This window comes from Elephas maximus, chromosome 7, assembly GCF_024166365.1.
Source record: "Elephas maximus indicus isolate mEleMax1 chromosome 7, mEleMax1 primary haplotype, whole genome shotgun sequence".
Taxonomy (NCBI): Eukaryota; Metazoa; Chordata; class Mammalia; order Proboscidea; family Elephantidae; genus Elephas; species Elephas maximus.
Genome location: NC_064825.1, coordinates 18333275 through 18621632, shown reverse-complemented (window position 1 = coordinate 18621632; position 288358 = coordinate 18333275). Strand labels below are relative to the sequence as shown.

Genomic DNA, 288358 nt, shown 5'->3' with positions numbered 1-288358 from the left:
ATAGGTCATAAGAATTTTGGATTTTACTTTAAGTGCAGTGGAAAGTCACTGAAGGATTCTCCATAGGGTGGTATCTTAATCTGATTTATTATCTGTTAAAGCTCAAACTGGCTGCTCTGTACAGATGGATATCAGGAGGGCAAGAGTGAAAGCCGGGACACCTGCTTAGGAAGTTTTACTTAACGTCAAAAGGTCATCCAGGAAAAAAGATGGTGGCAGCTTGGATGAAAGTGGCAACAATGTAACATAGAGAGAAGTAGACAGATTTTATATGCCTTTAGGAGATTATAAGGTTTAGCCCTGGTGGCGCAACAGTTAAGCGCTCAGATGGTAAAAGAAAGGTTGGTGGTTTGAACCCAGACAGTGGCTCTCCAGGAGAAAGATCTGTGGATCTTCTCCCATAAAGATTACAGCCAGGAAAATCCTATGGGGCAGTTCTACTCTGTCACATGGGGTTGCTATGAGACAAAATCAACAAGACAGCACACAACAGTGATGAATTTGACAAGGGGGGAGTGGAACAAGGTGAGACCAAGATAATTCCCAGGCTTCTGAATTGAGCAACTGGGTGGATGGAGGAGTAAAATGTCTTGAAAGAAGAGCAGATGAGATAGTGGGGAGGGCTGGTGTGTACAGTGGATGGATACTGTTGAGACCAGAGCTTCTCACTTTATTACATGTATGCAAACAATGTAAAGAATCTTGTTAAAATGCAGATTCTGATTCAGCAGTTCTGTGCAGGGGGCAGGCGGGCAGCAAATTCTGTATTTCTACAAGCTCTCAGGTGAGGTTTACGCTGCTGGTCCATGAACCACATTTTGAGTAGAAGGTTGTGCTGTTATAAACCTATACACATAGGGTTGCAAATTTTTTGCCAAGTAAGAATAATTATAAAAGGATTTTTTTATATAACTAAGCTGTGCACCAGAAAAAAAAAAAAATAGGGCAAAATAACAAATACAGTTTTATTTATAATTTTACAACAGCAGCAGCAGCCAAAATAAAAAGGCTGCCCTTGTTGATATATTTAGCTACAACTAAACATCTCCTGGGATTAGATTTCTTTGTTCGAAGATTTAAGGTTATGGCTTTGCGGGTCTATCCACTCAATGGGCCTAATGTTTTTGGAGCTTCTGTTCTACCTCCCAGTTCGATGAGTAGTACCTGGGGTCTCCAAAGCTTGTGTGTGGCCACCCACGATACAACAATTTGTCTCTGCTAACATGGAGCAGTGCAAGAAGGACACCCCAGAAATGGAGAAGGGAATAATCTGCAGGTAGAACTGCCTTCCCTTGCCTTGAGACCAGAAGAAACAGCTGGTGCCCAGCTACCATTACTGGACATTTTGATCAAGGACCCAATAGATAGATCTCGATAGAAAGGAGGAAAAACGTGGAACAGAACATCAAACTCTTACGGAAATCAGACTTTTTGGATCCATTGAGACTGGGCAAAGCCCAGACTATACTGTCCCGAAATAATCTTTAAACCTTGAACCAAAACCATCTCATGAATTCATATTTAAACGAAACAACAGTTTAGCTCAATTAATAAATGTCAGCCTTTAGCATTATATTCTTTTAAAGAATTATCTGTATGAGATCAAATAAACAACAGTAACTCCAAAACACAGATGAGAACTTTAACGGGCACAGAGAGTAAAAGTTAATGGTATTGAAACAATACGAGTAGAGACAATGAGAATGCTGATACAATATGAAGGTAACCAATAGCATTAATCTGCAATGTAGAAATTGCTGAATGGGTATATGTTTTATTGTGTATGTTTTCACCAGAATTTTTTTAAAGGAAATTTTAATTATAAACAAAGCCTACATTAAAAATAAGGTAGGCTCTTAACATAAATAGATTTGATTTTTTTTTTAAAAAGTACATCCCACTTATTTTTCTTACTTGGCCACAGATGAAGTGCAAATTTTATCATGGACTGATTTTGAATAGCCACTGATCTAGACAAAACAACTTACTGATGAACAATGTTTTTCAAGTTTCAACTGGTTGTGGTCACAGTCACTATTTCACTCCTCTAACAAAGTCAAAACGTTTTAATCGTTTATCAGGAAAAACAAAATCCCTAGAGTTTACCTAGTATGGTCCTTGACTTCTAAATATGTTCTGTAAATCTTTTTCAAATCATTAGAATCACAGAAAATTTACACCAAGTAGAACTCCAGAAAGAAAATAAGTGTTGTTTTGGTGATTTGGTGTAAGACAAGTTAACATTAGAATTCTTCCATCTTTGCCATTTTTTATCATAACTTACTTTAGGTCAAATATATGTGAATTCTAAATTATCAGATAAAAACAGTACCTTGTCACAGGTTTTTCAGGACGCTTTCGGCTACAAGTAAACAAAACTCTCTAAAGCTAGCTTAAACAGTAAGTAAATGTAAATTACACAGAACAGTTAAGTCCGCGGTATGGTCTATGTGCCAGGTATTAAGCTATTGGCTCTTAGCTTCATAGCCATCCTTCTGCACTTTGCATTGGGATGCTGAGACCGTTGTTGTTAGGTGCCAGCGAGTCGATTTCGACTTATAGCGACCCTATGTACAACAGAACAAAATACTGCCCAATTCTGCACCATCCTCACAATTGTTGATATGTTTGAGCCCACTGCTGTAGCCACTGCGTCAATCCATCTCATTGAGGGTCTTCCTCTTTTTTGCTGACCCTCTACTATACCAAGCATGATGTCCTTCTCCAGAGACTGGTCCCTTCTGATAACATGTCCAAAGTACATGAGACAAAGTCTCATCATTCTTGCTTCTAAAGAACATTCTAGCTGTGCTTCTTTCAAGACAGATTTGTTTGTTCTCCTGGCAGTTCATGGTATATTCAATATTCACAACCAGCACCACAATTCAAAGGCATCAATTCTTCTTTGGTCTTCCTTATTCATTGTTCAGCTTTCGCATGCATATGAGGCAATTGAAAACATCATGGCTTGGATCAGGCACACTTTAGTCCTAAAGGTGACATCTTCGCTTTTCAACACTTTAAAGAGATCTTTTGCAGCAGATTTGCCCGATGCAATACGTCGTTTGATTTCTTGACTGTTGCTTCCATAAGTGTTGATCGTGGATCCAAGTAAAATGAAAACCTTGATGATTTCAATATTTTCTCCATTTATCACGATGTTGCTCATTGGTCCAGTTGTGAGGATTTTTGTCTTCTTAATGTTGAGGTGTAATCCATAATGAAGTCTTTGATCTTCGCAGTAAATGCTTCAAGACTTCTTCACTTTTGGCAAGCAAGATTGTGTTGTCTGCATATCACAGGTTGTTAATGAGTCTTCCTTCAGTCCTGATGCCACATTCTTCTTCATATAGTCCAGCTTCTCTCATTATTTGCTCAGCATACAAACTGAATAAGTATGGTGAAAAGATACAACCCTGACACACACCTTTCCTGATTTTAAACCATGCCATATTTCCTTGTTCTGTTTGAATGACTGCCTCCTGATATACGTACAGCTCTGTATGAAAACAATTACATGTTCTGGAATTCCCATTCTTCATAATGTTATCCATAATTTGTTATGACTCCCACAGCTGAATGCCTTTGTATAGTCAATAAAACACAGGTAAACACCTTTCTGGTATTCTCTGCTTTCAGGCAAGATCCATCTGAAATCAGTAATAATATCCTTCATTTCACATCCTCTTCTAAGTCCGGCTTGAATTTCTGGCAGTTCTCAGTTAATGTACTGCTACAATGGTTTTTGAGTTTTTTTTCAGCAAAATTTTATTGTGTGTGATATTAATGATATTGTTTGATAATTTCCGTATTCTTCCGTATCACCTTTCTTCGGAATGGGCACAAATAAATATGGATCTCTTCCAGTCGGTTGGTCACGTAGCTATCTTCTAAGTTTCTTGGAATAGACGAGTGAGCACCTCCAGCGCTGCATGCCTTTTTTGAAACATCTCAATTGGTATTCAGGCAATTCCTGAAGACTTGCTTTTCGCCAATGCCTTCAGTGCAGCTTGGACTTATTTCTTCAGTACCATGGGTTCTTGATCATATGCTAGCTACTTCCTGAAATGGTTGAACATTGACCAATCATTTTTGATACAATGACTCTGTATATTTCTTCTGTCTTCTTTTGATGCTTCTTCGCTTGTTCAGTATTTTGTCCATAGAATCCTTAAAAATTGAAACTCAAGGATCACAGACTAAAATAGAACAGAATAGAATAGTCAAATGCATAGAGGCAAAAGTTTATTAGTGGTTGGTTACCAGGAGCTGGTGGAGGGTAGGCTAGGGAGTTAATGCTTATAAGGGGTACCGAGTTTCTGTTTAGAGTGATGAAACCTTTTGGAAAAGGTGGTGATGGCTGCATAACATGATGAATGTAATTAATGTTACTGAATTGTATACTTAAAAATGAATAAATGTCAGTTCTGCTATATATATATATTTTACCATAATTTTTTTAAAGAACCGGGTTGTCGAAGAAATTGTTTCCAAAGTAGTCACATAAACATTTATCTTCCAAAATCGATAAACCTAATTAATTCAGAATAACTCGTTTCTTCAGAAACATTTGAGTCATAAAATTTAGATCTAAGTAAGATTACAGTGCTTTGAGTCTAGGTAATTAGCCTATGCTGAGTAATTATTATTAATAATTAATTTCAACGAGTATTGACTGGCAATTTTTCTCAGACCAAAAGCCCGAGTTTCCATACCTGGCTAAACCGAGGATGGACGGCTGTAGCGCTTCTCCTTGGAAAGCAGAAGCCCAGCCCGCGACCCTGCGGAGGGGCGGGGACCTCTGGACCCAGCACACACTTAGCCCCGCCCCTGCCCCGCCCCACCTCCACTCCTACCCCGCCCCCTCCCTCGGAGCGCAGGCGGGGCCGACGGCGGCCGTGTCTCCCTGGAAACGGCCTGGGCTTCCGCGGAGCCAAGGCCACGATGGCGGCCGGGGAGCCGGGGGATTTGGGAGGCTATTACTTCAGATTTCTACCTCAGAAAACCTTCCCGTCCCTCACCTCCCAGGAGACCACCAGCCGGCTCCGCCAGTGGTGAGCGGCGAGGAGAGAAGAGCGCCTTGGCCTTCACGGCTGTGGAGGCGCGAGGCCGGGCGCGGGCCGGGCGTCGAGGCGGCCCCTCGGCCGCTGGGGCCTGGAGATTGAAATCCCCTCGAGATTGAAATCCTGAAGCTCCTGTAATGGGGGGTGAGGGCGGATTCCGTGGGGAATGTGTGCTCTGAGAGGGCGCCGGCCCCCGCTGACTTTTCTTTCCTCCTCTGCCCCAGGTCCATGCTGGGTAGAATAAAGGCGCAGGCATTCGGATTTGACCAGACCTTTCAGGCCTATCGGAAGGATGATTTCGTTATGGTTGGTATGGGGTTGGAAAGTTCTTGGGTCGGAAAGTTCTTGGGTCTCTGCTGATATCTAACATTTCCCCACTTTGCATAGATTCTTGTGAACACACACTGTCTTAGGAACCATTTCTCTTGGAGTTTGGGAATAATAAAATACGCAAGTGATTTTTTTTTTTTTTAAGAAATTTCTACATTTCCCATCACCGTAAATTCGTTTTTCCCTTAGCACATTCTTTCCCTACCTTCATTCTTCTGCGGTGGAGAACCTTCCAATTCTAGGCTTATACTCGAAAATCAGTCTCCCTCTTTTTAATAGACACACTTCATTTTTAAAACACTATTACCTAGCTTTATCACCGGCTTCATTTACCAGGCTAACTCCAAATTAATTTTGGTTATTTCTCAAAATCAAGTCCACACTTTGGGAATTGAGCCTCAGGCGCTAACAGCAGTTCAAATAGGGAAGTCCAAAAATATCTTTTAAGCAATTGGAGAGTTGTTGGACTAAGTCATTATAGCTTCTAGAGGTGACTACATCGAAAGAGGAAAAATTCATTTGGAGGTATAAGTTTTGTGTGTTAAAATTCAGTCACATTATTTTAAGTCCCACCATTCATTTCCTTTTTTTTTTCTCCAATCACATAGAAAATATTGTTATAGTCTGTGAAATTGTCTTCCTTCTTCCCCATTCATGTCCTTGAGGCACTGACTTTAATTTATAGTTGGCATAGTTTATTCAGTCATTCACAAACACTTCCTGAGGGCCTTCTATGTGCTAGGCATTCTGCCAAGTGCTGGGAATACAAGGATGAACAAGACAGACAAGGACCTTGCTTTCAAGGATCTTACAGGCCTGTGGGCAAGACTGTCAATAAGTTAATTAAATCAGTTCATGTAAGTGCAGTGAAGACAATAAGAGGGAACAGAGAAGGCAGAACATTAGATAGGATTGTCAGATTTTTCTTAACCTAATTAATATTTACTATGATGGTAAGCGGGTTAAATATCTCTTTCCCTTCCCCTCAGATTGTATAAAACCCTTTGGTCTCAAGTCAATTCCAACTTATAGCCACCCTGTAGGACAGAGTATAGCTGCCCCATAGGGTTTCCAGGCCCCGGTGGCGCAATGATTAAGTGTTCGACTGCTACCCAAAAGGTCAGCAGTTTGAGCCTACTAGCTGCTCCTTGGAAACCCTATAACCTGTTGCTGTCGGGTCGGTTCCAACTCATAGCACCCCTCGGTCCTATAGGGTTGCTATGAGGTGGAATTGACTAGATGGCAAAGTTTTGTTTTGTTTTGTTTTAGATTATATAATATGAGCTTTGGTGGTACAGCGGTTAAGTTTTCCACTGCTAACTGAAAGGTCAACGGTTTGAACCCACCTGTGTTAGAACCCACCAGCTGCACCATGGCAGAAAGATGTGGCAGTCTGCTTCCATAGAGATTTACAACTTTGGAAACTTATAGGGCAGTTTTACTCTGTCTTATAGGGCAACTATGAGTTAGAATTGACTTGAAGGCAAGAGGTTTAGGTTTTTTAGGTTGTATAATACTGTTATAATGCTACTTTTTAATATTTTTCATTTATACCAGTGCTAGCTCTCAATAATAATTTTTTTAAGAAAGATTAGAATTTTAATTCACTGGATCTTAGTATACTGTACAGTTGTTTAATATGAGTCATTTATGCAATAAATATTTGTTGAATACTTAACTGTGTCCATGCTAGGGTATTAAGAAATGAAGAGACCAATTTTGCAAGGCATGTACAGTTTGGGAAACTAAAAATATATAAATAATGCTATACAATACATTGCTGTAATCAGGATTTACAAGGTGTTCTAGCCACAAGAAAAAAGATTACCCAACAAACGAGCATTAGTGTCAGAAAAAAATTCATGGTCAGGAAGAAATTCATGGTGGAAGGTGTAGAATTAATTTTGATTGTTCAAGAGAGACGAAGTTCTTAAACAGACTCAAGGCTCGTTCATAAAGCACACCAGATTTCTTTAATACCGGGAATTGCTTTCTAATTTTCAAGTTCTTTGTGTTTATTTATAACTGTTTTTTTGACTGTCAAATGAACAATCTTATTCTCGTTTTTTAATTCAAAGAAATGTGCTTATACAATCATTGTATTTACTCAGGTAACTAGAAGGAAATAAAGCATTGTGGCTAACAGCATAAACCGGAACAGGATTTACTGTGAAGCTAATAAAACTTCAGGGCCCCTCACTAGCGTGAGCTCCTCACTTGCAGAAGCCCTTTTCACGTTCCTCTTAGAGACTGCCCTAGCATATATGCTCATGTGTTTTTGAAATTTTTCAAAAATAAGATTTTTGTATTCTTACAAAGGCCCCCTAAAGTTGTATAAGCTCAAGGCCCTGCAAAACCTGAATCCTCCCCTGATTTGTCCTAGGTTCAGATTCCAACTCTGCAGCTTACAAGCTATACAACATTAGGCAAGTTACTAAACCTTCCTAGGCCTCTGTTTACCTCTTTGCAGATGGTTACAGTTCTTGGCAGATAAACCAAAACCAAATCAAATCTGTTGCCATCAAGTCAATTCCGACTCATAGCTACCCCATAGGGCAGGGTAGAACTGCTCCGTAGGGTTTCCAGGGAACAACTGGTGGATTCGAACTGCCAACCTTTTGTTTGTTTGTTTTTTAATTATGCTTTAGGTGAAAGTTTATAGCTCAAGTTAATTTCTTATACAAAAAATTGGTACGCATATTGTTATGTGACGTTAGTTGCAATCCCCGTAAGGTGACAGCACACTTCCCCCTTATTACCCTGGGTTTCCCGTGTCCATCCAACCGACTCCTGTCTCTTCCTGCTTTCTCATCCTGTCTTCAGAAATGAGCTGCACATTTGGTCTCCTGTATCTGAACTAAGAAGCACACTCTTCAGGAGAATGATTTTATGTTTTATAATCCAGTCTAATCTTTGTCTGAAGAGTAGGCTTCAGAAATAGTTTTAGCTCTGGGTTAACAGCATCCAGGGGCCAAGTCTTCTAAGGTTCCTCCAGTCTGAGTCAGACCATTAAGTCTGGTCTTTTTACGTGAATTTGAGTTCTGCTCCACGCCTCCCACTCTGTCAGGGACTCTCTGTTGTGTTCCCTGTCAGGGCGGTCATTGGTGGTAGCCAGGCACCATCTAGTGCTTCTGGTCTCAGGCTGGTGGAGTCTCTCTTTTTTAATTCAAAGAAATATGCTCATTTTTATCTCTTGGGCTAATATTTTCCATGTGTCTTTGGTGTTCTTCATTCTCCTTTGCTCCAAATGGGTTGGAACCATTGATGCATCTATGTGGCTGCTCACGAGCTTTTAAGACCCCAGACACCACACACCAAAGTGGAATGCAGAATATTAATAAGCTTCAACATGCCAGTTGACCTAGATGTCCCCCAATACCATAGTCCCTAGACCCCAGCCCCAGCTACTCTGCCCCTCAAAGTACTTTGTTATGTTCAGGAAACTTCTTAGCTTTTGCTTTAGTCCAGTTGTGCTGACTTCCCCTGTATTGTGTGTTGTCCTTCCCTTCACCTAAGATGATTCTTGTCTACTATCTAGTTAGTGAATTCTCCTCTCCCTCCCTTCCTACCCTCATAACCATCAACGAATGTTTTCTTCTGTTTAAACCTTTTCTTGAGTTCTTATAATAGTGGTCTCATACAATACTCGTCCTTTTGCGACTGACTAATTTCAGTCACCATAATGCCCTCCAAATTCATCCATGTTGTGAGATGTTTCACAGATTCATCATTGTTCTTTATACTTCCATAGCATTCCATTGTGTGTATGTACCATAATTTGTTTATCCATTCATCTGTTGATGGGCACCTTGGTTGTTTCCATCTTTTTGCTATTGTGAACAGTGCTGCAGTGAACATGGGTGTGCATATATCTATTCATGTGATGAATTTCTGTAGAATATATTACAAGGAGTAGGGTTGCTGGATCGTATGGAACTTTTATTACTAGCTTTTTAAGGAAGCACCAAATAGACTTCCAAAGCGGTTGTACCATTTTACATTCCCACCAGCAGTGCATAAGCATTCCAGCCTCTCTACAACTTCTCCAACATTTATTATTTTGTGTTTTCTGGATTAGTGCCAACCTTGTTGGGGTGAGATGGTATCTCATTGTAGCTTTGATTTGTATTTCTCTGATGCCTAATGATCGTGAACATTTCCTCGTGTATCTATTAGCTGCCTGAATGTCTTTTTTGGTGAAGTGTCTATTCACATTCTTTGCCCATTTTTCAGTTGGGTTATTTGTCTTTCTGTTGCTGAGGTTTTGCAGTATCTTGTAGATTTTAGAGATTAGGCCCTTATTGGATATGTCGTAGCCAAAGATTTTTTTCTCAGTCTGCAGGTTCTCTTTTTACTCTCTTGGTGAAGTCTTTTGATGAGCATAAGTGTTTGATTTTTAGGAGCTTCCAGTTATCTAGTTTCTCTTTTGGTGTTTGTACATTGTTGTTAGTTATGGTTTGTATTCTTTTTATGCCATGTATTAGGGCTCCTAGCATTGTTCCTGTTTTTTCTTCCATCATCTTTTTCACTTAAATTTTATATTTAGGTCTTCAAACCATTTTGAGTTAGTTTTTGTGTATGGCGTGAGGTATGGGTTTTGTTTCATTTTTTTGCAGCTGGACATCCAGTTGTGCCAGCACCATTTGTTAAAAAGACTGTCTTTTCCCCGTTTAACGGACTTTGGGCCTTTGTCAAATATCAGCTGCTCATAGTGGATGAAATTACTTCTGGATTCTCAATTCTTTTCCATTGGTCTGTGTATCAGTTGTTGTACTAGTACCAGGCTGTTTTGACATCCGTGGTGATATACCCAAAAAAAACCCAAAACCCATTGTTGTCGAATGACCCTATATAATTGGTCTAAAATCAGGTAGTGTGATGACTCTCACTTTGTTTTTCTTCTTCAGTAATGATTTACTTGTCTGGGGCCTCTTCCCTTTCCATATGAAGTTGGTAATTTGTCCATCTTGTTAAAAAATGCCATCGGAATTTGGATCAAGATTGCATTGTATCTGTAGATCGCTTTGGGTACAATTGACATTTCACCGTGCTCAGTGCTCCTATCCATAAGCAAGGTATGTTTTTTCACTTACGTAGGTCTCTTGGTTTCTTGCAGTAGTATCTTGTAGGTTTCTTTGTATAGGTCTTTTATGTTTCTGGTTAAGTTTATTCCTAAGTATTTTATCTTCTTGGGGGCTATTGTACATAGTATTGATTTGCTGATTTCCTCTTCGAAGTTCTCTTTGTTGATGCAGAGGAACCCAACTGATTTTTGTATATTTATCTTGTATCCTGATGCTTTGCTGAAATCATCTATTAGTTCCAATAGTTTCCTTGTGGATTCTTTAGGGATTTCTGTGTATAAGATCATCTCATCTGCAAATAGGGATACTTTTTTTTTCTTCCTTACCACTTTGGATGCCTTTTATTTCTTTATCTTGCATTATTGCTCTGGCTAGGACCTCCAGCACAATGTTGAGTAAGAGTAGAAAAGGGCATCCTTGTCTGGTTCCTATTCTGAAGGAGCATGCTTTCAGACTCTCTCCATTTAGGATGATGTTGGCTATTGACTTTGTATAAATGCCCTTTATTATGTTGAGGAATTTCCTTTCTATTCCTATTTTGCTGAGAGTTTTTATCATGAATGAGTGTTGGACTTTGTCAAATGCCATTTCTGCATCAATTGATAAGATCATGTGGTTCGTATCTTTTGTTTTATTTATGTGATGGATTCCATTGATGGTTTTTCTAATGTTGAACCATCCCTGCATACCTGGTATGATCCCATTTGGTCATGATGAATTATTTTTTTTGATATGTTGTTGTTAAAGTCTGTTGGCTAGAACTTGGTTGAGAATTTTTGTGTCTATGTTCATGAGGGATATTGGTCTGTAATTTTCTCTTTTTTTGTAGTGTCTCTGCCTGGTTTTGGTATGTTGGCTTCGTAGAATGAGTTCAGGAGTATACTACCTTGTCTATGCTCTGAAATACCTTTAGTAGTACTAGTGTTAACTTTTCTCTGAAAGTTTGGTAGAATTCTCCAGTGAAGCCATCAGGGCCAGGGTTTTTTTGTTGTTGTTGTTGTGAGTTTTTTTTTTTTTTTATTACCTCTTCAATCTGTTCTTTTGTTACAGGTTTATATAGTTTTTCTACCTCGGTTTGTGTTAGTTTAAGTAGGCAGTGTGTTTCTAGAAATTTGTGCATTTCCTTTAGGTTTTCAAATTTGTTGGAGTACAATTTTTCATAGTATTCTGTTATTTTAATTTCAGTTGGGTCTGTTGTGATATTGCCTATCTCAGTTGTTACTTGGGTTATTTGCTTCCTCTCCTGTTTTTCTTTTTCAGTTTTTAGTTTATCGATTTTGTTGATCTTTTTCAAAGAACCAGCTTTTGGTCTTTTTGACTCTCTCAGTTGTTCTTCTGTTCTCTATTTTGTTTATTTCTGCTCTGATTTTTATTATTTCCTTTCTTCTAGTGCCCGAGGGCTTATTTTGCTGCTCTCTATTTGCTTGAGTTAGAGGGTTAATGTTTTGATTTTGGCCCTTTCTCCTTTTTGGATGTGTTTATTTATTGCAGTAAATTGATCTTTGAGCACTGCTTTTGCTGTGTCCCAAAAATTCTGGTAGGATGTGTTTTCATACTTGTTTGATTCTGTTAATTTCTTTATTCCATTCTTTGATTTTTTTTCTATAACTCAGTAGTTTTTGAGCAAGGTAGTGTTCAGTTTACATGTATTAGATCTTTTCCCTTGCTTTTTCTGTTATTAATTCCTACTTTTATGGCTTTATGGTCAGAAAACATCCTTTGTAATATTTCAGTGTTTGGGATTCTGTTAAGGCTTGCTTTATGACCTAATATGTGGCCTATGCTGCAGAATGTTCCACGTGCATTGGAAAGGAAGTTATACTTGGCCGCTGTTGGGTGTAGTGTTCTGTATATGTCTGTGAGATCAAGTTGGTTGTCGCATTTAGATCTTTCATATCTTTATTGAGCTTCTTTCTAGATGTTCTGTCCTTAACTGAAAGTGGTATGTTGGAGTTTCCTAATACTATTGTGGAGCTGTTTATTTCTCTTTTCAATGCTGTTAGAGTTTGTTTTATGTATTTTGGAGCCCTGTCATTGGGTGTGTATATATTTAATATGGTTATGTCCTCCTGGTGTACTGACCCTTTAATCATTATATGGTATCGTTCCTTATCCTTTGTGGTGGATTTTGCTTTAAAGCCTATTTTGTCAGAGATTAGTATTGCCACTCTTGCTCTTTCTGATGTTTGATGTATTTTTTTCCATCATTTGAGTTTTATCTAACTGCCAACCTTTTAGTTAGCAACCAAGCTCTTAACCACTGAACCACCAGGGCTCTGCTTGGCACATAGTAATTGTTTAATAAGTATATTTAAATATGCAAATACTGCTGAATTCCTGATGAGATTGACATAAAGATTAAATGAAATGATACATATTAAATATTCAGCCAAGTACCTATGTCATAATAAGTGCTTAATAAATGCTAGCTGTTGTTGTTATTAGGGCGCTTCATAGGACAAATGGTTAATGCACTTGGCTGTTAACCAAAAGGTTAGAGATTCAGGTCCACTCTGAAGCACCTCAAAATATAGGCTGACAATCTACTTCTGCAGATTTAGCCATTGAAAACCCTGCGTAGCACAATTCTGTTCTGACACACTCGGATTGACTCAATGGCAACTGGTTTATTATTGCTATTATAACTCACATACTGCATTGCAAAGTACCTTTTTATAGCAATAGTCACTGCAGTGTGCCAGATAGAGCTTTCAGCAGTTTTTATATATTTATCACTATGATCTTCACAACAATCTGGCGGGTTTTATAGCTGAAGAAACTGAAGCTCAGAAAGGTTAAGTAATTTGTCCAGTGACACCCAGCAAATGGCAGAACCAAGAGCAAGCCCAGGCATTTTGACTAAATGCCATGCAGTCTCTACTACAAACACTGGAAACTGAACAAAGGTACTGCTCAAACTAGAATTCTAGATTTTGAATTTTCTCTTTCAATTTAAAAACAAATTGTGTTTCAAAAGTTCATTTGCAAAGTGGTGAATAGATAGAAGGAAGGGAATGTTCACTCAGCAAATATTTCTTTAGTTCCTGGGTTTGTTGAGGTGAATATGACCCAGTTATAGAAAGGGAAACAGACCAGAAATTACACTGGAGAGTGAAAAGTGATAGAATATATACTATATGCATAAGGTACTTTGGTGGCACCAAAGAGGAAGTAATCATTTTTGATTGATGCAACCAGAGGAGGGTTTACAAAAGAAGAGACGCATTAGCTTAGGGCCTGAGAGATGAACAGGTAGACAGAGTGGGGAGATGATGTTTGTGGTGTGATGTTTTAGAAGACCTTTTTTTTTTTTAATAATTTTTTTTGTGCTTTAAGTGAAAGTTTACAAATCAAGTCAGTCGCTCACACAAAAACCCATATACACCTTGCTACACACTCCCAATTGCTCTCCCCCTAATGAGACAGACTGCGCTCTCCCTCCACTCTGTCTTTTCGTGTCCTTTTCACCAGCTTCTAACCCCCTCCACCCTTTCGTCTCCCCTCCAGGCAGGAGATGCCAACATAGTCTCAAGTGTCCGCCTGATCCAAGAAACTCACTCCTCACCAGCATCCCTCTCCAACCCATTGTCCAGTCCAATCCATGTCTGAAGAGTTGGCTTTGGGAATGGTTCCTGTCCTGGGCCAACAGAAGGTCTGGGGGCCATGACTACCGGGGTCCTTCCAGTCTCAGTCAGACCATTAAGTCTGGTCTTAGAAGAATTTGGGGTCTGCATCCCACTGCTCTCCTGCTCCCTTAGGGGTTCTCTGTTGTGTTCCCTGTCAGGGCAGTCATCGGTTGTAGACTAACACCATCTAGTTCTTCTGGTCTCAGGATGATGTAGTCACTGGTTCATGTGGCCCTTTCTGTCTTAGAAGACCTTTTGTGCTATGTAAAGAAGCTTGAGTTTAGCTAACAAGGAACCACCGAAAGATTTTAAGACAATAAAATTTAAAAGATTTTAAGGCAATGAGGCTTGGTAGCAGTGTGGAGGGTGGATTGTTAAAACTGAGCCTGGAAGCAGAAGACTAAATTGAAAATTATTGCTCTCCAGACAAAACATAGTGATGTACTCCTGAATTAAGACAGTATCACCGGGATGGCCTGGAGAGATGTTTAGGAGAAAGGCAGTATTCAAGGACTGATAAGATGTTCAGAGTAAGGGATGGGGGACACGTATGATGACTCCCAAGCTCTGGCTTGGTTGACTGGAATGGCCGAGAATGCCATTGAATACATAGAAAATGCAGAAGAGCAAGCAAGGGAAACAAGTTTTAGGAATGATGAATTTGAGCTGCATCTAAGCGGCAATATCAGGTGAATGGTGGAAGTATCAGTATAGCCCTGGGCTCGATCTAGTGCCAGCATCCTCACATGGGTCAGAAATGATGAGGCTTCAGGACTCCCATAGAAGTAGGAATGAAAGAAGCCTCCCACATGAACTGCAAGGATGGTCCCTAATTTAGAGAGTTTTCCTGAAGTCCTGCACAACACTTCTGCTTACATCTTAGGACCAGAACTTGGGCATGTGGTACGTACCAGAAAGGTTTAGAAATACAGACATAGCTGAGCACATTGCTCTGGCAAATAATATCAGGATTCCTTAATTAAGGAAGACAGAATTGATATTGGATAGGAAACCAACAGTCTGCAGAATAGACCATAAAGTCAGATATCTACTTTTTTTCGTATGTAACAATAAACATATTTAAAATTACGTACCCTATAAAAATTTTGAAATATTTCAACCTTCACATTTTATGAAACATTTTTGAAAGTTTATTCAAAGTCATGTGCATTTTTGACAGGGTATCTTTGTCTTCACTATACCAGTTTTTGAGTCATCTAATATTTTTGCAAATCACATCAGCTTTCCTTTCATCTAAGTTGCTTAAAATACAGAGACTCCTCCTTCCTCATGCCACACTGGAAATTCTATGACAAACCAAAAATACCCCTTGCATTCATCAGGGCAGTTTTTTTAGAAGTTCATTCTTTAGATACATAATTGTAATATAAATAACATACAATAATATAGTAATGTCCCCCATGTGTCTGTCATTTTGTTGTACTGTGGGGGCTTGTCTGTTGCTGTGATGCTGAACACTATGCCACCAGTATTCAGATACCAGCAGGGTCACCCACGGCAGACAGGTTTCAGCTGAGCTTTTGGACTAAGACAGACTAGGAAGAAGGACCCAGCAGTCTACTTCTGAAAAGTATTAGCCAGTGAAAACCTTACGAATAGCAGTGGCATATTGTCTGATACAGTACCTGAAGATGAGCCCCCCAGGTTGGAAGGCACTCAAAAGACAACTGGGGAAGAGCTGCCTCCTCAAAGTAGAGTCAACCTTAATGATGTGGAAGGAGTCAAGCCTTCGGGACCACATTTGCTGATGCAGCATGACTCAAGATGAGAAGAAACAGCTGCAAACATCCAGTAATCGGAATGTGGAATGTACGAAATGAATCTAGGTAAATTGGAAATCATCAAAAATGGAGTGGAAGCCATAAAAGATTGATATCCTAGATATAGGTATTAGTAAGCTGGAATGGACTGGTATTGGCCATTTTGAATCAGGTCTGCTATGCTGGGAATGACAACTTGAAGAGGAATGGAGTTGCATTCGTCATCAAAAAGAACATTTCAAGATGTATCCTGAAGTACAACACTGTCAGCGATAGGATAATATTCATACACCTAGAAGGAAGACCAGTTAATAAGACCACTATTCAAATTTACACTCCAACCACTAAGGCCAAAGATGAAGACATTGAAGATTTTTACCAGCTTCTGCAGTCTGAAATTGATCAAACATGCAGTCAGGATGCATTGATAATTACTGGTGATTAGAATGCGAAAGTTGCAAACAAAGAAGGATCCATAGTTAGAAAATATGGCCTTGGTGATAGAAACAACACCAGAGATCACATGATAGAATTTTGCAAGACCAAGGACTGAATTTGAAATACCTTTTTTCACCAACATAAACAGCAGCTATACACACAGAACTCACCAGATGGAATACACAGGAATCAGATCGACTACATCTATGGAAAGAAATGATGGAGCAGCTCAGTGTCACTCAGAACAAGACCAGGGGCTGACCGTCAGTTGCTGATATGCAAGTTCAAGTTGAAACTGAAGAAAATTAGAACAATTCCAAGAGACCCAAGGTATGACCTTGAGTATATCCCGCCTGAATTTAGAGACCATCTCAAGAATAGATTTGACACGTTGAACACTAATGACCAAAGACCAGAGGAGTTGTGGAATGCCATCAAAGACATCATACATGAAGAAAGCAAGAGGCCATTAAAAAGACGGGAAAGGAAGAAAAGACCAAAATGGACAGAAGAGACTCTGAAAAATTGCTCTTGAATGTTGAGTAGCTAAAGCAAAAGGAAGAAATGATGAAGTAAAAGCAACCGAACAGAAGATTTAAAGGGCAGCTTGAGAAGACAAAGTATTACAATGAGACGTGCAAAGAGCTGGGGATAGAAAACCAAAAGGGAAGAACATGCTCGGCATTTGCCAAACTGAAAGAACTGAAGAAAAAATGCAAGCCTCAAGTTGCAATAGTGAAGGGTTCTATGGGAAAAATATTAAACAATGCAGGAAGCATCCAAAGAAGATGGAAGGAATACACAAGGTCATTACACCAAAAAGAATTTGTCGACATTCAACCATTTAAAGACGTAGCATATGATCAGGAACCGATGGTACTGAAGGAAGAAGTCCAAGCTCCTCTGAAGGCATTGACGAAAAACAAGGCTCCAGGAATTGACAATATCAATTGAGGTGTTTCGACAAAGGATGCAGCACTGGAAGTGCTCACTCCCCTATGCCAAGAAATTTGGAAGACAGCTACATGGCCAACTGACTGGAAGAGATCCATATTTATGGCTATTCCTAAGAAAGGTGATCCAACCAAATGTGGAAATTATCGAACAATATCATTAATATCCCACGCAAGCAATATTTTGCTGAAGATGATTCAAAAGTGGCTGTAGCGGTATATCGACAGGGAACTGCCAGAAATTCAGGCTGCATTGAGCAGAGAACGTGGAACCAGGGATATCATTGCTGATGTCAGATGGATCCCAGGTGAAAGCAGAGAATACCAGAAGAATGCTTACCTGTGTTTCATTGGCTATGCAAAGGCATTTGACTGTGTAGATCATGACAAATTATGGATAACATCGCAAAGAATGGGAATTCCAGAACACTTACTTGTGCTCGTGAGGAACCTTTAAACAGATCAAGAGGCAGTTGTTTGGACAGAACAAGAGGATACTGTGTGGCTTAAAGTCAGGAAGGGTGTGCGTCAAGGTTGTATCCTTTCACCATACCTATTCAATCTGTATGATGGGCAAATAATCCTAGATACTGGACTATATGAAGAAGAACGGGGCATCAGGATTGGAGGAAGACTCATTAACCTGCGTTATGCAGATGATACGACCTTACTTGCTAAAAGTGAAGAGGACTTGAAGCACTTACTGAGGAAGATGAAGACCACAGCCTTCAGTATGGATTGCACCTCAACATAAAACAAAAACCCTCACAACCAGACCAATAAGCAACATCAAGATAAATGGAGAAAAGATTGAAATTGTTAAGGATTTCATTTTACTTGGATCTACAATCAACACCCATGGAAGCAGCAGTCAAGAAATCAAAAGATGCATTGCACTGGGCAAATCTGCTGCAAAAGACTAAAGTGTTGAAAAGCAAAGATGTCACCTTGAAGACTAAGGTGTGCCTGACCCAAGGCATGGTATTTTCAGTCGTATCATATGCATGGGAAAGCTGGACAATGAATAATAACAAAGACTGAAGAAGAATTGACGCCTTTGAATTATGGTGTTGGAAAAGAATATTGAGTATACCATGGACAGCCAAAAGAACGAACAAACCTGTCTTGGAAGAAGTACAATCAGAATGCTCCTTAGAAGCAAGGATGGCAAGACTACATGTTACATGTCGTCAGGAGAGATCAGACCCTGGAGAAGGACATCGTGCTTGGTAAAGTAGAGGGTCAGGGAAAAAGAGGAAGACCCTTAGCGAGATGGATTGATGCAGTGGCTGCAAAAATGAACTCAGGCATAACAACAGTTGTGGGCATGGTGCAGGATCGGGCAGTGTTCCGTTCTGTGGTACATAGGATCACTATAAGTTGGAACTGACTTGACGGTACCTAATAACAACAATAATATAACCACTTATTTCATTGCTTTATATGAGGGGCCTTTACAAAGATTTATTTTCATTGGCTTTAGATCAGTTCCCTGCACAGTGGTTAGACTACTTACAATGACATCCAAGACATATAATTGTAAATAATTAGTAAATATGAATTAAATTTCTTTTTCTCTCTTTTTTACTGGCCCTTTTTAGTTGGCCTTTAAAAAGTCTCCAAATCCAGTATTAATTGAGGTTAATTCCAGTTTATTTTTCTCAAAATATAGTGTAATATAAATTAAAATTGTTGCATGAGCACTCTTTAATTTGAAAGACTTTGTAAGGTTATAAGGCAATGCCCTTTTTTTCCCCCCTGAGGAACAATTTTGTGGAAATATTATCTTTTTATATTTGGTCATATATGGTGCTCCCCCTCCCCCCACCCGCCAAGGAAGTCAAATCTATCACTTTTATATGTGCCCCTTGGACAGAATTAAATTGATGATTACTTTTAGATTTAGATCTAGTAAGGTTACTAGACAATTAACTGGCAAAACAGGATTGAAAGAAAACAATTTTCAAACATTATATAGCCTACTACTTCTCACTATAAATCATTATTTTCTCTATTAAGTCCCAAAGATGTCTGTACTTGCACACAATGTTCATACTGTTCCAACTTGAAAGTAATAAAACTTCATTTCTTTATAAAATATTGTTATTTAGACGTTATACCCATTTAAAATTGTTCTTCCTTTCTAGCTTGAATTAAATGAGATTTTACTGTAGTTATTTTAGAAGTTAATTTTTGTTGTTTATAATAAAGTGTCTAACTTGTTCCCCTCAAATTTTTGTTTTAGGCTTTTTTCAAAGACCCAAATGTTATTCCCAATTTGAAATTACTTCCAGATTCTTCTGGACAATGGATTACATTAGGTAAATAAAGCTTACTTTCATTTTTTCAAATGACTGTTCTGGGAATTCACTGCCACTATCCTGGTTTTTTTTTTTTTATCCTGTTTAGCACAGAAGAGCAATTTTTCTTTCTTTTTATTCATTTAGAAAATACTGTGCACCTTCTACACATTCTGCTTGATGTCGGGAACATTAAGATGAAAAAGAAAAATCCTGTACCCAAGGAACTCAAACTATGTGAAAAAACATACGCAATTATGTATCACAGGTGCTACCATAGAAGTGGGAACAAGAGGAGGGGGTGGTTGGTTCTGCCCAGGGGAAAGGATCAGGAAAGATTCCACTGATATGGAGCCCTGGTGGCGCAGTAGTTAAGAGCTTGGCTGCCAACCAAAAGGTCAGCAGTTCAAATCCACCAGTCACTCCTTGGAAGCCCAGTGGGGCAGGGGCAGTTCAACCCTTGTCCTATAGGGTAGCTATGAGTCGGAATCGACAGCAACAGATGAACTAAATGTCAGTTGCAACCGGGCTTGGATTTCTGACAAAGGAAGCAGTTGCCATAGAAGAGCTTTTAAAAATATATTTTAAATCATGAAGGAGAGAACCTTAAATTCTCAAAAGGAGAACTTTGTATAAATAATATTTTCATAATATATTGAAACAGCTAGAAAATTTTAAAGAAAAATACTCAACCATTTAAATGCTTAACATTCATTTAAATTTCTTAACTTTTAGATTAAGTAAGAAATCAGTTAATAGGAGAGTATTTTGTAAACAAAAACATGAACACTATGTTTTAAACTTTAAAAGCATCATTCCATTTACTTCGGTAATGTGGGTTTGTACTCAGAATTGATTTTAAATACTAGATGGGGATTTTTTTTTTTAACTTTTAAATTTTTTTTTTTTTGTAGATTCTTAATTGTTCTTTCAGAATTCAACAGCCTTACACACACACACACGCACACACACACACAAACTTTTCTTAACATATTAGTCAAAAACAAGATTACAAACAGTTCGTGATTTTTCAAATTAGTAGATAAGATTTTATTGCTTTCGGCTAAAGAGCACTGCAAAATTTATAGAGCAAAAAAGCTGGTACGACGTGATCTTAAGACTACTTACAAAGTTAGACTGAGTATCTGAACAAATACATTTACCAATTCAAATAATTTTTCATGGAGAAAATGATCAGTCACATTTGCAGTATTAGAAAACATGTTTACAGCAACTTGTCAATTCTTTAAGGAAAAAAAAAAAAGGTTTACTAAAATAAGTGTCCAGCCTTCTCCCATCTCAGTATATAGGTCACAAAATAATACTTGACTTTTTTTCTAATTTTTGAAGAAGGCATTGCCAAAAGAGAGGTTCTAAAATTCCACATGTGCCTGACAGGAAATATTAGAAGTACCTTGAAAAATAGAGCAGACGAGGTAGTAGTTCATTTCAGAGAAGTTTCTGGTGGATCTCCTGTGCTCTCCCGTGAGCTTGTTTTTATCTCCTGTTTATTTCTGCTTTTTCTCATTGGCTACCTTATCTCTAATTTTCTGCTGAGGACCTTTATAAGCAAAAGAAACAGCTTTTAAAAACGGGAGAAAAGAAACCACTCCTGAAGCCCACTTGTCAGGCAAAGATTAGACAGGCCTATAAAACAATAACAATGTGAGGTACATGCTTCTTAGTTCAAGTAAATACAGGAGACCAAACGGGCAACTTCTGCCCAAAAGCAAGGCAAGAAGGGAGGATAGGACAGGAACTGGACAAATAGACACAGGAAACCCAGGGTAGAAATGGGGAGCATGCTATCACGTTGTGGAGATTGTAACCAATGTCACAAGGCAATACGTATATAAATCTTTGAATGGGAAACTAACCTGAGCTGTAAACTTTGACTTAAAGCACAATAAATTTTAAAAAGACACTCTTCTAGCAAGTGAACTAGTTCTAAAGAGGATGATCACAAAGCTCTTTCACTACTAGCTGTACCACCTAGATTGCCAGTTGTTGGGGCTGCTTCATCCTCTCAGCCAGCTGCCATAACCCCCTTCCTTTAGACACGCTAAGTTCTTTTTTGGTAATGCATAATGGGTGCTTCCTGCGTGCTCAACTAAGGCAATTACACACATTAAACTAAAAAAAAACAGAGGTACATTACCTCCTTTACTTCTCAATCCTGAGATAGGTATCATTATACTGTGTATATCCCTATTTTACCAATGAGTCAAAGGCATAGGTTAAACAATTGGAACGGTTTCTCGAAGCTGGATCGGTGGAGCCAAGATTGAAATCCAGGCTCCAGAATTCAAGACTTTGACCAGATACTCCTTGGAAACTATGGGGCAGTTCTACTCTGTCCTATAGGGTCCGTAAGTGTCGGAATTGACTCAACGGCAACGGGTTTGGTTTTGGCTTTTTTTTTAGCAGTGGATTTTCTACCACTGAACTGTTGAAGTAGAGGCTCATGTTAAGAATTCAGGCTTCAAAAAACAAAGGTTCTTACTTTTTTTTCTTCTTACGTTTTAATTTGTCTGGGAATCTCTTATCACAATGTTCCTTGCCTAGAATTCTGATTCATTAAACCTGGGATGGAGTTGAAGCCCAAGATGGTACACTGTCTTTTTTACAAGGACCCTTAGGAATTAGGCTTTGAGAAGCAGTGAAGTATTGGATTCATTGACCTCTATCTAACATGTCTTCCAATAGTAACTTTGTGATTATCCTTCATAATAAACATCATTAGTACTCCAGTTAATGAATTTGCAAATACCTATGTCTTCGTTTCTAGGTATCAGCCTAAGTTCAGAAACCCTATAGGGCCCCTGGCACTTTCCTTGCCTAGATGCTTCTCTGCCTTTGCCAAGCTATTCCTTCTACCAGTAAAGGCTTCACATAGCTTCCTTTTGAAATCCTACCCTTTCATCAAGCCTGTATTCAATGCCACTACGTATGTCAAACCTTTCTTGTTTCCAGGTGAGAAGTTATTTTCTCCCTTCAAGTCTTCTAATTTCATTTTTTTATACTGTTATTGGATTTGTTGCATTCAGTCACTGTGGTGGTTTATAAGAATGCTATTCTTCTCCCATTATATAATTCATTCAACTTGATAGTTTCATAATGCTTACCTTGTGGTAGAGGCACAAACTTTTTTTCTTGAATAAGATAAATCGTTCCTCGTAACTAATAAAAGTATACAGGTTTTATAAGACTTGATGCAGTAACTGCTTTTATGCCCTTTCATGGGCAAATCACCTTTTATGTTCTAGTCTGTTTGAAGATATCTAAACATTGAAGAGTGAGATAGCTTAGTGATATCCAGAATAGCTTGTATTATTTTCATATTAAAATTAAACTTTTATCAGCTTAGATTTACTGAGTTGAGCAAAATTATCCTCATTATTCTTATGGTAAACATCCATAGTTTAATTTTAATAAAAAGCTAGTTTAGTTTTTAATCAGTAGAAACTATCAAATACATATGAGAATTTAATAAATAACACTAGAATTGTGACTTGACAGAACCCTAAAAGAGAATTTAGTCCATCTTTCTACTTTTGACATGACCAGATCTAAAATATTTAACTTCCTTAGGAATATATTTCTGAACCCCCACTGGGAGCCCATGTCTGTGTTTAATGAGAACAAGAAGTTCAGCCTTGAAATCTGTCTGTCCCTTAAAAAGACTAGGGTTCTGCAAGCCTAGAAACATTACCAATAGCAGGGTACTTTTTACATTTAGACAAACCTTTGTAAGGGTCGCTAAGATTCAGAATCGACTAAAGGGAATGGGTTTGGTTTTTGTTTTTGTTTTTAATGAATTGAGCACCCACTGATAAAAGCACAGTTGGAAATAGTATTATTATTTTACATTCCTCAGAACAACAAACATATAAATACAATATTAAATAATAATGAATGACTATATTTAATATTGATAATTTAAAACCAATACATTCACTTTTTATTTTATTACTGTGCTTTCATTCAGAAATAAATGTTACTACAAACCTGTCTTAAAAATTGGTCTAGTCTGTAGTCAAATCAAGAAATGCCCTAATAAGTTTGACCCAATTAGAACCAATTCAAAATATATAGAATCTAGATCTCTCATGCTTTAGTTTTTACTCTCTTTTCCTCTGGTGGATAATTGATCACTATAGTTGAGATAACAATAATTGAACTTTATGTAAGGTCCTTTAAATAATTAAACTTTCCAACAAGCTGAAGTCATGAATATTTATATTAGCATCTTATAAGAATTAACCACAATTGTAGAGGAAAGTAGATTCCTGAATTAATACAAGTCCTTTCAGAAAGGAGAAAAGAATATTAAATATCAAAAAGAGAAAAAAACCTTTGCTATCACATTCTACCCTGTGGCTGTATTATTTATTCATACTGATAGTTAAGACTAACAACCAGATGTTCTAACTAATAGCAATAATAGGTAAGAAAACTTATTAATACAATTTAAAATTTATATAGAAGTATTTTTGTCCTTGAAAAAAACTCTTTTGTTTCCTAGAAGAATGCCGTGTTCATGCCTCAGATTCAGTGATTTGAATTTAATTACCTTCTTTCATCATCCAAACCTTCCCTACCGCTCTCCAAATCAGAGCTAGAATAGATTTATTAAAATGATATGTTGCCCAAAATCAATTCCTCATCCTGTGACCACTAACCCATCTTCTGAGACTGACAGACCTGCCACTGCTCTTGTTTTCTGGTCTTCCAACATTGCTCAGAGCTACTCTATCATTTTTTATGGTTTGATTTTCATTTTATCTAATCCCACAGAGGATTTTGCCTCATTAAGTGCATAGCTTTTGAAATTACTAAAGCATACAGTTTCTGGCTTGAGGCATCCCTCTTGCCTCCAAACTAGCCCAGCTCAGAATTAGAACATAGAGCAGCAGGTCCCGGCAGGACTCCAGGTGGACAGCCAGAGGGAGGAAGCACAAACAATTGCCAGTATTACTTACTCTTCTTAAATACAATCTGCTTCTCAGGTCACAGATTCAGCAGATACATCCAGGGAGAGGACACACCAAGGGCCACCACAGCAGGTTCTGCAGTCTGCCTAGAACTTTGAACAAAAGAATACAACCCCTTTATATCTGAATGAGCATGTGTGTGTGCATGCACATGTTATATGTGCATATGTGAGAAATTGAGTGACCTATTGGGATAATAATAAAAATAATTTGCTTTTTATGTCTTTCTGTAATTTAATAGAACCTCTAGTAACAGAAAATCCATTTCTGAAAGGCACATTTAGAAAATAGGCATAGAATCCAGAAAAGGGGCATTGGGGGAAGTTCTAATTTAGAACTCATGATAATTTGATTAGGGCCTGGTTTGCAATTTACCTTGACTTGGGACACCACTTTGTAATAAACACTGTAAATGAGATTAAAAAAAAAATTAAAACCATTGCTATCCAGTCAATTCTGACTCATAGCGACCTTACAAGACAGTACAAGTACCCCACAGGGTTCGCAAGGGTGGATTCGAACATGCTGACATTTTGGTTAGCAGCCAAGCTGTTAACCACTGCGTCACTGGGGCTCCTAAATGAGATCATGGGGAGATTTTTGAATGGAGAGAAAATGTTTTCAAGACACCCTCAAAAACTTAATACTTATTACTTATATTTATTGGTATAATTTTATTAATATACTTTTTTGTAATAGAGAATTATAAAGCATTAAGCATGATACAAATTCAGAGTCATGTAAAGTAATTCCTATGCTATTATAGACAATTTTAATATATATACAGTAAAATTTCTAAGAACCCCCACTACACAAAAAATGTATTTCATTTTTAAGCATTCTGTAATCCACATATCCCTTGATCTAGTCTTGAATTAATGAGATTTTTGTTATAAACTTTTAATGATTAATAAAAATGAACAAGCTTCAAGAATTTAATGTTTCTTTTAAATATATCAAAGCATGTCCTATTTGATTTCTTCTTAGAATTTCTACACAGTGATATTTTGGAAATAATTGAGAATACTAAATTAATTTTTCTATCTATGTTTATAAAATATCTTTTTTTCAGGAACTCAAGTGAAAAAAATTGAAGCTATAAATGTTCCTTGCACACAGCTTTCAATGTCATTTTTTAATCGCTTATACAATGAAGATATTGTACGAGACAATGGACATATTGTTAAGTGTTTGGATTCTTTTTGTGATCCCTTTCTCATTTCTGATGAGTTAAGAAAAGTAAGTACAGAATTTTAATATTTCACAGTAAAGGTTTATTTCAGGAAATGCAAAATGTCAAAACCTTTTGCCTGACTAAAATCCACAAAACAACTCTAGTCAGTGTAACAGTTTTTTGTCAGTGGTAACGTGTAACACTTTTACTCTCAACTATTTGTGGATTTCATTGGTTCTCAACTGGGGTGATTTCGTCCCCCAGGAGACATTTTTGGTTGTCACAACTCAGGGAGGGGTATGTAGAGGTCATACAATGCATAGGACTGCCCCCGACAGCAGAGTTACCTGGCCCAAAATGTCATAGTGCTGAGGTAGAGAAACGCTGCTCTACTTAATAAATGGCTATTTTCTTCACTATAGGGCTCTTAACATATCATATGAGTGTTTAAAAATCCTTGGAGTAAATCTTTTTATCTCTTTACTGAGATCAACACAACCATTTGATTAGCTAAGTTAAATGTTTTATTGAGAAGTGCACTGAACTAGGAATCTCGGAGACATGGATTATTTACCTGATTGCTGATTTATTATGTACAAGATAATAATAGCCTTAGGCAAGTCATTCAGTCTCCTGAGCCTCAGGATCTTATCTACACAGCATGGTGATAAAATGCCCATTCTACCTCCTTCCTGGAATCCTTGAGAAAATTGGTTGAGAAAGCATTTAAATATGAAATGCTGTTAAAATGAAATATTAATATTATCATTATTGTAATTGTTCAGGGAGTATTACAAAGTGGCTAAAAATTAGGATTTTGACATAAAATAGACATAGATTCAAATCCAGACTCTTAATAGCTGTTATAATCTCTCTAACCTCAGCTTCTTAATCTATAAAATAGGAATAATACAGTAATTATGTGAGATTATGCATTTAAAGTGCTTAGTGCAATGCCTGACACCTAGTTAGCTTTAGATAATGTTAACTACTACTCTTATTATTATTCTACATTAAGAGAGAGGGGATAAATCCAGATAGGAATGAACTGAAGAAGCCGCTGACCCACCACTCTGCTCACAGGACTCCTGTCTGCAAGAGGCAGGAAGGCATCTCGCCAGTCTATACATTGGTCTACACTAGGGCAATACCCAAGAGGACTCTTCAGCTTAGTTTAAGAAGCAAATAAGATTAGCTAATTGAAAATAACCAAACTCAGAACTAAATGAGACAACTGTATGTAGTTTGCTCTGCAGTTAAATGAAGCATATGTTACTACAAGGCAGTGCAAACACTACACGGTGAGGATCTGATATCAATTTCCACTCCTTAGCTAGGATTGGAAATTATTTAGGAAGTGTGTAGTCTGTGTTTCCCTTCTAATCTCAGCTCTCTTCCCCTCACTGATCTGCCTCTGTCTAAAGGTCTTTGTCTCTGATTTTGGAGATTTCATACTCATTTCTACAGCGAGAACTTCATCAGTTGACTTTTTTAGAGGTAGATGAGCTTTCCAACAGAATACGACACAGCTTGCTGCCTGTCTTATTTCTTGCTCTGAATAGCACCTCTATTCATGAAGTCCTCTGACTCAGTGTTTTTCTGGTAGTTGCCTGTATGTTTTGCTCTGTGTTCTTTGCCACCCTGTGGCAACAAGGAGGGTTTTAACTTGCTTGCTTTCTGGCTGGAAACAACAAAAACCTCCAGCTTTAGCCTGAACAAAAAAAGGTCCCCCATTGTGCAGCAACACAGATTCTGTTGGCACACTGTGTAATTTAAGTCCTGATAATAACCTCCTTTCTGATTGCTGTGGCTCAGAAATTTGGTTCATTAACTATTACATACCTACTATTTGAGGGCAAAACAACCTAACAGATCTGTATGTAAATGGAGAATGGAGAACAGCCATAGGATGTTACTGTTTTAAAAGTTATTCCAAAAAGCTTTTTTTTTCAATCATTTTAACTTTTAAATATGCACAGCATAATTCAGTATATGGTAGTGTTCTCCTCAAGACTTTATTCATCCTTGTATTAAGCCAGATCTCCAGGTAGCTGCGAACTTGAGCTTCAATAACAAATCATTTCATTACAAATAAAGATAGAGAGGCAGAGAGATAGGAGAGGAGAGAAGGAAGGAGGAAAGATGTACAAAGTTACCTACATGTAACACCTTCAGAGAGCATCTCCTTTCCTCTTACCTAACCTTTACTGTAACTGTGGCTTTCATCAAGTCATTGTAAGTAAACTGTTTATGTACAACATTGAAGAATTTTTTTTTTAATCCATCTTATACAATGACTTTGTCATAAGTTTTCCTTAGAGATTGAAGTAAAATGTTTAGCCTAATCAGTTTTCCTTATTACGTGTACTTCCTTGCTACTAGACAGTGGTTGTTGTATAACTCATCATATTTCCCCCCTTTTCCTGTATCACCACCAAAAACCATAGGGTTCAATGTCATGCACAATTTCTATAGCCTTTTTCCATCTAAAGTTCCTTATATGTGTTTATTTTCTCTTCCCACTTCATTTCTTGGTTACAGTTTTGTCTTCTATTAATTATTTTGGTCCAATCATATCTATATTTTTATTGTTAACTATTTCACATTCTTCTTTCATAAATTAGTGGACTATAAACAATTCAATAAAAGAAATATATAGTCTAACTTACATTAATCAACTTATCCATGTCCAATAAACAACAAATTAATCAGTTGTCTGTAATGCCTAGCACTATAAGAAAATTCTCCCCATCAGACAGAGTCACACTGTTTTCTGCAAAGAGGTATCAAGGTCTCAAAAGAGCAAGAGTCAATGTAAATAGATGGTGTGTAAAAAAAAACCAGTTGCCATCAAGTCAACGCCGAATCATGGCAGCTCCCTGTGTGTTAGAGTAGAACTTTGTGCCACAGGGCTTTTCAGTGACTGATATTTCAGAAGTGGGTCCCCAGGCCTTTCTTTCGAGGTGCTTCTGGGTGGTTAGCAGCCACGCTCATTAACCAGTCTCACCATGCAGTGTAAAATGATATCATTAGAGAAGAGCAGGAAGAGAAGTGGGTCTGAGGCTCCAATTACCTGAATGGTTCAAAATGGAGTAACTGTGGGAAAAAGAAAAGGAGTAATCCAAATGCTGTAAGGTGAGAGGGCTTAGAAAATGACTGTTTCAGCCTCTGGACAGAAGCAAAGAAGACAGACCTTATCTAATGAAGTTTCCCCATTTACTTATATTCCCATTTATTTCCAAGTAAGACTTGAAGTGACTTAATACTGAAAATGCAATAGCACTTAAACAAAAAATATAAACTAGAACAAAGAGATACAGTGGAAGAAAGAAAGATTTAGCAGCTGTATTTTAAATTTTGCTTTATTCCTTGCATTGAATGTCAGTACCTAAAAGATAAAATGTAGCGGGAATAAATGTAAATCTCCCAGATCACTCTCTCTAATTGCCTCAGGATTGTTTCTCAAAATAGCTCTAAGATTACTTTAAATACATAATGGAAACTCTTTTGAAAACATAAATTAGAACCTCAAGTTATGTTACATTAAGATGGATTTATCATTTTACATAGGTTTTGCTAATGGAAGACTCAGAAAAATATGAAGTGTTCAGCCAACTAGATAGAGAAGAGTTCCTGTTTTGTCTTTTCAAACATCTTTGCCTTGGTGGAGCCCTTTGTCAGTATGAAGATGTGCTTAATCCGTATCTGGAGACAACAAAACTTATCTATAAGGATCTGGTGAGGTAATGTTGCTAGATCACAATATGTAAATCTCTGGTGAATTGAGTGAATTATTTGTTTAACCATGACTATTTCCAGTCATGGTAGCAACCAAAGTGTATAAAAATAGTACCACCTGGCCCTGTCCATACAAACAAACAAAAACAAGGAAACCCTGGTGGCATAGTGGTCAAGGGCTATGGTTACTAACCAAAGGGTCGACAGTTCAACTTCTTGGAAACTATGGGGCAGTTCTACTCTGACCTCTGGGATCGCTGTGAGTCGGAATTGGGCCCTCTCCATAGCCCCCTCTTTTTCTTTCAGGCTAGGTAGTTTCTAGATTTCCCTCACCCTCTCTTAGCCTTCCATCCCTTTATTCTTCATCTGCCTCTTCTCTGTATTTCCTGATTCTGATCTGTTGCCCACTCCATCCTTATTAGTAACTGCCATCTTATTAAAAAAAACCAAAAAAAAAAAAAAAACCCACTGCCATTGAGTCAATTCCGACTCATAGCGACCCTATAGGACAGAGTAGAGCTGCCCCATAGAGTTTACAAGGAGCACCTGGCGGATTCGAACTGCTGACCCTTTGGTTAGCAGCGGTAGCACTTAACCACTACACCACCACCATCTTATAGACCTCCTTTTTTTTCTCTAGGCCTCCTTTTAAATCTCAAGGAAACATGAGAAATCTCTTAGGATATTTGAATTTGCTTGACTAATAGTAAAAAATAATAAATAAATATACATATTATATGTAATAAAAAATAATCCCAACATTATATAGTTTTTTATAAATATTCCTTGGGTTTTTTTTTCCTTTTTAAAGATTAAATAGGGATAAAAACTTTGCAGATCTCTTCTTTATACTTTTATCTTAACAGAAGTGAATATTTATCAGTTTTGTTTTTCAGTGGTAAAGATATTTGATTATCTTTGTAGGCAAAGGAGAAATAAACAAATGAGAACAAAGCATCCCAATGTTTAGGTATATAATTTTACTTTAAGAGAAAAACAACAGAATTAGCTTCTCGTCTGACTCTTGATTGGTGCTTTACTTATACTCAATTTTTCAATTCTGGTATCCATTCCATGCATGTGTTGCATAGCTACACGACAAACTGCATGAGTTAGTTATTTTATTATTTAATTAGTTAATTTCTGACATGGTTTCAAAATCAAGAATATTTCCATAATCAGTCTCTAATTTTAATGAAAAGTTACTGTGTCAATGCATAAAGAATGTCGGAAGAGATACGCTAGAAACAGAATTTTAGAAAGAACATAAAAATACATCAAATATCATTTGCGTCTCATGAAAAGTTACTGGCCTGCTTTAGCACTCCTCAGTGTATCCCAGACATGCAGACACACATACACTTCATCATTTCCACCACGGTGTGCTGTGCCCTGTCAGCCACATGAATCTGTGGAATTCCGCATGCTATTCTGGAGGAGAAAAAGGAGATGGAGTAGAAGAGTCTGTTAGAGATATTTGAAATAGGAATAACTTTAGGACCTAAACATTAAAGAGATTGCTGTTTTTCCCGACATTTCCTTCCCTGTATTCTCACCTGTGATTCTCTTCTACAATTTTGGGATGCTAAGAAAAAGTATGATTCCAAGAGTAAAGACCACTTATAGAATGAGTGGCCAAAATGCATGACGTCTTACAGAATGAATAGGAATTGTCTCCATGGAATCACTTAATCAGGCAACCAAACCAAAAAAACCAAACCTGTAGTCGTTGGGTCAGTTCCAACCCATGGTGACCCTATAGGACAAAGCAGAACTGCCCCATCAGGCAACCAGCAAGTATTAATATTGTGCACAGAACTCTGCCAAGCTCTAAAGAGGCTACGTGAAGAGCATCGGACAAGAAAATTTGAAACTAACAGACAAGAAAATTAGAATAAACTAACATATTAAACAATAGTAAAGTAATTGTTTAAGATCTTGTATAAGTAAAATTTTACAAAGTAAGACTTTTATATGATCACATGTTCAGTTTTTTATAGGCAAATGTTTACAGATCTTTAGGCTATAATCTAAATACGCCAAAAGATCAAAAAGGAAGTTATCAGCGTGGGTGTTCACAGTCAGGAAAGTCTTGATGGAATGGAATCCATGGAGGCTGGCAAAGAGGAGGGTAGCCTGTTCTTGTTTAGGGGCAATGCATCACAAGTTTGTCATTCTGGAGGAGACCAGGAAGCAGACCAACCCAGTTGTAGCAGTGCTTTTCTTTAGGAACCATTAAATATTTCTCTAGATAATCTAAGCCTAAGCAAGCTTAAGAACTTCTTTGCTGAATGAGGGGGATATGAAATTGTCTTCCCAAAGTGACTTCAGTAGAAAATTATATTAGGATAAATACTTATTTAAAGTAGTTTACAGGAGAAAAGCCTAATGACCTGCTCTCATAAAGATTACAGCCTTGAAAACCCCATATGGCAGTTCTACTCTGTCACGTGGGTTTGCCATAAGTCAAAATCAGTTTGACAGCACAAGACAACAAGATGGTTTAGGTGCCAACACAAAACAGTTGAATAGATTAAATGACTTCAGGGTACCGCAAAAGCTATGTTCATTTGCTTATCACATGTGCTACTTGTGGTTTTTCTAATTTTAGCTCATGCTGATCTGGGTCAGATGCTGTGTTACATGGTTAAGGCCATAGCATATAATAGTAAAGATAGAGAGTGGATCAATATAGCAGTTGTCAAGAAATACTTAAGTAGTGTAAGCATAGGTGAAACTTGAATTATCTTCAGTAATTTACTCAGAATTCTAAGACACATAACAAATCAAGTCATTTGTACAAGCCAACTTACCCAAGAAGGTTATTTTTTCCTATTCTTTTACTTGAATGTTGGATGCTTTAGAAAAATATCTGCTATCTTTCTAATATACCTGCAGTAACTGCTTTATAGTGTCTAACATAATCACTAATCCATTCTACAAAGACATCCATTTCTAATGTTTGAAAGTACTGAGAACGTACTACAGAGTGTGATTGTAGTAGTCTGTGGTTGAAGCAAAAGGCTAACCATGTTCTTACAAATATTTATTTCCTCACCCAGTACAGTTTAAAAAAAAACCTTGCTGTCAAGTCAATTCTAACTCATAGCAACCCAGTACAATAGGCCTATGAAATATATCCTTTAAATGTTTTAGAAAATGCATTCTTTTCAAAGATATTATGGTTCCTTTAAATGAAGTAGGTAATACTTTAGAACCATTTTATTAGAGAGCAAATTACCAGTTATTTCATTACATTTCAAAAAGGTTTATGCATATAAAATAGTAAAGAATAATAGTGAATCTGTGAAACATCTCACAACATGGATGAATCTGGACAGTTTTATGCTGGGTGAAATAAGGCAGCCACAAAAGGACAAATATTGTATGAGACCACTATTATAATAACTCAAGAAAAGGTTTAAACACAGAAGAAAGCGTTCTTTGACAGTTACGACGGGGGGGAGGGAGGGTAAAGGGAAATCGTGAACTAGATAGTAGACGAGGGTCAACTTCGGTAAAGGGAAGGGGACAACACACAATTCAGGCGAAGGCAACACAACTGGACCAAAGCAAAAGCAAAGAACTTTCCTAGACACATCTAAACACTTAAAGGGACAGAGTAGCTGGGGCTGGGTCCTGGGGACCATAATTTCAGGGGACATCTAGGTCAGTTGGCATAACATAGTTGATAAAATGTCCTACATTCCACTTTGGTGAGTAGCATACGGGGTCTTAAAAGCTTGTGAGCGGCCATCTCAGATACATATATTCGTCCCATCCCACTTGGAGCAAAGGAGAACCAAGAAAACCAAAGACACAAGGAAAATACTAGCCCAAAGGACTAAAGGACCAAATGAACCAGAAATTCCACCAGCCTGAGACAAGAAGAACTAGATGGTGCCTGGCTACCACCAATGATCGCCTTGACAGGGAACATATCAGAGAGTCCTGGACAGAGCAGGAGGAAAATGTAGAACAGAATTCAAATTTACGTGAAAAGATAAGACTTAATAGTCCGACAGAGACTGGAAGAACCCCTGAAGCTATGGCCCCCTGGACACTGTGTTAACCCAGAAATGAAACCATTCCCGAAGCCGACTCTTCAGACAAAGATTAGACAGGACTATAAAACAAAAAATACAAGTGAGGAACGTGCTTAGTTCAATCAGATCTACAAGACCAAATGGAGAGCTCCTGTCCAAAAGCTGGATGAGAAGGCAGGAAGGGACAGGAACTGGTTGAATGGACACGGAACCCGGCGTAGAAAGCGGGAGTGTGCTGTCACATTGTGGGGATTGCAACCAATGTCACAAAACAATATCTGTATAAATTTTTGAATGAGAAACTAACTTGAGCTGTAAACCTTCACCTAAAGCACAACAAAAAAATAAAAATAAGTAAAAGGCTTTAGGCTCTGTGAGTTAAAAAAAAAAAAAAAGATGCACGCAGAAATAATTCCATAGTTAAACTAATGATGCCTGTCTCTTTTCTACTTTAGACATTAAATTAATGCTCTTGGCAAAGTTTTTGGAAAAGTTCCCCAAGCTACATGTATACTTCAGATGTGAAATTATGTGATTTGAATTGAGAGGCTTAGATTATGGCTTTCAAGATGCTAATTAACAGTGGGATTCTTTTTTTTTTTTTTTTGTACTTTAGATGAAGATTTACAGAACAAACTAGTTTCTCTTTAAACAATTAATACACATATAATTTTATGACATTGGTTGCTAACCCCACAACATGTCAGCACTCTTCCCTTCTCAACCTTGGGTTCCCCATTACCAGCTTTTCTGTCCCCTCCTGCCTTCTTGTCCTTGCCCCTGGTCTGGTGTGCCCATTTAGTCTCATTTTGTTTTATGGGCCTGTCTAGTCGTTGGCTGAAAGGTGAACAATAGGAGTGACTTCACTACTGTGCTGTAGGGGTGTCTGGGTGACATATTCTCGGTTTCTGCAGTCTCTGTCAGACCAGTAAGTCTGGTCTGTGTGTGTGTGTGTGTGTGTGTGTGTGTGTATGAGTTAGAATTTTGTTCTACTTTTTTCTCCAGTTCTGTCCAGGACCCTTTATTGTGATCCCTGTCAGAGCAGTTGGTGATGGTAGCCAGGCACCATCTAGTTATGCTGGACTCAGTCTGGTGGAGACTGTGGTAGTTGTGGTTCATTAGTCTTTTGGACTGATCTTTCCGTTGTGTTTTTGGTTTTCTTCATTCTCCCTTGCTCCAGGTGGGGTCAGACCATTGGAATATCTTAGATGGCCGCTCACAAGCTTTTAAAACTTATGTTTACCAAAGTAGAATGTAGAATATTTTCTTTAAAAACTGTGTTATGCCAGTTGAGCTAGATGTTCCCTGAGACAATGGTCCTAAGCAGTGGGATTCTTGTTAAAATCAGGGGAGTGACCTAGCATGGTGTGTATATTCTGATGTTTAGAGTCAATATTGGACCGGTCCTTAGAAATTAGCACAAATTATAATGATAAGAAATCATCCATTGCATTATTTTATTTCTAAGCCATTAATGTAATCACACTATTTAAAGAACTCTACGGAAATTATGTTCCAGCATCCTTAAAAAAAAAAAAAAAAACCATAATGTCGTGGATTGAATTGTGTCCCCCCAAAAATATGTGTCCACTTGGTTAGGCCATAATTCCCAGTATTGTGTGATTGTCCTGTTTTGTGATTGTAACTTAATGTTGAGAGGATTAGGTGGGATTGTAACAGCACCCTTACTCAAGTCACCACCCTGATCCAAGGTAAAGGGAGTTTCCCTGGGGTGTGGCCTGCACCACCTTTTATTTCTCAAGAGATAAAAGGAAAGGGAAGCAAGCAGAGAGTTGGGAACCTCATACCGCCAAGAAAGCAGCACCAGGAGCAGAGTGTATCCTTTGGACCTGGGGTCCCTGCACCTGAAAAACTCCTCGACCATGGGAAGAATGAGGACAAGGACCTTCCTCCAGAGCCGACACAGAGAGAAAGCCTTCCCCTGGAGCTGACACCTTGCATTTGGGCTTTTAGCCTACTTTACTGTGAGGAAATAAATTCCTCTTTGTTAAAGCCATTCACCTGTGGTATTTTTGTTATGGTAGCACTAGATGACTAAGACACCTAGTTACCTGGAAAGTGAGTGAGTGACTGCCAAATATCTAATATAATGCAGTTACTAGTAGAACAGCCTAGGACACTAATGAATATCACTTTAACTTTTTTTTTTCCTTAAAGAAATATAAACAAAAAAAAACAAACCTGTTGCCATCAATGTGAGGCCAACAGACATAGGACAGAATAGAACTGCCTCATAGGGTATCTAAGGAGCAGCTGGTGGATTTGAACTGCAGACCTTGTAGTTAGCAGCTGTAGCTCTCAACCACTGTGCCATATAGGATAAGTAATATTATGCTTTACTTAGCTTATAAAAAATTAAACAAATTATTTTAAAGATAGATAAAAATAGCAGTAATATAGGATCAAATGTAGTAGAGTAATACGATTTATTACTATTAGGAACCAACTTTTAGTAAAGTACAAATGGTGGGTTCTTTCCTTTTCAAATAATACATTCATTGTATGTGTTAATATGTGGAAAACAGGAATCAAATCTACTGCATATGTGGAAAGAGATGATGGAAATGCTCAGTATCATCTATAAAGACAAGCCCGGGAGCTGACTGTGCAACAGACCATCCCTTGTGCATATGCAAGTTCAAGTTCAAGCTGAAGAAAATTGAAACAAGTCCATGAGAGCCAAAATATGACCTTCAGTATACCCCACCTGAATTTGGAGACCATCTCAAGAATAGATTTGATGCATTGAACACTAATGACAGAACACCAGATGAGTTGTGGGATGACATCAAGGACATCTACTTGAAGAAAGCAAAGGATCATTAAAAAGATAGCAAAGAAAGAAAAGACCAAAATGTATGTCAGAAGAGACTGAAACTTGCTCTTGGATGTCGAGTAGCTAAAGGAAACGGGAGAAATGATGAAGTAAAAGAACTGAACAGAAGATTTCAAAGGGAAGCTTGAAAAGAAAAAATAAAGTATTATAATGAAATGTGCGAAGATCTGGAGTTAGAAAACCAAAAGGGGAGAACACGCTGAAAGAACTGAAGAAAAAATTCAAACCTCGAGTTGCAATTTTGAAGGATTCTGTGGGCAAAATATTAAACTACACAGGAAACACCAAAAACAGATGGAAAGAATACACAGAGTCACTGTACAAAAAAGAACTGGTTGGCAGTCAACCATTTCAGAAGGTAGGATATTGAGAGAAGAAGCCCAAGCTTCACCGAAAGCATTGGCAAAAAGCAAAGCTTCAGGAATTGATGGAATACGAATTGAGATGTTTGAAAAAAAAGGATGCAACACTGGAAGTGCTCTCTCGTCTATGCCAAGAAATTTGGAAGACAGCTACCTGGCCACCCGACTGGGAGAGATCTGTATATATGCCCATTCCAAAGAAAGGTGATCCAACAGAATGCAGAAATTCCCAAACAATATCATTAATATCACACGCAAGTAAAATTTTGCTGAAGATCATTCAAAATTGGTTGCAGCAGTACATTGACATGGAACAAGGGATGTCAGATGGATCTTGGCTGCAAACAGAGAATATCAGAAAGATGTTTATCTGTTTTATTGACTGCAAAGGCATTTGACTGGGTGGATCACAACAAATTATGGATAATTTTGCGAAGAATGGGAATTCCGAAACAATTGTGTTCATGCAGAATGTGTATATAGACCAAGAGGCAGTTGTTCAGGCAGAGCAAGGGGATACTGCATGGTTTAAAATCAAGAAGGGTGTGCACCAGGGTTGTATCATTTCACCATACTTATTCAGTCTGTATGCTGAGCAAATAATTCGAGAAACTGCACTACATGAACAAGAATGTGGCATCAGGATTGGTGGAAGACTCATTAGTAACCTGTGATATGCAGATGACACAACCTTGCTTGCCGAAAGCGAAGTGTAGCACTTACTAATGCTAAAGACTGTATCTTTTGGTATGGATTACACCTCTACATAAAGAAAACAAGAATTCTCACAACTGAACCAATAAGGAACATCATGATAAATGGAGAAAAGATTGATGTTGTAATGGATTTCATTTTGCTTGGATTCGCAATCAACGCCCATGGAAGCAGCAGTCAGGAAATTAAACAATGTATTGCACTGGGCAAATCTGCTGCAAAAGACCTCTTGAAAGTGTTGAAAAGCAAAGATGTCACTTTGAGGAGTAAGGTTCCCCCGACCCAAGTCATGATATTTTCACTTGCCTCATGTGCATGTGAAAGCTGGACAATGAATAAGGAAGACTGAAGAGGAACTGATACCTTTGGATTGTGGTGTTGGCAAAGAATATTGACTGCCAGAAGAACAATCAAGTCTGTCTTGGAAGAAATACAGCCAGAGCGCTCCTTGGAAGTGAGGATGGCAAGACTTCATCTCACGTACTTTGCACATGTTATCAGGAGGGACCAGTCCCTGGAGAAGGATATCATCCTTGGTAAAGTAGAGGGTCAGCGAAAAAGAGGAAGAGCCTCAACGAGATGGATTGACACAGTGGCTGCAACAGTGGGTTCAAACATATCAGCCATTGTGAGGATGGTGCTGGACTTGTCATTCATTCCGTTGCACATAGGGTTGCTATGAGTCATAAACGACTCTATGGCAGCTAACAACAGCAACAACAATTATTAAATGCAATATCAAATGTTAAGCTTATTTTACAAGTTTTCTTCTTCTTAGATTTTTTTTTAAACTGAGTGATATCTTACATAAAGTATAGTGCATGGAGTCCCTGGATAGTACAGTTAACACACTGCTAACCAAAACGTTAGAGGTTCAGATCCACCCAGCAGTGCCTCAGAAGAAAGGTTTGGAGATCTACTTCCAAAAAATTAGCCATTAAAAACCCCATGGAGCACAGTTCTACTCTTACACACATGGGGTTGCCATGAGTCAGAATCAACCCGGTAAGAACAATAGTGCACAAATCATACGTATATAGCTCAGTTAATTTATATATGTGATTGTACCCATATAACCACCCCCTAGATCAAGATTTCGAATAAGTTAAAACCACAGATAAGTTCTGTATTTTGATTAAATGGTAATATAGATATTTACCAATGTTTTATATGTAGTGGGTATAGTCATCCCTTGGATAAGCACAATATTTTAAATGTAGTCTTCAACTTTAAAGCAGCATATCTTAGACATTGTTGGTTGTTACCATCAAGTTGGCTCTGACTCATGAGGACCACATGTACCCCAGAACGAAAACTTGCCAGGTCCTACACCATCTTCACAATCGTTGGTATGCTGAAGTCCATTTTTGCAGCCACTGTGTATTTTGAGTGTCTTTCAACTTAAGGGGCTCATCTTCCAGCACTGTATTGGACAATATTCTGTTGTGATCTATAGGATTTTCATTGGCTGATTTTCGGAAGTAGATTGCCAGACATTTCTTTTAATTGTCTTAGCCTGGAAGCTCCGCTGAAACCTGTCCACTATGAGGACCCAGCTGGAATTTAAATGCCAGTGGCATAGTTTCCAGCATCATAGCAACATGCCAGCAACCACAGTACAACAAACTGACAGATGGATGATGGATCTTAGGCATTAAAAATATGACCTCTCCCCATGTCATAGAGATATTTGGAAATCAGTTTAATTGCATGATTCCTGGGTTTAAGTCTGAAGGAAATCTCTAGTAAGGATGAAAACCACCTAAGAATCTGGAAGACCTGAAATGGCTCAGGACTGACCATCTCCATTAAGTACACAAGCTGAAACCCACATATATACACCTCGCACAGAGTTCACCTTCTTACTCCTCCTCTCCGTCTCCCCATTACTTTTACATATGTAGTAGAAGGGGGAAAGCAATGCTTTCACCTGAAAAAGTGGAAAAGAGCGGTATCTTCCTTTAAATTTAACCTACATGTCATACATGAATTATACCTCTGAAATAAGTCAGGAACAAAAGGACAAATATTGTATGATCCCATTTATATAAAATATCCAGAATAGGCAAATGTATAAAGACCAAAGCTTATCAGTGATTACCAAGGGCAGGTGAGTAGGGGTAACATTACTTAAGAGATACAGAGTTTTTGTTAAGGGTGATAAAAAATTTGTAAATGGATAGGGGTGATTGTTGCACAACATGGAGAATGTAATCAATGTTGCTGAATTGTACGCATAAAAATGTTTAAAATGGCAGATGTTTTCTTATATGTATTTCATCACAATAAAAATTTAAATAATAATACTGCTAATACATATGTACTTAGGGAGTATAAGAAAAGGGTAAGCAGAAAGCAGATTCAACTCTGAGTCACCTGGATCCTGTTCCCAGAAATAGCGATTTTAGTTGGATTGTCTTAAATAAATAATAACTTACCTAGTTTTATCATCTATAAAATTGGTAAAATATTGCCCTCCTCACTGAATTGTGTGATTTTTAAATGAAGTAATGTATGCAAAGATATCTTAAAACATTAACACATTATAAATGTAATGTATATATGTATTTATATAGAGATGATAAACATATAAATATATATTTGTAGCTTCTTTTCTCAGATCTCAGTTGCTTCCTTACTATATATTTGCACAGATACTCTTTTGTGGGCAGTGTAACTAGAAGAGAACTACTAAGGGGAAATTATTCTTAATACAGTATAATTTAATAGTATATAATTTAACAAATTATTTTCATCTACATTATCTCACTTCATTCTTTTATAATCTTAAAAGGAATCATATTATGCCCAGTTTACATATAAGAAAATTGAGATTCAGTGAGGTTAATCTTGCCTAAAGGCGCCCTGGTAGTACAGTTGTTAACACACTTGGCTACTTACCAAAAGGTCAGTGGTTCAAACCCACCAGCTGCTCCACAGGAGAAAGATGTGGCAGCCTGCTTCCACAAAGATTTACTGTCTTGGAAACCCTATGGGGCCGTTCTACTGTCCTATGGGGTCGCTATGAGTCGGGATTCGACTAGATGGCAGTGGATTTGTTTTTGGGGATTTGGAAGTAGAATAACAAATCACAGTCAGAGCTGACATTTGAATTTAGATTAATTGTTTAGTGTGCGTTCATCTACCCCTAACAGCTGTCTACACCTCAGTTAGTCTTCTAGCAGTCCCTGTTTTACCAGTAATTGTCTCTGTGGCCTGAGAGAGTCAGTTCATCGTCTGAATCTCAAATTGAGCTCAAACTTTCTAACTGTAAAATTCATTTTCCCCCATTTCACTTCAGTTGACCTTGCCCCATACTTGGATGAAACCTCAGATACCATCCTTTGTAAGCTACTTTAATTGGGCATTATGTATTTCCACATTCTATACGAATAAGAACACCTAAATAAATACTAAATCAGTATTTACTGCATTACATTTAAACTTTATCTCTTTTTTTCTTTTTTAGTGTTCGAAAGAACCCTCAAACCAAGAAAATACAAATTACATCTTCTGTCTTTAAAGTTACAGCATACGTAAGTGTTGAGGGGATATGGGCAACCAGTTTAATTACTTGCTATTAATAGTGTTGGAGTCAGCAACTAGGAGAATGTTATGCCTAGGAGAAAAGATGATATTTATTTTTTCTTAAAAGTTGATAGCATATGCTTTTGTTTGGGAACAGTATGGACTTCTTACCCTGGCTTCCTTTCTGTTGTCTGTATTTGAAAATATTCCCTACTTACTTTGGAACTAAATCTGTGACTCAGATGGAGTAGGGCACAGTTCTCTAGTTATAAACTGTACTTTACAGGGCACATAAATAAGAATGCCATACATGTCTTTATATCACAGAATCCAGTACTTGAATTTTAATGTCATACAGTGCTGGGCTAGAACACAGTGATAAATAAAAGAGGCATAGTCCCTGCTGTCATGGTGCATAGAGACCATGTTCTAAAAGAAAGCAAAGATAGAAGAAAACTGCAAATACACATTTTTGCAACATTAGTACTTTAAACACACTATTTCAAATAATGGAATTTCTCTTTGGACTAGAATTTCCTTAGAGACAAGAATTATGAATATATGCATAGTAGACATGTATTGTTAGTATGGTATACACCGCTGTTAATAAAGGTTTAATAATATTAGCTAACCACCAATTTATTATCAAAGGTTTTGTGTAGGTGTCAAGATGTTTTGACAGAAAATGTGTAATCAAATATATTGATTATCATTGCAGTGTGGTTGAATACTAAATAATTCAGGTTTATCTTTTTCAGGATTCTGCCGGTATGTGCTACCCTTCAACAAACAGTCATGAACAGACATTTTCTTACTTTATCGTGGACCCCATCAAGCGTCATGTTCATGTTTTGTACCACTGTTATGGTGTGGGTGAAATGTCTTAACAATGCTGTTTCAGATTATCCGTGTCTACTATTCTGTTTTTTAATTCATCCATTTTTAATTTTAATTCTCATTTACAGGTAAACATTTACTTTGCAACTTAACTTGAGTAAAATATAAAGAGCTTGCTTAGAGCAGAAGAAAGCAAACACCAAAATGCCTTTTTTCAAATTCACCTGGAATACTAACACAGGAACCAATTTCTATCCCTAATATGATCTATACTAATACCAGTTGTAGAGTTTTTACAGACTTACAAGGAATTAAAAATCTAGTTCATATTTATTGCATTAATACTCAAGTAAGTCCTCAATTTTCCATACATCTTATTTTGGAAGCTAATTCTGAATTGAAACTATAACGTAGCAGAAAACTAAGCACCTTTACCACTGATTATTAATATTCATTACTAACTCTTTAAACTTGAGTTTCATTTAATTACATTTCTTCATTGCATAAAGATTTATGTCTCTAAAGCTGTGAAAAGTATCCTAGTAATCCTTTGTATACATTGTACCACTGAAAAGTCTCAATTAAAAAAAAAGTTCTGAAAGCATTTTGTAAACTTTTCTAGATCACATGATAAATCGAAATTAAAATTAGCCCTGCAGCTAATATAAGAAAACCCAACCTATGAATAAAATGAGATTGCTGCCTTGCTGGTATTATTAAGTTGGCAAAAGAGCGAGGAACAGAGTCTCGTAGTACTGTCTCTTCATTACATTAATAGAGTGAAGTATAACTTAGATTTTTTTTTATGGGAAATGTAATTGACATGTATCCCATAGGCAATGAAATGCTGAGCCTGCAAGAAATGCTGAGACTGAGAAAAAGCAAGTTTGAAATACGTGTTTCTGTGTTATAGGAATAAGGATGATAATTTTGGATTTGAACCTGTGGATCTATCTGGAAAGCAGCTGGCAATTTGGGTGTAGAGTTCAAGAGAGAAAATTTGTAGACATAGATTTGAGAGATGAGATGAGTACAGATCTCATTATATAAATTCAGGTGTATAAAAAATGTAATTTTTACTATTTAAAAAAAAAATTGCCCTCGAGTCCATTCCAACTCATGGCAACCTCATGTGTTACAGAGTAGAACTGTACCATAGATTTTCTTGGCTGTAATCTTTATATATGGAAACCCTGGTGGCATAGTAGATAACAGCTACAGCTGCTAACCAAAAGGTCAGAAGTTCAAATCCACCAGGTGCTCTTTGGAAACTCTATGGGGCAGTTCTACCCTGTCCTATATGGTCGCTAAGAGTCGGAATCGACTCGATGGCAACAAGTTTGTTGTATTTTTTTTTTAACCTTTATAGAAGTAGCTTGCCTATTCTTTCTTTCATGGTGCCATTTGGTTGGTTCAAACCGCCAACCTTTAAATCAGAAGATCAGCACAAACAGTTTCCGCCACCCAAGGACCTATAACTCCCTCTATTTCCCCAAAGTTGTAGTGGGGTGGACTTGTTATGTGCCATCGAATCAGCTCCAACTCATAGCAACCCTATGCACAACAGAACGAAACACTGCCCGGTCCTGAGCCACCCTTACAATCGTTGTTATGCTTGAGCTCGTTGTTGCAGCCACTGTGTCATTCCACCTCATTGAAGGGTCTTCCTCTTTTCTGCTGACCCTGTACTTTGCCAAACATGATGTCCTTCTCCAGGGACTGATCCCTCCTGACAACATCTCCAAAATATGTAAGACGCAGTCTCACCATCCTCGCCTCTAAGGAGCATTCTGGCCACACTTCTTCCAAGACAGATTTTTTCATTCTTTTGGCAGTCCATGGTATATTCAATATTCTCCAACACAATTCAAATTCTTCTTAGTATTCCTTATTCATTGTCCAGCTTTCACATGCATATGATGGTATTGAAAATACCATGGCTTGGGTCAGGCACACCTTAGTCTTCAAGGTGACATCAAAGCACTTTAAGAGACCCTTTGCAGCAGATACACCCAATGCAATGCGTCGTTTGATCTCTTGACTGCTGCTTTCGTGGCTGTTGATTGTGGATCCAAGTAAAAAGAAATCCTTGACAATTTCACTCTTTTCTCTGTTTATCATGATGTTGCTCATTGGTCCAGTAGTGAGGACTTTTGTTTTCCTTATGTTGAGGTGCAATCCATACTGAAGGCCATGGTCTTTGATCTTCATTAGTAAAAAAATTTTTTTTTTTTAGTTTCAAGTCCTCACTTTCAGCAAGCAAGGTTGTGTCATCTGCATACCGCAGGTTGTTAATGAGTCTTCCTCCAATCCTGATGCCCTGTTCTTCTTGATATAGTCCAGCTTCTCTCATTATTTGCTCAGCATACAGATTGAATATGTATGGTGAAAGGATACAACCCTGACGCACACCTTTCCTGACTTTAAACCGATCAGTATCCCCTTGTTCTGTATGAACAACTGCCTTTCAATCTATGTAAAGGTTCCTCATGAGCACAATTAAGTGTTCTGGAATTCCCATTCTTCCCAATGTTATCCACAATTTGTTATGATCCACACAGTTGAATGCCTTTGCATAGTCAGTAAAACACAGGTAAACATCTTTCTGGTATTCTCTGCTTTCAGCCAGGATCCATTTGACATCAGCAGTGATATCCCTGGTTTCATGTCCTCTTCTGAAACCAGCCTGAATTTCTGGCAGTTCCCTGTCAATATACTGCTGCAGCCGTTTTTGAAAGATTTTCAGCAAAATTTCACACGTGTGTGATATTAATGATATTGTTCTATAACTTCCACATTCGGTTGGATCACCTTTCTTGGGAATAGGCATACATATGGATCTCTTCCAGTCAGTTGGCCAGGAAGCTGGCATATTTCTTGGCATAAACTAGTGAGCACCTCCAGTGCTGTATCCATTTGTTGAAATATCTCAATTGATATTCCCTCAATTCCTGGAGCCTTGTTTTTTGCCAATGCCTTCAGAGCAGCTTGGACTTCTTCCTTTAGGACCATCGGTTCCTGATCATATGCTACCTCTTGAAATGGTTGAACATCGACTAATTTTTTTTTGGTATAATGACTCTGTGTATTCTTTCCATCTTCTTTTGATGCTTCCTGCATCATTTAATATTTTCCCCATAGAACCCTTCACTATTGCAACTTTAGGCTTGAATTTTTTCCTCAGTTCTTTCAGCTTGAGAAACGCCGAACATGTTCTTCCCTTTTGGTTTTCCATGTGCAGCTCTTTGTACATGTCATTATAATACTTTACTTTGTCTTCTCAACCCGCCCTTGGAATCTGTTCAGTTCTTTTACTTTATCATTTCTTCCTTTTATTTTGGCTGCTTAACGTTCTAGACCAAGTTTCAGAGTCTCCTCTGACATGCATCTTGGTCTTTTCTTTCTTTCCTGTCTTTTCATTGGCCTCTTGCTTTCTTCGTGTATGATGTCATTCCACAACTCATCTGTTCTTCGGTCACTAGTGTTCAATGCGTCAAATCTACTCTTGAGATGGTCTCTAAATTCAGGGTGGATATACTCAAGGTTCTATTTTGGCTCTCATGGACTTGCTTTGATTTTCTTCAGTTTCAACTTGAACTTGCATATGAGCAACTGATGGTCTGTTCCAATCAGCCCCTGGCCTTGTTCTGACTGATTATACTGGGCTTTTCCATTGTCTCTTTCCACAGATGTAGTCAGTTTCATTCCTGTGTGTTCCATCTGGTGAGGTCCATGTGTTTAGTCACCATTTATGTTGGTGAAAGAAGATATTTGCAATGAAGAAGTCGTTGGTCTTGCAGAATTCTGTCATTCAATCTCTGGCATCGTTTCTATCACCAAGGCCATATTTTCCAACTGTCGATCCTTCTTCTTTGATCCAACTTTCACGTTCCAATCACCAGTAATTATCAATTCATCCTGATTGCATGTTTGATCAATTCCAGACTGCAGCCACTAATAAAAATCTTTTGTTTCTTCATCTTTGGCCTTAGTGTTTGGTGCGTAAATTTGAATAATAGTCGTATTAACTGGTCTTCGTTGTAGGCGTATGGATATTATCCTATCACTGACAGCATTGTACTTCAGGATCGATCTTGAAACGCTCTTTTTGACGATGAATGCAACACCATTCCTTTTGATGTTGTCATTCCCCGCATAGTAGAGTCTGTGATTGTCTAATTCAGGATGGCCAATACCAGTCCATTTCAGCTCACTAATGCCTAGGATATCGATGTTTATGTGTTCCATTTCATTTTTGACAATTTCCAGTTTGCCTAGATTCATACATCATACGTTCCAGGTTCTGATTATTAATGGATGTTTGCAGCTGTTTCTTCTCATTTTGAGTTGTGCCACATCAGCAAATGAAGATCCCCAAAACCTGACTCCATTCCCATCATTAAGGTCGACTCTACTTTGAGAAGGCAGCTCTTCCCCAGTCGTCTTTTGAGTGCCTTCCAATCTGGGGAGCTCATCTTCCAGCGCTATATCAGACAATGTTCTTCTGATATTTGTGAGGTTTCACTGGCTAATGCTTTTCAGAATTAGACTGCTGGGTCCTTCTTCCTAGTCTTTCTTTGTCTAGAAGCTCAGCTGAAACCTGTCCTCCCATGGGTGATCCTGCTGGTATCTGAATACTGGTGGCATAGCTTCCAGCATTACAGCAACACACAAGCCCCCACAGTACGACAAACTGATAGACACGTCTGGGGGGGAGGGCGGTGGACTTACATGATGTCAAAATGATAGACTAGGTTTCAGACTCTTGATATCTTCCAGCCACACTAACATCTGCCATCCTATCTTTGGTCATCAAACCACACGGACTACTGCATCCTCTGACCTAGAGACATGAAACACAGCTATTTTTTCTCTAGTGTCCTTTTCCGGAGATCTTACCTAGGAAACAGGGCACAGTTGTGCTGCATCTTGGGAAACTCAGTCTTTTGAGTAGAGCACAGGATCCCTGTCTCGGAGACCCACCAAAAATATTGATACAGTCTTGACTTTCCTTCCCACTCCCTGCCCAAGGGATCTTCTTCTCACCACATTTGGGATAAGGGTGGGGTTGGGGGTCTTGGACTTTTGAATTTATTCATATTTTCTTCAAAATCCATGAGCCCTTTCTTGCTCCCCTAAGGGCCAGGCCTTTGAAACATAAAAGTTGAGGGATAAATTCTCTCTCTCTTTTTTTTTCCCCTAGTACATCCTTTCCCTGACGCAATTGGTGCAGAGTAGTATTGCCCTGTAGGGTTTTCAAGGCTGTAAATCTTTATGGGAGCAGTCTGCCACCTCTTTCTCCTGTGAAGAGACTGGTGAATTCAAACCACCAACCTTTCTGTTAACCGAGCACTTAACCTCTGTACCACCATGGCTGGACAATAGCAAGAATTAAATAAGATTTTTTATGCATATAAAAATCATCTACCATATAACAGTTTAGTGTGTGCTCATTAAATGTTAGTTCTCTTCCCCTTCGCACAATAGAGGCAACAATTCTATTTGACTCTTTCTATCTTAACATCTTCTAATTTAGTATCTAGTGTAATCCTAAGGTCTTTTGTGTGTGTGTGTATATTTATTTATTTTCTTTTTTGTTGTACTTCAGATGAAGGTTTACGAGAACAAACTATTTTCTCATTAAACAGTTAGTACACATATTGTTTTGTGACATTGGTTAAACCTGTAAGATCTTTGAGGTAGACATTACTATCTTGATAACTGTTGTGCTCCTAGTACCTACAATGCCTTGGCACATTAAATGTTCATTGAATGAGAACTGCTTTCCAGACATGATCACAATATCCATAGATTTTTTAAAAGTAGTATAAAAACATAAAATCAGGACTAAAATGTCCCTCTGCTATCAGCCTTGCTACCTCCACGCAGGTCCATTTGACCTGGGGACCTCCCTCTTTATCAGTCAGGCAATCAGCAATTCTTTCTGAGTACAAGTTCTGTGCAAAAAAAAAACATGGATTCCCTCAAAATTCCAAAGCAACAATCAGGAAAAGCAACTTGAAAACAAAATAATACAATGGCCGGAGAAGCACAGGCCTTGGGAATGTGACTAACTGCTAGCAAGCATGCCTTAATTACACCAAAACCAAAAAAACAAACCCACCGTTGTCGGGTTGATCCCGACTCATAGCGACCCAAAAGAACAGAAAAGAACTACCGCACAGGGTTTCCAAGGAGCAGCTGGTGGATTCAGACTGCCGACCTTTTGGTTAACAGCTGTAGCTCTTAACTACTACGCACGGCACTGTACTGTTTACTTTGGGGAAATAGGCACTCCCTAGATCTGCTCACATAAAGATTACAGCCTGGAGAATCCTATACGGCAGCTCTACTCTGTCACATGGGGTCACTTTAAGCCAGAATCAACACATTGGCACATAACAACAACAACATATAAACCTAGTTGGGAAGGTGACCTATAAGATTGTGGCTACAGACAGTGGTTGTTATATGACTTCAGAAATAGAAGAATCATTGCAAATCAGGGGTAGGGTTTGGTCTGGCTACTATGGAAGAACTGGTAGTTTCAGCAGCTGAAGAGGAGAGCATTCCAAGGGCATGAAAGGAGCATGATATGGCAGGGTGCTCAGAGCCTGGCCCTGGGATAGAGTCCAGAGATGGGGAACTGATACTGAGTTTTTTCCAGTGCTTTCTCTGCTATAAAGCTGAAGACAGAATATACCTTTGAGGAAAGATTGCTCCATTGTTTGGCAAAAAGCTTTTTAATGACCCCTCTGTGATTATGCAAATTCTCTGTATAGTGAGGCATAATATCATAGTGATGAAGAGTTAGGGCTGGGGAGTCAGATTGCCTGGATGCTTGATTCTTGCCATTACTTGCTGTGTGCACTTGAGCAAGTTCTTAAACCTTTCTGTGCCTCAGTTGCCTCATCTGTGAAACAGGGAAAATAGTAGGATTCCCTCATAGGTTGTTGTGAAGATTACAGAAATTAATAAATATGTTGTGCTTAGAATGGAGCTAATCACATAATTTAAGTACTCATGGATTTTGGCTGTTTTCATTCTCTAGGAAATAAGAAAAATGAGGAGCTAAACTGCAAAATTATGTAAAAAGCTGCCTTGCTTGTGGTAGAATTGCCTTTCTATAGATTATTATTATTAATTTGACTAGATAGAATACAAGAGGTGGGAAAACTGGTTCTTTCTCTCTTCATGGGCCTCAGAGAATTTAAAAAAAAAAAAATTTTTTTTTTTTTTTCAGAGAATTTAGAGGACCTGAATTTGGATTCCAGGGATTTCTTTGGCAGCACTTGGCACACTTGGAATTATTTGCTTAACTAATTGTAATAATTTGTTTTATGTCTGTCATGAAAAGAGACTGAGTCTATTTTGTTCTCTTTTATTCCCAATGCCTAGCACAGTGCCTGGCACTTGAAAGACTCTGACAGAGTCCTTTTGACAGAGGAAAGCTGGTCCTTGAAATGTGACTGTGGGTGTGGAGAGTGAGAGAGGAGGTGGGTGCGTACAAAGGTCAGAGAGCATCAGTATGGAACCTATGGAACCCTCTTCTGCAGGGGCACAGACAGTGGACTAGCAGCCTTCATATCTAGGAGCCCATTCTAAGTTTTCTGTGCAGCAATCCGTCCAGTTATTCCTAAACCTTTTGAAAATTTTGCAAACTGTTATAGTCTGGATTTAGCTGTACTGTGTGGGATCAGATATGAGGCCCGGGAATATGGCTGAGGCGAAATCGTCCTTCGAAAACAGTAACAGCCTGTAGAAGCTGGCTTTGAAAGAGCAAGCTGTGATCAACTGAGGGTGGAGGGTGGAGGATTTGTCCGATGTAAGACAGCAGACCATGGTGACAAGTGACATTTTCTGGGAATTGAGAGGACTCTTCAGAAATTCTGAAAGTCACTTAAGGAGGGAGGCTTACAGAACTGTAATTTGGGCATTAAAAGGAAGGACTATGCTGAAGGCTGGAGAAAGTGGGAACATTTAAGCCCCATGAGCAAAAATAGAGGAAGGGTGGTTTGGGCGTACATGAGTACACTTGACTAGTTAGAACTGAAAAGTCCTGTCCCCAGGAGTTCTGTGGGTAATAACATAGGGAAGACAGATTAGTGGGGACCCGGTCACTGAGGACTGTGAGTGCAAAGCTAAGAAATTTAAATCTTCTCAGTAGGTCATTAATAGGAGTCATTAAGGCTTGTGACCAGGGTAGTAAAATCATGAAAGTGATATTTCTGTGACATCTAGTCTGCCAATGATGAATTGGAGTAAAGAAAGTTCAAAGATAAATAGAAGATTATTACAGTTGTCAAGACACAAAATTGACTGGTCTGAGTCAATAGCAGTGGAAACCTCTCTGGGCATCATGAAGTATGTGGCAATGGAATGCTTATTACAAAAAAAAATCAAGTATTGCCCCCAAAAGGGTCAGCAGACCAGGGTAAATTAAGTGTTGAGTGTTTGAGGTACTGAGGGTTGGTAAGTGGGAACTGTGATAGGACATTGTGGTCAGAAAGGGGAAATCTGTCATCCTGAGCCCTCCCCCTTGTATTCAGATCCACAGGCCTATCATTCCTGTCCCAGCCCATTCCCAACTAGCTTTGGTCGTTACAACTTGGGAAATCTAGGTCAGAAGGCACTGAAGACTGACTGGAGGCTTCTTAGAATTATCTCTCCTGAGGGCTTCTCATTCATCCAGTCAGCAAGTGTTCATTAACAACTAATATCTATTCATTTTTTCCACAAATGTTCATTGATCAATTGCTGATTGTGTGCTGGACATTGTCTAGGCACTACAGATACAGCAATAAACAAAACATAAAATTTCTGTATTATTTCTATATTTTTGTTATTACATGTAAGATTGTTATATAATGGCACCCATAACTGTGTCATGTACAATGTGAGATAGAGAGAAATAGCCAGTTACTCTAAAGAAAATTGAAATCTTGTTGAAGACAAATCCATTGCCATGGAGTCGATTCAGACTCATAGGGACATAAGACACTCGTAAATGTTGCTGTTACTAACATGTAACTAGAAAAGACCATGATTACTAAAAGATTTCAGAGAAAGAAATCACATCTACAAGGAGCGATTAGCAAATTCTTCAAAGATGATCTGGGAATCCAGTTAGGTAAAGTTTATGAAGGAATAGAGAATGAGAAAGGGCAATGTGATGATTAAGGTTGTATGTCAACTTGGCTGGGCCATGATTCTCAGTGGTTTGGCATTTAGGTAATGATGTAATTTAGCAGTTATATAATAATGTTGTTATCCTCCATTTTGTGATATAATGTAATCACCTCCATGATGTGACCTGATGTGATCAACCAGCCAGTTGTAAGGGGAGTTTCCTTGGGGATGTGCCCTGCATCCAATATATAGGGACATCCTGGTAAAGTTCACTGGCTTTTGCTCGCTCTGTATCCTGCATCTGGCTTGTCAGGTTATCTGACCTCTTACTCGTGAGAGTTGAGCCAACACCCTGCCATATTGCCTGCTGATCTTGGGATATGTCAGCCTCCACACCCTGAGTCAGCAGCTTGCTGTCTGACCTGCTGATCTTTGGTTCATCAGCCCCTACAGCTACGTGAGTCAGGAGAAGCCTCTAGCCTGATACCTGACCCATGGACTTGGGACTTACCAGCCTCTACAACCACATGAGCCATTTACTTGAGATAAATCTCTGTCTATACACACAAATACGCATCACTTAACGTCTGTTTGGGCAGTGTCCAACTGTATATACATCCATGGTCCCATAAGGTTTTTTGTTTTTTTTTTAAAGGAAGGAAGCTCTCCTTTTGTTTATTATTTCCCCGTAATGGTTTTAAAGACCCCAAACCCAGGCTCTTGCAGGACTGTGACTGGCCTGTGGGTGGGATATAAGCAGGTGAGGCAGAGGACATGGCTCTGGGCATGGGCTCTCAGGCTTTGTCTGGTGGCCAGGTGGGTGGCGACAGAGGGAGCTGTGGGGCCTGGGCTACTGCTGCTTGTCAGGCAGGCAGAACAGCAGGTGGGTTGGGGATGCTCTGCTCCCTCCCTGCTTGCTTTTCTTGCTCTGCTCTTGCCGCCACCCTCTCAGCTGCCAGTGCTGCCACCACCCATTCTTCCAACCTCCTCCAGCAGCTCCAACAGCACTAATGGCAGTGGCAGCAACAACTAGAAGCAGGACCCTATAAGGTTTTAATATAATGTTCACACAACCTCCAAATCACATAACATCCTATTTCACAGAACATACCATGAATGTTAAGTAACGCATATCTGTGTGTATATGTGTGTGTGTGTGTGTGCACTTCGCTGGTTTTGCATCTCTAGAGAACCCATCCTAAGACATTTGGTTCCAAGAGTGGTTCTAGAGAAACAGAATTGTAAGGATGAGTTTTATAAATTGGTTCTCAAGTCTGGTTAGTCCTACAGGTGTTGGTAACTGTTTCCAGTAGTAAAGAGGGCACTGCTAATCCATGATGTGAGGCAGCAATAGAAATATACAAAATATCGCCACCAATAGATCAAGTGTTGGTGAGAGGCAAGGCTTTTGGTAATCACAAGTTTGATGTTTTTCTACAATTTTATCATAATGAAAAGTATAAGGAAGCCAGTTGGTTGGTCCTACTTTCACTAGATAACATGGTGAAAGAGATGAGCTCAGGGCTTCAGAGCCATAGCTCAAGCACCACATAAATGACCTCAAAGATGCCACTTGTACTCTGAAAGAAAGTTTATCTCTTATAATAACAGAGCTGATATTGCCAAAAACCAAACCCAGAATCTTCAGATTGGCTGGATTACAATGCCGACTGAATCCCCAAACTCAAATGGTATCTAAAGTGAAAGTGAGGGCATTGATTGGGAAGAAATGGGATCCTGAAACTTGGGATGGGGACATATGGGCAGATAATCAGGAAGGTGGGGACACTGAGCCCCTAAATTCCATTGAATCACTCCTGACAAGAACCAGAAAACCAGCCCTCTCACTTGTATCTGAAGAGATTACTTTATCTGCTAAATCACCCTCCCCAGTAAAACCATTTCCCTCATCACCTGATGAGATTAACCCAGCTGTGTCCGAAGAGCCTTTGTCTGAGCTACCGCCCAGGGCAGTGTTTGAGTCATCACCTGGGGAGGCATCAGTTGTTGCCTGGAGCATTGTCTGAGGCAGATGCCTTATAAGACATTGTAGAATGTTCTCAGAACATATCCCCACCACCCCTTTTTGCTTTTAGACCTATAACTAGACTTAAGTCCCAGAGAGCCCAAAAAGGTACAGTACAAAGTGTGACCCAGCAGGAGGTACACTACTGTCTTAGGCTGGGTTCTCTAGAGAAGCAAAACTAGTAAAGCATATAAATATATATACAGAGAGAGATTTATATCAAGGAAATGGCTTACATGGTTGTAGAGGCTGGAACGTCCCAAGTCAGACCGTGGATCAGTATAGAGGCTTCTCCTGATTCACATAGCCACAGGGGCTGGTGAACCCAGGATTGGCAGGTCAGAGAGCAGTGCTCTTGCTCACAGACTGCAAAGATTGATGAATCCCAAGGTTGTCAGGTAAGCTGCTAGCTCAAGTCCCAAGAACTGTTAGATGAACTGGAGCCAGCTGCAGGATCGAGCACAAGCAAAAAGCCCCCAAGCCTTGCCAGAATGTCCGCTTATATTTGATGCAGGCCACATGCCTAAGGAAGCTCCTTTTCAACTGATTGGCTGCTCAGAGCAAATCCCATCATGGGGTGGTCACATATCACATCTCAACAGGGAAGTGATCACAACATTATATGACTGCCAAAACACTTGAGAATCATGGCCCAGCCAAGTTGGCACAGAATCGTAACCATCACAGCTATACTCCAAAAGAAATGCTTGACTTTTCTAATACATACAAACAGAAATCTGGGGAATGTGTGTGGGAACGGCTATTAAGGGTGTGGGATAATGGTAAGGAACGTAAAGTTGGATCAGTCTGAGTTTGATATGGGCCCACTAAGCACAGATTTTTCATTCAGTGTTTTAGCTTGAGAGATTAGGAAAGGATCTAATAGTTTATTTGATTGTTTCACTGGAGCAGGGGTTATTCGGTGGCCTACACTAAAGCTGAAGTACCAGACCAGCCTTGGTATACTGCAGAAGAAGTTATCCAAAGGCTTAGGGAACTTGCCCTTTTAGAGTGGGTTTATCAGGTTAGACCCACAGACTCAACTATGGAGTACCTAGAGGACATGCTTTTTACCACAAATTTGTGAAGAGAGCCCCAGCATCCTTCAAGACTGCTGTGATTGCTGTTTTATATAAGGCTGATTTGACACCGGGAACTGCCCTAACTGAATTAAGTAAGACACCTACCTACAATGGGGCTGATTGGACCCCATGGTGGTAGGGGCCAAGTTGCAGCACTCAATCCACAAAGACAGGGTGAGCACGGTAACTATAATGGACAGTGGATTCAAAAGCTGTAATCAGAAAAGTCTGACTCATATGGACTTACGGCAATGGCTGCTTAGTTGTGGTGTCTCTAGGAGTGAAATGGATGGGAAATCTGCTAAATATTTACTTGACTTGTACAAGCAGAAGAATTCTATGTCAACTGAACAGCAGTCTAACTTGAATTGCCAGAATAGAGAGTCACAGCCCTCAGCCAATTCCCAGACTTGATCCAGGTTACAGGCCCACAACCCCATAAACAAGGGGGAGGCCAGGACCTCACTATACTGCCAAAAATTTATACTGTTAATCTTTCTCCCAGCCTTCCTCAAAGATATCTACAGCCTTTTATGAGAGTGGCAGTTCACTGGGGAAAAGGAAATAATCAGACTTTTGGGGGATTACTGGATACTGGCTCTCAAATGACACTAATTCTAGGAAACCCAAAACATCACGGTGGCCCACCAGTAAGGGGCGGGGGCATATAGAGGTCAAGTTATTAATGAAGTCTTAGTTCAGGTTTATCTCACAGTGAGTCTGGTGGTTCCCGAACCCATCCTGCAGTGATTTCCCCAGTTCCAGAGTGTATGATTGGAATACATACACTCAGCATGTGGCGCTTTTCAGAGATCCTTACGTTGGATCCCTGAAAAGTGGAGTAAGGGCTATTATGGTACAAAAAGTCAAGTGGGAGCCATTAAAACTGCCCCTACCTAGGAAAATAGAAAACCAGAAGCAATATCGCACTCCTGGAGAGACTGCAGAGATTACTGCTACCATCAAAGACTTGAAGGATGCAGGGGTGGTGATTCCCACCACATCCCCATTGGACTCACTAATTTGGCCTATGCAAAAAAGGTGGATATTACAGAATGACAGTGGATTATTGTGAATTTAACCGGGTGGTGACTCCAATTGCAGCTGAGGTTCCAGACGTGGTTTCACTGCTTGAGCAAATTAATACATCTCCTGGTACCTGGTATGCAGCTATTGTTCTGGCCAATGCCTTTTTCTCAATTCTGGTTTCAAAGGAACACCAGAAGCAATTTGCCTTCAGCTAGCAAGGCCAGCAAAACACCTTCACTGTTCTACTCACTGTCCCACTCTAGGGGTATATCAACTCTCCAGCCTTATGTCATAATTTAGTCCATAGGGACCTTGATCACCTTTCTTTTCCATAAGATATGCTGATCATTACACTGACGACATTATGCTGTTTGGACCAGTAAGGAAGAAGTGACAATGACTCTGGACTTACTGGTAAAGCATTTGTGTGCTAAAAACCAAACCAAACCCACTGCCATCGAGTCGATTCTGACTCATAGCGACCCGATGGCAATGGGTCATTGTCACTTCTTCTACTATGCCCTGTGATTAAGGCCAATGGAAAACTACAGCAACCCAATTCTTACATGACTACCAATGCTGACACTCTTCATGAATGAAGGTCTGTGTCACCCCACCAGGAAAAGAACCATGATCAGCTGAAGTGCTTGCATAGGGCAAAGGGAATACAGAATGGGTGGTGGAAGAAGGTAGTTCTAAATACCAATTATGACCATACGACTAGTTGCAAAACAGAGGGCTTTAATTGTTGAGTATTCCTTCCTTGTATGTGTGCATCAAATATTTTTGTTTTCTTCATTTATAAAATATAAGATGTAAATGGGGCTTCTGCATTTTCAGATGTATGCATGTTAATTGTATCATGTTAGGCACAAGTTTGACTTTGTAATTGTCTTTATTTAGAGATTGTGTATGGTTTAAGGAGATGTGTACAGGTGCCAGGTAGACAAGGGATGGACTGTGATGGGTCAGGTTGTGTGTCAACTTGGCTGGGCAGTGATTCTCAGTGGTATGACAGTTATGTAATGATGTAGTTGTTCCCCATTTTGTGATGTAATCACCTCCATGATGTGATCTGATGTGATCAGCCAATCAGTTGTAAAGGGAATTTCCTCAGGGTTGTGGTCTACATCCAATATACATGGACATGCTGACAAAGCAGCCTGGCTTTTGCTCACTCTGGATCCTGCGTCTGGCTCGTCACCATCTATCTCCAGCCTGTGATATTGCCTCCCAATCTTGGGATTCGTCAGCCCCTGCAGTTATGTGAGTCAGGAGAAGCCTCCAGCCTAATGCCTGACCCATGAACTTGGGGCTAGCCAGCCTCTACATTGGCATGAGCCATTTCCTTTAGATAAATCTCTCTCTCTCAATATATATATCTATATATCGTTGTTGTTAGGTGTCGTCGAGTCAGATCCGACTTATAATGACCTTATGTATAACAGAAAAGTGTGTTGCTGTGGTGCTGGAAGCTATGCCACCAGTATTCAGATACCAGCCAGGGTCACCCATGGTGGACAGGTTTCAGCTAAGCTTCCAGACTAAGACAGAGTAGGAAGAAGGACCCAGCAGTCTACTTCTGAAAGAATTAGGCAGTGAAAACCTTATGAATCATAAAAAATTCAATTCATCAGTCATACTGGTCACACACGTGGCTAGAAGCTACCATTTAGACAGGGCAGACATAGAACATTCCCCATCATCACAGGACATTCTGTTGGACAGTGCTAAGTTCAATGACTTGCCCAAAGCCATACAGTTCTTCAGTGGTAAGAGCCAGAGCTTCCAGTTCCTGGTCCAGAGATATTCCATTATACCAGCTAATGCCTTAAAAAAAGGTAAAATATGATAGATTACATATCTAATCTACAAACATTTATTATGTTTATGTACAAAGCATCATGCTAAGGTAAGCATGGGTCCTGACCCAAGAAGGTTTTCAAAAGAAAAATACTTTAGATAGGATTGCTGCCTATTTAGAAAATAGCAGATGATTTGGTCATATTTTTCCTCTGGCCTCTAGCTAATTAATGTGTATGTATATGTGTGTGTGTGTGTGTTACTGAAATGTCTCCAGTTTCTTTGATTTTCCTAGGGACATCAGGTACTTCTCAACTCACACTCAATTCTTGCAATCAATTCCTGGCTGGTCTCCCAGGCTCCATCTGTACTTTCTTGCTCCTAGCAATCCTCTATGACTCTACATCCATTTCCCTCTTGTGCCATTTTCACACTCACTCCCCCACTCAAAACTGTAGTAGATCTCTACTGTGTATGCTGTATCCTATATTAATAGCAACCAACAACAAATGATGAGGTCAATAACAACGATATTCACATGACACTTTTACTTTTCCTATTGTCTATTACAGAAACCCTGGTGGTGTAGTGGTTAAGTGCTATGGCTGCTAATCAAAAGACTGGCAGTTTGAATCCACCAGGCGCTCCTTGGAAATTCTACGGGGCAGTTCTACTCTGTCCTACAGGGTCACTATGAGTCATAGTTGACTTGACGGCAATAGGTAGTATTGCGTATTGGTGTATTGGTGGCACATTGGTTAAGAGCTCAGCTGCTAACCAAAAGGTAAACAGTTTGAATCTACTAGCCACTCCACGGAAACTTTATGGGGCAGTTCTACTCTCTCCTATAGGGTTGCTATGAGTCAGAATTGACTCCACAGCGATGGGTTTGGTTTGTTATTGTGTATTACACACTAATAACAACTGTGATGGAGCAAAGGCTGACATTTGCATGACACTTTTACTTCTCTCAATGCTTCCACATACATTATTCCTTTCATCTAATTCTCATCCTTCTTTCCGGATTTCAAGGCCTTCAGTCAACTTTCACCCTTTTATTTCACAAGATTGTTTCTTGTTAAATATTCTAAGTGAATCTGTTCTAAAAGTTATAAAATCAGGAACTTGAGAGTCATCCTTGACTTCTCCAATTTCACCCTCCTCCCATTCCCTCTTGCTCCCTTTCATCCATCAGCAAGTAACATTGGTTCCAGGTCAAAAAAAAAAAAAAAAACACACCTGGAATACATCCACTTCCCTCCATCTCCATTGAAACTATCATTGCCCAAGCTGCCCTCATTTTTCACTAAACCATGGCGATAGTTTCCCCACTTCAATATCTCCCTTCAAATCCATTTACCATAAAATAGTCACAGCAGTCTTTTGATCTTTTGAAAACATACAGGACTCCCTTGCTGAAAACCTTAGAGTGCTTTCCCGGCACACTTCTGTTATATCCCAGATTCCTTTCATTGGCTTATAAGATGTGCGTGATCTCTTCTATCTTTCCAACTTCAGTTCATGCTACTCTCTCCCATGTCCGCTATGCTCCTTCCTTATTGGCTTCTGTCAGTTCCTAGAACACACCAAACGCATTCCCATCTCAGGGCCTTTGTATGTGCTGTGCTTTTTCTGAGAATGGCCCTTTGCTTAAGTCTCAGTTTAAATGTTATCTCCTCAGAGGTATGTTTTCTGACTAACCACTATTGATTTACTTCCTAGAAAAATCATGATTTATAATCACTTGAGGTATTTTACTGGCTTGTTTTTGTTTTGCTAGATTGCAAGCTTTGTAGAAGGAGTGATTATGTATTTTGTTCACAACTGTGTTCCCAGGCTTAGCGTTGTGCCTGGCACACTCCAGACATTGGTTGAATAATCTACTCCTCTAAGCAGATCTGTTGCTCTAGTCAAAGAAGTTTGTTTGTAATCCCACATATACTTCCTAATTCTACAAAATATCATGCAATATTTTCTCTGCCTAGAAATTGTTCCTCCTCTAAGTCAATTCATAGCTTTCATTGCCTTTTAAATGCACCTAAAAATTCCCTCCTCAAGGCAGCCTTTAATTATCGATCTTCCTGGACTCTGGTATGTTAAAACATTATTTTATACTTATAAACACTTTTAAACATAGTAAATGTTGTAGTCCATATTTTTGTTAAGGGAATAAAGGTGGCCATGTGGTTGAAACTTTGGTTGAATAGAAGTTAATTTATATTGTCGTAAGTAGTTTCCATTTTACTATTTCCGTCACCCACCTTTCTAATAACTAAAAAGATAAGGGGAGTAACTTAGAAATTCTTAGTGTTTATGTTAAAGACAGTGAAGTTATTTTCTTTTTTAAAGGAAAAAAAAGATAAACAGGAATGGTAAATTGCAACCTTATTTAAACCCAGTTTAGCCTGCCTATCGCATTGAACTTTAAGATGTGTGCCAAGTCAGGAGATTGAAGACTTACATTAGAGAATATCAGGTATACTAGCTCTTAGAGTTTACCAGTTGGGACAGTGCTAAATACAGCACTAAATGCAGCTTGTAGGACAATAATATAGCGTTTACTGTGAGAGACAGCATACTTCTCTGTCTTTTATTCTTCCCTTTGTTCTTTTGTTTTCATCTGTTCTTTCTTTCTTTCTTAAACTAGAAAGGGAGTACAGGGTAGAATCCCCAGTCCTGGGACTGCCCACCAGAATCAATACACATGTTCTAGAAAATATACCACATAATGCTCTACCTCATACAAAAAAAAAAAAAAAAACACAGCAATTAAAATAATAAATACTATTTCATACCCATCAGACTGAGGGGAAAAAATAGCAGATCTGACACATACCGTGTTGGCTAGAAAGTGGCAAAATGGAAATTCTTATACCAGTGGTGGGAGAATAAATTGGCACAATCACTTTGGAAAGCAATTTACCAATATCTAGCAAGGCTAAATATACCCTAAAAAAAAACCAAACAAACAAAAAAACCTAGCAATTTCACAAAGATAACTCTAGGGAACACTTCACAGGGAGACATGTACAGTAATATTCATTTTGGCATTGTTCATATAACCAAAATGTCTAGCGATTGTAGGACGGATATATATGGTAGAGTTATCCAGTTAAAATGGATGAAAAAGAGCTATGTGAAACTAGTATAGATAAACTGAAGAAATACTGTTGAACAAAAAATCAGGTTTGCAAAATTTTTGTAGAAAGTGTTTCCATTTATGTAAATTTCAAAAACTCAGAAAAAAGTATAGTATATTGTTAATGGAAGCACACATATTCAGTAAAAGTAAAAAGTATGCAAGGGAAGGGTGCGCACCAGAGTCAGGATATTGATTACTTCTAGAAAGGGATATAGAGGAATAGTTTAGGAGTAGAAGCTTTAGCTGTGTTCATAACATTTTATTTCTTAAGAAAATCTAAAGTAGGGATAGGAGGGACATGAGTATGGTTATAAAAGACCAACACAAGGAATCCTTCTGGTATTGGAACTGTTCATTATCTTGACTGTAGTAGCGGATACAGGAAGGTACATGGGTGATAAAATTGTATACACCTTAACATAGACACAAATGAGTACAAGTAAAACTGGGGAAATCTAAATAAGGTCAGTAGATATTTATCAATGTAAGTATTATGGTTGTGGTATTACCCTATAGTTTTGCAAAATGTCCCCATTGAGGAAGACTGGGCAAAGTGTACAAGGGCTCTCTGTATTATTTCTAACAACTGCATGTGAATCTATAATTATCTCAATGAGAATTTCAATTTTAAAAATTTGAACTAAATGTGGCAAAATTTCAACTGTCAAATCTGGGAGGAGGGTATATTATGGTAATTGCTGTACTTTTTAAATGTTTCATAATTTAAATGCAAAAAAGAATGGGACCCATTACAGAACTGACTTAATCACTAGAGGTAGCAATCAGCCATCTGTATCTGAAAAAAGTTTCACTGGTGATTCTGAAGCAAAGCCAGGTTTGAAAAACACTTGTTATCTAGTTTGAAGTGAGATCAATTTGTGACCAAATCCTGGACCAGCCCTTACTTGCTCTGTGGCTTGAGGCAAATTTAGGCAAATTGTTTAATTTATCTAAGTCTTAGTTTCTTCATAAGCACGAACTCTGGTGGCCCAGTGGTTAAGTGCTCAACTGCTAACTGAAAGATTGGCGGTTCAAACCCACCAGCTCCTCCATGGGAGAAATCTTCTGTAAAGATTACAGCCTTGGAAACCACATGGTACAGTTTTACTCTGTCCTATAGAGTTGTTATGGACTGGAATCAACTCGATAGCAATAGGTTTGGGTTTTTTTTGAGCTAGAGTTGACTCGACAGCAACTGGGTTGGTTTGGTTTGGTTTTTACTTCGTAAGTAAAGTGGAGATTTAATAGTACTTCTGTAATCTAGTTTTTTGGACATCTAGCACATCTTCTGCTTCCATAACTCTAAGTCAATTCTTTGACTGATGAGGGATGCTAGTTTGCTCCTGTTTTTTTCTTAATGTCAGACAATGATGTTCATCTTACTCTGGTAACTGCTCCCCATTTGAATTTAGGGTTCTTGTCACTTATTCCCTTATTGTTTCTTCATCTGGTTGTAAAAAGTTGTAGTGGAGCTAATTTCACCTCTGGCTACAAAGTAGTATGTATCATCTGGCCAATCAGAATCTAGCACTTCTAAGGCTGAAGGGATTGGTTAAGGGGGAGGCATAGCATTCCATCTCAGTTAGTGTGACAAGATGGGGCTTTTGTTGAGATTCCAGTGACAGATGTTATTTTTCCACCGGCCTTAAGCCTGAAAGGATGTATGATGGGCATACCAAAATTTTTGCATCATATGGAAAGAAGTAATCTGGGAATGGAGTCAACAGAGAGAAAATGGGTTGAGCAAGAAACCAGGTCTTGCAATAAATCCGGCCAAAAGTCAGGCCAAGCCTACCATTAGACTTTTAAGTTATATGAGCCAATATGTTCACTTTTTGCTTAAGATGATTTAGTCAAGTTTTCTTCACTTGTAAACCAAAAGATTGTATTGATTTAACCTACCTCAAAAGGGTTATAGAGAGGATTAAATAAAATAATACATGTAAAGTACTAACTTCAGTGGCTGGAACAAAATAAGGAAATAACAATAACATTGTCATTCTGCTCCCAGAACTATAAGAACATCCTTTGACTGATGACAGATGTTAGTTTGTTCCTGTTATTTTCTTAATGTTAGACAATGCTGCTAATATAAAAAGAGAAATAAATAACTTACTTCTTGTTAAATAATATTTTAACCACACTGTTAATATAAAGGATAAAGATTGGGAAACCCCTAAAAAGTTTAGTTTTAGGTTTCTCTGGGAATATACCCATGCTCTTTTCTTTCTTCAGTTTGCCTGTCTTCGGCTGGGTTCCCTAGAGAGCAAAACCAGTGAAGAATATATATATGTATGTATATATGCAAACCCTGGTGGCATAGTGATTAAGAGCTACTGCTGCTAACCAAAAGGTCAGCCGTTCAAATCCACCAGGCACTCCTTGGAAACCCTATGGGGCAGTTCTACCCTGTCATATAGGGTCGCTATGAGTCAGAATCAACTCAACAGCAACAGGTTTAACCAACCGCCTGGTGGATTCGAACTGCCTACATTTTAGTTAGCAGCAGTAGCTCTTAGCCACTATGCCACTGGGGTTTCCATATACACATATGGAATATATATATATTTGCAGCTGTTTCTTCTCATTTCAGTCGTGCCACATCAGCAAATGAAGGTCCCGAAAGCTTGGCTCCATCCACATCATTAAGGTCGACTCTCCTTTGAGGAGACAGTTCTCCTTCAATTGTATTTTGAGTGCCTTCCAACTTGAGGGGCTCATCTTCAGGCACTATATCAGACAATGTTCTGCTGCTATGGCTAGTGGCAGCCATATTGGGCAGTGTAGCTTAACCTCTCAAGTTCTTCTGTAAAATCAGGAAGTTGTGCTAGGGTTGTTTCTTTCTCCATTCTCCCCGTAAATTCTTGAGCTAGACCCTCTCTAACTGAGGTAAACTGAGTATGTCCCTTGCAATATGAAAAACCCTAAAAAGTGTATTTTCTAGTCATTTTTACCCAATCAATACCTTATTTAGAATGAAAGACTTTGTCTCTTCACATTTTCAATCTGACTTCTCAAAGATCAACCCACCTTTGTCCTTCATGTTTAACATTAAAAAAAAAACAAACCAAACCCATTGCGGTGGAGTCGATTCCGACTCATAAACCTAAACCAATACTATTGGTGACCAGAAGTAAGTAAAACTCTATTATTTAAATGGCAGGGTTCCTACACCCTCCTATCCTTCTACTGGCATATACTTGTCAATAACCTTTTTGAAATGTCTGAAATTAAACATTTTATTTCTTTTTTTTTGTTGTTGTTGTTTAATGTGTTTTAGATGAAGGTTTACGGAGCAAATTAGTTTCTCCTTAAACAATACATATATTGTTTTGTTACGTTGGTTGCCAACCCTGTGACACGTCAACACTCTCCCTTCTAGACTTTGGGTTCCCCATTTCCATTCATCAGGATTTCCTATCCCTTCCTGTCTTCTCGTCCTTGCCCCTGGGCTGGTGTGCCCCTTTAATCTCGTATATACGGTTGATCTACTTGTATTATTGTTTGTCTGATGGGCCAGTCCAATCTTTGGCTGAAATATAATGCTCAGAATAAGCATTATATTTCTGATGGGGAGTTTCAGCCCTGGAATCAGAAATGTAGGTTCAAATTCAGCTCTGCCACTTGCCAGCAGTGGAACTTTGGGCAAGTTATTCAATGTGTCTGTGCCTCAGTTTCCTCATGTATAAAATGAGAGTATTTTTAAAGAGTTGTTTTGAGTTTTAAATGAGATAATCCATTTAAAGCACTTAGCACAGTGTCTGGTGCTCCATAAATGTTTGTTTCCATCAAAAACATTTGAAAATTCTGGCAGATTCATTAGCATGTAGTAAAAGTCATAAAGTCTTGGAGGTATATGATAAATAGCTGGAAAGTCTTCTGTGAAGACTGAATTTTCAAAAATCAGAATCAAGGCAGCAAATTCATTGTTTGAGATTCAAACCCACTTCTACTTTTGGGCTCTGGGGTCTCTCCTTATCTCTTTCCTTCTCCTTTTATACATTTAGTAAGTGCCTACTATTTGCTAAACATTGCTGGCATGGGGATATAGATATGGGAGACACTGTTGTAGAAGCCCTCAGAGTGGTATTGGGGGCATAGACACATAAATCAACAATTAAAATAAACTGTGGTAAGTGCCATGATGGAAGCAATGGTCAGATTCTGTGAGAGCCCAGAGGAGAAACCCCTGAGTTACTATGGGGTGGGGACCAATAAGAAGGGCAGAGTCAAGGAGGGCTTCCTGTAAGAGGCAACACATGAGTTAAGTCTTAAAGGTGGAATATCTAGGGGAACCAGATGAAAAGGCGGGAAAAGAGTTCCAGGTGGCAGGAATAATATCTGCAGAAGCAAAAGAGCAGGAAAGGAAACAGCTTATTCAAGGAACAATGGTTTAGTGTCCCTGGAAAACAGAAGACAGGTGAATGGCAAGAGATGGCTGGGGAGAAAAGCAAAGACAAGAATGGTTAATGGTCTTATATGCCATATAAAGGGGTTTGAGTTTGTCCTGAATGATACCACACCATGATCAGACTTGCATGTTGGAAAGAGCATTCTGACATCAAAATAGAAGTCTGATGGAGCCAAATAAAGCTAAAGCAGTAGTATGATTTTGGAAGATCTGCAAGAAATGATGGGAAGTAGAAGTGGAAATGGGCATGGAGTTTGACAGCTGACTTTCCAGAGAGCTGAAAGAAAAAGACTTGCACAAATTAATAACTGGTTGGATATAAGTGATGGTGAGAGGGAGGTGACTAAGACACCCAGCTTTTTGGCTTGAACAAGTGGGTGGATCATGATGTCATTAACTAAGATAGTGAATCAGAAGTAGGATGTGGCTTGGGAGGGTATTTGTGTGGTTCAGGATGGAGTAAGATGGGGTAAAAAGTTAAGCTGTAGATGAGCTGAAGGGTAAATGAACAAAAGGTGAGGAAGTGAAGAACAAGCATGTAGACTTCTCTTTTGAAAAAATGTACTTGTGAAGGGAAAGGCTCATGAGAATGTATACATGTATTGGGAGTCGGGGAGGGGGTTCAAGTGGGAAGACTTTTAGGGCCTTTGTGTGTGACGGCCTTCATCTTTCTGAGTGTTGGAGGTTATGTCATTTTCTGAAGGGTAAGGGAATAATGAATAAACATGATGAGGACAGTGAAGTTCTAGAATAGCCATATGATACCAGTAAAAAGAGGCTGACTGGAGTCCCCCAGAAACATGGTTAGAGACTATAAATGTGGAAGGACACCAATCCACTGGGCTGTCAGATTCCCTCCAGTGGCCCCCAGGAACCTGGGTGTCAGCCAGGCTTCTCAGAGGCCAGAGAGAGGTGGCCATGTTTTCTTTTTCAAACTCCCACTATACTGAAGCATGCTGGAAAGCCAAGAGAGGGTTACAAAACCAGGTGTATTTCAAATGTTTACACTGAACAAATCAATACTTTTACCACACAATAATTATAATGTGGTACAATTGTGCTATTTACCAGGTAATTACAGAATTTACTTAAAATGTTAATTCATTGTGTCATTTGGTAATACAGTTCCACAAAGAATGTCTTCTTGTAGTCATGTAGGTGGTATACTTTACAATGGTAGTATAACCTCACTTGGACGAAATGTCAAAAGCTTTGATTAAAGATTTTAATTAATGTGAGGCTCAGGCCTCATATGCCTTAAGTGTTGGAGTGGAAAAGACAGATGACTGGATCAATCTAGATTAATGGACCCAGTTCATTGAAATTCAATAGGGAACTGAGGGCAAAGATGATAATTGTGAGAAGCTGAAGCAATGATTATGATTTGTAAACTGAATTCGGAAGGAAGGGAAAACAGGAGCAAGTGATAGATTGGTAGAAAAGAAGAGGTCAATAATAAATGAAGTGTGAGAACCAAACAGCTATTGTAAGAGAATGGTATAACACAGTTTGGTTTTACCAGTCTTTCTGGATGATAACAGGGTATAGACATTGGGAGTAGGTGGTTGGGTGGCTAAAGCAGAGTGGAGATGAGGGTCCATTGTAGTGGAGAAATCAAATTGTTGCAAAACTAATGCTTTGAGAGAGTGATCTACCTGGACAATGAAAATGATCCAGGATAATGGTGGGTCTTTGTATAAAGAAGGTGACTCCCCATTTCAAGATGCCTTAAACTGATAATTGTTCCAATAGGGGGGTGGGGATGGAAAAGGACAAAGGATTGAATACATGTTATTTTTATCCATTTCTAACCTGTGATTGAGATTTTATACATAAGGAATAGTAAATTACCTTGGTAGATTATACAGAGGCACTTTGCAGAACCCTAAAAATCACTCCAAACAACCTTCCAATCCACTTATCAAAGTAATTTTGTTCTGTCTAATGGTAGGTAAAACAATATTGAACAAAGCAACCTCTGCTGTACCCTGAGCCCTTTAATTATAGTGTTCATAGTAATAACTGCTCTAGTTAAGGGACAGCTTCCACTACAATCCCAAATTTTCTATCACTTTGGCTCTTTGGAAGTTTTCAGTATAATGCATAGTTTCTATCCAAAGGCTTTGTTTGTGTGGATTGATTATTGGATGTGAGACAAAGGGATTGCCAACAAGGTCCCTGAGGCTCTAGAAAGGGGAGCTGTTGCAAAGGGGAGGCCATGTCGCTACCTATGGCATAGTGTGGGAACAATGATAGCTGACATACAGAACTCACCACACGCCAAACACTGGGGCTGAATACTTTATATCCATGAACTCATTTAATACTTCAACAACCTAAAGTGGAGTGGAGATGAGGGTCCATTGTAGTTGAGAGGTCAAATAGATGCAAAACTAGTGTTTTGAGAGAGTCATCTATATGGGCAATGAAAATGATGCAAGATAATGGTGAGTCTTTTTAAATGTGAGACCATTTTAAAGATGAGGGAGTAAGTAACTTGTCCAATGCCTCACAGCTAGAAAATGGTGGAACTGGGACAACTGAAATCTCTGTAACTCCAGAACCTACAAGTTTGTAGTTAAATGCACTTGAAGTTTAACATTTTCGGGGGGCGAGATTGGAGAAGTAAATCCAAGATGGGATGGTGGGCATCATTTAATCTGATTCCATTCTTCAGAGGAAGTAGTCAGAGTGGGGGTTAGAATCTTGAGTGTCTGATGCCACAGCCCCTGGCCCTGCCATACACCAAGCGAGAGATCCCTATTCAAAATTCCCATGGGCAAGTCCTGGCTGGAGGGAGAGATTATTTTTTTTGCAAAGGGGCCCTTTTCTTGCTTAATCCTATTTACATTTTTTTTTCACTAGCATTGTCGACAAAATCATTGAAACAAGAAGCCAGATTTCTTTAGAATGGGCTAGTGGTTTAAGGAGCCCTGGTGGCGCAGCGGTTAAAGCACTCGGCTCCTAACCAAAAGATCCAAACCCACCAGCCGCTCCCGCGGGGCGAACGATGTGGCTCTTTCCATCAAGATTACAACCTTGGAATCCCTATGGGGCAGTTCTGCTCTGTGCTATACCGTCACTGAGTGGAAATCGACTCCATGGCAGTGAGTAAAAAAATCAAGCCAAAGGCGTTGGTAGCGACCTTATAGGACAGAGTAGAACTGCCCCATAGGGTTTCCAAGGAGCAGCTGACGCAATGGACCTGCCAGCCTTTTTGGTTAGCACCAGAGCTGCGCAGTGGCGGGTAGTGGTTTAAAATCTGAGCAATGTTGCACAACTCTGTGAATTTACTAAAAAGCATTGTATTGCTTAAATGGATGAATTGTGTATGTGTCAGACATACAATTGCATATATCTCAAAACTTTTTTAAAAAATCATAATGATATTTTGAATTAAAAAAAAAATTTTGATTGCATTTGAGTGATTTCAAGTGGACTCCAAGCATACGTGACACGGCTATATCTAGGATCAGGTGCCTGGAATGATTTCCTCGCCCATTCATTTCTTACTCATGCAACATTCACGGAGTCCACGGTTGTGTCAGGCACGGGGATAACGATGGGATAGGTTCACAGCTCCTCTAGGATGAAAGGCAGCTACACTGAAAATTGTTTGTAACCGAAAGTAAACACTGATTTTTCACGTAGAGGTTTCCAGTGGGTATGTTGCAAGTCTGAATGCCACAAAAGTTGATGTTTTCACTTAAAAAAAAAAAAAACTTACGCACCTTAATTCACTGGAAAGAGGTAATTTTTTTTTTGAAGTTACACTGAGTCACAGAACTAGCCACAAACTATCTAGATGCTGTGATCATTTATCCTTTTTTTGCATGCAAAGAGGTGAGTGAAAAACTACAAAATCCAGTTACTGTTAAACAGACATTTGTTAAGATCGGTGCCTGTTACTGGTACCTATTCTAACTCCAACCTATTTTTGCGCCTTTAACCCCGTATTGACACTACTGCTGGTTTAAGTCGAGCTAACGCGGGGAGGGTTTAAGTGGAGTTTCACCCTCTCCAGGCTTCTTTCGGCCTTAGCCATTTCGCATCTCCTGGCGAGCTGGACCGAGCCTTTTTCCGAGGATCGGCGGGGAGGGACCGGGCGGGGCGGAAGAACTTCCTGCGGCCAAGGGCGGCCGCGTTCTCTGCACAGACGAGAGCTCAGACCCAGTTTGGACCCAACGTTTCCCATCCGCCCGGCCGTCAGTCCTCGCGGCGCGGAGGTCCAAGCACCCCCTCAGCCTCTGCCCTTGAAGCACAGGCGAAGGACTGGGTTGAGGGCGAGTTGGTCACGTGCGGCTGGGAGAGGCATTGGAAGCTGGGAGTTTGCAGGAATGTAGTAACTTGCAGGGAAAAGTTTCCCTCGGCGGCCGGCCGCGGATTCGGTGCGGGCGGGCGCGCAGAGGAAGGAAGAGCTGGGAGGAGGCGGAGCCGGCGAGCGGCTCGGGCGGGCAGTTCTCTCAACTTCAGTTTTGGCGTCTGAGGCGAGTTTCTGTCTCAGTCGGGCACAGCCGCCGCCGGGGAAAAGAAAGGGAGGAAGGAAGGAACAAGAAAAGGAAATAAAAGAGAAAGGGGGAGGGGAAAGGCGACTAGTTGTCCGGCTTCAGTCAAGGGAGTTGAAGGGGAAAAAAGTTCTCAGGCGCCGCAGGTCCGGGTCTCTCTCAGCCCCTCCCGAGGCGCAGCCGCCAGACCAGTGGAGCCCGGGCGCAGGGCGGGGGCGGAGGCGCCGGGGCGGGGGATGCGGGGCCGCGGCGCAGCCCCTCGGCCCTAAGAGCGAGGAGCGCGCCGCTCCCGACGCCCAGCGCCGCCCGGCCCGCCGCCCTCGCCGCTTCTCTAGTCTCGGCCCGTCGAGCCGGGCCGCCCGGGCGGAGCCCTCGCCCGCCTGGTCAGGGGGTGCGCGTCGGGAGAGGCAGAAGCCATGGATGCCGGGCAGCAGCCGCCGCCTCAGCCTGCCCCCCAGGGCCAAGGGCAGACGCCCGCGCAGCCCCCCCAGGGGCAGGACCCGCCGTCCGGGCCCGGGCAGCCGGCGCCCCGGGGATCCCAGGCGGCGCCGCAGGCCCCCCCCGCCGGGCACCAGATCGTGCACGTCCGGGGGGACTCGGAGACCGACCTGGAGGCGCTCTTCAACGCCGTCATGAACCCCAAGACGGCCAACGTGCCCCCGACCGTGCCCATGAGGCTCCGGAAGCTGCCGGACTCCTTCTTTAAGCCGCCGGAGCCCAAATCCCACAACCGACAGGTAACCTACCCCTTCCCTGTCGGGCGGGCCCCAGGTCGGGGTGGGGATTCCGGGAACCCTGGCGAGGGGTAGGGCTATCCCGGTGAGTTGGAGGAACTGGAGGCCCCCGCTCGGCCGCGGTTTTCGGCTCCCCACTCTTCCTGGAGTCCGGGGCCGAGATTTGTTTTTCCCTTTGGAGTTTCTGCGGTTGCAGCCCCAGGGGGTGCGCTCTGCCCTTCTTCCTTTCTTTCTTTCTTCCCGGGGTTCCCAGGAGGTTGGCGGGAGTGAAGGGGGAGGTGGGGAGGAAGGAAGGGGGTGGGGAGAGCCCGCCCGGGCCGCGGTGGGCTTGCACAATGCGCGCGTCTCCGCGCGCTCCGCACCTTCGCTCCAGCCGCGGCCCGGGGAGGGGGAGGGGGGCCTCTGGCATCCGAGTGGGTGAGTTGCCAGCGGCGGCCGAGTTTGTGAAGTTGAGCCCTGGGCCCCTTTTCCTTCGGGGCCTCTCGGTCCTCTTCAGTCTCCTGGGGAGTCAAATAATTGTTCTCTTGTTTTCCAGTGTTGATTAGGGGGTGGGGGTGGAACTAGTGCTGTTCGTTTTCTTGCTCTTTCTCCCCCTCCCCCGACCGAAAGCATTTATTTTCCTCGCTGCCCCGGCCCATTCGGAATACAGGATCCGGGCTTCCCCTGCCCAGACTTTCCTGGAAGTTGTTTATGGAGTTCGTTCTTTCACTCCTGCACTTCCCTTGCGCTTGGAACTCAGGCAGGCTCACTCTTATCAAACTCGGTAGATTCATGTGTTGGTTTCCCAATTTTAGGCTATTATTTACAGTCTGCTGAAATGCTTTTAAATTAGCCACATCTGCACGTTGCGCAGGACCTGAGTTGAGCTTTACAGTACCGAGGTTTTAACACACAGCCTTTGATAATACCCTGCAGGTTGACTCATAGGCCAAGTCCTGCCTGGTTCAACTCTGATTAAAAGTTAATGTTTGGGAAGCGATGACTAATTCTAGGATCGCCATTGCTTTTTAATTCTTATTGAGGATATGAACATGGCTGCTTTTCCGCAAACACAACGTTCGACTATTTTGTCAACTTGTTTTAATATTGAAGTGGAACTATTTATTAGGAAAGTTTTAACATTCCAGTAGGTCCCGGTAGGTATATATATATATTTTTTTTTACTGAAGGCTTTTGTAGGTGTCGCCCCCCCCCCTTTTTTTTTTTTTGAAGAAGTTGCTATGGCTAAACTTCAGCATAGGAACTTTGGCCAAAAGCTAATTGGTTTTCCAAATACTGCATCGTAGTTTGTCCACTCGGGCTGTAACTTGAGTGGAAAGAAGAGGTTCCCCCCCCCCACCCACTCCCATTCCTCCTCATATTTGCAGGCCTGTAGTATATTCTTGTGGGCAAACCGAAGGAATTTTGGAACTCAGAAAAGCTTACTGTCAAAAACCCGGGTTAAGGACGTGATAGAAAAAAACAGTTTAGCTGCTTGCCTAAACAATTTGTAAGAGGTAGACTTAGGTATGCTTTTTTCTTTAACCCTGCAGGTGAGCTTCTGGGCTCGTTATGGATAAAGTGTGTAGGCATGCACCCTACAGAGTACAAACTACGGTGCTATTTACTTACTATAAGTATAATGCACACAGGAGATTGAATTCCCCATTTTGTGGCATCTATAAACCAAAAAGAATTGCAACTGAAAAGTGAACTTATTCTTCTAATAAGTAATTACACAAGAATTTATATCCAGCAGTTGGTGGGCAGTCTCCCTTCCTTGCCCATATGAATGTAGGAAATTCTAACCTTCTGATAATCAAACTCTAATTCTAATCAATGGATTAAAAAAAAAACACTATATTTTGAATAGTATGAATTTGTGTTGTAAATACTACTGTTCATAAACTGTTAGATGTAAATTCTTAGGTTTATATCATATAACCAAACCAAACCCACTGCTGTGGAGTCAATTCTGACTCATAGCGAACCTGTAGAGGAGAACTGCCCCATAGGGTTTCCAGGGCTGTAATCCATCAAGATTAATCCACAAAGACTACAGCCTTGAAAACCCTGTGGGGCAGTTCTCCGTCCTATAGGGTTGATATGAGTCAGAATTGACTTGATGGCAGTGGGTTCGGTTTGGATATATGACATAAACCTAAGAATTTACATTCAAGAGTTTATGAACAATAGTATTTACAACACAAATTCATACTGTTCAAAATTGAGTATAATTTTTTTTTAACCCATTGGTTAGGGTTTTATCAAAAAGTTAGAATTTTCTATTTTCATATGGGCAAGAACGGGAGGCTGTCCTATCCACAAACTGCTGGATATAAATTCTTGTGTAATTACTTACTAGAAGAATAAGTACACTTTCCAGTTGTAATTCTTTTTGGTTTATGTGGAGTTGAAGACCTGGTGGCACAGTAGTGAAGACCTGGGCTGCTATAACCAAAAGCTTGGCAGTTGGAATCTATTAGTCACTCCTTGGAAACCTTATGGGGGCGGTTCTACTCTATCCTGTAGGGTCCCTATGAGTTGGAATTGACTCACTGGCAATGGGTTTGGTTTTTTGCTTTGGCTAAGCTTTTTTCTGGGTTTAATCTTTATGGAAGGAGAGACTACCACACCTTTCTCCTGCAGGGCAGGCTGGTAGGTTCGAACCACTGACCTTTTGGTTCACAGCTGAGCACTTAACCACTGCACCACCAAACCAAAAAACCAACCCAAACCCTTTGCTGTCAAGTCGATTCCGACTCATAGTGACTCTATAGGACGGAGTAGAATTGCCCCATAGCGTTTCCAAGGAGAGGCTGGTGGATTCGAACTGCTGACTTTTTGGTTAGCAGCCAAATGCTTAACCATTGTGATACCAGGGCTCCTCCTGTACCACCAGGGCTCCTTTATATCATTTATTACCCCCATTTTTTCATCCTGAAAACAAAAACTGTTTTACAGATGAGGAAACTGAGGCTTACAGAGATTAAGATGTTTGTTCGGTGTGTAATACTAGCCAAAAAGTTAAAGGAGCTTAGACTGGACCCAGATCTTTAGGGTCTGAGTGGAGAATTTTTTTTTTTTTTCTGTTACACAGTTGTAAATATATGAGGGTTTGAGTTTTACATTAGTAATCGAACTGTTAATGTTTTTATCATCTAGGTACAAATATATTGTTGGTTTTTCATTTCATCCATTGAAATGGCTTTACTTAAGAACTTTTGGATGGTTCTGAATATTCTGCATTCATTAGAAGTTGTATAACTTGTGATGATTGGTTGACAACATCTGTCCATTAAAAAAACCAAACCAAACCCATTGTTATCGCGTCGATTATGTCTCATAGCGACCCTGTAGTACAGAGTAGAAACTGCCCCATAGAGTTTCCATGGAGCGCCTGGTGGAGTTGAACTGCTGACTTTTTGGCTAGCACCTGTAGCACTTAACCACTATGCCACCAAGGTTTCCAACATTTGTCCATAGTGAGGGGAAAAAAATGACAAACATCATGTGTTTAGACCTTGGCCTGGAAAAAAAATTAATTAAAGCTCAGTTTAGGAGAAAAAAAAAAAAGAGACATAGTCATTATACTTCTTGGGTTATGTTTATACCTGGGACATTTTAGAACTCGTGAAAGCCCCCAAACTGCCTTGACCTTTTAGAAATTATGTAAAATTCAGTATTTATTAGGCATGTTTCATTCATTCTTTACTACCAAAAACCAAACCTGTTGCCATCAAGTTGATTCCTACTCACAGAAACTCTAAAGGACAGAGCAGAACTGCCCCGATAGGGTTTCCAGGGAGCACTTAGTGGATTCGAACTGCTGACCTTTTGGTTAGGAGCCGTAGCTCTTAACCACCATGCCACTAGAGTTTGCATTCTTTACCAGTGGCCTTTAAAAGATGTACACGTGTGCCTAATGGGTAAAAAAACAAATCACTTAGATGGACTGTTTATTAAAATTACAACTGTTTGTGAAAATATATATTAGAACAAAATCACATAAACCATTTAAAAGTATGCATTTGCCAAACGGTTTTCCTCAGGGTCAAGTATTAAATGCTGAATTTTGCCTTTGGTTCTTAGATACTGGGTTGCAATGAAATTCTATCTAGAAAGTTTAAAAAGAACTCTCTTTTAAAAATTCTGTTTTTTTAATTTTCATTTTAATATTCCTGATAGGTCAGTACTGATGCAGGAACTGCAGGGGCCCTGGCTCCACAGCACGTTCGAGCGCATTCCTCTCCAGCTTCCCTGCAGCTGGGAGCAGTTTCTCCTGGGGCCCTGAGCCCCACTGGAGTAGTCTCTGGCCCAGCAGCTACACCTACTGCTCAACATCTTCGACAGTCTTCTTTTGAAATACCTGATGATGTACCTCTGCCAGCAGGCTGGGAAATGGCGAAAACGTCTTCTGGTCAGAGATACTTCTTAAAGTAAGTGAAAATAATGGTAGGAGATATAGTTATCTAAGAAAAATATGTTTTAGAAAACACAGTAAGTTGTGTAAAGATATAAAATGTCATTTATTTTGTATTTTACTTAATGTTTAAGTCAAGCTCAGTTGTGTATTCCATATATATATTTTTTTATTGTACTTTAGATGAAGGTTTATTGCAAATTAGTTTCTCATTAAACAATACACATATCGTTTTGAGAAAAAAAAATTTTTTTTTGAGAAATATATTTTTTTCATGTACTTTGGTATGACCTAAATGCCTTCTTTAGCTTTAGTAATATTTTGAAGTTTTGATTGATCCTTGGTTGAGAGCATTTTTACTATCTTTTCCTTTGGGGTAGTTTGACTGTTTTGAGTTTGTGCCAAATTTATTTAATTAGCCTAGCAGAAAACTGAGTTCAAGAATATGATGAAATCTTTCAAATTGTGGGAATTACAGAACTGACATAGTCTTATGAAATATGTAGGACACTAGCAGTGTCTTTTTAAATAAACGTTTTATCAGTAGAGAAGAATTAACAGAAATATAGAAGTCTAATTCTGCAGTATTTTAAATTATAAAATGACAAGTACTTTAGCTGCAGTTAGATATGATTTATCAGTTTTTTTTTAATTAACAGTCTTTGTTCTTCAGAGCAGTTTTACAGAAAAATTGAGCAGAAAGAACAGAATGCTTTCCAGAGCTTGTTTTTTTTTTTCCTCAAAATATGAAGAGAAATATGATATTTTAGTATACAATCACTCAGACACACACTTCTTTCAAGCCAGCAGGTCTTCAAAACGCAATCTAACTCTTCTCTGGGAAAACAAAAACAAAGCCATTGGATTCTTTTTTTTTTATCAGCCCTTTTGTCTTCAACAAAATGGCAAAATTGTACTAAAACTGAAAAGATCTAAATAGAATTTTGTCCCTTCTAATTTTGGAGTTATAGATACCAGAAACCAAACCCATTGCCATCGAGTCGATTCCAACTGTTAGCGACCCTATAGGACGGAGTAGAACTGCCTTATAGGGTTTCCAGGGAGCAGCTGGTAGATTCGAACTGCTGACCTTTTGGTTAGCAGCCTGAGCTCTTAAACACTGCACCACCAGGGCTACAAAATTGTAGATAAGATCTTAATATTTTCTTCTGGTTTGTTTGGATCAAGTGTATACAAAATGTTGTTTAAAACCAATTATTATGGACTGAAATCCAATCCAATCCAAGTTTTGATTGAGATCTGTTCTGACAGTCTGTTCCTCAGGCGGGAAGAAAGATGCGGACAGTTTGCTTCTGTAAAGGTTACAGCCTTGGAAGCCACGTAGGGTTGCTATGAGTCGGAATCGACTCTATGGCAATGGGTATTCGTTCCTCAGGCAAATGGAGCATTTGTATATTAGATCAGCTAATGCAATTAATGATGTTTTTCAGGGTGGGTTGTTACTTTGCAAGATACACAGTTTTGTGGCAGGTTTATTTAGGTGAAGAACAAGGGGAAAAGTTTGATTTTTAAAAAGTTTCTGCAGTTCTTTCCCCACTTCCCTGCAACTTTTTAAAAATTCTTTTGAAATTCATTTTCTGCTGTCCCGGTATCCATTTCAAAGGGTCAGGTTTCAACCAGAACAATAAAGGGCCTGAGACTGGAAAGTACACACAAGTCTGGCAAACTCATCTGCATGAGCAAGATCATTTGTTCTCAAGCAGACATCCAAAGTAAATGATTGAAAGAGCTGCTAGCTGTGAGGGATGTGTCTTGAAGGGGAAAGGAGTGGAAACAAACCAGGTTGTTAGGAAGAAAAAGAAAGGCTGTACTTTTTTGAACCTCTCCCTGCTGGGTCACATGCTGACCTGGGGAGATTTTTAAACAGCTTAATAGCCTGTTTGCCTTCTGTTTTCTTTGGTTGATGGTGTGGCTAAAAGTATAAGCTTGAAGAACAATATTTATGTTCTTTTTAGCCTCTTGTGTCTTGTAGTAATTGCTTATGGGTGACATCTCTCTGCTTTTCATTACTTTGAATGAGTGAACTTTTTGTTTTGAGCTGAAGTAAATATACTACACATTTATTTTCTGAAAATGTCCGATACTACTACTTTTGAGAACAAATGTTTCTCTTAAAGATATTAATGTAGATGAATTAAAGAAAAGTGTACACACACACCCCACATCATACCACACATCTTTAGGGGGCTTGTAGAGAAGGTAAATTAGGGCAAAATGATATGAAAATTAGGCCATGTGAGGAATGGTTATAGGAATGGAGAAAAGTTCATCTGGAAAAGAAAAAACTGGGACAAGGAGAGAGAAGACATGACTGTTGTCTCAAAATTTTTGAGAGACTCGCATGTGGAAGTAAAATTAGGCATATTATATGATAGGAAACATGACGATTTTGGGCTCCATGTAAGAATTTCCTCGTGTGAAACTTTTCAAAATAGGAGTTTCCATTCAGTAAAAGCAGGGAAAACGTGGATTACTTGCTACCTGTCAGGGATTGTATAAAAAACCCAAACCAAACCCATTGCCATAGCATCGATTCCAACTCATAATGACCCCAGAGGACAAGTAGAACTTGCACCATAGGGTTTCTGGAAGAACACCACCACATCTTTTCTCCCACAGAGCAGCTGGTGGGTTCGAACTCCTGACCTTTTGGTTAGCAGCCGAGCACTTAACCTCTGTACCACCAAGTCTTCTTAGGAATTGTATGTTGTTGCTGTTAGGTGCTGGCAAGTCAGTTCTGACTCATAATGACCCTTTGTGCAACAGAACGAAACACTGCCCGGTTCTGCGCCATCCTTACAGTTGTTGTTATACTTGAGCCCATTGTTGCAGCTGCTGTGTCAATCCATCTCGATGAGGGTCTTCCTCTTTTTCACTGACGTTCTACGTTACCAAGGGATTGTATAGAGGGTCCTTAAACACTGGATGTGAAGGATCAGTGCTGTGGGCCTATAAAATTTTATATTCTAATAAAAAGTATCTGCCTTACGATCACTGTGCAGTTTGGAGAAAAGTAGTGAAAAAAGATTAGTTTACCTTCTCCAGTCGTCAGCTATTTCCACGATGTTGGAAACTGGTGGCATAGTGGTTTAAGTACTACGGCTGCTAACCAAAGGGTTGGCAGTTCAAATCCGCCACGCGCTCCTTGGAAACTCTATGGGGCAATTCTACTCTGCCCTATAGGGTCGCTATGAGTCGGAATCAACTCGACGTCAGTGGGCTTGGTTTTTTGGCTGTAATTCTTAAACGTTTATCAGGGCTGAATAAGTTGTCACAAACAACACATTTCTGTGTATTGTACAAATGTGTTCCATCGAGTTGATTTCCAACTCATGGTGACCCCAAGTGACAGTAGAACTGCCCCATAGGGGTTTTTTTTTTTTTAAAACTGCCAAGGAAAATCTTTATTGAACTTTAGATGAAGGTTTACAGAACAAACTAGTTTCTCATCAGACAGTACACACATTGTTACATGACATTGGTTAACAACCCCACGACATGTCAACCCTGGGTTCTCTATTACCAGCTGTCCTGTTCTCTCCTACCCTCCAGTCCCTGCCCCATGGATGGTATGCGCCTTTAGTCTTGTTTTGTTCCATGGGACTGTTCAATCTTTGGCTGAAGGGTGAGCCTTAGGAGTGGCCTCATTACTGAGCCGAAAGGTTGTCAGGGGGCCACATTCTCAGGGTTTCTCCAGGCTCTGTCAGGCCAGCAAGCCTGGTCTTTCTTTTTGAGTTAGAATTTTGGTCTACATTTTTCTCCAGCTCTTTCTGGGACACTCTATTGTGATCCGTGTCAGAGCAGTCGGTGGTAGCCAGGCACTGTCTAGTTGTACTGGATTCAGACTGGTGGAGGCCGTGGTGCCCCATAGGGTTTACTTGGCTGAAATCTTCACGGAAGCAGATCACCAGGTCTTTATCCTGTAGATCAGCTCGGTGGCTTCAAACTGCCAGACTTTGGTTAGCAGCCGAGTGCTTAACCATTGTGCTACCAGGGCATCCTTAAGTGAAGATAATACTTGTCCTGACTGTGAATCTAAGATGATAAACTAAGATTTTGGAGTCAAGTTACTATTATCAAAGATAATTTTTATCATAGTTTTGATGTTTTAAAGTCAGATTATCTTTGAAATCAATACTGATAAATTTTTCTCTTCTGTCTAAAGATGACCGTTGTTGCCCACCAAATGTAGAAAGGTTTATGGTAACTGTAAACTTTATACTCATTTCATCAGTGAAAAATTAACTTAAACTACGTACATCTTGATAGATACGTGTTGGAACTAACTTTTAAGTGACAAAATATGTAATTCATTGAAATTTTTACCTGGCATGAAGAAATCTGACCATAAATGGTCCAAGCATGCAAGATGATGTAATTTGATTGAACACTTAGAAATGTTGACTTTGGAAACAACTAATTGTTGCCTTATGACCATAGATGAAGGAGATTTTAAAGTCATGTGGCCCATTCTCTAGTTTCAAGACAACATAATTATCAGAGGATTGTAAGCAGGTGATCATTGGTATTTTTAAATCCCTCTCTAGTTCGGTGGAGGAGCCCGGGTGGCACAACAGTTAAGCGCTCAGGTGCCAACCAAAGGTTGGCAGTTCTAACCCGGCTGCTCTGCAGAAGAAAAGACTGTGATCTGCTTCTGTAAAGATTACAGCCTAGAAAACTCTATGGGGCAGTTCTGTTTTGTCACATGGGGCCCATATGAGTATGACTGTGAAGAATGTAAAAAAGGCTTAGTCTGTATACTACGTATAATATTCTACTGAATTTACTTTTTGAAACTAATGTTTTCAAGATAGTACACTGAGGTTTATTTAAAAAGAATTCATTATCTTTACTACTCTGAGAATTCCTGCTTTCTTCAGCTGTCTTATACTTTTCCTACAGGAAATAGTTCTTCAAGTAGTTGGTCAACAACTTCCTATTTCTTTATAAGCTGCTGAATAACTTCCTGAATTAGTCTTCTGTAATATCTGTGGTTAAAAGAAGTATTTTTACTTTTCAGATTTGTTTTATTAAATCTGATGCTTTGTAACTATTACTGTGTACAAAGAACTTCTATATATGGTATCAGGTAGGACCTTCTATCTGATTTTAAAAATCTAAGGATTCGAAAACCGTCATAGATTTGGATCATTTTAGTAATGTGCTGCTAATTTTAAGAGTTTTGTTTCATTTCAGTTCTTTCTCATTTTCCTAATGGCCTACTAGCCATAGTGGTTTTTGGCTTTGTTTTGTTCTGTTTATTTATTTATTTTTTGGTCCTCGCAAAGTCACGGCTTCTTGTGGTTGTGATTTGATAAAAAGTTATTATCTCGGTCCACAGTTTAAAAAAAAGACTTTTTTCCCCAGAGATTTTCGATTTTCTACAGCATTCCCAACATTAAATGAATTTGCCTTTTAGTTGTAGCTAATTTCTGTAACTAAATTATTTTTCTGCTACCTGGTGTATTTCAGAAAGGAATGTTTCACTGTTCTAATTAAAGCTCCCTCAGAAATGTATCAATTAAAGGAGCTGAATTAAACTGTTTCTTGTTATAATTTGATTTTATGCTTCCCCTTTTAAAAACTTGTCTAGTAGAAGACTAAACACATGCAGTGTATATCGTTAACGTAATAAAAAGTAGATGTTTCAAAAAGGAACAATTTCATAAAGAATAAGGCTATTCTATTTTTTTGGCTTCTTGCTATATCAAGTATAATCCAAATAATTTATATTTAAAAATGAAAAGCTTGTAATTTTGCCATTAAATGTTGATTAAGCTGCAAAAACCAGTTCAAATTGCAGTCACAGGAGTATTTCCATATCTGAGGGGAGGGCCAGTCTCTGCCTGTTTGTCTTGCTATTGAGGCTGAGTGGAGAGAGAGATGAAAGTATGCCCTCAGCTCTCTGAAAAAGTGCGTACTTCTGCTCAGTGGGTGGGCATCCCTGGGAAGAATGGCCCACAGTGCCACAATGATTCCGGCAGAGAAACTCTGGAGGGACTCCTGAACACAGTAGCAGAAGGAAAACAGTCGGAAGGTAGTAGATGTGACAGATCAGTAAATAGAACATGGAGATTAATTTATCCACTGGGAAAAATAATATTTTTAGTGTGAACTAAGCAAGATATTTAATTAGGAAACTAGATGTTTAAGTGCAGCAAGATGGTAGGTTAATTTTCCTTTTAAAAAAACAAACATTAAAAGGATTACCGCTCCCAAAAGCCTTGTGTTAACCATTTAAAAAAAAAAAAGTAGCATTTGTATAGTTGATGCTTATCAGTCTTTATTAATAATGTAGATAAATGTATTTATAGTTGGAAAAATAATTAAATTAGCATCCTACAATAGTATTGCTTTCATGATTCTGAGTTGCCCTTTACCTTAAGGCTCTTGGAAGAGGTAAACTCTAAACCTAACCTTTGAGTTGTCACAGTGTATACTGAAGTTTAGGCATAGTACAATCAAAATGAAGTCATTTTAAAAATCAGTTGTTAAGATTTAAGACTATTCAAACTCAATTTGCTATCTTCTGTACTAGTGTAATTTAGCCATTAATTATGTCTTGAAAGTTTAATAATAGTTGAGTACCATTGTATAAAGGAAGGTCTTAAAGAGCAGGGTGGTTCTATAACTGTGGTTACTAAGTGATGCAGCTCTTAGAAAAAAAGGGCTTCTGATTCTAGGATTAATCAGAATTTCAGGCCATGAAAGAGACGTTGCTGTTTTTATGAAGAAGAATTGCTTCATGGCTTTGCTCACTCAAGTACTGTAGCACCAAGGTTCCTGGGAACAAATACTGCCACCAGGGCTTGACCTCTTCTAAAAGCAAACAAAGACGTTTGGTATAAATCACTGTAGTCCTCCCCCACCCCTTTCTGTCTTTTTTTCCCTTAATATTCTAGGCAAGGAAAAGTAGTCAGTACTTTAATCCTCATTTGGCTCTTAGCATGAGAAGCATCGCAGTCTTTAACACATCGAGTGGCAAACCAAGCCATATTTGCTCTGAATAATGTTGCGTATTAGAGCAAATGGAAGTGTCTAATACAATAATGAGTTTTCTTCAGATATTTTCAGTGCTTTATTTGTGGTTAGTGCTGTTAATTTATATGTCTTCAGTTGAATGTGCATTTTCTGTATCTTGACAGGGTAGTGTTAGTCATTACACTATCACATTCTTCAGCTGGGTGTTAATTTGGGGATAGAAGAGGGAATTTTTTGTGAAAAGTTCCTTTTTTCCGCTTCTTGCTTACTTAAAGGTAGAAGTATTTTGGTTTTGTTTTAATAAGTTCATTTTTTGACTAATAAGTATCTTCAGAAAGCAGTATTGTGTAACTTGCATGAAAACGTACTACAGGCTATTTGATTGGGGGATTGAAGACAGCTTTCTTCAGAATGCTGTTATGTACTTTGACAAAATTGAATTTGGACCAGAAGGTTGTTTGAAATTCAACTTCTCACCCTAAAGTGACTATAATTTTGAGCAGGCATTTGGGAAAGAAGTAAACTGTATCATCCAGGGGGTAGGGTAAGATGTGGATTTTTTTTTTTTTCCCTATAAGATGTGAATGTGGGTTCTTTTGTTGATATTTATAAAACTGCTCCCTCACATCTCTTCCCATATATCCAGTTTTCATATATTTATTTTAATAAAGTATATGTTTTTTACTGTAAAGTAAGACATATTTATCAAAGGATTGGAAAATTCAGAAAGGAAAAAGTAGGGGAGCAAGCATCCATATTCTGCCAATTAAGAGGGGGGTTGAAGATACTCTTTTTCATAGACTCGTGTAAACACATGTTTTGGAATTTAATTTTTAGGGAGTAACATCATATGTAGGAGCCTAGGTGGTACAAGTGATTGGCGATCAGTTGCTAACCTAAAGATGGGCGGTTTGAACTCATCCAGCATCTCTCCCGAAGAAAGCCTGGGGAATTGCTTCCATAAAGAATACAGCCAAGAAAAAAAACCCTTGTGAAACAGTTTTACCCTGCAACATATAGGGTCACCATGCGTGAGTCGGACCAATTTGAGGGCAGATAACAATAACAATAATGTATATGCTTGGAATTAGAAAATTACTTAGTATACTATAAGGTTTATAAAGAAGAAAAGCAGTCCTTTGAGTCACTTTTCTTTATTCTTGGCTTGCATTCTCCAGAGGCACAAACACTTGTAACTTCTTTTAGATGTTTCTTTTTACCTTGGTACTTTAAAAAATACTCCATATTTATAAAATATGCTATATGGATATTTCTTGAATTTTCTGCATCTTCCAAATCCTTTCCTTAACCCTCCCAGTATACATACGTATGTGTGTGTGTGTGTGTGTGTGTGTGTGTGTACATGATATATATTTTTTTGGCTAAACATTACTTTATGTCTACACAGTTAATCACTGTCCAGGGTTTGCTTATAGCTAAGCCATATAATGTACAATGATTTTTCTGAAAAAATTTTATGTTTTCCTGGAATTGTTAATTGCCTTATTTTTTCATTTGTGTTTCTGTTGCTTTTTTTTTTTTTTGCCCCTTTTTTACCTTCCTCTGAGTCCTTTGTGTTCTTCCTCTGGGCTGGACTGGTTGCCCTCTACATGCTTCTCAGTTGTCAGACTAGGACTCCCCTTTCACACTTATTCTGGAAAGTCACGACATCACTATTCTTGGTTGGATACCCTGTTTACAGTTTTTTGATTTGCTAACTTTTTTTTTAGAGTTTGCTCATCCTCCAGGAATTTGCTGAGAAAAAGTGTACATGGTAGGTAACTGTGTGGAGATCTTTCATTTCTGATGTTTATCTTTTAACATTTTGATGGGTACTTCGGTAGTAGAATTCAAGGTTATGTTATTTTCCCTTGGAATTCTTTTTTTTATTGTTGTACTTTAGGTGAAAGTTCACAGAGCAAATTAAATCAGTCTCATTAAACAATACACATATTGTTTTGTGACATTGGTGGCAACGCCTCAACTTACCAGCATTCTCCCCTTCTCAACCTCGGGTTCCCCATTTCCATTCGTCCAGCTTCTCTGTCCCTTCCTGCCTTCTTGTCCTTGCCGCTGGGCTGGTGTGCCCATTTAGTCTTGTATACCTGATTGAACTACATGTGTTATTGTTTGTTTTATACGCCTGTCTAATCTTTGGCTGAAGGGTGAGCCTCACATGTGACTTCAGTAGTGAGTTAAAAGGGTGTCCGGGGGGCCATACTCTTGGGGTTTCTTCAGTCTCTGTCAGACCAGTAAGCCTGGTCTTTTTTTTTTGTGTGTGAGTTAGAATTTTGTTCTACATTTTTCTCTCACTCTATCCAGGACCCTCTATTGTGATCCCTGTCAGAGCAGTCAGTGATGGTAGCTGGGCACCATCTAGTTGTGCTGAACTCAATCTGATAGAGGCTGTGGTGATTGCAGTCCATTAGTCCTTTGGACTAATCTTTGCCTTGTGTCTTTGGTTTTCTTTGTCTTGGAATTCTGAAGGCAGCGCTCCATCTTATTCTAGCTTCCAGTTTTCTCATTGAGCAGTTAAACCCAATCCACTTCCCTTTGGAATTTTAGTCTGAAATTTCGTAGTATGCCTTGGTATGGGTCTTTTTTAATCCGTTGTGATGAATGCAGCATCTGGAAACTTAAGTCTTGAAATGGCATCTCTTAAAATTTTGCAGTGTAGTAACCCTAACTGTCCTTTAGTCCTGGGAAAGATTTCTTGTATTAATTCCTAGATAATTTCTTCCAGCCTATTTTACCTGTTCTTTTTTTTTTTCCTGGAACTCCCCTTTGTCAGAATAACTCAAATGTTCTTATCTCCCTCTTCCCCCATTTTCTTTCACTTAGCTTTTTGTTACACGTTTTGGGAGATCCCTTCAACTTTGTTTAATTTTTCTGTTGATGTTCTTTCCAGAAAGCAATTTATCATTCTTAATTTCCAGCGGCTTTTCCTGAGCTCATTATTCCTTTATTATTTTTAATAATGTGTTCTTACTTCGTGGATATAGAAGTATACTATCTCTCCGAAGATATTATCGTGTGTGTGTCTTTTTGATTTTCTTCTCCTTCATTGTCTAAAGTGGGCTTACTAAAGAGTAATGCAACAGGGACCAGGCCATAAAGTAGGGGCCCCCAAATATCAGTATCTTATTTTCTCATACAGTGTTAAGACTGATCCCCCAATGCTGTAGGACTGAACAGAGCTGGGCTTCATCCTCGCTCTTGACTGTGCCAGATGTCTGAATCCAGAACCTCAGTGGGTCCATTTCTGTGGAACAGAAATTTCCAATCTCCTGTTATGGGGCAGGGAGGGGTGTGTAATAAGTCCTTAAAAAGTTATATGTAAGCTGAATTTTTGTGAATCCAATTTATAATTATGAGGTTGATGATATAAAGTTGCCGGTTTCCTAGTTCTAAAACAGTGAATGTTGGCAATTTCCTATGATTTAACTTAAATATTACAAGATTTTTAAAAACATAAGCAGGTATTTTACTTTTTTATACCAGCAACACAAATAGATAATAAAAATTGATAATAGCATTTAAAAAAATCAGGTATGTAGAAATAAAGCTAATAAAATATGTGCAGAAAAATATTAGTCCAATTAAAGAAGGCTTTTTTTTTTTTTTTTTTTAGTAAATGGAGAGTAGGCCATTCTCTTCATGGGCTGGACAATTCAGCATTGTAAAGATGTAAAACTGGCATATAGATTTCAGTGCAATGCCGGGCAAAACCCCAGCAGATTTTTTATTGTTGTTCACGAGATCATATTTAAATGAATCCTTCAATGAATGCTTTTACTTAGCAAATAATTAATTCAATTATATTGTGAAATTTGTACCTTTTAGTGTCAGTTTTGTTTACGTTTTCATGTACTGCATTTTCTTAAAGTGGGAACTTTGACACCAAAAGTGTTGGCATTGGGCAGTATATTTTTTTCAGAGGGTTTGGATTCTGAAGAAGTGAAGGGATGGCAAGAGTAGAAATTAATTACTCTTCTTAACATGATAGTGGAGATACTCTCAATCTGTATGTATATACAGCTTTGAAAAATAGGGTTTTAAAGTAATCAGCCTTCTGGAATTAGTATGTCGTTGGTTCCTCCCTCCTTCCCTCCCTCCCTCCCTCCCTGTCTTCCTTCCTGCTTCCCTTACTGGTTTTCATCAATACAGAGGGTGGTAGGATAAAATATTTATGCATATCTAAATTGATTAAAAAATTATTAGCAAACTTACATGGGCCTAATCCCCTGAGAGATATATTACCTGAGTTTTAGCTCAGTTTAAGTTGTAACTTTCCCTGGCCAAGTGCTCTTTTACTAGGTGGTTCTCAAAAGTAGCCTGTACTTAGTCTTCAATACATATTATTCTGTGACATCAATAGATGGTATAGAATAATATATATGGGAGAGTATTTTTTACATACACATTATCCTGTGGAGATACAGGCATTTTTAGAGGCTTAGTTCGAATTTCATGAGGGCTGGATTTAGGTTAAAATAGATTCACCCACAGTTGTTCACTGAGATGTGTTAGGACCCTTTGTTGTTGTTAATCTCAAATTGAATGGCTCCAGGTCTACTTTTTCAACAGTCTCTGCCTTGATTAGGTAGAAAACAGTCATGTGGAATTCTTCTGTGAAAAAAGAAGCAAACCTTTTAAAAACCACATAAAATATTAAGTGATCAATGCAAAACCAGACCAGAGTCACCAGAGAAAAAAGTTAAGCGATACAAAAACTAAACAAAAAAACTTCTGGGTTGTAAAAGGTATTAAATGTTGAATAGCATGGGGAACAGTGGAACAGAATCAGTACATCGTAGTTAAATATGTTGAGTAAGGAAGTATGTTAAAATAGACAAGTGCTGAGGTTAGAAATAAGCTAAATAAAGGGGAGATTTTTGAGACCGTGCCTCGAACAAATCCTTACCAGTGATAGTGTCACTAGTAGAATTTACCAAGCTCTCTTGAATAACTTTTTTTTTCAGGTTTAAAAACTAGGGAAGGTTGGCCAAAATACAGATGTTTCTGTTTTCCTCTACACATGTTCAGACTGATACAGGTTATGTTTCTGAAATCACGTTGTTTGGATGGACTCCAGATGATGTAATAGGATCACTTTAACTCCTCCCAGCTGGAGGATGTGCAGCCTTTTCTGTGAGGACTGGTACAGATCTCTTCTCACGTGTGAGAAAATAATGGCTTTCTTGACAGTGATATACACCCACAGCTCACTTGTCGACATGCTTGTGAAAATTAGCATTAAGTGAAAATAGAAGTTTTTTTTTTCTGTTTTCAGACCATCCATTTGATTTTTTTAATTTAGAAAATATCATAGAAATAATAACAGTTAAGATTTACTGATGTGTTCATCACTGTGACAAGTCCAGTTATGGATTATTTCTCTGCAGAGAAGGAGGCTTGGAGGAGATAAAGCTGGATAAAGCTGGGCTGGAGGGCCCACAGCCTAACCACTTCACCTTCCTCCTGTGCTGGGTCGAAGCTTCCCTCTTGGAGCTGCCTCCAGGGCTCCTCTCCCACCCCTGCAAGCCCTGCATTCAGGATCCCAGAGACTCTTCTGCCCTTTGGGCCTGGCCAGTCACCAAGGCTTGGGGCTACCTGCAGTGGCTCAGGGAGCCTGGACTTGGCACCCCGTCTAGGTGGAGGCTTGGGGCAAATGCTTCAGGCCCAGTTTGGCTCACTTTAGGATGTCATTAAACTCCCATTCTTCCAAACATTCTCTCTGATTTCTCTTTCTTTCCTCCCTTCCCACCCCACAGCAGTTTTGAGCTGCAGGGCCTCAGGCCTCATAGGAGTTGGGAACCCAGAACAGGTACCCTCTGGCTTGGTGCCTCCACCCAGAGGCTCTGGCCATGCAGCAGTCCTGCCCTACAGGCAGGAGAGAGCGGAGCGGAGGGGAGGGCACAGGGGCAGCTTAGCCCAGCTTCCCAGCTTTCCGGAGGCCCCAGAGACCCTCCTTGAGGGAGGGGACACTGCAGCCAACCAGTGAGGAGTTGTTAGGTGCTGTCTAGTCGGCTCAGATTCATAGCAATTCCATGTACAACGGAACAAAAGTGAGGAGTAGGTGTATAAAATTAATACCATTTTCTTCTATATTTTAGGACAAGGCAGGCCCTTTGTGTACTTTTAGAAAGTTTGTTCTTCAGTCAGTGCCTATCATACTACAGATGAGAATTTGCACAGCTTATCACTAGGCTGTGACGGGGTGATTTTTCTCAAAAAAAGGACCCACTTGGGTTCTGGATTTGTGTCAGGTTGCTTGTTTTGATGTAATTATAGTTTCTTTCTCCCTGCCATTCATTCTGTTGTTTTATATATGCTTAGTGGTCTCTTGATTTCATAAACACCTATGTAGTGGTTTTATGTAGCAGACATAGTTTTAAGGATTTCCTGGATCCCACTCTGTGGAGATGGGACAAAATTAGTATGTCAGTTTTGGTAGACTGACTGGGTCTCAAGACCTCGTTGTAAGTCATCTTGTTTGCCTTTTATTGCTAACTATCATACAGAAAAGCTAACCGTAAACTCAGTAAAAACAGATTTTGTTCTTTGTTCACAATTATGTATCTAGCTCTTGACTTACTTATTGACATGATGTTCAGTAGACTCCTCATTTATTTCAGAGCCATTGATTATTAATCACCCTGATGTATGCCTGTAGTCCCTACATAATTATTATTGCCCCCTTGCACTCTCAAGATATTCCAGTTTGGATGATAAGTTACGTATGTTCATTCTGTGCTAAAAAGCATACTGGGTGTTTACTTTGTGTATTCTAAAGTTAATTTTATAAGTTTGAGATTATTCTTAAACTTAAGTAACTGCAACTATTTATTTTAAAAAAATGCTACTTGCTTTCTGGATATAAAATAACAATAGTTTTAATTAAGAATGTTATGTTTGTTCCCTGGACAGTGAATATTTGACTGCTTTAGAACTAAATAATGAAGAAATAAAATTCTGTCCTAAAATGTTTAAAACTAGGACCATACGTTATATGAGCATTCTCAAATATAATTGTATCACACGTGTTAAAAAGGTTTGTTTAGATGTTAAAGCCTATTTCAGATTTTTTTTTTTTTGACAGTATACTCGTCAGAAAGTAGTAGTTAAGTGGATTGTTTTCATTTCATTTTCTGGTATTTTAAAAATTTAGTTTAATGTTCATGTGTTTATAAAGTAAATTTATTTATTAGAGTTACGTGAAGTGAATATAAACCCATTTCATGTGTTCATTATTTCTGTTTTAGCTAGAAATTATCACTGCATAAATTGAATTAGTAAAATACGGTGTAAGAAGTTATGATTCTGTACTTTTTAAAGTTGCATAGGAAAGCTGCGGATGACCAAAGCTCTGCTTTTAGTGAGTTAAAGAACTTTTTGATGCAAGCTTTAGAATTTGTTTTAGAAAATCAGAATCAAATAGTTTAGCTCATTTTACATTGCCAAAACCAAATAAATATTTAAGTGTGTATTTATTATTCAACATTATTCAAATAAATTTTTAAAAAAATCTTTCTGCGTGTCACCATTAAAAGTTACTGTGGAAACAAAATTGTGTCTTTAAAACCCATCCAGATTTTAACTTTATTAGTCAAATTTTTGTGGAACACAGAGCCATCAGATTTTTTTCCCCTAAACTCAGAATTTAATAGGATTTTTGAAGGACATTAAGATTTTCAGGAATGCTAGTGATGAAGAAATGAACCTAGTTGATAACCTATTAGGCTGTTAAGATTTCAACTGTATTGCTTTATAGTAAGTCATATGGCAGTAATTCACTGTTTTTTAATGGGAGAGTTTTGCATTACATGTTTTGAATCTCAATTAGGTAGTATTTTCAGAGGTCTCTCATTTTCTTTGGCATTAACTTGTTAGGAAAACCCTCTTACTTTCTCAGTTAAGGTGTCAGAACAGTGCCTTATTTTGCCATATTGGTATGTTGCTACTCCGATTACGTGAACAGCATGTATGTCGTGTGCAGATGTATGATGCAGCAGTTCAGTTTTTTCCATCTCCAGATTACTTTTTCCATATTATTTACAGGTATGTGCTTTGTCCTTATTTGCTATGGATGTAATCTGTATGCCCCTTCTCATTTTTGTCCATGAAAAATTTGAAACGTTCATGCAGAAGAATGTACTCAAAAAAAAAATTCTTTTTATTGTTGTAAAATTATATGTAATACCAAACCAAACCTGTTACCGTCAAGTCGATTCCAACTCATAGTGACCCTAAAGGTCAGAGTAGAACTGCTCCATAGGGTTTCCAAGGAGCAGCTGGTGGATTCAAACTGCTGATCTTTTGGTTAGCAGCTGAGCTTGTAACCATTGCGCCACCAGGGCTCCTCAACATTTACCAATTCATCAAAAACATACTCAGTTTTTAAAGAGTAATTATGAAGCAAATAACCCACGTAGCTGCTATCCAGGTTAGTAAAGAAATGTTGCTAGTCCGTTAGGAACCTTCCATCTGCCTCACCGAACACATTCCTTTCCCTCCATCAAGAAGTAACCACTGTCCTGACTTTTTGGCTTTTCTGTTTTTCCACCTATGTGTGTATCACTTCCAGTTACCTGTTGTTGTTAGGTGCCATCTCATGGTAACCCTAGATGACAGAGTAGAATTGCCCCATAGGTTTCCTGGGCTGAAATCTTTATAGAAGCAGATCGTTAGGTCTTTCCTCCCGCAGAGCAGCTGGTGGATTCAAACCGCTGACATTTTGGTTAGCAGTCTAGCGCTTAACCGTTGTGCGTGCCTCCAGGGCTCCTTAGTTACCTTGATATTAGTGCTTAACAAAGTATCCCAAAATTAAGTGGCTTAAAACAACAAATTTATTATATCTTACAAATTTGTGAGTCAAGAATTCAGTCAAGGCACACCTGGGTCTTTTCCTCATAGCATTGATGGAGGTCACTCCATGCCATTCAGCTGGCAGATGGGTCTGTCTACATTAGGAGCTAAGCACAGATTCACTCACAGGTCTGGCACCTTGATATGGATGGCTGGAGGGCTGGGCTTAGCTGGGACTATCCACCACCTGGGAATAGCTACCAGAGTGCCTATACATGGCCTTCCCAGCATTGCGGTCTCTGAGCAGTGGGATTTCTTAAATGGTGGCTGAGGATTCCCAGAGAGGATACTAAGAGGCTTGGGCAGAAAGCTCCAAGCTTCTTAGGGCCTTACCTTGGACATCCAATCCCATCGGTCAGGGAGGTCACTAAGACTAGTACAGATTCAAGGGGAAGGATATATACTCCATTTCTTAATGTGAGAAGTAGCAAGGATTTAGTAGTCATTTTTAATCTACCACAATCCTTAAATTTTAGTTTAGTTTTCCCCATTTTTAATTTTATATAGGTGAAGTAATACTGCACTTATTTTTGTGATTTCCTTCTTTTGATTGACACTGTAAGACTTGCGTTGGTGTAGTATTCATATTCATTGCTGTATGACTCCATTGTATGAGTAAACCACAGGTTATCCATTCTATTGTTGAGGAACACTTAGGTTGTTATAGTTTTAGCCTATTATGAAAGAGATTTCAATTAACATTTTTGTACATGTCTTCTATGTAAAGGTTTCTCTGTATGCATGTGCAAGAGTTTTTTTAGAATATATACTAAGAGTGGAATTGCAGACCACAGAGTATGTGCCTCTTCAACTTTACTTAACAATTCCAGTGTTTGGTATCTTTGTGTCTTCTGTGCTTTTACTGCATTGTGGTTTTAACTTACATTGCTTGGATTACCTCCCCCACTACCCTTTTCTTAATTAGTGCTCTTTGTGCTATGTTTACTAATCCTTCCAGAGGACATGGAGTTAGTTTTCTGTTTTAATCTTTAAAAAGTTTCATTACGTTGTTGTTAGGTGCCCTTGAGTTGTTTTTGACTCATAGTGACCCCATGTGACAGAGTAGAGCTGCCCCATAGGCTTTTCTTGGCTGTAATCTTTATGGAAGCAGATTGCCAGGTCTTTCTCTTATGGAGCCACTGGGTGGGTTCGAACTATCAACCTTTAGGTTAGCAGTCCAGCGCTTAACTGTTTGTGCTACCAGAAACCAAAAAACCAAACCTGATGCTGTCGAGTCGTTTTTGACTCATAGTGACCCTGTAGGACAGGATAGAACTGCCCCATAGGGTTTCCTGTAGTCTTTATGGAAGCAGACTGACACATCTTTTTGCCATGGAGTGGCTGGTGGGTTCGAACTGCTGACCTTTTGGTTAGCAGCCAGGCACTTAACCACAGCACCACCAGGGCTTCTTAAAAAAATTTCATGTATATGTCTTTAGTTGTCTTGGAATTGCTTTCTGTGAATGATATGAGGTGGGGGGAATTTCTTAAACATCCAGTTTTCCTAGCACCATTTACTGAAAAGTCCACCACTTTCCTCACCAATTTGTAATTCCAGTTCTATCATATCACATGTGCATAATACAGTTGATTCTTGTTATTAGGGTAGTTATGTTCTGTAAAGTCCGTGAACACTGAATTAGCCAGTATTGTCTGTAGGGGGGAAACCCTGGTGGCATAGTGGTTAAGTGCTATGGCTGCTAACCAAGAGGTCAGCAGTTCGAATCTGCCAGGTGCTCCTTGGAAACTCTATGGGGCAGTTCTGCTCTGTCCTGTAGGGTCACTCTGAGTCGGAATCAACTCGACGGCACTGGGTTTTATTTGGTTTTGGGGTCTGTGGGGGATATACTGAGTTAGGTTCCTCTGAGCCTCTAGACAAAACACGTTTGCCAGCTTATCGTATAACTTTGTTTTATACATGTTTCTGTTTAGAGTCACTTTATTTAATATATATTTCTTACCAATAGTTATATGCAGTGTTTATAACAAAACACTAGCTGAGAAGGGTTTAACATTTTCCTGATGCTGGTTAACGTGCCCATAAATTTATTTGGCTTTCAGCTTCACCAACAGTGCTTTTTTTTTTGGTAGTCCCTGGGTGGGAGCAAACAGTTAATGTGTTAAGACTGCTAACCAAAAGGTTAGTGGTTCAAGTTCACCCAGAATCACCTGGTAAGAAAGGCCTGCCAATGTGCTTCTGAAAAATCAGTGATTAAAAACCCTGTGGAGCACATGGGGCTGCCATGAGTCAGAATTGATGTGACAGCAGCTTGTACCGCTCTGCTCTTTTTCATTGGCCATCATCTCGTAAATCCACAAGTTTAGCCACTTTTCCATAGCTTCATCATGCACCCTGGGTTTTACTTTCCAAAGCAGCTGCATGTACAGATTGGTGAATTTCTTTTTCCTTTTTTTAGATCGTACCGTATTGTTGATTAATTAATATTGAACTCACGGCCAACAGCATCATAACTCATGCCTGAACCAAGCTTACCTAACACACATTTTTCATCACAGTTCTTGTGCTTCGGAACACTAGACAGCACTTCAGCATTTTGCTGGGGGTCCACCTTAAACAGCAAAAAGCACAAAAAATGTGAAAAATATGGCACTAGATAAACAATGAAAAGGACATTTGTTTATAAAAGCTGAAACAAGAAGGCTGAGCGTTGCCTTGCGTGACCTCAGCTGGGAGTGTGCACATCATGGTGACTCAAATTTTTTGCTGCTCTGTGCATCTCTGGGAATGACTACAGATATGTTGTGAGTATGGATTTTGGGGTTTACGGATAAATTTTAGTGGATAGACAAATTCACAAATAGGGAATCAGTAAATAAGCCGTATAGGCATAGGTCCATTTCTCTATTCTATTTGGTCTTTTCCTATCCCTGTGCCGGTACCACTGTTGTAATTACTATAGCATTAGAACATGTCTTGATAGTAGAGAGAGTCCTTTTATCTTGTCCTGTCTTGACTATTCTTTGTCCATTGTACTTCAGATAAATCCTAAGAATCTGTCAAATTCCACAAAAGAGCCTTTTGAAATTTTGAGAGTACAGTGAATCTGTAGAAACATTGGGGAAGAACTGACATCTTTATACTATTGAGCCTTCCAGTCTGTGAGGATGGCATAAACACCCTCTCCTTCCTTTTTACCCTTAAAGTAGAAGAGGTGGTATGTGGTGTTGTGGAAAGAGCTTGGGTTTTGGAACTAATCAGACCTGGATTGGAAACTCAGTTCTGCTGCTGTTGTCTCGGTGATCTTGGGCAAATAACTTCTCTAAGCCTCAGTTTTCTTGTATATAAAATTATAAGTAATAGTATCTACTAAGCAGAGTTATTAAGAGAATTAATATTACACTACAGCTCTCTCCATAAAGTTTATAGAATAACCATTTTTAGACTGGGTGTACACATTATGTTATTTTAATATCATTTTTTGGTAGTAAAGTTAAAATTATTCAGCAAATTCATAAAAATAATGTATATGGATAAAATCTAGGGGATAGGTATATGAGTGTTCACTATAAAATTCTTTTAATCTTACTGTAAGAAATTTTTATAATTGTGAGAAAAAAAGTATATTTGTAAAAACATACTATTTAAAAGAATTTACCCCTTTTCCCTCTCCCCCTAATATGAAGTGACAATAAAGACAAGTTAAAATTGACTTTTTAGGTTAAGTATTTCATGGAGTTATTAGCACACCTGTGTTCTTGTGGGTTAATTTAGTTCTTAATTTTTTCAGGTTATTACACTCACTGAGCTTCTTTCCAGCTCTTCATATAACATATAAAAAACAAACAAACCTGTTGCTGCTGAGTTGATTCCAACTCATAGCGACCCTATAGGACAGAGTAGAACTGCTGCATTGGGTTTCCAAGGAGCGTCTAGTGGATCTGAACTGCCAACCTTTTGGTTAGCATCCATAGCTCTTATCCACTGTGCCACCAGGGTTTCAGTATAACGTATAGGATCTTCTAAAAGTGTTAACACAGCTCATAATTGACTGCTGAATTTTGGAGACGTAGAAGGGTTAAATCAAATCCTTTCCTTGATTTTGTTGTATGTGGCCAAGTCAGTTGTGACTCATGGTGACCCTATATGACAGAGTAGAACCTGCCCCATGGGGTTTCCTAGACTGTAACCTTTATAGGAGCAGATTGCCAAGTCTTTTCTCCTGCAGAGTAGCTGGTGGGTTCATACCACCTTTCCATTCAGATAGCAGCCAAGTGCTTAATCATTGTGCCCCTAGGGTTCCTTTGATATATTATTTATTGCTGCATTAACTGACTACTCAAAAATTTAATGGCTTAAAACAACAGTGATTCTGCCATTTGGGTTGGGCTCAGCTGAGCAGTTCTTCTGTTGGTCTTGCGTGAGGCCACTCCTGCAGCTACAGTCATCTGGAAGATGGGTTGAGACTTGAGGGTCTGAGATGGCCTCACTCAGATGTTTAGGCCTTGGTACTGGCTGTTGGCTAAACTGCTCTTTGCACATGTGTGTTCTTATCACTCAGCAGTCTGGCTAGCCCAGGCTTCCTTATGTGGTAGGAGGAGTGTTCCAAAAAGATAAAGGTAGAATCTGCAAGGCCTGCTGAGGCCATTGTACAATGTCACCTCTGCCACATTCTGTTGGTTGAAGCAAAGTCAGCCCGCATTCAAGGGACTAGGAAGTAGACTCTACCTCTTGATGGGAAGAACTGCAAAAGGTTGTGGTCGTGTTTTTCAAACTACCACACTGGAAAGTTTTGTCTGATGATGTTCAAGATAGATGAAATATCATCTGGGTCTTTAAAAAGTCATGGTAGGTAAAAGAAAGGTCTCCTACAAGGGAGAATCAATAAGAGTAAGTTCAGACTACTCAGCAGAAACCATGCAGGTAAGAAGGCAATGGGATGGCATATACGGAGCACTGAAGGAGAAAAACTGCTAGCCAAGGATCATATATCCAGCAAAACTCTCTCTGAAATATGAAGGTGAAATTAAGATATTTACAGATAAACACAAGCTTAGAGAATTTGCAAAAACCAAACCAAAGCTACAAGAAATACTAAAGGAAATTGTTTGGACAGAAAACCAATAATATCAGATACCAGCACAACACAGGGTCACAGAACAGAGCATCCTGATATCAACTCAAATAGGGAAATCACAAAAACAAATTAAGATTAATTAAAAAAAAAAATGCTCAAAACAGGGAATCATTGAAGTCAATATGTAAAAGATCACAATAATCAAAAAGAGGGACTAAATACAGGTGGCATAGAACTGCCATGTGGAGAGGGATACAAGGTGATATAGGACAATACAAGTTAGGTTTTTACTTAGAAAAATAGGGGTAAATATTAAGGTAACCACAAAGAGGTATAACAACTCCATAACTCAAAATAAAAGCCAAGAAAAACGTAACGACTCAGCAAACATAAAGTCAAATACTGTGAAAATGAGGAACACACAATTTACAAAGAAAAACGTCTCAGCACAAAAAAGTAAGTGGAAAAATGAAATTGTCAACAACACACATAAAAAGGCATCAAAATGACAACACTACACACACAAAAAAAAGAACAACACATACTTATCTATAATTACGCTGAATGTAAATGGACTAAACGCACCAATGAAGAGACAGAGAGTCTCAGACTGGATAAAGAAACACGATCTGTCTATATGCTGCCTACAAGAGACACACCTTAGACTTAGAGACACAAACTAAAACTCAAAAGATGGAAAAAAATATATCAAGCAAACAATAAGCAAAAAAGAGCAGGAGTAGCAATATTAATTTCTGACAAAATAGACTTTAAACTTAAATCCACCACAAAGGATAAAGAAGGACACTACATAATGATAAAAGGGACAATTGACCAGGAAGATACAACCATATTAAATATTTATGTATCCAGTGACAGGGCTGCAAGATACATAAATCAAATTTTAACAGAACTGAAAAGTGAGATAGACACCTCCACAATTACAGTAGGAGACTTCAACATACCGCTTTCGGAGAAGGACAGGACATCCAGTAAGAAGCTCAGTAGAGACACGGAAGACCTGATTACAACAATCAACCAATTTGGCATCATTGACTTATACAGAACTCTCCACCCAACTGCTGCAAAGTATACTTTTTTCTCTAGCGCATATGGAACATTCTCTAGAACAGACCACATATTAGGTCATAAAACAAACCTTTGCAGAATCCAAAACATCGAAATATTACAAAGCATCTTCTCAGGCCACAAGGCCATAAAAGTGGAAATCAATAACAGAAAAATTAGGGAAAAGGAATCAAATACTTGGAAACTGAGCAATACCCTGCTGAAAAAAAGACTGGGTTATAGAAGACATTAAGGAGGGAATCAGGAAATTCATAGAATGCAACGAGAATGAAAACACTTCTATCAAAACCTCTGGGATACAGCAAAAGCAGTGCTCAGAGGCCAATTTATATCAATAAATGCACACATACAAAAAGAAGAAAGAGCCAAAAGCAGAGAACTGTCCCTACAACTTGAACAAATAGAACCTGAGCAACAAAAGAATCCATCAGGCACCAGAAGAAAACAAATAATAAAAATTAGAGCTGAACTAAGTGAATTAGAGAACAGAAAAACAATTGAAAGAATTAACAAAGCCAAAAGCTGGTTCTTTGAAAAAATTAACAAAATTGATAAACCATTGGCCAGACTGACTAAAGAAATACAGGAAAGGAAACAAATAACCCGAATAAGAAACGAGATGGGCCACATCACAACAGACCCAACTGAAATTAAAAGAATCATATCAGGTTATTATGAAAAATTGTACTCTAACAAATTTGCAAACCTAGAAGAAATGGATGAATTTCTGGAAAAACACTACCTACCTAAACTAACACAATCAGAAGTAGAACAACTGAATAGACCCATAACAACAACAAAAAAAAAGTCATGGTAGAACATAATGTCATTAGAAAACAGTTCATACTCTTAAGTAAAATCTTTTTTTAACATGAATAATGAAATATAAATTGATAGGTGTTTTCTCTTGAAATAACAACAAATTAAACAAGTTATTTTCAAACCATTCAGTAGATTAGACAGGATATGAGCTTTGTGGCCACAATTCAGCGTTTATGTTCAAGACCATGAATTTTAATGGAGACCTGATTGTAATTATCCTCTAAAGTTTGACGCTGGTGTTTTACAGAAAACTCAAATTATTTATATTTAGCTTAATTTAGTTGTGAACTCAAAGTACGTGAAAAACTATAGCAGAAATAGAACCTGGATTTCTTGATACCCACCTGTGTCTCATTTAATTACTTTGCTGATTTCCCAATTAAGTTGAGAAAAAATGTTTTGTTGTTGCTAATGGATTAGACTTTGATATTAATTTGCTCTTCATTGAATTTTTGGGTTAATTTACAGACTAGGAAAATTTATCTGAATTATCAAGTTATGTATGTGTATTTATGCTTAAGTAGAAGTTAAAAACTTTTTTTTTTTTTAGAAGTAAAGCAGTGCAGGAGGTAAGTACTTAAGAGTGACTTTAAAATGATTGTTCTGGCTTCCCAAAAGTGTTTGCTGTGACCACAACCACACCCATCCAGGTTTCCAGGTGGTTATGAATGAATACTTAAGGAGCACTGCTTCATGGGGAGGTAATGGAGACCTCCTTAACGCATTGAATATGAAAACTAAGTATATTTCTTTTTTCCAAAGGCCTATTAAAAACAAGTTTTTCCCTCCCCATGAAATTGAGTGATTATAAAAACTGATTTAATCTATTGTAAATTTTTGTTACCTAAAAGCTGAATTTAAACAGTGAATCAGATTTCCGTATTGTGATTCATACTCCCAAAATGAGTAACATGATTAACAGAATATCCCTAGTTGTTCCCTTGACTTAAAAAAAAAAAAAAAAGATTCATGGTAACTCCTCCATTTTTGGTAGTGGAGTTGTATTGGGTCTGTGAAGAGGCTTTACAAGAAAAAAAGAGCAGCTATTTATGGAGCGTTTCCTCAGGCCTGCAATTTGAAGCCATTACAGCAAAGTTGCTGAGCAAGTCAGTGATTGCATGCCAGCAGTCACCGAGGCCCCCACCCTGCAGCCGGCATCCACTAAGAGCTCAGGACTATTGCTGTGCAGTTTGCCCTGTTAAATTTTCGTCAGTTGCTTATTTTTTAAAAGACAGGGGATGGGGGGGCGGGGTTCAAGGGTTCTAAACCCCTATTGTTAACAGCTAGATTATTAATCAGTTAAAGAATGTAGGCTAGTTTTTGGACTGTAAAGAATGATCATACAAGTAAAAGATTCCCCTTGCCCTACTCCCTTGTAGTTAAGATCAGGTTATCTTATCAAATGCAGAACTTGTCCAGCAATTTTGCTGAAACTCACAGAACAAATGCTTGGAGTTGTCTGTAAAAGAAATTCCAACTTAATGTATACATCCTTTAAATCTTGAGTCTGTGGGAGAGTTCGATTCTCAAATTGTAGGTAACTTTTTTGCCTACCTAGAAAAAACATTAATTTCTCTGTAGGGTGTGTGTGTGTGTTTAAAATAGTGATGGGAGATAAAAGTCTCTTTTGCGCTTTTTGTCAACAAGGGATAAAAATTGGCTTATCTGAATTTGATTGGAAAATTATATTTGATTAGATACCAGCACAGCACGTGAAATTTAAATCTGCTCAGGATAAAATTAGTAGCTTTATCTCAAACAAGACATTTCTATCCTGTGAAATAATTTGCAACCTTTCCACTATTACTTTGTGTCAGACTTTTAAAAAAATATAGTACCTTTTTTATATTATAGTCTGATATCTTCAGTAATTTAGGCGTTGTTCCGTGCCATTCTCTGCCCTGTAAAAATCTGTATCTTTTATTGTTCTTGATTCAATTTTGGGAACACTTTAAATACTATTAGAAATGGGTTTTTAGTAATACCTATAACTTTAATTTCAAGAAAGCATCAGCTGATAAAATCAGGGATTATGCTATAAAAATTGAAATCTGTTTTTAATTCAAATTTTTAAAGTATTGACATTGGATTAGCTATAATAATCTAGGATATTTTAAATGATTTTCTATTACATAGGCATTGTGTACAAGAGAAAATTAGAATATCTCTACAAAAAACCACCACCACACATGCGTGCAAAAACAGCTTGTGATAATAGTCAACAGTGTAGACTAAAAACAAATAGTATCATTATAAGATGTGCCTCAGATTACTAGGCCTTTTAGAAATGGCACCCTGAGTCCTGAATAATCCTTTTGAATTTCACAGTCAAATTGGGAAAAATAGTTTCTTAACTGTGGCAGTTATAATTGAGAGAAATTTCCTAGCTCCATGTTTGAAATTGATATTTAGGACATTCTTATCACTTTTCTATTAGCTAAATGTTGGCTTTTGGAATTGCCATTTGGGTGTCCTGCTTTACCCCCATACTCTTTTCTAGGAACTACATCAATGAAATAACTAATTTCTTCAAGATTCATCTCAGGAGTTAATTCTTCTAGGGAGCAGTCCCACATTTTTCCTAGCCCCAGGTCTACCTCAGAGTGCCCTCTTTTGACCTCCTATGAACCATGTATACATTTTCTCTAAGAGACTTGTTGATATTGTATCCCCCATGCCCAGCATGTAGTAAATGTGCAACAAAAATGTTGAGAACTGCTTTTAAATGTTTTTCTCTGTCATTTCAGAAGACTGTATTACTTTCATTTTTTTTGGTTCCTTCAGAAAGCTTCAGTTCAGCACTGTTCATAGCTATGGAACCAAAGTCCCTGTCAGTAGTTGGGAGGCAAGATGGGTAACACAGACATGGTATGAGAAAGTATGTAGTTGACTGCTAAACAGCCCTAAGTAGTGTACCATAGGAACCCAGACAAAGAAAAGATGTGTTGGAATTGTTGAGGAAGGTTTTATGGAAAAGCTTGGTCTTTGATTGTATTTGAAAGATGGAAAGCATTATATAGAATAGGATTTTATTTTATTTAGGATCCTTTGGCTGACTTTGCTTGTGAATGGTTTTGTAACTTGACAACATGTGATTTTAGTAATTCGCATCTGCAAAAATTTTTTCCACTTTATTATTTGGATTTCAGCTGTCTGATTGTCGTCACCCCCCCCCCCCCCCACTAAATTACAAGGCCCTTTGGGTTCACCATTATATCTGAAGCACTTAGCACAGTGTCTGGCATGTGTTATTGTTAGGTGCCGTCAAGTTAGTTCTGACCCATAGTGACCTACATACAGTAGAATGACATGCTGTCTGGTCCTGCGTTTGAGCCCATTGTTGCAGCCACTGTGGCAGTCCATCTCATTGAGGGCCTTCCCCTTTTTCACTGACCACCTTATATTACCAAGCACGGTGTCCTCCAGTATCTGGTCCCTCCTGATAGCATGTTCAAAGTACGCGAGACGAAGCCTTGTCATCCTTGCTTCTGAGGAGCATTCTGACCGTACATCTTCTCAGATTTCTGTTCATTCATCTGGCAGTCCATGGTATTTGTAATATTTTTCACCAACATCATAATTCAAATTCATCAATTTTTTTCCTGTCTGTCTTATCCATTTTCCAGCTTTCACATACATGTGAAAATGCTGTCACTTGGGTCAGGTGCACCTTAGTTCTCAAAGTGATATCTTTGCTTTTTAACACTTAGAGAGGTCTTTTGCAGCAGATCTGTCCAAGATTTGTCCAACATGTCATTTGATTTCTTGACTGCTGATTCCACGGGCATTGCTTATGGATCCAAGTAAAATGAAATCCTTGACGACTTCAGCGTTTCCTCCATTTATCATGATGTTGCGAGGATTTTTGTTTTCTTTATGTTGAGGTGTTATCTATACTGAATGCTGTAGTCCCTGGTCTTCATCAGTAAGTGCTTCAAGCCCTCTTCGCTTTCAGCAAGCAAAGTTGTGTCATCTGCATATCGCTGGTTGTTAATGAGTCTTCCAGCAATCCTGATGCCGAATTCTTCATGTAGCACACACAGTTTCTCTGATTATTTGCTCAGCATACAGATTGAGTACAGTGAAAGAATGCAGCCCTGACACACACCTTTTCTGATTTTAAACCTCGCAGCATCCCCTCGTTCTGTTCAAACGACTGCTTCTTGGTCTATGTACATCTTCCTCAGGAGCACAATTAAGTGTTCTGCAATTCCCATTCTTTGCAGTGTTTTTCATAATTTGTTTTGATCCACACAGTTGAATGCCTTTGAATAAAACACAGGTGCACATCTTTCTGGTATTCTCTGCTTTCAGGCATGATGCATATGTCATCTGCAATGGTGTCTTTCGTTCCACATCCTCTTCTGAATCTAGCTTGACTTTCTGGCAGTTGGCTGTGGATAAGCTGCTGCAACTGTTTCTTGAATTATCTTCAGGATTTTACTCAATGATATTGGTATATAATATATCAATATATGATATCAGTATATATCTGGCATATAATAGATTGCATAATAATATGATTGTGATTTACTGACTTAATTCTGGGAGCTTTGGTTTCCTCATCTGTAAAATTAGTGGATTGGAATGTATGAGTTCTAAGAACTTTTCCACTGCTAAAATGCTGTGAAAAGCAATGAAAATTTTTCTGTGAATTCCCAGGTCTACATATAAATATGTAATGAAGTATTTTCTGATGCGATAATGTTCTGTTTACAACATTATTGTACTTACATTACTTTTTCATTTAGAATAACAACTTATGGGAACCTATAGGGCAGAATAGAACTGCCCCATAGGGTTTCCAGAAGCAGACTGTCACATCTTTTTTCCACTGAGTGGCTGGTGGGTTCGAACTGCCAACCTTCCAGTTAGCAGCCTAGTGCTTAACCACGGTACCACCAGAGATCCTTAAGAATAAAGTATACTGAGTTTAATATAGAAATAGTAACGTTAAGGAAAGAACTTACTAATATTGGCAGTGAGGGGATTTTTTGGAGTAGGGATTTTTCTTCTTGTAACTTAAGTAGATAAAAAGGAAGGTATGAAAGAAAGGTTTCTGATATTGTGGAGGAAAATCAAAGTAGAACTTCTAACAGTAACAATTATATGATTTAGGTAGAAATTAAATGGAATTATAGGACTGACCTTTCTAGATGCAGAATCAATGCTTAGTTTTGGAGTGTAGTTTTGAAATGAATGTGAACTGATTTTAAGAAATATTCTCTTTGAGAAAATAATATCACTAATTGTCTATTAAACCATAAAAAATATTTGAAAATAAAAAGAAATTGGAGATTTCGCCTTCCAGCTGTTTCTCATTTATGCATCCCGTCCTCATTTATCGACATGGTTAGGTTCCAAAAACCAGGTGTTTGTATGAAATCAGCATTGCACAAAAATGGAAGATGGCCACATCAGATCACAGAATCGAGGGTGACTGCATTATTACATAACTGCCAAATTACGTCATTATATAACAGCCACATTACGTCATTACATAACTGCCAAGCCACTGAGAATCATGACCCAGCCAATTCGACGCACAACCTTAACCATCACAGCCAATGTTACTTCTCACCTCATACCCCAGCGTTCGTTACTGTCAGATGTATGTCATTAATGTGCTAAATAGTAGATTTTTTGCTATTGTCATAAATGTGAAATGTTGAATAACAAGACAGCCAATAAGTGAAGAGACGGTGTACCTCCTTTAGCACAAAAACTGAGAGCCAGCATCCCTGAGAGCCAGTAAAGGGCTGTACAGCCTGCTGAGAGAAGAGCTGTTCGTTGTGGTCAGAGCGACGGTATAGTGGCCCCAAACACTTTCCAGGTCTTTGGAAATCTGTTCCTTATAGTCAGTTATAATTTTTGATTACTTAGATTTTCATAGTGATGGTCAAATACAAGTAAAAAAAATTTTTTAAACTTTGTAGGCAGTAATGCAAATTTCTGATAATTGTTGCTGTGTTCATTCAAGTGTATGGAAAATTGTCAGTATTTTGTGAGTTAGGGTAGAGATTTATACTTAGATTTAATTTCAAAGAAAAACATGATTCATGAGAATGTATTTTCAGACTCCTTTAACAATGGATACTAAAGAAATTTCCTTTGAGCATGTAAATTTTGTTTTGTGTACTGCATTTGATACTATAAAATGAGAGCAATCATCTTTTGAAAACTTGCTCTATGTATGCTAGTCTCTTCCCATGGTTTATCTCATTTAATCCTCCCCATTGTCTATTAAAATACCCAGTGCCGTAGAGTCGATTCCAGCTCATAGAACTGCCCCAGAGAGTTTCCAAGAAGCGCCTGGCGGATTCGAACTGCGACCCTTTGGTTAGCAGCCCGTAGCACTTAACCACTACGCCACCAGGGTTTCCCCCATTGTCTGTAGGTGTAGGTATTATGATACCAATTTTTAAAATTGGGAATCTACCTCAGTGAAGTGAAGTAACTTACGCGGGCTCACCCATCCAGCTCTGTGCTGGTCCAAAGCACAAGCTACTTCTGTTAATCTAGGGCTCACCTTTTACAACTATTGAAGTTTTTTGCCTTTTTTATTTTTCTTTCTACAACAAGCTTTTTGGGTAGATAGAGTTAAATCTAGACTGTATTTTCCATAACGTCTCATTTAGTATTGCATACTCATTTAGTGATTAGTAAATACTTGCTGAATTAAACTGGGTGCTTTAATTTCATTACAGTGTTCCTTATAAGTAGTAGTACCAGTAAGGATGAATTAATAACTACTGGTTCGAAAGCTCTCCCAGGTGATTCTGATGTATGCGTCCACTTAGTAAATAGTTGTTGAATGAACTGAAGAGATTTTTCAGAGTTAACCTAACTTACATACTTTTTCATAGTTAAACACATAACATCAAACTCAAACTGTTAGATGGGTGGATCCCCATTTACAGATGTGGAAACATTTATAAAAGTGAAGTTTAGCTAGCACTTTTCCAAACTCCCAACTGCTGCTGATTTAAGTTCCCTTTATTTTAAACATATTTGTAGTAATATATGTGAGAGTACTAAAGGCCATATACGTAGATGTTGTCTTTTATTTCTTAGCTTTGTTTATTGCTAAGAGCAGGTTACCTGGTATTGGCATTAAGGGAGAAGAGGTTACTTAGAACTGGAGTTCTTTATCTGAAAACCCATAGTTTAGTTGGACAAATTACATGTTAGTGCTTACACATTGGGTTAGAATTTGATAAGATTTCATTTAGGCTGGTGTTGCTTTGCTTCGTATGTTTAGTGTGAAAACAGTAGCAAGTTCAAATTGATAATCATTTACTCTATCTGTAATGGAACTGTCCTGGTTGGAATTTCCCACTTCTGGGAATGAATGATAAACAATAGGAATGACTCATTTCATAGTACCTGATTAAGGTAAAGTGGCCTTCATCGTAAAGACGTGTAAAGAAGGCTAAGCATATGTGGAGGCTGACAGGTATGTGGTAGAGGTCATTCCTGCTTTGGTTTCCAGTGTGAGAAGAGACAGGATGACCTCTTGGGTACTTTCTGGCTCCAGACTGTGATCAAGAATCCATAACTAAAGCTCACTGACCACTAGAAGTAATGATACCAGGCAAGCCCATTTTCAATGAAAAATGAAAATTTTGGGCATTATAGAAAATAATTATTTATACTGCCCCCCCCCCACAGACAGCCTAGCAGTCTTTTCCAAACACACACAGAATTAGTTTAAATTATCTAGTTCTTGTCATGATATGAGGACCAAATTGTTTCCATGAGAATAAAATATTCAGTCTTACAATTTTAAGCCAGTAGGGAAAAAAATAGTTCTGTTTGAGGAAATTTACCTTAGGACTTTAGGATCCCTGGTATTCTTTAAACAGCACCTGTTGTTTGAATATTAAATGTGGCTTATTGATTTTACTAGGAAGCCTATTTTTAAAATACAGAATAAGCTTCTGCTTTCAGGAATTCAACCTGGTATTTCAGATGAGAGCTCATGTATTGCAACATTATTTATCTATTTTTGTAAAGGGCTGTTAATCACTTGGTGCCACTCTGTCTGAGTTGTGTGCGTGTGGATTGTCTACATGAAATCACTTGGTACGGCTTCTTGTTTCTGTAAAAATTTTTCCTATATTTTTAGCCCACCACCTAGTACAAAGTTAAAATCTTTTGAGATCAGAAGTTTACTTTTAATAAAATCTTTGTTATCAGATGTGGCCTTACCATTTTTGGGACAAGACTAAGTGTTTAAAAGCATGTGCCAATGTAGTTATAAAATATACTTCGTTTATCCTATCCCTCCCCCAAATATATACATATATATGCATGTGTGTACATGTATGTGTATTAATTTCACTATCTCCAAGCATGCAGTCTTCTGTTTAAAAGAATGATTTGTATACAGTCATGTGGCACTTAACTTCCACAATACGTTATGTGAAATGGGACTTTATGTGATTTGGATGTTGTGCAGATGTCATTATATACTTAGCAGAGCTGCATCCTGTTCTCCAGTTGGGATTTCTGAACTCTGTTATAACCTTATGGGACCCACAGACATATATTTGCACTGGTAAGGAAAACCTGAGTACCTTGCAAATATTGCAGGACTCAGGAACTTTAAGAAAAGAAGGGCGGCGGGGGGGGGGGGCGGGAAGGTGGACACTGTGGTTGGGGTGAGAAAGATGGGAAATTGGATTGACAAGTTTAAGTCCATCACTTGCTCCTCTTTTACCATTTGGCACACAGCCCACTTCCTTCCCTGCTCCCTCCTCCCCCACCCCATTTCCTTTTCAGTGGGAACTCGGATCTCTGTTCAGTTTGACTTGTAAGGATTTGAGTGAAACATCTCAGCAGACATCTTAAAAAACCCAGAGGTTTGGGCAGGCAGGAGCCCAGGGCATGTTAAAATGACAGGAAGCACCCCGCACGTTCCCCGGCTGCTGCACGGGATTCATTTTTACTTGTTTTTCAGCATCCTCTGGTGCAAATACTTCAAACTGCTGGGTCACACCAAGAATTTAAACTAATTACTTTATTCTGTAGATCTAAACAGAACAGAAAAAAATCCTTTCTGGGCACAAAATCCATGGTTGCATTTCTGATTAACCAAATGTCTGTTACCAATAAAAAAAACCATAACATTTAAAAAATTGAAACATGGATGTATATGCCGTTGGACGTTGCCTGAATGGACATTACCTGCTTGTGTTAGTACTCCATTTATTTACATATTCTTATATTTCTAGATTTGACGTTTTACTGAATAATTGTTTTTTGATGGCTCCGTCATTTAATGCCTTTTGGCTTATTCTTCAGACGTGTTAATAATGGTTGTAAACTGGAGTTCCTGTGTGAAATGTGAGATTGTGACCTCTTGATCTAGAGGCCAGCAGTGTTGCCAACTGAACCAAACACTGCCATTTCCTAAGAATAGAAGTGATCTGTGTGATGATTGGAGTTCAGTGCTCATGGGGTTCTCCAATAGCTGGTCAGAATCACGGATATACTTGTTGGTTTTTGTATGTGTTTTGAGTTGACAGTATTTCTTTGTAGGGAGGAGGAGAAGAAGAGGTAAAATGTGAATAATATCTTCAAAGAGTTTGGGAGGGAATTCTAGCATGTCAGAATTACCACAGATAGGTAAGACCTGCCTCTGCTTTCCCTCATAGAAGTTGGCATCAAATGTGGTAAGACATTTTTTACATTAAATATAACCAACTTGAAAAGAAACATGTAATAAATATACCATATAATTGTCTTATCCTCTGGAAACATTAGCCCTCTAAACCATAAATATTGAACTGAGGAAAAATTGAAGGTAAAGAAAGGAAACATGAAGAAATAGTTTCATCAGTGAGGCATGAAATATTTATCAAATGTGGACTGTATTCTTTAGCCTATTAGCTTGAAGTGTTGAGAATCAAAAGGCATTAAGTCGTACAGATTTTCACTTGGTAGACAAGATTAATAAAACTTTATAAATTCAGGCTTCTTCTTGTTTTCAGATCCAAGCTACCTATGTATCTCTGTCTATAGCTAGCTAGCTGTCTGCATGTATTTGTTACTTTTCATACTCCTTTATTCACTCTTTGTTCTTTGAACTTTCCAAAACTTGAAGTTTTAAGTGCCTGAATATTTTGGAATATTTAAACACACAAGTGGTTTTAAAGCCGTAGTCTGCCAGAGAGAATAGAAGCCTTCTAACCTAACCCAAGAAGCTGAACTATATGAAGAAGACTGCAGATTAGGATTGGAGACCCATTAATAGCCTGCAGTATGCAGATGATAACAACCTTGCTTGCTGAAAGTGAAGAGAACTTGGAACACTTACTGATGAAGATCAAAGTTACACCTCAACATAAAGAAAACAAAAATCCTCACAACTGGGCCAGTAAGCAGCATCATGATAAATGGAGAAAAGTTTGAAGCTGTGAAGGATTTCATTTAACTTGGATCCCATCGTCAATGCCCATGGAAGCAGTAGTCAAGAAATCAAATGATGCATTCCATTGGGCAGATCTGCTGCAAAAGACCTCTTTAAAGTGTTGAAAAGCAAAGTTGTCACTTTGAGGACTAATGTGTGCCTGTCCCAGGCCATGGTATTTTCACTCACCTCCTATGTATGTGAAAGCTGGACAATGAATAAGGAAGATGGAAGAAGAATTGAAGCCTTTGAATTACAGTGTTGGCAAAGAATATTGAATATACTCTGGACTGCTAGGAGAACAAACAAATCTGTCTTGGAAGATGTACAGATAGAATGTTCCTTAGAAGTAGGATGTCGAGTCTTTGTTTCAGGTACTTTGAACACGTTACCAGGAGGGACCAGTCCCTGGAAAAGGACTTCATGGTTGGTAGAGGATCAGCAAAAAAGAAGACCCTGAATAAGATGGATTGACACAGTGGCTGGATCACTGGGCTCAAACATAGCAGTATTTTGTTCTGTTGCACATAGGGTCCCTGTGAGTTGGAAGCGACTGGACAGCACCTACCCCGTGTGGTTAAGATGGGTCACTTAATCAAAAATCACTTAGGTCAAGTTAAGTCAGTTATGTCAAGGAGTTAGTAAAGTTAGGTAAGTCACATGTATTAGATAAATAATGTACTTGCCCTTGCCCAAGTCAGTAGAATCACTCACCTGGCTCCGGGTCACATTTCTAGCCTCATCTCTACCTACTTCTTCTCAAGCTGTGCCCCACACCATGCACCACCAGTCAGTTGCACTGAAGAGGTCTTGCATGTTCATACATTTGGAACTTTGCATGACATAGTCCCACTACTTGCCTTGAGAAGGTCTCCCCATCTCCCTCCCCCTCATTTTTATTTTACCATTTAATTCCAGCTCCAGCTTAGATGTGGTCACACATTTTTCTGTAGCTTCTGTTGACAATATTTGAACCCCCCACCCTATCTCAACCTTTGAGAATTAACTGTTCACTCATTTTTATTCTTATGGCATTCTTTCAGTTCTAATATATACATTTTTTATATTTTAACCTCTGAAATTAGGATAATTCTTACAATGCATGAGATCTTATATTTGATGGAATAAGATCTCTTTGTTCCCGTATATATCACACAGAATTGAGACTCTGTGAGTGCCCCCCACTGGAACTTTTATACACCTTGTTGGGACTGTGTCTCTAATTCCTCTTCTACTACAATTTGTGTTTATGCTTCAGTGTTGAATTGAAATACATCATTTAACTTTTACTGTTTTCAGGTAAGTTTCAAGGGCATTATTTGTTTTGAAATATATTAATAGTAACAATAATGGCTAGCATTTAATGAGTGCTTACTATGTGCCGGGTACTAGTTTAGGTACTCCATATGGAGTAATTTTTACAACAACCCTATTATTTCCATTTTATTGATAGGAAACTAAGGCCTAGTTCAACCATCATCCTATAGCCAGAATTTCAGTTCTGGCAGCCTGGCTCCAAAGTCTATGCTCTTAAGCACTATTCTATACTGAAATATATTTGAGTATGTACTTAGTCACTATGTTATGTGCATTATTTGAATTTTTAATTTAATCCTCATCAAACCCCCATGAGGATTTTTAATGTAATATAGATGTAAATTCTAGTCCCTGTTTTGATACTAACCAAAAAAATAAAATAAAAACAAACTCGTTGCCATTGAGTTGATTCCGACTCATAGGACAGAGTAGAACTGCTGCCCCATAGGGTTTCCAGGGAGCGGTTGATGGATTTGAACTGCCAGCCTTTCTCTTAGCAGCCAAACTCTTAACCACTGCGCCACCAGGGCCCCCCATTCTGACACTGTGAAGGTATGAACAAGACAAAGTAAGTTCCTACCACTAAGGAGTGTACATGCTAGAGCATGAGGGTTGATGAAATGATCTTTCTAGGTCTCTTTTACCTTTTGAAATTTTTTAATTCAATTGGTGAAATAAATCCAGACCCCAGAGAAAATGAACTAACTTTGGTACTTAAGATAATCATCCCCACTTCATATGATAAGAAAACCGAAGTTCAAAGAGATTAAATAACTCGACCAACATAAACAAGAAGCGCAGGCAGGATTCAATTTTAGTATTGTTATCTTTGCCTCCAGTGATGACTTCTAAACAAGAAGATTACTCTGTAGCGCAATTTTATTTTATTTTATTTTTTTAGCGTTTTTAGGAAGTCGTGTTTTCCTATCATCCTTTTATTCCATCAGTGAATTATCCTGAAACTCAATCAGTAGCTATCTTTTACTTTATTATGTAACATCATTATACGCAACAACTGTAGTTACGAAAAATTTCATATTCATGTATTTTAATATGTTATATTTGATATTAGACACATCATTTCTCTGCCTGCTGTACTATGGACATTTAAAATGAATATTAAAAAAGGAAATAGACTTTTTATTTCATGAAAAAGAAGGAAAATGTTTACTCTTTATGTTTTAGAAAATTATTTGATCATATTTTGTAATTTTAGTGAAGTCAAGCTGTATAGAAAAAGTTCTAAAAGCATCCTTAGGAATTTTCTTAGTCTGTATTAGCTTTAACTGTGACTCTGTCCTTGGTTATTTAGAATAATTAACACATTGTAAGGAGCTCTGGTGGTTCAATGGTTAAGTACTTGGCTGCTAATTGAAAGGCCGGCTGTTTGAATCCACCACTGGCTCTGTGGGAGAAGAGACCAGGTGATTTGCTCTGGTAAAGGTTACAGCCTAGGAAACCCTATAAGGACAGTTCTACTCTGTTACATGGGATCGCTGTGAGCCGGAATCGCTATGAGCCTGACCACAACAGTCTGTATAAGGAGCCCTGGTGGTGCAGTGACTAAGCATTGAGCTGCTAACTGAAAGGCTGGCAATTCGATTCCACCCAGTGTCGCTGCGGGTGAAAGCTCTGGTGATCTGCTTGCGTAAAGATGACAGCCCAAAACCCTGTGGGGCGACTCTTTTCTGCCACATGGGGTTGCTGGAAGTGGGAATTGACGGCGCCCTGTTACCACCACCACAGTCTGTATTGGAAGCTTAAGAAATTTGGAAGTTTTCAGTCTGATTAAATTCTAGCCCATTTCATAGTGTGTGAAAATGACAGCGCAGGTTTACACTTGGGAAACTTTGGTGCTTCTTAGTTGACCTGTAAAAGAGATTGCCCCTTTGATCTCCAAGCTACATGTAGACATCTGACTTGTGGGTAAATATCTGGTTTTAAGGCATTCTCAGAGCCTGAGAAGACCATTGGATTGAAAGCTGGAATAAATGTACATTTACGACAGTTTTTCTGCAAAAGGAGAGTAGGCTTAGATTCAGTTTATCTGTCTGAAAATGTTTATAATAGGTAACAACTGAAAAAACAAGACCTAAGACCTACATGGTTTAACAGCGGTTTATTTAGTTCAGTAAATACTGTGTGCTTACCATATGCCACACACTGAAGGTTTCTGGATAGCATTAATGTGGCTTGTTCATGATCCCATAAGAGTTAATAGGGGGCATTGTTGGTTCATTGGTAGAATTCTTGTCTTCCATGCAGGAGATCCTAGTTCAATTCCTGGTCATGTGCAGCCACCACCCATCTCTCAGGAGAGGCTTGTATGTTTCTATGATGCTGAACAAGTTTCAGCAGAACTTTCAGATTTAGATGAACTAGGAAGAAAGGCCCGGCAATGTTATTCTGAAAATCAGCCGTTGAAAACCCTATGGATCACAGTGGTCTGATCCGCAGTCAACCATGGAGATGGAGCAGAACCAGGCAGTGTAACTGTTGTGCATACAGTCACCATGAATCGGAGGCCAACTTGATGACAGCTAACAACAACAACAGCAACAGAAGTTAATGATACTTAACATTTTCGGAGTAGCCACACAGCACAAGAAGCACTATGAAGTATTCATTTGATGTGCCCTTCAAATACTTTCTTATTCTCTGGACAACACACCAGTGTCCGAAAAGTCTTTACTCATCTTCTGTCAGTTCCTGGTCACTTTGCCAATCTACTTTTAAAAAAACAAATATAAATTAGTATTTTTTTATTGTACAAGCAGTAGTAAAGGTTTAATGTAGGGGGAGACTCGGAAAATACAGAAAGGCAAAAAGAAAAATTAATTACCTGTGCCCCTAGCACCCAGTGTTAACGTTTTAGCTATGTATTTTCAGACCATTTGTGCTGTAATTTTTGGGTATTGCCAAACAGCTCTCTAGTTCAGTTATAACTGTTTATTTTCTCCTTAGTAGCATTGGATAGCGCCTGTTAGAATATGCTCAGTTTTATAGTTTTTTTGGTATTTGGATAGATTGTCTTTTACCTCTTTATGTGTTGCTATATAGTTTTTACTTAACTGCATTTTTGAAAAAATAATTTACTGTGCTTTAAGTGAAAGTTTACAAATCAAGTCAGTCTCTCACACAAAAACCCGTATACACCTTGCTACACACTCCCAATTACTCTCCCCCTGAGACAGCCTGCTCTCTCCCTCCACTCTCTCTTTTCGTGTCCTTTTCACCAGTTTCTAACCCCCTCCACCCTCTCATCTCCCCTCCAGGCAGGAGATGCCAACATAGTCTCAAGTGTCCACCTGATCCAAGAAGCTCACCCCTCACCAGCATCCCTCTCCAACCCGTTGCCCAGTCCAATCCCTGTCTGAAGAGTTGGCTTTGGGAATGGTTCCTGTCCTGGGCCAACAGAAGGTCTGGGGGCCGTGACCACCAGGGTCCTTCCAGTCTCAGACCATTAAGTCTGGTCTTAGAAGAATTTGGGGTCTGCATCCCACTGCTCTCCTGCTCCCTCAGGGGTTCTCTGTTGTGTTCCCTGTCAGGGCAGTTGTAGCTGGGCACCATCTAGTTCTTCTGGTCTCAGGGTGATGTAGTCACTGGTTCATGTGGCCCTTTCTGTCTCTTGGGCTCGTAATCACCTTGTGTCCTTGGTGTTCTTCATTCTCCTTTGATCCAGGTGGGTTCAGACCAATTGATGCATCTTAGATGGCTGCTTGCTAGCGTTTAAGACCCCAGACACCACTCTTCAAAGTGGGTGCAGAGTGTTTTGTTAATAGATTTTATTATGCCAGTTGACTTAGATGTCCCCTGAAACCATGGTCACCAGACCCCTGCCCCTGCTACGCTGGCCTTCGAAGCATTCAGTTTATTCAGGGAACTCCTTTGCTTTTGGTTTAGTCCAGTTGTGCTGACCTCTCCTGTATTGTGTGCTGTCTTTCCCTTCACCTAAAGTAGTTCTTATCTACTATATAATCAGTGAGTACCCCTTTCCCTCCCTCTCTCCCTCCTTCCCCCCCGCCCCGTAACCACAAAAGAATGTTTTCTTAGTTTAAACTATTAAGTTCTTATAATAGTGGTCTTATACAATATTTGTCCTTTTGCAACTGACTCATTTCACTCGGCATAATGCCTTCTAGGTTCCTCCATGTTATGAAATGTTTCATAGATTCCTCACTGTTCTTTATCGATGCGTAGTATTCCACTGTGTGAATATACCATAATTTATTTATCCATTCATCCGTTGATGGGCACCTTGGTTGCTTCCATGTTTTTGCTATTGTAAACACTGCTGCAGTAAACATGGGTGTGCATATATCTGTTCGTGTGAAGGTTCTTATTTCCCTAGGATATGTTCCAAGGAGTGGGATTGCTGGATCCTATGGTAGTTCTATTTCTAGCTTTTCAAGGAAGCGCCAAATCAATTTCCAAAGTGGTTGTACCATTTGACATTCCCATCAGCAGTGTGTAAGTGTTCCAATCTCTCCACAGCCTCTCCAGCATTTATTGTGTGTTTTGGATTAATGCCAGCCTTGTTGGAGTGAGATGAAATCTCATTGTAGTTTTGATCTGCATTTCTCTAATGGCTAATGATCGTGAACATTTCCTCATATATCTGTTAGCTACCTGAATGTCTTCTTTAGTGAAGTGTCTATTCATATCTTTTGCCCATTTTTTAATTGGGTTATTTGTCTTTTTGCAGTATCATGTAGATTTTAGAGATCAGGTGCTGATCAGAAATGTCATAGCTAAAAACTTTATCCCAGTCTGTAGGTAATCTTTTTACTCTTTTGGTGAAGTCTTTGGATGAGCATAGGTGTTTGATTTTTAGGAGCTCCCAGTTATCTAGTTTTTCTTCTACGTTCTTTATAATGTTTTCTATACTGTTTATGCTATGTATTAGGATTCCTAACATTGTCCCTATTTTTTCTTCCATGACCTTTATCGTTTTAGATTTTATATTTAGGTCTTTGATCCATTTTGAGTTAGTTTTTGTGCATGGAGTGAGGTACGGGTCTTGTTTCATTTTTTTGCAGATGGATACCCAGTTTGCCAGCACCATTTGTTAAAAAGACTGTCTTTTCCCCTTTTAACTGTTTTGGGGCCTTTGTCAAATATCAGCTGCTCATATGTAGATGGATTTATGTCTGGATTCTCAGTTCTCTTCCATTGGTCCATGTATCTGTTGTTAAACCAGTATCAGGCTGTTTTGACTACTGTGGCAGACTCCTGCTCTTTTTTGATTGTTGTTTGCTTGATATATTTTTTTTTCCATCCTTTGAGTTTTAGTTTGTTTGTGTCTCTAAGTCTAAGGTATGTCTCTTGTAGGCAGCATATAGACAGATCTTGTTTTTTAATCCATTCGGCTATTCTCTGTCTCTTTATTGGTGCATTTAGTCCATTTACATTCAGGGTAATTATGGATAGGTATAAATTTAGTGCTATCATTTTGATGTCTTTTTTGTGTGTTGACAGCTTCTTTTTCCCACTTGATTTTATGTGCTGAGTAGATTTTCTTTGTGTATTGTCCTTTCCTCATATTTGTTGTTGTTGATTTTGTTTCTGCTGAGTCTGTATTTTTCCCTTGTATTTTATTTTGATGAGTAGGATAGTTTGTCTTCTTTGTGGTTACCTTATTATTTACCCCTATTTTTCTAAATTTATAACTAACTTTTATTTCTTTGTCTCGCCGTATCTTCCTCTCCATATGGAAGGTGTACAATTACATTTCTTAGTCCCTCTTTATTATTTTAATGTTGTCATCTTTTATATAATAACATCGCTGTTAGCCTGTGTTGGGCTTTTTTTTTTTTTCCCCCTGTCTGGGTTGACTTCTGGTTGCTCTGCCTAGTGTTCTAGTCTTGGGTCGATACCTGATACTGATTTTCTAATCAAAGAACTCCCTTTAGTATTTCTCCTATTTCAGGAGAATAGGCCCTTGTTGGCAAACTCCAACCATTTCACTGCACCGCTGAAATGGTTGGAGTTTGCCAACAAGGGCCTATTCTCCTGAAATAGGTCCACACAGGTCCATGCAGAAGGGAAAGGTGCTCAAGGCCCATGGACAGTTTATGCCTGGACAGGAGCTGCTTCTGTCCTGACCTACCCCAGTTAATGGAGCTAGCAAATGATCTTTTCCCCCCAGTTGCAAATTTTTTCTTTCCCCAAGGCTGGGAGGACAGTTCCAGGTGCTCACTAGGGTCTATCTCAGGCCCAGGGATTCAGCCGCTGCAGCTGGCTGGGGGCAGGGGGAGGTAAAATATATGCAAGTACTTAGCTATTGCCGAGAGCACCCTTCTGCTCAGGTTCTGGAGGTGTGAGTGGGCTGTGTGGCTGACTGCTTCTCCCTGAGGAAACTGCGGCTGAACGCTAGGACCAGCCCACCGCCGCTGCTGCCGCCACCGCTGCTGCTCCAGGAAGGGTGCCTAAGGGCTCCCCGCAATTCAGGTCCGGCAACTCCTCTCCACTTCTGAACGGTCTCTTCCTTCCCCTGCCCCTCAGTTCGTTGTCTAAGCTTGCCTTTGATGCTCAGGGCTCCCAGCTTGTCACAAATACACTCATTTCACTTGTTTTTTCCGGTCTTTGTTGTAAAGAGGGCTCGACAGAAGTGTCTGTCTATTCCACCATCTTGGCTCTGCCCTATTTAACTACATTTTGAAATACGATTTCCTTTAGGTTTTTAAAGTGCCCACTCTGGCACAACCCCGTAGTGGAGCATATGGAGGAAAACTTGAGGTTGTTCCTATAAAACAATTAAAAGTATATTAATGCTATACAGCCTGAGCACATTCAGGTAGACTTGTTACCAGCCAATGAAATCAATCTACAGCATCCTGGAGGAGCTATGTTTTGGAGCCAGAGGAGAGAAGAGGCATGGTTTGGACAGGAGAACGGAATAGGATGAGTATGACCTGTGTGCTGGATAACAGATTGACGGCCTTTCTTCAAGAAAGATAAGAAAGTGGCGAGATATGGGGATCAGATTGAGTGTTAAGCCAGGGGATGGATGAAATAGAAGGCCAGATGTATTGTTGTAAAGGAGAGACCAGTTATAAGTTGTGTTTGAGGGAAGCTGACATGGCAGTTTGTGTGGAAAGTGGCTTATGAGGCAGAGTCAAGTTTAAGTCTTTTAAGGTATATGTGAGAGGACTGTCCAAACTAGTTATTTATGAGTTTGTTGCTGTTATTGTTGTTAGCTGCTGTTGAGTCAGCCCTTGATGCATGGCAACCCCGTGCACATTGGGATCAGACTGTTGTGATCCATAGGGTTTTCACTGACTGATTTTTCAGAATTAGATCACCAGGCCTTTCTTCCTAGTCTTTCTTAGACTAGCAACTCTACCTTGTTCACCATCATAGTAACACTCAAACCTCCACAGATTGATGGGTGGTAGATACTTTTGAGGTGTGGTGGTTGGGAATCAAACCCGGGTCTTCTGCATGGAATGGGAGAGTTCTACCACTGAACCAACACTACCCTACTTTACTGAGTATACCGGAAAACCAAATTCATTGCCACTGAGTCCATTGCAACTCTTAGCAACTCTATAGGACAGAGTAGAACTGCCTCATAGGATTTCCAAGGAGCAGCTGGTAGATTCAAACTGCCAACCTTTTGGTTAGCAGCTGAGCTCTTAACCACTATGCAACCAGGGCTCTTTGCTGAGTATAGGAAGTTAAAAAAAAAAAAAAAAAAGTATGTAAATGACTTAATATTACTTTCATGGTCTTGGAAAAGTGGGAAGAATTTGGGAAAGGAAAGATGAGTACCTTAGTTTGCAGTTAAATAATAACTTTATTTCTCTCCCAGCCCTTGATCTGTTCAGACTTTGGAGTCTGTCCAGTAACTGGGTCTCTCTTATTCTGTACCCAACAGCATCCAGCATATGATGACTCTGCCCATTTTTGCATAAATGAAAAAATATAGATACTGGGGGATGTATTTCAACACCAAGACAGCACCGTGGAGGGACATGAAGCTATCATTGCACGTAACTTCCCATGGTTAAAGAAACAGGAAGAGAGAACATTTAGATAAGGTTGCAGAAATGAAGTGGAAGACAGCCATGGGACTAGCTTAAGCTGAGGGTTGTATCTTAGGCTGGGTTTTCTAGAGAAGCGAAACCAGTGAAGCATACATATATATAGTGTGTGTGTATATATATACGTATATATGAAGAGAGAGATTTATATCAAGGAAATGGCTGACACAGTTGTAGAGGCTGGAGAGTCTGAAGTCCGTGGGTCAGGCATCAGGCCGGAGGATTCTAACTCACATAGCTGCAGGGGCTGATAAACCCAAGATTGGCAGGTCAGATGGCAGGCTGCTGGCTCATGGGCTGCTCAGGCTGATGAATCCAAGATCAGCAGGTAAGATGGCAGGCTGCTGGCTCAAGTCCCAAGAACTGGAGGTCAGATGACGATGAGCCGAATGCAGGATCCAGAGCAGAGCAAGTGCCATTGAGCTTTCCCAGAATGTCCATATATATTGGATGCAGACCACACCCCCAAGGAAACGCCCTTTCAAATGATTGGCTGCTCATAGCAGATCTCATCATGGAGGTGATTACATCATCATATAACTGCCAAACTATGTATCATAACTGCAAACCACTGAGAATTACGGCCCAGCCAAGTTGACACACAACCTTAACCATCACAAGGGGCCAGAGAGAGTCCTTGAATCCCTCCATGTAGTTAGATAGGCAGGAGGAGACCACACTCTAGATTTCTTTACATTTCAGTTTTTAATTCCATTAGTGTTTTACCTTGTATAATTTGGTTATTTGCTAAGAAAGATTGTAAGCAGTGTGATCGTCCCCTTCCACAGCAACTAGAAGTGTCATTTTAGTGTCCTTTGTCTTATATCAGCCAAATAAGAAGTTTCAGGTTGTTTTGATCTTTGGCCAAATGAAATATTACCAGTCAGTATGTTGGGAACTTTTAAAATGATAGCTTAATGCTCAGTTAAAAGTTCCTGAGTGGCGCAGTTACGCACTCTACTACTAGCCGAAAGATTGATGGTTCGATCCCACCCGGGGGTACCTCAGAAGATGGGCCTGGTGATCTGCTTCTGAAAGGTCACAACCTTGAAAACCGTATGGAGCAGTTCTCTGCATACATGGGGTTGCCATGAGTCAGAATGGACTAAATGGCAACGAGCAAAAGCGGCACTCAGTGATAAAAGATTTAATGACAGATAGCTTTAGTTATCAAATTGAGCCTAATTTGTATTCTGCATTTGGTTATGTAATAGTTTCACCCAAACCTTTTTTTCCCCTTTTCATGGCATCCTCAAAAGTAGGTGTTCTATCTTGTACTATTTATACTCTAGCTTTACATCCATAAGGTTAAAACATAATGTGTAATGAGAGTTTTGGAAATAGTGACAGTGGTTGCAAAAAAATGATATGTATACTGGCTTAATTTATGTTTTAATCCTTAAAACATTTTTATTTCACAAATAAGATTGAGAATGTTAACTTTAAATGATGAAAAATTCTTTTATGCAAATTTTGTCTACATTATGAAAATACATACATCCAAACAGTATTGCCTTTAGGTGAGGTGAAATTTTATTTTCTTTATCTTGATGTAATCATTAAACTTTTTTTTTTTTTCTTTTCAGTTTACATAGTCTTTACGTTACTTTTAATGGCTTAAGAGTTCCATTTAGGAGATGTTGATTTTGCTATGGGGGAGAGGTGTCATAGAACAGTGTACCCAAAATATTCTACTTTGACTTGTACCCGGATTTGCTGTTTGCCGATTCAGTTAAAATTATGGGCCTTAGGGTAATGAAATGAGCCTGAAGCCTTTACATAAAGAGTGTGTCCTGTCTTGATTACATAATACAGTGATCTGTCTGCCATTCTAGTTTTGTGGATAGAACTCTTTGTTTATAGCTCTGGTTCAGAGCATTGAGAATTTCTACTGCCTTTCTTGTTTGCCAGACTTGTTAGCAGCTGCCAAAGCCCAGATCTGCTATTGTTAGCAAATGGATTTATGAAGTCTACACAAACTGCAGAGAGATCTTGATTTTTGTTTAATCTTTTCCATATGTAATTAGCTGCAAAGGGGCTCATGAACTTCCTGAGTTCAAGCTCGTTGCAGTTCTTGGAAGACACGATTGAAAATGTGGTTCAGTAGCAAGTTTGGAAGAATTTTCACCAGATCTTAGGCTATGAAGGAAAAAGAAACAACAAATACTGTAAAAATTCTTTGCCATCTTAAAGATAACAATTATAGTGAAAAGTTTAAACCCTTATTATTTTGTTCTAAGTGATATGTAAGGAGCTTAGAACCTAGAAAAGATAGTTCAGGAAGTATTCTTAAGTGTTAAACGTCTGTTACGGATTGAGTTGTGTCCCCCAAAACTGTGTGTCAACTTGGTTAGGCCATGTGTGGTTGTCCTCCATTTTGTGATTTTCCTATGTGTTGTAAATCATAATCTCTGCCTGTGGTTAAAAGGATTGGGGGGAATGTAAAGCTTGGGTTACCTCCCTGAGCCAGTGTAAAGGGAGTTTCCCTCCGGAGTAGCCTGCACCACCTTTTATCTCTCAAGAGATGAAGGGGAAGCAAGCCGAGGGTTGGGGACCTCATACTAGCAAGAAAGCACCGGGAGCAGAGTGCATCCTTTGGACCTGAGGTTCCTGCATTGAGATGCTCTCAGACCAAGGGAAGACTGATGCATCACAGGGACCTTCTTTCAGAGCTGACGGAGAGAGAGAGCCTTCCTCTGGCGCCAGCGCCCTGAATTCGGACTTCTAGCCTACTGGACTGTGAGAGAATAAATTTCTCTTCATTAAAGCCATCCACTTGTGGTGTTTCTGTTATAGCAATACTAGATGACTAAGACAACATCTAAATAAGCATGTTGTCATATACTAGCAGCACTTTTCTGTACTTTGTATTAAGGCCTGCTAGGTTATGCTGGATAACAAACAATCCCCAAAGCTCAGTAGCTAAAGAATTTATTTCTCATTATAAAATATTTTTTTATGGATCTGGCAGTTTTCCAAGGCTCTTTCTTCCCTTTTTAGTAACAATCAAGCAAACAGGCTATATCTCTCTTGTGACTTTGCCGTTTTAACATGTAGCCTTCAGCAGCATCACACAAGCCGAAGATAAACATAAGAATTCACACTTACTCTTCTATGCAAGGAGTCCTGGTGGTACAGTGGTTAAGAGCTCAGGCTGCTAACCAAAAGGTTGGCAGCTCAAATCCACCAGTCACTCCTTGGAAACCCTGTGGAACAGTTTTACTCTGTGCTGTAGGGTCACTATGAGTTGGAATTGACTCGAAACTTACAGATCTGGCTTTTGGGTTTTCTCCTTCTGTGCATTGATTTGAAAATGAAACATATAATTTCTCGTAGCCCATTGGGAAGAACTAGTCGCTAGATTCCTCCCAACTGTGAGGGGTATAAGAAATGGTGGGAAAACTTTGGTGAACAGTAAATGTTTCTGCCACATAGAGATAGTGGGGACTTAACGTATTTGGAATGAAAATAAAGTACTGCAGGTTCTTTGAAATTTTTATATTAAGTTTTAAGCTCATTAGTGTTACCTGTTTTTTCCTGTTATAAAGGAAATTGAACCATAACTGTACTTGCTAACAGGTGGTCTGTGCATGCCCTTCAGGTGAGTATGGACTATGTATGTATAGAGAGAAACATATATGTGACTATTAGCGTAATATTTAAGTGATGAAATTTTAATATAACATGTTTGTTAAAAAAGATAGCTTAGTTCAAACAACATTGGACATTATAATGGACTCTCTTAGGAGCTAGAGGTACAAAGATGACTGCAATATGACCTTTATTTTTGAGACTAGAGCAGTAGTTCTCAGCCAAGGGTGGTTTTGCTTTTCATCCCCCAGGGATATTTAACAATGCCTGGAGACATTTTTGGTTGCCAGAATCATGTTAAATTCTTTTCGGCCAAAGAGGTTTAATTGAAATCTATTTAGGGGTCTCATTTAATAGGTACAAGAGGAGTTTCCCTTTCTTCCTGGAATGCCTTTCTAGCCTCTCCAACTAAGCTAATTTTATAGATTCTTCAACACTTAGGTCAGGGGTTATCTCCTTTATATGCCCTTCTTTGTACCCCCAAGTTGGGTTAAGAACCTTTCCAGAAATATGCTCTGTCTCCTTCTTTTTTTTTTTTATGGTAAGTCTATAGTTAAAACATTGGCCATTTCAACAGTCTTTTACACGTATAGTTCAGTGATACTAAATATGTTCATTATGCTATTCAACCATCAGCATTTCCAGATTTTTCTATCACTCTTAACACGAACTCGATGTTCTGTCATTTTTAATTAAAATTTTATCTTTGTGGATCTTCCACACTAGAACATAAGCTCCTCTGGGGTAAGGCTGTTTATTATTTGTTTTTATGTCAGAAGTGCTTGGCACTTAGTATATGTTTAGCCAGTGTTTTAATTGAGCTCTAGCTAGATAATATTGTTTGACTTAGAATTTGGAGATTTCGTGTTATTGGAGAGGCTTGGGTGTGTGGAGAGAAAAGCTGGTCGACAGCAGACTTCCATTCTTGTCATCCACAAGCAGTGTGTCACATCCCCATTTAACTCAAGGCCAGAGAACCTTATTGAAAACTTGTGTGTTGAAGAGTTCTCCATGTAGCTGCCAGATAATTTCCCCCATGATAAAAGACGGGAGATTAGAAACAGTAGTGAATACCAAGCCTTGGGGTTCCAAGTGAAGAAGTCTACTTCACTTATCTCTAAAGGAACTTTTGGGGTATACTTTTCTTTGATGACCTGAATAAATGAAGTGTTACCATATTCAGCCTGGTTCACATACAGTCTTCAGTAAGCATCTCTCATCTGGCTAATGGAAGAGCTGCAAGATGCTGATAAAATGTCTTTGCTGTTTTGAGTTGTTTTTCAGCCTCTGAGTCATTGATATCAAAGCAATTATAGATGCTGTTTCTACCAGTGACCTTGATGTTAGCAGTTGTTGGGACAGGTAGGCAACACCCATTCAGCTTTCTACTCTGGTCTCTGTAGATGAGGCTCTTTGAATTAAGAGGTCATTCTGGGTGTTGCTTAAGGAAAACCATGTTACTCTGTGAGTCAGAAGATCTGTGTTCTAGTCCCATCACAAGCACTTAGTTAAATGACTCTGTCCATTTCCTCATCTATAAAGTGAAACAGTTGGCTGGGTGTTTTCCGAGGTTCCTCATAGTTCTAGCATTGTACTGTTGCCCTTTGGCTTCACCGATTCTCATATTTGTATTGACTTAATCACATTAATGATTCGGAAGATTCTGGCTTGGCTTGAAGAATAATTGAGTAATCTGAATGTATTTTAGGGTCTCCTTCAATTAGTACAAATAAATTGTGCTATTTTGGAGTGATTAAAAGGAAACTTTAAAAGCCCGTCTTAGAAATGTAATGCTTATCTGTTTTCTTCCTGATTAATGATTGGAGTTTCCATTCTCTGCATTGACATAGTGTTCAAGAAAGGAAAGTAAATTTTTTACTCACGAAAGTTTATAATCTAGTTGGCAAGATAAACTATACTAAACAATTGAATCGTAGACTATGACTGCCTCAAAACTGTGAAACATTTTCTATTAATCTTTGATTTACTTGCACCTAATACATTTTTTTTTTTTTTTACATGCTTAATGTAATTTAATGTCTAAATGATGGAATAAGTAACACTATTTGTAACAATTTTGGAAAAGATCATTAAAGACTGAAGTGATTTTTGAGACAGATCAGACCAAAAGATGTTATTGAAAGAGTGAAAAGATTTGGGATTTTTATGCTTCTTCTCTGTGTTGGTGGTTTTCTCATGGTGTTTTACATGGTTTTGGAGGTTTCTTGAACTAGCTTTTTTCTTTCACCACCCTTCCTCACCTTCCCCAGCCACAGAAGCTATCATATGTTGCTTATTCAGATGTCTTTAATGATAGAAGAGCAAGTCAGTTTTACCTTTGTCATTTTCCTAATCTGTAATATAAATATACTGGGTTAAATCTGAAACCTTGAGGAACCCTTTTAACAAATGTTGGGTCTTTTACCTAATGCCACTTGGTCGATCACATAAAAACCTTCTTGACACAGATTTGTTTTCATTTTACATGTCTGAAATTATTCATATGATAGAAATCAGCATTTGGCCTAATACTGTAAAAACTATCAAATCCTTAGATATATTTGCTGCCTTAAAATTTGTTGTGGTGATATAGTGTGCTTTTTAAAACAATGCCTCACACTTTCATAGAGTGGCATCTACAAGAAGATTCCATTAATGTCATCTTCTGTTCCTTAAAACATTTATGAATGTGTATTGTTTACGGAGAGTCCTGAGCCTCACTGAGCTTATAGTCTAGTGAGGGCTGAACAGCATGAATGCATTAACCCTCTGATCAGTAGCTCTGTAAGGAAATGTCCATGAAAACACGGAAAGGGCCACATAAACCAGAGACTACATCAGCCTGAGACCAGAAGAACTAGATGGTGCCCGGCTATAACCGATGACTGCCCTGACAGGGAACACAACAGAGAACCCCTGAGGGAGCAGGAGAGCAGTGGGATGCAGACCTCAGATTCTCATAAAAAGACCAGACTTAATGGTCTGACTGAGACTAGAAGGACCCTGGAGGTCGTGGTATCCAGACCGTCTGTTGCCCCAGGACAGGAACCATTCCCAAAGCCAACTCTTCAGACAGAGATTGGACTGGACAGTGGGTTGGAGAGGGATGCTGGTGAGGAGTGAGCTTCTTGCATCAGGTGGACACTTGAGACGATGTTGGCATCCCCTGCCTGGAGGGGAGATGAGAGGGTAGAGGGGGTTAGAAGCTGGCAAAATGGACACAAAAAGAGAGAGTAGAGGGAGGGAGCGAGCCGTCTCATCAGGGGGAAGCAGTTGGGAGTATGTAGCAAGGTGTATTTAAGTTTTTGTGTGAGAGACTGACTTGATTTGTAAACTTTCACTTAAAGCACAATAAAAATTAAAAAAAAAAAAAAAAAAAAACACAGAAAGGAGCAGTTTAATGTGTTAGGGGTTGAGTGTAGATGGGGAGAACTCAGGGAGGCCGTCCTAAGAGTGGACACTTGAGCTGGCCTCAAAGGCTTTTGACCAGGAGAGGAATGGGGAAGGAAAAGGAGTTGAAGGCAGAGGCAAAATGTGAGCAAAGGCATGGAGACAAAGGCAGAGAGCGATTGATTACTGGACTTAGCTTTAGGTGTGAAGTGATACTCATATTTTGAGAACTTTTGAGTCTTCCTTTCCATTTGTGATTTTAATCATATCACCTGGACTTAATTTTTATAGCCTGAGGCATTTCAGTTAGACCTAGTCTGTTCCATCCCTTAAGCCATTTTAATAGTTTGTCTAGCAGACCCATTATGTCAATCTTGAGCAATAACGACCACAGATATAAGTGATTTATATAGGCAAATGGTATTGCCCATTCCACTGTTTTACCACTGTTTCTCCTTACCCATCCCCTGGAGTTGTAGTGTACAAATTATTTTATGAAAACTCTTGTATAGAAGGTGGTTTTTTTTTTTTAAAGATACAAAGAATCTTCCTTTCATAATTCTTAGATGTTTTGACTTTCTCACCTTAAAATCCAGTGGTATTTCCTGACACAATATTAAGAATTGGTTATTTTCTGCCTACACAAAACCATAAAATAACCAAATCCATTGCATAAGTAGTTTTAACAAAATTGAGTTCTGTAGGTAACCTCGTTAATTTCCTGCTTCAGGACTCTTTTTCAGTTGCCAATTTTTTTAGTTATCGAAAGAATTTAAAGAGAATTGCAGTGAAGCTTACATTCGTGCCACTCAGTTATAGTTCTTCAAACTAGTAAATAGCCTTTTTACTAATTTTTTGTATTCCTAGAGCTTAGATTTGTTCTTAGTGAGCTGGTGGGTGTTTGGATCTTAATTCAAGGCTAAATGAGTGTCCTCTCCATTCACAGGAACTCTGTAAAACAAAACAAAAAAAAAACTGAAGTACTAGAAACTCGTGATAACCATTTGGCAGTGATTATGTAAAACTGAGGATCCAACCTGCCAGATTGAGGCAGTCCCTAAAAGATCATGTTACTTAGTGTTTACAGTATAACTTTTTTTTTTTTTTTTAATAATAATTTATTGAGTTTCTGGTGAAAGTTTACACAGCAAGTTAGGCTCCCATTTGATAATGTCCGCACAAATCGTTCAGTGGCATTAGTTACATTTATCTCAACTTGTCAACATTCTCTTTGTGTTCTGTTTGTCCCATTTCTAGTTTCCTGCCCCCCATCTTCTCATCTTTGCTCCTGAGTAATTGTTGACCTTTTGTTCTCATATTGATGGTTTTTAAGTTGGACACCAATCTTAGGGGTAATATCCTTTATTTTGTGTGCCATTCTATTCCACTAAAAGGTGGCCTCAGGTGAAAGGCTGGCTTTAGTTTCAGAGAGTGTCTCAGGGCAATAGTCTCAGGGCATCCTCTGTTCGGTACCATTCCCCACACCAAGTATTTATTTTTTATTGTACTTTTGAGTGAAAGTTTACAAATAAGTCAGTCTCTCACACAATTACTTATACACCTTGCTGCATAACCCTACCTGCTCTCCCCCTGATGTGATAGCACACTCCTCCTCCCCACCCTGTTTTCCCCGAGTCCATTCAGCCCCTCCTGTCCCCCTCAGCCTTCTCATCTTGCCTCCAGACAGGAGCTGCCAACATGGTCTCAGGTGTCTGCCTGAGCCAAGAAGCTCACCCCTCACCAGTATTATTTTATGTCTTACAGTCCAGTCCAATCCCTGTCTGAGGAGTTGGGTTCGGGAATGGTTCCAGTCTTGGGCTAACAGAGGGTCCAGGGGCCATGACCTCTGGGGTCCCTCCAGTCTCAGTCAGACCATTAAGTCTGGTCTTTTTACGAGAATTTGAGATCTGCATCCCACTGTTCTCCTGCTCCATCAGGGATTCTCTGTTGTGTTCCCTGTCAGGGCAGTCATTGGTTGTAGCCTGGTACCATCTAGTTTTTCTGGTCTCAGGTTGATGGAGTCTCTGGTTTATGTGGTCCTTTTTGTCTCTTGCACTCATATTTACCTTGTGTCTTTGGTGTTCTTCATTCTCCTTTGCTCTAGGTGGGTTGAGACCAATTGATGCATCTTAGATGGCCGCTTGCTAGTATTTAAGACCCCAGACGCCACTCACCAAAGTGGGATGCGAAACGTTTTGATACATTTTATGCCAATTGGCCTAGATGTCCCCTGATACAATATAACCTTTTAATTTATATCTTCTTAATGGCTGTAACTGTGATTATTTGTAACATTTTTTACAAATCTAAAATAAAAATCTCCCCAAGAAGGTATTAAATAATTTCATAGTACAACTGAGTTTCATAGCCACTTAACTTGAAAGGTTCAAAGAAGAAAGCCAGATTTTCACAGGATCATGTTTGCATTGCAATCTACAAAAAACAATTAAATCCCAGTTTTTAGCCTGAACAGATCTGAAGCTGGAAAACTAGGAATGTACAAAGTGATTTTTCTCTTCCTTCTAATGAACATGTGAAGCCCAGAGGAGACAGAAGGGAGACATTTAATCTATATTTATAATGCAGTGTTGATAGACTCTCCATTGATAGTCTTGAGTAAGCTAATTCTACCTAATAAACCAAGTCTAGTTTGGATGAGTGTCTAACATTCGTTTTCTTAAATAATAATAATAAATTAGCAGCATGACCATACAAGGAGAACTCAGCGGATGGAAGAATAGTGGGTGACTACTTGGCCGCAGATGAAAGAATTCTACACCCCTTCTGCTGCATACAGAGGCCTGGCATTAGCGTCTGTATGAATCTTACATGAAAAATTTATTCATTTATTATTAATTATTAGCAGTAACCTTAATTTAGCTAAGTGTCTCATTACTTTAAGTGAATTTTTTCCAAGAGTTGCCATCAGATTTATTAATTTATTTATTTTAAAAATGGTCATAGGGATAAAATACTTGGTTTTAGCAGAGTGACTATCCTACAGTAGGCGTTCATTCAGTAAGTGAGGTTTTATTCTCATTTAGTTAGGCCTCTTATATCAAAACTGCTGAAGCTGAGGTCCAGAGAAGTCAGATGACCTGAGGTTGATCTTAACTCTCAAGTTAGGAAGTCTAGTGCCTTTCCACCAGTGTCCTGCTCCCTCTTCTCATTGTGGAACCCTGGAGGCATTACCAACATTTTGAAGTTATCCAAATAACATCTAAAAAAGTGGCATCTAACTGTTAAACAATGAAACATTAAAATAAAATAGATTTTATGTACCATTTAATTAAATGCAATTAAGACCAAGACTCTGTGCTTTTTATTTATTTGTGTAGAAACCATCTCTCATTGCTTGACATGCATTACGATTGTATCCATCCGTTGTGAAAATGTGAAGTAGAATATGTAAAAGATAACTGTTTCAGGTTTGGAGGTCCCCTTCCTAAGTTCACAGTTTTTAAGATGAGTATTTTTAAATAATCGAAGGCAGCCTATAGTGTCATCAAACTGTTGTTGAAGGTAAGTGATAAAGAGAAAATACGTAAGATTTTCTCACCATTCGTAGTATTTTCGTCAGAATAGTTGGGGGGAGGGGATTGAGAATTGTTTATGTAAAAAGTTCCAACCATTTTTTTTCCCTTAGTAGTATGGATTTTCTTGGCTGTCTTCCTGGTAATTTACCAAATGTTTCCTAGGTTGTTAGACTCCTATATTAATATTTTGGGGTTACTGAAGCCCTGTTGGACTGATGGTTGAAAACTTCGCATAGTCATTGCCATAAATACGTGATGAATATGGCTCCTGGTTTGTAACTAAATGTGATTTCCTCACAGTAGACATGTGAACCCATAGACTGAACAAATAGATCCTTATTTGGAAGGTCCTGGGGGCTGATGCGGAGCCCTGGTGGTACAGTGGTTAAGAGCCACGGCTGCTAACCAAAAGGTAAGCAGTTTGAGTCCACCAGCTATTACTTGGAAACCCTATGGGGCAATTCCACTCTGTCCTATAGGGTCGCTGTGAGTCGGAATCAGCTCAACAGTGATGGGTTTTGGGGGACTGATGTGGCGACAGAAAGCTGATTATGATTTGGTGTGACTGCCTGAACTTGTCTCCCTTCCCGGTCCTTTATCGAGGGCCTCAGGCTTTAAGTCATATTATTGTAAATGAGGTCAGAGTTGGTACTCGACACGTTTTGTTTCCTTATCTTCACAGTTGATTTTCTTTTTTCCACTCCCAGATTGACAATGACAAAATAAAAGGCTAATATACTGAGGTCTTTAAACATGTATAAGAAAGTTCATTTCTTTCTGGCATCTGACATTTAGTAGTTCCATTTAAAATAGTATTTGTTCAGGAATCAGTTTAAGCAAAACATTGGAACACAAGAAAATCAACAGTCATCTTTTGAAGAGGTTGGATTGCTCATTTGTGTAAATAAGTGCCTTATTATTGTACGGATTCCAGATTATGAAAGAATATGTTAAATTGGTTGATCAATACTTTCCCATTTTATTGCACTTAAAAACCACTTGGGAACTAGTAAGCGCCCAGGTAATTCTGATGCAAGTGTTTTGAGGACCACATTTTGAAAAATATTTATACTAGACTTTGTGTGACTTAAAATTTCTCAGAGCTGTTTCTTTCTTGTCTTTTTTTTTTTTTTTTTTTTTAGGGAGGGTTCATATTTCTGCCATTGATCTTTTTTTCTTTTATTTTTTTTAAATTAAAACTCACCCCTTGCAGCTGAGTCGATTCTGTCTGACCCTGTAGGACAGAGTAGAACTGCCTCAAAGGGTTTCCAAGGAGCACTTGGTGGATTCAAACTGCCAACTTTTGGTTAACAGTTGAGCTCTTAACCAGGCTACTTTTAAAGTAACCCTCATATGAGGAGATAGGTAAACTGTGTGACTGGGAATCAAGAAACTTGAATTCTGGTTTTTGTTCTACTAATACAACTATGATCTCAATTCACGCTCTTAAAAAACTAAAGAAAAACAATTACGGGATCTGTCATTTTCTGTATCATGAAATAAGGACAAATAAATACATTTCTAAACTTTTGAGGAAAAAGGTTCTTACCCATTATGGAGTTATGGAAAGGAAATCACTGTTATTCATTACTTACTATGTGTCATATACTACATGTTAATCGTTCCATTTAGGATTTAGGTCACAGCGTTAATTGGATCGTTAAAGAATAACCCAAAACCTAAAAGCCATGTGGGATTGAGATTGAGAGAACTGTGCTGGTTTCAGAAAGCCTCCACCTGAACTTTAGCACTATTCTCATGGCACTCTTCTCATGACTGTTCTACCACCTCACTCCTTCCTTAAGGAACAGTCATCTCCAAGAGGAGCAGTATATAAGCATGTCAGCCTTAAAATGGCAACATGGTTAACTTGTGTTGAAATTGATTTCACACTTGTGAGCAAATTTTAATTTTATTCAACCTAATTTTTTTTTTTTTTTTAAAGCTATAGGGTTAGATTACAGTGTGGTATACAGTTTGTATAGTCAGTTTTCACATGTTTCTGCCACAGTTGTTCATAATTTTAACTCATTTTTAACTACCTTTAGTGATAGCTCAGGAATTTAAATTTCAATTTTAGGCTTTGATTTCTGATAAAAGAAAAACTATCTTATATAAAGGCAAAGCGAATAAATCTTCTCATCCTTATCACGGAATTATAGTATATGCATATCTCAGTTTTTGAGGGATCTAAATATAGTCCATGGTAGAAGTATACAAATATAAAAAGTATATGGTTTTGGCTTAGGAACTGTAGCTCATAGAAAGATTAGATTGAACAATGTAGCATTGTTCCTAGGGTCTATTAAGCCTGTAGGTTTAGTTAGCTTGGGAGCAGCCTCTAGCATGTGACTCTATAAATAACACTTACACAACAAACATGGGCTTGATAAGTGAGGAATAAATCTGGGCGGACTGCCCACTCTTCTAAATTTTAGAGCCAGTCCTGCTATCTTAGTATTTTGAGGGCCTGACAGCAATAACAAATTCAAAATTAAAACATTTTTCATACCCATTTTGCATTATTCCATTTCCCAGTTTCATCTTAATTCTTGTTTCCTAAAAGTCAGCTTTTCTTAATAAAAATAGTTCTTTAGTTTGGTTATTTGGCTTCTCACTACTAGATACTTAGGTTTTGTGGTCTTGCATGTATTCAAGTATAAATTTTCTCTCTTTCTGCAGGGGCAGTGGGGGTTTGGTTGTCTAGATGTGTCTGGCATAAAAGCGGAGCACAGTTCTATCATTTCATCTTAACTCTATTGGGAAAAAAAAAAATAGGAATTTCAAGCAGTTCCCCTAATGTAGCTCATTTACAAGCCCAGACAGCAGAAGTGAGTTCACGAAGGTACATTTTATCAGTGTCTGGGCAGATCACTCTTTTTTTTGTGTGTGTGTGCTTTAAGTGAGAGTTTGTAATTCAGATCAGTCTCTCATACAAAAACTTATACACACATTGTTATACTACCCTAGTTGCTCTCCCTACATTGTGACAGCATACAACTTACCCTATATTTCCTGTGTCCATTCAGCCTGTTCCTGTCCCCCTCTGCCTTCTCATCTCACCTTCAGACAGGAGTTGCCCACGTAGTCTCATGTGTTTACTTGAGCTAAGAAACGCACACTCCTCACCAGTATCATTTTATGTCTTATAGTCCAGTCTAATCTTTGTCTAAGAGTTGGCTCCGGGAATGGTTTTAGTTTTGGGCTAACAGAGAGTCTGGGGGTGGTGACCTCTGGGATCCCTCCAGTCTCAGTCAGACCATTAAGTCTGATCTTTTTACTGGAATTTGAGGTCTGCATCCCGCTTTTCTAGTGTACCATCAGGGATTCTCTGTTATGTTCCCCATCAGGGCAGTCATTGGTGGTATCTGGGCACCATGTAGTTCTTCTGGTCTCAGGCTGATGGAGTCTCTGTTTATGTGACCCTTTCTTTTCTTGGTGAGCAGGGCATTCTTGCCAAAGGTTTTATTTCTTCGTGTTTGTGTTTCCTCAATTGCAGCACTATGGAGAGGCCTGAAAGGTATGTTAGGAGATTAAAAATCCTTGACATCTGCATTAAAAAAATTTTTTTTTCTGTTCATAAAGTTATAGATTATATTGTTAAATTCTTAGACCTACTTTGAGTAAACAGCTAATTTGTGCCATTTAAGTCACAGAATCTTGGCAGAGTTGTCAAGGACCGGTTTGATAAGTAGCTGTATGTAAGTACAAACTACTTCAGACTGCACTGCCAAGATTTTGTGAAAAGTAGAAGGTTTTATAGGTTTTTTACTTTAGAAGGAAAACATTTTCTAAAAGTAGATTATGAAAAAGGAATAAAACATACATACAATATGATTGTTGTTGTAGTTAGGTGCCATGGAGTTGGTTCCAACTCATACCCACCCTATGTACAACAGAAACACTGCCTGGTCCTGTGCCACCCTCACAATCATTAGACTTAAGTTTATAACAACAGGGTTAGGCTTAAGTTTATAACAACTTTTACTGATACTAGCTCTAGATTTTTAACGGAGGAATTGCAGGGTTTTACAAGTTGACAACTAGATTTTTGAGACTTTTGGCAGGCTGTGACCTTTCAGAAGCTGATCGCCAGGCCTGTCTTCCGAGGTGTCTTTTGGTCAGTTCAAACCACCAACCTTTAGGCCAGTAGTCGAGTACTTAACCATATGCATCACCAAGGACTCCTTTAATTTAATTACGTAATTAAAAAAAATCAGCATTATGTCATAATATAATATAGAGGAGAAATACAGTAATTTATAATAAAATAATACATATATTAACATATAAATGCTTAGGGATGACTATTAGAAGCCACAGTAGTGAAGTGCCTGGATCTATTTGTATAATCACTGTGAAGGTGACAGTTTTGAATAAAGGCCAAAAAGGGTGTATTAAATTGGTAACTAAAAATTAAGTACTGCTTAAACTTGGATGTGCATTCAGATCACTGGTGGATCTGGTTAAACCACAGATAAACTTAATCGGTAGATTGGACTGCAGCCTGAGGCTGTGCGTTTCTAACAAGCCCCAGGGTGTTATCGGTGGTGCTGACCCGATTACCAAAGCAGGAGTATAAGCGAATCGTTACCCATTCCTTGACGTTTCTAAACGCTGTCAATATCAGGATCATGTTAATCACAAGAAGTGTTTTACTAAATTATATTAGCTTACTTCTCTAATACTTTTCGTTAAGAGCATAAAATTGGTCCTAAACTTTGAGGGTAGATAAAAATCATAAATGTGTTTGTATCACCATAAAACCCATTTTCCTTTATGTTGCTTAAGTAAGGGTTACATATCCAGTATTTGATACCGGAGGAGTCTTGGTGGTACAGTGATTAAGCACTTGGTCTCTAACCGAAAGGTTGATGGTATGAACCCACCAGCCACTGCTCAGGAGAAAAATGTGGCAGTCTGCTTTCTTAAAAAGATTACAGCCTTGGCAACCCTATGGGGCTGTTCTGCTCTGTTCTACAGGGTCATTATGAGTTGGAATAAATACTTTCTTGACTTGGCTCATGCACCATGAAGTTTTTCCTCTTTTAAATATTGGCCTAGCATAGGAAGGAAGTAAGGACATACGCTTGAGGGCCTTTTGTGTACCAAGAGCTGTAGTCCTAATTTTTTTTTTTTAATGTTACTGAATTTAATCCTCACAACCCTGGGAAGTAAGTAAATAAGATTACTCCCATTTCACTAAAGACAGAACTGATTAATAAAATGACCTGCCACCATGACCCAGCTTGTCGTTGGCAGAACTTGAATGTCTGCCTGACTTCTCTTACTGTTCTCCAGAGGAGGCTTTTAAGAGGAGCGTCTATAGATTTGGGTCTTTAAAAGGTTAAGTAGAAATTAGGTGTTTTGTGGGCCAGTTGGAAAAAGAGATTACCTTAGGAAGAACAGTGGCCTCAAGAAATTTAGTAGCTGCTTCAAAAAAAATCAAAGATTTATATTGTTTGTATAGCGGAGAACACTATTTCATAATGTTTTTTTTTTTTTTTAAGTAACCTAGATTGTCTATGCCATGTCTCTATGCCCCACTTCCGAAATGGGTTCACTACTCTTATACCCATAATTTCTTTACATGCTATTATAACTATATATGTTGCAGGAAACAATAGGGAAACTCTCTGTGGTGGACTCGTAGAGATGGTTTAACAGAATTCTTTGAAACCAACATTTTTATGGGGAATTGAGTACTATAATCTAACAAGAAGACAACGCCTAGACAGGGAAACAGCTGCAGGTTATGATGTTATAGTCTTAGTGATCCATGTTTGTAAAGTGCAAAGCAAAGTAGGAGGGACTAAAACCAGCATAACTTCTTAAAGCTGTCAACTGCCAATTTAAAAAAGTAAAAATAATAAACATAACAGCGCCATAACCAATATATCTCTTTACCAGTGTCATCAATTACCAGTCATTAATGTTCTGTAACAGTTGTGCCTTTTGTGTGATAAAGATGCTTTCTGTTCTAATGGCAGAGCTCGTTGGCTAGTTCTGGATTAGTACTATTAGTTAATGAATTAAAAAGAGAAAGAGTTTAAACGTATTCTGATTCCCTTTTCTCATTACCTTGCTCATAAAAATTCTCTTTGCTAGAGTGGCAAATGGTCATTTTAGAAAATTCTTTTCTGCTTGGAGACCAATAAAATAGAGTGAAAAGGGCACTGAGCTAGAAGCTAAAAGTGACTGTACCACTTACTAGAGTGTTGCTGAGGACCAGTTACTCTTTCTGAAACTCTGTGCCCTTATCTATTGAGAAGATTGTCTTGAAAAGTGAATGAGAACCATTGTGATAGGTTTCCCTCCACAGGTAGGGACGTCTTGACTGTGCTCAAGCTCTGCTTCTCACCATTCCAACACCAGATTCTCTAATCTTTTTATTGTCTGCTGCCATTGGCCTCTTAGAAGAGCCACATCATCTTGAAAGCAGTTAACAGAAGTTGGCAACTTTCCCTTGTATAGTAAAATCCCAGGGTTTCAGTCAGGAGGCAGCACATGTATCTAATATGTGGGAACTTGTCTGTAGGACCTTTCTTCTGTCATTGGTCCCGTCTAAAAGCCCTGAGAACTTTCTTCCCATCCAGAAGCCATTGGAACCTCTCATCTACCATATTCCCTTTGCACGGGGAGATTAAGTCATTCCAGCACCATTTATTGAAGAGACTGTTCTTTCTCATTGAATGGACTTAGCACCCTTATTGAAAATCGTTTGTCCATAGATGTATGGGTTTATTTCGGGACTGTCAGTTGTATTCCACTGGTCTGTATGTTTGTCATTATGCCAGTACCAGACTGTTTTGATTACTGCAGCTTTATAGTAGCTTGAGGTAAGGATGGCAAGACTTCATCTCACGTACTTTAGACACTTTATCAGGAGAAATCGGTTCCTGGAGAAGGACATCATGCCTGGTAAAATAGAGAGTGAGCAAAAAAAGAAGACCCTCAACAAGGTGGACTGACACGGTAGCTGCAGCAGTGGATTTAGACATAGCAACGATTGTGAAGATGGTGCAGGACTGGGCAGTGTTTCTTTCCATTGTAATAGGCTCGCTATGAGTTGGAACCAACTCTTGGCACCTAACAACAGTAGTAATTTGAAATTGGGAAGTGTAAGTCCTTCTACTTTCTTTTGCTTTTTCAAGATTGCTTTGGCTATTCAGGGCCCCTTGCAATTTCATATAAATTTTTTTTTCTAATTTTCTTTTGTATGAGGTGACAGTTTACAGTGCAAATTAATTTTTCATTCAAAAATGTATACACAAGTTGTTTTGTGACATTAATTGAAATTCCCGCATTGTCAGCACTCTCCCCTTTTCCCTTTATGCTCTGGGTTCCCTGTGTCCATTGGTTCAGTTTTCCTGTCCAGTCCTGCCTTCTCGTCTTGGTTTTTGGGCAGGTTTTAACCATTTGGTCTCATACACTTGATTGAACTAAGAAGCATGTTCCTGACATGTGTTATTTTTTGTTTTGTGTGCCTGTCCTAATCTTCGTTTGAAAGGTAGACTTTGGAAGTGGCTTCAGTTCTGAGCTAGCAGAGTGTCCGGGGGCCATAGTTTTGGGGGGTTCCACAGTGTCATATAAATTAGAGGATTAGCTTTTCCATTTCTGCAGAAAAGACTATTGGAATTTGTGGGGTGTTTTTTATAAAGCCTTTTTTTCTCCTGACTCTGTAACAAACCCAAGCAGTTAATAACATGTCATCATTCTCCCTGCAGAGCACTGTCCTTGGGAGGATGAGATCTTTGAGTCTCTCTACTGTAGCTTCAGGTCACATTTAGTGTTCTTAGGGTTTTTTCCTGTAATTAGTAGATGTGAAAATAATATCGTTATTCTTTAAAAGGTCAGGACCCCTGCATATTCAAGGCCCAGGTTTGAGTTTTACGAGACTTATATCTCATAGGAGGATATTAAGCTCTTATAAGTATTTCTATCCACTCTTGTCTTGTGATGCTGGTGGCACAGTGGTTAAGAGCTATGACTGCTAGCCAAAAAAGATAGGTAGTTCGAATCCACCAGCTACTCCTTGGAAACCCTATGGGGCAGTTCTGCTCTGTCTTATAGGATCACCATGAGTTGGAATCACCTGGATAGAAATTTTTTTTTCTTTATTGTCTTAACTTGTGGAATTATGCAAAGTCTGTTTCCTGATGGTTCACTTCAGAATTTCAGCCCCTTAATTTTGGTTCTGTATACATTTTGGTAAGTCATCTAATATGCCAGGCCAAATTCTGCAGTGTGAAGTGAAAAGACAAAAACCAACAGGGAGAGGCGGCTGTGTATACACAGGAGAGACTGCTATTGGACAGAGACCTTGGTCAAAGTGCAGCTGCATATGTCTCCTCATATGGTCCTTAGATCTAAATTTTGACAACGTCTCTTGTTTCCCAGCCTTAGTTGCTCTAGTGTGAGATCACAGGATTTATCTTGGTTGTAAGGTCAATCACCCTTTCTTTTCGAAAATAGTAACAGAATATGTATATGTGTTGAAGGAGCTGTAGAATTTCATGATTTTTATTTTCTTATAGTAAGTTCAGAAGCTGTACTATTCTTAGGAACAAGGTAAACTAGTTCTTTTAATTATTTTCTATGTTACATATAATGACACTTTTTAGAATTGATGTATCTTGTATGATAAAAATTTTTTTGCAACCTTTTTTCAGATTAGTTTTTATCTGAACACTTAGTTTCCTACGTTCTTGAGTAACACACTGTTTATCATTCATTTCAGCATATTATTGATTGAGCCGTATTATGTACCAGGAAACCCTGGTGGCATAGTGGTTAAGAGACACAGCTGCTAACCAAAAGGCTGGCAGTTCGAATCCACCAAGCACTCCTTGGAAACCCTATGGGGAAGTTCTGCTCTGTCCTGTGGGGACGCTATGAGTTGGAATTGACTTCACAGCAAAGGGTTTGGTTTTGGTGGTTTGCATTATGCACTAGGCACTGTCCCAGGTGCATTTCCTTCAAGAAGCTTATAATTCTAGTAGGAGTAGAAACTGAATCGTCAGAACTTTAATTCACATTAAGCCTTCTCGCATGCTTATTTATACTACTCCTTCGTGTTTTTGTAATATCACATATTCAATGTATATAACAAATTACATGTTGAGTATTGCCCTTTTCATTTACATGTCCAGTATAAAAATTGGTTTCAGAATTCTTGGATACAAGGTGTTGTCCTGTCCACTAGTGTGAAGCCTTGGACAAGTCCCTCAGTTCTATTTGCACAGTGGGGTACTAATACTGCTAGCCTTGTCAGTCCTCTTATGGTTAGTCCTTTTGTGATGAGAGAGTAAGAAGCCCATCACAGAGGCACTTGCTTAACTTTGCTTCTACCTCATCCTTTATTATTTCTTGTTAAATTTAATTAAAGTAATGTCTGCGTCTTTTCTCTTCCCATCCACTGAAGAGTGACTGTACCCTATCAAGCATCCCTTCGTATGTCTTCAACCCCTGCCTCCTTAAAGAAGTGTAGATCTTTTTTAAGTAGGTGGAACGGTAGATGAAGTAACATCTTACAGCTTAAATAGGGCTCTAAACCAATTTACTGAAGTTCAACAGCTTTTTCAGGAGGAAAAATTTAGCATTTGTACATGTAAGTAACATTTCAGCAAAATGATCTTTTGAGAGAAGTATAAATTCTCTACATTATAATCAAAACCCTAATGTAATTATATAGGAAAGAACACTTAATAAATTTACAGATTGACTCTGCTATTTGGGACAATTCAAGTGGTTGTCATTTTCAGTCATCAGAATGACATCAGACAGGGTGTCATTTCCTTTCCATTTACATAGCTCTTCCTAAACCTTCTGGTAGAGCCCTATCTAATCGAATTGTGACAGTAGCCTCAAGAGCTAAAGATTATAAATGAGTTAATATGATTTTTTTGATGATTTAGTTTTCAGAGGACCTCAGCTGGTAGATATTAAGAAAACTTTCAGCAGTCAGGATCCAGAACATGTTTCTAGTATACTTTTCTCTTCTCCTCCCCTTAGGGATTTTAAGAAAGTCCCTGAGACAAGGAATAGGCAGTGGCACACATCTGTACTGACATTTAAGAGTCAGTAATTAATGAATCACCCATCGCTTCCTTTCTCAGTTTCTTAACATTATAACAGATCATGAGACACGTGTTCCTAGATTTTGGCCTTTGTGTAGCTTTTTAAGCTTCCTTTGATGATTGTGACTTTGTTAATAGCTACATGAGTATTGCCTAATATCCGTAAGCATAAGAAGCACTATATATGTAGAGAACGTTTTATGGTTTTATTTGTTTAATGACTCATGTGCAGGATTGAAAAGGAGGAGGAATAAGCCCTTGCTGGGCCTGATAAAGACTTAATCTTTTGAAATAAGGTGTTCAGACAGAAAGACTTGAATAAGGTTCTGGCTATATTGTGTAGACCTAAGCAAATGTTAGTGGTACTGCTGAAAAGCGGATATATCTGGTAGGGAAAAAAAAAAGAAATGCTCTTAAGTTAGCACTTGAGAATAAAAAATTACATACTCCACTAAATAAATGGACAGTTTGTTTCTCTTAGCATTTATCTATTAACCCCACTGATGGTGAGTAGATTCCGACTCATAGCGACCCTGTAGGACAGGGCAGAACTGCCCCCATAGGGTTTCCGGGGTTGTAATCTTTACTGAAGCAGACTACCACATCTTTCTCCCACAGAGCATCTGGTGGGTTCAAACCACTGACTTTTTGGTTAGCAGCCGAGTACTTAACCATTGTAACACCAGGGCTTCTTTTTAGTTGGTCTGTAATAGCTTTGAATGGACAGGTACAGCACGTTACTCATTCTTAGGTATTCCTGTGTACATTTTTATGCTATTTTTATCCCCTTCCTACTTGTCTAAGAGCTAAAAGGACTCTACTCTCATCTCCAATAGATAGATCCATCCTAGCCAGTCTGTGATTCTTTCTTACTGTGTTATTGATAAGATTATTGATGAGATAGCATTCTGGTTCCATTTAAATGACAGGGTATCATTTCCTTACCATTCACATGGCTATTTATCATGGGGTGATTCAAGAAGAGGGAACTCAGATTAGAAATTTAAGTTTTTAATTCTATTTTGGCTTTGGATTATGTATTATGTATTATAATAAGACTTTCCCATGTTTTTGTGTTTTAGCTCAAAATGGTTTTAGGCCTAAAATTATACATTAATTGGCATTCTTATCGCTAAAAAGAAATGAAAAAAACAGTTGCCGTCAAATCGATTTCAACTCATGGTGACCCCCATATGTGTCAGAATAGAACTGTGCTCCATTGGGTTTTCACTGGGTGGTTTTTTGGAAGTAGATTGTCAGGCCTTTCTCCCAGGGCGCTTCTAGGTGTACCTGAACTGTCAACCTTTCCACACTTAACAGACTCCTTTCATATTTCTAGGAGAAGAAAATTAGATGACTCTCTTGTTAATCTTGGGGTTTAGTCATGTGACTATTGTTTTAGACGATTAATTTAAACACTACTTTTTATCTTTGAATTAGAAGTTGGTAATAATAAAGTGGAGGAAAGATGTGGCAGTCTGCTTAGCCTTGGAAATCCTGTGGGGCAGTTTTACTCTGTCCTGTAGTGTCGCTACGAGTTGGCGTCTTCTAGACGACACACAGTAACAACAATAATTTAAAATACCCATTTAGGAGCCCTGGGTTCAGTTCCTAGCTAATGTATTTCATGCTGTTACTTGTCAGTGGAGGCTTGAGTGTTGCTATGTTGCTGAGCAGATTTTAGCAGAGCTTCCAGACTAAGGTGGGCTAGGAAGAAAGGCTTGGCACTTTACCTTCGGAAGCAGCCATAGATCACAGTGGTCTGATTATGGGAATGACACAGGACTGGGCAGCATTTCATTCCATTGTGCATGTGGTCACCGTGAGTCAGGGCAAGTCGATGGCAGCTAACAACAACAATAATTATCTTCTAGGTGAAAGTGATTTCCCTCCATTTAAAATTCCAGGCATAGCTTTTCAAATCTCAAAATCATGAGATCTAAAGGGTAAAGACTGAGTAATTTAAATATGAAAAACATGTTTGATACAGTGGAAGGATGTGAGCAGTGAGATGAAGTGACTGTATGTTTCTACAAAACTCATTCAGAACCTTTTGCCCATTAATCCGTGTCTACCCTATTTCGATAAGGGGTTATCATTGTTATCTAATGCAGTGGTTTTTTTTTTCCCTTTGGTTGTCTCAGTCACATCGATCAGACGACAACATGGCAGGATCCCAGGAAGGCCATGCTCTCTCAGATGAACGTTACAGCCCCCACCAGTCCACCAGTGCAGCAGAATATGATAAACTCGGCCTCAGGTGAGTGAGACACTATAATTAGAGCACACAGAGTAATGCTTATGCATTTTTTTCCCATTATTTTCCATGGAAAATAGTAATTATACTTTTAAGGAAATTAGAGCATGGGTGATGTTTATTTTTTATCCAGTTTCATATGGGAGACATATTTTATGTCAGAGTAACATGTACTGTATGTCAACCTTGTATAGGTGTTACTACATAAAGGGGCCAGTAACTGCAAGTTAACGGTTTTTGATGTTTCAGTTCTGAAGTGAGTATATCAAATTCCTAGTTTGGTTAATTTTGACATGTGTGTGTTTTCTTCTGCTTTCTTGTGTCTGAGGCCTTAGAGTTGAAGTTTCCCTCTTCTTTTTGGGGTTCAAATAGAAAGCAAAGCTATGATGTTCTTACTCCACTTTCTGAAGCAGAAATTCACTCTACCCTGGAAGGCAAAGAGTCTTTCTTACCCCCAGGTCTAGCATGTGATCTCTCTGCCTGTTCCACAGAAGATAAACCTGAGTGTAATATTTTCCCCTGCCTGTTATTTGGTAATCTATTTAAAACCTGTAGTTTTCTTCATTTGCGAAATGGGAAGTGTGGGATGGGAGTAACAGTGCCCCTTAGGATAGAGAGGAAAATATTCAAGGAAATTAATATGAGTAAAGCTTTATTACAGAGGTACTAATTAAAAGTTTAGCCCATTCTCCTTTCCTAGTTAGTTCCATATCATATAACCTCTTTCTCCCTTGCTCATTGGGCCCAGGACCATAGCCAGCGTATTATATACGTTTGTGCATATTAGGAAAAGGCACCCCTTGCTCTGGCAAGATGGAACCCCATGCTAAGTATCAGGGACTAAGAGTTTGGGCTGGATTTTTTACCTCTCTGCTGCCCCCTTTCCTCATCTCTGCTGCCATTCACCTTGGTTTGGGGCACAGATGGCAACAAGACTAAGTGGCAGTCTTAATGGCCTTGATGGCTTCCTCCTTTACAGCCCATCCATCTTCCTTATCCGGCAAATGGATCAGCATAATATTTATTGCTGCACTGTAGATTTTCTTAAACAGCAGCAGCTAGGAAAGGGGCTAGTGAGGGTTGGGGGAGTGATACAATTAGTTGACAGGAGGGCTGCTTTGACTAGGAGAGCTCACAGATTTTGAAATGTCCTTCTGCTCTGAAGATGATTCCAGAGTGATCAAATGTTTCTGCCATTCCATAACTGTCTGCTCTTGCCTTGGGCAGGTTGAACACTTGAATACTAAAGAGTTAAGAGTTAAAAATGAAGCAAGGCAAGATTCATGATTGAGCTTTTCTGGTCATAAACTTTATATAAATTCTTAAAGAAAAAAATTCCTTAAATCTTCCATTTTAGCTTATTATAATATGAATATTCTCAGAATCTGTAGTCTCATATAAGTGACAATTTAATTTTTAAAGAATTTAAAGGAAGAAAATAAGGCATGTGTTTATTGACTAGTATTTTTACTTGGTAACTGTTTTTCTTAATTACCAAGTTGCCAAATAAAAGTTGTGAAAACCGTCTTGTATTTATAGTCCAAAGCAAATGATTGACATTATTCATTTTGTTGTCCTCCATCTACAAGTATACCTAAGAAATTAGTAACACATAACTCATTAATTTAAATCTTATTTTGGGAAGTTAGGCATTTTGTGTCTAACAAGGTTGATTGTTGCGGTTCTTTTTTAAATATTGCTTTATTACTAAATTTTATGATAAAATGGTCTAAGGATATGGAAGTTTTGGGGCTCAAATTTATGTTTAAAATAAAGTTTATGTACCAAATTTATTTCGATGGGTTTAAAAAACAATTGTGTATGTTTTATTTCAGCTATATATTTTGTGAAATATGAAATGTGTTTTATATACTGCATATGATTCAGTTGGCATACTTACTTGGAGCAGTATTTAGTAATGGCCTGGCAGTCACAGTTTCAGTGGAATGGCAAGACGTACAACTGTGACAAGTTAGGAGTAAGAGGAAGGAAAGTATGAAGCGGGGCCGGGGGTAGAGAGTGGAAAAGAGCTTGAAATAGAAAAAGCAGCCTCTAAAGAGATTTGCACATATTCAAATGGTGTTAGAAGGTATGAAATTATAATAATTAATAAATGTCCTATTACATGCCAGGCAACTTGGCTAAGGTCATTTTGTGGTACTATCTCATTAAACCATACAGGAGAAAAGTTGAATAACTGGCCCCAAATTACACAGCTCTTAAGTGATAGAAGCCAGGATTCAACTTGGGTAATGCTATTCCAGAGCCGATACTCTTATTAAATCTGTGTGTGAACCTGGGATAGGATAAGTGACAAAGTAAAGTCTCAGAGAAAGTAGAAAAGAATAAAAACACACTGCCCTCAAGTCGATTTTGTCTCATAGCGATCCTGTAGGAGAGAGTAGAACTGCCCTGTAAGGTTTCTATGGTTGCATATCTTTACAAAAGCACGTTGCCACATATTTCTCTTGCGGAATGGCTCGTGGGTTCGAACTGCCAACCTTTTGGTTAGCAGTGGGGGACTTATCCACTGCACTGGAGGCGCTATTTAAAAATACAACAATGGATATTCTGGAGAACTGCCTATACTGAAGGTTGTGGGTATGCAGGTGATTTGTTTCTAATAAAATACACACTGTACCTTGAAGAGGAGAGAATCTGTAAAGAGAGGTCATAACCTTTAAAGAAGATGGTTAGACAGGTAAGGTAAAGCCAAAAAGCTTTTTTCTCCTTTTTTTTAAAATTGTATTTTAGATGAAGGTTTACAGAACAAACTAGTTTCTCATTAAACAATTAGTACACATACTGTTTTATGACATTGGTTTACAACCCCACGACATGTCAACACTCTTCCCTTCTTGACGTTGGGTTCCCTATTACCAGCTTTCCTGTCCCCTCCTGCCTTCCAGTCCTTGCCCCGGGCTGGTGTTTCTCTTTAGTCTCGTTTTGTGTTATGGGCCTGTGTAATCTTGGGCTGAAGGGTAACCCTCAGGAGTGACTTGTTACTGAGCTAAAAGGGTGTCTGAGGGCCATGCTCTCGGGGTTTCTCCAGTCTCTGTCAGGCCAGTAGGTCTGGTATTTTTTTGTGAGTTAGAATTTTGTGCTGTATGTTCCTCCAGCTCTGTCTGGGACCCTCTGTTGTGATCCCTGTCAGAGCAGTCAGTGGGGGTAGCCAGGCACCATCTAGTTGTACCGGACTCAGTCTGGTGGAGGCCGTGGTAGTTGTGGACTTATGTCTTTAGTTTTCTTCACTCTCCTTTGCTCCCGAAGGGGTGAGGCCAGCAGAGTATCTTAGATGGACACAAAAGGCTTTTTTTAAAAAAACCAAAACTGTGTCCTAAAAAAGAAAAGGAGTCACCACAAGTTTCAAAATGAGAGGAAGATGTTAAATGTACGTAAAATTTTTGAGCATGGGACAAATGTAAGTCTGGATTATTGTGAATGTGGTCACAGATACAAATGGAGGCTTGACTGTCACATCAGTGCTGAGACGACTGATAACTTCTGCCCCTTTTTACCCTGAATTACATGCATTCACTTGTTGCCTTTTGTGTCTTCAATTTCAGTGGATGTTTAAGAATAAATTAGAGGATTTCTACATGCTTTGGAATGAATGTCATGGGGACGGTAATCTTGATAGACCTCATGTCATTCACAAAATTATAGCTGTAAAGTCACATTAATGAGGTTTCCACCTAGGGGCTTCTCTTTGTCCACCTGGAAAGCAGTCATGGTGCTTGGCGGCTCTACACTGTCGAGTGAGGTAGCAACACGTTTTCTGAAATAGCTTGAAAATAAGTGAAAATGATCTTACTTTGGCTCAGTCAAGAATTGTACAGAATTTGGAAGTGGCTTTATTTCCTTGAGAAAAGCAGCAGAAGTGATACTCTTCTGCGCTTGGAAAATGATCTTTAAAGGTGTTGTTGGAGCCTAGAGACAGTGAGCAAAGAACTTTGAGGGTATTTACTGTAACTAGCAGCATGTGGTTTCCAGGTAGCAGGGTGTCTACAGAAAATGTACACCCTGAGAAGGGAATGCATTCTGAATCTGCTCATCTGAAGCGTTCAGGTACAAGAGAGTGACTGCTACACTGCTCTTTGAAAACCACTTTACTGTGTAAAGCTAAATGCAACTTGATTTACATTTTTATCATTAATCATTTTAATAAGAACTTTCTAGGTTTGTCTTTAAAAAAAAAAAAAAAGAAATCTCTTCATTTAAACATTTGATTCCAGCTTTGTGCTCTCCTCTGATTCTTGTTTCTAATCAAATCTCTGTATTTAAAATATTATCATTTTCTATAGACTCCCCAAACCTGTTCTCTGCATAATCTTTAATTGGCTGGGCTGAATGATCCTCTAAGGTTCTTTGCAATTTTGTGATTTGTATGAAATCCTATTTCTTTTGTTCAGTCTAATTTAGTTTAGCAAAAAAGATCAAAGAATCTAATTTTGTTTTTATAAGTCCCTTGTAAAAATATGGGGTTGAAATGATGGATTTCATTACTAGAGACCTGTGGTTTGTAATTGGCCAAATTTTTAAATATATACAGTAGAGAAATCACCCAAACCAAAGATGGGCCTTGGAAGGGATTCCAGAGGCAAGAGTTACTACATCCTGTGAAGAAAATTCATGTGTATTCTTGAATTGTATCATTGAATTGTCAAGGAAATGACAGTGAACTTGGCGAAAGGAATTTGAAAGGTGAGAAAAACAAAATAAAATAAATTAATTAAAAGAAGTTTGAATAATTTAATAAGATAATGGTTCTATTTTATATTTTAAAACCTATTAAAAATTACTTGAGGTGATTACCCTTTAAAAGTTATATTAAATGTATTATAGTACATTAATTTACTAGCCTTTTAGATGCATAATGGAGATCTGTATAGTTCTTTTACGTATTGAGAATTAGATGAACATTAGTCGTTTTTGTGTGTTAGACATTATAAAATAAGGACTTGTGGGAGAGGAGTGATTTTTCTCCTTTAGTGGACTCTATTTGTGTAATATAATTTTTTTTTTTTGGTAATTGCTTGTTAAGACTGACCTAAAGATTTCTGAATCTTAAAGCAACAATAAAGTGGAAAAAAGCATACCCTGTGATGGCCCAGAAATAGCTGGACACCAAAGGGCTAGTAACTACTTGGTGTTATTGTTAGCTGCTGTCGAGTTGACCCTAACTCATGGTGACCCCATGTGTGTCAGTAGAACTGTGCTCCACAGGTTTTTGTTTTGTTTTTAATAATATTTTATTGTGTTTTCAGTGAGAGTTTACACAGCATATTAAGTTCTCATTTAACAGTATCTACACAAATTTTTTTTTTTTTTACACAAATTACTCAGTGATGTTATTTTTGTTGTTGTTGAGTATACAACGAAAACATAGACCAGTTCAAGATTCTACATGGATAAGTCAGTAATTTCCATAGGGTTTTCAGTGGCTGAGTTTTAGAAGTAGATCATCGGTCTTTTCTCCCTAGTCCATCTTAGCCTGGAAGCTCCGCTGAAACTTGTTCAGCATGACAGCAACACATGAGCCTCCCCTGGCTGTGCGCGAGGTGTGTTGGCTGGGAATTGAACCTGGGTCTTCCACATGAAGGCGAGAATTCTACCACTGAACCACGAGTGTCCTCGTTAACTGTTTAGGACCATTAAAAATCATAAGCTTTTATTTTAAGTTAGCAAAATCAGTTAACCCATCCATTTGCCTTTTTTTGTACCTTTGATAACAATCCAAAGCCAAAATGTCTTCCAACAGGTATGTTTTAAGGGATTCACTATTTTTATGTTTTAAAGTGAGAAGCACATTGGCATTTACTTGACTAATGCCCTAATCTAACGTGCAGCACGTTCAGGTTTCCCTTTTGTGAAAAATTCCTGGGAAATACCTCAAGATGGGTGGAGAAAGTACCCTCTTGACGGAGAAAGGTGATGCATGTTAGAGGAATGTGTAAGCATTGGAGTGGGGAAAAATGTTCAGAACCAAGTAAGGTGAGTAGTTATAGAGCCATCTTAATGTTTACCTGCGGCATTACTGCTGCTTTATGTAACCTGTTCCTGAGCGCAAAAGACCAAGTGGGGAAGAGCAGTTGTTGCCAAGAAAAATGACAGGTAGAGCATGGGAATAGATGTGAAATTTAACAGTGATAGCTAAAACACAGATATGCCTTTTTTAACTTAAAAGTACAGAGAGAGAATAGATATAAAGATGAATAAGAAATTGCTGGGCTGGCAGTAGGTTTTAGGAGTTTGTAATTCCTATTTCACGTGCTGTAGTTCATGAACTTTGAAGTTCTACTTTTCACCTTTGCAGCTAAGTGAGAAACCATTAAGAATAGGGTTTAAGATCAAGGGCTCTTAAAGTCAGGTCATCCTGGGTTTGAATCCCAGCTCTGCCACTTACTGGCTCCGAGGTCTTGGACAAGTTAGCTATCCGTGCCTCAGTTTCTTCACTTGGAAAATGGGGATAACAATAACACCGAACTCATGGGGTAGTATGAGGATTAAATGACACAGTCTGTATCATGTGATTGGTACGCAGTTATCAACTCTTAATAATATGCAGTGCTTGGTATAGTATCTTGCATTGATAAAACATAAATTATTTGATCTGATATCTTAAAATTTAATCCATTTACTATAACTGGTAGCCACTGTTATTTCATTTAAAATGATTTTTAAAATGTGTTACCACACTGTGTTTGCAACTGTTTATTTCTACAAGCTTTCTATCCTCAAATATGGGTCACTGGCTCTTATCCAAGTTGTGAGTTATCTTCTGGCTTTTAGATCCACATAAAGATTCCCTATTTGGTATAAATGATAGAGTGTTAAATATAAATACATTTTTCTTCTTTTACATAAGTGAAAATTTTCCTATTCCTCTGAAAGTTTTTTTTTTAGATGGAAGTTACTTTTTAATTTGAAGTCATAATATGTGGAACAAGGCTACATTAAAGAGAATCAAACAGAACTAAAACAAAGCCCAGTGTCGAAACAATGAAGAGATAGACAATGCATTTTATTAGTTACTCAAGCTCCTATCCCAGATACATTTTTTTAAACCAAAATTGCTGCCCCTTTTTTTCCCATCTGAAAGTTTGGGTAAATTAGGAAGAGGTGGCCACAGGAAAAGAGAGAATAGGAAAAGCAAAAGCATAATGATCCAGAATCAATATAACCAGTTATTAAGAAGCTCAGTTTGTTTTATATAGTTTGTGTCTTATTTTATTTTGACGATTAAGTTCCAGAAAAATGTTAATATGGAAACAACCTCCATTTTTCTTACTTAAAAATAAAGATCAGTCCCTTTTTTGACCATTAGTTTGATTTTAATAAAAGATTTAAATAGCATATGGGGAATATGAAGGTGTAAAAATGTTTCTTTGTGAAATAGGCAGTGATTTCAACAATAAAGTTGAGTCGAGTTGCAAATGATAACTAGCTTGCGGCCTGCTTTAGTATGAGTTCTTCTAGTGTTTTTATTAAACACATTGATGTTCCACGCATAGCACTCTTTTCATCTTGGTGGATTCTTGACTTCACTACATGGTGAATCAGGCAACCCATTCTAGGGCAGGGTTGTTGTTTAGTTATCACTGAGTCAATTTCAACTCGTGGCGACCCCATGTGTGCAGAGTAGAACTGCTCCATAGGGTTTTCAAGGCTGTGACTTCTTGAAAGCAGATTGTCGGGCCTGTCTTTCACGGTGCCACTGGGTGGGTTAGAACCACCAACCTTTGAGCTGCTAGCTGAGCACTTAACCACTTGCACCACACAGGGAGTGTTAAAGGCCCTTATTTTACTCTGATGGTTAGGGTCTTTTACTCTCTCTCCACTGGGGATCTCTCTTGGTGTTAACTGATTCCAGTCATACTTTTTGACTTAAAAAATATTTTAACTCAATACCTGGGCAATGCAGAATCATTTGGCAAACACAACAATGGATATTGGCTGATAAATGGCCATTCCTTATGCAGTGAGTCCACCCAGCTGCATTTCTGAGATAAACCCCCAGTGTAAGACCCTTCAAACATATCAGCAAAGACTTAAAACTAAGTAAATCTGCGATTGGGGTATGTGCTTATATGTTACTTTATATACTGGCATGTATGATATATAACACTTTTAAAGTATAAATTTCTTCGTTTTTTTATTGAATAAACCCAAAATAATCACGTTGAGAAGTGAGTATATAGAGTTATTTTGTTTTCAGTAACTTCAAATCAGTGTTTTTTTATGGTATTATATTTCTTTTTTAAAATTATTTCATTTGAGAGTCATGATATTCAAAGTAATGATTCACATCTCACATGTGTTTGGATGTTTATCTCCATGATTATTTCACATAAATTACTTCTTTCCTATCCTCCTTGCTTTATTTTAGAGGTTATCTTCTAAAGCGGGGAGAAATATGTAGAAATTTAAGACTATTGAGTTCTCTTCACCTGTTCTTAGAGCATAAATAATTTTTTTTTTAATCTATTAGAAGAAGTCATTGAATTATTTGGAAAAGTAAAGTTCATTTGAATTCTAAAAGTTACTAGGATTTTAATGTAAATACCAAATCGAACCTAATAAAATAGAAGAAAAGCATACTTATTTCCACTGTTTTTACCAGTAGACTAATTTATTTAGAAGAGTAAGATGTTGTTAAAGAATATAAGGGGAAAAATTTAGGTGCATTAGTATCATTGTCAACAGCTCGCTTAGTAAAATGAGTTATTATTAGATAGTTGTGCTTAAATATGGAAATGTCTTGTGTTAAACATTTCTCCAGTGATTATTTGTAGATTTTTGGGAACTCTACTCAGCTGTGGAGTCAAAAGAATGAGAGAGATTAAATTATTTGCATTTAAAAACCAAATCAAATATGTGTTTTATTTCTTCTTTTGGTAAGTGTTGGAATATTATTTTCTTTCTCACTGATTTCTAAATCCTTCTGGTTACTCTATTGCTACAATAATTTTATGACTCATAGGAGGAATATTTGTGTGAAAGATGAAGATGCTCATTCTTTGAAACTGGTATCCATAGACTACCATATATAGACAGCATGAGTGAAACAGAATGCTGTAACAATAGAGTTTTCCAAAATAATATTTTCTTTTGATGTTAATAGGGTAAACAAACAAACAAAAAAAACCATTGCCAAGTCAGTTCTGACTCGTGGTGACCAGGAGGTAGTAAAACTTGCTTTAGGTTAAAATTTTATTAAAAGGGGGGAGATTAATTTATTTGAACAATCTGCAGTGTAAATGCACTATCTTTTTTTTTTTTGCCCCCAGTGAAACTTTTCAGAAAGCTAATCTTTTATAAATAAACTTACGAAAACTCTAAGCTTTCATCAAGTTGAAATCTAAAAGATTCAAGTTGTACTTAAGAAAGTCTAAGTTGCATATTAGAAAGTTTTCTGAGTTTATGCTTAGCCTTTTCTCCTAGGAAGTTCAGTTAGCTGTAACATGACAAGCAGGAAAATGATTTTTTAACCTTATCTCATAGTTTTACCTTGAGACGATTGTACTAAATCATTCATTCAACAACTATCAAATGACCTGTCTTGTACCGGCACTGTGATGGCCACTGGGATTACAGAGTCAAGTTAAGACAAACTTTTTCCATGTAAACACGGTAAATGTTATGAGACAGGTACGTACTGAGGGCTGAGGAAGTGAAGACAAACAAACGTGAATCTGCAAAGGGATGAGGGCAGGGAAGACTTCTTTAAGAAGGTAAAAGTTCACTAATTCCCTCAGTAGGTATTGAGTACTTACTATGTACCGGGCACTCAAGTGGATTCCGACTCAGAGTGACCCTATAGGACAGAGTAGAACTGCCCCCATAGGATTTCCAAGGAGAGGCTGGTGGATTTGAACAGCAAGCCTTTTGGTTAACAGCCAAGCTCTTAACCACTGTGCCACCTGGGTTCTTTCTAGATGGTAAGAATATAAAATGCGAACAAATATACAATGTATGAGATAGTTTTAAATGCAAAGAAAGATGGGAGAGTCAGAGGGTCATTGTCTGAGGATGGGGGGAGATTGTATTTTAGACAGCTTCTCCAGCGCAGGCCTCTGTGATAGATGCTTTTTGAACAGAGATCTGAATGAAGTGTGAGTGAAAGTCATGTGACTATCTGAGGAGAAAGGGAAGAATGTTCTGTGTGTAACAGACAGCCAATTCAAAGACTCAGAGCCATGTTTGAGGAGTGGTAAGGAGGCCATTGCAACAGAAACAGAGTCAGTGATAGGAACCATGAAAACCATATTATGGGGCCTTGTAGGTTTTGAACAGAGTGACATGATCTGACTGAGTTTTTTTAAAGGTCACTCTAGCTGCTGTGTGGGAATGGGTAGAAAGTAGGGAGACTAGTTAGGGAGCAGTTGGTAATAACCCAGGGAAGAGAATGGACTTGGATGGTGGAGGTAGAAGTGGTGAGTGGTTGGATTCAGGATCTGGGTTTTAATGGATGAGCAGGAGTTATGCTGGTTGAAGAAAAATAAGTTAAATATATTCTTAGAACAAAATGGTAGTTTAACTATTCCAGGAAAGGGAAGGGCACTGACTTTTTTTTAAAGCATCTTCTACAATCACATCTAAGATTTGAACCCAGGTGTGTTTGAATCCGAATCCTTTGCAGTTTTCTCTAAACTATGCTTGCTGTTTGTCTAGAGTGTGAGGCTAAAATAATATTTAATTTCATTTATAATGTATTGGAGATGATTTACTGTTTCTCAGTTCATCTGATAAATCGTGCTTTTGCTGTACTGGTAAATTTGTGTAAATGGTAGTTTAATAAAAATATGTAATAAAACAAGTGAGCCTTATATCCTAGAGCAGTGCTTCTCATATCGTAATGTATGATGGAATCTCTTGGGGATTTGTTAGAATGCAGATTCTGATTCAGTAGGTGTGGAATGGAGTCTGAGATTTTGCATTGCTAACAAGTTTCCAGGTGATGCCAGTACCGCATAGGTAGAAGATGTTAGGATGGTTTAAAATTAAAACCAGAGAAATATTATTAGAAATGAACTTTGCTCAGGAGTATTTCTGTTTTGGAGCCCTGGTGACATAGCGGTTTAAGCGTTCGACTGTTAACCAAAAGGTCAGCAGTTCGAATCCACCAACTGCTCCTTGGAAACCCTATTGGGCAGTTTTACTCTGTCCTATAGGATCCTTGTGAGTCAGAATCGACTCGATGGCGACAATGGGTTTTTATTCCTATTTTAGGATGGAATAAAATCTTTACTAGGTGCCTAATATATATGAATGACTTCATTGCATATGAGATCTCATTCCATACAACAATCCTGCAACATAAATGTTATGTACTCTTTTTTAATCTACAGTTTATAAAAGCACAAATTAAGGGTCTGAGATATTGTGACTTTACCAAGATAAGTAATTAATCACTTCAGCTCAAGAAACTGTGGTTGTGTTTTATGGCAGTGTTAAGCCCTGGGATTACAAGACAAAATTAAAGTTTCCTACTTCCAAGAGTTCAGAGCTTGCTGAGGAGAGAGGCATATGATTAGGGTATAGTGGACCATCTATTTTAAAGGGGTTTTGTGCACAGTGGTTGAGGCACAGTATGTTAGTGAGTGAAATGCAGGTAAGTAGCAGTACCAGGATTCCAACATGAGCCTTCCGATGTGTGGTCCCGGGTTTTGTCTAATCCACCACTGCGGGTTGGAGTCTAGAAGGGGTTGGGCTGGTCAGCATGTTCTAGTAGTTTGGCAGAAGAATCTTCCAGCTGCCTGTAAGACATGGGAGAGTACCAAAACTGAAGAGAAAAAAAAGAAATGGATTGGCCACCATTCTTACACTTGGTTGCCTGAAGCAGATTTTCATCAATATACTTAAAATCATTTTTAGTTTCTAGGCCCATCCACAAAAAAAAGATGCAGTCTGAGCTCATGATTCAGAGCTGCGTGCTTCAGGTCAGTTTTCACCCTGCGAATGAAACTCTTACTCTGAAAGTCAGTAGAGAAATCTTTTTTAAAAACCAAAATTTTACTTCCATAATTGCATTTGTACACACTTGGCCCATGTTTGGCTTATTGAAGCCACAAAAATAGTGACAATAACATTTAAAAGTTCCCCAAATTTGTACATAACCGTGTTTTCCATTGTGCCTACCTAAAAATTTTAGTAGTACAGGGAGAGCTTTCATTTGAGATTGTTTAGGCTTACGGGATCAAGCATATGAATTTAAGATGTCTATGTTGATGGAAAACTTTCTTCTTTGAAAACAAAACTGCAGAAGAATCAAAGATGAATATATTTTAGTTCACGTATATTTTGAAAATCAAAATTTCAAATGTGCAGACCAAAGTATCACAAACTAGCTTGGTGGTAGTTTCTAATAAATGTTGCCACCTTTGTCCTGAGCAACTTTGGAAAGTTCAGCATACCCACTCATTAAAAAAATGAACTCTTTTTCTGTATTTCCATTAATACTATGGCCTATAATTAAACTCAAGTGTAAAAGAGTGAATACAAGACACTATGCAATAAGTACCCTAAAATTCAAAAACAAGTAAAATTTAAACTTATAGGTGGAGAAGATTCTTCTAAGTGGGATAGAAGTGAGAAAAGCTTCACAAGGATATAGCATGAGAACAGAGTAGAATTTCAGTGGGTAAAAATGATGGGGGCAGGGAGGAGACAGGTTGAGGGGTGGATGTATTAGGGATGTATGTGGAGGTGGAAAGTGCATGACACTGCTAGGTACTGGAAAGACGGGAGTGAACCAGCCATGCAGCTGGACTAACATTGACTGAGTAATTACTAAAGTTGATAGAGTCATCTCACCAAAGAGAAAGCACCTGATGCAGTAGGACAGGATACACAGGCAAGGCCTTCATGAGGAAGTAGCATTCAAATAAGGTAGGAATGATTAGGAGTTAGCTAAGCAAAGATGGTAGGGAGATGAGTTCCTGTAGGGAGCACTGCACGTGTGAAGGTTCTGGTGAAGGACTGATAGAAGACTGAGGAGGAGGGGTATGAAATGATCTCAGAGGAATAGGTCGAGCCTAGAATGCTGGTTGCTCTCAGGACCTGTAAAGTGCTATGTAACACTTGACTGTAGAGGACACTGAATAACTCACTAAAGATTTGAAAGTTTTTCTGGTGGGCCTCAGGGAGCCATTGAAAGCCCTGAGTCAGAGACCTGCTTCCCAAAGGAAGTAAGGCAAGATGTTTTTTTGTCTGGAAATGTCCTAATTTCTCCATCATATTTAAGAGATAGTTTTGCTGGATATGTAATTCTTGGCTGGCAGGTTTTTTTCCTTCCAGGTTTTATATATGTCCTCTCATAGCCTTCTTGCCTGCATGGTTTCTGCTGAATAGTCTGAGCTTAGTCTTATTGACTCGCCTTTATAGGTGGCTTTTTGTTTATCCCTAGCCACTTTTAAAATTCCCTTTTTATCTTTGGTTTTGGCAAGTTTAATTATAATATGTCTTGGTGACTTTCTTTTGGGACCTACCGTGTGTGGAATTCGATGAGCATCTTGGATAGATATCTTCTCATCTTTCACAGTATCGGGAAGCTTTCTGCCAACAAATCTTCAACAATTCTCTCTGTATTATCTGTTATCCACTCCCCCCCCCCCTTCAAGTTCTGGTACTCCAGTCACTTGTAGGTCAGTCCTCTTGATAGAGTCCCACATAATTCTTAGGGTTTCTTCATTTTTTTTTTTAATTATTTTATCTGATTTTTCCTCAAATTGTGTTGGTGTCAAGTGCTTTATCCTCAGTCTTATTAGTTCTGACTTCCATTGCCTCAGTTCTGCTCCTGTGACTTCCTATTGAGTTGTCTGTTTCTGAAATTTTATTGTTAATCTTCTGGATTTCTGTTTGCTGTTGCTCTGTGGATTCTTGCAGCCTGTTAAATTTGTCATTATGCTCTTCCCTAATCTGCTTAAGTTCCTCTATTGCTTTGTCTGTGTGCCCCTTGGCTTGTTCTGCATTTTGCCTGATGTCTTTGCTGATGTCTTGAAGAGTTCTGTATATTAATCTTTTGTATTCTACCTCCAGGAATTCTAGGAAATGCTCTTCTTCTGGAAGACTTCTTGATTCTTTCTTTGGGGAGCCTGCTGAAACCATCATGGTCTGCCTCTATGTGATTTGATATTGACTGTTGTCTCTGAGCCATCAATAAGTTATTGTATTTATTTACTTTATGTTTGCTTACTGTGTCCTAGTTTCTTGTTTTGATATGCCCAAACAGGCCGCTTGTGTAAGCTCGTTTGATTATTGGTGCCTTTGAAGCTCTAATGTCCTGTCACCAGGTGGTTAGGGCTGTTGCTAGGTATGTGAGCTCAGGAGTCCGTTTACTTTTCTTGTATGGATTCAGCTCAGGTGTCCAGGTAGTTGATCACCAAGTGTGTGGTGCAGGCTCTCACCTACAGTCCTAAATGGGCAGAGGTGCTTGGTGTAGGTACAGGAGTAGAGTCCCACATAATTCTTAGGGTTTCTTCATTTTTTTTAAATTATTTTATCTGCTGAGCAAGGCAGGGGGATGACACTCGTCCCTGACACTTGCCCCGGAGTGTCTGTGAGGAAAGTGTGTCCCTGCTCCCTAGAGCGCTTAAGTGGGCGGGTTTTGCAGCCAGTCTGTGGACACCCAATGCTGTTGGCTGTAAGGACTGAGAGGCACCACTTACTCTTGGACCCGTGTCGTGAGTGGCTAGGTGGCGTGGGTGGAGCCACCAGTCCTCAGGCCCGTGATGTGGGTAGGTGAGGACCCTGCTTAATAGCCAGAGAGGTGTGATATGTCACAAACCTACTTCTCCACTGTATAGCTGATACAGTTGAGGTTAGACTTTAGGTATATAACATGTTGTACTGTGCTGTTGAAATGGTCCTACACAGGTCTGTGCAGGAGTGAGAGGCATTCAGAGTCTGTGGAACCCTTACCTGTACCTAGGCAAAGGAGCTGTTCCTGCCATGAGTTTCTGGTTTAGGGGAGCCGATAGATTATTTTCTTCCTATTTGTTAATTTGTTGCCTCTCCAAGGCTGGGAGAATGGCTCAGGGTACATGACAGGTCCTATTTCCAGTGCAGGGTTGGAAGGGGGCAGGTAAATGGGGGAAAGGTTTTTCCCAAAGGGGTGTTTTTTGATCCGTGTGGTAGATTATATGCATGTACTTACCTTTTGCTTGTTGAGCGTTGCTTTTCACTGATTCTGGAGGAGGGAGTAGACTCTCTGCAGCTTGGTCTCTCCCGATGTGGAAAACGGGTCCCAAACACCACTGCTTGCCTCACCACGCTCGTGCCAGCATGTTTCGCCCACGGGGTGCTGGTTCCTGCCGGGTCAGGTCTGGCAACTCCTCTCTTGTTTCTGACCCATCTGTCCCTTCATCTGCCGCTCAGTCCAATTCCTAAACTTTGTCTTTGATATTCAGGGGCCCTAGACTGTCAAATATAATTGATTCACTTGTTTTCTCAGGACTTCGTTGTAAGAGGAACCACAGGAAACATCTGAGTACTCTGCCATCTTGGCCCCACCTCGCAAGATGTTCTTTTGGTACATACGAAGTTTAATATTAGAGTTGGTTAAGACCAATTTGGAGGCTGTTGCTGAAATTTAGCAATGGAAAACTGAAAATCTACATTAAAATTTCATTTGAAGGGTAAATGTAAATGATGTTTCAAGGTAAAAACTGCCCAAAATCTGGGTATATAGCTTGTGAAGTGTCAGTGTCTACTTGGTGAAGAAGAGAGACTGGTGTTGACTGCCAGAGAAGCATTAAAGATTTGTGAGTCATCTATGTGAATATGACTAAAACCATAGGATTTCATTAAAGTTCTAGGAAAAGAAAACTAAAGAAACAAAACCCTTTGATTGCTCTTTGTCATATTTGTGTTGTAGTGCTGAAGAGCATGAGTGTGCAGAGTGGACTACCTGGGTTTGAGTTCTAGCTCTGCCACTTACTGGCTTGGCCTTATAAGTGATCTTGGGCAAGCTGAGTAACTTTTCTGCGCCTTAATTTCCTCATCTGTAAAGTCAAGATAATACCGTGAAACCTGTTAGAGTTGGAACTTGACAAGACTGCCTTGTTTTTTCAGGTCTCGCAAATTTTCCACCTTTGACAGGGTGTAGTTTTTCCACTTTTTCTATTGCTTGTTTTAGTGGAAAATATTTGAGTTTTCCTTCTTTGACAGGTTTCTGCATTAGTACAAGTTCTGGCTTTTGCAGGTTTTACTGTAATGATACCTACATCATTAGATTATTAAATGAATTAGTATTTGTAAAATAGTATGTTGCACAAAGAACAATCTGTGATTCATCAAACATATACAAGAGACCAGAATTTGAAAACTGAAATTGGTCAGGATTTCAGAATTAAATTCCTTTTTAAAAGGTCATTGAATATACCTTTTCAGCTGCTCCTCTTAACTTTCTAAGTAAACTACTTCGTGACAGTCTTGTACTTTGAACCACTCAACAGGGCGTGTTCTGTAAACTTCCAGTGTCCTGGTTGACTTCTTTATTCTTGACTGTCAAGCAGGTGAGAGGGAGAAGTTGATTAACTTTTGTGGCATAGTTAATCAAGACTTTCTTGTTTGATTAAACATTGCAAATAGTTTTAGTTAGTCACTACTAATGCAAGAGAGTCCTTAGGCAAGAGCAGGAAATTGATGATGAGTCACTTTCATTATTATAACATGGAATATTTTATTTGTTTTTAAAATACTACAGGAAGTTACTATATGCTATAGTAGATAAGTTACCAATCAACCACTAGTAGTAAATCCTACATAAAAATTTATTTTCTCTAAGATAAATAATTCTAATTTATGACTTGTTTCATTATAGCCTATCACTTGCTCTTTTGCTATCCTAATTAAAATTTCTTGCCCTGCCTATATCTCATTGAAATGCTGACCACTTTCTTTCTACCTTCCTGATACAAGGCATGTTTTTATTTTCTCTTCTTCCCCCAAAAAACTTTGGTCAGGCTTAATAGCTCAGCCTTGAAAAACTTCCACATCTTTTCTATATCTGAGACTAGCTTTAAAGAATGTAAAAGTGAATCAAGATGAAAATGTTTCTTGCCCATTCTGACTTATCTAGAGATTGTTCATGAGTTTAGGGAATCACTATTACTCTTCAGAAAGCTTTAAACAACTGGTTTAAATGCTAAATACTGAAAGGTTTTCTGGTAGCGTCTTGACCATAAAAAAGCAAAGTGAAATCTTATTCTTTGCTTATTCTGCCCCATCCACACTGGCCTCCTCACTTCTCCCCTCTCTGGAATCAGTACTTGCCCCAGATTGCCCATGACATGCTTGAGCTCTCATTGTGTTCAGGCCTCAGCTTAGAGATCACCTCGTCAGTGCGGCCCTTCTTGGTCCTCATTACTGATAGACCATTTCCCATCTTTCTTTCTGCATTCATGCTGCATTACTTTTTTTTTTTCCATTATACTTACTGTTAGCCAGCATTTTATACATGTTTGCTTTTCTGAGTGGAACATAAGCTTCAAGACAAGAATTTTGTTTATTGCTATACTCCAAGGCTTGGACGTAGTAGGAGCTCAGTAAATGCTTGTTGAATAAAAGAATTTGCTCTATCCTGTGCCTTCAAATATTTAATTAATCAAAATTAGTTTCATTTGTACCAAATAATGGAGACATTGAACTTACATGGAAAGAATGAAGCAAAAATAAGGGATTTTAATTGAATTTTATTTTGATTACATTCTTTTTAGCCAACAGTTATTCATATCCCTTGTGAGTAGTAGACACTACACTGGACAACAGGATAGAAATATGCGTAATATACAATCCTTGTGTTCAGAAATTTTACAGTTTAGCTAGGAAGAAAACATGTAACCAAATAATACTGTGTGATGAGTACTATGATATGAAGAAAATACTCTGCCAGCACAGAGAAAGGCCTCTTCATTTCCACTGAGAATGTGAAATGTTCTCAACCAAAAATGGTTTGAAGTTAAGTTGCCAGTAATATTCCCATGGCTCACATCTGGTCATTGGAGGATACATATGAAATGAAGTTTGGTCTACCCCTCCATAAAAATTACTTGTGTCATTCAAGTTAAAAAAAAAAATAGTACCGTTCTCGTGACTGCTTTACCCTGACACATATGAGCCCAGCATTTGCCCCATCTTACTCTACCATGGGCTGTGTACCATCCTCAAACACATAGGGCTTGATAGATTAATCTCCAAAGTGCTCATGGTACCTAGCAGTGAATAGATATAGTTGTGTATAAGTTGGATAGATTCATAAGCAGTTCTGTACCAGCTTCAGAATTGTGAGTGGTTGAGATCACTGGTTCTCAAAGTGTGTGCCTTGGACCAGCATGTTCTCAGCATCTTCTGGGAAATTTCAGGCCTTACCTCTGACCTAAGGTATCAGAAACTCTGGGGATGGGGCTCAGCAGTGTGTGTTTTAACAAGCCCTCCCGGTGAATCTAATGCATGCTAAAGTTTGAAAGTACTGTTTTAGATCATTTAAGATCTTCTTATATAAATAATGTAATGCCACTTAGATTTATTTTGTTTTATATACTACATATTGAAGAAGTTGTACTGTTCATGGCACACTTAAATTAGAATATGAATTGAACTCAAAGGCATTTTAAATTTATTTTGATCTATCTGGGCTTGTCTTTTCTTTGTATATATTCATGCCTAAATTTCCCGTATTTAGAGATTTGTGATTATTTACACTACACAAAAATGGTGTTGGTGAAAAGTTGCCTGGATTTAGTTTTTGAAGTCTTCCATCTTTAGTGAAATTCTCTGTCTTTTTAAAAATTAATTCTTAATGATTAAAAGCCACTATTCCACTTTGATAATCTTATAGAAACATCTGCATGAGTTTTAGGGGATGTATGTATATTTTAACTCATAGAGTATGTTGATTCTCAAAATATCTTTGGGTTAAAATAAAAGCAGAAGCTGTGAAGTCAGACTTCCTGGGTTCAAACCCTGGCTGGAAGCTTACTGTCTGCCTTGGGCAAACTGTCTGCTAAACCTCTCTGAACGTAACGTCATTGTCCTCATCTGTGTAATAGGGATAGGAACAATACCCACTGTGTGGATTTGAATGTGATGGTATCATCAGTGTGTGATAGCAGTGATACAGCTAGTAGTAGTTAGAGGTACTGCTTCTGCCACTGCTTTAGGGGATATGTGTTGCACAATTATAACAGCAAAAAAAATTAGAAGCAACTCTAATATGCAACATTGGGGAAGAGAATAAATGAGTTCTAGTGTATCAGCACAGTAAGGTTCATGCAGCCATTAAAAAGAATAAGGTAGACTTAGGTATTGTGTCAGGAAAAGATAGCCATAATATAGTAAGTGAGTAAAGCATGTATGATACAGGTAGAGCATGACCCCACTCAGTGGGTATGCATGTGTACCAAATGTACGTGGAAAAATATCCAGAAGCAAGTCACAAAAGCAGATTGTTCTTTTTTTTTTCTCCTGGGGAGTGGGTTACAATAAGCTTGCTTTTATTTTTTAGTATTTCTATAATTTTTAAAGTTTTTTTATTTAAATGAGCTGTAAAAATTTATAACACAAAGCTTAAGAGGCAATAGGCAATAGATTAATAACATCACTAGTATATTCTGTTTATAAGCCTGTTATCTGAAAATAGTATAGAAACTAATTTTTGACTAATATTATAGAAAGTTCAAAATATTAACTAAAAGGTGGGAAATTCATTCACTGATTAAATATTTTTTGAGCAACTACTCAGGTACTAGCCTACAACTTGGTTATTGCCCTTATAAGGAAAAGAGACATGTAAACAAGTGGTTACAGTTCTATTAAATGTTACTTCAAATAGGAGAAGAAACTAATAATTCTTTCTGATGTAATCAGGGCAGGCTGAAATGAAGAGGTGACGTCTGGTGTGTTGCAGGATGAGTAGGAGTTTATAAGGGAGAAAAGGATGTCTATGATAATGGGAACAGCACATAAAGGAGAGGGCATGATTTTCTGAAAAGCTAGTATGAGGTTGTCTTGGACTGCCGATACAGAAAGAAAGAACTTGTTCCATTTTCGCATAGGAAGCATACTCAGTCTTTGGTGTTGGATATGGGAGATGAAAGCAAAGAATTGTAGCAGTGAAGCGCAATGGCGTAGGAGTCAGGCCGCCTGGGTTTGAGTATTATATGTGACACTAGCTTTGTGACCTTGTACCGCACTTAACCATTCTGTGCCTCAGTTTCTTCATTAGAATGGAGGTAGTACTACTGCCTGTGGGTGTAAGGATAAAATGAGTTAATGTATATAATATACTTAGGACAGCGATTGACACATAGTAAGCACTCAGTGTACTCAGACTTCCCAATTTATACTTGCCTTTCCTGACTCCTGGTAGGGATGGGAAGGAAAAGAGGGGAGGAGACAAGGGGTTGAGGAGCAAATAAGCTTGAATTTGGTAATTTATTCTTGGCCTCTCTTTTCATTGCTATTACCTCCCAAAAGCAATTGTCTTGCTTCCCTAACTTAATAAAGATAGAAAAATCTTCCTTAGACTTACTATATTCTTTAGTCTTACCTCCCAGTTGTTTCCTTACCCTGCAGCTTTGAAATGATAACCTTGTCCTTTCTTCCTGAGAAATTTGCCATGCAACAGCTCTAGCTCCCACTTCTCCTTTTCAAGGCTCTGACGAATTTAAACTTCTAACCACCATCCCCACCTGTTGGCGATTTCTGGGCTGCTTAAAAATAAGCTTTTTTGGACTGTAGGTTTTTCTATTCTAGTTTTCTTGGTGTGAGCCAGTCACATAAATAAATAAAATAAATGGAACTTGGCAGGCTTAGTTAACTTGTGCATTGTATTAAATAGAATGTTTATAACTCTTTGGATGGCCTGAAAACACACGCATATATATATATAAATATATATTCCTTAGTAAAGAGCCTTGGAGTCCCTAGGAAACTACCATCACTGTACCGATTGGATTGGGAGTAGTCCTTGAGCCACAACACCCCCCATGCCTTGTATTAACAATAATGATAATTATTTAGGTCATGACGTCCAAAAAACTTTTTGTCTTTGGGGATATTTGTTTTGGTACTTGGTGGTTTCTTTTTGGTGGAGAAGAATCGGGCATATAGGTTTACCTTTCTTCTCTAAACACGTGCTTAAATCTGTTTTAATAAATTGTTTTATGTCAAGATGTCTTTTCTTTTTAAATTAGTACCCTCCCATTTTTTTAGCTGCACCAAATAAAAACCAACCGTGATTTTTTTTCTGTATTATAGGTCCTCTTCCTGATGGATGGGAACAAGCCATGACTCAGGATGGAGAAATTTACTATATAAACCATAAGAACAAGACCACCTCTTGGCTAGACCCAAGGCTTGACCCTCGTTTTGGTAAAGGTTCATCTCAAAACCTTTTTAGATATTTTTGATTACTTTTTTTTTTTTTTTTTTGATATGTGTATTGGGAAGGTACATTTAAATAAAATTACATTGCTTTTGTAATATTAAAAATGATTAACCACCCAACATTTCCCAGTACTATTTTTACACTTCTCACTTTAAACTTGAGAAATTCAGGTCTAAATCAGCATTTTTATTCTGGGCTCTTTGGGGTGGGGGTGGGAGAATGTTATGGTGGCTAACTAACCAGAATCACTGCTCCTTTTACATTTTTGGAGACATAGTGGTCTTGCTTAAAATGATCTTTCTAACTGCAATAATAATCAGGCCGTCATGCTACATCTAAAACCTGGAATACCGGCTTTTGTCAGTGACCTGGTGTCTGCTTATGCTTAACATCTGAGAGTGGTGAATACCGTCCTATGCCTGAGTATTTTAGTGTTTCCCAGCCTACGGGGGAGAAAAAGATCCATCACTGTAGAGATGGTCCAATGAAAGCATTGTTTCTTCTCTTCTCTTCTGTTTTTTTTTTTTTTTTTCAGCATCGATCCTTTGCTGTTTTTCATTTAGGAAACAAAAAGCAAGCCATATTCCTCCCCAGATCACAACTCCTCCCAAATGAGTACATTTTGATAAGCTTATATAAGCTCTTCAGTGCCTTTTATTCATGTTTTTTCACTGTTTTTAGTTTCTTTTAGTTGGGTTTCTGAGGTATTTTTCCAATGCCATGGAAAAATGAACCTAAAAAGGAGCAGATCATTGTGGTTTTGAAGCTTTCGTCTTGGACTGGAGGCAGCTAAATGAAAACAGTGTGCAGATCACTGAGTAGGTCAGACCGAGGGGACGCGGAACCTTTGAAGCTTTACAGGGGTTGACCTAACAACAACTGTGGGGCCCTTACGGGAAAGAGGAATTAACTCTGTGAATGCCATCAAAACACAACCCTGGAGGGAAAAAGAAAAACTCTGCCCACAGCTAGTTGGATAAAATAACTTCCCTGTCAGGAACATTATGAACAATTCTCTTACGTCTTTATGTATACCTTAAAAAAAAAAAAAAAAAAAAAAACTAGTTCTTGGCTTTGTCCCAAACTGACTGGTCAGCTTTATGGACTGATTGAGCCCCCTATTCAAGTAAAGTCAAAGGTGGGGTCATGGCAGAGACCGTCATTTTGACAGATATCCGGTTTGGCTTAAATACTAGCCTTTTGAGCTTCAGACCCATTTGAGTGTTGAAAAGTTATGTGGCATGTTAATAATTTGCAACTTCAGATTCTATTTAATACTTGAATAAGGCCTGTGGTTGAAACTGGAAACCAAGTAAGGTAGATAATTTAATAAATACTGGCATTTGTGGGGACTAGAAAGATCACAGCCATGTTTTCTTAAAATCATCTTTAATGAAATGAATTCAACTTGTCCAGTTTTTGGAAATTTAAATAAATGGTGCTGTGGTTTTTTTTTCAAGGCAAGATCATGAAAGATGATGATTAACTCTTAGCTCATTGCAGAGATCGGGAACTAGAACATAGCTTTTTTTTTTTTTAATTAAGTATTTTCATTTAGAACAATGAAATAATACAACTTTCTGTGAGCTTAAGTAGACCCATTGATTACACAGATTGGGCTTTTGTTTTAAGGGGGAAATACCAAAAAAAAAAAAAAAACCTTAACTCTAACACATAATGTACACACAAGCATACAATTAGATATGCCAAAAAAAGTTCTATAAAGTTCTTTTTACTGCCTTTAGTTTCCCTTTTTGGGCCCGCTGTGTATGTATATTCCAGACAGGCTTGACGACATGCCAAAGCTTTTTATTCTGTGGCTCGACTTTTAATCTGTTCCAGACCTTTTCAGTCAGAGAGCTCAAGTGTAACTGAAGGGGGCAGAAAAGAAAAAAAGTGTGGGTTTCTCTGATCTAGAGTGACAGCAAATAGAGACAAGCTGTTAGCTGCTGAATTTGAAGGGGTTTTCCTTGAAATCTGCAGTTCTGTATAGTGGATTACACTTTATCTCTACCAAAGAAATATAAACTCTCCCCTTCTTTCTGCCCTTTTGAGCCATGGAAACATAAACAAATGGTAGGTTATTGCTTTCATGGTTATAGAGTTTGCTTTTCTGTATTTTCTAAACCTATATTAAAGTATCAAACAGGCCTGTGTGTTTTGGTATTTTAAAATGGAAGATTCACTCTGTATAAGCTTAATTTTATTGCTCACTTCCTAACATCAACCCCTTTTATGTTTTTTATTCTTTATCAGGTACTTTTGAGTATTCAAAGAATCAGTACTTCACATCCTTCATGAGGTTAATAAATTATCCATATAATTTTAGTAAATTGAATAGTGATTTGTTGTGGATTGATTCTTGTTTATCTGATTTTTTTTTCTTTAACATTTAAAAATTATATATCTTTTACATTTATATTGTCTTAGAGAATTTACTAGTAATTTGTAACAAATCGTGAAAATACATCTAATTGCAGTATTTACTGATATTTCTTGAGCTTTGAAAAATGGAGGGTTTAAAAGAAAAAAGGAATTATATTAGAAATGTATTTACCCTGTATTAAAGAAAATAGTTCCTTGAGTATTATGCAGGCCATTAAATTATTTCATATAAACACATAAGAAATCCTTTTTTTTTTCCGCCTGGAGATTTTGTACTGGTAAACACGAAGAGTCTCAAGTTTAAACATTTCCTTGTACATTATAGAATTACTGTTTTATGTGATATAGTCATATAAATATTTTCCAGTAAAGGGCCTAATGAAAACACGGTAAAACCATAATTCCTGTTCTTCACAATGAAAGAATAAAGACCAACTAAATACCTAAGAAAATCTGCCCTGTGAAGACCAAACACTGAGTCAATGAACTGGTCTTTTATGTAATGTTATTGTCCCTATTATTTATATAAAAGGATGTATTAAATAGTGTTAGCAGTCTTTTCTTTTAGAAATAAGTGCTGATGGCATGACTGGTATAAAAAATATATTTGGTTTAAACAAAAATATTGAAGCCAGAGATTTAAGGGGAATATATGTCTTTTAAGTCTTAAAGGAAGTAATGAAAAATCTAATGTGGCAAAACAACATTCTGTAATTCCTGACTACTCTTGTGTGCATGGAAATGTCACAGGCTGTCAAAATGCAGGTATTGATTTTAGTTCTCTGTTTCAAAGTTTCTCAAAACTTGTGTATATAATTTTTTTATAAATAAAATTTTTAAAATAAGTAAAATATACGTATATATATATTTTCTTAAAATAAGACCCCAAAGCCAAGATTTTTCTTCTTAAAAGTTCTCATCCTTACCAAAGTCAAATATCTTACATTAATAATTAAAAAATTTTAAATGTTGAGGCATTCATCATTCATTAGCCTTGTTCCTTTAAGACCCAGTATTTCTGATGCCTGTTACATTTTTCTTTTGATAAAAACACTTACTGACTAAATACCTAAAAATCTCTCCTATTCAGGATAAGGGAAAACATTAAATACTGTAGAAATTAAACCTGTAATTCCATTATTAGAATCTTAGGTAGGAAGAATGTTAACATTTAATCATATGCATTTTATTGAAGTAAATTTCTTGATTTCCATGCATTAAAAACAAGGTTTTTTTTTTTTCCCTTTCTCTCTCATAACTCTTCCCTGGTGATCTTCAACTGTCAGAGGTATTTGGTTGTAGACTATATTAGTAGCCACTTAGGATATCAACAAATAGATGTTGTTTCAGTGTTCTTTAGGTAAGAAAAGCTATTTAAAAAAAAAAAAAAAAACCCACTACCATCGAGTCGATTCCGACTCATAGCGACCCTATAGGACAAGAGTAGAACTGCCCGTAGAGTTTCCAAGGAGCGCCTGGCAGATTCGAACTGGTGACCTTTTGGTTAACAGCTGTAGTACTTAACCACTACGCCACCAGGGTTTCCAATTGCGAATTGAAAGTCAGTAACAGATAAACCTCACAAAATTTACCCTTGAGAAGGGCATTTCTCAATTGGAGGAATACTAGTATTTTGGACACCACAAGACATTTGTGCCAGGATGAGGTGTGGAATACTGTGTCAAATCCGAGTCCCTCTGAGACTTAGGGACCTTGTGACCTTTCCAAGGTTATATACTGAAGTAAAAGACTGGAATCTGAACTTGGTCTTTTGGCACCTAGAATTTATAAGAAATTTAGGTTACATGCAGTTAATCTTTCTGAAACACACCTAATACACCAATAGTGATACGTGGAAATCTCAGAGTGAGGAAGAAGGCAGTGGTTAATCCATTTATATCCTATTCTGTGACTCATCTTGAGGAAATTGACCAAAGGTAATGAGTTTCCAATTACAGAAGAGACCTTTAAGACCTCAGATTAGAACAGACTTTGAAGCCAGACCTCACCTCTGTCATATACTTGAGAGACAATCTTCTGACCTCAGCTTTGACCTTCTCTGGGAGTTTATCACATTGTAAGGCAGGACATTCTGATGAAGGAAAGTTCTAATGACCAGAAAGACTGTCCCTTTTTAGCCCGGAAATTTACTTCCCTTCACATTTGGGAATAATCCTAAAATCCCAGAAGTGTTGTTTTCTAACTATGGCTTCTCCAGTTTTTCATGTTTTCTTGGTTCTCTATCAGCACACATCCCTCTTCTGGATGCCTTTCATTTTATTGGTGCCTCTTTAAATATGATAAATATTTAAATATGATACCCAGTGTGGCGTTTTGTATGTGCTTTATCGAGTGGAAAAAATAGCATTGCTCTGACTTGGCATATAGAGCACTCCAAAAATCCTAGTTTCTCTTGTTAGTGGATTACCTCTACGTCCTTATACTCACCTGATACTCCATGCACACTAGATAGCTGCTGTCCAACTTCCTCACTGTTTGTTATGCTGTCCTCTTTACTTGTAACATCCTCCACATTTTTCTTTTGTTGACTCTTTCAGTCCTCTTCTCAGGTGTACTTTTTATGAATTGTTCATCCATTTTCTCCAAATCGGGTATCACCTTTTTTCACTTTTATTATACTTAGTTTATGACACTTTATTTTTCCCTGTATTATGATAGATTTGATGAACTTTTCTTTGAAGTTCCTTGAGTGCATGCATTGTCTACTATATATTTTTTTTACAAATAACTCCCCATGTAAATGACACACCCACAGAGATAACATGGGCACCATGAGCGCACTTAGGAAAATATTGCAAGGGGTTGCGGGGTTGGAAAAAAAAGTAACACACCTGCATTATTTGCATAAAAATACAGTTCATGGTATTTTTCAAATTTACAGTAAAGGGTAACAGTCTCTTTTCCACATGATAGTAGAATTTAGTAATTTACTGATTTCAAATGAATTGTGATGTAATAAAAGAATGGCTTAATTGGGAATCAAGATCAGAGTTCTCTGATAGCAGCAATGTAACCAGCTGGTCCAGAAAGATGCCTAACCTACCTTGATTTACTTTAACTAATCTGTAAAATGTGAATGGATTAGTCTGAATGCCCTAAGAGTATTTCCAGTCCTTAATTAATTTAATACAAATATGCTAGATTATGAATTCTTAGTGACTACTATGGACCCTGGCTTAACTATTCCAAGGTTTCTTCTCAGTAGCTTTACTGATTTGAGTGCATGGAGGTTTTGGAGATACTTTTGAACTATTTTTTCTACTATTTAAGTTTAGCTTTTCGTCCTCTGGCCACAGCTGGGAATTACTTTTGAAGAGGAGACAGAAATCTTTCAACCTTTAATCTGAAGATAAGCCTTATCACATGGTGAAGTGTGTCCAGGCAAACAAACCTGACGGGGGATGGGAAGTGCAGGGTTGAATAGTAAAGCTTTGTCCACAGTCTCAAACTCTTGAAAGTATATAGGGGTTTAAACAGCTTTAGTGCCTTAAAGGAAACTCTAGTGCCTTAAAGCTGTTGCATTTTTTGGTAAGCTTTGTTTCTAAAGTTTAGAACTCCTATGAAGTTGCCATGATAGAAAGCTGATTTGGTTTATATTTCTAGGCTGTTTGTTACAGGTTTTTGTTTTTACGTACAAAGACAATCATTTGCTGAAATGAAGAAATATTTTAATGCATAAGATTGTAGAATAAATCTCAAAATTGGTTCAGTACTTGAGCTTAGCAGTTTTGTTTTTAAAATTTATATTACATTCAGTAGGATTGTACCAGAACAGTTTATAAGATCACAGCAATCTTTCCACTGCTCACCTTTTACTCACCAAAGGTGAGTAGGTCTGTGTTAAATTAATGTTAATTCCTACTTGAGGCATGGTTCAAATAATAAATTATATAATGAAGAAATAGTCTTGACTTTGTTTACATAATGAGTTATTCATGCAGAATTTTTTGAAACCTTAGCTTAAGATCACCAGTCATTGAATGATAATTTAAATTAATGCTTACTTGTGTTATTAAAGCCCCTAACATCAAGCACAAATAAACCTGATCAGTTTTTAAAAGAAAACTGTTTCAAGTTATATTTGTGTTAACTCTGCACTAACAGCAACTATTTTATAATATGTACTGGGGAACAGAGCTATTTGGTGTTGCTACTTTTTTTTTAATAATAACTTTATTGTGCTTTTGGTGAAGGTTTACACAGTAGCTTAGTTTCCCATTTGACAGTTTCTATGCAAATGTTACTTTCTACCAACGTTACTTTCTTTACAATGTGTGAGCATAGTCGTTCCGTCCTGGTTGTTCCATTCCATTAATTAGTCTCCCTGTCCCCTTATAGTCTCATCTTTGTTTTAAAGTAATCGTTGATAATTTGATCTCATATACGTGATTTTTTAAAGGAGCACAGTACTTATGGGTGATATTCATTATTTGTGAGTGGTGTTGCTTACCTTTTGTGCCAACCCAGAATTGGAGATGAAAGAAATAGAAAAAGAGATTACAGAATTCCCAAGGGAAAAATCAGATTTCTGTTGAAGTAAATTAAGAGTGATTTCATAAGGAGAGTGGTTCATGTTTTTTGCTTTGTTTTATACTCATTCTGCCTCCATGGTTGCTGGGGTTGTTTCAACTGGAGATTCTCTTGTGTGTTACTAGCAACATCCTATTAGAGTTAAAACCTATTTCAGTATTTATTTGTTCAACAATGATTGTGTGCCTATTATGTGCCAGGCGTTGTGGTAGCCACTGGGGTGGGGCGTGGCAAGCTACTAAACAAGTAAATAAATCATCACAAAATGTGTAAAGTACCATGAAGGATAAAAACAAGGTGCTATGAAAGGGAGTAACAGGTGGAAGGGGAGACCTATCTGAGCCTGGGTGGCTAGGGAGGGCTTTTCTGCAGCAGGACATTGAAGGATGCAGGGAAGCCATTCAGGCTCTAGAGTATATGAAAGGACCAATTTATGTGGTTATCAGTAAAAGCTAAGGTATGTATCACTTCTAAATTGTAAATTCCACGGTGAACGAGCTTAATAATAATAAATTATATGAAATTAGAAATAAAGCTATTATTAATGAGATCTGTTTATTCATTAATCTATGGTGGCAGGTATATTTTAAAATATAATTTGCCTTCTCTTTAGAGCAATTGTCTTACTATCTGTACTTTCTTTCCAAACCAGATGTTTAAACTTTTATTTTCCTGGTAGAGGTAAAAACACGTTTGTACTCTGGGTACAGAGAGAGCTGAAAGCTAGTTAGGACACTTTCTCCCTTCTCATTCTTACCTCATTTAGTTTGTCCTGCCCCAAACTGCTTAATGAGGTGATAAGGAGAAAATGTTCTGTTGGGTTTTTTTTGTAAAGCTCCATCTACAGTTGTATTGTTTGAAAAATGTTGTTGTTATTAGGTGCCATCAACACATAGTGACCCCATGTACAGAATGAAACACTTGCCCGGTCACAATCGTTGCTATGTTTTGAGCCTGTTTTTGCAGCCGCTATGTCAATCCATTTTCTCGAGGGCCTTCTCCTTTTTTGCTGATGTTCTGATTTACTAAGCATGGTGTTCTTCTCCAGGGACTAAAGGTCCCTCCTAATAACATGTCCAAAGTAAACAAGACAAAATAAGTCTCACTGTCCTCGCTTCTAAGGAGCATTCTGGCTGTACTTCTTCCAAGAGAGATGTGTTCGTTCTTCCATATTCAACATTGTTCAGCAGCTCCATAATTCAAAGGCATCAATTCTTTGGTCTTCCTTACTCATTATCCAGCTTTCGCATGCATATGAGACTATTGAAAATACCATGGCTTGGGTGAGGCACACCTTGGTCCTCAAAGTGACATCTTTGATTTTTAACACTTTAAAGAGATCTTTTGTAGCACATTTGCCCAATGCAATACATTGTACACTGATTTCTTCACTGCTGCTTCCATGGGCGTTGATTGTGGATCCAAATAAAATCAAATCCTTGGCTACTTCAGTCTTTTCTCCATTTATCATGATGCTGTTTATTGGTCTAGTTGTGAGGAGTTTTGTTTTCTTAACGTTGATGTGTAATCCATACTGAAGGCTGTGGTCTTTGATCTTCATCAGTAAGTGCTTCAAGTCTTCACTTTCAGCCAAGCAAGGCTGTGTCAGTGGGAAAGGGACAATGAGGAGTGACTGCTAACGTGTATGAGCTTTCTTTTTGGGGCAGTGGAAATGTTCTGAAGGTAGAGAGTAGTGATGATTGCACAGTTCTATAAATATACATAGAAAAATAAAAATACACATATGTATTTGTACATATATACTATAAATGTACTACTACTGAACTGTACACGTTGAAAGGGTGAATTTTGCGGTATGTGAATTATCTCAATAAAGCTGCATTTTTAAAAAATGTCATTTAGGTTCAAAGCTTAGTTAAGTATTGGGAAACATCTTTTGCATATAGTTAATAAAGAGACATATTCAGCCATTAGGCTGGAATCCTGACCTTTTGCTCCTTCTATAAAAGACAGAGATTTTGGGTGTGAATTGAATGGTAATTTTCACTGAAAAACTCTCATTTGTATTTAGGTGTATGAATTATATGCCAGTTAGTAAGTTAGCAACTTTTCGTGGATTAAGCCCCCCAGGTTATACGCTTGGTTAAGCACTTGGCTGCTAACCAAAAGGTTGGGGGTTGGAACCCACCCAGCAGCTCCTCAGAAGGAAGACCTGGAGATCTGCTTCCATGAGATCACAGCCCAGAAAACCCTGTGGGGCAGTTCTCCTCTGTCACATGGCGTCGCTGTGAGTCAGAATCAACTCAGTGGCACCTGACAACAGTAGTGGGTTATGTAGTGCTTAGCAGAGCTAGCAGTGAAGTGTGTGTGTGTGTGTGTTATTTTACCGTTTGTAAGATTCGTAGATGGCCTATTAGCCTATGTTTTTAGAAAAACATTCATTTCATTTAACAAGTTTACTATTGTATAATCTCGGTTAGTAGGCATGAAGGAAACCTAAAATTTGTGTCTAAATGTTACATAAACAAATTAAGATCATAGCCATACTAATAGATAAACGTGCAATGTCTGAGACTTAAACTGTCAAAGGAAGATGATTCTTGTGTGAGATTTTATGTAAGTTAATGTTTAAAAAGTTCAAAAATTTGTTCCTGATTTTAAATTTACACCTAATAAAAAAAAGGTTACTAGAATTGAATTTTTTATTATTCCAAAATTTGTGGTTTAATACCACATCTGTAATATTTTATAATATTCTAAGGTTTCAAGGTTACAAATTATGTAAGTGTAAAAGTTATCCAGGGTTTGAAAATGCAGAGATTTAGAATGAAACTTAGGAAGGGATCCATGGTAAAGACTCCCTTTCTTTTTTCCTTCGAGAAGGTAGTCTATTTTTTCGGCAATTGCTGAGTAGGTGGTTTGCTGTCAGGACTGATTGGTTAAATAAAAGTTGAAACAGTTACTGCTTTATAGTCCAAGCAGCACAGTCTCTTGAGTTTTAAAATATAGCACATTATAATTTACCTTTTAGAAATTTTATTAAAACTGGAAATATTGGAATTTCAGTAGTTGATTATGGAGGGAAGAAGTTGGTAGTGCTGTTCTTTTCTCCTCTAGCTGCCCTGCCCCCCTTCCACCGGGAAACAAAGCCTGTTTTGTTTCTTGCCCGCTTGTGAGGTCTGCTACACCCCACGTTGGTACACTGCTCTGGGCTTTGTATGCTTAAGACACTCAAAAGGTAAAGAAAAGGATGCTTCTAGAGACAGAAAATCGCAGCTTCAGTACAGGGTTGTTTGAATTGGTCATTTAAGGAAGCTTTTTATATGGAAACCTTGTGGCACTGCTTGCATCCAGAGGTAACAGCATTTAGGTAAACACAACTAAATGCTCGGCATTATTATCCAGAAGGACTTATTTCTGTTGAATATTTTGTGCATGTTTCTGTTTTCTGTAATTCTGGGGACTGGTTTTTCCACTATCCTTTGGTATCCTATTTTTCCCTTCCTGTGGTTTTAAATATTCAGATAAGCATAGGTTTGAAAAAGATCTTACCAACCAATTCATAAGTCTTCTGTATGTGAAGACTCGGGTCTGAGCCTTATACCATGATAGGAAGTTTGCTATTTGTGTTTAGCCCCTTGCATTGTGGCAGTTTAAATAATTGGGAGATTTTCTTTTCAGTATTGAGCTGAAGTCGTTCCAGTCCTGATTTCCGCCATTTGCTCAGGAGTTTTACAGAATACATCTAGCTCCTCCTTTAAATGACGGATCTTTGGCTATCTGAAGCAGCTGTGCTATAATCCCGAAACACTCTCCAGTTTAAAAAACCTGTTGCTGTCAAGTCGATTCCGACTCATAGTGACCCTATAGGACAGAGTACAACTGCCCCATAGGGTTTCCAAGGAGTTTCTGGTAAATTCGAACAGCTAACCTTTGGTTAGCAGCTGTAGCACTTAACCACTATGCCACCAGGGTTTCCCCTCCAGTTTAAATGGCCCTAAAATCATTTCCCATGTGACATAGTTTATACTAGTCATTATCCTTATAGTTCGTTTTTTTTTTTAATTTGAACTTAAATTTGCTAGAATCTCTCCTGAATGTGTCTTGTTCTGCTGGGTATGAAATGCATTAGAGACTATATGTCTTCATCTGGAAACTGTTCATCATTTAATTCAACTTGTTAGTTGGCAGTAACACTCACATGATACCTTCTTCAAATTACCTCTGTGTTGTATTTGCCAATTTTTAAGCATACCCAAATTCAATATATTAGTTCAGAGAAACGTATTTCTCCCTATTTCACCTATGAATTTAAAACTATTTCAAACTAAATAGTTGGGTATCCAATTAAAAACTCTTCTGCTACCTTGGACTTTGTATTAGTTAATGAGAACAAAAATACTTCCTTGAGGTATATACAGTACTTTCAAGTTTAGAATTAATCAGGATCTCAACCTTTTTTTTTTTTTTTTCTGGGACCCTGGTGGTACAGTGGTTAAGAGCTCGTCTGCTAACTAAAAGGTTGTCAGTTTGAATCTACCAGCTGCTCCTTGAAAACCATATGGGGCTGTTCTACTCTGTCCTATAGGATTGCTATGAGTCAGAATCTACTCGACAGCACTGGGTTTGGTTTGGGTTTCTTCCAACTTTGTTTATTTTAGACTGTTTGCTTTGCCCCAAATATGGGAGTAGAGTGTGATAATTAGACCAGTGAATTGAAACGAGGTAAAGGTAATGACTATTATTTCTGTTTTAAACTTTACCATAAAAAATTATTTGAGAAATATGTATTACATGTCTGGTACTTGTTTGGGAGATTTTCGCAAAGAAATAATAAGACCTGCTTTGAAGAATTTATTTTTTTGTTGGAGAATTTTTTTTTTTTTAAGTGAAAGAAGCACCAACTGAGGGGTATGTATGAGACACCTACAGTACCAAGGGTATAGTCAGTATGTGACCTGCAGTACCAAGGGTATAGTCAGTATGTGACCTGCAGTACCAAGGGTATAGTCAGCATGTGACCTGCAGTACCAAGGGTGCAGTCAGTATGTGACCTACAGTACCAAGGGTACAGTCAGTATGTGACCTGCAATACCAAGAGTATAGTAAGCATGTGACCTGCAGTACCAAGGGTATAGTCAATATGTGACCTGCAGTACCAAGGGTATAGTCAGCAATGTGACCTGTAGTACCAAGGGTGTAGTCAGTATGTGACCTGCAGTACTAAGGGTATAGTCAGCATGTGACCTGCAGTACCAAGGGTATAGTCAGCATGTGACCTGCAGTACCAAGGGTACAGTCAGTATGTGACCTACAGTACCAAGGGTACAGTCAGTATGTGACCTACAGTACCAAGGGTACAGTCAGTATGTGACCTGCAGTACCAAGGGTGTAGTCAGTATGTGACCTGCAGTACCAAGGGTGTATTCAATATGTGACCTGCAGTACCAAGGGTATAGTCAATATGTGACCTGCAGTACCAAGGGTATAGTCAATATGTGACCTGCAGTACCAAGGATATAGTCAATATGTGACCTGATTTGGTATGAACTAAACAAAGCAGCCTTGAAGAACTTGCATGATTCTGATGAAAAGAAGGTGAACTAAAAAGAAGTATTTTTTAGCCTGAGAGGATACTACCAAAGACAGTGTAGAAATGACCGTAACATACGTAGAGGACTGGACCAAAAAAAGCCCATTGTTGGATGGAGCACACTGAGAAATGGGAAATAAGTATAAGGCGGTAGCCAGTACTGGTAAGAGCTGTGTAAAATTAGAGTCCTAGCCTCTCTGCTTACTAGCCGGGTGAACCTTGGGGAAGTCATTTAACTTGTCTTTAAAAGGGGGTTAATAGAACCTGCCTGAAGTTTCTTGTGAGAGTTAAATCAGTTATTGTACATACTTTCAACAGGCTGGTATGTGGTAAGTACTTGATAAACTAGCTGTTGTTATTTTGATTAGGTAAAGTGAAGCAGATTTTGGAGTACAGTCAGTTCAGCTATGATATTTAATTTTGTGTCCTGAAAAGCCCCTGCCAAAATGACACAAGTAAAAACCACAGGACTTAATGGGAAGATGGAATTAGGGGCACAACACTCAAAATGTCGTCGGTTAAAAAAGTTAGTAAACTGGTAAATATATCAGTCACATTGGAACATTCTCATTTTCAAACGAGGGTTATATAGCAGAACTGGTTGTTTTTTATTGAGCAGAGTGAAGAATTTGAACCAGGAGGCAGTGGGGGGTAGTGTAAATAAAAACGGAGTGAGTGCCAACAGGTATTCAAGAGACAGCACTGGGTTTTGGGGACCAGTAGTGCAGAATCCACTGGGAAGGGGAGGAGCTTTGCATTCTCAGGCCCACTGCATCCCACTGCCTCTTCTACAGGATTGTCACATTTTGTCTTTATTATAGTCAGCAATGGCTGTTGTCATTAGTGATTGCTGCATGTAGTGTCTGGTAATTCTGGGAAACTGATAGAAAGCAGAGGATATTTACCTCTTTATTTTCATATGTTTCTGTTGCCCAATTTGTTTAACAGTGTGTAGCTCTAGAATGTGTTTTGAGACCAATCACGTTTTATAATTTCAGCACTCCTCCACTTATTAACATACCTCTACTTACTAATGGGCTATTTTCTAGCTGGTTTGTAATTTTTTGTTGTTAATTTTAATTGCTTGGAACTGGAAATATTTTTTCCCCAATAGTTGTTTGCTGCAGGGCTCAGTGTATGAGATACTCACTGTATATGTGGTGGGTTCTCATTTCAGGCAGTCAATTCATATTTAACTCATGCCAGTGACCCTGACATAACACAATGTATAAGAGGTGTCTGTGGGGAAATATGTTAACGTGTTCACGTGTTCTACTGATTCTAAGAGCATGTCAGGAATATGTTTTACAAAAGAGGTGGATCCTCTTTGAGCAGTCTCTCCTCAGTCTCTACCACCTGTCTTTTTCCATTTAGATCATTTAGAAAAGATAGATGTGCACATCTTTGTGCATCATAGGAATACTTGCAAACGGTGAGTGGCTTGGTAAAAAGGGAGGAAGGAGAGTTTTTGTGTGTGTTTAATGCACTCGGCTGCTAACCAAAAGGCTGGAGGTTTGAGTCCACCCAGAGGGGCTCAGAAGAAAGGCCTAGCAGCCTACTTCTAAAAAATCAGCCATTGAAAACCCTGTGGACCACAGTTCTACTCTGATGCATATGGGGTCTCCATGAATCAGAGTTGACTCGACAGCAGCTGGTATGGAGGAGAGGGGAGACGTGGTAATCCAAGTCAGGGTGATTATCTTTAGGGGTGGTTGGGGAAGAAAGGGCCATGTCATGCTTGTCATCTTATATTCTAGACTGAAATTAGGGAATTGCATTTTAGGTTTTAGTATGAAAAGTGGGTCTCTGTAACATGGAAAAAGCTAAAACTGGAGCAAAAGGAGAACTTCAGTGCTTGTCTCCCACCCATGAGTATTATATATGGACATTTAAGGGTGAGGTCAATCAGGTGAATGAAGACCGGAGAAGAGCTTCTTGATTTGGAAACCTGCCAAAATCCTTCAGGTTTAGAAAGAGCTAACCTGGAGAAGGGAGTGGCCTAATGTTCATGAAACACATACTGTTGCCGTGGTAGGTGCTTTACATGTATTAATGCCCACAGTGAGTCCAAGAGGGAGATGTTAGCATCACAAGTATAGTTGAGGAAACTGAGGATTAGATGAATTACCAAATTGATGTGCCCAGTTCAAATCCAGTCTTGTCTTACCCTTAAAGGGCATGCTTTTTATATCATACCATGGTGCCTAACAATGATGCATCTGATAATGTTGGTAATATAATAAACAGACACAAGTAGTTTTATTATGTGAGCTTGTTGGTGCCTGGCAAATCTTAGCCTCTTAATAACTGTTGGCTTTTTTCCTCTACAGAATTCTAAATGATAAACCGTTAACGATGAAAGTTCAAGCCATTCTTTGTAAAGACATTACATAAATAATATTCTGGCTTTTTATCCATATAGGAGGTTAATGTGACTTTTGAATAAGATTGGGCAGTGAGTTACATTTTGACATCCTTTCTCTGGTCTGCCAGACAAAATAATTAAAACAAGATAACCAAAAAGACATGACTAGGATTGTATATTTAAAAAATATCTCTGTAGTCAGAAAATAAAACCACACTCAGCAGTGAGCAGAAGCAACGCTAGGGGCCTGCCAGGTTTAGGGGTGGCTCAGCGCGTTAGCTTTAAAAAATATATATGGCTTACCCTACCAGCTATAGGGAAACCCTGGTGGTGTAGTGGTTAAGTGGTACGGCTGCTAACCAAGAGGTCAGCAGTTCAAATCTGCCAGGCGCTCCTTGGAAGCTCTGTCGGGCAGTTCTCTGTCCCGTAGGGTCGCCATGAGTCGAAGTGACTCGACAGCAGTGGGTTTGGTTTGGTTTTGGTACCAGCTATAAAGGCTGTAATTAAAACTGTGGTACTAGTATAAGAGTATCTCTATTAATGAACAAAATAGAAAATATAAAAATAAAATAGTATGGAAGTTTAGTCCATGATGAAGATAGTTAGGGAAAAGAAACTTCTACGTAAGTGGTATTGTATATAATGAATAGTTAGTCGTAAGGAACAGGATGAAATTATATCCATTCATGCCATAACCAAAAAAAAAAAAAAATGCATGCCATATACCAGGATAAATTCCAAAGGGATCAGATTGAAATGAGAAAAACTTCCATCTGCTTGCCGAGATTACTGCAGTCCACGGGTTGATCAGCATGGAATCAGTGACAGAATTCCACTGGTGTAAGAATCCTGTCTGTTCCTAACCATGGTGTATTATAGGTTCAAGAGCAACAAAAATACACACATGTAGACTTCTTGGGCTTACATTGGAGGCACAATGGTGGTGAAGAAGACAAATCTTGGCTATCCAGATGCTTGTAGACTTTTATTTGATTTTCTTGGGCAGGCACCAGTTCATTTTAATACAATTGTTTTATTAGAGGGGTGTGTGTATATATACATATATATCGCTAATTATTTTGATGGGTTTTACTGCTCACAATGCTTTGACTCATTTGCTATTTGGGAGTGTGCTTTTAATTAAATTTATATCTTTTTTTTTTTTTTGTAATGAGTAACGTATATATCGTTCAGAATTCAAAAGTTACAAAAAAGTCTCGTAACAGTTCATCAGTTGCCCAGTTTTCCAGCCAAGAGCCAGTCAATGTCAGTTGCTTCTTGGATATCCTTCAGTTCATATTTTCTGCATATGTAATATTTATATCCATTTGTATACACTTCCTGTTCTGCACTTTGCCTTTTTTTTCTCCCCACTTAATATGTCTTAAAGGTTGTTCCATTTCATTGCATATTAGAGCTACCTCTCTATTTTTTTTTTGCTCTTAAGACTGCTTAGCATCCTGTATGGTAACAACAGTAATAATAATTCAATGTAGCCATTGTACTACTGATGGATTTTTAAGTTGTTTTCGGTCTTTTACTACAAACAAAGCTGCACTGAATATCCCTCATTGCTTTTGAGTAACTAAATCATCCTGTTATCTTTATTAACTAGTTTTTTAGTACAGATCTCTTGTTTAATTTCAGCCATCAACCAGAGAATCAGTCAGAGTGCTCCAGTGAAGCAGCCTCCTCCCCTGGCTCCCCAGAGCCCACAGGGTGGAGTCATGGGTGGCAGCAACTCCAACCAGCAGCAGCAGATGAGACTGCAGCAACTACAGATGGAGAAAGAGAGACTGCGACTGAAGCAGCAAGAACTGCTTCGGCAGGTGAGGCCACAGGTTAGAAACCAGCCTTCCACTTTTTGGGGTTTGTTTTCCTACATAAAATTGGGCATATTTCATCTTAGCATTTAGTACTTACTGAGGAATGTTGTCTCTCAAAAACTGGAGTGACACAGAAACGTTCTGTCCAGCTCTGCCCTTGCCTTAGTTTCTTGCCTTTATTACCTGGGATGTAACTTGTAGACCTGTATCAAAAAGAGATGTTTTAGCCGTGACCATTACAGTTGAACAGAAATCGAAGGAAGTAAGGATGCTTTTTCAAAAGTACATGGAATTGTAGATAGCATATTTCTGAGGATTCCTCTAAAGGATATCCCTTGGGGGAAAACATCTTTTACTTTAAATTAATTATTCATGTGGGGGATACACTGATACGACATATCTCAAATATATCTAATATCCTTCAGTATTGATGCTTTATTTAACACATAATACAAATTATTATTCCAAGTTTAAAAGATCCCAGAGTACCTTAAAATTACCTGCTTCTGGATATTTTTTCATGTTGGGTAGGGTAGAAACTAGCAGTAGAGAGCTTGAGGCCCTTTATGACCATTTGCATCAGTTTTCTTTCAGAAAGTGTTGTTGGTCTTTATGCTGTACAAGAACAGATAACCCCTCATCTCAAAGTCATATTTTAGTTTTTCTTGTTTCAGAGTGGTAAAGTGTAAGTTCAGCTATTGGGGATGTGATCTGAAGCAGTATATTTTTTAAATTTTTATGTAAAAATTTTCTGAGTAGATAATAAAGATGAAGTACAATATTCAAAGTTTATAAAAGGTGAAAATAAAATCTCCTTTTCCTGTTTCCCTGGCCCTCTTCCCTGGATGTCAGCAGCTATTAATTGCTTCTTATATTTTTTTCCAAAGATAGTCTGTACCAATTTGAAAACAAAATATGTGTATATGTGCTATTTTTCCTCCTAAATGGTAGCATACTAAGTGTAGACATTAAAAAGCCCTTATAGTCCATAGTCTACGTGTCTGTTAACCAGGATGTGAGCATTTAAACAAGGTGGCTTTTTTTTTTAAATAGGATCATATTTTAAAGGGGTCACTTGAATGTCAGTGGAAAGCATGAACTTGATACCATCTTTGACCTCTAATTTGGGATTTGAGGAACAGGTACCTGAGGAATTAAACTAAACCAGGAAGTCCCAGACAGACTCATCCCTAAACTGTTTATGCTGTCAGTAGTGCGTCAGTGTAATTCTAGTGTGGTTGGCACCAAATGTGAGCCCTGGCAAGAGTAAGCGATTTTGTGCCAACATATGCTGTCAGGAAGTGGTCTTAGAAGAAGTGTTTCTTCATCTGCCCTTAAGGAGGCAGAGGGAGAAAGCATGTTAACAGTTCACTGTACCTCTAACTGACTTTCTAACAAATTACAATAAAGGAAAGGTATTTTTTACTTAAGTAAGACTCTGTTGTTAGAACAAGGTAGCACCATTAAGAATAAAATTACATAGCTATTAGAAGAAATAAAACAATTTCAGAGTGTGTTTACCTAGTGTGTTTTCATTTTCTTGTTACTGTCTACTAGATGTTTTAAGTAAACACAGGTCATAATCTCGCATATGAATGAAGGCTTTCAAAATCAAGAAACTTGAATAAGGGGGAAAAAAGGTTCTTTACTTGCTAATGTCAAAGTCTTGCTGTTTTGAAGGTTATTTTTGAAGTCTAGAAGTGAGCCATTCGTCATTTTGTTGTATGCCATAGATCAGCCTGGTTTTTTTGGTGGGCAAAAAGCTGCTGTTGTAAGCTCTTCCTTGCAAAGAATTCTTATTCTCACTTTTACTCTGGGTGATGGGTCCTGGACAGAATAGGTTCACTTCCTTTAAAGGTAACTTCTTTGTTTCTTCTTTACTACCTACTGTGTTGTCTTTTTCCTGTGTTGAAGTGAAAGATCTGCTCTATTCTTATACTAATAGTCTATTTTTTTAGGATTTAGTTTTGTCTTTTAGCAATCAATATAAATTCAGGATATTTTAAGTCTTTTGGCCTCCTGTGAGCTTCCTCCCTTGACAATTTCTCTCATCACTGAAACATCAAATGTATTTTTCATGCTTCATCTAATACTCAGAAGCAAAGAACCTACCTGACCAGTATCGAATTGTATTTTAGTCCTGACACCTGAAGTCTTGCTGTCCTATCCTCAATGCTGTTAAAACTTCTGAGGTTTCAGTTTTGTTATGTGGTGACTCCATTGGCTCCTGTCTTCCTCAGTCTGCTTCTTGGGCTAGCTTGGGAATTCTGTGCTATGGCAATATGACTGGATGCAATTTGTACGTCAGCCTGCACAGCCAAACCGTGTGGCGTAAAGTAATTTTTATCCATCTTATTTTTACTCTTAGGCAATGCGGAATATCAATCCCAGCTCAGCAAATTCTCCAAAATGTCAGGTAGGCTCTTATCTGATGTTCTAGTGTTAAAAAAAAAAAAAAAAAGATACTAAATTAGGAAAGAGAGAAAACTTATGCTCTGGGTACCTGTCCTCATTGAAGATTAACCCAGAGTATAAGTTTGAGCCATCTTTCTACCAAGATACTTCAGTTAAAATTGCTGCTCTCACAAAGTCTATACTGTCTGTTCCCCTCGCTCCCAAGAGCATCTATAACATACATTTTGATTCAGTGAAGGTCTTTTTTATTCCACATTTGAAATGTGTTATGTTTCATTTGTACATCTTATCAGCCTCGAGGTGTGCCTAATTTTTATTTGTGTAGTTCAAAATAGTATTTTTAATGATTTATAGGAATTAATAATTTTAGTAATAACAAAGGTAGCACAGACTATTGGGGAGGCTGATTTAGGAAATCTTATTAAGAGCCATAGTAATCCTAGGAGGACAGGAAAAAATTCTCTAGTGGACATTTGAAAGGGAAAATACCAAAAGAGAGAAGAACCTGCCTGGAGAGTGTTTCAGGTTTCTTTGTTTGCTTCTATCAACATTTTCTCCCAGTGAACCCCCAGGGAACACTGGTTATGAAGGCATCATATTTAGATGGAAAGTTGTGGCCATTTTTCTTTCTAACACGAACACTTATGTGACTGGTGGGAAGAACCTCATTCTTGGAGCCAAAGAGTTGCTGTGTTTAGGGCCCACAAGATTTAATGGAATTAGGAGCTAGAGGATCATTGCACTTCTTGGGTGTGCAGAAGGGACCATGAGACACCTTGCATTCTATATAGCTCTCTCTGCACTAGGCTAAATAAGTGCATTGTGTTAGAACCCATTGTGTAGAAGTGGAGCTGGCAGAATTCCACTCATTTTGGATCTGTTAACTAGTCTGTTGGAACACTGTGCTGATAAAGCCAGATACAGTCTTTATAGGGACCAGTTAACATTGTGAGAGGAAAAGCTCTATTCTTCTTTACCTATCTCATAATAGCCTCCATTTAATAAAAAGATCAAGGAAGGAAATAACTATAACAAGTCCTCATCACTAAAGCAGAGCGCAAACACTCTCATGATTAGGGGTATTCATATCACATTTGTGAAGAGCAACATGGGATTAGATCTTTATAAAGCAGGGGTACTTTTTTTTTTTTTTTTTGCTTTTTGCTTTTTCTCTGAAGTGTTTCTGAAAGAAGGCTTTTATTCACAAATGAAATGGAAACTAAAATAGCATAAATTAACTCAAATGAGATTCGAGTTCAAGTAAAAAGTCTTCTGTGCTAACTCTAGGTCTGTTTGCCTCTGTGAACTACCTCCTTTGCCATGAGACCATAAGAAATGGATGGTGACCAAGTACCATTACTGAATGATTTGATCAAGGACCAAACAGATGTATCCTGATCAAAAGGAGAAAATTGTTCAATAGAACTTAAAATACTTATGGAAACCAGACTTACTGGATCTGTTGAGACTGGAGGAACCCCTGAATCTATTCCTGGAAATGGTTGTTAAACCTTGAACTGAAACTATCCCATGAAGTCATCTTTAAACAACAGTTTAGCTCAATAATGTTTTCCATAAACATTATGCTCTTTTAAAGAATTATCTGTATGATACCAAAATTGACAACAGTAACTCTAAAAGCACAGTTGAAAACTTTAAGGAACAGAGTATAAGTTAGTGGTGGTAAAATAATACGCGTAGACATAGTATGACTGGTGACACAATGTGCAGTATGTAACCATTGTCATTGACCTGTACATGTAAAGGTCCTCCATGCCAAAAGTGAATGTTGGAATGATTTTTTTTTCCTACCCAGATCTTGAATTTAATAGGTAAGTGAAATGCTTCTAGATCTTTATCTCACACTCGAGTAACGTGTAGATAGATGTTATTAAAATTGTCAAGATTTCTTAGAAATTATTTTTAAATAATAAAGTTTCAGAAAAGGTGAGGCTTTTAATTCTAAGGTATTAAAATTACAAGGTTGGTTTCTTAGATTTACCTAGGCCAGAGCAAGAAACCTAAGATAGCTTTTGTTTTTTAGATCTACTTTCCATATGCTGGAAATTAAAATATTGATTTACTGTGTAAGTTTTAACTGTCAGTGTATTTTCTGGTACATTTGTGAAAATGTCAATAAGCGTATGACATTCCAGTGTAAGACTAAATGTGGAGTAACTCAGAGACATGGAATCTTGTGGTGTTTGTATCAAGCCAGCATCTGTATGTGTTTTCCTCGTTGTAGATATTTTCTGGATGACCCTGAGGTAGATGTCAGGAAAGATTTCACAAAAAGGGTCATATATCAGGTGAAAAAAAAAATTTTTTTTTTTTTTTGAAGATGGCTTTAAATAGGGTTTACCAGGATAGTCAAGATTGTGCCAGAAAGAGCTTTCCGGTCTCAAACAACAGAATGTATAATGGAGAAAAAAGATGAATTCATTCAATTATTATTCAGTGCCAGGTACTACTGTTCAAAATTTTTTTTGTGGTGTGTTTTATTTTTCAACTTTTCTGATAGAAATTAGTGCAGCTGAGTTAACAAGCAACATTAAATCAGTGTCATTATTTTATAAATTATACACCTCATATGCTGTGATATGTGGTAAGGTACTGAACTTCAAAGTGTTTATGAATTATTTCCAAAGTTGTCTTAGTACTTCCAACTAAGATTAACTAAATGTGTCTATATTGTAGGATTCTTTTTTTAATTTTATTGTAGGATTCTATGGTTATGTAAACTAATGTTGCTGTGATGAGGTTAATTGAAAATCCTAAGAGATATGACTCCAGTGATATTAAGATGTAAAATTCTGAAAAATTGAGGCAGTTTTAAAGACACTCATATATCTTCTTCATTAAATATGGAATTATCACCTTAATTTGTTAGTGGAACTTTGGAAAAATTTGTCCTCATAGAGCTTAAAATTTTTGTTTTACATTTTGATTATTCACTATTTTTACGCTTCAGAATTTTCTATTTTTGGAAAAAGAAACTTTTGAAACTGGAAAAAAATCATCTTTGCTGTGTGAGATTATTGAGCATTTAATGCCCAGTTTTCTAGTCCTATCTCTTATGTTTCAGTGCTCCTTTGTAAATTGGAGAGACCTTTTGAGAGAGTGGGTTAGAAATGCATTCCAGCTTGTTTCAAGGTCTTTTGAGGAAAGATAGTCTCCCCTGAGTGTGAATGTTTTTGTCTGTTCTTATGCTTAAAAATGTGGTTCTTAATACCTGTGAGGTCAAATGTAAACTTTGCAGCCTGGCCCATGGTCTGTGGTCAGGAGCCGTCTCTTTTCGTTGATGCTAGTTAAGCCAGTCACCCTTCCATCACTTGAACGCACTCTCTGTCTTGTTGCTGTGATTCTGTTCACAAGCCTTTCCCCATAGTAAGAGCCTTGCTTTTTCCCCCTTCCTTCCTACTAATTAAGCTTCTCCATTTCCTTTATTAGACTTAGCTTAAAATTCATCCCCAAGTAGCCTAATTAAAAAAAAAAAAAAGCCTAATTAGAATTCTCAAAATTGTCCAGAAAATAGAAACAAGATAGCTATATGTAGATGTTTTAATTCAGCTTCCAATGTAATTCATTTAAAGTTGGGAGGCCAGAGGAATGATATGGGATTATTTAATTTTACTGCTGAGCAAATAATTGCTTTATTGTTCGTAGAAATTACAACTCTGAATATTTTGCAACTGATGAATATTGTATGGTTGACATTATGGGTATTGATAAACATACATCAAAGTCAGTCACTGGTTTAATGGGTGATAAAACCTACAGTGTTAATGTTACTTAGCTATTGCACTACACCATTAGCCTCCGTGGTGAAAAGGTTGGTTCGGATGTCCATAGTTTTAGTCACATAAAGCAAAATAATACCACTGTTCAGCTATGGGAAAGCATTTACAGTAACTGCCAACAACCTTTTTTTTTTTCCCGCTGAACTTAGAAATAGCAAAAAGCTTGGGTTTGTTGGTCTGTTTGTCCAAACTGTCTTTCATGTTATCAGACAGTAGAAAAGCTGTTCAAGATCCCTACTGAACACATGTTCCAAGATTCTTTCTCTTTGCAGTCCTAATATTGACTAAGTCATACATTTATTTGGGTTTTTCAATGCACCTATTATATTTTCTTTTTAATCGATATGTGGAGAACTTTGTAGAAAAAGGGGGACACTTAGCCTTGTACCCTGCATGCTTTAATAGTTTATCTCATTTGTTGTATAAATTAAAATCACCTCTTCCTTATTTGAATGATGATTTATTTCTTCAATTCCAAAGATTTGAAAAAGAGTGTTGTATTTCAGGGTTGAGCTGGGAACACCAAATAGCAACTCTGTTTTGGATGGCACTTTCAGAGTTTAGGATTATTATATAGCTACCGTAATTATCCCTAAACCCGCACATATACACTTTTCCTACTCAAAAGCTGGTCTGAAGTTGAAGACACTTTGGTAAACGGCATAAACATTCAAAAAAAAAAAGTATTCTATGCATTGGCTGAATGTTTTTGTGACTTTATAGATAACCAGATAATGTGTGACTGATTAAGACTGTTCCAGGGATATGGAGTGTGGTGAGGCCTGTCTTGAACAATTAAAAGAAATGGCTTTTTTTTTTCTATTTTTAGAATTGTCAACATAAACTGCAATCATTAAGACAAACTATAAGATGTATATTTTTAGAGTTATCCTCCATTTTTTAAATTTGGGTTTTCAGTTCACTAAACTAGCTTTCCTTGAACAAGTAGATTATTTTAAAAAGTACCTTCAGTGAGTATGTTGACACATTGTGAAGAATGAAACCAGTGTCACTGAACAATTTATATAAAAAAAAAAAATTTTTTTTTTTATATAGAAGTTGTTAAATGGGAACCTAATTTGCTGTGTAAACCTTCACCGAAACACTATAAAATACTGTTTAAAAAAAAGTACTTGTGTGCCATGTATGATCCAAAAATGGATACACACTTATATAACTCAGTTTTGCTAAAGACAAAATGCCTTTAAGAAGTTTTTTTTTTTTTTTTAAGTAATTAAATTTCACTTGGTAGGGTCATCCATAAGTCATCTTTTTTTTTTTTTTTATTGTGCTTTAATTTTTTTAAGTGAATGTTTACAAATCAAGTCAGTCTCTCACACAAAAACTTATAGATACCTTGATAAATACTCCCAGTTGTTCTCCCCCTAGTGAGACAGCCCGCTCCCTCCCTCCATTCTCTTTTCTTGTCCATTTCGCCAGCTTCCAACCCCCTCTACCCTCTCATCTCCGCTCCAGACAGGAGATGCCAACATAGTCTTGTGTCCACCTGGTCCAAGAAGCTCATTCCTCACTGGCATCTCTCTCCATCCCATTGTCCAGTCCAATCCCTGTCTGAAGAGTTGGCTTTGGGAATGGTTCCTGTCCTGGGCCAACAGAAGATCTGGGGGCCATGACCACCGGGGTCTTTCTAGTCTCAGTCAGACCATTAAGTCTAAGTTATTAATTCTTACGTTAATATTTTCAACTACTGTGAACATAATTTGTTTCACCAGGTTCAGCAAGAAAGAGGAAAAAAATTGTTGATATTTTGGAGAAATTGGCATAAATGGAGGGAGAGAAGTTTGTTTTATGTGTTTACATAGGAAAAGAGGCCAACCTTTTTTTTTTTTTTTTTTTTTTAGTATTCTTAACCAACAATTTTGGAGTTCAGTGGAGTCTAAAAGCAGCAATCTCTACTTCCCACATAAATATACACACACACACGTAATTTTAAGAAGGCAGATCTTATAAGTGAAATGGAAATTTGGGGATGTACCCTACTCCATGTTTTACCCAGTCTGACATTGAAGACGAGTGAACATGTAGTCAGAGCTGATTGAAAAAGGGTTCTTCCCATAAGCTGTCCTGCTTCCAGGGAGGAACAATTAAATCTTGGGTTTCTATTTTGAGTGAGTTTGTAATTCTTTATATTCTTAGCCAAGGATTGTAAATGTGAAACAGTGACCATACTACATGAAAGTAGAGCTTTTCAGAATAAAATATTGAAGACGTGTTCAGAGCTGTATAGATTTTTTTTCTAGAGACCTTGGGGGAAAAAAATAACTATTTTAATATGGGAAAGTATGAAATGCAGTTACTTAATCTGAATTAATCAAAAAATGTACTCCATATGAACTCTTTCTCCATTATACTGCATTTAAAACTAAGCCTGTGTATCTGTATACGCCTATTCCGTTGAAATAATTTTATCAAAACAAATTTTGGATGAAAAGGAACATATTTTGCAATTGGGTAAATTTGGCACAGCTGTTTTGAAAATAAGGCTTGGGACATAACTGGATTGTCTACAAAAACTGATTTCAGTTGTAACATCTCATGTGGAAAGTTATGTCTATCTCTAAGGAGTTTTTGGATTATTTTATCCTGAACACAATATCTAAAATTAGAATGCTGAGCTAAAAATACAAGTGTTTTAACTTCTCTTTTCCCAAAGGTAGTTAAAATAAATAGTTTGACAGACTTTCAAAAATGGAAAGTAAGCAAGTTATAAGAAATTCAGCCAAAACTTAATCATGCTTCTGTTTTGTATTTCAAAGGTTAAATAGTTCTTTTAGAGTATTTGAGTTTTTCTAAATGAAATGAGTATTTTTAGCTCATTTTCTTCTGTAATAATACAAAAATGTGGTGGCTTTTCCCATTGAGCTTATAAATCTTAGCTAATCTGGGACATATTTGGAGTCAGAGCTATCTGCACTCTGAATAAAACTGATGATCCCAGCTTGTTCTGGAGGGAACTTTCCAGGGTGGTTCGTAAAGGAAAACATGAGTTTGCCTACTTTCGGTTGAAGATTTTTATGGACTCGTGAGCTAGTGGGCTCAATAGGCCATTGGCTCTTTTTATATTTCTCTCTCTCATTTAAATAGCAATATCATTTCCTGTTAAAAAAAAATTTTTTTTTTTTTTTAATAGCAATATCATTTCCTATAGGATAAGAAAAATAGGATAACATGTATTTGGTACTTAAACTATTTACCCCTATATAAAATCAGTGCATTGGTGCACATAGAAAAATAAGGAGTAAGACAGTCAAAGTAGTTAGTTGTCAGGAAACATTTAGAACATTTCTCAGTTTTAAAGTTCTTAGTTCATCCAAGAGAAAGGAAAGCATATGTCTACACAAAGCCAAAATTTGGAAACAACTCAAATATCTATCAAAAGGTGAATGGATAAATATAGTATTCCCTAAATGGAATACTAGTCAGCAATAAAAAGGAATGAACTATTGATACAACATCAGTGAATCTCAAAATAACCAGGCTAATTGAAAAAGAATATATACTGTATGATTCCATTTACATAAAATTTTAGAAAATGCAAATTAATCTATAGTAACAGAAAGCAGATCTTTAATTTCCTGGGGGCAGGAAAAAACTTACGGATGATTATCTTGGTTTCATGGATGTATACCTATGCCAAACTCATCAAATGGTACACTTTAAATAGGTGTAATTTATTGAACATCAGTTATACCTCAAGCTGTTAAAAAATGTCTTAGGGTATCTATTCAACCCTGTTCTGTTTGCTGTAGCTAGAAGTTTCAAAACTGACTAAGTATTTATACCTGAATAAAGCAGCATTTTATTCCTTGGATCCTTACAAGTTTGATATAGGTGAATCCTTAGGTTAATTACTTTTAGGCGTGGCTTAAATATCAGCTTAATAATAATGTGTTTCCATAGCCTTTTGGGGTGTTGGATATCTCCTTAGGCATCCTGGAGTGATTTATGTTCTTTATTCACCTCTCTAAATTACATTTCTTTGTAAATCTGATAGGATTGCAGTGTGTACAGACACTAGAAATTCAGTCACTAAAGGAAGCAAAATGTAAAAATTTGGCAGCTTTGAACGAGCAAAGTGGTAAAATTAAAAGTAGCAAAAGCAAAGAGCCTGCACATGACTATTAGCTTTAATCTCATAAAACGATCTTGGAAAGGTAGGAACTTTATCAAAAAGGCTAAAATAAAAAGTTAGGAAAATGATAGCCTATTTATTCAGTAAAGTTTATTGCTAAATATATTCTCATGTTTTAAGAGCAATATAGATTCTTCAGAGTATTTGAAGTTATTGTTTTAAGCTCCAGAACAGTCCATTCATTCATTCATTCACTCTGCCCGCAAGGAACACAGAGGAAGTAAATAATTATAATGTGATAAGTGCTATGCTTTTATTACATATTCTCAGAGTGTTAAAGACATGACATCTATCTAATACAATCTTAGGCGGAGATAGGATTTTCATGGAAAATTACCTAACGAGTGGGTCAGCCAAAGCCAGAGACTGTTAATTTGTAATGATAACAGTCTGGATAATTGTACGATTTTGCTTTAGCATTTCTCAGCAATTTCAATATAGAAATTAAGTGAGTACATTTTAGTATTGATGCCAGGCTGGTGTTTACTGGATTGAGATAAAATTATGTGTGCATCAGGAATCTGAAAGGTGCTCGTGTTGTATTTCAGATGATCAGCCATGAGTTCAAGCTGGTAGGGAAGAAAAAAGCCAGGAAGGAGCTGTAGTCTGGAAGAGTAAGAAGGGAGAAGGGCCTAGAATCTACAAGGTTAGAAGACTGGTAGTGTGGAAGTAAGCTCATGCAGGAACTGCGTGGAAGGAAAAATGTGGTCAGAAAGTGGGATAAACGTGTGTAAGACTTCTGGGGGAGAAATTTCTAAAACAGCTAGGTCCAGGTTATGACCTAGGTAGTTAGTGATTGAAGTACAATGATGAAGTGATCAGTATCATTGCAATTTAAAGGATGGAATTTCAAGAATAGGGCCTTGGCATGGGTTTTGTGCATGGTTATTGAGAGCTCCAGGCTGATGAATGAATGCGGTTGGGTTCAGCTGAGACATCGTCATCCATGTCCCAAACATGACTTAAGATTTTAGAGGTAGTTTGGTTTCAAATAACAAGGTCTTAGTGGTGATGAGAGTGATTAAAGTAGGTGGAAATGAAGATCATTGGAATGCAGAAAGTCAAGAAGCTTTCATATTGAATGAGTCACCCACCCTAATAGTGAAACATGGAGAATACTTTGAATGGCAAGAGACTCTGAGCGAGGTTTTAAAATTCTTCCATATGTATGGCGGAGTAGCTAAGAAATCAGAAAATTGAGTACAAGGAACAGTTAACTCCCATGGCAATCTGCTGAGCCCATGGATCACTTTTCAAAATATTGTTTTTTGTTTTTCTTTAATGTATAGGATTATAAGGAAAAGGAATTTTATTGAAATACAGTTATTAAAATACTAAATAAAAATTTGTGATACTAACATGGCTTAATAATAATGTAAGTAGGATCTAGTAGTCTGTCTTGATCTCGTGTGCCATCGAGTCGATTTTGACTCGTAAAGACCCTATAGGACAGAGCAGAACTTCCCCCACAGGGTTTCTTAGGCTGTAATATTTACAGGACCAAATCTCCAGGTTTTTTCTCCCATGGATCCACTGGGTGTATTTGAACTACCAACCTTTTGGTTAGCACCCAGGCGCTTAACCTTGCTCCACCAGGGTTCTTTAACAGTGTGTCTTATAACTAATATAATACTGAAATGAACATAAATAATATTTCAAGATATTTGCAACAACTACAGTGTAATATGAAAATGTCTGTATTGATGAAAAGTCAGAGGTACAGTGAATACTTCTGTTTTTGTGGCCTAAATTCATACTTGAGGAAAATGCTAATTTCAGTTAGAGGTTAGTGAAAATTAAAGGTGTGATTTTTTTTCTCCCCGTCCAAGTTCAGAGACCTCTGAATTCTGTCATGATTCTCTAGGTAAGAAACCAAGGTTTAAAGGATGATATAAGAAGAAGAAGGCATAAATATAAATAAAAAGAAGTGCATGAGAGTGAAGTGGCAGTACAGAGCCACCGCCTCTGGACCCAGTGGTATTAGCGGTGGTGGGAGTGAAGAGGGCATGGTGGGAGTGTGGCTCAATGAGCAGCCTTGGCTCAGGAAGGCCTCAGGAGTCTCAGTTACCTTCATGATGAAAAGCCATGTTTCAAGCCACACGAAAAAAATAGAGGGAGAGGAGGCTGATGCTCTAGTAGAGATAACTCTTTACTAGAGAACTAAAGAGCCACAGTGGAAATTGGTGGGAGGGAAGAAACACTGAAAGGAAGAGAAAGGACAGGGGTGAACTGGCCTGGTGGATGTCCTAGGCATATAGGCAGAGGCCTGGGAGTTTAGAAGCCCATTGAGGCAAGCCGTCAGGAACCGTCAGGGTGGTGGTTGTAGCCTTTGCTCAGGTTTCAAGGTAGAATCCTGATAAGAAATTTTTTAGTGCCCCTCAAAGTTAATATTTTATACTATTTTTAAATGTTAAGTTATGGTGGAGAGAGATTTTGGGCTTGTGTTTTCACTTCTAATGTCTTTTTTTTTTTTAGCCCTTTCTCCCTGCTAGAGGGTAGAGCATATTCTATCTGGCTCAAGATAGAAAAATATGAAGTCAAAGTGAGATATTTGTAAAACAGTACTCTGGGAGGGAAGAGTGGTGTCTTGTAAATCAGCAAATGTCTTTCTTCCTACTTCTTTGCTTTTATTGCTGGTGCCGAACACACAAAACCATCTGAGGGTTGGTGAGTAAAAATATGCTCGAAGAAGAATTCCTGTTAAAGGCCAGATACCATTCTACCACAAAGGGGGATTTGGGAATGTCTGCTAGAGTAAGGAAAATAACAAAAATTACGTTTTTAAGTTAACGTAACTAGATAAACTTTCAATTTAAGTAACTTAATTTTTAATAACATGAAAGTTAGAATAGAAGAACTTTTTTTCTGACTGGGAAATGTTTTAACTTTAAAATAGATGTTAATACTTGAAGTTTATATGTACACAGTTACCTTAATGTACATTTTATTTCTATAAACTTAACTATACATTTGTTAATTGGTACACTGATTCTGTTCGTTCATGTTTGTTTTTTTTAGGAATTAGCTCTCCGTAGCCAGTTACCAACATTGGAACAGGATGGTGGAACTCAAAATCCAGTATCTTCTCCGGGAATATCTCAGGAACTGAGAACAATGACAACCAATAGCTCAGATCCCTTTCTTAACAGGTTGGTGAGAGTTGCTACTGGCCAGTATCTGCAAAAGATCACAGCTTTTAAGATCATTTTGCTGAGTATTTGTCATAGGCTTTTTTGAACATCTGTGTGGGCCAAAAACCATAGCTGTAAATGAATCTCTCCTTAAATGGCAACTACAATAAAAGTTGAGGATTAAAAGCCATCTCCTGTGAGAGGAAGTGAGCTGTTCAGACTTGCAGAGGGGATATTTATTCAAAGTCAAAACGTGTTTGCTTCTGCCTATACTGTTGACTAACAGTTATTTAAAATTACAGAATCATGAAGGAACATGTGAATGCCTTTCTGTGAAAGCAAATGAACTGCATCCAAGACCTCCTTAGGACTACATTGTAAAGATCACTGGAAGGAATTTTCCACATAGGTGTTTGGTCTGAGAGGTTTCGCTACAGCCACGTTGTAAGGCCTTGTATTCTTAAGGGCTATAGTTCAAGGAGATAAAATGTAAGGTTGTGCTTCTTTCAAGAAATGCATTAAGATTAATGATAATATTTGAAAATAGCATAGCTTGAGGTTGCTTTTGAATGAGTTACCACAAATCTTGGGTTTTAGGCAGATTGCAAAAATGTTACTGTATGTAGTGCTATGTTGAAAACTGCACGAGCTGAAACAGGTCATATTCCTTGCCTAAAGACCATTTAAAATTAAGATTTGACTAAATCTGTTTCATTCTTTAAGACTGTAAAAGATATTTCTGTTTTAAAAAATATGAAAAAGTACTTTCTGGTTTTTGTGCTTTTTATTTTATTTTTTTTAACCAATTTTAAACACACTTCAAAAAATATTTCCAGGTATTTTGACTTAGGAAAGTTATTATACTACTATTTCAGTTCTCACCAGTTGAATTGAAAGCTTTACAGTTCTGAGAAAAAAACAAAATATCTTATCCTGCTAAAAATACTTGGTATAATAGAATTTCGCATCATTTGCCCAGCCTTAAGATTAGTTCTGGTGGTCTAGTTGGGAGATTTGACTTTGAGGGCTTTCCTAAATGAATTTAAGTTTGTATTTACTCTTCTGACACACATATACTTTAAAGCTCTGCCAGAAATTGGGTGGATTTTTACAAGATTATAGTTTCAAAATTAAACTAAGGCTTAATAGGAAAGGTCATAGCACAGAACGTCTTTTTTCACAAGGAGAATTCTAGATCAGTGGAATTCCAGCACCCATCTTAATTGACGGTATGTATTGATGCAGGGATAAAAGTAAACTATTTAGAAAAATGGATAGATGGCATATTCTTCCACCAATAGTTTGTGAAGATTCTTCCTTAACATTTAAGAGGACAACTGGGCTGCACTCTGAGCTTCTGTTTTCTGGTAGGATCACAGAGCAGCAGATAACCAGTGTGCTTCTACTGTTGTTCACCTCTGTATTCCCAGAGGTCGTTCAGTGTCTGTCATGTAGTCGCACATACTCTGTGAATGTTTACCAAGTGATGGGGGCTGCAGGAGGTGGGGTTCTACAGGGAGCAGTTCCGGGTCAGAAAAGTGGACCTGTCAACTCTGTCCTCAGGAATGCCCATGTGCTTCCCTGTGCTTGGAATGAACTCTGCACAACTCTGTAAATTCATCCATTCTGTGTGTCTGACATGTGCCCCATGCTTAGCAGTGGGAATAAAGTGATGACTAGGACCAGGCCTTGGCCCAGATCAGGGCCGGCAAAATAAAAACAAACCACATCCTGAGGACTTCTCAGACATGGCTTCATTGTTTACAAATGGTCTCAGAGGCAGGTTTGTGTTTTCTTGGATCTGTGTGAGGCTTTTGAATCTTAGCAAAATCTGGCAGAAGCATTAGAGCAAACCAGTGATTGCAACAGAAGGCGTGAGGGGGAGAGGGGAGACGAGGCAAATGCACTGAGAAACTTAGGGAAGAAATTTTGGGCACTGAGCACTTAAACTTGAGCAATTGTTAAAGCTTGTCTTTACTTTTTTTTTTTTTTAACTTTTGTATAAGTTGAACAGCTGCTTAAATGTCCAATTTGGGGAAAGTTACAGAGACCATTAACAGTAACAATTGCCTTGTTTCAAACTTCTTTCCATAAGATGTTCTGAACTTAGTAGAATACAAGAATTTTGCAGTCAAAGCCAGCTGATGTCTACGTGCTACTGGCTCAGGAAAGTGTTCTATTTATGAAAGCAATATTCTGATGATGTTTTTTATCAGACCTGTGTGAAAATCTGGGAAACTTTTCATTTAGCCTAAAGTAAAAATCTTCTTGGCTCATGTTTTCCTGTTTTACTCAAGGGGTGTGCCTCATAGTTTTGTTTTGTTATGTTTTTTAATCTTTCCTTCAATTTAAGCTATATGGTGTTTATCTTACGATGAGCCGTTTGGGTCCACCACCCCTCTACCACCACCACCCCAAATAAAAGCAGGGGTTTTTATCTTATCGTCAGTGACTCATCTGTTTTGGCCCAGTCCAAAAGGAATCCTGGTTCTTTATTTTGGGTTGATTTTTTTTCCTTAGCTTACGCTCTCTGCACCAGAGCTGGGAATTTACACAAGTCTAGTACAGGCCTGTCTCAGCGCCCACCTGGAGCTTGTGTTTTGACCTCTGTGCCTATGTTATACCACCTGGGGAATTGAAATCTTGAAACAAGTGAGCGGATCCCACCAGATTCAAATGGTATTACAGAGAGACTACCTATGTAGTTAATTTTCCGTCAGCTGGGAAAACTAGGTGTACCAATGTGACATTTATCTTTTTTTTCCTCTACTGCCACGAAGCCCAGAAGCTAAGGAGAGATCTTGGCCCCTTAAAGCTGCCAGCTTCAGTTAGGATTAACTTGTCTACTTCACTTCATAGCACATGGGCTGTGTCTGGACCCTGAAGGAGGGTGCTTGTTTTGGACGTTGCAGGGCAAGAATTTTTTCTAATCTTCTAATCATGTTGGTGTTTATTTTTGCCTTCAATCAATTTTTTAAATTTTTGCATCAGTCTTTAACTCTTGTTCTTTGCAGTGGCACCTATCACTCTCGAGATGAGAGTACAGACAGTGGACTGAGCATGAGCAGCTACAGTGTGCCCCGGACTCCGGATGACTTCCTGAACAGTGTTGATGAAATGGATACAGGTTGGTGTTCTTTATTCCTGTCAGTAAGTAACCTGACCTTCTGTCAGAAATAGTCATGTAATCACCGGGTCTCTTAAGCCATTGTTAACAGAGGTGATTGAGAAGAACACCCTACAGCTCCAGTTCAGATTGAACCCGTGTTGTTTCTATAAGGTGATTTATAATTTAAGTCTCTCCTCAGTTTTTAATTGTCATAAATATATTAGCTCTATTTGAAAATAAAACTGATGACATAACTTATTTTAGCATGTCCAATTGGGTTAGGTGACTAAGTAATTGGGGACCCTATTCTTTGTTTTGGAGGAAGACTTCTGTATGTGATTCACTGCCTGTCTCCTTTTTCTCTGAGGGCTTTTAGTCCAGCTAAGGTTTTATGGGGCTCAGAAGTCAGGTGGGAGAGGCTAGGTGGTGGGGCTTACCTACTTTATTGTTCTCTTGGAGGAGCTAAGAAATAACCTGCCTCATAGATGTAATTAAGGAACCATTTCCCCTGTGGCTTACCTGGTGACCCTGGCTTTACAGCTCTGTCAGAGTGCATGAATTGCCTAGAAAATGAAGCCATTCTCTATCTAGCTAGTTTTTTAGCAACTAGCTAGCTAGCTAGTTCTTTAGCTGTCAGCCTGTCTTCTGAAAGTGCTTGGCAAGTCTTTTGTGTCTGAGCTCTTTTAGTTCATGGCTTTGATGCTTCTCTGCTTATCTAAATCTTAATCGCCCTTAGGAGCCGCCTCAAATCCATCTCTTTCACAGAACCTTTCCTTACTTCCTTATTTTTCTCTTCTCCAAACCCCTACAGCACTTAGTGGCTTATGTTATTTTTTCTGAAAGTATTCTCTGTTGAAGTTCTGTAGAATGTTAATGTTGTCATGTGCAAAAAAGCGTCTGTGGCCAGGTAAGTTTGGGAAACCTGGAAGCATATTCAAGAATTTCTGGGAGACTTGTTTTGTTATTATAAATGTGAATCTCCAAGAGTGGAAAAGAGTATTTTATTTTAATGTTTCCCAAAAGAGTACTTAACGGGACAGACTGGTCTGTATCCTTTATTTTTACATTTAATCTTATTATGACGGTACAGTTCTGCTACTGTGTAGTGTACTGGCTCTTTCTCCCCTTGCTGCATAACTTTCAAAGGATTTTTTTTTTTCATGATCCTCTTCGGTGCTCAGCACGTAATAATAAGCAGTCAGGGTATTGATTGAATATCTGAACGAATGCAAGTAAATTTGGGATTGTCTTTTTTTTTTTTTTTTTTTTAATCTCTGGGTTGTTTGGCTTAAAATAAACCCTGGGTTTGAATTCAGCAGGTCAGTCAGGAGTGTTTTTCTTTGTGCATTTCTCTATGCTGATGTGATACAGCTCTGAGTTAGCCTTTCAAAAAGAACTTCGTTATCTCTCCTCCAACTAGGTGATACTATCAACCAAAGCACCCTACCCTCACAGCAGAACCGTTTCCCAGACTACCTTGAAGGCATTCCTGGGACAAATGTGGACCTTGGAACACTGGAAGGAGATGGAATGAACATAGAAGGGGAGGAGTTGATGCCAAGTCTGCAGGAAGCTTTGAGTTCTGACATCCTTAATGACATGGAATCTGTTTTGGCTGCCACCAAGCTAGATAAAGAAAGCTTTCTTACATGGTTATAGAGCCCTCAGGTAGACTGAATTCTAAATCTGTGAAGGATCTAAGGAGATAAGACGTACATACCTGAAATTTCCCAAATAAGGCAGTCGCAATCTTCTGGCTCATACAGAAAAAGATGAACAAACGTCCAGCAAGATTCTTTCATCCACTATTTTGCTCTTCTTGTCCATTGCTGCTGTTAATATATTGCTGACCTCTTTCACAGTTGGCTCTAAAGAATCAAAAAAAACTTTGTTTCTTTTGCTATTATAACTACTGTTCGTTTTGGGGGCTGGGGAAAGTGAGCCTGTTTGGATGATGGATACCATTCCTTTTGCCCAGTTAGATGTTCAACAATCATTTTAACTAAATACTCAGACTTGGAAGTCAAATGCTTCATGTCACAGCATTTAGTTTGTTCAAACAATTGTTTCTTCAGCTGCCTTTGGCCAGTGGAAAAACATGACTTACTGGTCTGACAAGCCAAATATGTTGTATGTGATATTAAGTACTTAATGCTGATTTGAAAAGATAGCTGAAACCAAGGCTGAAGACTGTTTTACTTTCAGTGTTTTGTTTTGTTTTTTTTTTCCTCCTAGTGCTATCTTTAGTCACGTAGTGACCTTGATTTTATTTTAGGAGCTTATAAGGCATGAGACATTTTCCATAGAAATATATTAATTATTGCCACATACGCTAGTATAGGTCTTGTGTTTTTTTTGTTTTTTTTTTGCGGGGGGGTTGGTTGGTTTTGTCGGAACCTAGGCAAATTACTTTATTAGTGAATCTGTTTATAATGGTAGTGTGGTAAGGTTATTAGAATTCTTTTGGTGAAATCTACATTTTCTCATTTTTTACCATCTTATTTAAATCTTGATTATCTGCTCTCTATATACACATACACACTTATAATGTTTATGATAGTGTGATAGCAGAGTATCTTTTTTTGTTTAGGTTTTCCTGCTTTTCCGTTTATTTTAAAATGGTAGCTTTGAATGTATGCATTTAGAATACATGACTAGTAGTATCTATTTTACTGATAATTGAAATCTGGTCGGGGCAGTCTGCAGGTGTTTGAGGTAGTTCAGTGTTCTACAAAAGGGTACTGTTATGGATAGTGCCTTGAGAAGTACCACATACCCTCTGGGCATACAGTAAATATTATCTGATGAATTTGAAAGCAGCAAACAAAAAATGGCTTTATTTTCCCTTTGGTTACTCCCTTAGGCTAATTTTATCTTGATGGGAAATCACTGAGTAGGTTCATAATGTGCATGACGGAAGTAAGCTCCATATAGTAGATTACCCTCCTTTAGCTTTGGAAGTTTACCTTCACTTAGCTTTGGAAGTGAAGTCTAGTGCTTTAGTTCTCATTTGTAATGAACACATTAAAGACTAGATTGAAAAATTGCCTACAAGATTGATCTTTCTTGCAAGACTTGCTTCTACTTCTATATGCTGAAAATTGACCCTGGACAGTGTATAGAACACTGTAAGGTCATGAATTAGTGGTAAAGTGATCAGATTAATAAATGTATATTGGTAGTTGAATTTAGCAAAGAAATAGAGATAATCTTGATTTTACCTTTATTTTTACAGGAAGAGATATAACTAGAGTATGTGTCTACAGGAGTAATAATGGTTTCCAAAGAGTATTTTTAAAGGAACAAAATGAGCATGAATCAACTCTTCAGTATAAGCTAAAAGTAATAGTTGGTTGTGAATTATAGTGGCACCAGCTAACACCTCTATGATTAAGGGTCTTTTCATTGTTTCTAGGATAAGCCCTTATTTTCAAGGGTTTATAACAGACATAAAATCTCTCCTGGCCAAAGCTGCTATGAAAAGCCTCTGCTTGGGAAGATACATTTTTTTCTACTTAAAAAAAATCTAAGTATTTTGGCCCTTTGATTTAGAGGAGTGCAAAAGTTGAGATTAAGGCGTTTTATATTAAATACTTTGAGTGCTCAAGAAGTGCAGTCACTGTGTATATAATGATTTATAGGTTGACGTTCATAATGACTCTAAGGCTTTTATTAAGAAAACATCAGAGATTAAATTTTGAATTAAGTTTGGAGGGTAAAATGGCCATTGCAGAAGCATTGATTTTTAGAGCAATAAGAAATTATACTTAGAATGCATAATTGAGTATGTAGATGGTGCAGCATGTTGTTGTTTTCATGTGCAGAAGATCAAAGCTACTTGGAAGGAGTGCCTACAATTTGCTACTAAGCCACAGATTAAGGTTGCATTTTGTATATCAGCAGAGTAGCTTTAGATTTGGGGGAGGGTGGGAAGGTAGAGGGGTTGTGAAGACTTAGTGGGACCTTGATAGAGTATAAGCTTCTTTCTCTTCAATAAAGATTTGTCTTGCGTCTCGCTGTCATTAAAGGCAGTTGTTCCTAAAATTTCAGTCACTTAAGTACACCCACAAAACAAGAATATGCAGCTCTTTATTTCCCCCCAACTTTGATTTCCCCAGTTATACCTCAATGTTGTAGCAGCACTGTGGTACCTGACAGAGCTTTGATCTTATCATACGACCTGAAGGAGACCCAGGAGTCCTTTCCTCTTTTTGAGTTTGAATCACCGCCTTGATGTGGTCTTGCTTATTTTATGTCCTTGTTTCTAATGTAAAAGTGTTTAACTGGTTGTATTGGGTAGCATTGGGATAAGACTTTAACTGGGTATTCTTGAATTGCTTTTACAATAAACCAATTTTATAATCTTTAAATTTATCAGCTTTTTATATTTGTGTTCTTTTCAGTAAGGGTTTCTTAGATTTACTTACGGCTGATGGAGCACATTGACTGGGAGTTTCAGAACTTTCAAAGCACTATTTGTTGTAATAACTTTTTCTAAATATAGTGCTTTTTTTAAAAAAGAAAAAATAAGGAAGTGATTTCTTTTTACAAAAAACCTTGCTGTTTTAAGTATTCATATTAAGTAGATGCATTCTATATGGAACCATGGCAGAGAGACTGAAAAATATCAGTAATTATGTAATTCAGAATTCATACCAATCAGTGTTGGAACTCAAGCAGTGCAAAATGAGAGACAGCTTCCAGTGATTAACAATTTTGTAGCTTTTGCACATCTGACAAGTGAGTGCTCAGATGAATTTTGTCTTGGCAAGCATGTTTTTATATGAATTGTGGGTGTGCCTGTCTTAACAATTATTTTCTGTATCTTAAAAAAGTATTCTCCACGTTTTAAATGTTTTATATTAGAGAATTCTTTAATGCACACTTGTCAAATATATATATATCGTACCAATGTTACCTTTTTATTTTTTGTTTTAGATGTAAGAGCATGCTCGTATGTTAGGTACTTACATAAATTGTTACGTTAATTTTTCTTATGTAATACGTTTTTGTTTATATGGTTCAAATATATTCTTTAAACTCTTCTTTGTTGTTTTTAACAATTGGTAATATATAAGACTTTTTTTTTGGCTTCTTAATGGTCTTCCAGTAGAATAAGTACTACTAATAGAAGAAATTAAAAAGTGATTTCAGTAGTAACTGGTAGATAGGTTAAATTAAAGGTTAGTTTTGCTTCTTATAGTTGAGCATGACATTTGGGACTTTTGAAGTACAGATAGATAAAATTCTTTGAATTTTATCTATCTGTACTCTATAGTTAGCCCATCCCCATCAGTCATAGTATGTGAGCGGAATTGTGCCTCTATTATCCTGAAATGACCTTAGAGCATATAACAGCACAGAGGAAACTGAGGAGTGACACTCACTGCCTTCCCAAAGAGCCTTTGGTTTTATTTCTCCAAAATACACTCTCATGGTCTCTAAAATATAACATGGATATTAGTGATAATTATCACTTACAGTTTTTACATATAAAAATATTGACATATTTAAGTGGTAGGTCCTGAACTTTGAGTAAGAAGTAGATTTGTCTTTGAAGATGATTTATTTTTGTGTGTTTATAATAGAAGCCCTCGTGGTGCAGTGGTTAAAATGCTTAGCTGCTAACTGAAAGGTTGCCAGTTCAAACCTACCAGCCACTTCATGGGAGAAAGATGTGGCAGCCTGCTTCCATAAAGATTTAAACAGCCTTGGAAGCCCTATGAGGCTATCCTACTCTATCCTTATAGGATCGCTGTGAGTTGGAATCGACTAGAAGGCAGTAGGTTTGGTTTGGTTTTGGTGTGTTTATAAAATCTTCATTTATTGACTTCAGTTTTTGTTGAGGCAAATCTGGAAACTTCATATTTTGCTATGTATAATTTTAAAACATTGTAAATACATGTAAGGAAACATTTGGCATTTCAACAATCTTCCCATGTATAGTTTAGTGACATTGTGTTTATCATGTGGTTCAACCATCACCCTTATCCATTCCTAAATTATGCAATGTATAATTTCTCACACATTAGTAGACCACTAATTTTGTGTAGCTTAAAGTTGATCATTTCCATTATTTAGTGCACAATATAGTGGTCATATGCCTTAATTCAAAACCATGTACTCTGTCTATAGATACAGGAGTTGTCGTAAGGAGTGTTACACTTAATGGTTGGAAGTTCAGCAGTGTGAGTCCAGGAGCCCTGGTGGCCCAAAGGTTAAGCACTCAGCTGCTAAACTAAAGGTTGGTAGTTCAAACCCAACCAGCAGTTCTGTAGGAGAAAGACCTGGTGATCTGCTTCCATAAACATTACAGCCAAGAAAATCCTATGGGACAGTTCTTCTCTATCACATGGGGTCTCTCTCTCTGAGTCAGAATCAACTTGATGGCACCCAGTAACAACAACAATGTAAATCCACCTTCATTTTGAATTCTGTGAACCAGAATTGTACAACCTTTAGTTAACTCCATAGTCTGATTACTTAGAAGAACCTACAAATTTGGATTATGGAAGAATAGCCTCTAGAAAGAACAGGGCAGACAGTTCTAAATATTTAAGAAGTGTAGTAGTCATGGGGTTGCCATGAGTTGGGTCAACTCGACAACAACATAATAGTCTTACTTAGAACATGATATTCATTTACATAATATTTTTTCTTAGAAAGACCCAAATTAATTCAGTAAATGAATTGCCTGGCTGGAATAAACAGGAAAGTGTGTCTTCCAAAGAGAAAGAACAATAACTAGTAATAAGAAGAAACCAAGATGGTTACTAAGGAGCGATGAATAGACCAGTGGGTTGTGGATTTCCGCCTTGTCAACTGAGGTTGCAAAAGAACACCAACCCCAAAGACCTCATCCCATTTTCTTACCTTCTAAAATGGCAGCCAAACCCTCCCTGATCCTTGGTAACCTTCAGTTACACTGAATACCTGGATTTATTGAGTAATTTCTCTGTCATCAGGTAAATACACATGCTCTCCTTTGAGCTCCCGGGTTCATACACACTTGTACCATTGGAATAGAGTGTCTGGCCCAGTGTCTGCTCTGTTGTCCCTATTCCCCTTTGAACTACTGGTATTTTGTCACTTTAGTCATTTGATCCAACAGCCTTTCAATTAAAAATTCACTGAACTAGAAATCAGATGAGAATTACGTGACATCTAGTACTACAGTCTTTGAAAATCACACATGAAATTTTTTTGCCATATTATCTGGATACAAAAAACTTCTATATAAGTAAAATTGATAATTTCCTAACTATAAACATAGCTTTAACACTGGCAGACTTGTTACTACCACAAATGAAAACAGTTACAAAATCAAACTAACAAAACAAAATGGTATTGAAAAGATATTCTGAATTTTAAAATCAGGTGTATTTTAGCAGAAAACAAAACTCCCAAACTAAGATACTTCCAAGCTGCCGTGATCCTGTTACAAGTTAATTAGGCACTGATGTCTGTGTGCTATTCAAAGCAGTATTTAAAGAACTCCAAGCCAAGATTCTATTTGCAAAATGTCTGAACAGCTACTGTAGTACCTAACAGAAGAAAAGTGAAACTAAGAATTACAATACTGAAACTTCTTGCAATTGATAACTAGTTTGTACTGGAGTGAATATGGCTTGTTTCTTGATAAAAGGAATTTCTCTAAGGAATAAAAAAAGAAAGAAAATAGGATCTAAACTAGTAGGATACCTTTAGTTAGCATGACATTTTGAAAATCTTAATGTTTTCATGTTTTATTTAAAAACTTGTGTTTAAAATAGTCTATGAATTAAACATCCTCGTTTGGTTGTAATTTTCGTCCTGGAGATTATTAGAAGCCATATCATAGCTCCTTTTAAGGAATTGATTCAGTTACAAATCAGGCTCCTGAGTTATAGTAGATTTTCACAGGATTAAAATGGTTCTACATCTAGCCAATGTAAAGAAAAATGGATGTTCTCAACCTGTGGCTTAAGTGACAGAATTTGAGAATAAAGCATTGCTCCATTTTAGTACTATCTCCATGAGCTGCTGAAGCCAGCGACTCAAAGCCAGAGAGTGAGTGATGGATTGGGAAACTTGGCTGAAGGTCAGACCTCTTCCTCAGGTGAGCCTTGTAGCAACTTGTATGTAAGCACCTCTCCTTTCTACTAACCAAGAGGTAAGCATATTTGCATCCAGGGTTCGGAGGTAACTTACTGGCAGTAGAGCTGCAGGGTCTGAATGATGGTCAGATTATCACAAATGTATAAAGCCCCGATCTCTGGTCACCATGAATCAAGACCTTGGGTTTTATGAGAGAGGATCATGTTCAGGAGCAGCTAGGCCACTGGGCAGCTTGAAATCACACTGCAAAAACACTATTTATGTGCAGTATCCTAAGAGGGCCATTTGCTGTGGTGTTTTCTCTCTAAGCACCAGTAGGTTTCTTGAGCCCTGTAAAATAATCTCAGTGAGACTGGCCAGGGAATTTGAGATTTAGGTTTTCTCTTATAATCGAAATCATTAGTAACGTGTAGCTCCTGTATATTCTAGGCCAAAGGAACGTCTATAGAAATTTCTACAGAAATTCTATTATCTGCCTTGGGATTTGCAAACCAGCATGAGCCCATGTACTGTTCAGTCTAAAAACTACTGATGCTGCACAGGGGAATGCGTATGTGAACCAGCTCAAAGTTTCCCTTTGAGGGATTTTAGAGTGCAAAGGCCCAACCAAGTTTGGAGTATTGTTTAGGAAATTAAACCCTGGTTTGAGCTAAAAACGAACTACACCTACCCCTCGTTTATTGACTCTCGTTATCTGACATTTCACATTTGCGACAATAGTAAAAATCTGACTATTTTGTGCATTAATGACATACGTCTGGCAGAAATGAACGCCAAGGTGCGAGGTGAGCATAATGCTGGCTGTGATGGTTATGTGCCAATTTGGCTGGGCCATAATTCTCTGTGGTTTGGTAGTTACATAATGCTGTTATTTGGCAGTTATGTAATGATGTAGTCATCCTCCATTTTGTGATCTGTTGTGAGCATCCTTCATTTTCGCATGGCAGATTTTTGCATGAGGCAGATTTTTGCATAATGACCTGGTCTTTGGAACCTAGGTGTGTTGATAAGTGAGGAGTGGGTGTATTGACCAAGTCCCTATCTGTCTTCCAAAGTCACAAAGCAGAATTCTCAAGGCCTGAACACTTTTTTCCCATAGTTTTTATTCTATCCTGCTGAATATGGCAAAATTGAAAAGCAAAGTATTCCAATCATATTGATGTCCTGTTGCTGTCACTTTCTGTAGAACTTGGAGGCTCTACGACTTGTTTCTATCCTGGGATAAGTAAAAATATTATAATTTATACCATCAATCTGAGAGACTGGTTGGTTACAAGGGTCAAAGTAAATGTTATAAGAGCAACTGGTAAACTGTTGAGATTCTTTAAAAGCAATATTGCTTTTTAATATGACTAATCTTTCTAGTGTCACCTTGTTTATTACTGAATAATTCAAATGAGTCCTTCAAATTTGAGTAGATCTACTCAAAAAAAATTTTTTTTTTTTTTACTCAGGTATTTCCATAGTTACATGCGGCTCTGCCTTGATCTGTCATTAGTATCCATACTAAAAAACCTATTCCTCCCCACTTTTAAATATGTGAATACTATTTTAATATTTTATAATTACCAAAATATATTACCTGTTCTACGTACTACCCTATCAGGCCACACCAAATCCTGTAAAATGTAGATATGATTATTATGGTTACCAACTATGTGTCTCAAATCTAGGTCCAGATCCCATATTTGTGGTTGAGAGGTGACCAGTGGAAGTTGAGAGTAGTCCATAACTGGGAATCATTTTCTCTGTGAAGCTAACCCTATTTGTTGGCTCTCAAAGTTGTCTTCTTTATTTCTTGTTCCTGACTTCCCTGCCCCTGGCCCCACTACAGAGGGCAGGCGAAGCTGTGTTTTCCACATAGGAAAGCCTAGGAAGACGGCCACAACAATAGTGCCCTCCTGGATTAGCAAGTCATTCTTCCATTTTTCAATATTTATGCACTTGTGCCACAAACTCAGATAGTATTCTAGTACTGAGTAATAAATGGTATGGTAATTTTCTCCAGGAGCTGACAAATTAGTGAAGAAGTTAAAACTGTGTGTTAAGTTCTGAAGAGTAGTTCATACAATGTACCATGGGAGAATAGAGGGGAGATTACTTTCTCCTGGGATGATCAGGAAGGGACTCCTGCCAGAAGTGTATAAACTAGGCATTGAGTGGTGAGTGCTAACCAACAGAAATGGTGTTACAAGCGTGAGGCAGGAACACTAAGCATATTTAGGGAACGGGAGCATTTCAGTCTGGGCTATAAACGTGTAACGGATGTCCCGTTCTAAGCCCTGGGAGTACAATAATGAACAAAACAAAAATCCCTGCCCTCATGAAGTTTACATTCTAGACAGACCAGGGCCAGATGATAATATGTATGTGGAGTGCTCACCTTGTGTTAGGCACTTTTCCAAGCACTTTCCGTGTATTGATTCATTTAATCCTCACAACGCGCCTATGAGGTAGGCACTACTCAGTTTTGCAGATCAGAAAACTGTCACACAGATCACACGTCTCTGAGTTGTGGATCCAGACAGCCCAGCTCCAGAATCTGACTTATTGTCACTACCATCTGCTGCCTATGACTTGAATTCCAGAGTAAGAAATTTGAATATTAAATTAGCAATGGAGGCCTTCGAAGTTCCTTTGAACAAGGGGATAGTATTATGAAAAATTATTTACCATACAGGCTATTGCCTAAAATTCTAAGAAATTATTATTGAAGTTATCCCAAAGGGTAACAAAAGGGCTAAGCACACAAGTGTGGACTGGAGAAGATACCGTAGTTATCTGCATACACATTTCCAGATATTAACAGGGAACTCTGGTACCCCTGATTTGTTCCCATAATATTATGGATCATTTTTTCCCAACTTTTCTGGCAAAGGGAAGACAGGAGCAGGTGATGATTTCAAAGGAAAAGTTGAATTGGTTTCCCCAATACTATACTCAGACGTGTCTGCCCAGGCAGTGGGTACAGCAGAATAGAAGTAATTGTGTGCCATTTATCATACAGAGACAAAAATTAGGAAAAATGGTGTCTGAGCAGATTTCTGACTTGTGAAATTTACCTCAGGCAAAGAAAAACTGGGAAATTTAAATTCATGAGGCCACTAAGGGCAGCTACTGTTTAGGGGGCATTGGAGAGGAATGGACCAAATAAAAAGCCTGAAGAAAACTGAAATCATAGACTGATGAAATCCTTTGCCCAATGTAGATTTTCTGTTTAGTCATACATGTGTTTGACAGGCACTTTTCAATTTCAATAAATAGTATTTGAGCACCTGTCACATGCCAGGTTCTGGGCTAGACCAGGAGATATAGCATAATCCCCACACTCAAGGAATTTAAAGTCTAATGGGAAAACAGACCTTAAATAAGTATGACAAGCATTGGGTAGTGTGCATTTATCAATGAACAGAAAATAGAAGCATGAATTACATGCTCTGGGTGGCAATGTCAGAGCAAGAGCAAGGAGTAATTCCATATGTACTAATTCAAAACTTTGGTCTGAACGCTTTGGCACTGCCCATGCAGATGGTAGAGATGGGTGACTGAAGGAAGTGTTTTTGCACCTGAGTGCGGACATGACAGGTGATGTGCAGCAATCACAAGACAGTGTGAGAAGAAACAGCATGTCGGAAGTATCTTCAAGTACTACTTCAGTTTAAAGCTGGCTCACTAGAGAACCAGTGGCAGCAGAAAGACCAGGCAGGCTCACCAGTAGCACTATGCCACCCGAGATGGGTGCTATAATGTTAAAACACGTTGTTCCCCAAGATCTGAAAGATGGCGTTTTGGGGAAGTGAGGAGGCCCAGTGGGAACAGGAACCCAGTAGTATAGAGTGTTGACTTGTTGCTAATACCCTTCACTCAGGAGAGGAATCAGCCCTAAAGAAATTGGCTCAAGTCCCCCAGTTCAGAAGACTAAATCATGTCAGGAAGAAAATAAATGAGTTCGTACAGGGAGAGTAAAACAAATACCTGTGGTCTTCACAGAGTCCCTGGATGGTGCAAATGGCTAATGTGTTCGGCTGCTAACCAAGAGGTTGGAGGTCGGAGTCCATCCAGAAGTGCCTTGAAAGAAAGGCCTGGCCATCTACTTCGAAAACATCAGCCATCAAAAACCCTATGGAATGCAGAAAAGGCATTTGACAAAGTCCAACACCCATTTATGATAAAAACTCTTACCAAAATAGGAATTGAAGGAAAATTCCTCAACATAATAAAGGGCATCTATGCAAAGCCAACAGCCAATATCACTCTAAATGGAGAGAACCTGAAAGCATTTCCCTTGAGAACGGGAACCAGACAAGGATGCCCTTTATCACCGCTCTTATTCAACATCGTGTTGGAAGTCTTAGCCAGGGCAATCAGGCTAGACAAAGAAATAAAAGGTATCCGGATTGGCAAGGAAGAAGTAAAGTTATCACTATTTGCAGATGACATGATTATATACACAGAAAACCCTAAGGAATCCTCCAGAAAACTACTGAAACTAATAGAAGAGTTTGGCAGAGTCTCAGGTTATAAAATAAACATACAAAAATCACTTGGATTCCTCTACATCAACAAAAAGAACACCGAAGAGGATATAACCAAATCAATACCATTCACGGTAGCCCCCAAGAAGATAAGATACTTAGGAATAAATCTTACCAAGGATGTAAAAGACCTATACAAAGAAAACTACAAAGCTCTACTACAAGAAATTCAAAAGGACATACTTAAGTGGAAAAACATACCTTGCTCATGGATAGGAAGACTTAACATAGTAAAAATGTCTATTCTACCAAAAGCCATCTATACATTTAACGCACTTCCGATCCAAATTCCAATGTCATATTTTAAGGGGATAGAGAAACAAATCACCAATTTCATATGGAAGGGAAAGAAGCCCCGGATAAGCAAAGCACTACTGAAAAAGAAGAAGAAAGTGGGAGGCCTCACCTTACCTGACTTCAGAACCTATTATACAGCCACAGTAGTCAAAACAGCCTGGTATTGGTACAACAACAGACACATAGACCAATGGAACAGAATTGAGAACCCAGACATAGATCCATCCACGTATGAGCAGCTGATATTTGACAAAGGACCAGTGTCAATTAACTGGGGAAAAGACAGCCTTTTTAACAAATGGTGCTGGCATAACTGGATATCCATTTGCAAAAAAATGAAACAGGACCCATACCTCACACCATGCACAAAAACTAACTCCAAGTGGATCAAAGACCTAAACATAAAGACTAAAACGATAAAGATCATGGAAGAAAAAATTGGGACAACCCTAGGAGCCCTAATACAAGGTATAAACAGAATACAAAACATTACCAAAAATGATGAAGAGAAACCCGATAACTGGGAGCTCCTAAAAATCAAACACCTATGCTCATCTAAAGACTTCACCAAAAGAGTAAAAAGACCACCTACAGATTGGGAAAGAATTTTCAGCTATGACATCTCCGACCAGCGCCTGATCTCTAAAATCTACATGATTCTGTCAAAACTCAACCACAAAAAGACAAACAACCCAATCAAGAAGTGGGCAAAGGATATGAACACACATTTCTCTAAAGAAGATATTCAGGCAGCCAACAGATACATGAGAAAATGCTCTCGATCATTAGCCATTAGAGAAATGCAAATTAAAACTACGATGAGATTCCATCTCACACCAGCAAGGCTGGCATTAATCCAAAAAACACAAAATAATAAATGTTGGAGAGGCTGCGGAGAGATTGGAACTCTCATACACTGCTGGTGGGAATGTAAAATGGTACAACCACTTTGGAAATCTATCTGGCGTTATCTTAAACAGTTAGAAATAGAACTACCATACAACCCAGAAATCCCACTCCTCGGAATATACCCTAGAGATACAAGAGCCTTCATACAAACAGATATATGCACACCCATGTTTATTGCAGCTCTGTTTACAATAGCAAAAAGTTGGAAGCAACCAAGGTGTCCATCAACGGATGAATGGGTAAATAAATTGTGGTATATTCACACAATGGAATACTACGCATCGATAAAGAACAGTGACGAATCTGTGAAACATTTCATAACATGGAGGAACCTGGAAGGCATTATGCTGAGCGAAATGAGTCAGAGGCAAAAGGACAAATACTGTATAAGACCACTATTATAAGATCTTGAGAAATAGTAAACCTGAGAAGAACACATACTTTTGTGGTTACGAGGGGGGGAGGGAGGGAGGGTGGGAGAGGGTTTTTCTATTGATTAATCAGTAGATAAGAACTGCGTTAGGTGAAGGGAAAGACAACACTCAATACATGGAAGGTCAGCTCAATTGGACTGGACCAAAAGCAAAGAAGTTTCCGGGATAAAATGAATGCTTCAAAGCTCAGCGGAGCAAGCGCGGGGGTCTGGGGAACATGGTTTGCGGGGACTTCTAAGTCAATTGGCAAAATAATTCTATTATGAAATCATTCTGCATCCCACTTTGAAATGTGGCGTCTGGGGTCTTAAATGCTAACAAGCAGCCACCTAAGATGCAGCAATTGGTCTCAACCCACCTGGAGCAAAGGAAAATGAAGAACACCAAGCCCACATGACAACTAAGAGCCCAAGAGACAGAAAGGGCCACATGAACAAGAGACCTACATCATTCTGAGACCAGAAGAACTAGTTGGTGCCCGGCCACAATCGATGACTGCCCTGACAGGGAGCTCAGCAGAGGACCCCTGAGGGAGCAGGAGAGCAGTGGGATGCAGACCCCAAATTCTCATAAGAAGACCAAACTTAATGGTCTGACTGAGACTGGAGGAATCCCGGCGGCCATGCTCTCCAGACCTTCTGTTGACACAGGACAGGAACCATCCCTGAAGACAACTCATCAGACATGAAAGGGACAGGTCAGCGGGTGGGAGAGAGACGCTGATGAAGAGTGAGCTAATTATATCAGGTGTACACTTGAGATTGTGTTGGCAACTCTTGTCTGGAGGGGGGATGGGAGGATAGAGAGAGAGGGAAGCCGGCAAAATTGTCAAGAAAGGAGAGACTGAAAGGGCTGACTCAAGACGGGGAGAGTAAGTGGGAGTAGGGAGTGAGATGTATGTAAACTTATATGTGACAGACTGATTGGATTTGTAAACGTTCACTTGAAGCTTAATAAAAGTTATTATTAAAAAAAAAAAAAAAAAAAAAAAAAAAAAAAAAAAAAAACCCTATGGATCTGAAAGATATTGAATTGGAAAATGTTGTGTTACATGTATTTTTACAAAAAATAAAAATTAAAATATATAATTTATTAATAATAAAACCCTATGGAGCACAGCTCTACTCTGAAACAATGGGTTTGTCATGAGTCAGAGTCAACTCAATGGCAACTGTTTTTACAGAGTAAGCAGACTCGTTTAGGAAAATACTGATTTATTCCATCGATAGGTCTTGAGCTCCTACTAGGAATAAGGCGTTTTGCTGGGAGTAGAGTTAGGGCAGTGAACAAAACAGAACCCCCTGCCTCCATTGAGCTTACTCTCCAGGGAGAGGCAGACTTGAAATATTTCACGGACAAGTATCTGACTATAACTGTTATCATTGTTACCAATAAAGAGTTTGGGGCCGTGAAAGCACGTGAAGATCTGGGGAATAAAGAGAGGCTTCTCTGTGGAGGGCCGTTGCAGCCAAGACCTGGAGGATTAGGGAAAGATCACCAGTTAGGGGCCAGAGCAGGGGGCTTGTCATGCCAGGGAAATGTAACAACATGTTCCTACGGCTTTGAGATGAAAAAGAGTGTCTATCAGCCCTGAAAAAAAAAAAAAAAAAAAGGCTGTGTGGCTAGAGCACAGTGAGAGAAGCAGTGAGGTAGACAGGGCTGTCTCCAGCAATGCCTTACAGCCATGCTGAGGTTTTGGAATTCAATCCTCAGAGCAACGGAAAGCCACTGAAGAGTTTTAAGTAGGGGATGACGTGGATTTAAAAGATTGCACTACTGCCAGCCTGCTGGGCTAGAGTTAGCTGGCATCTGGATGTCCCGGGACGTCTCCTCAGCCTAGTGGGACTCCTGGGCCAGGTTGGGGTAGAACTGGAGCTGCAAGCAGAATTTCCTCCAGACCTCACTGTGCATCCAGACCCCAGGAAACACCCACAAACTTCCTGGTGGGCCAGACCCCTGGGTCAGGGACCCACTGCCGAGGACTTGGGAAATGTGGGAGGGTGTCAGTGGGGCCTCTTGACTTTGGAGATCCTCTGACCCATGTCTTCTAGCCCCCCTTAGTGTCCATAGCTTCATAAGTGAGAGGCAAATACGTGAAAGTGGAAAAGCATTGTAAACTATAGGGTACTGAGCACGTGTGTGAATGCCTCCTTCCACGTCCTGGGGCCTGTCCCCTCTGTCTTAGTTATCTAGTGCTGCTGTAACAGAAACTCTGCAAATGGATGGCTTTAACAAACAAATTTATTCTCTCATGGTCTAGTAAACAAGAAGTCCAAATTCAGGGTGCCAGCTCCAGGGGGAGGCTCTATGTGTCGATTCTGGGGGAAGGTCATAGTCATCAATCTTCCCCTGCTCCAGGAGCTTCTCAGTACAGGGACCCCAAGTCCAAAGAACTTGCTCTGCTCCTGGCTCTTCTTGCTTGGTGGTAATGAGGTCCCACTCCTCTCTCCTGGACACTTTCTTTTATATCCCAAAAGAGATTGACTCAGAATACTATTCCTGTAGATTGAGCCCTGCCTCAATGTAACTGCCTCTAATCCTGCCTCATTAATATCATAGAGGTTAGGATTTATAGCACATAGGATAATTACATCAGATGACAAAATGGTAGACAACCACACAATACTGGGAATCATGGCTAGCCAAGTTGACACACATTTTTGGGGGATGCAATTCAATCCATAACACCCTCCAAGATTCCAAATTTGGGGCCAGGGTGGAGGGGAATTGATTGCAAAAAATCAGGAGACAATCAGTGTCACTGAATTATACATGTAGAAATTGTTGCAATGGTGTATCTTTTTGCTGTGCATATTTTCACTCAAAAATGAATAGATCAAATTAAAAAAAAAAAAAGATTAGCTGCTGTGTGACAGTGAATTAGAGGGGTTGGGTGAGCATGGTGCAGAGGACCAGTTAGGAAACCACAATAGTAGTCCAGGGGAGAGGTGGTGGTGGCTGGCAATAAGGTTATGGTACAGGAGGTAGAGAGAAACTGTGCAATGAGTGCTTGGGGGATAAAAGCAACCAGCAGGATAATGGACTGGATGTGGTAGAGAAGGAAAAGGAAATCACAGAGGTAGTTCCCTCAGTATGAGCAGCTGGGTAAAGGGAGCTGCCATATTAAGGTACGAAACAGTACACGGTGAAATATCCCAAACAAAGAAATGTGTTGGCTAAGGCTGATCAAAAATTAAAGTTACTGCCTTGTTTAAAAAGGGCTTGCTGCTCTGTCAATCCCATATCAGCTTGCACCTGTGTTGGCACCAAAGACAACTGACTTAAATGGTGAACTTAGTGGGCAACTCTTGGGTTGTGTTTGATCTCATTAAACTCTACCATGGAGAACCAAGAAATTCCACAAATAACTAGACCAGTCCTCCTGGGAAAACTCCTTTAAAAGCCAGAGCAAAACCAAAACAAGCAAACGAACAGTCCCAAATGAACAACACAAATTTAAAAGACAGATAATTGCCACCTAACTATTTTTAAATGCAGAACGTATCTGCGGATGGTTAAAATAAAAACCTGAAAGACTCTCTCATTTAAAATAATGTAAGTATAACAAGAGAATGTGGGCAATTCTGTTATTTCATCCCTAGCAGGAATTGACTCCACTTTTCCATTGGGCTTTGTATACAGGCAGCCCCCAGGTTAAAAACATCCTACTTAGGAACAGCTCATACTTGTCCTTTAATGTTATGTAAATTTACCCTCACTTTGAAATGATCGAACCAACCTCTACTTGCAACAAATTCTTCATCACAATGACCTTCACTTGCTGCACGTGCTTTTAAATCATTGAAAAGGCTTTGAGCCTTTTCTTGGCACTAAAGTAAGGCTAAATAAGAACCATATGCACCTGTTCTAACTTACCAACTTAAAGACACAGAAATAGATCGCATTCGTAAACCGGGAACTACCTGTGTTTTAAAGTTGGCCAGAATGCCATGTGTGGTTGATCAGCACTTCACACCTTGTTTACAATGGCCTGGAGGAACTATGTTATTGGCATCTGTCCAGCTGTTCTGGCTGAGTTGCCAGGCTGAGAAACCTTCTTTGATTGGGATAATTGGGGCAAAGGCCAGGCTGAGTGAGTGAAAAGTCAGATGATCCAGTTGGGTTTTTTTTTTTTTAAGAAGAAATGCCCCAAACCTGAAGCTGGACTCTTAGACCCCCTCTCTTTATTCCCCCAAACAAGCATCCAGGAAAGAAGAGACTTGTTGAAGGTGCTACCCAGTTCTTCCCTGGCCACAGCACCCCATCCCCCCTCTTTGTGCTAAGGTGTAAATGGCACCTGGATTCCAAGAGCACTTATTCAGCGCACATGGTTGCTGAATGAATCAGAATTGATACTGAGAATCTCCCCTGCACCATCCCACGCATGGTGAGGGCTACCAGGGCTTCGTGAGACATTGGTGGGCAAGAGCCTGGACACCCAGCCCAGGGCAGCTTGTGAGGCACACAAAGTCATGGCTTGGAAGCCTGATCCATCAGAGTCAGAAGCAGACAAGATGTGAGATAGGGTTCATCCAGGTTTCAAAATCAGAGAATTGAAGAACTCTCCAGAGAAAATGGAGGCCCAGCATGTTAAGTGACTTGCTTAAAAACATACAGTAAATAAGTGGTAGAGACAGGAACAGAACCTTAGACTTTTGACTCCAGATGAATTTCTCTACGCTGATGTCACTTTTACATCAGTGCATAAGGTGAAAATCACAGAGAGTCAACACTGTTCTGAATAAAACCCTGAAATTGCCTCTAGACAGTGCAGCAAGGTGCTCACGCTTTGGAAGGCACGTTGGATTGAGACTGAATGAAGGAATAGCAGATGCAGCTCGCCCGTTTCATGTCTACTCTGGAGCCTGTGGCTTTTGAGTGGAAGGGCCAGTGAAATCACCAAGGCAACTATGATTTCTCTCTCTCGCTCTTCTTTCTCTTCAGCATGTGTAATTTAATTTGTGTAAGTTAAATGGGTGGTGAAGTGCCTACTATATGTCAGTAACTGTACCGGACAAGGGAGAGATAATGATAGCAGCTAAACTGCTGTTGCCGTGGGAAGTTGATTTTTGGCTCATACAACCCCATGTGACAGAGTAGAACTGCCCCATACTGTTTCCTAGGCTGTAATCTTCAGGGGAGCAGATGGCCAGGTCTTTCTCCCGCAGAGCCCCTGGGTGGATTTGAACTGCCAACCTTCCAGTTAGCAGCCAAGCACTCAACCATTGTGCTTCCAGGGCACCTTTGCTAAGTTGTTAACGCCAAAAAATCAAACTCAGAGCCGTCGAGTTGATTCCGATTCATAGCAACCCTATAGGACAGAGTAGAAGTGCCCCACAGAGTTTCCAAAGAATGCCTGGTGGATTTTAACTGCTGAGCTTTTGGTTAGCAGCCATAGCTCTTAACCACTACACCACCAGGGTTTCCTGCTAAGTTATTAAGGGAGCTAAATGTGTGCCAGGCACTAGTCTAAGAGCTTTATTAACTCATTTAGTGACAATAATGAACAAGCTTGCCCCTCACTTTCAAAGAGCTCATTGTCTATGGAAGTGGCTCTACATCCCGGCTGAATATTTGAATCCCTTGGGGAGCTTTTAAAAAACCCTGATGTGTGGGTTCATCCACCCCAATCCTCTAGGGATTTTGCTTTAATTGGTCTGGGGTAAAGCCTGGGCTTGAGGGTTCTTTTAGAAGCTCTTCAGATAACTTTGATATACAGCCAGGAACCAGTGGTCCAGGGTCGAGGAGAGAGATATGTTAAGTGGCAATAAGAGCTGAGTGTGCCACAATCTGGGTCATCTCTTTGTACTAAGGGGGCCCACAGGTGGGACACCTAACCCAGAAATTGAGGGTCAGGAAGAGATTCCCAGAGGAGATGAAATGTAATTATTCAAGTGAGAGAGGGGGTCGCTTTAGGCCTGGCTCTGGGCAAAGCATGTTCTAGGTATTTCCATCATGTCTTCTGGACTCAGTTACATAACTGGCCCTGTTCCAGCTGGAATCTTTTAGCTTTAAAGAGCCTGAGCAAGTTAAGGAAACCCTGGTGGTGTAGTGGTTAAGAGCTACTACTGCTACCCAAAAGGTCGGCAGTCCAAATCCACCAGGCGCTCCTTGGAAACCCTATGGTGCAGTTCTACCCTCTCCTTTAGCGTCACTATGAGTTGGGATCAACTCAAAGGCAATAGGTTTTGTTTTGGTTTGAGGAGGTCAAAGCCAGTCTGGCACTCCTGAAGGCATGGGGTCTCCCGCACCAAGCCTGGCATTGTTTCCACACCCAACAAGGGGCACCTGTTCTCTGACTGGGCCTGCAGTTCAGCAAAGGAGACTTATCTCTAAGAGGGACTGACCAGAGCTGGGCACCAGGGAGAAGGGACCTGCCTTCTTTGAAGTTCTCCTCCCTTTCTTAGCATAACTTTCTATAATCCAGCATAATCCTTAGGGGGAGGGTTCTTACCATGAACTCCTAATTAATATTGCAGCTACACTATAGATTATTTGGAATAAATTTTATGTGCAAATTTAGGGTTTGAGAACTATTCATAACATTACTTTTTATGGGTAAATTAATTGTGGTTAGAAACAACCAACTGGCAATGGATTTGGACAGCATAATCCAGCTATCCATATTGAATCTGTATAGTACACATTTTAATCCAAGGTATCAATCAGAGCTGTTAAAGAAAGTTCATATAAAATATAAAACTCCCATAATGGGGCCTAGTTACATCAATTTGTCATATACAAAATTGTTTAGTACTGGCAAAAAATGGGAGAAGAGTGTGATAGATTCAAAACTGAAAAAAATCTGCAAGTTAACTAAAACTCTAAACTTCTCATCAATTGTTTTTATTGATACGTTTAGAAAATTTAAGAGGAAAACTACACATGAGCGGTGACAAGGTATCTTAGTTATCTAGTGTAACTATAACAGAAATACCACAAGTGGATGGCTTTAACAAAGAGAAATTTATTCTCTCACAGTCTAGGAAGCTAGAAGTGCAAATTCAGGGTGCCAGTTCAAGGGGAAGACTTTCTCCCTCTGTCGGCTTTGGGGGAAGGTCCTTGTCTCTTCAGCTTCTGTTTCCTGGTTCCATGGAGATCTCCATGTGGCTTGGCATATATCTTTCCCTTCCTCGGTTTGCTTAATCTGTTCCTTTTATATTTTGTAAGAGATTGACTCAAAATACACCCTACATTAGTTCTGCCTCAGTACCATAATGAAGCCAACCCGTTCTCACATGGGATTATAAACACAAGCATAAAGGTTAGGATTTACAATGCACATTTTGGGGGGACACAATTCAATCCATAGCACAAGGGATGGAACAACCTGGCCATTTGCTGAGTAAGTCCTGGAGACAGAGGATCTGCAGACCTTCTCTGAGGCAGGCGTCAGAGTGTGGTAGGATCTTTAGCTGCAGTGATGCGGGGGACTCAGTAAACAGGCAGAAAAGCAATGGAATACCCAAGTGGGAGTCATCTAACAAGATGGCCGGTGGGTTCCCCTTCTAGGACCTTATCCTATGGAAATAGAGGATGTTATAAAATTTAGCAAAATAAAAGTAAACATCTGGGAATACACAGATTCCAAAAAACAGGTTGGTTTAATTCATTACATCCATAAAATATTATGTAACTATCAAGAACAATGTTGATTAATGTGGAAGAATGTTTGTAATATTGTATATTCTTTGATGAAAAAGCAGATTTAAAAATTCTGCTCTCAGAAACTAATGTCATGTCTAGTACAAAGCAACCATTAAATAAATATTAGTTGATTGAGTAGCAAAACAGTAACTATGTGTGTGTATTTCCATTCTGTTGAAAAAATATGTGAGTACGTTTTTTAAAAGAAAATTATATACACCAAATAGTGGTTATCTGTGAGTGGCAAGATTATATGTGATTTTTCTTTTTTTTTTTTAATTTGGTTATTTTTCTACAATGGGCATATGTTGTTGTTGCTGATAGGTACCGTCAAGTCTATTCCGACTTATAGCGACCCTATGTACAACAGAACAAAACACTGCTCAGTCCTTCGCCAGCCTCACAATTGTTGCTATGCTTGAGCCCATTCTTGCAGCCACTGTGTCACTCCACCTTGTTGAGGGTCTTCCTCATTCTTCCTGACCCTCTACTTTACCAAGCATGAAGCCCTTCTCCAGGGACTGACCCCTCCTGATAACATGTCCAAAGTATGTGAGACGTAGTCTCACTGTCCTTGCTTCTGAGAAACATTCTGGTTGTACTTCCTCCAAAAACAGATTTGTTCATTCTTTTGGCAGCCCATGGTATATTCAATATTCTTCACCAACACCACAATTCAAAGGTGTCAAGTCTTCGGTCTTCCTTATTCATCGTCCAGCATATATTACTTCTGCTAAATTCCAGAAAACAAAATTAAAAAGCCTCAAACTTGTGACTTATAAATCTCTACAATCTGAACATCTTCAGGTAGATATTATTCCTTTAGGGAATTTATATTTCTGAAGGCCTGTGGACTGAAGCATCTCTAGTCTGAAACTTTATTCATCACTCACTTTAAATAAGTGCAGTTTATTGTATGTGAATTATACTTCAGTAAAGCTGTTTCTACCTCAAAATTTTTTAGGGTCATGAAGTTATTCTACAGGATAGTATAATGGTAAATACATGACATTATGCATTTTTTAAAAGCCTATAGAACTTTACAGCACAGGAAGTGAAACTTAATGCATGTAAAATTTTTTTAATCATTTAGGAGGCTGGGGGAGCCCAGAATGGAATGTAGACTGTGACAAAATAATCTAACTGTATTACAAATGTATGAAACAACAAACTGAAGTGGATGGGAGGAGAAGTTGCTGACCTAAGTATCTTTAGAAGTGAGTGGCGGATATAAGATTAAAAGTGAAAGGACATATACATAAACACTGTACTATAGTTAATAAAATTGATTCCCCCCATGGTATAAGTTAACAATTCTCATACTGCTATATACATACACAGGAACTGAACAATTAACTAAGTGGATGATGGAAGGTTTCTTACTGTTGGAATGAGAGGTTATAGATAAGCAAAGGGAAGAGGCTAGAATGATTCATATGGTAATAGATTAGAGTCAGAGATGTCATTATGAACTAATGTTTATCTTAATATAGATATAATTTATGACATGTAGAAATGTATATTGTTGTTAGGTGCCGTGGAGTTGGTTCAGACTTATAGCGACCCCTAAGTACAACGGAACGAAACACTGCCTGGTCCTGTGCCATCCTCACAATCATTGCTATGTTGAAGCCCATTGTTGTAGCCACTGTCAGTCCATCTCCTTGAGGCTTTTCCTCTTTTTTTGCTGACCCTCTACCAAGCATGATATCTTTCTCCAGGGACTGGTCCCTCCTGATAACATTTTCAAAGTACCTGACACAAAGTCTTGCCATCCTTGCTTCCAAGGAGCATTCTGGCTGTACTTCTTCCAAAACAGATTTATTTGTTCTTCTGGCAGTAGATGGTATATTCGATATTCTTTGCCAACATCATAATTCAAAGGCATCGATTCTTCTTTGTTCTTCCTTATTCCTTGTCCAGCTTTCACATGCATATGAAGCAATTGAAAATACCATGGCTTGGGTCAGGCACACCTTAGTCCACAAAGTGACATCTAAAGAGGTCTTTTGCGGCAGTTTTGCCCAATGCAATATGTCATTTAATTTCTTGACTGCTGCTTCCATGGGTGTCGATTGTGGATCCAAGTAAAATGAAATCCTTGATAACTTCAATCTTTCTCCATTTATCATGATGTTACTTATTGATCCAGTTGTGAGGATTTTTGTTTTCTTTATGTTGAGGTGTAATCCATAGTGAAGACTGTAGTCTTTGATCTTCATCAGTAAGTGCTTCAAATCCTCTTCACTTTCAGCAAGCAAGGTTGTGTCATTTGCATATCACAGGTTGTTAATGAGTCTTCCACCAATTCTAATGCTGCGTTCTTCTTCATACAGTCTAGTTTCTCAGATTATTTGCTCAGCATACAGATTGAATAAATATAGTGAACGAACACAACCCTGATGCACACCTTTCCTGACTTTAAACCACACAGTATCACCTCATTCTGTTCAAACAACTGCCTCTTCGTCTGTGTACAGGTTCCTCGTGTGAGCACAATTAAGTGTTCTGGAATTCCCGTTCTTCCCACTGTTATCTATAACTTGTTATGATCCACACAGTCAAATGCCTTTGCAGAGCCAATAAAACACAGGTAAACATCTTTCTGGTATTCTCTGCTTTCAGCCAAGATCCATCTGACATTGCCAATGGTATCCTTCATTCCATGCCCTCTTCTGAATCCAGCTTGAATTTCTGGCAGTTCCCTGTTGATGTACTGCTTTTAAATGATCTTCAGCAAAATTTTACTTGTGTGATATTAATGACATCATTCAATAATTTTTGCATTCAGTTGGATCACCCCTCTTTGGAATTGGCACGAATATGGATCTCTTCCAGTTTTTGACCATGTAGCTGTCTTCCAATTTTCTTGGCAAAGACTGCATCCGTTTATTGAAACATCTCAATTGGTATTCTTTCAATTCCTGGAGCCTTGTTTTTCACTAATGCCTTCAGAGCAGCTCAGACTTCTTCCTTCAGTACCACCAGTTCTTGATTATATGCTATCTCCTGAAATGGTTGAATGTCAACCAATTCTTTTTGGTACAGTGACTCAGTGTATCCCTTCTATCTTGTTTTGATGCTTCCTGTGTCATTCAAAATTTTGCCTGTAGAATCCTTGCAACTAAAGGCTTGAATTTTTTTATTCAGTTCTTTCAGCTTGAGAAATGGTGAGTATATTCTTCCCTTTTGGTTTTCTATCTCCAGGTCTTTGCACATTTCACTATAGTGCTATCCATAAGTATACCTACAAGGAAGACCAGTTAATATGACTATTATTCAAATTTAAGCACCAACCACTAATGCCAAAGGTTAAGAAATTAAAGATTTTTACCAACTTCTGCAGTCTGAAATTGATTAAACATGAAATCAAGATGCATTGATAATTACTGGTGAGTGGGATGTGAAAGCTGGAAACAAAGAAGAAGGATGAGTAATTGGAAAACATGGGCTTGGTGATAGAAAAGACGCTGGAGATGACATGATAGAATTTCGCAAGACCAATGACTTATTCACTGCAAATACCTTTATTCAACAACATAAATGGCAACCATATGTGTGGACCTCACTGGATGGAATACACAGCATCAAATCAACTACATCTGTATAAAGAGACAATGGAGAATCTCCATATCATCAGTCAGAACAAGGCCAGGGGTCAACTGCAAAACAGACCGTGAATTGCTCACATGCAAGCTGAAGCTGAGAAAATTAAAACTAGTCCACGAGAGCCAAAGTATGACTTTGAGGATATCCCACCCGAATTTACAGATCATCTCAAGAATAGATTTGACGTATTGAACACTAATGACCAAAGACCAGATGAGTTATGGAATGACATCAAGGACGTTGCACATGAAGAAAGCAAAGGGTCATGAAAAAGACAGAAAGAAATGACCAAAATGGATGTCAGAAGAGGCTCTGGAACTTGTTCTTGAACATAGAGTAGCTAAAGCAAATTGAAGAAATGATGAAGTAAAAGAGCTGAACAGAAGATTTCAAAGGGCAGCTCGAGAAGACAAAGTAAGGTGTTATAATGAAATGTGCAAAGAAATGTATATAGATATGTGTATATACCCAGGTTAGTACACACACATATTTCATTACCTTCTCAGTTAAAGAGGCCTAAAAGCAATGACACCCCAGTAGCAACAAACACACCTTGTACCCAGAACTTGGCACTAATACCATTCTCCAATAAAAGGAATCAAGGTTCCTTGGAGAAATGACTGATTCTAGGACTGAGGCAGGGAATATACAAGATGAGCCTGGAGCATCTCATGGTGCCAGAAAGCAAGGAACTACTCAAAAACACCAGTGTTGGAAGTAATGCCAAAGGGACACCGGAGCCAACTGAGAGAGTTCTTGATGGCCAAAGTTGGGAAAATTTGAGCAAGAAAATAAAGTAGTGTTGGATTTTAACCCAAGGTATAAAAATAATGATAGAAAAAAATGAATGAATGAATAAGTAATAAATAAATGTAAATAGAGGAGAATAAATAAATCTCCCATGCAGAAGAATTACAAATAATTTATGTAGATACTTTGCCATCAAGGAGGTGAGGAATAACTCCCCATTCCTTAAGCACGGGCTGCACATAGTGACTTCCTCCCAAAGAGTACAGTATGGACAGCAGGAACGGAGGGCAGTTTAGAGTGAAGAAACCTAACAACAACTGCCCTCGCTAGATAATCAAGGTTAACATCAACAGGAAAAAGTCATGTTGATAGTATGTATCCCTGATATGATGATGAAAATAGTACTTAACCTCTTCCTCTCAAAAACCCATAACCCCTTGTCTAATCATGAGAAAAGCATCAAATTCTAATTGAAGGACATTCTACAAAATACCTGACCAGTATTCCTCAAACTGTCAGGGTCCTCAAAAACAAGGAAAGTCTGAGAAACTGTCACAGTCAAGAGAAGCTTAAGGAGACATGATGACTGAAAGTCACATGGTATCCTGTAAAGTCCTGTAGGGACTTTAGTTAATAATTGTCTTAGTCATCTAGTACTGCTATAACAGAAACACCCCAAGTGGATGCCTTTAACACAGAGAAATTTATTCTCTCACAGTCTAGTAGGCTAAAAGTCCAAATTCAAGGCGTCAGCTCCAGGGGAAGGTTCTCTCTCTGTCGGCTCTGGAGGAAGGTCTTCAATCTTCCCATGGTCCAGAAGCTTCTCAGGTGCAGGGACCCTGGGTCCAAAGGTTGTGCTCTGCTCCTGGTGCTGCTTTCTTGGTGGTATGAGGTCCCCAACTCTCTGCTTGCTTCCCTTTCCTCTTGAGGGGTAAAAGGTGGTGCAGGCCACACCCCAGGGAAACCCCCTTTACATTGGATCAGGAATGTGACCTGGGTAAGGGTGGTGTTAGAATCCCACCCTAATCCTTTTAACATAAAATTACACTCACAAAATGGAGGACAACCACACAATGCTGGAAATCATGCTCTAGCCAAATTAATACACACATTTCTGGGGGGACATAATTCAATCCATGACAATAATATGAATGTTGGTTCATTTTTTTGGTGACAAATGTGCCATACAAATGTAAGATGTCAACAGTAGGGGAAATTGGGTTTGGGGTATTTGGAAATTCTCAGTTCTATCTTCATACTTTTTCTGTAAATCTAGAACTGTTCTAAAATAAAAAGTTTATTTTTTTTAAATGTTATCTCTGGGTAGAGATTTTTACTTTACTTTTTGTGTCTCCCGCTTTTACGACCCAAGAACGTGTACTGATACTTTTCAAATGTCTTTCTTTTGCTTTATTTATTCACTTTGCTAAAATATTTTTCTGAAAGTTTAAAACGTTTCAAGTGCTTTATTTTGTAAAACTAAATTATGATGTTTCTTTAATTTTTTCCTCATGATGACCAAAAAAAAAAGGTGTGTGTGTGTGTGTGTGTGTTTGAACTATAAGCTTTCTTTAACTGAACATAATTGACATTTTAATGAAACACCCAACGGGTTAGCCCAACCTTTTAAAGAATCGACTTTTGAGCACTATTTGTATCCAACATTTACAATCTTAAACAACATTAAATCACTGGTATTATTTTGTTGAAATAATAAATTTCCTTCTGTTCCCAAAAGAAAAAATATTTGTTTTATCTCACTCTGGTTTCTGCACAGGACCAAAAGACCTCCTGGCTGTTCTGATTTTGCACAGTATCGGAAGATACTCCAAGCTGTGGTTCATTTTAGTATCATTTCTTTTTTTGTTCTCCCATAGATTAAGAAAATCTGTGTGTATGATATTGAAAAGAAACATTAAGAAATATATCCAAATTTTGTCATTTCTCCATTCTGAGTGTTTGTTTTTAGCATTTTCCTAAAAATCCTCATTCCTAATTATCTGTATATTTATCACTTACACTAGAATCACAATTCCTTAACAATAAAACCAAAATATCAAGAATATTCAGAAGCAGCAATGCCTATGTAGTTTGAAGACAGTTGTAAACTAGTGAGTCCACTAGAACCCAAAGAGCTTTGTAGAGGATGTACAGCGCAGAGTGCCTGCCTTGACACAGGGTGAACTAAAAGATAAGATGTTCAGGTTTGTCAAATGTCGCCAGGACAGGAAACCCACTTACCATTTGTCATTGCTGCATTCTAAGTAATTAGCTTCCGCTGATGGGTTTACCATTGAATTTGCATTATTATTTGTTTTACTACCCTACCCTCTGAAGTTATACTATTTACCAATTGATACGGTATTATGTCAATATTTAATATTTAATCAATCATTCTCCTGGCATGTTGTATAAGCTAAATATTAGCCTAGTATGTAAGTGTCCAGCACCAAATATTTTCAGCCCTCTGCCTTTCACCGCGTGGTCGGGGTGACTTGTCTACCTTTTTGGAAGTTGGATGTGGCCATATGACTTTGCTTTCAGCAGAAACAATGTGTATCACTTAAAGGCAGAAGCTGTGAGAACAAGTGCACGAGTGAAAACTATAGCAGACACTGTTAGAGTATTGCCTATATTCCCTTGGTCTACTCAGACATCACCTATAGACAGTTCCAATGCCTACCAACTGCTTCCAGAGGCCTCTTGGCCTAAGGATATTCTCTGGCCTCAGATACATGATAGATCTGTGTTTGGGGCATATCAGTACATCTGTGGTAGTAAAAAAGAGTAGATATGGTTTTAAGAGCTTGGATATCTACAAAGAGCTAGTAGGTAAAATCTACATCACTTGAATTGGAAGTGAAAGGTAATGGAGATGAAGGTGTCTAGGATGATCCAGATTGCTAATGGATGGTGGTACCACGTAGGGGAAATAGGAGAAGCAGATTTGGGGGCATGGTAAGTTCACATTTGGACATGGAGAGATCTTTTTAGAACGCACATCTGATCATGTCCTTTTCCTGCTTAAAACACTTCAATGACTTCTCATTACTTTAAGATTCAGTCCAAAATCCCACATGGCTATCAGGCCTTTTAAAATCTTGTCCTTCTCAATATCTCTCCTTCACTCCTCCTGTCATGCTGGCCTCTCTGTTCTTGGGACATGGAAACTCTTTTCTAGCTCAGGGCCTTTCCTCATTCTATTTCCTCTGCCTGGAAGAAAGGTGTGCCAATTCTTCACCTGGTTGCACCTACATGTCCTTCAGGTCTTAGCTTAAATGTCACTTCTCCCAGGAAGCCTATGATCCCCCAGTGTAAACTGTTGTCGTTCGATGACATCAAGTTGATTTTGATTCATAGCAATCTTATGTGACAGAGTAGAACAGCCCCACACGGTTTTCTTGGCTGTAATCTTTATGGGACCAGGTCGCCATGTCTTCCTTCAGCAGAGCGGCTGGTTGGGTTCAAACCGCCAACCTTTTGATGAGCAACTGAGTGCTTAACTATTTGTGCCATCAGGGCTCCTCAGTGTAAACTAGACCCCGGGTGTATATTCTTACAGCCCCTCACAGCCTTTGTCATACCTTTCAGAGCTGTGCTAAAATCATTGATTGGGTAATTATTTGTTTAGTGTTTGTCCTTTCCCCTCGTGGGAAGACGGTGTGTCTATTGAGTTTATCTGCCATCCCTAGCACCTAGCACAGGGCCTTACACAAATCAAGTAGATGAAGAAGGAACAGTCAGAAGGTAGAAAATGAACCAGTGGGAAGTGAAGTCAAAGATGTTGAGAGTTTCAAGGAGGAAGGTTAATTAACGGTTTTAATAAGACAAAGAGGTCAAAAGACTAAAAAACTGTCCTTTGGAGTTTGTGTAAAGAAGTCGCTAAAAGCTTCGTCAAATGCAGTTCCAGCATGAGCAGGAGCCAGACTACAGTGGGTTGACTAGTGAGTGGAAAGGGAGAAATCTGAGGAAGGAAAATCCACCACTGTCTCTGGTTCTGTCAGTAGGAGGGAGAGGACAGCGATTCTCACTTTTTATCCCTGACTCAGTTGTTGTCCACCTCTCCCCCATCCAATCCTCTTATTTCTGACTCACAGCCACCATCCAGAGTTGGCTGTGGAGTGGAAGTTGCCCTGGGAGGTTGTTAAAGGCTCCAGCTAAGACGTGAAATGAGCCTTCCCTAATCTCTAAAAAAATATATATAAATACCATTTTTATTCATTGATGCAATAACTATGATTGCCTGGAAACACTGATGGCGCAGTGATTAAGAGCTATGGCTGCTAACCAAAAGGTCGGCAGTTCAAATCCACTAGGCGCTCCTTGAAAACCCTATGGGGCAGTTCTACGCTGTCCTATAGGGTCGCTATGAGTCAGAATCGACTGGTTGGCAATGGGTTTGGTTTTTGGTTTATGCTTGACCCCTCCTTCTTGGAGGAAGAGTAACCGATGTTATGCAGCCTCAATCTGCCTGGTACCCAGCCAGTGCAGGAAAGAGAAAAAAAATATTGTTCTGGGGTGTTCAAGGAGGCCCAATAAAAAGCACCTGTTAGGACAGCCCTGCTCCCACCTGCACAGGGCTGTGCACCCAAAACAACTGCTCCGTATTCGGCTATCTCGTGAAAAGTTGCTCCAAGCCATTCGCTGTTGAGTCAGGGGCGGCCCCGTGTGTGTCAGGGTAGAACTGTGCTCCACAGGGTTTTCAGGGACTGATTTTTTGGAAGTAGGTCACCAGACTTTTCTTCCAAGGTGCCTCTGGGTGGATTTGAGCCTCCAACCTTTAGGTTAGCGGCCCAGTGCTTTACCCATGTGTGCCACCCAGCGACTCCTAATGTTGCCCCAGAAGGCACTCAAAAGGGTCTAAATGATCCAATTCATTCAGTCCCCAAGGCTAACATTCACATTCTATTCCAAAGTACACTCGGTTATGTCGTCAAACAGTGTATTAGAAGTTCCACCATGACATTAAATTTTCAAATTAAAGTCCTCTAATAGTATGGACTTTAATTTGAAAATTTAATGTCTTGGTGGAACTTCTAATATGCTATGTTTGATAACATAATAGTATGGGGGAGCCCTGGTGGCGTAGTGGTTAAGTGCTATGGCTGCTAACCAAAACGTGAGCAATTCAAATCCACCAGTAGGGCAGCCCCACTCTGTCATATAGGGTCGCTGAGAGTCACAATTGACTCAACGGGAATGGGCTTGGACTATACGTGAACATTCTACTAATAAAAAGCCAAATATATAAAAATGTCCCAAATCTGAATATAAACCCATTCCCAATATGAAAATCCCTATTCAAAAAATTTAAGTCCAGTGATGCTAAAAATCAAAAAAAATTAGAAGTCTAAAACAAATTGTTGTTTAAAGGCCCAGTTGCTCATTCCGCTCAACTTCAGTTGTTTCTCAGTTCTGGGCAGAGCTGAGGTTTCTCCTACAGCCAAAGCCTGTGCCATCTTTACGGAAAGTGCATCATTCCTTCGTGACCTCAGAAGCTGCAATAGTTCAATGCCAAGTCTTTCATGAACCTTCCTTTTTAAAGAGTCCAAGAATACACAAAAGTAATCACAGCACTGGCCCTGAACCCACCAAATTTAGGAACCAAACTATCCCCAGCCTCTAGTTAGCTACCACTGACAAAATTACATTCCTAGAACCCAGAACTCACTCTTTTGCCCAGATATCTGTTCTTCTAACAAATTCATCTAGGTCTGTCTTACGAAGTATCCTATAGGGACAGATACAGAAACAGTTATTTCCTGGTCTGCCAGAAACAGACATTGTTCAAACACATCTCGTCCAACTTTAGTTCTCTCACCTAGATAATCCAAACCAAACCCTTTGCTGCTGAGTCAATTCCGACTCATAGTGACCCTATAGGACTGAGTAGAACTGTCCCATAGGGTTTCCTAGGAGCGTGTGATGGATTTGAACTGCCGACCTTTTGGTTAGCAGCCAGGCTCTTAACCTGTATGCCACCGGGGCTCGGAAGGGCTCGGAAACTCTATGGGGCAGTTCTACTCTGTCCTGTAAGGTTGCTACGAGTTGGAATGGATTTGATGGCAATGGTAATTTTATTCACCACATCGTGCAACCATCACCACTATCTAGTTCCTAAAGTTTTTCATCACTACAAACAGAAACTCATTACCCCTTAAGCAGTAATTCCTCTTTCCCACTCCCCCACCCCCCAGCCCTGGTAACGACTAATAAACTTTTGTCTCTATGAATTTGCCTGTTCTAGATATTTCATATAAGTGGGATCATACAATATTTGTCCTTTTGTGTCTGGCTTATTCCACGTAACATAATGTTTTCAAAGTTCATCCATGTCATAGCATGGATCAGAACTTCATTTCTCTTTATAGCTGAATAATATGTCATAATTTCATTATTTGTATATATATATATACACCACATTTTTGTTTATCCATTCATCTGTTAATAGATAATTGGTCTGTTTCTACCTTTTGACTGTTGTGAATAATACTGCAGTGAACATAGGTGTACAAGTATCAGCTTGCTTTCGTTTTGAATTCTGTGAGGTATATATCTAGGAATACTATTGTTGGGTGATATAGTAATTCTATGTCCAACTTTTTGAGGAACCACTGAACTGGTTTTCACAGTGGTTGCACCATTTTACAATCCCACTAGCAATGCACAAGGGTCCCAATTTCCGTATATCCTCACCAACACTTGTTATTTTTCCTTTTGCTGCTCTTTGTGTTTTCACTTAATATATCCTACATATTTTCCATATCATTACATAAAGTCCACATTATTATTATTATTATTATTTTTTACAGCTGCACAGTTGTGTGGATGTGCCATAGGTTAACAGTTCCCTATTGGTGAGCATGTATTATTCCCAATTTTTTGCCATTTCAAACAATGCTCCAATAATCGTTTCTTTGCATCACTTTGTGCAGGTGCAGAGGTGCAAATATTACTACAGGGATAGATTTGTAATTTGGTGGATACAGACAAATTTGAGAGCAGAGCTTGTTCCATTTTGTACTCCTCTCAATACTTTATGAGAGTGCCAGTTTCCCCAAAACTTACCAACAAAGTGTGATGTCTTACTTTTGGAATACTGTCAATTTGATTGGTAAAAAATGGTATCTCAATAGTTTTAATTTGCATGTAATTTATAAGTCAAGATAAGCATCTTGTTATATATTTCAGGCCAGTTTGTATTTCTTTTTTCTCTGAATTATCTACTCAGGTCATTTACCCATTTTTCTACTGAGTTGCTGGATTTTTTTTCTCGTGAATAGAAAGGAACTCTTTGTGAGAAATTAGCCCTCTTGACATAAGTTGCAAAAACTTTTTCCAGTTTGTCACCAGTCTTTTGACTTTTATTATGATGTTATGTTGACAGGTGAATTTTTTTATATATATAGTTGTATTTATCAATCATTTTGAATGTACCCAACCCATTGCCATTGGGTCAATTCTGATTCATGGCGACCCTGTAAGACAGAGTAGAACTGCCCCATAGAATTTCCAAGGTTGTAAAATTTTATGGAAGCCGACTGTCACATCTTTCTCCCAGAGTGGCTAGTGGGTTCAAACTGCCAACCTTTTAGCTAGCAGCCAAACACTTTAACCACTGCACCATGAAGGCTGCTATTTTTAACCTACGTGGGGGAAAATATCTCAACCTGCTCCAGACCTTGAGATCCTTAGAAATATCATGTGGTGGCTGGCCCCCGTGCTTTGTGGGATTAATCTTCTCTCTTTGGCATGGAAGTGAGTGTCTTTCTAAGGCATCTTGGTCATCTGCTACTTCCTGCTACCTATGCCCTAACAGTTGTGAATCTGTAAATCTCCATCAGAGTGATGAAGTCAGGTCTCTGTCCACCAGACTTAGGGATTTTTTGTTTGTTTTGTTTTTAATCATTATATAGATCAGGTGGAATCCGGATGGGCTGCCTGTAATTTGGCTCTAGGAAACCCATAATCCAACAGCCGCTGCCTAAGTCTCCTGACAGCCAGAATATTCTGAGAGTCACCCTGACCCTGCTGCCTACATCTGTAACCACACCTACCATGCACCTGGCACTTAAGAGCTTTTACCTATTCTTTGAAGACAGTGGTAGTTCAATGGTAGAATTCTTGCCTTCCATGCAGGAAACACAGGTTCAATTCCCAGCCAGAGCACCTCATGCACAGCTACCACCCGTCTGTCGGTCGAGACTTGTGTATCGCTATGATGCTGAACAGGTTTCAGTGAAGCTCCAAGGCTAAGACAGAGTAGGAGAAAAGGCCTGGGGATCTACTTCCAAAAATCAGCCAGTGAAAAACCCTGTGGATCACAACATTTTGTTCTGTTGTGCATGGCAACAGCAGCCGACAACAATGTCTCCGCCATCCCTGGGTCAGTTTTTCTCTTCCATAGAAGTCAGGTGCTCACTTCAGTTGGGGCATTTCCTGACAGCCAGTACAGCAATATTCAGAGATGCTCTCTTCTCCAACGTTTCTCAAGGTAGCTTCTCAGAAGTGAATGAAGCATCTTCTAGCCCTTCAAAAGACATAGTTAGGAGATGGATCAAACAGTTGGCCCATCAAAAATCCACTCCAACATTCCTATCTCCTGAAGACTTTGAATTATTTATTTTACATTATACCAAGGAATTTCTGGTATTTCAACTTCAATTAGCATGGGTAAGCTAAGGTATTGACTCACAAAAGCTGGTCCATGTTTCTGCACCAGTGAGAGTGACAATTCAGACTTGGCTAAGGTCTTGGTTTTACAGCTGCTTCAAAATACATACAGCTGATACATGTTGGTGTGAGTAAACAAACACCTCAGGGTGTTCATTTGTGTTCATTTGTCTCAACAGACCTCACAGAAGGATGAATTTAATTAATCAGGCCAATGGAGTCTAGAAACATGGGCTTGCCGTCTTTCATATCACTTTAAGCTGAAAGAAGGGAAAGCCTGTGTCATCATTCAAGTCAACTCTATTTTCATAAAAAGAATTTCTTACTACACTGTAGTTATATAATCTGGCTCCTGTTACATTTTATGTTTCTGCATCATCAGGCTTACTTCAGGCTTTGTTGTAGCAAGTCTGGGCAATAGTTTGCCACAGTGGGTCACAGTGGGCCAGCTCTAAATATAAAAATGGAGCACACAATTAGAATCCTCTCTGCCCCAGCTGTTTGATCTAGCCCAGTGATTTCAGAATCTTTGGGAATTGCACCCACATTGATAATTTCTCAATTTTAAAACCTAAAGCTTTAATCTTTCCTACTTGATCTAGCACCATCAGAATATCATTTAGGTATTCTACTTTTTTTTTTCTTCCTAATATGAATTGGAAACCCTGGTGGCATAGTGGTTAAGAGCTATAGCTGCTAACCAAAAGGTCAGCAGTCTGAATCCATCAGGTGCTCCTTGGAAACTCTATGGAGCAGTTCTACTCTGTCCTATAGGGTCGCTATGAGTCGGAATCAACTTGACGGCAACAGGTTCAATATCAGTTAGCAAAACAGCCTTTCCTCTCCTTGGGCTTTATGATTGGCCACTCAGGGCATACTGGGCTCTGATTCCAGTTATGATCTGGGAAACAATGGTGGGGAGGACAAGTAGAGAACTGGCTTTCCCTTGTAAGCAAAGCTGTTAACCAGGTTTTCAAGTAAGGGAAATACATTCGTAAGACAGAGAAAGCAGGACTGCTTCTTCTAGCAAGGAAAGCTCAGAATATTTTGGCAGTTCCAGGTATGAGCCCATTTGAAGGCTGTGGGCGTGATTCTTTCCCAGATTGGGCTCTAACTTTTACTTTTTACGGCTAGTTAAATTATGAACTCAACTAATATTATAATTTGACAATCAATAAGATTCAACTTTAACTTTGCCTTTGGCTAGTTCAGCCCAGAAGCTGTAAGAGATAAATTTTCCTTCTAGCACCATCATAAAACCAAACTGAACCCGTTGCCCTGAAGTCAGCTTTGACTCATGGCAACCTCACATGCTACAGACCAGAACTATTCAGTAGGGTTTTTTTATCTTTACAGATCCCCAGGCCTTTCTTTCACAGTGCAGCTGGGTGGGTGCAAACTGCCTACCTTTATCGTAGAGGTCAAGCACTTAACTGTATGCATCATCTTAGCACCACCATAGGAAGTCTGTTTTTTTAGCTGATCCTTAGCCAACCGTTTAGGACTCTGAGCTGGTCATTTTCTTTAAGCTATCTACTAGCAACCACCTACTCCTCCTATAGTTGTTCAATTCCTCGTGGAGTTTTACTGTTCTATGTCAGTGTCTTAGTTATCTAGTGTTGCTATAAGAGAAATACCATAAGTGGATGGCTTTAACAAAGTGAAATTTATTCTCTCACAGTCTAGGAGGCTAGAAGTCCAAATTCAGGGTGCCAGCTCCACGGAAAGGCTTTCTCTCTCTGTCAGCTCTGGGGGAAGGTCCTTCTCATCAATCTCACCCTGGTCCAGGAGCTTCTCAGCACAGGGCTTAAGACACGACCTAATCTTGTAGAATGAGTCTCATCAACGTAACTGCCGATAATCCCATCTCCTTAACACCACAGAGATAGGAAAAATCACATAAAGAAAAATCACATCAGACGACAAATGGTGGACGATCACACAATACTGGGGATCACGGCCTAGCCGAGTTGACAGGTATTTTGGAGGGACATAATTCAACCCATGACAGTCAGTTACCACTTGTTTCCCCAAAAGTCTTGCCTTTAAGGAGCACATCAGATGATTTTAGATTGAGAGTTTTGCCACTGTGTGGCATGGGCTTCCAGATTTCCCTCCATAATGCTAGATGGATTTATGTTGAGGTCACAACAAAGAGCCCAAATAACGAATCTCAGGTTCTGATTATTTCCTGAGAGGCTGTTACTGCAGGTAGTTGCTGCTGTCATTGATTTCTATATGAATCAAAGTTCTTGTTACAAGCAACAGAAATAAACTCAAGCTATTTTAAACAAAAAACAGATATATTATTATTTTTTAATTTTATTGAGTAGCTCATACACCCTTCAGGAGGCCAGAGAATCAGAGGCCGTGGATGAGTCAGGAACCATGCCCAAACTCATACCACAGAGGGCGCTGCTGGGTAGGGTACACCCAGCCATTGGATCACTAACATCAATCTTGGACAAGGACAAAAGATCTCCTTCTCTGCTGCATCTGGAAATGGTTGTAGGAGTTACCAATGTGGCTACCTGTGCCACAAGAGAGTCAGTATGGGTTCTTTTTCATATCACTGGCTTCCAATCCAAAGTCCTGGAGAAGTGCATCTAGTAAGGGTAAACAGGTTCATATGCCTCCACCTGAGATGCAAGATAGACTGGGAAAGCAAATATCTGGAATTTTCAGCTTCTGTAGTGGAGGTGGGGGTTTCGCCAAATACAGGAAGGGGTGTTTGGATGTTGTTGTTGTTAGGGGCCATTGTGTTCAATATCAACTCATGGTGACCTTATGTACAACAGAACTGAACACTGGCCAGTCCTCCATCATCCTCACATTCGCCAGCCTGTCTGAGTCCATTGTTGCAGCTACTGTGCCAATCTATCTCACCTCGCTGGCCCTGTGCTTCACCAAACATTGATCCTGCCTGGTGATTCACCCAAAGCAAGAGAGTTGGACAGTGTTCTATTGTGATCCATAAGGTTTTCATTGGCTAATTTTTAGAACTAGATAGACAGGCCTTTCTTCCTGGTCTGTCTTAGTCTGAAAAAAAAAGCTCCACTGAAATCTGTCCACCATGGGTGACCCTGCTAATATTGAAAATACCGGTGGCATAGCTTCCAGCATTATAGCATCACTCATCCCACCACAGTAGGAGAGATGGGTAGTAGGTTTGGATGTTAGGAAGCCAAAAAAGCAAATGGCCACTTCAGGTCATAAGGTCGACTGAAATTCACAAAATGAAAAAATTTCTCTCACAAATCCTCAACATTAAAAAAAAGTATTCAAGGTCTCCATTTTATTTGCTGTCCTAGGCAGGGCTTTGAACCGGTTCATTCTGGTTTGACCTCCTGCTGGGAATTTGCAGTTCCACCCAGAATCTACTGTTTTAACAAGATTCTTATTTATGAATAAGAATCACCAGGGGATCTTGTTAAAACATAGACTCTGATTCAGTATATCTGGGATGGAAATGCAAATTCTCAGCAGGGAGTCTAACTGGAATAAACCAGTTGGAAGCCCTGGGCCTAAAGTGTATTTTTACTCTTCCTTCCTTAACTTACTTGGATCAAGTAAAGGCTAAGGAGCCCCGGTGGTGAAGTGGTTAAGCCCTCAGGTGGTCATGGATAGGTCAGCAGTTGGAACCCACCAGCGGCTCCATGAGAGAGTCTGTAAAGATTTACAGCCTTGGAAACCCTCTCAGGGCAGTTCTACTCTGTCCTACAGGGTCGCTATGAGTCAGAATCAACTTGAGGACAGTGAGTTTAGTTTGGCTTGGAGGGAATAGGATTTTTTAAAATCAAATTATTATATTTTGCTTTATACTTTACTAAGTGAACGTATTCAATTATTAAATTTTATACAAGCTAATTCCAAAAGTGTTTTATTTCTTACATGTTGAAATGTTTGAAAATTAGCAAAGTCATAAAATAAATAATAGAAACAGCCTCTTTAAAGAAAGTTTTGTGTTGATATTTGTTGGTACGATATCCTAAGCAGTTCCTAGGTTCGTTTTGTTCTGTTGTAGGTAGAACCGCTGATGGTCCCGACTCTAAGTAGGAAACGGGCTCAGTGAGTGGCAACCCCAGCCACACAGCGAGTCCTTACATGACAGTCCATTTCTAACAGTGACCTCTAAACATCACACTAATCCTGGCAATATGTGAGAGAGCGCCAGATCAAAGTCCATTTGGAGGAAGAAAATAATTCCTAACTGCTGCTTTGATGTCACATTGGGCCCTTAATATACATCACATCTGTTTAATTTAAAACTTCGGCTCAGTGCTGGTAGGAGTTAATTGCACAGCTCTCATGACCTGGCATTAAGTTACAGTGAACTTGTACGGGAAATGTGATTTGTGCTGTAGTTAATGATGGGTTTAGACTCAAGTCCGTCATCATGGGCTCTCTGTCCTATCCACCAGCCTGGCTGCATATTCCTTATAAATAGCATCTTCAGTGGATAAGGTGACATAAATCTGTCCCAAGATGGGTCTCTGCGCCCTCTTCTGCTCTCTTTCTGGACACTGCCTTTTGATTCCCTAGAGCATAATGAGAAGTCTGTGTCTGTTTTGACTCTCTCAGTGGGCTAGTCCTTTCCTTCCTGCTTTATTCTATCTCTTGTGAGGAAGAAGGGAGGCAGGGAGGGATGTTGGGTTTTTAACAGCACCTTAAAAATACATCTGTTATTCAGAATATCATCTCTATTCATATTCAAGCATTTTTTAGAGCATGATCTTTTTTTTAAAATACAGAATGTTTTCTTTCAGAGATTTTATCAAGCTTTGTGCAAAAATTACAGGAGTTGAAATAATTGAAAAAAATATCAAAGAAGGCACAAAGCTTAATTATGTAAAATGACATCATCAACTATGCTTACCTCTAGCCAGCCTGGGAAATGAAGCAATGGCACGTCAGATTCTAGCGGAAAAGAACCCGTCTTTTATCTCCTGTCTCTACAGTAAACCAGGAGAAGCGGATGAGCATTCATAGAAAAAAGCCGGAAGGAGTTACCACAGCTATTACACAGGAAGTAGCGATATGAACAGATCTGACTCAGGCGTATGGATGCAGAATGGCAGAAACTGGTGTAGATGTGGAATAATTGGTGTTCTCAGGAAACCAAACGAAAACCCGCTGCCATCGAATCGATTCTGACTCATGGTAACCCTATAGGACAGAGTAGAACTGCTCCATAGGGTTTCCAAGGAGTGCCTGGTGGATTTGAACTGCTGACCTTTTGGTTAGCAGCCATAGCTCTTAACCACTATGCCACCAGGGTTTACTCTCAGGAAAAGGACACCCAATATGAGATAACTAGCATGGTCTAAGGAGCCTTGGGGGTACAGTGGTTAAGCACTAAGTTGCTAATCTAAAGGTTGGCAGTTCAAACACACCAGCTACTATGTGGGAGAAAGATGTGGCTGTCTGTTTTCTGTAGAGATTTACAGCCTTGGAAATCTATGAGGTTGCTATGAGTCAGAATCAACTCAATGCAATAGCAATGGGTTTGAGATTTTTTTTTTTGGTTTATACATATATTTATGGAGCCCTGGTGGCACAGTGGTTAAGAGCTGCAGATGCTAACTAAAATATATATATATGTACACACATATATATACACACCAAATCAAACCTGTTGCTATTGTGTCGATTCTGACTCATAACGACCCTGTAGTACTGAGAAGAACTGCCCCATAGGGTTTCCAAGGAGTGCCTGGTGGATGTGAACTGCCAACCTTTTGGTTAGCAGCCGAGCTCTTAACCAGTGCACTACCAGGGCTCTCTCCCTCTCTATATATAAAAATACCATAAAATTAAAAAAAAAAAAAGCATCCTGCAAATAGTTAGGTATTTATAGACAATTAGAGAGAGAGAGAGAGGAAGATCACAACTGCTTGGCACTCTTCTTGCAGTCCTCATGTGCAGACTGAGATGGCGGTAACCCTTAAAAGGCAGTATAAATTTTAGTTGAGCTCCTATTGGTCTTGCATATGGGGGGGCGGTTGGTGGGTGAGGAAGGGGAGGGGAGCAGAGGGAGCTAGAATGATAAAGACAAAAACACAGCTGAAGTCAAGGTTACCTAGCTTTCTTCAAGGTCATTTAGTGAGCCCGACTAAGGTCAACGTAGTAGAGCATTTCACACTTCTCCAAATAATCTCATGGAAAAGGAAAGTGGGCACATATTCTCAGGGGGTTGGAGAGATGATGTTAGCACTGCAAACAAACAAAAATTTCATTAAGGTTTCCTGTTTCATCTTTAAAATGTATACAAATGTTGCATTATATTCACATTTTTTTTAATATAAAATATTTTAGGCTAATTACCATTCAGCAAAATTGATGCTCTAAAAAACTGTGTTCCATTTATTCTATGATCTTGCCAAGTCCATAGCCTGTGGCCACGGAACTCTGAGGGACTGTACTACCCATTTGAGAAGCAGACGAACAGCAATAGCTCATTTCCAAACGTTGCATCTGAAAATATTAATGGTTTTTAAATTAGATGTATTCAGTCATGTACCCAAATATTTTAATAACCTGTAGAAACTCAGGGAATATACTTTCAAACTTTGGCCTGCCTTTTCTCCACTGGGCAAACTGAGCTTCGCACTACTTCTTTTCTGAGGAGATGCTGACTTCAGTGAGAGGCATTGCTCATTCTAAAAATTTGATCCAAATCCGGAGTTAGTTGTAAGTGACACCATGTGTTTCCTCTGGTTAAGTAAGGTCAATAAATCATGTTCCTTTCTGCTTCAGAAAACTGAGATATTTTATCCACTTGAGTTAAAAGAACTCACCCCCCGCCCAAAAAAAAAAAAGTTGCCTTCAAGTGGATTCCAACCCATAGCGACTCTACAGGACAGAGTAGAACCGCTCCATAGGGTCTCCAAGGCTGTAATCTTTACGGAAGTAGACTGTCACATCTTTCTCCCGCAGAGTGGCTGGTGGGTTCAAGCTGCCAACCTTTGGTTTCACAGCTGAGTGCTTTAACCACTGAGTCACCAGGGCTCCTGGAAAGAATACTAATAGTGAATTTCAGAAACTCAGAGAGGCGATGGGGACCCTGAGGCTGCATTTTGTATGCCTACTCATCTTACCTTCAGAATTCTGGGGTATTTAAAGTGTTACTATAAACAAGTCTGCTTTTCCTACAGTCTAAAATACATCAAAAATATTTTAATAAATGACAGAGTATCACTGAATAATCATATAACCTCCTAAGAAAAAGCAACACTTATTTTGAATATTTAATTTTTTTTTTTTAATCTGTAACTGAATGAATGTCAGAGATGAAGTTAAGTATGAATTCCTTCCTTTGAAAAATGCAAATCATGCTTAGGCCTCTTTGACCATTAAAACTACCCTCAAATTTCCATAAAAAATTCCCATACTACTCATGAAAATATCTGAAGGAGGAGGAGTTTGGTAAAGATAAAAACCACTCATTGAATATAAACCAACAGTTCCAGAATTCCCAAAGTAAATTCCACCTACATGTGTGTGGATTAGAAGTGGGGGGAAGGAATGGTGGATTTAAACTGCAGTTATTCCTCAAAATCTACCAGAAGGAATAGTGCCAAAGTATAAAAGATCAAATTAAGGGAGTATCGCCTGGCTGTTTTCCAATGCCTCAGACTTTGTCTCGGCTAATCTTTCCTCCTGACCCATTCTCCACATCCTCATGGGCCAAGGAGACCATTTACATTCTTGGGAAGCTTCCCTTTACAACTGGTAAAGGAAGTTATTCATTCTACAACTATGGTTCTACGCGTCAGGGACTGTGCTGACACAGGGACAAGAAAATATCAGATCTAAGGATCCTAGCAGGAGAGACAGGTAAGTAAATCCACCAACAGCTGCGGTAGAGTTGATTCTGACTCATGGCGTTTCCACGAGCAGAGTTTTCACAAGTAGATTGCCAGGTGCCTTAGTTACCTAGTGCTGCTAGAACAGAAATACCACAAGTGGATGGCCTTAACAAAGACAAATCTATTCTTTCACAGTCTAGTAGGCCACAAGTCCAAATCCGGGGCATCAGCCCCAGGGGAGGCCTTCTCTCTCTGTCAGCTCTGGAGGAATGTCCTTGTCACCAGGCCTTTCTTTTGAAGCACCTTGGGTGGACTCAACTAGCCAAACTTTCAGTTAGCAGCCAAGTGCGTTAATTGTTTACACCACCCAGGGACTCTAGAGAAGTAAATAAAACCAAAAAACAAATACATTGACATCAAGTCCATTGTAACTCATGGTAACCCCATGGGTTTCAGAATTAGAACTGCTCCACAGGGTGTTCTTGGGAGTCCCTGGGTGGCACAAAGGTTAAGCATTTGACTACTAGCCACAAGTTGGTGGTTCAAACTCACCCAGAGATGCCTCGAAATATAGGCCTGGTGATCTGCTTCCGAAAGGTGACAGCTTGAAAACTCTACGGAGCAGTTCTATTCTGCACACACGGGGTCACCCTGAGTCTGAACTGATTCTAAGGCAACTAACAATCTTTAAGGAAGCACATCACTAGGCTTTTTCTCTGCAGCACTGCTGGGTGGATTCAAACTGCTGATCTTTAAGGTTAGTAGTCGAGAGCAAACCATTTTCACCACCCAGTGGCCTAGATAAGTAAATAAATTAAGAAACCAAACTCATTGCCGTCAAGTCAATTTCGACTCATGTTGAACTTGTGTTACACAGTAGAACCGCTCCAGAGTTTTCTCAGTTTAATCTTTTTTTTTTTTAATTGTGGTGAAAATATACACAACCAAACATAAAACAATCCAACATCTACATGTACGATTCTGTAACACTGATTATATTCTTCAAGTTGTGCAACCAATCTTGCTATTTTTTTTCCAAATTATCCCACCACGATTAGCGTACATCAATGTACTCTTAGCAAAAACTCCCTGTGTTCCCCTCCTTCCTACCCCTTGTAGCTTAATAGTTTTTGGTTTCTAGATATTTGCTGAGGAACCCTGGTGGCACAGTGGTTAAGCACTCAGTTGCAAACTCAAGGCTTGGCAGTTCAAACCGATTAACTGCTCTGCAGGAGAAAGATGTGATGGTCAGCTTCCGTACAGATTTACAGCTTTGGAAACCCAATGGGGGCAGTTCCACTCTGTCCCGTAGGGTGGCTATAAATGGGAATCACCTTGACAATAATGGGTTTGGTAATGGCTGATAAGTTTGGGCATCTTTTTATGTGCGTGTTGACCATTTGAATATCCACTTTGGTGAAATGCTAGTCAAGTCCTTTGCACAATTTATGATTGTTTATCTTTTTGTGGTTAAGTTGTGGAAGTATTTTATATCTTTTGGGTATTATACCCTTATTGGTATATGGTTCTCTCCATTTTTCTGCCAATCTGTAGGCTGGCTGTCTTTTTGCTTTTTTTGATAAAGTCCTTTATACTTTGCTGTAATCTTAAAGGAAGCAAATCACCAGGCCTTTCTTCCAAGGTACCTCTGAGTGAGTTTGAACCACCAACCTTTAAGTTAGTGTTGTTGTTAGTTGCTGGGAAGCTGATTCCAACTTCTGGTGACCCAGTATGTGCAGAATAGAACTACTCTGTAAGATTTTCAATGGCTGTGGCCTCTCAGAAGCAATCACCAGGCTTGGTGCCTCTGGGTGGGTTTAGAACCACCAACCTCTTAGTAATCCAGTGCTCAACTGTTTATGCCACCCAGGGACTCCTAAAAGGAATCCTTTTAGGTTAGTAGGCAAGAGCCTACGTTTGAGCCACGTAAGTCTAAAGAGTACGAGTCCTGGGGGGGCAGGCGGGTGTGCATAGGAGCACAGAGAAGGACATCAAACCCAACAGTAGGGTGTCCGAGAAGGCAAATGCAGTGCAGCTACTCTACCGAGGTCGTGGATTGCAAAATGCCCACGATGTACATGCCCGGGTGGGAGAGCGTGTAGCTTTGGTGTCTGTATCCCTGTGGGTTTTCTGAAGGAGCAAGTGCCCTTGTTCCACAGAGGAACAAGGGTCAGTTTCAACGGATGGGGACAAGCAAAGAGGGGCAGAGCACAGACAGAAGCCTCCAGTTCACTGTGAGGAAAACATGCCCCAAGGAAGCACCAGATTCCTGAACCGTGTCCAGCCCTTGTGGAAAAGATGTAGTTCGGGATGCAATTCAAGTAAACTTCTAAGGAGCTTCAAAAGCTCAGACTTGGCAATTCAACTCAAAAGGCTTTTCCAAGCTCTTCCTATTTAACGGCAACTTTTAAGGCAAAGTCATTGTTTACAGTCTGGCGGAGTTAGAATATTCTAGAGAAAACCTACTTGTTGCGGCTGTTGGGGTTGATCACCACCCTGGGGTGTAAGCGACAGGCGACTTTGAGACGCTTCCAGCCCGCGGCCTGCCTGATTTCTGCAGGCTGTGTACGTCTCTGTGTGGGGATGCGGGGAAACGGTGGGTCCCGGATGTGTGGGAGACTCCTTGGCGGTGAACACCTCTCCCACATTCTCAATTGCCACTCCCCAGCCCACGTGGAACTGAAGTCTCGCTGTTTCGCCGAGCCCTGTGAGTCCCGCGCGCCCGCAGCCACCCTGCACCCTCCACCGGGACAAGGGGCGGGGCGGGCAGGGCAGGCCGGCGGGGACAGCCGGACAGGTGTGGGCGAGGCATCCGGGAGGTGGGCGGTCGGCGCTGGACTGTGGGCGGGGGCGGCTGCGGTGGGTGGGGCCTGAGTGCTAACACCTGTGCGCACCTGGGACCAAGGCTTGGCTCGCTGCCTGGCGGGCTTGGGCCGGGCTCAGGCAGCCCTGCAGTCAGGGGGCAGCGCCACTCCGCGGCAGAAGAAGGGATTACACCGGCCTGACGAGGATTCTCCACGTCTACCCCATTTACCCCATGGGTAAGGAGGATCCCTGGTGCCGCAATGGTTAGGTGCGTGGCTGCTAACAGAAAGGTCACCCTTGGATGCAGGAGAGAGATGTGGTAGCCTGCATCCGTCAATATTTATTGCCTTGGAAACCCTATGAGGGCAGTTCTGCTCTGTCCTGTAGGGTTGCTATGAGTTGGAATCAACTCCACGGCAACGGGCTTTTGGTTACCCCCTGGGTGACCTTGCTCAAGTTAACTGAACTCTCAGGACTTGATTTCCTCATCCACAAAATAGAGTTAATGATTCTTGCATTTTAGAGCTGTTTGAGAATGAAAAGAATTGTGTGTGTAAATTGGAGCCCTGGTGGTGCAGTGGTTAAGAGCTTGGCTGCTAACCAATGGGTCAGCAGTTCAAATCCACCAGCTGCTTCTTGAAAACCCTAGGGGGCAGTTTTATTCTGTCCTATGAGTCAGAATCAACTCAACGATGGAAACGGCTTTGGTTTTTCGGCTTGGGTAGAAAAGGATAGGAGTCCCTGTGTGGTGCAAACACTCAACTGCTAACCAGAGGGTTGGAAATTTGAGTCTACCCATAGGCACCTCGGAAGAAAATTCTGACAATCTACTGCCAAAAAAATCAGGCATTGAAAGCCCTATGGAGCACAGTTCTACTCTGACACACATGGGGTCACCATGAGTCCTAGTCAACTGGAAGGCAACTGCTTTTTTATTTTGTTTTTAGTAAAAAGACATCATGTTTGGTAAAGTAGAGGGTCAGTGAAAATGAACGAGACCCTCAATGAGATGAAGTGACACCACAGACTCACACATACCAACAATCATAAAGATGGCAACGTGTCATTCTGTTATATGTAAGTTGCCATGGGTTGGAACATACTTGACGGCAAATAACAACAACCAGGAGCACCATAGAGAGGCCCTTAAACCAGTTCCAAATGTCAGGGGAGCCTTCCTGAAGGGAAGAAAAAATCCAAAGGAGATGGCCAGGTAGAGGGCTGTGGAGGGAGAGGACATTGCAGTCAGAGAGATCAGAGGTGAGATGAGATCAAGGGCCAGAGGGGAAGCTGGAAGTAGTTCAGTCTGGCTGGATGGTGAAGCTGGAGGGGAAGATTGGGGCCAGATTATGAATTATAAATTTTTAGTGGCTATAGATTTTTATCTCGAAGCAAGGGGGTATCATTGAAGTATCTTAAGAAACTGACATGATCAAATTCCTTGGGTACAGACTGCATAGATGCTAGGCACAATTTAGCTTCTAAGTTCCTCAACAGAAGCAGCTTCATTTGAGGGTCAAATGAAGAATTCTTCTACCATCTATAAAACCCCCACACACACAAAAAAAAACCCACTGCCATCGAGTTGATTCCAACTCATAGCAACCCGATAGGACACAGTAGAACTGCCCCGTAGAGTTTCCCAGAGCGCCTGGTGAATTCAAACTGCTGAACTTTTTGGTTAACAGCTGTAGCACTTAACCACTACACCATCAGAGTCTATAAAAGCTATCTGGAATTTTTCAGGTCAGGCCATGTGGTTCTGAATTCTGAGAAATGCCTAGGAGGATTTGTTAGTTCTTTGTCTTTAGCAGGAATTGAGCTGGGTTTTAATATGCACTCTATGAGCCAGGCTTGGATCCAAAGCAAATTTTATTACTCAGTTGGAAAAAAAAAACTTTTCTACCTACATTACTCAACTGCCTCTTTGGAAACTTGCTTTCTCACTCACCTCCACGTGCCTTGCTGCTGGGATCAAGAAGCCAGGAGGCAATGAAAAGTGTTATCAGACTTGTATAAAGGCAGCCCCTCCCTAAAGATGTTCTGGAGACAAAGCCAAATAAGGTGGAGTTGGGCAGGGTTGAGGCTTCAGGCTCAGGCTTGCAGGCTGGCTTGAGGGATTAGAAGACCTGAACAAGTTAGTGGGGTTGTTCCTCTTCCTTTGTTTCCTGTTAGGTGATAAGCGAGTTGGTTATGTTTTTATTTCAGTGATCTGCCTTGTGCATTGCTTTTGAAACAGCAGTTTGCAGGATTAGCTAATAACCATGCTGTCATTCCTGTTTTGAGTCAGTGAACAGTGATTTCATTTCAGATATGCTCAGTGTAGACTTCAGATTCTCTGCTCCTAGCTCTAGCCATGCATGGGGAAGATGTTGTTATTAAGTTGTTGGTGACATCGAGTCAGTTTCGACTCATTGCAACCTTATGCACAAAAGAATGAAACGATGCCTGGTCCTGCGCAATCCTCACAATTGTTGTTTGTGTTTGAGCTGTTGTTGCAGCCACTGTGTCAGTCCGTCTCCTTGAGGGTCTTCCTCTTTTTCAATGACCCTCTACTTTACTAAGCATGATGTCTTTCTCCAGGAACTGATCCCTCCTGACAATGTGACCAAAGTATGTGAAACATAGTCTCGCCATCCTTGCTTCTAAGAAGCATTCTGGTCGTACTTCTTTCAAGACAGATATGTTCGTTCTTTTGGCAATCCATGGTATATTTAATATTCTTCGCCAACACCATAATTCAAAGTCATCAACTCTTCTTTGGTCTTCCTTATTCATTGTCCAGCTTTCACATGCATATGAGGCAATTGAAAATATCATGGCTTGGGTCAGGCACACCTAAGTCCTCAAAGTGACATCACTGCTTTTGAAAACTTTAATAAGGCCTTTTGCAGCAGATTTGCCCAATGCTGCTGCTTCCATGGCCATTGATTGTGGATCCAAGTAAAATGAAATCCTTGACAATGTCAATCTTCACTTATCATGATGCTGCTTATTGGTCCAGTTGTGAGGATTTTTGTCTTCTTTATATTGAGGTGTAATCCATACTGAAGGTTGTAGTCTTTGATCTTTATCAGTAAGTGCTTCAAGTCCTCTTTTGCTTTCAGCAAGCAAAGTTGTGTCATCTGCATGTCACAGGTTGCTAATGAGTCTTCCACTAATCCCGATGCCACATTCTTCTTCATATAGTCCAGCTTCTTGTATTATTTGCTCAGTCAGAATACAGATTGAATAAGCAGGATGTAAGGCAGTTGCTCTTTTCAAGCAACTGCCTCTTGGTCTATATACAGTTTCTGCATGAGCACAACTAAGTATTCTGGAATTCCCATTCTTTGAAATGTTATCCATAATTTGTTATGATCCACGCAGGCTGATGCCTTTGCATAGTCAGTAAAACACAAGTAAACATCTTTTTGGTATTCTCTGCTTTTAGCCAAGATCTATTGGACACAGCAATGATATCCCTCATTCCATGTCCTCTTCTGAATCCAGCTTGAATTTCTGGCAGTTCCCTGTCCATGTACTGCTGCAACCGCTTTTGAATGATCTTCAGCAAAATTTTACTTGTGTGTGATATTAATGACATTGTTCGGTAATTTCCGCATTCTGTTGGATTACCTTTCTTTGGAATTGGGGCGAGTATGAATCTCTTCCAGTCAGTTGGCCAGGTAGATGTCTTCCAAATTTCTTGGCATAGATGAGTGAGCATCTCCAGCTCTGCATCCGTTTGTTGAAATATCTCAAATGTCATTCCGTCAATTCCTGTTTTTCACCAATGCCTTCGGTGCAGCTTGGATTTCTTCCTTCAATAAAGCTGGTCTAGGAGTGAGCTAATTAGTTCCTTGTGCTTGCAGTTCCTAGAGGTGGAGAAGATCTAAGAGAGTGAGGCTTGTCAGTACCAACTGTATTCAGCAATTGTATACTGCAGAACGCAGCAGTGGCGTCACTAGGGGAGTGTGGGGGGTACAGACTGCACCGAGTGACACTGTCAGAGGAGGTGTTACCAAAATGACCATTGACACGATTTTTGTATTTTCCAAACCCTTTGGTACTAAAGGAATCTATTTTCTAATACCTCTCCCATGGTCCTACTTTTAAAATATATTTTGTTCACTAATTGGCATTTTTTAATATATGCCACGTATACAAAAAAAAAAAAATTTTTTTTTTTTTTTTTATACCTATGGAAACCCTGGTGGCGTAGTGGTTACTTGCTATGGCTGCTAACCAAAAGGTTGGCAGTTCGAATCCACCAGGCACTCCTTGGAAGCTCTATGAGGCAGTTCTACTCTGTCCTGTAAGGTTGCTACGAGTCGGAATTGACTCAGCGGCAATGGGTTTTATGGGTTACATATACCTATAGCTTTTCCACATTAAATATTCTTATATTAAAAATATATAGTATATAGACTATTTCATTCTAAAAATCTTTTATAATTTTAAATTACATATAAAATGATATACCTTATATTTTAACATATATTACTATTAATCATAGATACATGGTGATTTTATATATATATGGTAATTTTATATTATCACCTTTGATTAGTGCCAAAGTTAGTGGTTATAATCATAGCTGAAAGTCAAAATGTCCCTCTTACATAATTCTAGTCATCTTCAGTGTTAGATATCATACGGTTGGGACGGAGGGGTGAGGACTTCCAGGAAAATGGGCAAGCAGGGCTTGGCCAGGACATACATGGAATCCAAGCTGTGGAGGAGGGTAAGACAAGAAACTCAGAAGATGATGGGGGCTGGGGAGGTGTAGCTGGCCCACCAAGAAATTAAAAAAAAAAAAAACAGTTGCCTAGTTGATTCCGGCTAATCTTTCCAAGTCTGGGAAGGAGAAGGGAGTGGAGGAAGCTCTTAATTTATGCCCAGCCTACATCAGCACTGGCTGGGAAACCAGAACAGGTCTGAGCATGAGTGAAGAAGACAGGGAGGATGAGGAGGTGGAAAAAAAATATCAGATTTCAGTAGGTGAGGTGAGGACTAACAATAAATTCTTATTTTTTACCTTAGAATGTTCAGGGGAAGCTGAATTTATGAATTCATGCCAGCCAAATGTGTGTTACTTCTTTTGTCTTCCTTTTCTGTCTAGATATGTTTTTTTTCCCCCTATGTTAGTTAATCTGGAAAATACCTCACATGGTAGTGATGAAACTAGCTTGATTAGTAGAATTAAATGACGCGTAAGCTCTTTTCCAATTCTACTGTTTTCAAGCACCACAGGGGAGGAGTGTGGCTTTAAAATGTTTTAAAGTAATTATAATTAGTAATATTGTCACATTTAAGAACACTTAGATAAAATTAAAAAAAGACACCTAATAACCCCACCTCCCTAAAACACAATCAATGTTATCATTTTGCGTATGCTTTCTTAGTTTTTTATTTGCATGCGTTTTGCTTTATTGTAATTTTTTTGTATTATGTTGTGATGGTTAAGATTGTGTGTCAACTTGGCTGGGCCATGATTTTCAGTGGTTTGGCAGTCATATGATATTTTGATCACTTCCATGTTGAGATTTTATATAATGTGATTATTATATAAAATGATGAGATGAGATCTGCTGTGAGTAGCCAATCGGTTGAAAGGGATTTTCCTTGGGTGTGTGGCCTGCATTGAATATAAGTGGACATTCTGGCAAGGCTCGCAGGCTTTAGCTCCTCTGTATCCTGCAGCTGGCTTCTGTTCATCTGACCTCTGGTTCTCGGGACTTGAGCGAGAAGCTTACCTGCGGTCTTGCCTGCCAATCTTGGTATTCTTGATCTTCACAGCCTGTGAGCAACAGCCCTGCTGTCTGACCTGCCACTCTTGGGTTCACCAGCCCCTGCAACTATGTGAATCAGGAGAAGAAGCCTCTATCCTGACCCATGGAATTGGGACATTCTGATCACTACAACCGTATGAGCCATTTCCTTCGTGTAAATTTCTTTCTCGCTCTATTTATACGCTTTACTGGTTTTGCTTCTCTAGAGAATATTACATCAAAAACATGTTTCATTTCATGTATGGTTTTGATAACCATACTTTTCAGAGGGTACACAATGTTCTAGTAACTGAATCAGTTTGCTCTATTATTGGACATTCAGGTGACTTTGAATTGATCGCATATGTCTTGTTAAAAAGAGCTTGTTTATATAGACTTCTAATGAACATCTTAAGCATATTGTTTTTTATGGATTTAAGAAGAGTGAGAGAAAAAAATAATTTTATTAATTCACTCACTCAACAAATGCTAACTGAGTAAGCTCTGTGCCAGGCATTGAGAATAAAAAGTTCCTGAAAAAGGACCAACTGTTCTTTGGTCTTAGCACAAGTAACCCCCCAGAATCAATTTCAAACTTGTACTAGCTGATCAGTGATAGTGTCAGTAACCATGTTTCTGAAAACAGGCAGTTGGTGACAGCTTCACACTTCTGAAAGCCAGCCAATCAGCTACAGTTTAATGCATAAAGAAAGTAAAAACTCTCACAACTGGGCCAACAAGCAACATCAAGATAAAAGGAGAAAAGATTGAAATTGTCAAGGATTTCATCTTACTTGGTTCCATAGTCAACGCCCATAGAAGCATCAGTCAAGAAATCAAATGATGTATTGCATTGGGCAAATCTGTTGCTGCAAAAAAAAAAAAAAAAAAAAAAAAAAAAAACCCATTGCTGTAGAGTCAATTCCAACTCATAGCGACTCTATAGGACAGAATAGAACTGCCCCATAGGTTTTACAAGGAGCAGCTGGTAGATTCAAACTGCCAATCTTTTGGTTAGCAGCTAAGCTCAAGCAAAGATGTCACTTTGAGGACTGAGGTGCGCCTGACCCAAGCCATGATATTTTCAATCGCCTCATATGCATGTGAAAGCTGGACAATGAAGGAAGACTGAAGAATTGATTCTTTTGAATTACGGTGTTGGCAAAGAATATTGAATATACCGTGGACTGCCAAAAGAATGAGCGAATCTGCCTTGGAAGAAGTACAGCCAGGATACTCTTTAGAAGCAAGGATGAAAAGACTTCATCTCACATACTTCAGAAATGTTATCAGGAAGGACCAATCAATCCCTGGAGAAGGACATCATGCTTGGTAAGGTAGAGGGTCAGCGAAAAAGAGGAAGACCCTCAGTGAGATGGATTGACACAGTGGCTGCAACAATGGGCCCAAACATAATGATTATGAGGATGGCATAGGACTGGGCAGTTTTGTTCTGTTGTACATAGGGTCACTATGAGTAGGAACCTACTCAACAGCACCTAACAACAATAAAAACACAACTAAAGGTTTGGGGATTCAAGATTTTGGGGGACAGATGACCTCCATCCCATATGAGGATTCTATCCTTTCCCAACCAAATCCCTGATCTTGGTATAACAAACCTACCTGGCATAGCAGACCTGCCATTTTTGGAGCTCATTTCTCCTCATGATTAAGTTCTGAATGTGGTCCTTGGCTTTCTCTGCTTCCCCTCTGCAAGAGATTAGAACCTCCTCATGTTCTACCAAGGAGGCCCTCTGGTTTTCACACTAAACTTTTAATTGCAAATTTATTTTCTTTTTCCTTTTGTGAGTAGTGCCCAACAAGTGTAAGGAACTCCTAGGTGGTGCAAACGGTTAAGCACTCAACTACTAGCCCAAAGGTTGGTGGTTTGTTGGTGGTTTGAACCCACCCAAGAGGTGCTTTGGAAGACAGGCCTGGAGATCTGCTTCTAAAAGGTCACAAGCTTGAAAATCCTGCAGAGCAGTTCTACTCTGCGCACATGGGGTCCCCGTGAGTCAGAACTGACTAGAGGGCAACTAACAATAACCACACTCAACAAGTATACTACTTAATCTATACAACCAAAATGTGTAGAATCTATATAATCAGCCAAAATCAAGGATAGATAAACAGGAGGCTGAGGACAGTCACCTCAATAAAAAGTCACAATCTTTTGACAAGTTCTGGACCTGAGCCTTTTGCTTTCTTTTTCCAAAACATCATTCCTCCTTAGCAAGAAAAAAAAAAAAAAAGAGCCACCCAATTCTACTGCCACAAGTTTATTAAAGCCACCAAAAACAAACAAACAAACAAACCATTGCCGTTGAGTCCATTCTGACTCATAGTGACCCTATAGGACAGAGTAGAACTGCTCCATAGGGTTTCCAAGGAGCGGTTGGTGGATTTGAATTGCCGACCTTTTGGTTAGCAGCTGTATCTCTTAACCACTGTACCACCGGGGCTCCATAAATTACTAGTACCCTCATATTTCTTAAACATCTGATATATCACATCAGCTAGTGCATATTCTTCTACAAAGATACCCTTCCATTTCACTACTGGTGCCCGTTTTACCAGTTGCGCTCTACCACGTGCCAGGGGCTCTCTCTGCTCCCCTGACCTATAACGAGAAGGTCTTCATTTCCAAGTGGATGGTAGGTGATTGGTCTCCAAAATCCATCCTAGGTTTGTTGGTATTTTTGGTACCAAATATTGTAGGTTGAGCTCTGCAAGATGGAGACCAACATTCGGTAAGTTGATTGGTGAGTGGTCTTGGGATCAATACCTGTGAAAGCAAAGGAAAGTGAAAAAAAAAAAAGGAAGAAGATTTGGGCAGAGGGAAAAGCTGAGCAGCAATTCAGTTTTGATGGAAGCCTCAGCCAAACCTATAAGGAGCCCTGAAGTAGGGACCTACAGCGCCTAACCTCTCTGTTACCAGGGCTCCTTGGAATACAACACCAAAAATAAAATTGGTGCCATAGAGTTGGTTCTGACTCATAGTGACCCTATAGGACAGAGCAGATTGACTCATAAGAGTTTCCAAGGAGCGGCTGGTGGATTTGAACCACTGACCTCAAAAATTATATTTTAGGTTCACAAAATGTGCCCTGTGAATTGAGTTCTGCAGTTCTGTGTTTGCCTTTCTTTAGGCATACCCGTTGCCATCGAGTTGATTCTGACTCATAGCGGTCCTGTAGGACAGAGTGCAATTACCCCATAGGTTCCCAAGGAGTAGCTGGTGGATTAGAACTGCTGACCTTTTGGTTAGCAGCCTGTCTCTTAACCACTGCATCACCAGAGCTCCGTCTTTAGGTATGGTTTCTCTGAATTAAAGCCCAAAGATTCTGAAGACCAAAGACTACCAATTCCGTCTCTTTGGGGGTAGGAAGCTTCACTCCAGCAGTTAGTTATAAGCTGTAAACTGCTGTCTCCCCCAGCTGCCATCATGTGACAACTTCTCCCTCCTGGGCTTTGCTCATTTGCTGCTTCCTCCAGAGCTTGGGCTACGGTGGGGCTCCTGTGGCATTAATATGTGAACTCGCTTGATGCCCTTATTGACAGCCCAGTAAGAATGGATTTGTTTGACTTCAGTGTTCCAGGATCTGCTTCTGTTACTTGTGCTCAGCTTTCTCTCCAGGTCCTGATTTTCACCTTTTGGTTGAAACTTCATTTGGACTTCTTAGTTCTCAACTTCAGCAGTCTAACCTTCTGTGGCTCTCAGCTTTGCAGCTCCTGAGCAAAACCATCCCCTCCACATCCAGGCTGGCCTCTGCTTGCGTAAAAGACAAGCTTTGATAGCAAAGGGCTCAGAGCTTCAAGAGAAGCTCTGGATTCTAGAAATCACCTCTGGCAAGCCAAACATCCAGAGCACATGCTCATTTCCAACGTACCTGGAGGGTGTGTAAATGTACTGGAACCTGTTCCTTTTGCAATCAGTAAAAACCCCTGAGTACAAAATTACCGTGTGATTAATCCAAGATCTGTCTTCCAGAGAACACTGAGGGTTTTAACTATATAGAGTGTATATGATTATAGTTCCGTCTCGTGAGACAGTTTCGTGCAGTGATGACAAATTTTTTTTTAACCTTAAGGCAATGGAAGGCATTTTCTTCAAGTTGTCACTCCTGCTTTTACCTGTTTGTAGCCGATTTTCATTTTCCATATCATCATCCATTTGTTTTCACAATATGAATGCTGTGATTTCCTATCATCATATACTCTTATTAATTACTGGAAATGGATAGCTTCTGGACTTATTGGCAGTCGAAGAAAGCAGTGTGAAAATTGATCTGGGTTTCTCCTAACTAGCAAATTGGTAGAAATCACTTAATAGGAGTGGAAAAGTACAACTTTTATTTGATGCAGCAAAGTTGTAATTTTTCAGATACACAACATTGCTTGATTGTCCTTCTAAGTTAACTAAGGCTGGCACTCGAGTTGCTTCAAACCCTGGCTCCCTGTACCCCGTCTCTCAGCACAGCCAGTCAGTCCCAGACTACACGTGGGCTGGGTTCCAAAAACGTATTTGAAAATCAGTTTAAGGCTCAGATCATTTTCCCATGAAAATAATGTAATAAGTGAAAGCTGAGTCAAGAGGGCTGAACCCCCAAAGTCTATTTAACCCACAATGTAGCTGAAACTGAACTGGCAGTGGCACTATTGTAAATGGCCTCCTTCCTCTGCCTTCAACCCTAATCCCATCTGCTCTTCACACACCAGTGTCCTGTGGTCTTTCTAAAAAAAGAAGCATACATTTAATCACAGGATTCAATGCTTAAAAAATTCTACTCCGAGTCCAGAACCTCACATCAAATCAAGTCTCTGTTCTTTTTTCTAATATCTCCCTAATCCTAATGTTTCTCTCCACCCCGATTTCTATGATCTTAATGACCCATTCTTACCTAGACTACCAGAAGAGTGTCCTAACAGTTCTCCTGCCTCTAGGGACATCACCTTCCAGTGTGTCCACCGTACTGCCGCCAAACTCTGGAACCTGCCATATGGGACCTTTCGGTCTTGTTAACCACAATCAAACAACCCTTTTGCCATCGAGTCAATTTATAGGACAGAGTACAACTGCTCCGTGGGGTTTACAAGGAGCAGCTGGTCGATTGGAACTGCCGATCTTTGGGTTAGCAACTGGGTTCTTAACCACTGTGCCACCAGGACTCCACTTTTAAAGCCTCGTCTCCTTCACAGCTCTTCATAGTTACATGCCTCTGCACATGGTGTTTCCTTTGTTCGAAATTTCCTGAGAATTTGCTGATCAAAGTCAAGTGTCAAGTCATCTGGAAGCCTTCCCACAATAACCCAGAAAGAGGAAGTCACTCACTTCTCAGTGCTGCCATAGTACTTTTCTATAACATTTATTTATTGCCTACCATGCATTAGAGGCCCCTGGGTGGGGTCAAACTTTTGCATTTGACTACTAATGGTTAAGCGCTCAGCTGTTAACCAAAGGTTGGTGGTTGGAACCCCACTCAGCGGCTTTGTGGGAGAAAGACCTGGTGATCTGGTTCTGTAAAGATTACAGCCAAGAAAACCTTATAGGGCAGTTCTGCTCTGTCACATGGGTCACTATGAGCTGAAATCAACTTAACAGTGCCTAAGAGCCACAACAATTAACCTAAAGGTTGGTAGTTCGATCCCACCCAGCAGGCAGCATGGAAGAAAGGCCTGGCAATCTGCTTCCATAAAGATCACAGCTAACAAAATCCTAAGAAGCAGTTCTACTGTGTAAGGCATGGGGTCACCACGAGTTAGAATCGACTCGACCTCAATATTTTTTTTTTTTTTCCACTGTATACTAGGCCTGCTGCATAGTCCATGGGAACACAAAATGACTCTCAAGGAGCTCACCTTAGAAACATCAATAAATGAGTATAATACATTGGTGGAAACACCTTATATAAAGTTTTTCTAAGGTGCTGCGGAGCCCTGGTGGCACAGTGGTTAAGAGCTCGGCTGCTAACCAAAAAGTTGGCAGTTCAAATCCACCAGCAGCTCCTTGGAAACCCTATGGGGCAGCTCTACTCTGTTCTGTGTAACCTCTATGAGTTGGAATCGACTCCATGGCATTGGGTTTGGGAGAAGTGAGTGAGGTGATACTTGAGTTGACTAATGAATAATGACTAAAACTTCATGAAGTGCTCCGAGGGGGAAAACCTCATTGCCATTGAGTTGATTATAACTCATAGTGACCCTATAGGACAGAGTAGGACTACCCCACAGGGTTTCCAAGGAGCGGCTAGTGGATCTGAACTGCTGGCCTTTTGGTTAGCAGCCTGAGGTCTTAACCACTGTGCCACCAGTGTTTCTCAAGGAGAAAAGGTCTTACAAGTAGAGAGAGCATTAGTAGGCACATACAAGCCTGGGAAGGGTTGGCTGTTTGAAAATTGCAAACAATTTCCCTTGGCCTCAGGGTAAGGTGTGTATGAAAGAGCAGTGAAAACTAGGCAAAGTCAGATCACGAAAAGCCTTAGCGGCCAAGGTAGAAAGTTTTCATTTTATTCTATAAATATCTATTATAGAGTCATGGATCCTGAGTTATTCATCTTCATATCAGCTCTGGCATCTAGCACCATGCCTGGCACATCGTAGGCCCTCTGTTTATGTTTATTCAGTGATTTTCAAACTAGTTTTTAAAAAATAATGTTTTATTGTGTTTTGGGGGAAGTTTACACGGCAAATTAAGTTTCCGTTTAAATAGTTTTACTGTACATATTGTTCACTGACTTAAGTGTTATCTTTTTACACACGTTTACATATTTTTTACATAATTGTTAACTTTAAGTGATACAATCTGGGAAAATATAGGTAAAACTAAAAGTTAAATTTAATAAAATTCACAAACTTTTTATTTCCATACATTTGCTTTCATTATTTTAATACCAAAACAACAAGAAAATAGGCTTTTACTTTGTCCTTTTAATTTTATATACTCTGCACAGTTTAAAGGCACCTAGGTGGTGCTGTGGTTAAGCGCTTGGCTACGAACTAAAAGTTCAGCAGTTCGAACCCATCACCTGCTCCCCGGGAGAGAAAGATGTGGTAGTCTGCTTCCGTAAAGATTAGATCAAAACCAAACCCAGTGCTGTCGAGTGGATTCCGACTCATAGTGACCCTGTAGGACAGAGTAGAACTGCCCCATAGAGTTCCCAAGGAGTGCCTGATGGATTCAAACTGCCGACCCTTTGTTAGCCGTAGCACTTAACCACTGTGCCATCAGGCTTTCCCCGTAAAGATTACAACCTTGGAAATCCTATGCGGCAATTCTGCTCCGTCCTATAGGGTCATTTTGAGTCAGAATCAACTCGAGAACAACGGGTTTGGTGCAGCTTAAACTTTAAAAAATCAGGTTCATTTACTTTGTTGTTGTTGTTGTTTTATACTATTTTGTTGTGTTTTTGGTGAAAGTTTACACAGGAAATTAGGCTCCCATTCAAGAATTTCGACATATGTTTCTCAGTGATCCTGGTTACATTCCTCACAATGCGTCAGCATTCTCATTATTTCCATTCTACTTGTTCTGTTTCCATTAAGTTCATTTACTTTTGTAAATTTAAAAAAGAGTTTACGTTTTACTAATTAACAAAAGCAAATACTGGCCTAAATATTTGAGGTTGCAAATGTTTCCCTCATTGACTTATAGCCCCTCCAAAATTTATGGCACAGTAAGTTATTTAATTGCAAAACTTCCATCAATGTTTTACTTCATTACAGATTACTTTAGAAAAATAAATTTGAGTTTTCCTTCTTGAACAATGAGTGGTTTATTTTCAAGTAGGTGAAAGGTAATGTGAAGGAGAAAAAGCCCAGCTTCACAGATGTATAGTTTAAAGCTTGCCAAGTACTTAGTGAAGGGTTACGCTAACTTCAAAAAGTTGGAAAGTATAATGTAATGTGAGAACATGAAGGTCTTATTTCTCTTTCAGCTTTTTGCTCTCACTCAGTCCCCTGCAAACCGTCAACGTCAAGAGCCAAGGGTTTCAGAGATCACATCCCCTGGTGGAGAGCAAATGAACAAAAGGAGACAGAGAAAAATGCAGTGAAATGCGTTTGCTCCATCGTACTTGCAATCAGGTTGCACGGTTTGCCCTTGGATGAGAATCTTATATTCCTGGGTAAGTCTGAGGGTCTGTCTGTGCTCCAAATTACTATGTGGCTCAATTCAAGCAATACTCCAAAGCCAATGGCAGTGTACAGAGCTACCATTTCTTGGTAGGATGAATACGTGTATATACTATGTTGCTTTATAAAAGTAAGACAATACAATATTAGGGATGTAAAAGTTGATATTTCTCATGAATTGTCAGTTGCTAGCCAGGCACCTCAAGCCTTTCCCTTGGTATAATGTGACCTAAAATCTCAGCAGACAGAGTTCCTTGGGTTTGAAGTATCTCCTCAAAGCATCTTAGTAAGACTCTGTTCTTTCTAAAGCAGATCTCTGTGTTGGTGATTCCAAGGTGTTGGCAATCACTGTCCTTACTTTGTGATCCTTCTTGGAGAATGCTATTCTCCCTAATCTGTCCCAGGTCCAGAGCAGAAGGCCAGCCTTGACTGGAGCCTCTGGTTGGGACCATGCATGATTTCATCACCGACAAGCTGTGACTATTCCGCCTGGTGACAGTGAAGTTGTCTTTCCTCTTGGGAGAAGTAGATGACTTCCTATGGGATGTGGTCTCAGGAGAAAGGTTTCCGTGATGCTCCTGGAAGAAATGCTTTTCCCACCTGCTAGCTTCCTAAAGGAGGAGCCCTGGTGGTGCAATGGTTAAGTGCTAGGCTGCTAACTGGAAGGTTGGTGGTTCTCGCCTACCCAGTGTCTCCATGGGAGCAAAGTCCTGATGATCTGCTCCTGTGAAGCTTAAACCTGAAAAACCAAACCCTTTGCCATTGAATTGACTCCGACTCATAGCGACCCTATAGGACAGAGTAGAACTGCCCCACAGAGTTTCCAAGGAGCACCTGGTGGATGCAAACTCCGGGCCTTTTTTGGTTAGCAACTGTAGCTCTTAACCACTATACCACTAGCCTAGAAAACCCTATTGGGTCACAATGAGTCAAAAATTGACTCTAGGCACCTAATCACAACCTAACAACAGCAACAGATCTCTGAAGGTTGAAGTGACAGATACTCTTCAGATGAAGAGTTAAAACCTGTTAAAATGGACCCAACAGAGAGGGAGAACTGTTGTTGTAAGTCATTTACATCATATGAAGCATCGGTTTCAATAAAAAGTTGAAGATAAGGCGCCATGAGGATATTTAAGATCTTGGCAAGGAAAAGGGAAAACGGTGGTTTAAAAACAATAGTAATAAGAAGTAGACATACTATGTGGAGAGGCAGGCTGAAGATGCTCAACGTATCCTTCAGTACAATTTTGCCTAGAATGAAGCTGAGAGCCCGTGTTTCAGTTTTAACAGAGGGGATAAGGGATTCATTTAATAAGCACTTACCGAGTGCTTTCTAGATATAGAATGATAATTAATTTTTTAAATTATACAGAGGAAAATAAAAACCAATACTTAAGAGATGTAGGACAATTTTTCCCAATGCTTCTGTTATGGAAGTAGGATTGGAAGACAAGTGAAGTGTTCAACTCGATTTTCTATTGAGAAGTTAGTGTAAAGGAGCAATGTTTAAAAATATTTCTTTTCAGAGTGGTTTTTCTCCTGAACAATGTTCTGCCTCAAATACATTTGGGAAATATGACACGCAGCCACTTTTTTTGTTTTGTCTTGCTAGGACACGAACGCTGTGACTTTAAGCAGTGCATCATTAGTATGCATTTTAAATAAATGTACCGGTTAAAAAAAAATAGTATTAATGTATATCTGTCTATAGCAGGGGTGGCAAACCAAGGACTGTAGGTCACATGTGGCCTCCCTGCTGCCTGTTTTTGTATAAGAATAGTTTAGAATAGTTTTACCTTTTTAAATGGTTAAAAAAAATCATAAGAAGAATAGCATTTCATGACACATAAAAATTATATTAACTTGAAATTTCAGTGTTCATAAACAAAGTTTTATTTGAACATAGCCACACCCATCTGTTTATGTCTATGGGTGCTTTCATGCTCAAATGGTGGAGTTGAGTAGTTGTGACAAATGATTTGGCCCACACAGCCTAAAATAGTTACCATCTGGTCCTTTACAGAAAAGTTTGCCGACCCCTGGTGTAGAGTATTATTTCTGTGGAATCGTCTCTCTAGATGCTTTGCATAAAAAAGGCTTCCATGTTAAAATAACTTGGCAGGTTCGGCATGCCATGACTCACGTTTGGCTAATCACTGTGTACGTTAGATAATAATGGACCTGAAAAGCCCTGCATTAAATGTTGTTGTTAACTGCTGTTGAGTCAGCCCCTGACTCATGGGGACACAGTGTACAACAGAATGAAATGCGGCCTGGTCCCACACCATTCCCATGATCTTTTGCAGATCAGACTATTGTGATCCATAGGGTTTTCGTTGGCTGATTTTTGGAAGTCGATCGCCAGGCCTTTTTTTCTAGGCTGTCTTAGTCTGGAAGCTTCATTGAAACCTGTTCATCAACATAGAAACACACAAGCCTCCACAGACAAATGGATGGTGGTTGTATATTAGGTACATTGGCCTGGAACCTAATCCAGGTCTCCTGCGTGGAAGACAAGAATTTTACCACTGAACCACCAGGGTCCTCCTGCGTTAAATACATTCTATCTACCTTTTTAGACAGTTTCCAAAGCTTATTTGACCTCAGAACAATCTTTCTCCACTCCCTTCTCTTTTATGAATGCATATAAACATGGAACTTGGAGATAATTTAGTGTAGGAGATTTGGGTAAGTTCTTCCTTACAGGTGGAGATATTTTAAAGCAAAATTCCTGCCAGTCTTCTGATTTAATATGCTCCCACAGTGCTAAAAGGGAAGAACACACTCAGCATTTCTCAGGGTGAAAGAACTAAAGAAAAAATTCAAGCCTTGAGTTGCAATACTGAAGAATTCTATGGGAAAAATAAACGACGCAGGAAGCATCAAAAGAAGATGGAAGGAATACACAGAGTCACTATACCAAAAAGAATTGGTTGACATTCAGCCATTTCAGGAAGTAGCATATGATCAGGAACCAATGGTGCTGAAGGAAGAAGTCCAAGCTGCACTGAAGGCACTGGCGAAAAACAAGGCTTCAGGAGTTGATGGAGTATCAATTGAGATGTTTCAACAAAAGGATGCAATGCTGGAAGAGCTCACTGATCTATGCCAAGGAATTTGGAAGCCAGCTACCTGGCCAACTGACTGGAAGAGATCCATATTTATGTCTATTTCCAAGAAAGGTGATCCAACTGATTGTGGAAATTATAGAACAATATCATTAATATCACATGCAAGTAAAATTCTGCTGAAGATCATTCAAAAGAGGCTGCAGCAGTGTATCAACAGAGAACTGCCAGAAATTCAAGCTGGATTCAGAGGAGATCATGGAACCAGGACATCATTGTTGACGTCGGATGGATCCTGGCTGAAAGCAGAGAATACCAGAAGGATGTTTACCTGTGTTTTATTGACTATGCGAAGGCACTCGACTGTGTGGATCGTAACAAATTATGGATAAGGTTGCCAACAATGCGAATTCCAGGACACTTAATTGTGCTCATGAGGAACTTGTACACAGATGAAAAGGCAGTCGTTCAAACAGAACAAGGGACGCTGCGTGGTTTAAAGTGAGGAAAGGTGTGTGTCAGGGTTGTATCCTTTCACCATACCTATTCAATCTGTATGCTGAGCAAATAATCTGAGAAGCTGGACTATATGAAGAAGAAAGGAGCATCAAGATTGGAGGAAGACTCACTAACAACCTGTGTTATGCAGATGACACACCTTTCTTGCTGTAAGTGAAGAGGACTTGAAGCATTTACTGATGAAGATCAAAGACCACAGCCTTCAGTATGGATTACACCTCAACATAAAGAAAACAGATCCTCACAACTGGACCAATGAGCAACATCATGATAAACAGAGAAAAGATTGAAATTGTCAAGGATTTCATATTACTTAGATCCACAATCAACACCCATGGAAGCAGCAGTCAAGAAATCCAGAGATTTATTGCTTTGGGCAAATCTGCAAAAGGCCTCTTTGAAGTGTTGAAAAGCAAAGATGTCACCTTGAAGACTAAGGTGCACCTAACCCAAGCCATGGTGTCTTCAACTGCCTCATATGCATGTGAAAGCTGGACAGTGAATAAGGAAGACCGAAGAATTAATGCCTTCAAATTGTGGTGTTGGCGAAGAATATTGAATATACCATGGACTGCCAAAAGAATGAACGAATCTGTCTTGGAAGAAGTACAACCAGAATGCTCCTTGGAAGCAAAGATGGTGAGACTATGTCTCACGTACTTTGAACATATTGTCAGGAGGGATCAATCCCTGGAGAAGGACACAGAGCTTGGTAAAGCAGAGGGCCAACGAAAGAGGAAAACCCTTAATGAGATCGATTGACACAGTGGCTGCAACAGTGAGCTCAAGCATAACAACAATTTTGAGGATGGCGCAGGACTTGGGCAGTGTTTTGTTCTGTTGTACATAGAGTCACTATGAGTCAGAACTAACTTGACAGCACATAACAACGCCACCACCCCACCAATTTCTAAGGAATCTTAAAAATCATTTTGTCCAACCCTTTCCTTTTTATAGCTTCAACCCATTGCCGTTGAGTCGATTCCGACTCATAGAGACCCTATAGGACAGGTTAGAATTGCCCCATAGGGTTTCTAAGGAGTAGCTGGTGGATTCAAACTTTTTGGTTAGCATCTGGGCTCTTAACCACTGTGCCACCAGGGCTCCATTTTATAGCTTAGGAGATAGAGGTTAATAATGGTTACATAGCTTGCTGTTTCCTCCCTGGTCATCCATATGCCTTTTTTTTCTTTTCTGTATGATATATATACACACACACATATACATTGCCATTTTAACCATTTTTAGATGTACAATTCAGTGACCTTAATTACATTCACTATGTTTTACTATCATCACCACTGTCTATGTCCGAAAGTTTTCATCACCCCAAGCAGAAACGCAGTACCACTTCTGCAATAACTCCCCACTCCTCCCTCACCCCAAGACTCTGGTGACTACTAATAAACTTTTAAAAATATATATATTTGATTATATTTTTGGTGAAAGTATACACAGGAAAATGGGTTCCCATCCAATAATTTCTGCACATAATGTTCAGTGACATTGGTTACATTCTTCAGTTGGTGTCAACATTCTCATTATTTCTGTTCTAGTTGTTCCACTCCCATTAATTTAGTCTCACTGCCCCCTAAGCTTCTCCCCTTCCCTCTCCCTGCCACAGTAACCTCCAGTGAACACTGGTCTCCATATATACCTATTGTTGTCATTCCATAAAAGTGAAATCCTGAAATATTTGTCCTTTTGTGATTGACTTATTTCACTCAGCATAATGTCCTCCACGTTCATCCGTGTTGCAAGATGAGTTGAGAACTCATTTTTTCTTTATGACTGCATAGTATTCCATCGTGTGTATGTCCTACATTTTGTTTATCCATTCATCTGTTGATGGGGCCACTGATAAACTTTTGTCTCTATGCATTTGCCCATTCTAATTATTTCATTTGTCCTAATTTTTTAATCTCTTACCTCCTTTAGGTATTTGCTCAAATGTCAACTTCTCAATGAGGGCTTCTGTGAGTGCCCTAAAGAAAACTGAAACCCTTCTTCGTGACACTCCCTATCCACCTTTACTGCTTTATTTTTTTCTTCATAGTACATATTGGCACTATCTAACATTCTATCCCTGGGTGCTGCAAATGGTTAACGTTCTTGGCTGTTCACCGAAAGGTTGGAGGCTCCTTGGAAAAAAGGCCTGGTGATCTACTTCTGAAAAATCAGCCATTGAAAACCCTATGGAGCACAGGTCTATGAGACACACAAAGGGTCACCATGAGTCAGAACCAACTCCTTGGCAACTGATTTTTTGGTTAATATACTCTACATTGACTTAATATTATCTTTTTAATTATATGTTGTACCTAATAAGAATGTAAGCCCCAGGGACTTTTGTCTGTTTTGTTCACTGTTGTATACCAGGGCCTGACTCTCAGAGGTCTTGACATACAGGTAGTCCCCGATTTATGATGGGGCTCCGTCTGACAACTCTGTTGTAAGTTGGTTCTGACATAAGTCGAATGCTTCATTTTCTATTAGTTTTCAATATTATCAGTATCTTCAAAAATCATAACATTGAACATCTGTGAGTGAACATCTGAGAATGATAATATCAGTAAATTATGTACTGCAACATTGTATATAGTACGTATTACTAACAATAAGAGGTACAAAACAAACAGTCCTAAGTGTGGTTTGTCATAGCTCAAATACCTTGACGTCGGGGACTACCTGTGTATATGTATTAGTGTCAGAAAAAGGGCTTGTTCCCAGACCTCCCTCATCCCCAGTCAGGAAAGCATGTGAGGCAATATAAGAAACGTGAGATTTTAGCATCAAATATGTTTGGATTCAAATCCTGATTTGGCATTTAGTAGCTGTTGCAATTTGGACTAAGTTTCACTAAGTTTATACCAGTGATATAAACAAGACACTGGTTTATTTTTATCTCATGGTAGAGAAGTCTGGGGATGAGATGGCAACTCTACAGTCATCAGGGACCTGACCTCTTTCCGTCTATTTATCAGCCATCCTTCAAGCTGATTTCCACTCTCAAGTTTTCCAGGCTGCAGGAGTTCTAGTCATGACATCTGTGTTCTTATCGGAAGGAAAAACTCAGTTTCCTCTAAAAAGTCTTCCCCATGACTTCTGCTTCGGTATCACTGACCACCCCTGGGCTGGGACTTGTAGTAGAGTGAACCCTGTGAGAGCTAGAACTTGACAGGATTGCTGTGTTTTTTCGGGTCTCGCAGGTTTTCCGCCTCTGACAGGGCTCAGTCTTACCACTTTTCTATTGCTCTTTGTTAGTAGAAAAAAAGTTGCATTTTCCGTCTTTGACAGGTTTCTGCCTTATACAGGATCCGGCTTTTGCAGGTTTTACTGTGTTTAGGTTGAGCATATTGCCGACCCAAATAAAACTTTCCTCTGTTGGTAAGGAAAACAGATATTGAGTAGGTAGTAGTAGTGGTAGCTGTGTAACTTTGGAAAAATTACTTAACGGTACCTACCTTGTAGAGAGGTCATGATAATTAAACATTATGGATAAAAAGTGCTGACATGGTCTATCATAACAGGAAAATAGATATTTTTACTATGAAGTGAGTATGAAACTGCATTAAAAAAAAAAAAAACCAACAAACAGCAGTTGTCGCGTCGACCCTGACTCATGGCGACCCCACGTGTGTCAGAGTAGAACTGTACTCCAGACTAGGTGGACTCAAACCTCTAACCTTTCAGCACGTTGCACCACCCAGGGACTCTTGAAACTACTTACAAATCATAAAACTCTTTTTGGACTACTTCGCCTACCTTTTTGAGATTTGTTTATATGCCATTTCATGCAATTATCACAGGCCTTTAGGTCTATTTACTGAGTTAATCCTGATGATTCAACTTGAGGGTAATTAGCTGTTGGACTTGAGACACGTCATTCATCTTTATTGTGTAAAGGAATTTTACAAAATTTGTGCAAGTGCATGTAGCAGGTGCCTCTTGGATTAGACGTCCTGCTCAAAACCACTCTTCCCCTTCTAGGAACTGCCAGCACCTGGGCGAGTTCTATGTGACTTTGCCCAACACCATAGCTGATGACCCAAGGATGAACCCTGATCCTGGCCATTCAGATCCTTTTTTTTTTTTTAATTGAGCTTTAAGTGAACGTTTACAAATCAAGTCAGTCTGTCACATATAAGCTTATATACACCTTACTCCATACTCCCACTTACTCTCCCCCTAATGAGTCAGCCCTTCCAGTCTCTCCTTTCGTGACAATTTTGCCAGTTTCTAACCCTCTCTACCCTCCCATCTCCCCTCCAGACAGGAGATGCCAACACAGTCTCAAGTGTCCACCTGATACACGTACCTCACTCTTCATCAGCATCTCTCTCCAAGCCATTGTCCAATCCCTTCCATGTCTGATGAGTTGTCTTCGGGAATGGTTCCTGTCCTGGGCCAGCAGAAGGTTTGGGGACCATGACCGCTGGGATTGCTCTAGTCTCAGTCAGACCATTAAGTCTGGTCTTTTTATGAGAATTTGGGGTCTGCATCCCACTGATCTCCTGCTCCCTCAGGGGTTCTCTGTTGTGATCCCTGTCAGGGCAGTCATCAGTTGTGGCCGGGCACCGTCTAGTTCTTCTGGTCTCAGGATGATGTAAGTCTCTGGTTCATGTGGCCCTTTCTGTCTCTTGGGCTCTTAGTTGTCATGTGACCTTGGTGTTCTTCATTCTCCTTTGATCCAGGTGGGTTGAGACCAATTGATGCATCTTAGATGGCCGCTTGTTAGCATTTAAGACCCCAGACACCACATTTCAAAGTGGGATGCAGAATGTTTTCATAATAGTATTATTTTGCCAATTGACTTAGAAGTCTCCTTAAGCCATAGGCCCCAAACCCCCACCCTTGCTCCGCTGACCTTTGAAGCATTCAGTTTATCCTGGAAACTTCTTTGCTTTTGGTCCAGTCCAGTTGAGCTGAGCTTCCATGTATTGAGTATTGTCCTTCCCTTCACCTAAAGTAGTTCTTATCTACTAACTAATCAGTAAATAACCCTCTCCCACCCTTCCTCCGTCCCCTCATAACCACAAAAGTATGTGTTCTTCTCAGTTTATACTATTTCTCAAGATCAGATCCTATTTTTAAAGAATGTGAAATTTGAGCTACAGATGCTGTCATAGATTGGATTTTATCCCCCCAAAAATGTGTATATCAATTTGGCTGGGCTATGATTCCCAGTATTGTGTAGTCATCTTCAATTTTGTGACTGTAATTTTATACTAAAGACAATTAGGGTGGGATCATAACACCCTTACTAAGGTCACAGCTCTCATCCAATGTAAAGGGAGCTTCCCTGGAGTGTGGCCTGCACCATATTTTATCTTACAAGAGATAACACCAAAGGGAAGCAAGCAGAGAGTGGGGACCTCATATCACCAAGAAAGCAGCACTGGGAGTGGAGCACGTCCTTTGGACGTGGGGTCCCTGCGCCTGAGAAGCTCCTCGACCAGGGGAAGACTGATGACAAGGAATCTTCCTCCAAAGCTGACGGAGAGAAAGCCTTCCCCTGGAGGTGACACCCTGATTGTGGACTTGTAACCTACTGGACTGTGAGAGGAATAAATTTCTCCTTGTTAAAGCCATCCACTTGTGGTATTTTTGTTATAGCAGCACTAGATGACTAAGACAGATGCAGAGAAAGAATCACCGGAGCTCAGCTTTGTTGATGCACCTTTTGGTCCTGCTTCGTGCCCGTTCCAAGGCCAACAAGTATCCTTCCAATTCATTTGTATTTGAAGTTTATTGAAGCTAGTGCAGGTCATTTTCTGCCACTAAAAGAACAAATTACAAATTATATGTTTTCTGTTAAATAAGCCTATCTAATTTTCATGATCCTGAAATCATTGATTAAAAACACAATCCTGATTTTAAAGCAATCTTCATTAGCCTACTCAAACGTGCTAGAGGGACCAAGCGTTCCTGAGAGTGTTAGTGGGCTTTCCAGAATCAAACCTTCTATAGTTCAGTTGTGTGAGGCAACTCTGGGAAGGCGGAGATACAAGAGCCACGGAAGCGCCACTTAAGCTGGTGCAGATGCTGGGATTCCTGCTCAGATCTCTTCCTTTTCCTGTCTGTTATGTGGCTTGAAAACCTGCAGCCCCAATTATAAGGAAGACAAGAGAGAATGGAAGCTAAACTGACCAATTTTTGTCTTAAAAATCTATACCCAAGTGACAGTTTGACATTTCTCTATTTGGAAACAAGAAATTGCAGAAGAGCAACACAAGGTATTTTCTTTCTTTACATTAAAAAAAAAAAAAAAAAAACCAGTGCCCTCGAATAGGCATTTACAAATATTTGTCACTGCATTTTGACTTACTCAAATACTTTAACATAATGATATTTGTTGGTAGCATTTTTAATAATAGGGCTGAAGATCATTTTTGCTTTGGTAATGTGTTTCCTTCTGGTATCTCTGAGTGTGGGGGGAGGGGAAGATGTAAAGGGTATGAAAAACTTCTGGTATGGGAAGTCAGGAAGGGGAGTTCCTTTTAGCCTACTAGTCCCAAGACTGCATTTACAGAAATGAACATTTCTGATTTACAAGTGACTGTCAGGGCTATCTGATCTATATAACAGTATTTCTTTTCAGGTCATCGTTTATATTTTTAAAATGTTCTTTAGATACTGAGGATAAAGGCGCAAGTCCCTCTGCCAAAGGCTTCCTCCAGCCTTTTAAAACTTTGTCCCTTGCTACTTGGCCTTTTAATGAATGCTTTGGTATAGATTATGAGAGAAATGTTCAGATTGGTATTTAATTATAATCATGTGTAATATGCATGTATAACAGATGTGTGCTTGTTTCTAAAAATAGAATTGTTGGGGTCACTCCACAGAGGCAGGATGGACCCTCCTCACCAAATTTGGCTCAGATGTGGAGGTGGATACTGCCTCACACAAAAGCCTAGGAAAAGGTTTATTACTCCCATAATGAGGCTTTCTGGGAAGAACAGGGAAGCTCCCAAGCAGGTCCAAGGATGGCTTGAGAGAGCAAGGAAAGGAAGCTGACTTGGTTTTTATTGCGATCAGCAGGCGAGAGTTCCTTCTGGCCAGGGGTTTGTGTGGTCTAAACGTCCGGCAGCGCCAGAGAAGGGAGCCTCAGGAATTCTTACCAGCTTTCCCGGATGTGGGGAGGAAGGGGAAGAAGGACGTGGTGGGACTTGAAAACCGTCAGCAGTCAAACTTCTAAAATGGAGTCAGACCCTTTATTACAAAAATAAAAGACATTTTAATCTCATGTTTACTAACAATGAAATGTTTACTTTGTGGTTTATTATATTTTTCCATGATGTTCAACAGCATCAAAATATTTAATGACATTATAAGAAAATCAGTTATGGCCTTATAAATTTAAATAATTGAAGAAAAGAAAAATACTCCAAGCGATATATAGTGTTTAAAAATACTGTAAAAATGAACTTTTCAGCTGGCTTGTTTCAGAAACTGCTTAATCCAACATGTAACGTGTCCATCTCCTCTTCATTAACATATAAATTTTCACTTTTTTTTTTTTAATAAACAAGCAGTTCAGTTTATTATCTTTGTTTTTGGCCTCCAGGTTTGGGAGATCTGAACAAAATCAAATGCTGAGGCCTAGACTACCACCGTGGGGCTTCTGGCTCCTGTTTTCTTTTTAGAATGCAAGTTCCACTAGGTCTCCGACCTCTGGGTCTCTTTTATCCACTATTTACGGTTATATAGTATAGGCACGGAGACCCTGGGGGCGTAGTGGTTAAGTGCTAAGGCTGCTAACCAAAGGGTAGGCAGTTCAAATCCACCAGGCGCTCCTTGGAAACTCTCTGGGGGCAGTTCTACTCTATCCTATCGGGTCGGTATGAGTCGGAATCGACTCGATGGCACTGGGTTTGGTTTTCTGGTTTGGAGTATAGGCACATGGTAACCGAAAAACCAATCCCCCCAATCCCGACTCAAAACAAAGATCAAAACAAAACTAAGCCTGTTGCTGTCGAGTTGACTCCTACTCAGAGTGGCCCTATAGGACAGAGTAGAACCACCCCAGAGGGTTTCCAAGGCTCTAATCTTTACGAAAACTGACTGCCACTTCTTTCTCCGGTGGAGCGGCTGGTGAGTTGGAACTGCCGACTTTTCGGTTAGGAGCTGAGCGCTTAACTACTGCGCCACCAGGGCTCCTTGTGGCACATAGTAAAAAGTAGACACTATATATAGTGAGTGGATGGATGGATGGATGGACGGACGGACGGACGGACGGACGGATGGGTGGGTGAATTCCAGAGAGTTGCCACTAGGTGGCGATGTTTACTTGTATCTGTGCCCCAGATCTTCCAGCGCCTGAACAGAACAGCCGGGTGGAGGTGGTGGTTCCGTCTCGGGATCCCACATGCCTACCAAACCACGCATGCCTGACCTCCCTGATCAGCCCTCTAATGGCTCCTGCATTAACAACCTTCTGACGTGCTTGAGGACTGGGAATCACCGTATTTTCTCTTTGAAAATAACCTTGGATATCATCTGTTCTATTCCAACTGCCAACTTTCAAGCCAATGAAATTGAGATCCATGGGGTTTAGGTGAACAAAGGTCACCGTAATAAAATTCAGATCTCCTGGCTCCTAAATCCTTCCAATTTCACTGGGGAACTGAGAATCCCACAATAAAGCTTAGTAGGAAAATGTTGCTATTTTTTATGAACAAAGTAAAAATGAATAATAATCTACTTGGTAAAATACATGCATGTGTTACCTATCATATATAAATAAATTTCAAATATTTATATAAAAGTTATATAAAACAAAATAAGAAATTCAAGGACATGATTTCCACAAACCAGCAATGACGCTCTAGGCAAGGAGTCTACAAACTTTTTCTAGAAAGTGCTAGACAGTAATATTTTATGTCTTGCAGGCCACACGATTTAAAAAAAAATATTGTGTTTTTGGTGAACGTTTTTGCACAGGAAACTAGTTCTCTTTTAACCGTTTCTGTACCTATTGTTCAGTGACATTGGTTACATTCTTCACAATGTATCAGTATTCTCGTTACTTCCACTTTAGTTGTTCTGTTTACATTAGTCTAGCTTCTCTGTCTCCTCGTAGCCTTCTCATCTTTGGTCTAGGGTAAATGTTAACCATCTGGTTTCATCTAGACAATTATTTTGGGGAGCACAGTACTCACAGGGGATATTATTTATGGGCCAATCTGTCATTTGGCAGAAAGGCGACCTCTAGGAATGGTTTGAGTTCCAAGTTTAAAGAATGTCTCAGAGTGATAGTCTTAGGGGTTCACCTAGTCCCTACTGGTACAGTAATTCTAGGCCATATGATTTCCATTGCAACTCCTCAACTCTGCCACTGTGGCATGAAAGTAGCCCTGGAAAATACATAGACAGACAAGCATGGCTGTATTTCAATAAAACTTTATTTATGGACACTTAAATTTGAGTTTCATGTAATTTTCACATGTTGCAAGATATTCTTTTTTTTTTAAATTTTTTTCTCAACCATTTAAAAAAGTAAAAACCATTCTTAGCCACTGGACTGTATAAAACAAGGTCGTGGGCTAGATTTGGCCCATGGGCCTTAGTGTGCTGACTCTTGCCCTAGACACGACATCAGGGTAGGAGCACAGTGATTTCCTGTAGCTCTAACATCCTGTGTTTCTAAGTCCCGGTGACATTAGATTCTGGTTCAGTTTGCACTTACTCTAAAAATCTATGTACCTTCATTAAATTATGGCTTGGCTAATCTTGCCCTTTCTTATCTTCCCATGTAAAGCTTTCAATTTTTTATTCCTGGTTACAATTTTTTATTCCTTCCCATAGCCTAGACACTGCAGGTTTTGGCAGTTTACAAATTAGTATTGCACAGACTGAACTCAGTCCAAAGAATTTTTTTTTTTTTTTAAATCTATCTGGGGTTTTAAATTCTCATTTTCTCTTATTTAATATTTGAAAACCAGAAGCTTTCTCATGAAAATTTGGGTTTTTAGCTTATCTTCAAAACCTGAAAGGCCAGGCAACACCGGATGCACACCCTCACCTGGTAACAATAGCAGCAGCCTTTAACCATCTAAAGGCATGCCCGCCCCACCTGACCCTGGTCCCCACTATGTCCTATTGGCTTCCTACACTGTGGATACAAAAAATACATAAATAAAATGCAACCATGTTGGAATAAAAGACCCTTACAGCCAGACCACTTTGCCTTTTCATGGCATCTACCTGATCTCTGTAGGCATTTGTGTTTTTCACCTTTGATTTATAACTTTGGTATGTCGGTGTCTTCTACTATAGCTCTGTGTTAAAATTTATCCCTTCATCCAAACCTGTAAGCTTGCTAGAACTCAGCCTCAGAGCTCTAGCTGGGAAATAACTCCGCTCTATCATGGTTATGCTGTGAAGGTGGAGGGACACCACTTTCCCTTGGTCCTTATCTATGTCACCTCCTAGGCACAAAGCTTCTTAGTCTATTTCTGTTTTCCCCCATGAATTTTCCTGCAGCAGAGACCTCCACCCACTCATGAGCTCCAGCTACTGCAGTTACCTCATTCCCCAGTCTGCTCTAGCTGACCCAGAAATCCCTTCCCTACTCTTACGTTTACCTCTTACCCTGGAGAAGCTATGACACTCCTTGGCTTTCTGCAAATCAATTAGTTCTGCCACACTGATTCTTAAGCCTGATCTCTTTCTCCATTTGGCTTCAGGCCCAACTGACCTGGCTTTTTTTTTTTTCTCCTTGTAAGTGACAGAACTTTTTCCATCTGAAGGATCACTCAGGCTCCTAGCTGCAAATCCTATTATTGCTCCATGGAACCAAGTGGTTTCCATTTTATCTAATCCTAGCACTTAACAGTACCAGAGTGGCTCTGCCGCATGTGGCCCTGGGTTACTTATAGTCCCATGCATTTTGATAATTAGTCAAAGTGTACCCTTTCGGATAGAAGTGGAGTAACTCCAATCTAGCAGCTATCATTCATTCATTCAATAAGTGTTTACATGTGTACATTACATAGAGCCAGGCTCTATATTTGTCTATAAAGACAAATAAGGCATGGTTTCCTCTCTTAAAAACTAGACATACACACAGATAAGATACAACAAAATATATTAAATGTATAGTTGTATAGTGAAAATAAGGAACCCTGGTGGCACAAAACTTGACTGCTAACTGAAAGGTCGGTGGTTTGAACCCACCCAGTGACTCTGAGGGAGAAAGGCCTGGTGATCTGTTTTCATAAAGATAACAGCCAAGAAGACATTATGAGGCAGTTCTATTCTGTCACATGGGGTCGCTGTGTGCTGGAATCTACTCAGCACCTAACAGCAACAACATAGTGAAAATAAATAGCAGGGTCTTTTGTGAGAGAGAAATGAAAAATAATTCTGGAATACAGATTGCTGTAGCACTGAGCTTTTATCTGCAAAATAGGAAAGCTAATCCCTCCCTTCCAGGCTAGTGTGAAATTTCAGAGTGAATATACAGAGATTACTTATACAGTACCCAGCCCATAGTAGGTGCTCAATAAATATTAGTTCCCTTTCCCTTTCCTGTGGAGCCCCTGGGTGGTGCAAACAGTTAATGCGCTCAGCTGTTAACCCAAAAGTTGGAGGTTCAAGTCTACCCAGACGCACCTCAGAAGAAAGGTCTGGTTATCTGCTTCTGAGAAATCAGCCATTGAAAACCGTATGGAGCAGAGTTCTGCTGTGACACACGTGGGGTCACTATGAGTTGGACTCAGCTCGATGGCAACAGTTTTTTTTTTTTCCCTTCCTTGTAAGAGTTTCCTGAAAATTCTGCCAAGAAAATGACATTGGACTTGGATCTGGTAGGATGACAGAAATTTGGACGGCACAGAAGGGAAGCATTCTAGGCAGAGGGCAAAGCAGATGGATAGAGAGGTGTGTCAGTTGGGTCTTCTTGGAAGAGGACATTAATGTGGCACTAGGATGACAAGAGATTTATTGGGAAGTAATGCTGACGAAGGAAACCCCGGTGGCGCAGTGGTTTAAGAGCGATAGCTGCTAACCAAAAGGTTGGCAGTTCGAATCCACCAGGTGCCCTTTGGAAACTCTATGGGGCAGTTCTACTCTATCCTATAGGGTCTCTATGAGACAGAATCAACTCGACTGCAGTGGCCAGTCCCTGTGAAAAGTAAAAGGGACTGGGCAGGCAGCACTGAGTAAGGGGAGCCACAAACCACATTGTAGATCTGGCAAAGTCTCTGCCAACCCAACAGGGAGCTCTGGAGCGAGATCGCCTGCTAGAGGAGTCCCGCATTTGGCAGGAATGGCCAGGCCCTCACATCCACTCCCTGTTCAGTCGATGCCCAGAAAGAGCAGGACTTGGCTACAATATGCTAGCCTGAAGGCAGTAACAGCTGGAGGCTGTCAGCTAACTGCACACTTCACAGCTGAACCACAAGTTTTTTCTTGAAGGGAGATCTGAGCAGCATACCTCTGTGTCTACCACAAGAGGTATCTTGTTCTACATCCTTCCAAGATTCACACAGTGATGGTGTGCTCAGACCCTGTGCCAGGGATGTTACTTTAGAGGTATCTTGTTCTACATCCTTCCAAGATTCACACAGTGATGGTGTGCTCAGACCCTGTGCCAGGGATGTTACAGGCCTTATTTAATTTCATCTCACAACAGCCCTGTGCTATTGCCACGGTGTAGATGAGCAAAGTGTGTTTCAGTCCATGTTCTGCCCAAGTTTTCTTGCTTAAATCTATGTTATTGGTGGCTGTTGTCTGATCCTGCAGAAGTTATCCCAGAGGGCAGACTCAGGAGGAGATTTAGATGGAGAGAAGCACAGGCTGAGGATAAACAGGAACTGCCAGATTCTAGTCAAAATGGTACATAACCCTGATATCAAAGCCAGGTAAAGACACCACTAAAAAAGAAAATTACAGACCAATATCACTTATGAACACAGATACAGAAGTTCACAACAAAATCCTAGCCAACAGAATTCAACGACATATCAACAAATTAAAAAACAACATATCAAAAAATAGGAAATCCTGGTGACATAGTGGTTAAGTGCTACAGCTGCTAACCAAAGGGTCAGCAGTTTGAATCCTCCAGGCGCTCCTTGGAAACTCTATGGGGCAGTTCTTCTCTCTCCTATAGGGTCACTATGAGTCAGATTTGACTCGACGGCACTGGCTTTAAAAAAAAATTAATTCATTATGACCAAGTGGAATTCATATCAGGTATACAAGGATGGTTCAACATTAGAGAAACAATCAATGCAATCCATCACATAAATAAAACAAAAGAACCACGTGATCCTATCAATTGATGCAGAAAAGGCATTTGACAAAGTCCAACACCCATTCATGATAAAAATAGGAACAGAAAAATAGGAAAATAGGAACAGAAGGGAAATTCCTCAACATAATAAATAGCATTTATACAAAACCAATGGCCAACATCATCCTAAATGGAGAGAGTCTGAAAGCATTCCCCTTGAGAATGGGAACCAGACAAGGATGCCCTTTATCATAACTCTCTTATTCAACATTGTACTGTAGGTCCTAGCCAGAACAATAAGGCAAAGGAAAAATAAATAAATAAATGGCATTCAAATTGGTAAGGAAGAAGTAAAAGTATCCCTATTCATAGATAATATGATCTTATACACAGAAAACCCCTAAGAATTCACAAGAAAATTACTGGCGCTAATAGAAGATTTCAGCAAAGAATCAGGATACGAGATAAACATACAAAAATCAGTTGAATTCCCTTACACCAACAAAGAGAACGTCAGAAGAGGAAATCACCAAATCAATACCGTTGACAATAGACCCCGAAAAGATAAAAATACTTAGGAATAAACCTAACCAGAGGCGTAAAAGCCCTGTACAGAGAAAACTACAAGACACTACTGCGAGGAAAAAAAAAAGGGACCTACAAAAGTGGAAAAACATACCATGCTCATGAACAGGAAGACTCAACATTGTGAAAATGTCAGTTCTACCCAAAGCAATCTACAGATACAATGCAATCCAGATCCAAATTCCAACAACATTTTTTAATGAGATGGAGAAACAAATCACCAACATCATCTGGAAAGAGAAGAGGCCCCGGGTAAGTAAAGCATTACTGAAGAAGAACAACAAAGTGAGAGGTCTCACACTACCTGATTTTAGAGCCTATTATACCGCCATGGTGGTTAAAACAGCCTGGTACTGGTACAACAACAGATACATAGACCGATGGAACAGAATTGAGAATCCCGACATAAATTCTTCCACTTATAAGCATTAAAAAAGACAGTCTCTTTAACAAATGGTGCTGGTGTAACAGGATATCCATCTGCAAAAAACTGAAAGAAGTCCCATACCTCACACCATGTGCAAAAACTGAGAATGGATCAAAGACCTAAATAAAAATCTAAAATGATAAAGACCATGCAAGAAAAAATAGGGACAACACTAGGAGTCCTAATATATGGCATAAACAGAATACAAACCATAACTAACAATGCACAAACACCAGAAGAGAAACTAGATAAATGGGAGCTTCTAAAAACCAAACACTTATGCTCATCCAAAAACTTCACCAAAACAGTAAAAAGGGAAACTACGGACTGGGAAGAAATTTTTGGCTATGACAAATCCAGTCAGCGTCTAATCTCTAAAATCTACAAGATACTGCAAAACCTCAACAACAAAAAGACAACCCAGTTAAAAAATTAGCAAAGGATATGAACAGACACTTCACCAAAGAAGACATTCAGGTGGCTAACAGGTTTTTTGGGTTTTTTTTTAACAGATACATGAGGAAATGCTCGCGATCATTAGCCATTAGGGAAATGCAAATCAAAGCTACAATGAGATACAATCGCACCCCAGTGAGGTTGGCACTAATCCAAAAAACACAAAATAATAAATGTTGGAGAGGTTGTAGAGAGACTCGTGGGAATGTAAAATGGTACAACCACTTTGGAAATAGATTTGGCACTTCCTTAAAAATCTAGAAATAGAAGTACCATATGATCCAGCAATCTCACTCCTTGGAATATATCCTAGAGAAATAAGAGTCGTCACACAAATAGATATATGCATACCCATGCTCACTGCAACACTGTTCCCAGTAGCAAAAAGATAGAAGCAACCTAGGTGCTCATCAACAGATTAATGAATGAACAAATTATGGTATATACACACAATGGAATATTATGCAACAATAAAGAACAATGATGAATCTAAGACATGGAGCAAAGGCCCTGAGATCAGAGGGTGCCTGTTTGGGAAATAGAGAAGAGACTGCTGTGGTTAGAGGAGAAGCAAGTAAAAGAGAAATAGGCTATACTAGCAGGGAGATAAGAGGGGGTTGAGCGTGGAACCTAGAGACTTAGTAAGACAGAGAACAGAGGGGCCCCCAAATCTGCAAACAAAGTAACAAGAAATGGGCCCGGGCACAGAAACAAAGCCATTCCCCAGAACAATGGGGCAGGATATCTAAAAATAGCCCACAAGCTCCTTTAAAGTTGCCTTTCAGAGGCAGTTGGAGAAAACCATCCACCTGTGACCGCTGTGTGACCTCCCACCAGGGGCATTGAGGGGCTACAGCCCCAGCCGGGGAATGGAACCCGGGGAGCGAGAGACTGCGCAGGTGTGACACCCCATAATAGGTCCTGCTACGAACCCCAGAGGCCTCCGGGACAGGAGCCATCTTGGAAAGCTGCTGCATGCTCACCTTAGTTAACATATCCCCACCTGTGTCTATGAATAAACATGAATGTTTTCCCGCCCAAGAACTTTTAAAAACTCGGGCCCTCTTCTGTTCTGTGAGGTGAGGATATGCGTTGCTCTAGGCCCTCCTCATCTCCACTTGCAACCGTCTTCAATAAAGCTTTGCTCGTGTGGAAAACTACGTGCCTTACCTGCTCATTCTTGACCAGTGAGAGGCAAGAACCTTATTCTGGTAACAAATCCACGAAATATGTTATAACATGAATGTATCTGGAGGGCATTATGCTGAGTGAAATTAGTCAGTCGCAAAAGGACAAATATTATATGAGACCACACATATAAGAACTCAAGAAAAGGTTGACACACAGAAGAAAACATTCTTTGATGGTTATGAGGGTGGGGAGGGAGAGAGAGGGGAATTCACTAACTAGACAGTAGACAATCATCTTAGAAAAAAAATGAATTTTTTTTTTTTTGAGGGGAAATACAACACACAATACAGGGGAAGTCAGCACAACTCGACTAAACCAAAAGCTAAGAAGTTTCCTGAATACAACCAAACACTTTGAGGGAGGACATTGTAGCTGGGGCTGGGGCCTGGGGATCATGGTTTCAGGGGACATCTAGGTCAACTGACATAACAAAGAAAATGTTCTGCATCCCACTTGGTAAGTGGTATCTGGGATTTTAAAAGCTTGCGAGCAGCTAAGATGCATCAATTGGTCCTGACCCACTCGGAGAAAAGGAGAATGAAGAACACCAAAGACACAAGGAAAACATTAGCCCGAGACAAAAGGGCCACATAAACCAGAGACTCCATCAGCCTGAGACCAGAAGAACTAGGTGATGCCTGGCTACCACCAATGACTGCCCTGACAGGAAACACAACAGAGAGTCCCTGACAGAGCAGCAGAAAATGTGGAGCAGAACTCAAATTCACATAAAAAAACCAGACTTAATGGTCTGACTGAGATTGGAAGAACCTCTGAAGCCATGGCCTCCAGACACTGTTAACCCAGAACTAGAAACATTCCTGAAGCCCACTCTTCAGACAAAGATTAGACTGGACAATAAAACATAAAATAATACACATGAAAATTGTGCTTCTTAGTTCAAGCAGATACATGAGACCAAATGGCCCGCTCCTGTCCGGAGGCAGGATGAGAAGGTAGGAAGGGACAGAAGCTGGTTGAATGGATACAAGAAACCCAAGATGGAAAGTGGAAGTATGCTGTCAAATTATAGGGATTGCAACTAATGTTATATAACAATGTGCATATAAATATTTGTATGAGAAATGAACTTGAGCTGTAAATTTTCACCTAAAGCTCAATTGAAAAAAAAAAAGGTAGTGACCACAATTGTTCAAAAATTTTGCAAGGACACATTCAACAACAATGTACAATGTTATTTGGGTCATGCAATTTTCCTGTTTGGAATTTCCCATGGAAATTGCCCTCAAAACAATGTCCAGGCACCTTACCATGGTCTCCAAAGCCTGACTTGTCCTAGCCCCACCCGCGCCTCTAGCCCAGTGCTTTTCAATCAGGGCAACATTGCCCCTCCCCCCCACCCCTGGGGACATTTAACAATGTCTGGAGACATTTATTCAGTTGTCACTGCCAAGGGACATGGGGATTGATGGCCCTAGCATCTAGTGAGTGAAAGCCAGGGGTGCTACTAAACAGTCTTCTATGCAGAGAACAGCCTCCTGCCTCCCAAAATGTCAACAGTGCCAAGCTTGAGAAACCTTGTTCTACTATGGCTCTCCCCCTCATCCTCTACACTCCAACCCCACTTCCTCAGATATGCCAAGGTTTTTCACATCCTGGTGCCTCCCACCAGACTCAAATCTTAGTTCTTCCACTCAGCTATTTGCCACTACCTCAGAGAGGAGAGAGACAACTGGTCTAAGGTATTCCCCTCCCAATCTCTGCTTTTATTTTCTCTCACATCACCCTGTTATCTTTCCTCGTATCTGAATGCGTATTTTTTACTGTCTTTCTTTCTCACTCTCCTGTGAACATTATATACTATATACCCAGCAACTAGCAAAAGTGCTTAGCATTTGGTATGTGCTCAAAAAATACTTGTTGACACTGCTGGAAGAGATTAAAGAAGACTTAAATAAATGGAAAGATTTTTCATGTTTATGGATTGGAAAACTTAATATACCTTTTCCTTACAACTACCTCATTATCTGACATTTTGCACTGACAACAATGGTGAAAAAACTACTGACTATCTGTGCATTAATGATGTATGTCTGGCAGTAATGAATGCCAAGGTGCGAGGCGAGAGTAACGCTGGCTGTGATGGTTAAGGTTATGTGTCAGTGGTTTGGCAGTTATGTAATGATGTGATTTGACAGTTATATAATGATATAGTCATCCTCCCTTTTGTGATCCAATGTGGTCATCCTCTGTTTTCATGTAAGGCTGATTTCACGTAACTGGTCTTTGGAACCTAACCATGTCGATAAGTGAGGAGACGGTGTATTGCTAAGATGTCAATACTACCCAAAGTGATCTATGGATTTAATGCAATCCTGTTCAAAATTCCAACAGCCTTCTTTACAGAAATGGGAAAACCTATCCTCAACTTTATATGGATGGAATGGCAAGAGGCCCTGAATAAGTAAAGCAATGTTGAAAAAGAACAAAGTAGGAGGACTCATGCTTCCTGATTTTAAAACATATCATACAGCTACATTAATCAAAACAGCCTGGAACTTGTCTAACAATAGACACATAGACCAATGGAATAGAATTGAACCTCAGAAATAATTCCACACATCTATGGTCAACTGATTTTTGACAAGGGTGCTAAAAGTTGATTTGATGGGGAAAGAAGAGTTTGTTCAATAAATGGTCTTGGGAAAATTGGATTTCAACATGCAGAAAAGTGAAATAGGATCCATGCCTCCCAGCATACACAAAAACAAATTCAAAATGGATTAAGGACCTAAATATGCAAACTAAACCCATAAAATTCTTAGAAGAAAAAGCAGGGGACATGCTGTCAGGCCTAGCTTTTAACAATGAATTATCTAATATAATAACAAAAACACAAATAGTAAAAACAAATGTTACCTCATAAAAATTAAAAACTTTTGTTCATCAGAAAACTTTTCCAAAAAAGTGAAAAGACAAGCTATAGGCTGGGAGAATATCTTCAGAAACCATATATCCAATAAGAATCTAATAGACAAAATATATATAAAACTTCAACAACTTAACAATGAAAAGATAAACAACCCAATCATAAACAGACAAATGACTTGAATAAATAGACATTTCACCAAAGAGGACATTCGAGTGGCCACCAAACACATGAAAAGATATTCGACGTTACTAGCCATTGCCGTCAAGTTTATTCCGACTCATAGCAACCCTACAGCACAGAGTAGAACTGTCCCACAAGATTTCTAAGGAACGCCTGGTGAATTCAAACTGCCAGCATTTGGTTAGTCACTGTAGCTTTTAACCAGTACGCCACCAGGGTTTCCTATTAGCCGTAAGAGGGATGCAAATCAAAACCACAATAAGATACCATTTCACTCACTAGGATGGCTGGAATTAAAAAAGAGAAGAAGAAAAGAAAGGAAAATAACAATGTTGGTGAGGATGTGGTGAAATTAGAACCCTTGTCTATTGCTGGTGGGAATGCAAAATGGTACAACCACTGTGGAACATAGTGCGGCAGTTCCTCAAAAAAACTAAAACTAGAACTACCATTGTTGTTAGGTGCCTGTAAAAACAGCATGGGGGCAGCATCTGAACTCCTCTAACTTCACAAAGGGGAGGGAGAGTAAAGATTAACAGCCCAAAGCCGATTCCTGTGAGGTGGAGGTCAGATGTGCCTTCTCCCTCCTCCATCTTTACCAACTCTGACACCAACTGTCCCTCCCAGAGCACTCTCTAAAGGGTTCAGTAATTCATTGCAAGGGCTGCACAAAACTCAGAGACCATACTCACGATTATGGGCTTTATTAGGGAAGTAACAGGTTACAATTCAGGCTCAGGAACACTCAAGAATACAGTTCTTCCATCAGGACAGCCTCTTCCCAGCCATGCTTGCAGGCACACCTCTCCCTGGCACTAGGTCTCTGCCCGAAGGCACTCAGCATTCTTTCTCTGTGGGCCAGGAAGCCCACCACACTGTCTCCTGCTGCCGGCTCTCTGCTGCCACGTCTCATCCACCACCGCTTCTTAGCATCTTCAGAATTACAGTTCGCTCTCTGTCTCCTGGGTCCAGGAGCTTTTCAGCACAGGGATCCAGGGTCCAAAGGATGTGCTGGACCCTGGCTATTCTTCCTTGGTGGTGGTGGGAACTTCTCTCTCCCACCTCTGGAGTGGTTCATTTCAAACCCAATAGGATGGCAAAACTAATTCCTTTGGTGGGCCACAATTACCCTGTCACACAGCCCCACCCAATCACTTGGGTGGGAGTTACAAGACCATGGCTAGAAAGGCCACACAAAAATTATCACTCTATTGCGGAACCATCGAGTCAGTTCCTACTCACAGTGACCCTATGTACAACAGAATGAAACACTGCTTGGTCCTGCCCCATCCTCATAATCATTGCCATTTTTGAGCCTGTTGTTGCAGACATTGTGTCAATCCATCTCATTGAGGGCCTACCTCTTATTCACTGACCATTTACTTTACCAACCATGATGTCCTTCCCCAGGGTCTGATCCCTCCTGATAACATGTCCAAAGTATATGAGACGAAATCTCTCCATCTCACTTCCAAGGAGCACCCTGGCTGCACTTCTTCCAAGATAGACTTGTTTGTTCTTCCGGTAGTCCATGGCATATTCGATATTCTTCGCAAACAGCATAATTCAAAGGCATCAATTCTTCTTCGGAGGACTACCATATGACCCAGCAATTCCACTCCTAGGTATATATCTGAAAGACTTGAAAGCAGAGACTCAAAAAGAGACTTGTACACCGATGTTCACTGCAGCACTGTTGACAACAGCCAAAAGGTGGAAACAATCTAAATGCCCATCAATAGATGAATAGATAACAAAATGTGGCATATACATACAACGGAATACTACTCAGCCAGCAGGAGAAATGAAGTCTTGATACATGCTACAATATGAATGGAGTTGAAGATATTATGCTGAGTGAAATAAATGAATCACAAAAGGACCAATATAGTATGACCTCAATTATATAAAAAGACAGGAAAAGGCAAAGGTGTAGAGACCAAAGTTTATTAGTAGTTTCCAGGAGTGGGAGGGAGGGGGAAAGAAGGGTGTTGTTTTTTATGGAGTACTCTTTATTGGTTTACAGTGGTGGAAAAACCCAGGGCTTCAAATTGGTTTGAAACGGTTCAGTCGGGGCCCACGGAAACAAAGCAGGGTTTCAAACCGGTTTAAAGCGGTTCAGTCCTGGCCACAGGAAATAAGGGCAGCATAGGTGTTGCATAGCAACTAAATCTCTAGCAGCATCAGATTTTGACCCCAGTAGGAAACAGGCAGCAGCTGATAAAAATCTTCTATTTCTTCATCTTTGGCCCTAGTGGTTGGTGCATAAATTTGAATAATAGTCATATTAACTGGTCTTCCTTGTAGGCATATGGATATTAGTCCTATCACTGACAGCGCTGTACTTCAGGATAGATCTTGAAAAGTTCTTTTTGACGATGAATGCAACACCATTCCTCTTCAAGTTGTCATTCCCAGCATAGTAGATTATATGATCGTCCGATTCAAAATGGCCAATACCAATCCATTTCAGCTCACTAATGCCTAGGATATGGATGTTTATGCACTCCATTTCATTTTTGATGATTTCCAATTTTCCTAAATTCATACTTCGTACATTCCAGGTTCCAATTATTAATGGATGTTTGCAGCTGTTTCTTCTCATTTTGAGTCGTGCCACACCAGCAAATGAAGGTCCCGAAAACTTTACTCCATCCATGTCATTAAGGTCAACTCTACTTTGAGGAGGCAGCTCTTCCCCAGTCATCTTTTGAGTGCCTCCCAACCTGGGGGGCTCGTCTTCCAGCACCATATCAGACAATGTTCCGGTGCTATTCATAAGGTTTTCACTGGCTAATGCTTTTCAGAAGTAGACTGCTGGGTCCTTCGGCTGCATTCTGAAATTGATTGAACATGCAATCAAGATGCATTGATAATTACTGGCAATTGGAATGCAAAAGTTGGAAACAAAGAAGAAAGATCAGCAGTTGGAAAATATGGCCTTGGTGATAGAAACAATGACGGAGATCGAATGATAGAATTTTGCAAGACCAACGACTTCTTCATTGCAAATACCTTCTTTCACCAACATAAACGGCGACTATACACTTGGACCTCCCCAGATGGAACTCACAGAAATCAAATTGACTACATCTTTGGAAGGAGATGATGAAAAAGCTCGATATCATCAGTCAGAACAAGGCCAGGGGCTGACTGTGGAACAGACCATCAATTGCTCATATGCAAGTTCAAGCTGAAACTGAAGAAAATCAGAGCAAGTCCACAAGAGCCAAAATATGACCTTGAGTACATCCCACCTGAATTTAGAGACCATCTCAAGAACAGATTTGACGCATTGAACACTAGTGACTGAAGACCAGACGAGTTGTGGAATGGCATCAAGGACATCATCCGTGAAGAAAGCAAGAGGTCACTAAAAAGACAGGAAAGAAAGAAAAGACCAAGGTCGATGTCAGAGGAGACTCTGAAACTTGCTCTTGAGTGCCGAGCAGCTAAAGCAAAAGGAAGAATCGATGAAGTAAAAGAACTGAACAGAAGATTTCAAAGGGCCTCTCGAGAAGACAAAGTAAAGTATTATAATGACATGTGCAAAGAGCTGGAGCTGGAAAACCAAAAGGCAAGAACGCCCTCGGCATGTCTCAAGCTGAAAGAACTGAAGAAAAAGTTCAAGCCTCGAGTTGCAATAGTGAAGGATTCCATGGGGAAAACATTAAATGATGCAGGAAGCATCAAAAGAAGATGGAAGGAATACACAGAGTCATTATACCAAAAAGAATTAGTCGATATTCAACCATTTCAAGAGGTGGCATATGATCAGCCACCAAGGGTGCTGAAGGAAGAAGTCCAAGCTGCTCTGAAGGCATTGGTGAAAAACAAGGCTCCAGGAATTGATGGAATATCAATTGAGATGTTTCAACAAACAGATGCAGTGCTGGAGGTACTCACTTGTCTATGCCAAGAAATATGGAAGACAGCTTCCTGGCCAACTGGCTGGAAGAGATCCATATTTATGCCAATTCCCAAGAAAGGTGATCCAACCGAATGTGGAAATTATAGAACAATATTGGTAATATCACACGCAAGCAAAATTTTGCTGAAGATCTTTCAAAAAAGGCTGCAGTGGTATATTGACAGGAACTGCCAGAAATTCAGGCTGGTTTCAGAAGAGGACGTGCAACCGGGGATATCGCTGCTGATGTCAGATGGATCCTGGCTGAAAGCAGAGAATACCAGAAGGATGTTTACCTGTGTTTTATTGACTATGCAAAGGCATTCGACTGTGTGGATCATAACAAACTATGGAAAACGCTGCGAAGAATGGGAATTCCAGAACACTTAATTGTGCTCATGAGGAACATTTACATAGATCAAGAGGCAGTTGTTTGAACAGAACAAGGGGATACTGATTGGTTTAAAGTCAGGAAAGGTGTGCGTCAGGGTTGTGTTCTTTTACCACACCTATTTAATCTGTATGCTGAACAAATAATACGAGAAGCTGGACTATATGAAGAAGAACGGGGCATCAGGACTGGAGGAAGACTCATTAACAACGTGCGTTATGCAGATGACACAACCTTGCTTGCTGAGAGTGAAGAGGATTTGAAGCACTTACTAATGAAAATCAAAGGCCACAGCCTTCAGTATGGATTACACCTCAACATAAAGAAAACACAAATCCTCACAACTGGACCAATGAGCAACATCATGATAAACGGAGAAAAGATTGAAGTTGTCAAGGATTTCATTTTACTTGGATCCACAATCAACAGCCATGGAAGCAGCAGTCAAGAAATCAAAGATGCATTGCATTGGGCAAATCTGCTGCAAAGGACCTCTTCAAAGTGTTGAAGAGCAAAGATGTCACCCGGAAGACTAAGGTGAACCTGACCCAAGCCATGATATTTTCAATCACATCATATGCATGTGAAAGCTGGACAATGAATAAGGAAGACCGAAGAAGAGTTGATGACTTTGAATTGTGGTGTTGGTGAAGAACATTGAATATACCATGGACTGCCAAAAGAATGAACAAATCTGTCTTTGACGAAGTGCGGCCAGAATGCTCTTTAGAGGCAAGGATGGCGAGACTGGGTCTTACATTGGACAGGTTGTCAGGAGGGATCAGTCCTAGAGAAGGACATCATGCTTGGCAGAGTACAGGGTCAGCGGAAAAGAGGAAGACCCTCAATGAGGTGGATTGACACAGTGACTGCAACAATGACCTCAAGCATAACAATGATTGTAAAGTTGGTGCAGGACCGGGCAGTGTTTCATTCTGTTGTGCATAGGGTTGCTATAAGTTGGAACCGATTCCACGGCACCTAACAACAACAACAACAGGAAACAGGCAGCGGTGCTTTCCCTGCTCAAAGATGGGGGTCGACTGCACTGCTTTGAATGTGTTACTATCCACAGTCTGGCCAATAATCCAGTCTCCCGCATCAGGGACTTACGCTATGCAACTCATACACTGCCTTTGTTTCCATCGGCCATGACTGAACCACTTCAAACCGGTTCTAGCCCTGCCTTGTCTCTGTAGGCCATGACTGAACATTTTCAAACTAGTTCAAAGCCCTGGTTCAAACTCACCAGCAGCTCCTTGGGAAAAATGACCTGGCGTTCTACTCCTGTAATGATTTCAGCCTAGGAAACCCAATGGGGCAGTTCTGCTCTGTCCTATAGTGTCACTGTGAGTTGGAATTGACTCAGTGGCACACAACAAGCTCCTAAGGGGAGAAAAGCCTGGTGATCTACTTTTGAAATTAAGTCTGTGAAAACCCTATGCATCACAACGGTCCAATCTGCCACCAGGGATGATTGGGGACCTTGTGGCATTTTGTTCTGTTGTGCCTGAGCTCACAAGGGCAGCTAACAACAACAACAATAATAAGCTCCTTAGAAAAACTTTCTCTGCAAAGGAAATGTCAAATTAATTATCTCCATAGTTCTGAACCATGTCAAACAGAAAATCTTCATAATGTATTTTAAACTATCTCACCACAATGCAAGAACAGAGACCTGCTGTACTATTCCAATGCAGGGAATTCTACAGGAAGAAAGAGAACAATAATTCTCAGTATTTTCCAGCCATAACCAGGGCAATATTTTCTTCCCTTTGTTACTAAATGTGAGATATTACAACTCCTTGTCAGCAGATGGTTGTGATTTAGCACAATACTATCCCATTAGCATTTCTGTTCCAACACAAGTCAATATAATGCTGAGCTGGAGGCTATATACAAAATAATCACAAAGATAATTACAGTGCGAAGAGGTGTTTAAAAACTGAGACATTGTGAAAAGTTAACATTTAAAAATGTTTGCATTTCCAAAAAAAAAAAAACCACCTCAAATTCCCTGAAATACCTTGCCCTTTTGTAACTAAACTACATCACGTCATGCTTCTGATGAAATCATGCTCTGAATTGACTTCAGAATATTTTAGTTTCTTTTTTGGAGTTTCATAGTGTTTGTGGCTATGTTAATAAAAGGAAAGAAAAGTAAAAATTCCATGAAGCTCTAAATTATGTTTGTGGTTTTTGTTTTTACTTAAAAAAAAAAAAAAAAAAATCCGATCACTGACAATTTTTGCTTTCCTACCACTAGAGGGTGCTAACAACACCACTAACCAGAAGTTCGCTGTCTACAAATGTGACAATCCACGCAAAGTCCTGTGAGCTTTTGTGTTTATTTTTGCAAAGTCAACTGATAACATTTTATTTGGGAAACAACTAATCATAAATTTTGTTATTGATTTTCAATCTAGGAAATAACACAAAGAAACGCAATACATACCAAAAATAAAATAAAATGATCAAATAGGAGAAACCCTCTTTAGTCTCTCAAATGTATTAAAATGACCTTAATATATACTCGTAGGCTTAGTGACAATGCCTTTTGAAATCTGTACCCAGGAAAAGTATCAGACAAGTGAAAAAAAAATAATAGATAAGATGTTCATCTTAACATTGTTCAAAATAATAAAGCACTGGAAATAATCTAAATGTTTGACAAAAGGGTATTGGGTATGTTATGTTTCCTCCATATAATCGCTGTTGAGTCGATTCTGACTCATAGGGACCCTATAGGACAGAGTAGAACTGCCCCAAAGAGTTTTCAAGGGTAGCCTGGTGGATTTGAACTGCCAACTTTTGATTAGCAGCTGCAGCTCTTAACCACGACACCACCAGGGTTTCCTCCTCTATATAGTGAACTATTAAAAATGATGATGCAGTTCTGTACTTGTTGACGTGGAAAGCTATCCATGCAATATGATTAAGCTAGAAATCCATGCAATATGATTAACACCCATTGCCCCTGAGTCGATTCCGACTCATAGCAACCCTATAGGACAGAGTAGAACTGCCGTAGGGCTTCCAAGGAGCAACTGGTAGACTTGAATGGCTGATCTTTTGGCTAGCAGCTGTATGCTTAACCACTGTGCCATCAGGGCTCTGCAATATGACTATAGGTTGCAAAATAGTGATTTAACATAATCCTAGCTGAGAAATTAGTGATAGGAAAAAGCCTGGAAAAAATATTCACTGAAATAATAACTGTCTCTGGTGATGTAATTATTTGTTATCTTAATTTTTTTGGTGTGTGACCTAGAGAAAAAACAGTCTCTGTACTTCTCAGTTTCATCAGCAATGAAATGAAGGCAATGATACTTCCTAGCTCACGGGTCATGTGAGGACTCAACATATAAATATAAGTAAAGGACCTAATAAGCTGTGATCATCATTTTCATTGTCTGTATTTTCTGATTTTTGTAAGCATGTGTGTTAATGTTATAATCAGACAAGACAATAAAACTATTTAAAAAGTAGTTCACTTGGGGGAGGAGGGGATTGGGGTTATTCCCATCTGTAAGAAAATGAGCCACTTAATTCCTACTTACCTAGAAAATGAAAAGATCAGATCTTTGTTCGTGTCTGAAAGTCTAACTATTCTAAATAAGAACACACAACTATATATTGACTAATTCTAGCATTAGGTTCCTTAGTGTCAATTCAGGCTAAAGGGTAACCCTGGAAACCCTTGTAGTGTAGTGTTTAAGAGCTATGGCTGCTAACCAAAAGGTCGGTGGTTCAAATCCACCAGGCACATCTTGGAAACCCTATGGGGCAGTTCTACTCTGTCCTATAATAATCTTTGTTTGGAGTGAAGGTAGGTAGATTTTGGTGTAGATGGTAGATACCAAGGCCCTGTGTGTAGATTGGGTCAATGTTTTACAAAGGAAAAGAATTTGGTATTCTTCAGGGTGAAGGGAGAGATGAGGAAAAGGGGTTCAAGGGAGGAGAGGAGAGGAGACAGGAGGAACAGAGGGAGGGACGGAGGGGAGAGGAAGGGAGGGTGGTAGAGGAAAAGAAGCTGGATGGAGACCTGGAGGAAGGGAATCTGTAGAGTGCTTTGTAGAAATGTCTAAGTCATCATGTGCAGTAGGTGTTGTGATTGACCCTAGCAATTCTGTAACATTTATGTACTTTGACTGGTGGTAAAAAAAATGAAGAGGCTGAATTTCATACCTAGATTGATGCTTGTTGGACAGACATAGCATATGTAGACACAGGATTCTTGAGGCATGGGGGATATGACCACATAAGGTTCCAGAAAGTCCTACATACTTTGGACATCTCTGGGCCTTAAATTGGAGTTCAAGGTAATCTAGATCTCAGGAGAAAGGGGGGCTCCAGGTTATATAATTATGTCTGTGTGTGTGTGTGAGAGAGAGAGAGAGAGAGAGAAATATAACACATATGGGAAAAGAAAGAACTAGAAGATGTTGAGAGAGATCAGTTATACTTATGACAAATCCAAATACGTTTGTATCTTTAATCCTATAATAGTCACAATTCATGCAAATATAGAATCTCTTCTGACTCCTTCCCTGCTTCTGGTTTGTAGCTGAATGTATTACCCAATATTCCTGACAAGTAGATATGTTCAGTCATAGGAACCCTAATGCTTCTTGGGGAAGTCCTTCCCATGTTGAACACTTTATGTGGTTAAGAAGCTCTACATATTGAACTAAAATTTTCATTCATTCATTCATTCATCTAACAAATATTTATAAGTGTTTACTATGTTTCAGGTGCTGTTCTATGTACTGAGGATATAAAATTCTTGCTCTCATGGGACTTACCATCTAGTAGGGCAAAGATTAAACAAAAGATAGATACTATGTCAGGTGGTGATAAGTCATAAGAAGAAAAATAAGCAAACCTGAGGGTGGAGTATGGACTAGAGATATAAATTTGTGAGCTGTCGGTTTATAGATGTTGTTAGATGGTGAGTGTAAATAGTGATGAGAAGAGCCCCGATAACTCCAGTATTAGCAGTTGGAGCAATGCAGAGAGACTGGCAAAGCAGATATGAAAGTACAGATAGATTCCCGCAGCTTCCATTTCTGCCCTCTGGGCAGGAAACTTTCTCTCCCTCAGCAAGAAGAGTGTTGTTATATCTGGAGATCACTGCTCTGCATGGCACAGTGGAAGTGAGCACTTACTAACTGGTGTGAGCAGATGCCTTCCCACAACTTGAGTGAGTAAGGTAGCAGTGGGACAGAGAAGCTGCGGGGACTGTGCCAAGGTAGGAGTGGCATCACCAACCACAACCATCACCCGCCAGCAGGTGCAGGGGCCACAAGGCAGTAATGCCAGACCGGTGGTGGAATCAGCCTGGGAATCGTCCAGGGGGAAGGGATTTGCAGGTGTCTTTTTTTTTAGAGTTCTGGTTATTTTATTGAGTCGCAATCGACTCAGCAGCACTGGGTTTTTTGGGTTAGAGTTCTGGTAGTGCAATGAATGCTAATCAATGCTAATTGAAAGGTTGGGGGTTTGAATCCACCCATCAGTTCTGTGAGAAAAAGACCTGTCTGTCCGCTCCTGTAAAGATTACAGCCTAGAAAACCCTGTGGGGCATTCTGCTCTGTCATGTGGGATCACTATGAGTCTAAGTAGACTCAGTGGCACCTAACAGCAACAACAGAATTCCAGTAAGTATAGTAGTTGGATACTTCTCTTATCTTGATCCGTTTTCCTGTGACTATACCAATGTCCCACACCTTACACACCCAACCCCAACCTGGTATGGCCAGGTAAACACAGGTTACACTACAAAGTCATATGTCTGTAATCCTTTTCTCGGACTATTTTATGCCTTGGTGAGATCTCACCTGTTGAGATCTTGAATTCTAATACTGTTATCTAACTTGCTGGTTATCAATTCCAGGTTTCTGCCATCTTTAAAAATGATAAGCAGAGGTAGGGACAAGATGGTGGAGTAGTCAGACACTTCCTGTGGTCCCCCTTACAACAAAGACCCTGTCTTAGTCATTTAGTGCTGCTTTAAGAGAAATACCACAAGTGGATGGCTTTAACAAAAATTTATTCTCTCACAGTCTAGTAGGTTACAAGTCCAAATTCAGGGTGTCAGCTCCAGGGGAAGGATTTCTCTCTCTGTTGGCTCTGGAGGAAGGTCCTTGTCATCAGTCTTACCCTGGTTGAGGAGCTTCTCAGGCACAGGGACCCTGGGTCCAAAGGATGCACTCTGCTTCTGGTGCTGCTTACTTGATGGTATGAGGTCCACAACACTCTGCTTGCTTCCCTTTCCTTTTATCTCTTGAGAGATAAAAGGTGGTGCAGGCCACACCCCAGGGAAACTCCCTTTACCTTGGCTCAGGGAGGTGACCTGAGTAAGTGTGGTGTTACAACCCCACCCTAATCCTCTCAACATAAAATTACAATCACAAGATGGAGGACAACCACACAATACTGGGAATCATGGCGTAACCAAGTTGATACACATATTTTGGGGGGGACATAATTCAATCCATGATAGGCCTGAAAAAACAAGTGAACAGATTATATACCACAATCTAGGAGCCCTGAACATCAAAGGCAAAGTTGAGGAAACGGACTGAGTGGCAGGTGGAGGGAGAGATGGTTCAGAAGCAGCGAGGAGTTGCCAGACCTGACTCTGCGGGAACTAGCACCGCGTAGGCCAGGATAGGCGAGTGCCAGTGGTGAGGCAAGCAGTGGTGTTTGGGATGCATTTTCCATACTGGGAGAGAGCAAGCAGCAAAGAGTATACTTGCACCTCCAGAATCAGTGAAAAGCGCTGCTCAATTTGCAAAAGATAAATATATGTGTCTAACCTACCACATGGATCAAAAAACACCCCTTTGGGAAAAAACTCTTTCCCATTTACCTGACCCCTCCCTGCTCTGTACTGGATCCTGAGCCAGCTTCAGTGATAGCCACATTCCCTCTGCTGGAAGTAAGATCTGTTGCACTCTCTGAGCCATTCTCCTGGCCTTAGAGAGTGAACATATTAGCAAACAGGGAAAAAATAATCTGCTGGCTCCTGTACGCTGGGAACTCAGGGCAGAAACAGTTCCTTTGCCTAGGCACAGGCATAAGGGGTCCATGGACTTTGAATGCCTTTCACCCTGCATGGACCTGTGTGGGCTCATTTCAACAGCATACGCCCTCCTTAGCACAGCACTGTGGGGTATATACCTGAAGTCTAACTGCAACTGTTTCAGCTACATGGTGGAGAGGCAGGTTCGTGACATTTGACACAATTCTGCCTATTAAGCAGGGTTCTCACCTACCCTGATCAGGGGCCTGAGGACTGGTGGCTCCAGCCATGCCACCTAGCCAGCCATGACAGGCGTCCAAGGATAAGCAGTGCTTTCCAGTCCTCACAGCCAACAGCATTGGGTGCCCATAGTCCAGGTGCAAAAATCACCCACCTACGTGCTGTAGGGAACAGGGACATACTTTCCTCACAGAAACTCAGAGGCGGTCGTCAGCCCCCTGCCTTGGTCAGTGCATGACCCCCTAGTGCAGCCAGATACCTGTGCCTATACCAACTGTGCCTTTTTGTCTAAGGCTGTAAGTGAGAGCCTGCACCACACGCTTGGTGACTGACTACCTGGACACCTGAGTTGAATCCATTCAAGAAAAGTAAAGGGGCTCCTGAGATCACCTACCTAGTAACAGCTCTAACAACCTGGGCACAGGATGTTAGAGCTTCAAAGGTGCCAATAATCAAACTAGCTCACCTGAGCAGCCTATTTGGGCATATCAGACCAAAACAAAACATGAAGCTAGGACACAGTAAGCAAACATAAAATAAATAAATATAATAAATTATTAATTGCTC

At 39.3% G+C, this 288358-nt stretch overlaps 2 protein-coding genes and 1 long non-coding RNA gene across 14 annotated transcripts; 2 read left to right on the top strand and 1 right to left on the bottom strand.

Moving 5' to 3' along the window:
* The first annotated feature begins 4864 nt into the window (after window positions 1-4864).
* On the top strand, window positions 4865-43956 carry CFAP300 (cilia and flagella associated protein 300). Its single transcript, XM_049890432.1, has 7 exons — window positions 4865-5054; window positions 5288-5369; window positions 19521-19596; window positions 25642-25808; window positions 29314-29486; window positions 40930-40996; window positions 41747-43956. Exons 1-7 carry the CDS (start codon window positions 4945-4947, stop codon window positions 41873-41875), a joined length of 804 nt encoding a protein of 267 aa, XP_049746389.1. The 5' UTR covers window positions 4865-4944; the 3' UTR covers window positions 41876-43956.
* Window positions 43957-69275: 25319 nt separating this feature from the next.
* On the top strand, window positions 69276-199213 carry YAP1 (Yes1 associated transcriptional regulator). Of its 12 annotated transcripts, none has more exons than XM_049889465.1 (9): window positions 69276-69689; window positions 73854-74104; window positions 139422-139537; window positions 160796-160909; window positions 177428-177609; window positions 179975-180022; window positions 190993-191123; window positions 194120-194232; window positions 195635-199212. In XM_049889465.1, the coding sequence occupies exons 1-9, from the start codon at window positions 69369-69371 to the stop codon at window positions 195871-195873; spliced, it is 1515 nt and encodes a 504-aa protein (XP_049745422.1). In that variant the 5' UTR covers window positions 69276-69368; the 3' UTR covers window positions 195874-199212. The 12 variants fall into 12 exon arrangements, with proteins under 12 accessions (XP_049745422.1, XP_049745420.1, XP_049745421.1 ...); XM_049889463.1 differs by having other exon boundaries at window positions 177428-177621; XM_049889464.1 differs by having other exon boundaries at window positions 160796-160915.
* Window positions 199214-227969: 28756 nt separating this feature from the next.
* Window positions 227970-235657, bottom strand: LOC126079659 (uncharacterized). The gene is made up of 3 exons (XR_007518230.1): window positions 235490-235657; window positions 235245-235378; window positions 227970-229022 (listed from the first exon to the last, which is right to left on the bottom strand). It is a non-coding gene; the product is annotated as an uncharacterized LOC126079659 (long non-coding RNA).
* Window positions 235658-288358: the final 52701 nt, after the last annotated feature.

Coding starts and splice junctions, on each gene's coding strand:
- YAP1 (XM_049889462.1), top strand. CDS start 69,369: ATGGATGCCGGGCAGCAGCCGCCGCCTCAGCCTGCCCCCCAGGGCCAA. Junction 74,105..139,421: donor GGTCAGAGATACTTCTTAAA/GTAAGTGAAAAT, acceptor TGGTTGTCTCAG/TCACATCGATCAGACGACAA. Junction 177,622..179,974: donor TTCGGCAGGTGAGGCCACAG/GTTAGAAACCAG, acceptor TTTTACTCTTAG/GCAATGCGGAATATCAATCC.
- CFAP300 (XM_049890432.1), top strand. CDS start 4,945: ATGGCGGCCGGGGAGCCGGGGGATTTGGGAGGCTATTACTTCAGATTT. Junction 5,370..19,520: donor GGAAGGATGATTTCGTTATG/GTTGGTATGGGG, acceptor TTTTTGTTTTAG/GCTTTTTTCAAAGACCCAAA. Junction 25,809..29,313: donor TTTCTGATGAGTTAAGAAAA/GTAAGTACAGAA, acceptor CATTTTACATAG/GTTTTGCTAATGGAAGACTC.